Source organism: Lutjanus erythropterus, chromosome 4 (assembly GCF_056507025.1).
Source record: "Lutjanus erythropterus isolate fLutEry1 chromosome 4, fLutEry1.hap2, whole genome shotgun sequence".
NCBI lineage: Eukaryota > Metazoa > Chordata > Actinopteri > Lutjaniformes > Lutjanidae > Lutjanus > Lutjanus erythropterus.
Genome location: NC_139320.1, coordinates 28153389 through 28441746, shown reverse-complemented (window position 1 = coordinate 28441746; position 288358 = coordinate 28153389). Strand labels below are relative to the sequence as shown.

The window sequence follows — 288358 nt, the reverse complement described above, 5'->3', positions numbered from 1 at the left end:
GACAAGCTGTCTTGACAAAAAAATTAGTTTGCTTATCTCTTCAAATTTATGAAGGTTTAAAGGTTCACTGTAAAAAAAATAAATAAAATAAAATAGCTGAGGCGACTCGAAATTACAACTGCAATAGATTTTTGAGTTTTGAGCCCAACTCAAACTCTAAAGTTCTGAAATGAACTTATTTAAACTTTAGTTGAGATAAATATATTTTCCTCTTTAGGTAAACCTGAATCTTCAGGTCAAGGTCAAGGTGAGCTGCAAACCTGATTTGTCTCTTTTTAGTGCCTGAAAAATCAAATAGTTTTAATTAAAAATATTGAAATTTTAACATTTTCTTTCACTTCAATGAGTTTACTCCTGTTTTTTTTTTTAAGATATGTTTTTGGGCTTTCTTGGCTTTATTGGATAGGACAGCTGAAGAGCAGACAGGAAACAGGGTGAAGAGAGGGGGGATGACATGCAGCAAAGGGCCTCAGGCAGGAGTCGAACTGCAGAGGACTGACAGCCTCAGTACATGGGGCTGACACTCTACCAACTGAGCTATAGGGCCGCCCTGAGTTTACTCATGTTTGAGTTTCTAAAATTCTGAGCTTTGAGTCTCAACAAAAGTAGTCAGTAGTTGGTAAAACTTTTTTTAAAACTTAAGTGTTAATCTACTGCAGTCTGTTGCCTTGAAATTTTGAGTTTCCTCAACTTCTTAATTTTTACAGGGTACAAAGACCATCCTGCTTGATCTACATAATAATATTATGATGAAAAAAAAAGTAAGTACATGTGTGTTCTGAGCAGCCTGCAGGTGTGACTATGTTCACCTTATTGTCTGAATTATGAAAAGTTGTCTTGATGGAAAACATGAGTCTGCTCATTTTAAATTCATCACATGTAATGAAGATTTAAAGGCCGATCGTGACCCCGGCTTCAGTCCTTCTGTGCCTCCAGTCTCATACATGCCGTGAATTAAACCCTGAGTGCGGCGGCAGCGGCAGCAGAGGGGGGAAGCAGACATCTAATCATATCATCCTGATTATGTAAGGTGAATCACTGTGGCTCTTTCCCAAACTGCTCTCTACCCTCCAGCACTTCACAGCACTGTCACTTCACATGAAGTCACACCTGCAGCTGTGGAGGAGGATGAGGAGGATGAGGAGGGGGGGGTTCGATCTGTAAGTGAAGGGTGCAAACAAACAGGTAAACTTTACACTGCAGGAAGCAGATGTCACTGTGGATGTCGGCAGAATCTTTTCTCGCCCGGCTGCTGTGTCACATTATGAGCTGCAGAGGCAGGACATCCTCAAAATGACTCTACCGTGCTACAAAATGAATTCTGCATTCTGTTTTTGAATTGAAATATACTGGATAAAAGTTAATTTGGGGATAAAGTGACATTCCTCTCGTTGGTCTGGCCTCGTTTGCCTCACCCAGAGGCCCAACTGAACTTCAACCAATGACAGAGTGACTCAGACAAGGGTGGGATTATCCTCCGGAGCTGCTAATTGTTACCTTTTCTGAGAGGTTTACAAGAACAAGCAGCAGGATTGCAGGCAGTAAAACTATAAAGTTGAATCGTAATGGCAGCAGGTTGGCTGAGTGAGCTTCAACAGCTTGTGTTTGTAACCTCGCCTGCATTGTTTATTGTTGCATCTGTTTCTCACAACAACATCTAAGTAACTTTCACAAGTGCACGAGTAAAGAGGATAGAAGAGCTTAATTAGAATAAAATGCTTGATGAGGAGTGGGCCAGAACTTTGTGACACCTGGTGAAGACAGCTGCATGAGTGTTTCCTCACTCTTTAAAGTATTAAAGATATTGGATCAAATCAGATGAAAAGACTTTTGGCACTTTTGGTGAAATTGCTTTTATGTAAGATCGGTATATACAGGTGAACTATAGATGTGGAAAGAGTTTAATTTAGTTTTATTTTGTTGCTACACTGCTCACAAAAATTAAGGGAACACTTAAACATCATGGGTATAACACCAAGTCAAGATATTGATCTGGACAGTTAGGAAGTGTAAGCGATTGTGAATCAGTTTCAGCTTCTCTGGTGCAAATGAAAGAGGTGAACAGGAGAGGCAACACCAAGACAACCCATGAAAAGGGAATGGTTTTGAAGATTGTGGCCACAGACGGTTTCTCTCTCCTTATCCTTCTTGACTGATTTTTCTCTAGTTTTGCATTTTCCCAACTGGTAGCATGAGGCGGTACCTGCAGTCCATTCAGATTGCACAGGTGGATTCTCCCGCAGGGTGAGAAAGCTCAGACATCTGTGAGGTGTTCGGAGCAGAGCTGCCGATCCTTTGCGTAGAAAGGAGCCAGTTGAGGTGGTTTGGGCATCTTGTAAGGATGCCACCCGGTCGCCTCCCTAGGGAGGTGTTCCAGGCACTTCCAGCTGGGAGGAGGTCATGGGGCAGACTGAGGTCAAGGTGAAGGGATTATATCTCCACCCTGGCCCCAGAACACCTCGGGTTCCCCCAGTCAGAGCTGGTTAATGTAGCAGGGGAAAGGGATCTCTGGGATCCCCTGCTGGAACTGTTACCTCTGTGAGCTGATTACAGATAAGCGGTACATCAATAATACTCAAACTGGACATTTTTTTATTTATTAATGCCAAAAAGCAGGAATTATAGCCTTTATATATAATTTTTCAGAATGTCTGTTCACACTAAAGCAGACTGGACAAGTGTTAAGTGACAGAACTGTCGATTTCACCGGAGGGGATGTTCTTGACACTTTTTTTAATGCTCCCTAAAATTTCTCTAAAAGTGACGATTGTCCTGAACCTTGACAGAAAATTGGCAATGTTCCTCAACCGTCCTGTTTGAGTTATGAAAGTGCTGCAGTTCAAAGTTCCTGTGACATTGTAGGGGCATTCCCTTTTGGTTATTTTACAGTCAGGAATCATCACGAGAAAAAGGACATTTGGGACATAAACAGAACATTCCCATATGGTTACCCAGTGGTTCTCAACCTTTTTATCTTGGAGCTTCTCCTTGTTGTGTAATAAGGAAAGCTGAGCAACCCCAGCCCACACACACTCACACACACACCAAATGAATAAGTGATTAATTCCAAAGCTTTATTGTCCATAATAAACACAAATTAAATTGTTTCGATTCTGAGACCCTTTGCCGTTGGTAAATGTCTCTTTATTTAGTTTAAGCTTTACATTCTTTCTTTTAACATCCCAACAGAGCAGTTTACACACTCTCATCCTCACCAGAAGAATAATAATGACTCATTATCACAGAGCTGAGAGGTCACAGAGGTGTGGATGACTAAACAGCCCACAAAGTAGCTTACTATTTTTAATTGAGGACAAAGAAATGTATCTTTTTAAATAGTTTCATATACAGACTTTTGTATAAATTGTGATTGTAGTTAACGGAGCAGACACTTGGGGATGACCTGTGCTTTCTGGTGCCCCCTGGTTCCCACAGGGTGGGAATAACTGACTAAGACTCTTCCCACCGACTAATGGTTTACTCGACTGCTAGACACCCCTCATGTGGAGTCTGCATGAGATCCACAAATATTTCAAGATGCCAAATTCTTTTGGTCTCTGTAATGTTACAAAATGTTCTGAAAACATTCTCGGAACGGGATGGAAGGACCAAAGAAGAACATTATAGGCTTGTTTGTATAATATCACCTCTGCAAACATTATGGGAATTGAATGTAGAGACCTACAGCAGGGTTCGAACAATTTTCAGGCAATGGACCACTTAGCGGATAGAGAGACGGAGCAGTTACCTCGTGCTGCAAATATCATCGAATATTTCCAGGTCTTCGCTTGATTATACTTACCTAGAGCTGCTGAGTCAGCAGTGGTTGCAGAATGGCTGACGTTAGCAGCGTTAGCGCTTTCTCCAGTGGTGTCTGAGGTGAATGGTATGTCAGAGTCTTTGCACATGAAGTTACAAGAGTGGCTGTACACTTAAGATAATTTCATAGCTAACTGGCCATTATGTTGCAGCAACACCTACCTAACTAGTTCACTGTCATGGATAAGTACCATGATTTAGTAGTTTGCTTGCTCTCATGATTGCACATGGACTCATGGATAGCCTTTTGTTGTGCAAATGAAATGATTTTTTTTCCCTTGCAAATAAGCTGATTTATTTATAAAAAATTATTTATTATTATTATGATTTATTTATCTTTGCTACGCTGTATTCATGTTAATGTGTACTTTCAGACATAACAACAGACATCCTGAATGTTCCTTGCAAGTCCATCAAACATCATCCACCTACCCCTTAAAGAACTCAATAACAGGAACACTTGCATATTAGCAAACATCAGAAGTGTTTCTAACCCTTTAAGATTCAATGTATGCCTTTGTCAGTCATTGAGTGAATTGTTTAATGCTCCAATCTGCCTCCGTTGGAGCTGTAATAGGATCATTATTCTGGATGCATCATTGATACTACAGGTGCAGTGACGTTGCTTCTCTCCGGGGGAAGCTAATGGCTGATCCATTGATCTGATTATTGTGCAGCTGCAGTATCCATCATGCATGAGCAGCCTCAAGCAACAACACTCTTTATATTCTATTTAACATAAAGGTTGTTAATCTTTCTTGATTTTTTTAATTGAGACTGCAGAAAAGAGACAGTAGAAATGAAAATATTAGCATGTAGAGAGGCTACGATGGTTCAAGTTTGTGATGGGATTCAGACGTGGTCAAGCATATTGTATCTTAGCAATTTGTCCCCTTGAATGCACCACAGTTAGCACTCACTGTAGCAGCGGAGGGGTCAGGAGGTCGAAGCTCAGCTCAGGCGGTGAGGCGGCTTCGTGTTAGAGAAGAGATCTGACTGAAGGAGCTGAAAAGGTGCTGCACCTGGACTGAGAATTAGCTGTGAATTTTGTAGATCAGCCAAGGTTTAATAGAAGAAAGAGGCCTGCATTTTTTCTCAGCCCTTATTTTTAATTAAAAACATCAATAGTACTTTTTTTCTGGGTGAAAATCTGATTATAAAATACCACAGGGATGACACTTTCTTTAAAATTACTGCAAGGAACAGCATATAATCAGCAGCTTTTTTGTAATCTTTCCCCATTTTTCTCTTTTCTTTGTATGACATGATGAATATTCAGAGCTGTCATCAACCAAAGGAACCCTTTCATACTAAACTGGAGTGATCAGTGTCTCTTTTTTTTTTCAGCCCGAAACACAAGTTTTGGATGTGAGGAAATATATAACTTTTAGATGAAAATGTTAAAGAGATAGTTCTGATATTTTGAAGCGGGATAGTCAGACTCACTAGATGCTCGCTGCCAGTATAAGGCTGCCATTGGTTGCTTGGTTTCAGTTGTCACCGCAGCGTCCGCTATCTATGTTTTCAAAATCCCTGGGAAAAAAGAACAACCTCCAAGCTGCAACCTACACACTAAAAATGACAAATTAGTGCCTGGGACACTAATGATAGCTAATAGTAGTATTTAGAATATTTTCACTGCTTTACAGACAGCCTTTTCTGACGGGAAACCGTTATTACATAACCCAAATATCATTCTCCAAAGCAACAAGAAAAACAGTAATTTGGGACAAACAGTTTTGGGAAAAACAGTAATTTTTCTTTCTCTGCAAAACACAGGAGTTGCTGGTCTGTTTGTGTTATTGTGTGACTTCAGTGAATCTGAACGAACCTTTTAAAACAGATACGTGCAACATCATAAGTTGATCAGCTGTTTAAACCCGTCAGCTGACTGATAATGCAAAGATAATGCAAAACTCTGGACTAAGGTTGGGTGATGTGTTAAAATTTTCCAACCTGCCAAAATAAACTCACAAAGACATTAAATATTGTGACACATATTTTCCGTTTGAATCAGAGAAATAAAACCATTCACCCTCCGAATTCAGGTTTCTCTCTTTCACCAAACTAAGACCAGTTTCATTGGCTTGTTAACTCCTCGTAAAACACATTTCATTAAAACTCAACAACAAAACACGTAAAACTCACCAAAACCTTCCTCATTAGTCTGTCCACTCTTCCAACAATCACCGACTCTGGTTTGGTCGAATGAAATCCTTAATTCACCGTGTGAAAAGAGTGCAGAGAGCCTGAACCTGCAGGCTGTTCACCTCTCACTCCTCACACAGCTCAGAGCACCCGTGGCCCAGCTGAGTGGGTGTGCACTGTGCCACTGGATGAGAGCAGCAGCCGTCACTCTGCAGACCAGTACATTAGCAAAATAAAATGATAACCGGCGCCCCAGCAATTGCCTCCCGCCAAGAAAAACAACCGGTGATGGATTCAGCCTGTCGTTGAGAGGTGATATATTCACCCAGTTGCTCAAATCTACTCTGGACTGCTCAGTTTAACCTTTATAAACATCAACTCCTTCTAAAAGATTATTGATGATTTCTTAAGACTCCTAAACAGACACATACTGGTAAATTCCACCAGGCGTGGCACATCTGCGCCACAGTCCTGATCCGTCCTCCTCACAGCTTCAAACCCCACCAGCAGCGTTTCAGAAACGTTTCAGCAGCGGAGCGTTTTGATCAGTTTTGATTATGTTTACTTGCTCAGATTTTGTTTATTAGGTCCTCATTCCATGCTCTTTGTGCTTCTACCATGGATAAGCAGGCTATGTGGTTAAATAGTTTCTTTAACATCTGTCTTTATGATCGTGAGTTTGCATGGGTTCTTTTATTTTGAAAATTAACTGGATTCTCCCTGCCTTTTCTGTGTCTGACTTCCTGCCCGCTGGATCTGCTCTGTGCTAATTGCTGCAGCATCCGTGACAAAAGCAAGCAGCAAAATAGACTCAGCGTGTATTTGAAGCAGAGCGGAGCGCCGAGCCACCTCTGGAACGTGTCTGAAACGCACCTGGTGGTATCAGGAGCATTGTCTAGAATGGCTGCAGACCGTAACGCTGTGCCAGGTGGAAATTGCAGGTTATGCATTCAGCCTTCATTTTAACTCTAATAAACATGAAACAAGCAAACAAAAATACAAGTTAGGGGCTGAAATAGAAATTTCGAAGGGGAACATTGTGGCTACATTGTGTAGTATTTCAGCTTAACATGTTTCAATAATCTCTGGTGACATATAGTCATTTTATGATTCATTGCAGTAAATATATATAAGAAATCAGTAATTAACAAACTTGTTCTGCATCAAAGGCAATAAACTGTGACTTTCTGATCTTGACAGTCAGGAAAGATATTTTACCAAAACTTCATCACCTCAGTCTGTACTCTTTAGTTGTCCAGGGTACAGAGGCTCCGCTGGAAGGTCACAGAGGTCAAATGTGATCTGTGGCAGTTTGGTGTCTTCACTTCCTGTTAGTCACTTTAACCTCCATCTTTGTACAGACAGTAATCTTACACCTGCTCCAGTCTCCACTGTAATGCATCAGACTGTCCAAAGGTAATAGATTGATGCAATATACCGCTCTGTGTAATACTGTATGTGTGTGTGAGGTTCTCATTGTCTGGTCCCGGTGCAGGTTCTGTGTGTGTGTGTTGGGCGTTAGGCTGCGGTGCTGTCTGCCGAGGAGGAGGATGAATAATAAATGCAGTCTTAAGTTTGGATCCAACGTGTTCAGACTACTGAGCAGAGCAGAGGCCTTTCCACGGCCCAGCCGCGCTGATGCCAATGATAAGACTCGGGGGTGGGGGGTGAGGAAGGAGATGGGATGGGGCTGTGTGTGCTCTTGTAGGGGGTGGGGGGTGAAGAAGAGGTGGGGGGGAGGTGTTGTAGGGGTAATGAATTGGAGAACCAATTCTCGCCTGCCCTCCCCTCCCTCTGCAGTGATCTCTCTCTTGCTTTCTTTTTCAACCAGCGCGCCTCACTCCAGCCAGCCTGCGGCAATGTGAGCGTTACCATGGCAACGTGGACCTGCCAAGGACCACGGCGATGGAGAGAGAGAGAGATAGAGAGAGAGAGAGAGAGAAGGAGAGAGAGACAGAGAGAGGAGGGGTGCAGCTCATCAATGTCTTAGAGCCCCCCTCCCCTCCCCCATCCAAACACACACACACACACACACACACACACACACACACACACACACAAACGTGCGCACAATCACACGCACTCTTCATGCATGCTGTTGAAAGAACAAACATCACAAAGGGCTCGAGCCTAAAATCTGCCGCAGAGGAGCTGAAACTCTGCTGTGGCTCCTCAGTTTGCTGCTCTGCTCATTTTTATTCATTTTACTTTACTTGTGTTTAATAACAAACACCTCAACAGCTTCTGTTTTTGGCAGCGCTGATGGGAAAACTAATTAAACAAACTAATAAATAAATTCCCTCTAATCCCTCATTCTCTCCTTCTACTCAGCCACAGGCCACATTAGAGAGTTTTGCACAGATTTGCTGCTTTTATTTTGAAAAACTGAACACAATCCAAATCCAAATCCCACTCTATCCATCCAGCTCACTGTCTGTCTGTCTGTCTGTCTGTCTATCTGTCTAGAACCACTTAGGGGTCTTTGACTTGTCCCCTATGAGAACCCTTTTTGGTTCCTGGTAGAACTTTTTATAAAGGTTCCACCTCTAACCCTTTCAGAGGGTTCTCCCAACATAAAGGGTTATACCTTGAACCATCTGTGAAAGATTACGCTCAGAACCTCCTATGAGAGATTCTGCAGAAAACCTTTCTACAATGCGATGGTTACACCCAGAAGTCTCTCTAGGGGTTCTATCAAGAACCTTTCCACCTTCTAAGGGTGCTAAAAAGAAACCACCTGGGAGGTTCTACCCAGAATACTTTTATAATTCCAGGGGTTTCATTTAGAACCCACTCAGAGCCTTTTTTCCCCACCAAATTAGCCCTGGTTCTTGAGCTTGTTCTGTTCAAGATTCTTGGAACCTTGATGCTAGCTGGTGAACCGTCAGTTTTGAGTGGAACCATTGTAATCAAGGATGTCATCAATAGAGGGTGCTGCATAATAAAAAAATAATCTGTAGAATGTGACACGCCCACTTTGGTTCCCAACGAAAACCCATTTTTTGGTTCCAGCTGGAAGCCAACTTTTCTGGTTCTGAACCAATTTATTTTGGGTGGAAATGTTCAGAATGGTTTAAAATTAGGTGCAGGACCTGGAACAGGGCTGGTTTCATGTTAGTGGAAAAGGCAGGTTCTGCCGAGAACCCTTTTCCATTTTAAACATGGGTAAGCGTTTGAATATTTGAAGATCTTGTAAAACCCTTGGTTTCAATGATTGTTGAGGAACTTTTTCTTAGGGCTGTAACAGTTTGGATTTTTTCTTACAGAGGTGACAAAGTAACATGTTCCCACAGGATGGCGGTTTACAGCTACTACATTAATAATTTCATTTTACTGGACTTAATTTAAAGCATACTGTCATGAGCGTAGTGTAACACCCTTAAGGAAAAGGGCAGAGTGTAAGAGTGTGTGCAGTGTGCAAGTGAGAGAGAGCGAGTTTCTGCTGCTCAGAGCCGAGCAGAAACTTAATTTTAGCAGTAAGTTGTCAGTCTGGCAGTAAATGTACAGTTCATTTCAGTTTATGTGCAGCTTCTCAGCACCAAGAAAAGTCTTGCCCGTTGTTTCCCAACAGCTGGAAAAGTGAAGGAGGTTAGCCTCAAAGTAAGTTGAGCAGTTTTTCAAAAAAGGGCTCTACAGAGGCAAATGGTGAACCTCCATCCTTCAGGAAGAACCATTATTTCAAAGAGTTTATCTATCTATCTATCTATCTATCTATCTATCTATCTATCTATCTATCTATCTATCTATCTATCTTCATTCCTTTGCATGACTCTCTTTCTGTTTCTCCTCCTTCTGTCCTAATTAAATAATTCTATTGTAAGAGAACACGAAGGCCATACTGATGAGAATATCTTGTGTGTGTGCGTGTGCGTGTGTGTGTGTGTGTGTGTGTGTGTGTGTATGTGTGTGTGTCTGTGTGTGTGTGCAGCTCTGGCTCATTTCCAGCTCCAGCCCTCTAATAAGCCCCTCTGCTGAGACTGAAAGTGTGACATGGATCAATAACCGGATATATGAGGCTCTTCTGCACAAACTGACATGAAAATGGTGATTCTTTTCTTTTCCTTTATTTTCTCTCAGACAATGGAGGGAGTAGAAGTGCTGTTGTTTGTGTGGTGTCACTGATCAGTTGTGTGTGTGTGCGTGTACGTGTGTGACATTGCAGTGTAGATTTGAAAGGCTGCAGCAGCCGTCGACAGACAACGACGATCCTTACCGCACCAGCAACTTGATTGCATACTAATGTTTTGGTATGACGCATCTCTCTCTTCTCTTCTCTTCCTCCCCCCTAATCAACCTCCCTCCCTCCCTGTTTTCCTATTCCTCCCTCTTCCCATACCCCCCCTTCTCCCTCCTCCTCCTCTTCTCGTCTATTTTCATATGTCTCTCTCTCCTTCTTTCTTAGTAGCCTCCCTCCCACCTTGCTCTTCACATTGTGTGGCAGTGATATGGCACCGAGCTGCTGCTGCCGTCGCCGGTACAACCCACCCACCACGTCTGCAGCGACAAACAAAAATTCAACCACACGGGACAAAAACAAAGAAAAAGAAGCCGTTATACAGGTGTTGAACAGAGCAGCAGTGTGAATTTTACAAGCAGATCTTTAACTCTCGTTAAAACTGCAATTGATGATATTTTTCATACTGAATTTTTTCCTGATTATCAAAGCATTTAAAGTGCAAGTGAAAATAAATTAAACAGAACTGGTAATTTGTCACTCTATCTGCAAGATCTGCTGCAACTGTTTGTCAGAGAATTATCACAGAACTCTGCAGCTCCTCTCAGCTCTACAACCTTTTTTAGCATCTTTCAGCTCATTGTTTTAGCTTTCTGTCTGCAAATTAACCATTACGATTCATTGCCATATCGTTTGGCTGCAGCAAGTGGGTGTTTGCTTTGGAAAAAAGCTTCAAAAAGGCTGGATGAAGTGAAGCATTTAGCTCAAGGGCCAGATTTTTCCCTTCAAGAGACAGTGGGGACCAAAATAGAGGTAAAAGGAGTGTAAATAGTGGCCAAATTGGGTCATCAGGTGGTCAAAAACAGTGATATGGCATCGAGCTGCTGCTGCTGGGGACACCTCTGCCCTGATATTTTAATTTTCATTTAATTGTTGTAGAATTAAAATGATTCTTACATTCTACAATTGTATTTATTTATTTGTTATTTCATCAGCTTGAGTCTATCAGCTCCAGACAGATTCTTCTTTTCTTCTTTTTGGGCTTAAAATGTCTCTTTCGAGAGTAAAGCTTGCAGACCCATCCTAAAGCACACACAGACATATTGCCTCTCTACTCTAAATGGGAAAATAATTCACAAAATGAACATCCTGCTGTATGGAAGAAGACTTGAAACTAGTAATTGACCATAAAACTCATTAGAAAACTGTTTACTGAGGTAATAAATCAAGTGAGAAGTTGGCTCATTTTCTCATAAACCAACCCTGTCTCCTAGAAATTACCTGTGTATATTACCTTTTTTCATAATTGCATCATGGTGATAATGTAATTCCTGTCTGGATTATATTCACAGATGAGATGATGATGAAAGTTTGTTTAAAACAGTACATTTATATAATACACTGGATTCACTGGATGGATGTGGCAGAGCTGGATGGTGGTCATATGTAATACAGGACCTTATCATCATGAGCTTTGGTTAAGATAATGGAAAGATCATCATTATGGATTTTGTTTTGCAAGATTGCCTATTTTAATGAGAGGAAAAAGAAATATGATGTCAGTGAACATGTCACTGACACATGTAGCACCATTTAGTACTGAAAATGTATTTCAGTCAGCATTACGTTTCTCTCAAAACACTTTTTCTGTTGCAAATGAGTTGCACATAAACATAATTTCTATGAGACAGGGCTTCATAAGCTCAGACACAGTCTGACGGCTCTTTGCAACCAGTGCAGTCGCCCCCTGCTGTCATTACAGAGAATGCAGGTTTAAGGGACTTAAACATTGCCTTCACTTTTCAAACCAGGAAGCTCTATCCAGTGTTTATACAGTTAATGGTAATATTAATGTAATATATCAGTGATGTGCTTACAGCTTGTTTCTGCTGCCCCAAGAAGCCAAAAGAAGCCATTTATTGCAGGTTTAGAGAAATGTTGATTCTTGTTTGGAGGTGAGATGCATCGGCGTCCAGTGTCAGACTCAGATGCTCAACCATTCTGCATGTTATTCTTTGATATAAACCCAAATATATTTACAAAAATATAAAACAGAGGTGTATGTCTTGTAACTTTATTTTTTACTTTTATACTGAGTTGGATTCTTCTTGAAATCAGACCAGAAGTGTCTGTGTTTATATTCTCCCAGACAAAGTGGCAGTGAACTGTACATTAGCCAGTTAAGAAGGAAGCAGGATGAGATATTTATTTAGATAATTTGATTTTCAATGTTTTATTTTGTGAGTATGGTGTTGGAAACACTACCACTTTTGTCCACATGTTCCTCCAAAATAAACACAAAATGAAACTTCCTTGTAGCAGCTTTAAAGGTTAATCAGTAATTAAAAAAATGTTATATTTCTGTAAATCTACTGTCCAGTTAATGCACTAATAGTTTCAGATATATGTTGTATATAGAATCTGTGCCTGTGCAGCTGAATCCAGGTGAAAGCTCAGTGACTCACACCTCTTAAATCCTCTGGAGTAATGAAAGAAAGAGGAGAGGAGACAGGTGAAAGATGGATTATTAAGCCCTGCGAGAAGTTAGACATTTGTTGCTCAATATGAGGAAGCTGGAGATAATATTTTGGTGCTCAGTGAATGTTGATCATTTGCATTTCTGAGACAGAGATTAGCTGTTATGGATTTTGGGATTTACAGCTCCACTGCTCTTCCTTCCTTCCTTTCTTTCTTTGTCTTTTTTTTTTTTTGCTGCAGTAAAGAAAAGAACAAGTTGAACAAATTATTCAAATTATTTTGACCACACTAACATCTCCGCCTACCACAGCCAGAGTGCCTAAAGTTTTTGTCTTTTCCCTCCGTCTTTTCTCTCTCGGTAATGGGAGTCGTTTTCTTTTTCCTGAATCATTTCAGACCGCTGACAGACAGCAAGTCAAATGTTAGAACAGTGAACACTGTGCGAGACAGTGTGATAGGCTGCACTGAGAATCTGTTGCTAGGCTCACTGTGAACAGACCAGTCAAGTCTGACATATGTTTTCAAAGCAGCCCTCTTAGCAGCTTGCAGCAGTTGCCATGGAAACCCCAATGCCATTTCCCCCCATTGTTTGGACCGCTCGATATCCCGAAAGCTTTTTCAGAGTCCTGGTTTATTAAAGCCTGGAAGACCGACAGCGAGAGCTGGTTCTGTGCAGTTTGTTGGTGTGTTCATATATTCAGCACGTATGTGTGGACATTTATGCAAGGATATATATGTATCTCTCTGTGTGTGTATGTATGTGTGTGTGTGAGTGTTTGTGCATAAGTACAGGATGTTTTTGTACATGTGTTTTTGGCTACATGTGTGCTCACACTCAAGGATGTCTGGCCATGTGTGTGTGTGTGTGTGTGTGTGTGTGTGTGTGTGTGTATGTGTGTGTGTGCGCGCAGGTTCAGTCAGAGGCGGTGACAAAAGAAGACGTCCTTCACTTGACCTTCACAGCAGATGCAGACATGGACTCAGAGTCTGTGCTGCTCTCTGTTACCAGAGCTGCTGAGGTGTGACCAGTGAGGGATTTACGGAAAACAGGAGATCAAATTTAAAAGAAAGAAAGGTTACATTAATCTGTCCTTTTTTAAAAAAACAAACCAAACAAAAACAAAGTGCAAAGTTCTTTTAATCCCTAAATCGTCTTTAGAATCAACACCTGATACCATAAAAGCTCATTTTCCCTCGAGGTTTGACACATGTTCATACATTTTCATACATATGAAATCCCTCGGTCAATAATTCTGAGCTTATTTCAGTACACTGAATTTATAAAATTCCCCCATGTAATCCTAGTAGTTTTTTTTTAAACAAGGAAAAATGCTGCTATTGGCAAGAATGGATTAGTTTGCATTAGTTTTATTTCACCATCCTGTCGTGGTTGCCACTGTGCTGCTGTTTGCACAAGCAGCGATTTTAACTGCCTACGAGACACCCGGGTGCAGTGACACAACGTCGTGGTGAGATGTGAGCCATTTTGGTGATGCTTTATTTCACAGGCCCTTCATTACAAATAATTTTCCAACAATTCTTTTGACAGTTTGCTGGAATTAACGACACAATTTGTTACTAATTATAGGGAAACAAGGAATTTCCTTGAAAGCAAAGCTGCATTTAAACTGCAATAAATATTCACTCATTCATTGAACACTGGAATCAGTGCTCTCCTCATATGCTGACTGATCTGTATGCTGCTCATAGACAAAATGAGCCATATCTCTATGTTGAACTGACCTGCAGGGCTCTGAATAAAAGGATGTTTAGGTTACATTAAAAATAAATGAGGAAAAATGCAGCAGTCAAACACTGTGTCTAGTCAGCTTATAATTTTGAATCAAATTTCTTGTAAACTTACAAGAAACTTTTCAGGAAATTACAGATCTACAAAGTAAGGCCACTTTTTTGGCTAAATAACTTATTCATGAACACTTTTATTGATATATAGTACAGTCAAAAAGTTTGGACACACTTCACCTTCAATATTTGTTCTTTATTTTTTATAAGAAATGGTTCAAATTATACCAAACATGCAAAACAGTCACAAAGCAAAAGATGGCTGCTTTGAAGAATCTAAAATATCAACAAGTAAAAAAGGTTTGCATAGCTTTTGCATGCAGTCTCTCGCACACTGTCCTATTCCAATTGACATTGTGTGAGAGTCTTTTATATTTCACATTCTTAAAAAGCAGAAACATATTTTGCCTTGTTTTCACACTGTTTACAACAAAATTCCACATAATGCCACATTTCATAGTTTTGATGCCTGCAGTTTTAATCTGCAATGTAGAAAAATAATAAAAAATAAAGAAAAACATTGAATCAGAGGAAGTTTTCAAACTTTTAACTGATACTGTATAATAAAAAGAAAGGTAGTATCAATTGAAAACTTAAGTTATTTTGTTTATTTATTTGTATTGATATTTTTAATATTGTAATGTCATAGTAGATAGTGCAGTATGGTACAGGAAGTAGTTGAATCGCATCTTAATCAACAGACATCTGTCTGTCCATCAGTCCATCCATCCGTTTCATCCATTTTGGGACATTTATCCAGGACCAGGTCACAGTGGCAGCTCCTCCTCGGCCACATCCTCCAGCTGTTTGGGTGTACAGATGTTTTCCCAGGCCAGATCTTTCCAGTGTGTTCTGTATCTTCTTTAGCTGCAAGTGTCCAGAAAACCCCTGGAGGAAAATGTTCAGGAGTCATTCTAATCAGCGAGTGGAAAGTAACAATTTTAATATGGAAAGAGACAACTTATCATTAGGAAGTAAATATTGATTGGACAGTATAATGGTGATAAAATAATGACACCATTCACGTTTAGATTGTTTCCCTCTAAACCTCACTTTTACTGTGAAATTCTCTGCCACTGGTCACGATACTTCTTGGGAAAAGTGAATAAACGAATAAACAAACTGACACTTTTTCTCCGTCAGCAATAACATTAGTCAGACTGTGTTATTACCATGGAAGGCAGATCATGACAGTGGCTTCTGCCTGTTCCCAGATTGTGGCAATTTAAATTTACCTCTCCAGTGAACACGCCTCTTTCTTCTCTCTTATTTCCAAGGCGGTGTTGATCATTTTTTGTTGGAGTCAGGCTCCGACTCGGAGAAAATCAGAAAGCGTCTTTGCAACGGTGGCACAAACAGAAATACCACTGGGGAGGGAAAGTTGAAAAGTTGTCTGTTTCCACTTTAAGAATGTTGGCATTGGACGTAATAAAAAAATTGGTATCAAAATTAATCCACGGGTTTTGCAGAAACGTTCAATATTGACATTCTTGTCTGGCAACACGATCGGAATCAGTGACAAGACACAACTTTGGCTGGATGGAGACACAAGGATGTGTATTTGCACTAAAACACAGTAGCAGGCAACAATAAAAGCAAATGTACAAAAGTGTTTCAAGTATATTGAGTTTCACTTAGTGGCTGTACGATGCACTGCAGGCTGGAGAAAGTTTCAACACTTTTGCACCGACATCTGCACCGTGTGAATATTTTATAGAGACAGAAATTTTGGAGCTTGTTTCTGTAGTTTGTCCTCATAAAAGTTTACAAACCAGCAAACTTTATGTTCTGCCGATGTGCAGTCCTCTAAAAATGTAATTCAAAAACTGCCCTGCCAGTAACTGTGTTTCCATCCTAATGTTTGTTGGTTTTAATTTAATTTTTGCAAAGAAAATGCAAATTAGCCGCTTGTTTTCATCCACTACCGTTATGCGATTATTAGGATGAAGCTCATTGAGATAAGCAATTTAGAGAAGCTACATATGAAATTCCTCAAGTACATATTGAAAGTTAAAATGTCAATTTTTTGTCGTGTCGATCTATTCTTGTTGCTTTGTCAGAAAACCGTTGCAGAAGAGGAGAGCGCAACAAAACAAAATTAAAAGTAGCAGTTGAGCCTCAGACTGTAAAAAAAACACTGTAGAAAACAGGATGGAAATATGACATTTGTGTTTGTTTTTTGTAGTAATGTGAGGAAGGTTCCATCAGATCTGTGTGGAGCGATCATGGATGTATTATAGAGGCGTGAGCGTGGAAACAGCTGATCAGTCATGTGACTTAAATATTGATTACATCAGAACTTTTTCAGAGAAACTGTTTCCATCGGCCTTTAAGAGCTTTAGCTGTTTTTCAAAAAAAGAAAACTTAAGTGGGTACTTTTCTTTTTTTTTCTTGCAAAATTGAGGAAGTTTTTTCTTTTTTTTTTCAGTTTCCATCAACCTTTTCTGATGCGATACTTCAAAATGTGCGTCAAAATATGTTGACGGAAACAGCCGATGTCACGGTTAATGTCTTGACTTTAAATTCTCACAGTCAGGTCTTTTCCTGGAAGCCTCCTCTCCCGACAGCTCACTGGACAGTAAATACCATGTGTTTCCATTTCCGGGCCGCTCCTCTCTCGTCTCCTGATGACTCTCAGGGCCGCCTTCCCAGAGTGCCTTGTGTGTGCGAGCCCTCGTTTAGACTTAGGTCAGAGTTCAGGCTGCTGGATCAGAGATGAGTTGGCCGTCGGAGGAGGGCTGTCGCTCGCCCTGAAGTCCTGCTGGGCTGCCATCTGTCCGAGGGCCGAGGCAGACGAGCCCTCCTGCCCAGAGTCCTCGAGACGAGGGGGTTTGGCTCCGTAGGATTGTTCATTAAAAACAGTTACGGCGGGCAGAGTGGATTAATAACGCTTTCTCCTCCTGAAGACGAGCTTCAGCTGTTATCTCAGCCTCAGACAAACTTTAACTCTCAGATATTGCTGTTTTAGCGAGTTTTAGTGTGGATCCCCTCCCAAAAAATATCCAGAAACATAATATTCGATATTGATGAAGCACTAAAGACATAATTCCTGTTTATCAATGACTCTCCTGTTGTGAAAACCAGACATGAGCCTTCTTATTCATCCTGCACTCATTAGCATCCTCCATCCTGTTAGCATTAAAAATTAATGATGAAGTACTTTAAAGTAAAGTGATCCTTTATTAGTCCATTACAGTCCCACTGTAAGTAAACACCTGCACTTGTTTACTTTTATGAAAGCAATTAATATTAATAATAGATCAGATGAGTGTGTGTAATGTGAAAGGTGCTGCTGAGTGACAAGCCCACAGAGAATCATCACTTCACTCTGCAGTTCCCCTCGGCTGTACTGAGCTTTGAAGACTCCATCAGCTTGTTGTTTCGGCTTTTCTGGCCCACAGATCTCATCAGTGCCATTTCCAGCTGCAGCACACAGCTGTTTTCAGTGAATAATGAAAAGCCAACTACCTGCTCTCCACGCCGCAGACAGACAAAGTTAGCGACTTGAAACTGAACATATGGAGCATCAAGCACATTCTCTACCAGCGCACTCGCCAAACTCGGGGCCCTCAAAATAGGGAGGAATCGTTTGAGAAAAGTTTTAATTTCATAGGCTGTCTTTCCTGAATTCCGGTGAAGAATTAAAATAAAGTAATAAGCGCACATTTTTTGCAAACAGGTGCCTGCAGATGATCTACACTGCCTTGGCAAAAAAAGTCACCACCTGGATTTAACTAAGCCAACAGGTAAAAGCCTTCCATCGGCTAATTACTGCAAAAAATGGGTTAAGAACTGTCCAACACATTATTAAAACCTGGAAAGATAGTGGTAAACCATCATCTTCAAAGAAGAAATGTGATCTGAATGATCGTGATCGGAAATCACTTTAAACGCATATCGTAAAAAATCGACAGTAGAACTCACGGCTGTGTTTAATAGTGAAAGTAAGAGCATTTCCACACACAGTGTGAAGAGAAGTCAAGGGATTGGGACTAAACGGCTGTGTAGCCTTAAGAAAACCACTTATCAATGAGGATAGTCAGAAAAAAAGGTCATGTGGTCTGATGAGTCCAGATTTACCCTGTTCCAGAGTGATGGGGGCATAAGGGTAAGACGAGAGGCGGATGAAGTGATGCTCCCATCATGCCGAGTGCCTACCGTACCAGCCTGTGGGGGCAGTGTTATGATCTGGGGTTGCTTCAGTCGTTCAGGTCGAGGTTCAGCGGTTCAGCGGTCAGTTCACTGCCTGAATATACTGAATGATCAGGGTTTTACATTAGTGGATTTTTTTTTTCCCTGATGAAACGGGAATATTCCAAGATGACGATGTCAGGATTCATGGGGCTCAAATAGTGAAAGAGTGGTTCAGGGTGGTTCATTTTCACACATGGATTGTCCACCAGAGTCCAGACCTGAACCCCACTGAGAATCTTTGGGATGTGCTGGAGAAGACTTTACGCAGCGGTCCGACTCTCCCATCATCAATACAAGATCCTGGAGAAAAATTAATGCAACTCTGGACAGAAAATAAATGTTGTGACACTGCATGAGATTATCGAAACGATGCCATGGTAACTCAAAGCTAAAGGCGGTTCAGTGAAATATTAGTGTGTGATTTTTCTTTGGCCAGGCAGTGTATAACTGGAAGATTCACCATGACCAGAGCATTTAGCCTTACCGAGTCCAAGTTCAAATTTAATTCCAATAACACAGAAAATGAATATTTTACAAATGTTTTGGTGTACGTGTGTGTAACTGTATGGCTGTAAGGCTGCTCTTAGAAAAAAATGTGTCCCTCTCCTTTCTGTAAGAAACGGGAATATGTCTGGAATTTGCTTCATTATTTTTCTCTCTTAGTAGTTGCCAGTTCTCTCTGTCTCTCAGTCACTGAAGAGGACGAGACGTGAGCACAGAGGCATTAAGGAGAACTGGATCCAGCGGGTGTGAGCAGCTCTCTGCCACATCGCGTGTAGGTGGAACACAGTAGACTTTAGAGGGTTTATACTCGCTGTACACTGCCAGAAACAGGTTGTGATAATGAAAGGGGAGAAAAAAAAGGTGTGAAAAATTGTCACATATCAGGAGAAATAAAGCAGAATTGTGAACCTGAGAGAAAACTGGGAGAGGGTTATGAAAAATCTTTCAGGAGGGTTGGCAGGTATGTTTCCCAGCCTTAGGATCAGGGCCTCAGGTGAGCTCACCTGATATGCAAATGTGGTTCAAGAAAGTTGAATAAATTGTGGTTTACCTCAACTATAGTGCAGCCGGTTCTGTAGTTTTCATGTGCACAAGTAGGTTTTTGTCAGGAAAAAACTGGAAGGGCACCAGCACACCAAAAGTCGGGACGCTCTTTATCATATTTCGTCTCCTGGAAGGACATCCTAGAGAGCAACTTATCATGTTTACTCCAGTGGAAGGGCACTCTAGAGGGCATTTTGTCATGTTTCTCTACTAGAAAACACTTTATCGCATTTTCTCCACTGGAAGGACACCAAAGAGGACACTTTATCATGTTTTCTCCACTGGAAGGCACCCTAGCTGGCACTATCATATTGTCTTGGACCACTGTAACACGTTTTATCTACAATAGAGGCTTTCAAGAGGGCACTTCTGCTTCATTTTTTCAGTCCACCAGTGCTTATAATTCATTTCACAATTGTCCTATTTGCCTTATAATTGGACTTGAGAACAAATTTCAAGTTCCCCTGCAAACTTACTTAATGTAACCCTACCTCTGATCTAACAATTGTCCAAGTTGCATCATTTTTAAAGAGATGATGGCTGACACGGAGGGAAGATTTGAAATTTGCCACCAAATCAATGAAGATGGGAGAGTTACTGAATCTCTCATCGCTGCGGCTTCAGCCGTCCCTCCGGCAAATGATCATCGTCCTGGAACAGAGACCACAGTTTCATGGTTTGGGGTCCAGAGAAGTCGGTAACTGATCCTCTTACATCGCAGTGGTTACTGAAAACGGTGGTGATTTTAATCCCTGACTGCAGTTTGGTGCCAAGCTTAAGAATGTGGCCCGTTCTGCACCCTTTACCTGTCAGGCTCCACTCTGACTTGCAAATGACTGGAGAGAAATCATTCGTATCCCACTTCCCCTGAGACCGTCAAACATATTCCAGGTGTTTGAAACTGTATCTGGAATCGGCATTGAGAGAAACTCACCTGTTCTGCAGGATCATGTTGTGGCAGCTGTTCTGGACTCCAGCTGCCCTCCTCGCCATCCAGCAGACACACAGCATCATCGCTCGGAGAGGTGATGTGTCCGCTCTGGCTCCACTACAAGGATCTGCCAATCACCTGCTCGTTCTTCTCGCAGCAGTGAGTCCTCGCTTCTCATTGTGGGCTCTTCCATGGTTCATCATCTGTCCGCCAAACTCACCAACCATCTGCAGTCCTGGTGCACGAGTGCTGGACGTGCATTCCTGTCTCCCAGCGCTCTTTCATCATTGTAGCTCTAACCATTATTCTACATGTTCTGTCAGATGTAAAGAGGATTTCATGACACTGAACTGCTCCGGACCCTGGCTGGTGCAGAAATAAGGAAAAGTAGAAAAAGACCGCAACAAGAATTTGAATAAATGTTTATTACCTTAACTTTTTTTTTTTCGACTAACACAAAAAGAGAAATACAATATTTTTGTTGTCTTGCAATATGGACTCTTATTAGAGATAATAAATAGTAAAGAGAGAGTAAATAATAAAAGTAAAGCCCATCTGGGTCTGGCCCGTTGCTACATAGCTGAAATTTTGACCTCCTTATGAGCCAGTTTGCAGCCTTAGATCCTCAGGGGCGAGGCCCTCCTGGCTGTTCCAAAGTCGAGTCTTAAATCTAAAGGTGACGGCGCTTTTTCCATCAGGGCCCCTCGACTTTGGAACGACCTGCCTGAGGAGATAAGGCTGCAGAATCAGTGACATCTTTTAAATCACTTCTTAAAACACGTTTTTATAGACTTTCCACGTGATGTTGTGTTATTCTTAACCGCTTAAACTTTAGCTTCATTTTTTTGTGTTTGGCCTTCTGTTGCTTTTGCCTCCTCAGTATCCTCCTGCTCTTTTGCTTTGTCTGTTGAAGCACTTTGTAAACTCTGTTTTTAAAGGTGCCATATAAATAAAGTTATTATTAGAATTTATGTGTCGCATTACTAAAGGAAAAAAGTTGCATCTTTGCATCAAATTAGTGTTATTTTAACAGCAAATTTTGATTTAGTTTCAGTCATATTTTAGTCATCTGAATTGTTTTAGCTTTAGACTAGTTTTAGTTGACTAAATCATAGAACAAAAATGAACAGGTTTAATTAAAGTGTAATTAATTATTTATGTACAATGCTGTTCTTTTCTCACATTATATACTACATTTCTACTTTTGTTTTGTTGCACATGTGTTTCAATTTGAGGCCAGTGAAACTTTACACATATTATTTTTAGCATGTCAGTTGACTTTAATTGTCAGTCACCTCTCTAATCAGTAGGACAGCAGCAGTTTTTTATGTTGTTTTGTATTTTAAGTTCAGTGAAAACACACCAGCTCAGGGTAACTGATAAAATGTAATGTTTAGGTGTGTTTATCTTTGCATATAAATATTTTTCTGATGACTTGTCTGCAGGTGTCTGTTTAAGTTCATTCTGTTTTTATCTGCACACAGTTTACAAAGGTTCTTGTTTTTCTTGACATCAAATGTGAATATATCCACATCATTTCTCTTGTGTTTGTTGAGGAAAACAGATCTCATCATAGTTGTTGTCATCATAAATGAGTTTATTTAATTATCGTCCTGTGAAAAAAATGATGACAGTTATTAATCAGCTAAATTAACACTGCGTCAAATTACTTTTTTAATCAAAACGAGCGAGACAAAACACATTTTCAGTACCTTATTTTACATTCGCTGACCTCCATCTATCTTTGCACATGCATAAAAAAAAAATCCTGTGCTGCTGTTAGCAGTAATCCAAAAAGGGACTGTGCTCTATATGTTATGTAACTCACAGAAATGGGTCAGAATAAAACTCATAGTGTTGCTCCTCTTTCATACAGACAGTATTATCTTACCTTAACTTTATTTCCAAAGACTTTGAACATGGTTACATCATTGTTTGCATAACAGTCGGGTAATATGACACAATTTTATAATGTATTTCCCTGTGAATGTAGCATGGTGGTGAGATAAAATGGATTTTCCAGCAGAATCAGTCACCAGAGGAGAGGCAGTGCGCTTTTCTCCGTCTGTCTGTGATAATGACAGTGGATTCCACTTGAATTTGTCGACTGAACCTCCAGTTTTGAGGAGGCCTGTGTCTCCATAAGCTGACTTATGTAAAGGGGGGGATTAGCCGACTCTGACTGTGTTGCATAAATAGTCCCTTTGTATTCCAACTGTCCATCCAGAAAACTCCGCCGCTCCTCCAGGCTTCTATTTTCACAGAGCAAAGTACATTGACTTGACCCGTGACCCTGACAACAAGTGGCTCCATCTGAACTTACATGATTTCATTTTCCTCGAGCGCTGCTCAGCCAGCTGTCCGCGTTCCAGGACTCTGCAGTGGCATTTTTACGGAGGCAGGGGTCCAGAACAGAACAAAAGGGGGCAGTGGAAGCCCTGAGATTAAAGAAGTGGGCTGCAACCAGACAGAAGGTGGTAGAGACGCTGTCTGAGTTCACACAAGGGTTCACGGCTGAAAACAAATCATGTCGTACTGGCCTCAGTCGTCACAGTCGATCATTAATTTTTAATGAGACTACTGCGTGGTCACAGTGGGGGTGTCGACACAGAGGGCGCTGGCAAAATAACGCAGGGTTGCCTGGCAAAAAAAACGTTGAACCTGGCTCAGTGTTAGCAGCATTAGGAATAGTTCAACAAGGAGTCTTTTCTTCAGCGAGAGTTTGCCAGGCAACCAGTGGAGACTCCAGGAAGTTACTGTGCCAGACCGAGTAACCGTCCAGCACATCACATCATCTCCTGTAAAACCTCAGCATGTTGTTTACATCCTACAGGTTTTGTGAGTAAAGGCATGTTTACTTTGCTAGGATTAATAGTTTGTTTAAAGTGGAGACTAAATGAAAAATGCCTTTTGACCCTTTTAGATCACATCAACAGTCACATTCTGTCCCTCCAGGATTTCACAGGCTGTTTTTTTGGATTGTTGCGGCCTAAAATTCCTGATTTCACGGCAGCTTCTCTAAAAAATTGTGATGCATGTTGCAAGGCAAAGCATTATTGCGGGAGCCAGTGAAAATAACAAAAGAAAGTTGTGATTTTTTACGTGCAATTCACGAAAATCAAAGGTAACAAAACCGCACTCTGTTTTGAGTGTTCTTTATCCCTCACCAAAATGACTCAGGAATACAAAAACAAACAAAATGTGCTTTATTTGTAGATGAAATGCACCTGAGGATATTCCACAAAGAAGCAACAATTTTTGGAGCTCAAACCCAGTCAGAACAACACAGAATTGTATTATAATGCACAGAGCATTGATAAATGTCAATAACAATGACTAATGTTGTGTTATTTTGAATAATCGTTGATTAAAAACCAAAAATATAAATGCAAAAAATAGTGAATAGTAAAACAAAACATTGAGTTGGTTCATTGAGATGTGCATGCATGACATTTGCATTGAGGGCCGCTATGAAGCAACACTGACTGGTCAAATTTACGGAAAACTGGACAAAATTGCAAGTTCATGCAGAATTCACGGGGATTGGTTGAATTTGCATGAAGGTTTGACAATGTACCCCCCCCCCCAAAAAAAAGTATTTTTGTAAGAAAATCATGGAAATATCCCATTTTATTTTCTTCCTGTAAAAGAAAATGTGGTGCACCTCACCTCACAGAGCTAATATTCATCAGTCAGCTAACAGCATGGTACGTGTGTCTTCCAAGATGTTCACCACCTCAAAAGGCACACAGGCACACTGGCTTGTATTTATTCACTTTGGAGAAAGTGAAAGTGAAATCTTTTATTATCTCTGTCAGGTTTATTTACATTGTTTGTTAGCTTGTTAATTCATGACTGGTACATGAAACAGGAACATGAAAACACCTCTGTGGTGACTCTGCACAGGTACAAGTCAGTATAGTCGAGGTTGGACACTTTAGGGAACATTATTGTGTTCTAATAAATAATAGTAAGAATGAGTGAGCTTCAGAGACACTGGTAGGCAGATTTTGTTACCAGTGGACAGAGTCAAGCTAGCAGCTTCCCTCCATTTACTGTCTTGATGCTAAGCGAAGCTAACTGACTGCTGCTTGTAACTTAATATTTAGCGAGAGTGGTGTTGATCTTCTTATCTGTCTCTCACCAAGACTGAATAAAATAATAAATCCATCTGATGCAGAAGATCTCACATATATAATAGTCTAAAAAAATTACATTTTTGTCTTTGTTAATTCAGGATGTTTTTGCCACTTAAAGATGCAGTGTGCTATTTTGACCCAATGCACTTCATCAGATTCAGAGAATAGCCCCTCATGGTCCTCTAGCTCCACGTTCAATGTGTGCGCTGAAACAAAATCAGATGTTTCTAAGCAGCCGTCGCTCTGTAAATGGGAAAGAAAAAGCAGCTTGGATGGAGCCACACAACACTACTCCAGCTGATCAGCGTCAGTCGCGTTTTGGCCTTTACTCAGGACAAGAGGAAGGAGAGAGGGAGCGGTCAATCTCCTGAAGGAGCACTGAAGGAGGATTTGTTTGGTTGTCCAGTTCTGCACCTTTAAAGGAGCAGATGTTCCCTCAGATGAAGACTCTAACACACCGGTTGCAAACTCTCTCCTTTGGTATAGACTAAGCTATTTTAAGAACTTGCCTACTGTTCCAGACATTTCTAAGGATAGATTTTTATTTCTCCGTCTAATGAGTGATGAATTTTTCCCCAATGAAATTTGCTCCGTTGTATTTCAGATTGAAACCCTTAAATCTCATCTGTCTGGCCCGGAGGAATAAAGAAAGCTTCATTTCATCCTCTTTATTTCCAAGCACTTAGGCTGATCAGATTATCATTCAGTTATTAAATGACCCAGGACCGTAATAACATAAAAGGCAGAGTCGAGGAATGCACAGTTTCAAGGTTACTTCAAGTTCACCAAATCACTCAATCTGTTTTGTTCTGACATTTATTCTCTTTCTTCTTTCGTCTTCCGTTGTTCATTGTTAGCAGTAAAGACGGAGAGAAGGAGGGACGGGGAGACAGGAAGGACGGAAAAGACAGAGGCTGAAAAGGAAGTAGGGCTAGAGGGAAAAGAAGAGAGGGAAGCTGCAGGAAGTGAGAAGGGAGAGAGGATGGATGGAAAGAAAAAGAGGAGCGAGGATTTAATTCTTCACCATCACTGGTTCATTCACCTGCTGTTTGGCTACCAGACGAGTTCCAACCAATCAAATCTAAATCTGAAATAATTCAAATCAATCAACATAAATAAGGGTTAGAGTTCAATATCTTTGTTACTCTACTCAAGTGGATGTTCCAGGTATCTGTATTTTAGTTGAGTATTTATTTTTCTGACAACTTTTTACTTTTACTCCTCCTTTTACTCCTATCTAAACTTTCTAATCCTTACATTTTCTAAACAGGAGTGATACTTGACTTTTAATGGAATTAAGGAGAATTATTGATTACTTTTAATTTTTTATATTTTTTTTCATTGTACGCCACCTTCCCAAAATCAAGACTGATTTCAACCCAAATGGATGGAACAATAACACATAGAAAAGACAATTCCTCGGAGTATCTATCAGTGTATTCACGCATGGCAGACATAACAAGACAAAAAAGATGAAGGACAAAGATGAAAACAGATGTAAAAGACAGAACAAAATGTAAAAGACACAACAAGACATAAAAGACGCAAAAGATATAAAAAGACTTAAAGGACGTCAAAGATTTAGGAATACATAAAAGATGGAACAAGATGTAACAAGAAATAAAAGATACAACATGATGGAAAAAGATGGAAAAGGCACAACAAGGTGTAAAAAGACTTAAAGATGTAGCAAGACGTAACAACACATAAAAGATGCAAAAAGATGTACTCTAACAAGACGTAAAAAAAAATATGTCCAGCTATAGCAGAGCAGAGTCCTTGTCGCTGCTCAGATTCTTCCAGAGGTCCTGCTGTATGAGCATTTGCTAAAAACGGACAATTCCTTGATGTGAGTGTGTCCGACTGACGTCATCACTCCACCGTCTCTTGCTCTGCAAAGAAAGTGTCTTGCTTTTTAGGAGGAAAAGATGCAAGATGACATTTTAATATTATTTCTATAACATTTTCATACAATTTCTAGGTGAAACTTTCTGCCTTGAGTTTTTCATCCTCTGTCAAACAACCTCCAAACCACCTGGCAGCATCTATTCCTCCATCTTTCTGAAGATTAAACACGTTGCCCTCCAGGATCGATGCAGTCTCCCTCCGGGCTGATAAATCTGTCTCCTTGTCTCCACTGAGACTGATGCTTCCTTAAAGTTTGGACAAAATTTGATCGGCAATGTCCGAGCAACACGTAGATGAAAAACATTCAAGAGCTCTCGTCATTTGTCCATCAGTGTCTGTCCATCGGACGGACGAATACGTGATCACGTCTCTTTTACGTGCTGATCGTAAAATCAAGCCTAACTGTGAGAGAAGGAACTGACTTGCTGTGTGTTTAGTTGTTCTGCTGTGAGTGTGTTTCAGCCTGAGGCGGTCAGGACGTTCTGCTGAGGTTTCTCTGTTCTCTGGCTGACTTCCATACATCACGGAAAGTCTAATGTCTCCCGACAGGGTTCGCGTGATGTTTTGGGGGTCTCAGAGACAGGTGCTCGGTCCACCCTGCTGGGCAGAGCCGAACGTGTCGAGAGGCTGAAACACTGTGATTAAAAATGACTCTGCAAGATACCTGCAGGCGGTTCTTGTGGTTACACAGAGGAAGCCTGTGGTCGTAAAAGGCTTCCTGTGGTAGACTCTTGGTTTTCTCTAATATCCAAAGAAGGAAACTGAATTCCCTCGTCTTTTTATCAGGGGAGTCACAGACTTAGTGGTTAGTATTAGATTTATACTGGTAAATCTCCTAAACTGGGCTTAAATACATAAAACATCCATGCAATATATCTAATCATGCTGGAAAACTAGTATTCACTTGACATGGTTGAAATAGAAAACTCAAAGATCACACACCTCTGCCAAGGCTGCACAATTCTCTTAAACCCACTACTTTTTCTGTATAATCACATCTTTCAAATTATTCTTATTATTATTATTATGTAGACTGTACAAAAATGAGACAAAACCTGATGAAAACGTGCTGCTTTTGGCTCTTTGTTGGGTCTCAACCCATGTCCTTTTTTAGTTCGACCACTGGGGGATGCCAGAGTTGGACATTTTTGAATATTACACACAGTGAGGGTGGCTGGCATCTCCAGGAAGGTCAGGGTGAGAAATCTCAGTCGTCCGTGAGGAACTCGGAGTAGAGTCATTGCTCCTTTACGGAGAAAGGAGCCAGTTGAGGTCGTTCGGGCGTCTCGTAAAGACGCCACCTGGTCACCTCCCTAGGGAGGTGTTCTAGGCACGTTCAGCTGAGAGGAGGCCACGGGGCGGACTAAGGACTAGGTGGAGGGAATCTATCTCCACCTATCTCCACCCTGACCTTCAGAGCTCGTTAATGTAGCCGGGGAAAGGGGTCCCCTGCTGGAACTGATACCTCTGTGTCCTGACTTCGGGTAAGCGGTTAAAGATGGATGGATGGAGGCTAATATTTTTATTGATGTACCTGACAACTTGCAAAAATCTTGGCAATGAAAGCCAAAGCCCAAAATAATTAATATTTAATCAAAATCTCAATCTTTCCTCTTCTCACCTTAACCAAAATGCTTTTTTTGCAAGTTTTGGACACAAACCCTGAACTGTATTAAAGTCCTGCTCTTTCTACACTCACCATCCAAAACAACCACCTCCTTAACTGTGAAGTGTTACACAATTTCAAAGAAATGTTGTCAGGCAGGAACAACGCGATTATGAAAACAGTAACAGTAATATACATTTGTAATGTCTAGGAGAAAGTGTTGGTCAGAAATGTGTCATTCTAGTTGGTGCAATAATTCCAATTAAAGCAGCAAAAATCCCAGTTTTAAGAAACGTATTTCTATTGAATTAATCTTAAATCAGCTGTTGCAAGACATTTTTTAGATGGCAGGTATTCTTATTCTATTTCAGATCTGGCATTCAGTTCTTTTTTTCATCAGTTTCATCCCCAAATGAAACCCTCCTCTGAAACAGAGACATGCCAGAAGAAGTTTGTGAGCCACTGGACCTGTAGAGTAAACACTGAGACATCATGCATGGTTTATTTTTGCACTGAGGAGTCCAACATGGACTGCAACATTTGCACTTTTGCACTCTTATTCACGTTTGCACATTTTTCAGTATTTTGTTACAGCCCTGTAATGTATCCAGTAGAAATATTTTAAGTAAAGACTGAAGCCTGGATCATTTTTTTGTCCTTTGTGTGTGAATCCTCCCTTTCCTCATTGTAATTTTCCCCTGACTATCACACTGAGAAAGTGGCAAACAATAGAAGAAGAAGAAGAAATGCTTTAAAACTGAATGAACAACTTTATCCAAACTAACAAAACTGGATAGGAAACAAAACCTCCTCAGTGTTTGTAATCATCTCACCATCATGAGACAGCTGCTGTTCTTTACTGTTCTTGTGCAGGTTTATTTTTACTGCTTGGCAAACATGGAGAGACTATATTTTATGTAAGATGTATTTTAATATGATGACAGTATATCACTGACTTAACATTAACAGTGGGAGTTAAGAGCCGTCACTTCATCACAGACGTGTGTTAAACTGTTTATGGCTTCTTAAACATAAGTGATGACTGAAGCACCATTTTGGACCTCTGAAGAACCCTGTTGTTTTCAGAGTGCAGGACGTGAGCGAGGTCGGCCGCTGGTTCATCATAAAATGTGGAAAGACGAATGTGTCCTGGTGGGTTTGTGTGATCTGCAGGCCAGGAGGGGAAGACAGGTTGTTACTGTAAAAATAGATCAAATGCAATTATAAAACCTGTTATGATGCACTAATTCAAACTACAAAAATACTGTGTTTCATGTCAGATGTGAAGCAAAATATGGGCTTAATCCAGTGCATTTATACAACAGTGTGCAAAGTGTATGTACATATATATATATATATATATATATATATATATATACATATATATATATATATATATGGCAGTCACCATCTTGACAGCTCTCTGCCTTTTAGATGTGTGATCCGTTCGTGCGTTTCTGCAGCTGTTGTGCATTTACAAAAAAAAAGTACCTTACCGTGGAAAATGTCTCATAGAGATGTGAATGAATGTTCGACGTGCTGCTTCTTCATTTATTTTCCATTCTCTGGATGAATTGAAGGAGTGTAGTTATAATACGAACGCATCACAAAGGTGCAAGGCCATTTTAAAAAACCTCCTTTATTGACACCTGCCTGCACAATAACATAAACAAAACACAAAATATATTCAAATACACAGCACTGCATGGAGGCTATACATGGGTGTGTGTATATATTCAGTAAGCAAGTCCTTATTTTTATGTATTTATTTATAGTTTATGTTTACTTTTGGTTACTGCCTTCATTCACTGCCACTACATTAGCTTCAGCTACATCAGCTTTATTATTAGTAATATGTCATATATGTCATTATGTCATTGCTCTTTTACTTTAAGTATGTTTAAGTTTATGTATCATAATTATGTCTAATTAATCTCTTTATTAGAAGAATCTTTACAAATGTGCAGCGTTTTGATCCAGTTTGGATCTTTGCCGCGTGAAAAATCTTGACCTCTCTTTGGATGACAGTTGCACGATACAGCCTTTACCTCTGAATGTGTGTGCACTTCCTCCTTCATCCTTTTTCTTCTGTTAAAAATAATATATCAAATTGATGCAAACAGTGATTAATGACAGTTAATACACGGAAATCCATAGATATGTTTCTCATGTGCCATATTTGACTGATTTTAATACCTTTAGGTAACATTTTTGGAAAATAATGGGAAACAGCAGCAGCTCACAGTGCAGATGTTCAGCTGAGCAGAGAGCACTTCTTGCCTCCTGGTAGATAAAACATGATAAAGAGCCTCTGCAGTGGCTCAATGTGCAGAATAAAGTGAGATGGTGCTCTGCACGCTGCGCCTGTAAATGGTTGAGTAGTTACGTATGTGTCGCATGTTTTTGTTACAGAGGTGTAGTTAGACTTAAAAGTCACAAATTTGAACAGTTTCACCATAAACACATCACGACTCTCTGAGCTCTGGCGCCGATGTATATAGTCCTATAAATATGATTTGTTTATTTGTATTGTTGTTTTCAGTTAGTGGCATTGTTATTCTGTCCCATATGTGCATGTGTGTCTTTGTCCTTTCGTCCTTGTGTGTTAATAATAACAAAAAAACAGAGAAAAACAACAACAAACAAAGCAAACTGTTTACTTCTGTTTGAGTGACCTTTGTTTATACAGCGCCCACATGTTTAAGGAAATGACTGAACTGTTAAAGAATGAAACTATATCTTTGAAAACTGTTTTATATATTCAGAATGAACAAATGGGCTTGGAGTTCAGAGGGACATGAATATATTTTTTAAATCAGTAATTTTTTTTTTAACTTCCTCTTCTTCTACAAGTGTTGTACTCGTACGCTACATTTCAAGTTGCATGCATTAGAGAGTAAAAGCAACTCGCACATGAAAAAGTCCTGATAAACTGTGTGAGAGGATGGAACAGACCAAAGAAAAGAGCCAAATCACAGCGGCTGCAGCGGAGGAAAAGCTGCCGGTGTGTCTGCGGCCGCAGGAGAGCAGAGCTGCAGAGAGGAAACACCGCCGACACTCAGGAACAAATACCAGGAAGATACGTGGTCAGTGTGTGTGTTCACTGGCCAAGTTGCACCTTCTAGAAGCACACATGATTAAAAAAAGTGTAATGCATTACTTGGAGTACATTTTATCTGACTAAGGCCTATACTGTTTACTTTTATTGAAGTACTGTACATTTGTACACAAGTACTTTTACTTGAATGAAGTTTAATGTAATGCATTGTTGCTTGTTGTCTTTCATGGTTGATGAAAACTGAAATATAGAATTTTGTGAGCCTTTTTAATCCGGTGTTTTATCTACTGTTTGTTGGCAAACAGCATTCACACATATTCACACATGATGGGTCTTAACCTACCTGCAAAATCTCGCTTCGTACAGTAACATGAACATTACTGTGCTCGTTTCTCTCTGGAGTCTGTTTTCAACATGCAGTTTGTCTCTTCAGATGATGTTTGATTCAAAAATTTAAGAATGTGTTAAATACTGGCGTTAAGTTATTAAAGTTAACATTTACATGCACAAGATAAACTGTTCTCTTTTCTTAAAAGTAAAATACAATATTTATTAGGCTTTAGTCTGGATCAATCACAAAAGGCCATTTTATGTTTTTCGATCCATTTTGAAACACGCTGGAGGTATTGGAAATTGGAATAAAAGCAACCAGTATAACCAGAATATTCAAACTTTTTAACACAGTTAAGGGTTTATTCTGACCAAACTAGAGTTAGTGATGTAGTGAGTTGGAACAGTGAAATTTTAAAACAAGATGGTTTTATTTTGAGAGCGATTAGTTCAGTGAAAGAGAGATATTTGAATTCAGAAGCATATGGTCTCAAGATGGGAGGTAAATGTTTTTTATAGTCACCTCTTGACAATGACATAATAATGCAATAATATGGGATGCTGCTGTGAATATGACAAAATATAAACTCAGCCAACTGTGTGTTTGATTCTTTTTCCTGTAATTATCTGTATTCTCAGTTATTTGTTATTCACAGATTCCCTGTAAATACACTTTTATGTTTTATTGAGTATCACGACCTTCATACTGCGCTTGAAATGAGTCTGTAACAGGCTGCTGTCTCCTAAATGAGCAGTATGTAAATGTTAAAACATGCAGAGGATCAGTTTCTGTGAGGAAATCATCATTAGCATTAAGTTAATTTGGTGCAGATGAATCAGTTCATGTGATGTTCAAAACGCTGCCTTCCCCAACTCATGAATAACATTCAAATGAAAAATGTTTCCTTTACAGAATATAGATTTCACAGCTCTATTACCACTAATAAACTGAGAGCTGCATTAACTGACGAGCTCCAGGAGGTTATTTTTCCATAATGTCAGAGCTTACTTAGTGTTCCTGCAGACCTGCAGCTTCAGTCAGGTTGGATAATCAAAGAAATTCTCTGTTTTCCATGTTTACACAGAACCACTGAAGGGCTGTTACATAAAAATATTTTGATGCACATGCAGGTAATCACTGTCTGTCACACACATATGCAAATTTAAGATGCATCACTAATTTGTCCTTTCCTCATGCTATCTCACTGACACACACACACACACACACACACACACAGGCTCACACACTGCTCCCAGTTCATGTTTATCTTTATAAGATTACCTATAGGAGCTGCCTATAGCCTCATTATGCTAATCTGTCCTCGTCGGCCCACACAGCGGCTCTGAAGCTGCTCTCTGCCTCGGCTGCACAACAACACAATTTCTTATTGAAATCAGAGTTTAACCTGCAGCCGCGGCTCTGCAGGATTCAGTGGATTCACAACCAAGTCAAACAAAAAGAGCTTTGAAAAACTGTCTGACCCTCTGCAATAATGTATTTATGTCTCTATGTTGGAACATTAAAAACATGTGTGATCACATTTTAAGGTGCGATAATTTAATGAATTATTTAAGGAAAACAATATGTTTTCTTCCTCTCTGTTTGGCATGGTGCACGGCTCCAAATGCAATAAAAACGTCTTTTAGCAAAACGTTAAGCGATTCATACAACGGAATTTTAAGCTTTTGTACTTTTTCCTGGGTTTTGCAATTAACTTTTCCTTAAACTTGCATTAATTAGATCTTATTAATAAGGTTTTATTGGCCTCTTGGCGACAGAGTTTAAACAAAAAATAGCATTATATTATGATGTGAAGCTGAAATGGTGAATGGAGAAAACAAAATAGGCGCTCGTCAGGTCTCGAAATGACGTGTTGAAAAAGAAAAAAAAATCTTTTTTTTTTATTTTTTGCAGATATTGTTAAAAGTGCACAATATGACAAAAGGGTTAAAAAGCCATTTTCCCTTTCATCTCGACTTTACCAGCTGGTTGCTGTGTTGGTCTGTTTGCTGCAGTGAAGCTTTTCACTGAAAACAGCTGCCTGCTGCAGCACTGAGGAGAACTGCAGAACTGATGGGAGCTGTGATAATCCTCTGTGGGTTCACAGCATTGAGTTAAGTTAATAAGTTACAGATTAGTTACCCTGTTGATAATGCAATAAATACTGTAACTATTTTAAATTTTACATTGGATAGCTTTTTATAACTTTTCTAACAAATGTTTTAAACTGGGTAATAAAGCTGAAAAGTCCTAAAAACATAATATGATATGAATTTAAACTTGGCAGTGTAAACCTCACAACTTTATTTATAGACTGATTGCAGTTACAGGAACTCACCTGTAGATGTTTCCTCACTTTTGACATTGAGCATTTCAAACTAACAAACAAGGTCGACTTACTCGGTTGCTTACAGGCGTCACAGACTCAGGTTGTCGAGAACAATGTGCATCGATTCGACTGGCAGACGAGAGGTGGTGCAAATTCAAACAAAAAGAACAAATCAGAAAAACTGCTCAGAATTTGACTGCATAAAGCCCGATGATTGGAGTCTGTCTGGACATAGAGACAGCTCACTGTAAGTCATCCTATCCCTATTAGTGTTGCTCTTAAATTTGTCCCAACTGCTCTGCTGTCATTCAGAAATATACATAAAGATCCTGCATGGCCTAAAAAACAGATGCAAACTCACAGAATAAATGTTATATTCTACATAATATACATAAAGATTCTTGCTGAAAACCTCTGAGTGATCATATCTGACCGGGTCAAACTGATAAACTGATGATCATTATGAACAAATATTTTCCTTTCTCTTTATATTTTCAGATCATCATCTAACTGATATTTGTATATTTATAACATGAACATAGAATCATTTCTAATATTTACTGAATTTTGTTGACTGACTGTTGACTCACTGACAAATTAAACTACTGTAGTCTGCACAGATCAAATACAGTCCAGTACTGTATATAAATATATCTTACTGCAGTTTCCCTGCTGCATCTCGTTTGAGTTTGAGTTTTTCACTGACAGAAAATTACTTTTTCTCCCCATCATGATTTTAATGCACAAAGCAGCAAACTTTGGGTAGCGAGCTGAAGGCAGATGGACAGGTTTGAGGGTTACTTTAAAAATGTATCCTGATAGTTACTACAGTTACCTAGTTGAAGAATCACAGTATTAAAGTAATGCAACTTGATTATTTTCTGTTACTTTTGGACCTCAGTATAAAATATGGTAAAATTGTTTAGTGTTTCATGTTTTCTTGTAGGTTTATTAGTTTCATCAGCTATTCAATCTTTGTCGTATGAAATGTATTGATTGAGTAATTGATTTAACGCCATGATAATGAAATGACAACTGTAAGATCAGCGGTGGCTGATGTGGTTTTAATGTGGTGTTGTGAAACTCCTGTTGTAATGTCTTCACACTGTGCATGGCAGTATTTATAGTATAGTTCTTTATTTTAAAATGTATTTTAAATTTTTAATCCTGCTAATAATCCCCGTTTACAAAATAATCCATAATCTGATTATGCCTTTTTTTTTTTATCTATTACCTTTTTTTGTATCCAGATTACATCGTTCTGTTATATGTAATCTGTCATAAGGCAAAGTATCATCATGGGAGTAAAGTGAAAGGAAATAAAATAGAAGTTAAATTTTTTTCTATATGTTGTTATGCATGAAAAGACCTAAAATAAACACCATGAGCAGATTACTTGATTACTACAAGCAAATTATTTAAACAGAATTTGCATAGAAAAGCGTATTGATCCATAAAAGCATTTGATCACTGTGATCATAAAGTGGTTTCCACTGTATTTGAAGATAAAAATCTTTGTAATCACCAATATTTTCATTAATAACTGTAATTAAAAAGTTACAGTTACTTTTATTTTATTACAGAATTTAATAATTTACTGCATGATAATAGTTACATGTAACTAGTTACTCCCCAGCACTGTGGGTTCATCACTACGAACCAACCTTTCCATTTTAGCTGCAGTCATTAGAGCAGCTTTAAGCTCCAGATCTCATTTATGTGTCTTACCTTCAGTGCAACAAGCTCCATTTTCTTTCCTGAAAACACGACAAGAAAACACACAACAAAACAAACAGAAATAGAATATAAAAGTGTTTTACGTGCTAAAATAAGAGGCAGAGAGAACATGTAGATAAACTGTATTTTTATGTTGTAAATAAAAAAAGACACCAGAGAAGAAGAAGAAGGGAGCAGAACTCATTTGCGTTCTGGTTTTTGCCGCCACCCACGGCATCACCAGTTAGACACATCAAGCACTGCGTAGGCTTCCCTTTGTACCGTAGAAAATGTATTTATTAAAGCATAGGCTCCAAAACAAAAACAGAAGAGGAGGAACAAAAGCTGCAAGATTGCAGAACATATTATTCTGTACCATAAAATTGATAAAGAAATCACTGTACACGCTACAGTGCTTTTTAAAATCACAGCTTTTGCAATGCAGTTAATAATAGAACTTATGGTCTATATATATATATTTTTTTTTACACATAATAAACATTCAATAAATCTTTTGGAAACATCTATGATTAGATTAATGTCAAATAAACGTATATCTGTAAGTTAGAAATGTGATCACAGCAGAACAAACAGCATTATACAAAAAGTACAATCATTGTTCATGGTTTAGCTCGGCTGACTGGCGTTCAGTGAATCAGAGAGGAGTTATGGATGAAGGACGATGATGAGCAATTTAAAATAAATTAGAAATAGTAGCGTCATAAAGATTTATAATGCCTCTAACGTACGATACATCTGATTGGGTGCAACCAGATCAGTTATTTCAGTTTAACACGCAAGGTCACCTGGAACATTTTGAGGTTTCATTGTGGGAGATGTTAAGCAAATATTCAACATTTTAGATTAAAGACAGAAATTTTTTCTTCTATTTTTAACAAACCATCTTAATTAAGATCACTTCTGGTTAAGTGATTTTGTGTGACAAACTTAAATTTGTTGGGGTTTTTTTTATTAAAATCTTTAGACTGTTTGTAGACACATACAATCACAATGTATTTACTTAGATGCAGTTCTCTTAAAATATTAGAATTGAATCTCTACAAATTACTTTTAATTGCCAAAAATATTATTTTTAATTTAAAATTTAAAAGTTACAAATGCTATATCATATATTTCTTAAATATCTTGTTAGGCTCTGAGAGAATCAGTGTTTAAATTTCATATAAAATATATTTCATTATTATAAAACAGCTTTTTATCAGTTTGGCATTCAACAGCTCTTTGTTTCTAAAAGAGCTCAAATTGTCTTTATTGCACTTGAAGGGTTTTTTTTTTAATTCCAAAATGCTAAATATGCACTTTTTATTGTAAGGACTTCTTTAATTCATCCTCCATTAATCTTTGCTGGTATGTTCTCATGTCTTTCCAAAAAATAAAAGGGAAACAAAATGGAAGAAAAAAGTTGTGTGTCAATGCTAACGACATTTTTAAAGTGAAGCTCCCCTGATCCTTTTTTTTTTTTTTAAAAAAAGAAATACATTTTTTTGTGCCAACTGAAAAGAAGCATCATCAAATTGTGAATTCAACTGTTCTGTTTGCTCTGTACATAAAAAAGACCTGCAGGAGAAATAAAGCATTTCATTTACAAACTGAGGCACACACACTTCCTGAAAGCAACACATTAGATTTCAGCAGATAATAATGTCATCTGTGTGAGTTATACATTTCAGATTCGTTGTCTGATTTGTTTGTTTTTTTGTTTTTTTTTTGCCCTTTGGAGAGAAACCCTTCGAGCGAACCTCCCTCCTGGTTCAATTATCCCGCGTATTCACTTTGTGAATTGCAGAGGATTAAGTGATTGTGTATCTTTTTCGATTCAAAACATCTGCTGTTTATGCTGGAAAAGCTCCACCGCCATCACACTGGGATGTGAGGCAGGCTGCCGGAGAGGAAGAGGGAAGGAAGAGGTTGATGGATAAACAACAGAGAGAGGAGCTGCAGCACTGGGCACAGTTTGGTTGATTTCTGTGGACGTTAAGGACGGAGACTTGTCTTGATATCATTGCGTCAGTGGAAATATTTCACAGTTGTTGGACAAAAAAGGAAAGACCTGCAGATATAAGTCTGTTTTTGTCAATGACACAATGACGTGTGCGTGTTTTCTTAACAGTTTTTCTCAGTCGCTTTGGTGCATGACTGCTCGCTCAACCTGCATGGACTCACTTGTGCATTTCATAAAAGCAAAAAAACTGCCAATGCTTTGACACATTCGTGCTGATTAAAATGTTTTATATTGAGTCTCTGCTGATTATTCTAACCCCACAAAATTTCTGGACATTAATTCATTGCATTTGTTAGGGATATTTTCTACACATTTCTACTAGATTTTCTTGCAAGTATGTCTTGAAATAATGACTTCCTCTCAGGTGAATATCTGTTGTGTTGTGGATGAGAATCTGTGGCCCGACAGACAGGAACGTCAGGAGGTAGAAAGACTTCACTGCCTGCACAGCTCTGCCTCAGGGCTGCTTCTTACATTTGTTTGCATTTCTGAATTTGTATTTTTTTTTCATTTGCTGTAAAACAGCATCCTGTCTTTTTCTTTTCTGTATCACAATGACACGGTCTGCCAACAAATTGCAGTGCAAACAGTGAAGGCGTGAATGTAAATTCTGTCCTTACATACACTATCACTGACTATCTTTTTGTAAACAGTGACACAAGGACTTGTCATTCTGGCGGCACCGACATGTTCATTGACATAAATATTTACTTTAAAGAGATGAACCAGGGATTTCGAGCAAGTTACGGGCTTTTGTAGGAAACACATTATGTGGCACTGTTTGCTGGAAATGCACTTACTTTTTTGCAAAAGGATGATTTGCAGAACGTACCAAAGCAACCAAGAAAAACTGTAATCCCACAGTACAGGCATGTTTTGCGTGTTTAGCATGTTTGTCCTTGTCTGTTTGGCAGGTGGGAGTTACATGCTTATGTGCATGTATGCTGACAAAGACTAATATAACCTTTTCCCTCCCTGTAATGTGTTTTTCAGCTGATGTTTTTGCAGTTTAAAGCCTCGGAGTGCTGCTACAGGAAGGAGAAAGAGAAGTAAATGACGCATACATTTAAAGAACATCAATTTTTTGAAAATGTGACACAGGTTTGTCGCTGCCATTATGTATCTTGGATTCAAAATAATTACATTTGAGAGCAATCTAGATTCAGCATCACATCTTTCTACATGTTTGAACTGAAGCTCTAAATGTCTGATTTGACTTAACAACCTCATAATGAATTGACTTTAAACATCATCATGTTGCTGTTGTTGTCATTGACCTTCCAGTGCTTGGACTGATTGCCATTTAGTCTATTGATCACATGGCCTCCAGCTCATTTGCTGGAGTGCCGAAGCTGATAAAACCACATTCACCCACCAGCTTGGACTGAATATCGAAAGACCAACCGAATCCTTCATCATGATGCTCTTACATAAACCTTCTTCACCCTCAGCTGAGCTATTAAAAACACAAATGTTGGATTCTTGCTCCTCCGTCAGGGATTCATTACATTATTAATTTATAACCATTGCTATTAAACACTAACTGTTTAGAGGGGATGCTGACATTTCACTTGTTCATGTTGTCGTGCCCTCTGAAACCCTGCACGCTGCTTGTAAACAGGGTCGTCCCCGGGGACGGCGAGGCCAAAGACATGCAGTATGCTTGGTCCCACAGCATAAATAATTCGCTCTAATGCTCTCTAGGTTCACTGTGCCCCTTCATGCCTGCGTGAACAGAATTACGATGCATCCATTTTATTTTAACACTGTAGTTTGTTGCACCTGCACCGTTACAGTACAGTGTGATTTTCTTTGCTCGGAGCAGCCTCTGGTTTAGTTTAAATATTGTCTAAACCCGCAGGTGGACGACTCAAACATTTTCTGGCCTACTTAAAAAAGGTTCCACCATGAATGTCCACATTAATCCTCAGAAACAAGGCCACAGCTTTAGATTCCAGTGGGAAAACTGGAGAATGTGGTGCAACGCCCATAAAAGCCCAGTATGGTTACAGGCTACATGTGCGTTGGAAGCACGGTTTCTCCTCTAATTTATCTTCATTCCTACTTGTGCCAGACTTCACAGGAACAACCTGGGAATTCCTGTGAACATCTCCTTTGGGGTTTACCGAGTTCTATTCTTAGAGCTCAGATGAACGAGGGAACATGTAGAAAAGTGAAGGGAACAGATGAGGAGGGAGGGAAATCAATATGCAGCCTCTAAGAGGAGAGGTGCGCTATTAGCCGGAGCGGGTGCTTTGTTATCGCTGACATAGACGGATAACCGGCTAACACGTGCTAGCATGAGAAGTAAAGGCATTTCTTGGGAAAAAATGTTAAATTTTGTGATTTATTAAATATTCTGGCTGTTTGTGGTGGCAGGTGAGCTCAGGATTTTGTGTTTCTGGAGATTTTTAATGACTGCAGCAGCAGCTGAGCGACAACAGTCATAGCGTGAGCGACACTCGAGCGCCCTAGATTCTGAGGTGTCTGTGATCTATATGTTGGTGCGAGGCCTGCAGGAGCACAGCTACTTTATCATGGTAGCTGTCACAGAGGCTCCTCTGTGGCTCAGGCAGCCACTGAATCTGTAGCGTCTGCACAAAAGTGGGGCAACAGTGACTGAAATACACTGAAACACCTTGGAAAAACAGTTTTGGGGGGATTATTGTGTTGCATATAACCATTACCCTGATAAGAAAATGCACAGATTAGATGGGGGAGACCAGGGAGTGTTGTAACACTGTCTGTCTAGCCAATCAAAAAAGAGCGTGACTGTGGTTGATTCAGATAAGAAACGTTTGTATCAAGATTATTTTTTGCCTGGCATTCATTGTACTGTAGGTACAATAGTTTAACTTAAACTAAAGTTACATTTCTCTAGTTTAACTTGATGCTTTGCATTCGTGCCACCTTCAAGCCCACATGCTTTAACAGTTAGCTCTGTAATGGCTGCAGAGGAGTGGGGACAGTTGTAACAGTTCATGAAAATAATGATAATTTCTGTATTGTGTGCAGGGAACACTTTGCAAACTCAAGCCAATGAGAAGTGTGGGTCAAGCATGTGCGCTGTCCCCTCTGGGGCCACGAAGCTGCAGCCCAGGGGCAGCCACCTGTATCTGCTACAACTGTGACAGTGGCTGAACTTTTATGTGACACATGCACATTCAGGAATATAGTCCAATTTGAAAGAAATAAGTGCTTTTTGTCATTCTAAATTGTTCACTTTATTCAAAAGTGTTTATTCTCTATTGTGGCCCTTTTATAAATTGGAGCAAATTATCTCTCATTTTTACATCTGTCCTCAGCTTGTGTTGCAGCTCACCACAGTAGTCGGGTAGGCTGCAACAATGGAGCTCTTTGTATTTGACTTAAACTCCAAGTTAATTGCATTTTTAGTAAACAGCTCTTGCTAATGTGTATCAAAGTTTGAGATATGTAGCACAAACAACCACTGAGTTACTTACGCTCCAACAAAAAGTGTTACTACCATCCCCGGTCTCCCCTACCTCCAATTATCCTTGGATTAGTAAATGTTTGAAAAATGTCTACACTACAAGATGGATGATGTGGCCTGTGGTTAATGTAAGAAAAAACCTTTCAATTTGTGTTAATCTGCTGAAAATGTGCCTCTTCTGTTGCTTTTTAGGACAAATACTGAACTGTGGCCAAACTTTTGATGCAGGAAAATGATTAAAGAGAAAAAAAAAACGGTTTGTTTTACATAGAAATGAGGGGCTTTCTTGCTTTCCTTGACTTTATTCTGCAGCAGCATTTATTGTTCTGATGATGTGACCTGCTTTTTGAGAGCACCGTATAAATCTAAGTTTATTGTCCTTGCAGAGACACAGTTGAGCTCTAATCGCTCCCTGAACAATACTTGGGACACTGGAAAACACAAAATGCAAACAGCAGCATCTTCTGTCAGTGCTGAGCTCTACATGGATCAAGATTCTGCAGTCATGCTCTTACACAAAAACACCATTTAACCTCTCTTACTGTAGATTATGAAACCGTTCTGAGTAACTTACCTCCTGTCTCCTCGGAGGCCTGTGCGGTTCTGACACAACCTACAACACCTTTGGGAGCTGATCTAAGGCACATTAATATTCATCACAACACCAGAGTAAATCTCAGAGGCCGAATTTTGGAGCCATTGTTCAGATGAGGAGAAAAAGGTTGAGTTTTTTTTCCTGCAGATTCACCTCTAAGAAAATGTAGTTTCAAGACAATAAAACACTTTTTTTTTTGTTTTTTACATGAGAATTTTTTCTTGGAGGCAGAAATAATCTTATTGGTTCAACTGATACTAAATTGAGTTATTCAAGAGCTGTAATTTGTCTTAAAAGTAAAAATACAAGTGATTGATTTGGAAGGATATCAGGCTTGTTAATTATCTGAATGAGCCTTAAGCTGCAGTCTAGTTTAGATTTGTAGTTTAGCTGTGATTGAGATGTTAGAGGCTAAATGACATACGATTAATTCATAAATAAATAGTGAGAGCTGACTCAGCCAATGGACTTTAATGTGTTTATCCTCTAATCCTTGTTTACTGCTGCCTGTATTGACACGAGTGTCTGAACACACAGTGGGTTGTGGAGCTAAAGAGGCAGATTAGTTACGTTTCATTTTCATTTTTAAGTTAGTCGTGGCTCTTTTTTTTAAGATCGTCTTTTGGTTGTATACAGCGATGGAGGTATTCAGATGCTTTACTTAAGTAAAAGTACCACACTGTAAAAGCACTTCATTATAAGTAAGAGTCCTGCATTTTAAATGTCACTTGAGTAAAAGTACACAAGTATGTTTGTAACTTCATATCGTGATTTTATGTAGCACTTATAAAACAGGATCTTAAGTTGTCTGGGGAAAGTACACTGTTCAGTTTTTGGAATAATTTTGAATTTGCAACTGGTTAATTTCTTCTAAATGATAGAAATGTGTCTTCTGCCTATTCTGCCTATTTGTGCACATTTTCTGAAATCCTACAGATTTACAGACTGAACTGTAGTTGTAGGTGCAATGCAGCAGCGTAGCCTGGTGTTTTCCAAACTTTTTTCAAAGGGACCCAACTTTTTTAAATGGCAAAACATATCAACCTAAGTCACTATAAGCCTTATAAATAAATTCTGGTTTATTTGTGCATAAATGAATGTTCCCGACCATTTTTACTGCCATTTTCGCATCACCCTATATTATCTTGACACTGTATTAAAAACATATACACCTCTTAAAACTTTAGAAATGAGAAAATACATTTATTTAGTTTAGCTGAGTTAACAGGCCATCTCATCATTTTTATTTCCTCTTATCAGGAAAACAGTGTAGAACATTTAAGCCTTTTTCATAAATGAGACAAAATAAGTGCATTTAGACAAAGTCCACAGGCTCTTGTAATTTTTTTTCTCATCAGTAAAACAATATACACATTTTAAATACTTTATAAAAGGTGTACTGCAGATAAAAATCTTTGCAGAATTTCTTCCAGTCTTTAATTTATTTAGCGACACAAATAAAATCTCCTGTAACAGATCTGTGGGTCACGACCCAGTTCAAGTAAAACACAAACACAAAACATATCTTATGTTAAATTAAAAAAACAAAAAGTTAATTCAACAGAATGCTTAGTTGAGCTAACTTTATCATTATGTTTGCACAACTAAAAACTCTACGTTGATTCAACAACTTCTTAGTTTCATGTTTGTACAACTGAAGATTTCAACACAATTTGTTTGTTTCTAGTCATTTTATCTTCAACTGCGATTTAGGTTTGTACAACTTGAACTGTCTTGTTGGTTTGACCAAAAAGTTGTTGATTATAAGTATAAAGTTGATTGGACTGTTTTCTCAGCTTCACCTTTAAGTTTAAGTTCAAGTTTAAGGAGCTCAACTGTTTGTGCGGACAAGTCAGGTTCCTCAGCTTGTCTAACTCAACATTTGAAAGGAGTCTGGTTATAAATTATTAAGTAAAACCATCTTGTTCATTTTTTTCAGTCAGTATATATATACACACACACACACACACACATATATATATATATATATATATATATATATATATATATATATATATATATATATATATTATATATATATATATATACATATATTTATACATTATATATAAATGAATGGTTATGTGTATTTATTGGATTTGAACAGCACTTACAGGCCCATTTTTCTTTTCTTTATGAGATTTGCCTTCATATGTGTCATTTATCTAAGTTCCTCACAAATAAATAACTTAATTCCACCAAATCCACCTGGCTTCATGCCACTTCCCTTTCATTTACCAAGCTGGGTCCCAACAACTTATAATAAGTTAACTTCCAAATATAGAGCTGGCTGCCAACACGAAGGAACAGCTGCAGAGTTCTGCTTTATACGCTCAAAATCCAAACATCAAATCTCACTAAAGCTTTAATTCATTTATAAATTTGCAGATTCGATTCATTCCTTTCAGTTCAAGGATTTATAGTCACCGACTTTTGTTTCTTTGCAAAACTACTGCATCACTTTCCAGATGCACTTGAGTCGTCTCACAGTTCGTCTGAGTCACTCTCGTTTAACAGAAGAGCTTGAACCCAGGGAGAGACTCTGCTGCTCTGATACTCTTTTTTTTTGGCATTTGGTTTTGAGGTTTGTTTTCTGTGGTTGAAGGTGCGTCCCGGGCCACAGGAATTCCCACACAGGCTGCTCCTGTGAAGTCTGACAGAAGCAGGAATAGACAGAAATTGAAAATAGGATTGATTCTTGCAGAGGAACAGTGCTTCTGATTCACATGTAGCCTGTATTTCTTTAACCACACAGGACCGATACAGGCGTTGAACCATATTGACCAGTTTTCCCACGCTAATATAAACATGTGGCACCTGTTGTAGACCTGTAGATAATTCAAATGAAGTGGTTTTATTTTTCAATCTTAATTAGGGCTGTATACCTTTTGTCATATTTCAGATGCAGTTACTTTATTCTATCATTCCAGTCTTTCATGACTTCATCAATCAGTTTGTTTCCTTAAAACTTCATATCATTATTTTCTGTTTCTGTTTTAATTTGTGCAATTTAAAAATGTGTTCATGTTTGCCATGCGTCCTAATTTAAAGGTTTTTAAAGTATCAAACACTATCAGAGGGAGTGTAGATGAACTGTTAGTCATTTTGAAGAAGACAGACACAGATTTCCAGTGTGCAATATGGACTGTAAGTTTCGTAAGAAACTGTAAGTTTCTCAAAAAAACTCTTTTTTTGTGCTCAGATGACATTAATTACATATCTAATAATGTTTGGGAAGAAACATGGAAGCCAAGAATAAACTATTGTAATAAACAGGCTCATGCTTCTTTATTAAATATGTTGCTAGATTGAGGGTAAATAGTCCATTTTACATTATGCTCTCTTAAGCAGTGCATGGCACTGAAAAAGGCACCATATAGTCTGTATCATATTTATTCATGTATGTATTTATCATTAGATAGTAACACAATTTAATGGGATTTTAAAAAGACTTTAATTTGTTAGACTTCTGTCATATTTACAGCAGATGTCTGAAACATGCCCAGATTTTGTGCAGCCCAGTACGGGAACATTTTATTTAGGGGAGCAGATCGTTTTGGTGGCGAGCCACATCCGGCTCATCATGGGCCACTGTTTGCAACCCATGTTTATACATAATAAATGATGAATAACTTTGTAATTTCAATCTAATATTTTGATTTGTAGGGTGATTTTGTAACATCTGTCCAGGGACTACAGATGAAAAATAGCCTCTTGGCTAACTCTTAAAGAAAAGGTTATAAATGTGCACTGTCTCTATTAAATAAACCAACAAATAAATAAATTAATAATACTGTTCTCTACTATATATGAGCTATATTTGAGTTCACTGGACTTCAGCCTAATGTTACTGACCCAGAAAAGTGAGCTTCCAAACTATGAATCAACCAATGAGATTATTTTTGCTCCTGCAGCACTTCAGTCTCCAAGAAAAGAAAAAAGGTCAAATCTGCTCTAAAATCTCCTTCTTACATAATATGGTTACAGTCTGAGTACAAAGTTTATAGATAAACATTGTAGATTTTGTTGTGACAACCTTGTAAATGTATTGTATGCATGAGTAGACTAATACACTGTTAAAAAAATGCAGATTTGTTTAAATTAGGTTATTTTTAGCTGCCTGAAAGACCCATGTATTTGCTTATCAGGAGTGTGTACCGTTGTGCACTCTATCATACACCACAAAACGCTGTGACCTTCTTGCTGGAAGCCGGAGGAACTTCTTTAGTGGCATATGGAGAAAGGTGTGTGTGGGAGGAGAGTGACAAGAGGTTGGTCAGACCATGCTGTGAAATTGTGACTCCATTTCCCAGGGGGCTTTGCAACAACAGCTCAAAAAGCCACTAGCCGCTTAGCCGATGGCATGGAGAGTGGGGCTGAGACGATTTGGCCAGAGGTCACAGGAGCTGATTGGCTGGTTTGTGGAATCATGGCGGATGCGGGGGTGCAGAGGTGTTTGTTGATCGGATGACTCTGGTTGGTGCACAGGAGGATTGTGGGTAGATGGATATGTCAGAGAGTTGGACCCCACCCCTTCTTGATTGTGATCGTAGGGAGGGCGGTGATGTGTGGAGGTGGATCAAACCCTGATTGTCTGAAATTCTTGACCTTCCCTAACGAGTAAAATCAAGCCCTCCTAGAAGACTTCAGGGTCGCACTTTATTTTACAGTACAGTAATAAAATGTAACAAGCTGTACTTTGTATTAAATTAGACAAAAAGTAGAAAATAGAGAGTATTAGACCCTTTATTAGACTCTTAGACTTTTTTAAAGGGTGATTGGTGACACATTACAACAGACCTGTACTGTAAACTAAAGTGTATTATTCCCCACTGTCACCCACAGACAAAAATATTCCTCTACCTCTATCATTTTAGCCTCCACTTAGTAGATCTGGTTCACAAATGGTTTTTAAATGCAGAAGTAGCAGATGTGTGATGTCACTTTAGTTTACAGGACAGTTCTGTTGTAGTGTGTCAAAATTTACCCTCTAATAAAGTCTAATAAGGTTCTAACAGTGGCAAATAATACACTTTAGTTGATGGTACAGTTGTTGTGCCTAGTACCTAATTACTCTCTAAAAAAGACGAATATCAGTCTGAAAGGTGGGTAATAATACACTTTACTTTACAATACAGTTCTGTTGTGCATCCCTAATTAAATCTAATAAAGGCGTAACAGTGTGCAACAATACAATTTAGTTTACAGTACAGTTTTGTTGTAATTTGTCCCAAATTGCACTCTAGTAAAGAATAATAGGTTCTAACAATGGGAAATAATAAACTTTAGTTTAGAGTACAGTTCTGTTGTAAAGTGTCCTTAATTACTCTCTTATAAGGGTCTAACAGTAGGAAATAATACACTTTAGTTCGCTGTACAGTTTTGTTGTGAAGTGCTTATAATTACTTTCTTATATTGGTCAAACAGTGGGAAGAAATGCACTTTAGTTTTACAGTTCAGTTCTGTTGTATCGGGTCTATAATTACTTTCTAATAAAGCCTGACAAGGGTCTAATACTGTTGTTGGAGAATTAATGAGAGAAGAAAAGTTCTAAGAACTTTATTAAGTGCCTGATATATACTAAAGCCTGACATGTGTTGACCTAAGAGGCCTCAGTGCCCTTCTCATTAAAATATTTGATGTTTTGTCTCAGGAGTGCCAGACCGTCTGGTACACAGATATCTTGAGCTTTGGATAAAATCCTAACAGCTTTTGCGACATTAACATTGGTGGTTATGTGGCGTCGTCCTGTCCAGTGTCCCGATGATACGTGATTCTGTATAACGTGACACATACTGTATAAAACTGAGTGTTTCTACTGTATGTTTAAGCTTTTAGTATGAACTGATATATGTTGTATTAAATTCATATATTCAATTAAGAACAACTGAGGCTACTCAAGTTTATTTTTTTGTTCATCAAAGTGGAGTCTGACCAGAAGTACAACGTTTTCTTCATCAACTGTCTAATAATGAACATATTATTTCTAGTTTTTGTCTAATTTGAGATCAAGTACGGCTTGTTACGCCTTATTAGAGCACTGTAAAATAAAGTGCGACCGACCTCAGAATATCTGAATGGAGGCACATTACCAGGTGCCACGGTGGATCAACTTTTCCTGTTGAAACTTACCTCATAACAGTGTATCTACTGCATTATCCAAAGCTTTCAAAGTACCGCTTTATGGTACAGACAAATGTGTGAGGGCTTACTCCTTAAGACTAAAGGTGTTAATTTGCTTCAATGGTTTATTTTACCCATAACCATGTACAAATAAACAAAACCTTTACAGCTTTGTATGGTCACACATTTAGCATTCATTGGTCCATAAGCACTCCTCACGGCGACATGAAAACACTGTTATAAGACACCGACATTGATTTCTAGCATCGGCGTCTTAACGTTGCACTGACGTCACAAATGTACCATCCATTCTAACAGTTTTCATTGCAAATCAAAATAGTCACATGCAATGATTGAAAAAAATTACATTACCTCATGTCACATAGAAAGTAAGCGAAAAGTTCCATCATTTAGAAATAAGTACTCTTCAGAGATTTGTCTCTCTCTTGTTTTTTTTTTTTTTTTTTTAAGTCCTAGACATTCTTTCAACAGCGTTGTTGGTCTCATTTGGGTTGTAAACATTAGTTACAGTGCCTAGCTTCATTCACCTGACTGGCTGTGTGGTAGCATCTCTCAAGAGAATTGGTCAATCAATACTATCAATCAACTGATCGAGAGGAATTGGTCAGTAGTCAATCAATTTTACAAGGAATTATTTGTCATGGAAGGACATGATCGTCTTTGGGCTCAGTTAGGGGCAACAGGACACCAGTGAGAGACTGGAGAACAGACTGAACAGTAGATTAATATAATAAGACACCCTGAGAATCACAACTACGTCTCTTTCAGCTTCCTATCCTCTCTCTTCCTCTAGCTCTTCTCCTATGGAACGATCATAGTCAGGTGGGCGTGGCCTCGGTGGTTGAGGAAGATGGTTGGTTGGCAGGTTGGTTGGTTTGTTGTGGCGGAAGCCAGTTGCCATGCAACTGGCTCCTTGGTGGTTGGCATGGAGACAGGTTAAGGTGGAATCTGACCTGGTAAGGTAGTATGCAGCACGTACAGTAGTATGAACAGTAGAATGTAATATGCAGCTCTGGGGAAAAATACCTTTGTTTAAAATTAAAATAAACAGAACAAGTGCACCGTCTGCAGATTAAAGGGTCAGTTCATCCAAATAGCTAAAACATTTTCTTGCTTTACAGATGGTATTTGTTTTGAAACATCTGTCTCTGATATTTCTGTCACCATCCCTCCCAAAAATGGAATTTTTTGTTTTTGGTGCACAAAGTATTTAAAAGTTTCATTGAGTGGACAAAACAGCCTCACTAAAATCTGTCCTCAGTGACGTCTGTAATCAATCAGGACCCTGTTTCTAGAAAGAAATGTTACTTTTAGTTCTTTAAATATATCCCAGGTAAAAACAGAAAGTACACAGAAGTAGATTTAACAAAAATGATTTAAGTGATGTACTAACAATGTGCTTAATACGCAAATTACATTAATTAGTTTTGCTAAAGATATATTAAAATACAGTTGAGTGTATTTATTCACCATTAAGATGCGCCTAAATATATTTATATTAAGTAAATATTTTTACACTAAAGTTTTACTTTTTAAAAATGTACTTTATTCTAAACTTCAAGTACAGTTTAATTATATTTTAATTGGATTTGAAAGTCATTTCAAATTCAAATACATTACATTTACCATGTATTATCCATACATTTTTTGATTGAATTCTAAATAAATTTATAAAAAGTCTATTAAAACATACTTGCAGTAGGGAAAAAGTTAATTTTTAAAAAACTACAACATTAGTAGAAAAAGATGAGTGCAAAAGATAAGTGCATCTTTATGGTGTCTCAAAATAGTACAGTTAATTACACTTAATTGTGTTTCAGTGTATCTTTAGCAGCACAATGATACATCATTAGTATATTAAATACATTGTTAGTACATTGAAAATAGTACACTTTTAGTACACTGATCATGTGCACACAAAAGTGTAAATTACATACTAAGATATATATTTTTTTTTACCTAGAAAATTTAAACGCTGTGTGCACCATTAACTAAATCCCATTCACCTCCATTGATTTGGGGTGGAGGCAGAAATTTTAGAGGCTGAAATGTCAGAATCCAAACAAACACTTTCATTTTTTGGTGAAGTGACCCTTTATAAATCAAACAACTTGAGGTATTCTTGGTTTGTGGAGCAACTTTAGGACCTCTTCTTAATTACCATGGTGAAAACACCAGAAGTTGATAAAACAAAATCAAGCGCACCTCAAGTTTTGAACACTCGAACGTCCGTTCTTGACGAGTACTGATCCCCGGAGCTGCCGTCATGTAACAGTAGATCGTGACAGTAGTATGTTATCGATGGAGAACATCACATGGGGCTGACGTGGTTGGTGTGCAGCAAAAGGATGGCGCAGGGGAAGGCGGTAGTGGTGGACAGTGATTGGTTGATTTGGTTTGGTCAGGTGACTGAGGGGGTTATGGACAGTCGAGTTGAGTCAGATCACATGATGAGGGTTTGCAGCTATAACGTCAGGAGGTTCCATCAGGAGGTATGGAAGCCTGACAGGTTTTAGCTTTTGGTGGACACTGGACAGAACACCCACCCTGAACCCCGCCCTCACAGAGCAGGCAAGCACACACACACACACTCCAACATACACACACACACACACACACACACACACACACACACACACACACACACACACACACACACACAGACAATCATACACATGCGAGCAAACAGACAAGGACACACACACATATTTACCCACATTTACCATAGTTTGCATAGACACACACAAATAAACACGCATTTGTTAACACACTCGCCCGCACACACACTCTTGCCCACCCCCAGACTTGCGATGTGTTACTGTGATGATGCAGAGTGTGGTGGAAGGTGAAGAATAAGACAACGGAAGACAGGTGATGCTAAAATGAACATTTATAATGACTGCTGTTGCTGTCGCAAAATAAGAATCCTTAAAAAAAGACCTCATATATATTAGCACTAGATTGCCCACTTCACTGGTAATCCACAAGTCAAGAAACACAACTCACTAGGTTTTTTTTCTCTTTACAAACACAATGCTACAATTACATTAAATATTCAATACTCTTTAAGTCAGTTAATGAATGTTGTTAAAAGCAACCACTAAAATACTAAAAAATAAAAACAAAACAATACTAATATTAATTCACCTTTTTCCAGTCGTTCCCTTTTTCTTGTTGCGTTGTTATTTATTAATAGTATAATAATAATAATAGTCTGAGAAATAAATAGCTCATGTGGTGTTCTCAGGGCAATGGGGCAGGCAGCATAAATCAAGAGTGGAGCTCAGAGCAAATGCGATGAAATGGTGAAGTCTAATCTCACGTTAATACTTTCAAAATGTCTCAGATGTAAATGTGGAGATATGCCACAAGTTTGGTTCTGCGGGCAGCGGGATGGTGGCGGCGCCCGCAGAGGTTAAACATCTCTAAACTATCGTTCTATGTTAATGTAAACTAGGACTGTATTGCACAAAAGTTAGCAGCTCAGCTTCCTCGTTTTGCAGCCCAGGAGGAGGAGCTTAGTTTCATTCTGTTTTTTTTTTTTTTTTTGTTAAATTTTTATGTCGTTCCGTCCACCTCCCTGGGTTTTTTTTTTTTTTTTCAAAATTCAGAGAGTCGAGCCGTTTTTTTTCCCACGATGATATGTCTCTAACACGACCAAGCATTTTCAACAACTATGGCTTGATGATAAAAGATACTAGCGCCACTACAACTCACTGTCAGGAAAACATCAACAAATGTACAAAAACAAGCCTATACGCTGAGAATGGCTCGGACTACTTCTCAAGGTTAGTATTAATATTCGATGAGCACAGGTATCTAAAGAGTTTGCTAGCCAACATGGAAGCTAAACAGCGAATACAGTAGGTAAATCAACACTAATAACAACAGCACAGGTTAACACAGTAGAACTAGCATTAGCCGATTATACAGGCAGACCTAACTATCGGATACAGAGGATGAAAAGTGTTGTGATGATCGTCCAATGCCTCCACTAGTACCTCTTTATGCTGCCGGCCCCTTTCTGCTCAACACTTCTCTCTTTACAGCTCGGCAAAAATCTGACAAAAATATTTACAATGAGAGAGAAAAAAAATGAAATTGTGGAGAAACAGTTGTTTAGTGTTTTTTCTTTTTTTTTTTTGTTTGTCTGCATTTCTTTTTTTTGATTTTTTTCTTCCTTTCGTATGTTTTTTTTTTTTGTTCTTTTTCGACTTATATCTCAGAGAATTGTCCCCAATGATGAGCAACAAACAAACAAACAAAAAAATCCAATCATATCAGCTAGCATTGCACAGTCTCAGAGAGGTTTTGGGGATGGAATGGAGAGTTATCGTCCAAAAACAGTTGGATGAACACAGAAGGGGGGTATAGGAGGAGGAAGAGGAGGAGGAGGAAGAGGAGGAGGAGGAGGAGGAGGAAGAAGGTCAATAAAAGTTCATGAGGGGGGTGAAAGTTCAAAAAGTTCAAGAAGACAGAGGATGGCTGCGCAGCTGAACGGTGCGTAAACACTCCCCACAGCACCGCGCGGGGGCGGTGCGTGTGTCGGCGTGCGTGGTTTGGATGTTAAACGACAACAAAAAAAATCATCATTAGAAAATGGAGTTTTTGAATCTTTCCCATCGAGAAAAATCAAATGGAGCGAGAGCGAGAAGGAGGGAGGGGGATAGATTGATAGAGAGAGAAAGGGGTGAGGGTAGAAAGAGGGGCGGGTGAGGAGAGTGAAAGGTGCCCCCAACACTATGGCACACAATCAATGAAGTCCCACAGGCTGAAGAGATGACAGAATTAGGAAAGCAGCTGGCATGAGCGGTAGGTAGGTAGGGCGTTTTTTTTTTAAGGTAGGTTGAGAGGCAGGACAGTAGGTAGGTAGCCAACCTGCAGAAGGGGTTAATCCTTGTCGGGTTTAGCTCTGTGGGGGGTGGTGAGGAGGAGGAGGAGGAGGAGGAGGAGGAGGAGTGGTGGTGGTGGGGGGCAAAAGGTGCTGTTCAAGTTGAAGGCGTCATGAGCGACATCATGTTATGAAGGGCGGAGCATGCTGGCTTCATGGGTGCTTCCAGGATGGATGTCCGACACACAAGAACAACTCAAAGAAACGCTTGGAATGGTAGTTGTTGTTGTAGTTGTTGTTGTTGTTGTTGTTGTCTTTTTTTTTTTTGTTTTTTTTTTTCCTCTCTGTTTCTATTTTGGCACTCGAGAGAAGAGACTCGTGGGAGGCGGAGGAGGAAAAGTGTGTGTATGTTTGGGCAAAGAGGAGGAGGAGTGGGCAGTGAAAGTGCAAAAAAGAGGGCATGGAAGTGTGTTTGTGTGTGTGTTCGTGTGTGTGTGTGTGTGTGCGTGTGTGTGTGTGTGTGTGTGTGTGTGTGTGTGTGTGTGTGTGTGTGTGTGTGTGGGAGGGGTAAACAGGCTACACACAGAAATGGCATTTTGTTAAAACTGGTCTAGGTTAGACAGAGCATACAGTACAAATCAAAAACCAGGAAAAAAATCAACAGAGAACGAGAAGAAACAGAAAAACAGTGATATGACAAATGCAGTCTACAGTTGCTGGTGCTTCGATGGGGCCCGAGTTGGGGGAGGAGGAAGAAGGGGTGGGGTGGAAAGAGCGGGGTCCCATAATATGTTGTAGAGAGGTGGGAGGGTCAGTGGTGGGTGTGGGTGTGGGTGAGAGTGGGTTTGAGTTTGTGGAGGTGGGAGGGGCAAAAAAACTGAGGACTATGTCGAAGAGCCACACCCACTGAGAAGCAAATGAGGTCACCTGGCGAGCAGGTGAGGGGTTAAGTTTGCATTCCTCTAAACATCACAATAAAAAATAAAATAAAATAAATAAATAAACAAGCCGGCTACGTCGCAACACAGACACCACGAGCACGGAGCTGGCCTAAAGCAGACAGAGAGAAGGAGGGAGAGAAAGAGAGGAGCATGCACATCTAAATACACCGCTGAATACACACCTACAGTAAGGCTACACATCTACAGTAGTCTCGCACACACACCCCCACCTCAGCTCGGCCTGCCATGCACAAGAACAGCAGAGAGTTTAGTGCAAACATGTCGCTAGGAGCAGAAATGGAAACTTTTTTTTTCTTCTTTTTTTGGGAACTTTTTATAGGAAGCGGGCCATTTCCCATGACAACATCTGTCAGGATACAAAACATGACCACACTGAAAATACTGGTTGCATAATAAGGAATGAGGTGGGCAGACTTTGGCAAAAAAAAAAAAAAATCTCTTTTTTCTTTTCTGTTTGACACTGGAGCCAATAAAGCATCTAATTGAGAACTGAACTGGGAAAAAGAGAGAGGAGAGAGACGTTACCACTTTGGAAACACACTGGCAATGTTCAGTGTTGTTTCTCTCCCCGAGATCAGAGACTTGGACTGCATATTAAGAGAGTGAAAACACAATCTGTCCCAAATTCTGTAGCGAGGCACCCGAGGGAGTGCAGCAGACAGACTTGTGTGTGCATAGATGAGAGCAGCCATCCGGGTACTTTGCCCTTCACATCGTGCCCTAGCCCCTTTTTCTGGTGAGAGCAGCCTTCTAATTTGACTTGTGGTAAACACAAATTCTGAGGTCTACCATATCATGTTTTAGATATTAAGGGCCCAAACCCTTTGGCAATTATGTTATGTTGCTGTCGATCAACAATTAGCATTATTAAAACTAGAGTAACCTTTTTCTCACCTTTTGGATATTATATTTGTATATTATCAGACACTTGTGGGAAATTTCGTCATAATTAGCATGTGAATATTTGAGTTATGGCCAAAGACATTTTTTGTGAGGTCACAGTAATCTTTGACCGTCAAAATTTAGTCAGTTCATCCATGAGTCCAAGCAGATGCTTGTGCCAAATTTGAAGAAATTCCATCGAGGCGTCCCTGAGATACCACCTTCACAAGAATGGGACACAGCAACCTTGACCTTTGGCCCTTTAGCACCTAAATCTAATCAGTTCGTCCTTGAGTCCAAGTGGACGTTTGTGCCCAATGTGAAGAACTGTCGAGGTGTTCTTGAAATATTGCGTTCACGAGAACGGGATGGATGGACTTAAGGTCCAAGTGTCCTTGAACGTTGACCTCGAGTCCGAGTGGACATTTGCGCCAAATTAAACCAAACTCAATTTTCACCCAAAGGACAGGACGTGACGTATGGCTGCTGTCATGTATGTGCATGTTTTTTGGGGGGGATTTGTGGGATTCTTTTCTCACACGCTCTCTCTTTACAAACCTCCGGGCAGGACTAAAGATGCTCCATGTCATACTTGAGGTCAATAAGGTGCATACCAATGACAAGACAAGCCAGAGCTCAGAGCGTGGGGGAGGGGGGAGGGGGTAAAAAAGGACAGACAACAGAGTTATACTGAGAGCTCGACACAGCAGCAGCGCGTCGAGGGTTAGTAATGTTAGAATACAAAAACACACAGAAACACACATAAGCCTCTACTGCACGTCAATGGTCAGAGGAGTGATATGCAAACTTATGCAGAGGTGAGTACATTCATGGACAATCTCAGTCTTTATTTGAACTTAAATCCTGATTTTTTTTCTTCTTCTAAAGTTAGGCAGCAACTGAGAAAGTTTTTAGTACAAGCTCACTCAGCAGGTAGCAAAATAGTCTTAGGTTTGTTTGTTCGAGAGTTTTATCCCTTTGAGGATGGTTAGACAACTTAACGACAAAATACTCATTCTGTTGTGACGTCAAAAATCAAACATTTTTTGTTCACCTTTGGCCGGTGGACCAGGACTCAACGATTCAGAAAAACAACGAACATTTGAAATGCGTGTAAAACAATATCTAAATGCTCTACCCTTATCGGCATGCAAAGATTTGTCTCAGAAAAATGAATGACACACACTGCCTATTTTTTTTTTTTTTAATTTTTAGCCACTTCTTTTTTGTTTCTTTGATTTTTTTTCCTTTTTTTTTGTCCACGCTTCACTTTGATATCATGCAATATAGACGTGCAAAAAAGATAACATCTATTTCCACAAAATACATTTTCATCGTAACTATAAAAGGCTGTATTTAAGAATGCTATCAAGTCACATTTTTGTAGCATCATTATGCTAACCTATCGCTATATTGATTTGTCTAGCCCCAGAGTCATAGTGCTGTTGCATTCTGGGACGGGTAGTTCCCAGAGGACTGGCTAACACTTGGCTAACATGGCGGTCCCTCCTCGTGTGGCAGGAGCAGAGAGGGCATAGAACAAACTGCTATACTGAGGCGCTAGTTCTTATAAACCGTCACGTGGACTACTCCTGTCCTATGTAAATTATAAATATGGTTCATTTGGCACTTTTCACATTTTTCTTAATACAAAAGTATGTCTCCTCTTATCTAATGTGGTTTAAATCAACACATTTACAGTTTCTCTCTGTAAAGACCTATTTTGGCACAGGTTTAACTTGTTCAGGTTAGAATTACACTATTATTAACTTATCGTCAGAGCTTATAACAGAGCGTGTATTACACTGCCACTTGAGACTAGCCTCTCCAGCTAAAGGACAGATTTCGATATGTTTTATTTAACCTTGTAGTTTTAGTACATCAGTTATTATTAAATAGCAGCATTTTCCACAAATTAAAAAAAAAACTTTTTTACTCTTGTAAACCTATTCAACATCTACAGGTAAAATCCAAAAGCTTCTATGGGCAGACAGAGGATAAAGAACAGGACAAGACAACATGCCACTACGTGTATTGCTTCCAGTACTCATCACATTTTTATCTCGATTCCCTAACATTAAGATAACTAAAGAGATTGGCCGTCGTGTGAAAGACAACCCCCCCAAAAAAAGATCTTCCTAATTAATGAGATGAAGAAGAAAATCCGTCCCGTGTTCAACTCAACTCAGCTGGCACCTACAACAAGAAGTTCAAAGCAGTTTTTTCCACTGTAAACTGTAACTGTGCTGCATTCAATGTAACGTGAAGGAAATATACCAAACCTGCTCAGATTACGGTAAAATTTCTTTCCATAGACTACAAAGCAGGTTTGTCCAGGTTATGAAACAGTTTAGCTTTTTTCCTCTTCAAAATCTTAAAGCTGCTGCATGTTTTGCTGATTTTGGAGCCCCCTGTGGACAAAAGCAGTGGCACTTCCCCTGCAATAACCACAAAACATTACATCAAAATTAAAGATGATGTAAATAAAAATCTCCTCCTGCTTCTTTTTGACCGGCTAACATGCTCCTCATGCTGGAAAAATGTAAGCACAGAATCTGACCCGGTGGCAGGCATTAAGAACAGCTACACAGAAACTGTGAATGGTCTTGTCAATAATGTAGGCCAGTTATACACTGAGTCTCTTAAAAATCCCTTAGAGAAGCTTTCATTTTGACTTTCAGTGTATAAAATGTCAGAAAATAGTGAAAAATGCCCGCTGCAAGCTCCCAGAACTATCTACAAATTGCTTGTTTTATCAGACCAACAGGTGAAAAACCAAATATATTCAGTTTATAATTAAATGAGACAGATAAAAGCACATTTGGAAAGTCATAATCAGCAAATGGTTGCCACTTTTGCTTGATAAGAGATAAATCAAGTGCTAAATAACATGAAAAATGGGTTACAGCACAGTGCAGTTCTACAGTGGAACAAAAGCACACTATCCTCCTATGCTCTTATGAGGTTTTTGCCACCAAATATCCAACATAAATCCAGTCAAACCCCATTAATGACAAAATATTCCCTCACGATATGTGTATGTCTATCTATGTTTGTGCAGCATCCAAATCAGCAATGTTTCTCTTCAGTGTCTAAAATAAAACGCACTGATCCAGACTAGAATGTTTGTGCACTGTGCCCTGCCACAGCCTCAACTAACGCCTCCCTCTGCAGGTGTGGTCGCTTTCCGATGGCGTCTCCGAGCCTCAGCCCGCCCGAGGAGGAGGAGGCAAAGAGAAGAAGAAGAGACTCAATCTGTTTTTGTTTTTGTTTCTGTGTTGTTGTTTTTTTTTGTTGTTGTTGTCAGGGCAAGCAGCAGACATGCATTGATCGTAAACACCAGACATAGTCACCCATGGAGCGATGTGGTAGGAGGAGAGGCGGGGTAGTGTCAGGATGGGAGTGCACTGGAGGACTGAGGACGGGTGGGAAGGAGGGAGGGTGAGGAGAGTGTGGATGGTGTTAGATGGGAGTAAAGAAGCCTCCTTACCAAGCTGTGGAGATAAACCCTCACTGGCGCTCCAACAGAGAGTGACACATTCGATAGCACAGTGGAGGATTTTGGGTCGGATTGGTTTGAAAAGAATCAAAAAGTTTGTTTCTTTTAATCTTAAAGAGGAGTTCCCTCCCCTCACCAGGCTGTCAATAAATCAAATGCAACCCCCTCCTCATTTTTGGTATATTCCGTCACACTTCGACTCCTGTTGGACTTAAATATCTGTCCAGGGATTTGCCCATTTGGATGTACAGCACATTATCAATTTATGAAAAAGACACAGCTGCGATAGAAAAGTGAATTTAGAATTTGTTCCAGTCTCTTTAATCTGCTACTGGACACCTAACACTCCCCCAACATCCCACCCTCCAGTTACAAAAAAACACTTTTCCAGGACAACAGGTAAGTAGAATCTAATTGATCTCAACTCTTGACCTCAATTGATTGATCCTCTTCATCGACCTAGTCTCTTTCTCCTCCTTCAGTATTCAGAAATGACGTGCATTTCTGGTGAAGTTCTTCATATGCATTCAACATATATTTCATATATGTGTGTTTTTTTTTGTTTTGTTTTTTTAAATTCCCTGCCATACAAAAAGCCGTCCAATCACGATGCCGTCTACAGCACACATCCCTGACCTCATAGGCCGAGAGAACCGCTCCCTCGCTTCACAGTGCATTAAGACAAAAAAAATTCAGTGTACTCCGATTGTAAAAAAAAAAAATTAAAAATAATAATAATAATAACACGACACAAACAAAGAAATTAACAACAAAAGAAAGAACAGCATCTTCAGCAGCCTCCTGGGTCTACAGTGGGCAGTAAACCAGTTGCCATGGGAGACCTGCAGTTTGCCAGAGGCAGAAACGAACTCGAAAATCTCTCATGTCTGCCCTTTACCTCATCGGCAGTCGGACGGTTGCTTGATAAGGGCAGAGATCAGTGAGGCTATTTATCTGCTTTACTGATATGCACGCTGCCTGCCTTAAAAATAGCAAAATCTACTGTAGCGAGGCTTGCAGATGTAGCAGTGGACCCCGGACAGACAAATGTTCCCTCGTCATGTTTCAGTGTTTCTCTTACTCAATGTTTGCATGTCTCAGTAGTACGTCGTAAGTGCTCTTTGCTTGATCTAGTCTGTGGTTTGGGTTCATCTTAGGGTTTGGAAGACCACAGGCCGAGCAGTAACTCAATTATTCATTTCAGTTACAGTTTAGCGACTGTAACAGGGCGTTTTACTGCAGATATAGAACAGCAGGGATAGCTAGGACAGCCGAGCGTGATAACCAGGCGTTTTAAGGGTTAATATAGCTGCTGTAAGACGCTGCCCTGCAGCCTGTGGCGCGAGTGGTTTACTGATATTTTCTGGCTAATCTCGAGGTCTCACTGCAGTCTGCGTCATAGATATGGTGAATTCCCTTTTCTAGCACCAAATATGGCATCATAGTGTTTTGTTCAGTGTGTGTGTGCATGTGCGTGTGTGTGCGTTCCCTGTTCTGCTCTTTGACTGGATATATAAGGTGATCCTTCACTGTAATGATCTTAATGCCTGCATGGGGCGGCTTTCTTACTGGACTTAAATAAGACATATATTACACTATGTGACATTACTATTCATCTTCAATCCACTTAAATTAAAACAAAAAAAAATCAAAAATAGTCTCATTTACATTCATGTCAACCTGAATTCACAGATAAAAAATAAAAAGAAACAACTGAGCTTTTTATGGGTGAACTCATTAATAAATAATGACGATGGTGATGATTCCTATCGTAATAATCATATCATTAACAGAATTATCACAGCAGACTGCAAAAAATAAATGCCATAGATCCTGTGTGTTTGCCGCAGCTTGCACAGTATCACTCTCGTCGTTTCTAGGTCTCGCACTACGTGAGGTCATCAGCGTGCGCCTCGGCATCCTATCTCAAACGCTAGAGCTGCGTATGGGGGGTGCTACGTGCCGTAGCACCCCTGCGGCGCTGCACTGCTTGTGGGATACATCACAGGGTGTACGGAGGGGAAGGGGGGGGGGTGGTGGTGTGCAAATGAAGAAACGCCCAGCTGATTCTCTCCCCTACCCCCCCCCCCCCGAGTCTGCACAAACCCCTCCCCACATTTCACCTCACCCTTCCTCCAGAAAGAGGGGGAGGAGGGGAGAGGCAAGATCATAAGCAGGGGGAGGGAATACAAGGTGTCAGGGAGGGGGAGTCGTTTCTTCCCTCACACACCAGGCTAAAGTTTGCAGTCTTGCTCATTATAAAACCCTTATAAAAGGGGGTGGGAGGGGTGGGGAGTGGGGTGGGGGCAAGTAGTGAGAGGGGCTTTAGGAGGAGGCGGGGCAAAAGGGGGCTGAGGGGCAAATCAAAACTAGAAGAAAAACAAAAACCCTACAGGAGGGTGATGGGTGTGGGCTGCAGGGGGAGGGTGGGATAAGGGTTGTTTCCATGAGGGGGGTTCTGGGGTTGAGGTGAGGAGGGAGAGGAGGGTTTGTACCCTGTAAACCCTCGCCCCCTCCCCTCCCCTGCGCCCATGCCCTTCCCTCCCTCCCCCCACCTCCTGTAGCCTCTCAGGCAGTCGGCCTGTCTACATGGCATTCAGCTTTGTCCACACAATACACAAACAAACAAACAGACAGCTTAATTTACTAAACAAAACAAAACAATAAAACAAAACAATAAAAAATCCCGAAAGGTCAAGACGTTAAGTAATAAAACCTTATTTACATGTTACACATTTTTTTCTTGGTTTTTCAGCGTGATAACTCGCTCCTCTCCCTCCTCGTCTTCTCAGCACATTTTTGCTCCGCGTCAAAAAGATTTTTTTTAATAGAGAATACTGAAAACACGCAGAAGAAAACGGCGCGGACGATTCCTTCTGACATTCTTGCTCTCCTCTCCTTTTTCCATTCTCACTTTCACTTTTTTATACTCCTCCCCCAAGCCCCCACTCTTTTTTTTTCCTCTTTTCCTCCTCGTTTCTCATTGGCTGTCAGGTTTAGCCCACCTTCTGTGGGTTGGTGGCACGTACCCCCTGCTCGTAGGTGATTCGCTGGCTGATTAGGTACTGTGCGGCCTGTGTGGCAGCCTGGGAACCCGTGATGGTCACCTTCCTGTTCCGAGTTCCGGGGATGAACTCGCCTTTCTTGGAGATCTGGATCCTGGCGCCGGTCAGCTCCTGGTACTCCACTAGCGTTTTCCCTCCTTTCCCCAAGATGGCTCCCACCAGGTTTTCTGGCACGGCGATCTCGACCACTTCCTTCGCTCCTTCTGCTAGCTTCTCCGTGGCCAGTAGAGACGACGCCACTAGTGGCGACGCGGCGCTCAAGTAGCCGTTGGTGGCGCCTGTGGCGGCGGCCAAGGATCCCAGGGAGAAGCCTCCGAGACCAGCTGCTGGGTGAGCTGCGCTGGTGGATGCATCGCTGGCGTAGGATGCTAACAAATTAGCTGCGGCGGCGGCTGCGGGGTTAGCATTAGCTGCTACAGCTGCCAACACCCCTGAGGCTGCAGCGGGATTCAGCCCCAGGCCCAGGGAGTTGGTGTTGTAGCCATAGCTGGCAAGAGTGTTGAGGGCGGAGGTGATGGCGAGCAGGTCGTTGCCTGAGAGGCTGGACATGGTGGTCGGGAAGGCCCCGACGCCGGCCAGGCTGGCCTGGCCCAGCAGAGAGGAAGCTGTGGCTGCTGCAGCCGCGGCCGCGGCCGGCATGACCTCGGTGGAGTTGGCGTACGGGGAGCCGGTGGGGTTGGAGTTGGCGACGGGCCCTGTGATGTTGGAGTACGAGATGTTGAGGCAGGAGGAGCTCTGAGGATCTTCCTGGATCTTCTGGACGATGATCTCCACTGCTTTGCGGTTCTGCTCGGGCTCACCGCTGATGGTGACTACACGCTCCTGCAGGTTGATGCCCTCGGGTTTCTGGGATAGCTGCACCCACGCCCCGGACTGCTCCATCACCGCCTTGACTGTGGCTCCACCTTTACCGATGATCAGCCCCGCCGTGCTGTTGGGGACGATCAACTTGGCCTGGAGGGAGGAGCAAAGAAGAAAAAAGGAAAAAAAAGAGAAAAGAAATCATCAGTTATTGTTCTGTGACAGACGTTTCATCACAATCATAGAAAATCTGCTTTAGATGGCACTTCAGCTTCAGTGGCAATCAGACGGTCCAGTGGTCCAGAGTCTCTCAATAATGTTATATACAAGATTTGATGGATTCAATCCGAGGAAATCAACTTGGCTACATCATAACAGCAAGTACTGAACTTTTGCTTCATCTTTGACGTATTTTCCTGACCTGATGTGTTCTGAGTCTGTATGTGTAACCACAATAACCAGCAAAACGGCGGTGGAAAGACTTTCCAACGGTGCTGCATATGAAAGAGCTATTCAATGGCAATATGAGGAGAAACACCACAACAATATTTTTCTGTATTCATATTTATGAATAAATGTTTTGCAACTTGCACATTGAATACTGGACATATTCCAGACATTTTTAGAGACAGCTGACCCTTTTTGAGTCCCGCCCATTTTTATTTTGTGCTCCAGTGACAGTTGAGCAAGTTTGGTACCTCGGTCAACTTTCACCTTTCCTGTTTCCTGTACTTAGACATGTTATGTGCTCCTGTTGAAAAGGCATTTTGAAGATGGTTAAGTTGGGGGAACTGTAAAAGTCATATATTCACATCTGAAGTTAGCTGGTGTTAGCAAAACGCGATCTTACTATCTAGCTAATCTACGTTGTTTCAGTAATTTTATTTTTAACATAATATTTTGTGATTATTAGACACTACCGCTTTTGTCCACCGGGTCTCCAAAATCAATAAAACTGAAAGGTTCTTTAAGTAACTCTAAGATGTGACCTTCTATGTCGTTTTTACAGGAAAAGGAGAAAGTTGATCGAGTGAGCAAAGTTTTCTCACCTGTTAATGGAGTATGGAGCAAAAAAGGGGTGGGACTTAGGATGGGTAAATTGCAAGTTTTTAAAGTTTTTTTTTCAGAGATCCCCCCAAATTAGCTGTTTTTAAAGCTTTCAGGGGGTCTTGGATTGTATTTTACACCATGCTCCAGTGTACAAATAAAAGCAGACATGAAATTACCTGAACAGAGAAACACAAGGGACAGAGGTGTTTGTTTAGTGATTGGACAGTTAAATCAACTAAAGGCATGACAGGAAGATGCAGAAGAAAGATCAGAGGGTAAAGTGATGCTTTCTACAAACACATACAAGTCAGTGTTACAGAGAGATGTGCCTAATGTTTTCTACAGTTTGTTCAATAATCAGAGACAAAAAGAGACAATGTCACACCTGTGATGTTACAATTAAACATGCATGACAACAAGCCCTCTTGAATCCTAAATATGCGGCACAACGAGAAAATGAAGCAGAATTATACGACGGAGATTGGCGATGAAAAATCTTCCTTTTGTCATGCAGAACACGGTGAAACGGTGCGCACATCGTTCAGCTCAAGAGTTTAGACTTTAAAGGCAAGGTCAGCGCTGAAAAGGACTTTGTCAGGAGCTGCTTTTCAGAGGTGTCCTCGAGAAGGACGGGAGACAAAAAAGAGCCAAAGAAAAGACGCAGAGAAAGAAGAGACTGAACCACGTCTGAATGCAGAGAGAGTTCCCGATGTACCGAGTGTGTGTGCGTGTCAGCGGTGTGAGATGTGAGACAGACATTCAACACTATGGATTGTGCCTCCACCACCTGAACAAATCACTATTAAAAAGTGTTTTTTTTTTTTCATTTCTTTGGTACAAATGAAGAGAAAAGAGGAGAAGGAGATAAAGTGCTGAGAGAAGAGGAGACGGAGAGGTAGAGAGAGGTAAACAGAGTGGGAGGGAAGGATGGATGGAGAGAGAGAGAGAGAGAGAGAGAGAGGGAGGAATTCTAAAGAGGCTACTTGTGTGAAAAAAATAACATTGACTCCCAGGGGTCAGCGTTGCCATGGAAACACAGCTCCAGCATTCAAAGGGTAGTGAAAGGGAGTGAGGCGATGACACACAGACACACATGGACATGCACACAGACAGACACACACCCTACATGTCCAAACACAGCGCTGCATGTTTCATTTCACATATTTATATACATATACTCCTGTTCATCATATAGAACACCGTATACAATACAACCAACGGATGTGATGCACTTTAGTTGATTTTTTATTTATTTATTTTTACTTTTTTGCAGTTATTGGAGAATTGATCCACAGTACTGCTCGTCTGTGGGAGGCCATTAACATGAAGTGAATGTAATGCGGTATTTTCACTCAAGCCTGCAACTGGGGCGCCACTAATGATGTTTATTATTATTATTATTGATTAATCAGTCAGTTATTTTTACTATTTTTTAATCAATCATTGATAGTGTGTTTACAAAATTACCATCACTATGGTGAGCCCTGTAAACATGTAATTGGCCAGCCCGAATTCAACTTTAGATGTATAGAATTTAATTTATAATATGTGTAATGTAAGAGCAGTTGTGAGAGTTGGGAACCAGAGGGGCTTAAATGACATTTGACTGACTTTGCAAGAGAGCCAAAACAAAATATGACCAAACTTTGTCCTGACTTTGTTTATTAAATTCAAACTTTAATATGAAAACTTCTTTAACACGTGGATGATGATGATGACTTTTCTGTCTTTTTTGATTTGGAAGCAAGTGACATGCACTTTTTCGGAAGCAACATTTAATTAATTTATTTTTTTAAGTGTACTTATGCTCCTTTGGCCCCAAATAGTGCAGTTTGTTCTGCATTACATTTTTTTTTGTTTTTGATTAACAACTCTGGATTGGTTTAGAATTCACTTGTGCTCCTTTTTCAGTAGGAAGAAACTCACCAAGAGCTTTCATTTTTTGATGTAATTCATTTTTTGCCCCAGATATCACTTGTCATCCATTGAATCGTGGACTTTTGCAATGAACATTGCAACTATAGGAACTGAAATGTTGATATCAGTATGGAAAATTCTGACTGGTGAGATTTGAGCTTTAGATATTATATTTTAGATCAATTCTATTATTGATATGGCAACTTTTTATAACACGTCAACACGAATTATAACACGTCAAAATTGAATTATAAATATCTGTAACTGAGTTTCAATAGACGTCAGATATCTACATTTCCACTGATTAATTTGGTATTTGATATGTAAGGGACAAAGTACAGTGGGCAGGTTGTTATTGTGAAATAAATCCGATCATCCTGAAGGGGTTTATTTCACAATAATGACCGGCTCACTGTACATTATCCTGCTTATTACATGGTTACATGGTTTAACAGTGTTTTTATTGGTCCTCCAGAGTCTATGTTCAGAATTGTGTCCATAGCAACGGTCTGTCCTTCATAACAACAGTCTGATACACATAGCAACGGTCCTTAGAATGCTGTGAATGACCAATCACAATCAAGTATTCAACAAAGACATGTAATAACAAGAATGAACACCTTGACTTGTGAAAAATGAATGAAGGCGTCTTTAATTAGAGCTGCTACTCACCAAAATGTGTTTGCTTGGGATTCAAACTAATCAAAAAACAACCGCTGATATTTACAGCATATTTACTGTGGAAAAATGTGGAGGTTCAGTGAGCTTTGTGTGGAAACTGACGGTAAAAATGTCCTCCTGAGGGCGACTTTTTACTCTCATACTCTGAGTACATTTCAGAGCCTGTATTTTTCCTTTTTTATTTGAATAAAGAAGTTAGATCAGTGCTACTTTTACCAGAAACTTCTTTTTTTCAGAGGTATCTGCACTTTTACTTCAGTGAAGAATGTGTGCACTTTTGCCACCTCTGATCTCGACATATTGACCCACCAACTTCATCAAACACACTGCGCTCCACTTCACCACACCACAGAATGATTGGGTTGTAGCCGCTGCAGTACAGGGCCAATCACACACCGCATTAAATCGAACCATAGTGATTTTTCTCTACATCTGGGAACAAAAAGGATCAAATGCAGGTATTGTTTGACTGGAGAAGTTTTGATTCTATTTGGTCCTGGGTTATGTCAGTCGATACCTTCAAGTTATCGAGTTCTGATGCTGCGTCCTGATCCAAACCCAGCCCTGAGGTCTGACTGAACCTGGTGCTTGAAGGGTTCACTGCTGCTCTGTTGACGTCGGCAGTGAGTGACGCATCTCACTGCTGCAGCACTGAGCTCAGTGCACACTGAAAGCATGAGTTTGCTGAATGGAAGCAGACCAGAGGAAGGTGTGAGACTCCGTCAACCTTCGACCAAAAAAGAAAAAAACTTCTGCTGCAACAAAAATCTGTGACTCTGTTCTTCAGCGCAAACACAGAATGATAGAAATTGTTCTTGCGATGTCGTTTTTTCACAAACAAGTACACCTGCAGGAGGTGTTATTGACTTCTCCTGCACATTAGCCGCCTGGCAAATAAATGTGGGTGTGCGTACGAGTGCCGCGCTTTCTCCTCTTAGCATTGATCCCACTCTCTGCACAGCAAACCGCCACTGCTATGTGCTGTCTGTCTGAATGTCGAACATTCATATGGAGAGATTGTGGGCTGGAGGAGGAGGAGGAGGAGGAGGAGGAGGAGGAGGAGGAGGGAGGGAGGGAGGGCTGGAGAGATAGATGGACTTGGCCTTGATGAAGAAAAGAGGACGACAGAATGAAAGAGACAGAGTGAGAAGGAGGGAGGGGTGATCAATTCAACAAACTGAGAGAAAAGAGGTGGATGTGCGCTATTATTTTTTTGTTTTCTGTGTGCACAAAAAAAGGGAGGAGAAGGAAAAAGAAACTCAAAAGAGAGAGGGATCAATTCAACTTACAATAGAAAAATGTGAAGGCCGTCCAATTATCTTGCCTGTCTCACCCTCTCCTTTATCCCTCCTGCTTCCTCCCCCCTGTTTGCTGCAGTTTTAAGCCGAACAACATGTGCGCGGCGGCAGCCTCGATGCGGCAGTTTGTTGCCACGCCGCATTCCCCGGCTCGATCTCTGCACCCGCAGCTTTCTGCCAGGCGGAAGACGAATTTACATAGAAATAGAAAATTATTAAGAGGCATGCAGGAGGGAGCCGATAATACGAGCGACTTCAAACCTGCAGACAGCCTCACGTATCCACTTCTCGCAGCTCGAGTTAAATATTAGAGAATTATCTTTCCCCTGTGAGTGTTTGTTTGTGAGGCGTCTCTCTGTGGGATTAACAGGTGTGATTTTTGTCCCCCCTCACCACCTTTTTTTGTTCATTCATCTTTCCTCTCAGAACGAGTGGAAGTTTGTAGTCCGTTTCTATTGATTAGTGTTGTTACTGTGAGGCACGAACACAGCGAGGCACCTTCAACACGTCTGTTTACGTCCCGCTGCTATCAGAGGCTGCGCTACAATCTGCTGTCCTGTGTAGATTAATGAGAAGAGCAGAGTGCTAACAAAGTGTGAACACTGCCGGAGCTCAGCCACTCTTTTTTTTATCTCCTCTGAGCTCTGAGGAGCAAATCAAGGTACCTTTTTTAACTAGAAAGCACCATAAATAATTATAGAAATATTATTATCTTATCTTTTTCTTCTATTTATTTCTACAGACATATGGCAAATGTAAACAAAATCACATGGAAAAAAATTAAACTGATGTTCAAACCACTGTTCGACATCACACGATGGTTCAAATTTGTAAACCAAAACATTTAATCACTAATTAATTCAAAACTAGAGGGGCACTGAAAGAGCACAGACCTCTGCCAAGGCCTAATGCCCCAACTCACAATGCTAATGAGAGTGAAAAATAATTAGAGTATCCAAAATTGTTTTTTTTTTTTCCCTTGGCCAATGCTTCACTCTTCCACTGAGTTTTATGAAATTCGAGGCCAGTAGTTTTTCCGGAGGTATCAAAAACAAAATATAATCATGTTTTAATATCAACCAGCCATCCCCATCTCTGCACAGTCCTCTATATTTATTATTTTAATGACTGAAAATGTTTTGTTTATTGGGCCACCTCTGCAACAAAATATATGATTTGAATGCAGGAGTTTATGGTAAACTAGTGAAAATAAAATAAGAACACTGGTGGAGATGATATAAATATGTAACTGGTTGATTAAGGGCGCGTTTACACTCACTTATGGCCAATTCTAGGAGTGAGAATGAGGCTGTGCATGTGTGCCCAGTCAACCTCGTCTCCTACAAATTATGTTTGTATATTACTAAACTGTTTACATAATTATGTTGTGGTGACAACGTAATTTCTGGCTGGATTATGTTCACAAACAAAGTCTGGCGGTCGGGGTGGATGGCAGGCGCACAAAGTGCGGAACTTTAACGCCACAGTCTGGGGGTTTCACGTCCAGACAAAAGAGGAAATATCGTCATTTAGGGTAGGTTTGGGCAATAAAAGCACTGTGGGAGAGGGTTAGGGAAAGAGTGTCATTTCTGGTAAATAAATGTCTCAAGTCACTGCGTTTCTGAGTAATATTCTACTCACTATATGACTGGACAGTGTCATGCAAGCTTGTATATTTTGCAGGGAAAAAAATGTCAATGAGCATTTTACTGAAATGTTCAGTATCAACATTTTTGCATCGTCTTGCAAAGTACAACCACTCTAACAACTATTTCCTTAATATGTTAACAGAAAATGTATTTTAGTCAGCATTATTTTTATTAGCAGACAAACGTAATTTAATTTGCAGGAGACAGGGCTACTCCAGTTCTACAATGATCGAGATTTATAAAACTGAACTATATGTATGCAGGGCTTTATAGGAGCTAAGAAAAACAGCCATGTTTTCAGCATTGTGACAATAGATTTTTCCAATGATCAATGCAGTGTTTCCCAAACTTTTTGTTTTTCCCTTGGGGACCCACTTGACAAACCATCATGAGCCTCATCAATAAATTCTGGGAAGAGCTCATCAATGTTACTCACCATTTTTACAGCCATTTTCTGCGTCACCTGTTATCATCTACTGAAAAATTTCAAATCACAAAATTTGAATTTGAATATCAGTCAAAAGGAATATTTTTGCACATTTCTGTCTTTTTACATGCATCTTTGAATCTGGCTCCTTTGAACCAGGAAGTGAATTCCCTGTTGTTTGGCCCCTCTCCTACCTTTCCACCAAACTTTATTAAGGCTGCATATTTTTGAGAAACCTTGCTTATATATATATATATATATATATATATATATATATATATATATATATATACATATATATATATACATACAGCTGTTTCTAACATTCTGGCCCGATAATATTAGCAGCATCTCTCAATATAATGCAGTCCAGCTGAACATCTCTGCAAACTACAACTTCAAAATAATAAAGGGCAATAAATGTCAGTCAAAACTTAACATTATTATCTTTGTAAATGCAGAATTTACAGCGGAGCTCTTGTACTGAATCACAGATTGTACAAGTGTATCTTATGAAGAGGGCAGTGTGTGTTTTTCCATGATAACATGGAAAAATGTGGAAGACTTGTTTTATCCAAGAAGTGCAAAAGAAGAACTTGTTGCATCTTTAAAGCATTTCATTTTTATTTGTTTAGTTATTATAATGAATATGATTTACATTTAGCAAACCTCTGTCCCTTTCTCTACCTTGGTGAGCATTTATATTATTTGCTAAAAAATTTTAGACATTTTTTTGGGTGTAGTTTTGGATAAAAGCCTCTGACAGATGGAAACATTTGTAAAGATTCTCCTCTGTTCTCCTTGATCCCCATTCTGTGATCACAGTTTGTGCTGTTAAAGGTTTGCCAACAGAAATACCACTCCCTGGCGCTCATTGCCGCTTTAAATTTCATTCAGACGTCTAATTTTTGCATCTGAAAACGTTCCAGCACATTTTTTCGTTCACGTGGCAACATTTTTCAGGGTGGTTGTTTTTTGCAGTTTTGAGGAGATGAGCGGGCGGCGGGGGGTAAAAATGGAGACGAGGGATAAAAGAAATAAGTGACAGGCGACGAGAGGAGGGAGCGAGGGAGGGAGCCAAAAAGATTTTTACCCATGAACCCTTTCATCCTCTGAAACATCCTCACACACACACACACACACACACACACACACACACACACAGACACACACATGCACAGAGCGTTGTTGTAGAAGTGGGAGGATAAACAGTCGCGTACAGAGATGTCTGATCCCCCCCTGGCCCTAATGATCACATCTACCATCTTTATATCCAACTGATTCTCTGCTAATGAGGTTCTCCGTTCGCATCCACTCCTCCTCCGCCTGCTCGCCTTTCCTTCCTCACATTTCTCTCCCTCCATATTGTCGTTTTTCTCTCCTTCCAACTCATTTTTTTGCAGATTTTAAGAGGTTTAGACCTGTCGTTCCATATATAGCCTTCACAGTGTTTTGCTGCTGCAGTCTTCAAAAGCTTTCATTTTGTTCCTTCTTTTCTGCCTTTTTATTCTTTGTGTCCAATAAACTGAACCTCTTCTCACAAGGTCAAACACACGCACTCCCACACGCGCACTCTGAAGGGTGTTTTAATGTGAAATCATCATCTTCATCCTGCTTTTATTTAGCTGACGCGGTTCGTTCAGCTCGCTCTAATGGCCGACTCAGCCAGACAGCCTCCTACCTACCCACAATCCTCTGCTCGCAGCACCTTTCTGCACAGCCGCCACAAAGAAGAAGATTATGTGACAGTTGGCAGCATGCAGGCAATCGCTCCTACAGCGATGCCTCTTTCATGTTTTTCTTTTTGCTCTGGTTTGAGGCTTTATTGTGAAGTATTCTCATCTCTGGTGTCTCCCTTTTTTGTTTTATTTTTTTTTCTCCTTGAAGAGCTTCAGATCTGTTGGGAGAAACTTTTGCACAGAGGAGAGGAGGAGAGGAGGAGAGAGGGGCGTCTGGCGTCCATCCAGCTGCTGACTAGAACGTCCTGTTGCTGCAGCTGCTGGGCCGAGGTCGAAGGTCAAAGCCAATCTCCTGTTCGTGAATATGCTCAGGCAAATGCTGTGAAGGAGCAGCGATGGGAAGTGTCGACTTAAGCAGGGATGTTGGCTTAGCAGATAAGTCCAAATCAATGTCAGCAGTGGAGACAAATTTGGAATAAGCTCAGGGTTTGACTGTCGGAGGTTTATGAACGCCAAAACTGTCAAACTGCTTATAGTTCATACTTTGAGCCAACAGTTTGACTATTTTTACAACTTAAAAAGACAAAAAAACAGTCAGTGATTTCTACTGGAACACTCTGAAACAACATGGTGAGACACTAAACCCCAACAGCCTCATCCAGCCGGCCAAAATTTGGCTGCTCGTCACGCAATCAACTTCACCTGGGTCTTTTTTGTGAAGTCGTGTTTGTGAAGTCGTCAATGGGATTAGATCTAAATGACTTTGCAGGAGCCTGAAACAACGTTAAAAATTTAAATTTAAAGTGTTAATTAATCCTGCTGTTTTTTTCAAGCTAATGTTATTTTATCTGCTCACCAAAGCCGGTGTGTTTTCTCTACACTTAAAATACAAAACAAGCTTAAAGAATCCTCTGCTGTCCTGTACTGATTAGCAGCTGCTAATTGTAAGATTTATTGACAAAGTCTCATTCTCCTCAAACTGAAATAAATACGCAACAAAAAGAAGAAAGCATGTTTGAAGACATTTCCCTAAATCCCACAATAATTGGTCAGCTACAACTAGACTAAAATTAAAACAAAACTCCCAAAAACTCCCAAATACTCTCTTTGAAAATGATTTAAATGTCCTTACTGTCTTTGAAGGCTTGATGCTGAAACACAGTGGAGATTGTTTGTTTCATAAGGTCTAACATGACCATGCTGTGATGCTAAAAGCATTTTAATTGTTTTACAGTAGACTGCCTTGGGAGTTTTTTTTTTTTTTTGTGATTTTAGTGCAATCATGTGTCTCTATCCAAAGAGCGCCTCAAAAGTCCAGGAAACACTCCTACACAAACATGTTTAACCACTAAAACAAATCAGATGATACGTGATTTTAGCCAAAAGACTCTGACTAAAACTAAATCGATACTTGCTGCCAAATTTAACGCTGGTTCAAGTTCAATTCAAGCTCAGAATAAAGCGCAGCTGCTTTTCACCATCATCCAAAGCAAATTGAATCCCTGTATTCAGCCGAACTCTCTGCATCCACTTCTGTGACCTCGCCGCTCTTCGTCCAACTACTTCATCCTCCTCCTCCCTGCACTCAGCAGACGGGTGAGTCACATTCAGACATTCAGACTGCCCCTGTTGTCCAATCAAACGAAAACCAGATGCTATTTATCCATTTTAACACCACACTATTCATCATTTCTTCAACATCTAAACAATTCCATTTAGCTCACTAATTGGTCCGTGCTCAGCTGATTCTTACTGGATATTTCTCACATAAATAAACACAGAAAATGATGTGATGTGATGTCGACATAACTGCAGAGTTGCAGAACATGTGTGAAAAGTACAACAAAAAGGTTCAGAATCACAGAAAAGGTGTGCAAACAGGAACTGATATCGATGAGAAAACTGATTTAAGAATCACAGATATGACTGCATCGATTCAGAACCAAAGATCAATCAGGACAGATGTCAAAATCCCTGTTAGGACAAAATTGTCTCCTTAATTTACTCATTAGAAAGTGACAGAGCTTCCACCAGTTAAAGGGGTTTTTAATTCCTTATGAAAACACATTTTCACCTTTCCAACAAATCAAACGCAATTGAAAGTGCTTTAAAAGAGACCGACAAAAGAAAAACAATGTTAAAAATGAGGAAACAAATGCACATCAACAAAAAAAAAAAAATCCCCAAAAACTTAACTGACTAAGAAAACAACAACAACAACAATAAAAGATGGGAAGTTAAAGCCAGAGTAGACAATTTACTCAGGAAGCATTTGTTGTTAGAGTTGTTGAAATTCTCTTAACATCCGAACAGCAATTAATAACTGAAACGATGTGACAATAAATAGATGAATAAATAAATAAATAAACAAATAAATCCTGTATCTGTGGCTGTCGTTGCCCTGTAATAAGCCCATCCAATCATTTCATTTGGACTGAATAAAGTGACCAATATCTGAAGTATTTTTTCGGTTGATTACTTTCAAAAAACAGTTTACTCGTGCAGTTGTCTCCAGTGTTATCAGCTCTAGCCTTAAGATGATAAAAGATGAATAATTAAAGATAATACATCAATAAAAACAGCAATAAAAATAAAACAGTGAAATATCATACAGAGCAGAGAGGCAGCGAGGCCGAGGTGAGGCGAATGTTTGTTTATGATTCATTAACCAAAGCATATAAGTCATTTTGTGTATCTGTAAATGTATATTGTGTGTATACGTGTGTGTATGTGTTGCGTAGACAAGTAGCAGTGATAAGGAACAAGGTGCTGAGGTTACAAAAGCACTGAAATCTGAGAGAGTAAAGTCTCATTTAACAAACGAGGAAACAAGCAAACTGTTAACAACCATGACAGCACACACAGATACACACAGACACACACAGACACACACACGCGCGCAGATGTTGCGGTGGTTTGTCAGGGTTTAACCTTGTCATGTAGATGTATTAACACGCAGCTCCGGCTGGCTGCCTCTCCGACTTCTGTCTTCTCTCTGTCTGAATTTTATTTATTTATTTATTTTTTTGAAAATCTGAGCCAGAAAAAGAAAAATTCAGTAAAACCCTCTGAGCGCTGACAGAGAAGATTTCATTATTCACTCAGAGCCACGAATGTTTCTGTAGGAGACATTATGTGATAAACAGCAATCGAAATTCATTTTGTTGAATAATTAATGGCACATCAGGCTCGGCATCGTTCAGTTTTATTGTTTAACACTCCACAAAGAGTTTCTCTAAAAGCTTTTTCACCTTCAGACTAGTTTAAAATACAGCCGCAATGAGCTGAAACACTTCGTAGCATTAGATCAGGGTTGTATTATTGTTTTTGTGCTTGTGCGTCATCCCATCCTAGTGCAAATCTGTGAATCTGTGAATGGAAAGTTACCAATGTAAAAAAAAAAAAAAAAAAAACATTAAAAAAAAAATCAATATGAGTTTAAGTGTATGTATTAAAGTATTTAGAGCATTTTCTCTGAAGGGAATCTGCAGTTATTTAAGAGAGATAATGTTTTCTCTAAACCAACCAAACTCCATTGGCAAAATCAGTAATTTTACCTGGCAGAAACACAGGAGCTGCTGGTCTACTGCTGCCTTGATCTGGTGATTTGTTTGTGTTATTGTGTGACTTAAGTGAGTCTAACTTTCCTTTAAAACACCAAAGTCACACAATAACACAAACAGACTAACCTATTGAGGCAGTAGTGGACTTGCAACTCCCATGTTCTGCGAGGTAAAATGACTGATTTTGCCAAAGGTTGGTTGGTTTAGAGAGATCAATATTTGGCTTATTTGATGACGGCTTTCTGTCAGAAAAGGCTGTCTGATGGCAAAGTAAAGCAGTAAAAATATTCTAAATATAGCGTATTGAACTGACACTGATTTTTTTTTAGGTGGATTTGTTGCCGATCCTGTCCACAGCAGTTCATTTCTTAGCTTTCTACACTGGCATTGCCCCAAACTGGGGATGTGTCGACACCTCCCTTTAAATAGCATTTGGTGTAGTTTGACTTTTCCTTCATGCAAACCTTTAAACTGCATTTTTATTCTTTTAATCATTCAAATGTACTCGTCCTTTGTTTTTACAAATTCTTGCATGGTCTGAAAATGTCTAATAGCTGTTTTTCAAACAGATAAAAACAACTCAAGCTTGATTTAATCTCATATGTGTCACGTTGCGTACTAATGAATTAGAAATAGTCAAAATTTGATTAAATTCTCTTATGCAGATAAATAAATCACATAACTGCTTTCCTGAAACTTAAAACCTCTCTTTCCCTCTGATCGCTCTCCCTTTTTTTTTTTATCCCTCATCACTCCTTCATCCCTCCATCTTTCCATTCTTTCCCTCCTTTCTTCTTCTGTCTCTCACTATGTCAGAACTGTCATGGCGGTACACGAGCTGTTTTCTCGTCCAAACTTTGTATTGCGTTCCATCCAGGTCACAAAGCTGTCTGTCAGTGCTGTCACTGGTGGCCAACACACACACACACACACACACACACACACACACACACACACACACACACACACACACACAGATGCACACAAACATGGGTGAAGATGCACACATGCAAAGATGCTCATGAATTCATGAATTTCACATTTACTTGTGTGCACACAATCACACACATTCAAAGATAAACAAACACACACGCAAAACAATACGGACGTGTTCTCAGAGATGTACGCGCGCACACACAGTGGAGGACAGGGGACAACTGTTGAGGCTGCTGCAGTTTGAACTTTGAAGTCTTAAGCAGGGGACTTTAGCTTAATCTGCCTCCCCCTGATCCACAGGCTTAGCCGCCTCCCCCCCCCCTCCCTCTCTGCCTCTGCCTCCCCCCTCATCACCCCGTCTATCTCCACGATGTCATCCCTCTCACCGTCTTTCTCCTGTCATTCTCTGGCCCGTCCAGGAGCACAGAAATCCCCCTGCAGGTTAAAAATAACTGCAGGACAGAAAAGCCCGGGGTACAATAACTGACAGCAAGGGGACATTCATGTGTAAAGACACACACACACGCACCCACAAATATATCCATACGCACATAGAGTTTATACAGCATGATGGGACACATACACATATGGATTTTGGGCATTTGTAGGGGAAGGATTCAGGCTGGCGTTTGTCCTGAAATGCTGCAGTTTGAGTGATCTCCTGAACAGATTTTCCTCTCCTGAGAACCTTAAATGTGTCATCATGTACTTGAAGATGCACACACACACACACACACACACACACACACACACACACACACACACACACACACACACACAACATGAATTACATAATTTTACTGTGTTTTAAACTACAAGTGCTTGAATAATTTAAAAATGTTCCTGATTTGTAAATGAAAATGAATGAATTAATGAATTTACCGTCAGTCCAGACCACCGATATTTTTTCCCCCTCACTGTTAAACATTGTGTGTGTTTGATTTACTTGTCATGACCGTCCTCTGCCACCACCATTACATGCGCGTTGCGCAGCCAAGACTCGTTTGAACCCACAAAACTTTAATGGCGGCTCCAAAGTTTCCAGAGATACCAAACATGTCCGGCTGAATTTTGTAGACGAGTGCAGGCTTTAAATTATGTCTAAAGTATTTCCATTTGATGCTGAACATAAAGTGTTGACTTTAGCATGTGCACAATGTACTCAGACATTTGTTGAGTTGTTGGGAGGGAGGAGGGGTTTCTCTTTAAATGGATATATAGTTTAACACTGGGGGGATTAACAGCTTTATATATATTTTTTAATGCACTACAATCCATTACAGGTTCAACTGCCTTTTGTATTAAACAGTGTTGCTTTGCTACTCCACATCCATAAACTTACATTTATAGATATGGAGTTTGGCCAGTATCATAATATACACAAATGTTTTTCTGAGTATAATTCTTCCAAAGAATGTCTGTAAAGTTTGAGCAGCAGGAGGATTATTCCTGGTTGTCATCCTGGCTCCTCCTTCTGTCTGTGACAATAATCCTTCAGACTGACTCTCACTTCTTCACTTTCTTTCCTCTCAGAAGTACGACTTGGTGTGAGATTGTTACCAACAGGTGTGAAGCAGAATTTTGTCATATTATTTTTGTTTTGACTGTTTGAGGGGTGTGATGATGACTGATGTGCACCAGGTCTTTGCACTCTGCGTCCTTTATGAATAAAAACTGGATTATTGTTTTATGTCAAACAGACTTGGACTACTTGACTCATACAATATGTAGTGAAGACTTTGCCCATGGGGTGGGGTTCTCGCTCCAACACAGTGTTGAAGAGTAATGTGTGACTTAGATTGCCACCTCAGAAATGTGACTGTGCCATTAAAAATGGTGCCATTTGCTGTATATGCCCTCGAAAAGTCAAACCCATCCCTCTCAGCAGCAGTCTGTAACAAAATTACATGCTTATTCTACATAAACCTTAAAACTATACATAAACTATTTTTAAAAAATGAAGAATTTCTGATTTGTTTTGGTATTTTCGTTGAATAAAGATCTGCTTTGATGATTGCTGGGTAATATGTGTGTTGATGTTGTGCAGTATCAGGTCTCTATTTCATCATTTGACGAGACAAGATGGAAACGAGCTGGTTTAGGTGCAAAATCTGTCAAGACGACCCCCATCCTGTCATCAGCATCAAGCTGCCATCACTGCAGGGGTGGAAGTAACTAATTACAAATACTCAAATTACTGTAATTAAGTAGTTTTTGTATTGTACTCAGCTACTTCTAAAATCATAGCTGAGTACTGAGCAAAATTTGAATTAATGTCCAAAACTTTCATCTGCATTTTTGTAGCCAATAAGGTGAAGTGATCACAAACAGACCAATGAAAACAAACAAATATATGAATATAAATATAAATATAAATGAAAAACAAGACAAAATGCTGCAGAATGATTAATCATTAATCGCCATTAAGAATTTAACCAATAAAAAAATGAATTCATGGATATTTAATCAATATTCATGGCAGTAATTGCTCCTCATCTGAAACTGTTTTTGATCCATTTGTTGAATAAGGAAACTTAAACTTAGGCTTAAAATGAGGGAAAATATTACAAAATCTCCCAGAAAAAGTTGAAAAGAGGGGGGAAAAAGTTTTATACCCTATAATTAATTAATGGTTAATCCATTGCTCTGACAAATCTTTATCGATTGTTTGATTGATAGTGGTTTCAAGTATTGGTTCACTTCATCATTTTTATTTTGACATTTATGTGAAATTTTGTCAGAATTAGCGCATGAATTCTTGAGTTACTGCTCACAGTGACCTTTGACCACCGAATTCTAATCGGTTCATCCTTGACTCAGAGTTGAAGTTTAACCCTCTCAAGGTTTTCCTGACATATCGTATTTAAGAGGATGCTACGTACACACGCACTGACGAATCAGCAACCTGAAAACATAAAACCTCCAGCTGTTGTTAGTCTGGAGGCATAATAAAAATGTCAACAGTATGAGATGAGAAACTAGTCTGGGAAACTATTTTACACACATCTACATCCCAGCCGACTCATATTGAATGTAAATCGCAAATGAGAATATACACAATTAGTGGGAGAGTGTGTTGAATATTAACATACAGACGACACGTGTGGGAGGTGAACAGATCAAACCTGTTGATCATTTTTTTAAATCCTCCTCCACACCAATCAGTCTGAGCTGCAGGAAAATGAACTACAACGGTTTCCTGGCAGCGGAGTCGAAAGCACAAATGGTAACTTGTCAGGAAGGTCATTAACTTCTTACACCGAGTGTCAAAATAAAAGGATGAAAAGATTCATCTGCAGAGCACACAGAGCTGCGGGTACTTACACATACTGTAGAAACAGATTAAAATGTCTCCTTAAAGGGCTCCAAAAAAGAAAAACGTGTTTGTGTAATAAACTGTCAGATATCACAGCCTCTCCTCCGTGTCTCATCTTTCTCAGTCAAAGAAGCACACTGAGGAATTTATTGCTTCATTTCACTACGTTTACCATCAAGTCTGACTGGACATCCCTGTAAAAAGTGCCAAATTTTCCCTTTAAAGACAGAAACAATGACGGGAAGTGAGACAGACAACAGTCCCATCTGAGTTTGATTTTTTTCCTCAGTGTGGTGTTCACGTGTGTAAAACAGTGCAGGGAAATATGAATTACAGCAGCGATAATAAAATGCAGACCCTCGATCGTCAGCGTTTGGAGCAGATAAAGAGGCACAGAGAGACGGAGCGTGCTATTCTGCTGAGTCAGCAGAGAGGAAGAAGCTGCAAATCACAGGACTGAAGGGGAAAAAATAGATAAAATGTTACGTAAGAAGGTAACACAGCTCGGGAGTGTAAAACCCTGATCACAAGTTCACACAATAGACTGGGACAGAGCAGATTTATTGTTGATGCACATGTCTGATGTTTGGTTTAGTTTCTTGAATTTATGCTTGTGAAAAAGGCTATAATCAATCATTTTTATAAATGGAAGGAGTCTGTGTGTCCTTTGATTTTCTCCACAAGTGTTCATGTGATCGACTTCACACTTGTGCAAGTGTGCAAGCAAGTGCAGTCTCGAGTGTGAGCTCTTGAGACCTGCAGGACATATTTATTAGTAGCGTATTATAAAGATGTTCCAATATGGATCTTTGGGTCACTGGAAGTAATATTGGCTAAACCTTCTATCATGTAGCATTATTTAACTATTCCCAACAACATTGTATATTAAGTGTAAAACAACAACCTGTTGGACAAAATATAGTTGAGTTTACTGATAACAATTTGTTAGATTTTTTTAAATAGAATTTTACATGTCTGCCTATGTAGAAATGCATGGAATATTGTTATGATTTTAGCATCTAATCGTTAAAAATGTGGTGAAAAAACAATAAAGTACTGAAAGATGTAGGCCTCTGTATTTCAACAAAAGAAAATAATAATAATATTTAATGTCCCTGTTTAAATAACTTTGTGGCCATTTAAGTAGAATTTCTGAGGTTTGAGGTGCACTTGAATGCACCATGACATCTCAGTCAGCGCCCATGTGCTTCACCCTATAATGCAATCTAGAGTGCAGAGTTTATGAGGTGAACCTGAATGCACCATGATGCCCCTGTGTGTGTCGAAGACTTTCAGCAGAGTTTTTAATTACGTCACTGTTTTGGTGCAAACATTTAACTGCTGCTGTGGTAGAGGGACAAATATCAGCCGATACTGAACTGAAATGCATGCTGGAAAAGGTCACTCTCTGTTGCTTGTGACAGTGCATCCAAGAACAGATGCAGAAAGAGAAACCAGAGGTGTAGCAAAGTTTGCCATTTTGTTTCGTTAAACTCAATCAAATGTAACTTTTGCAAAGAAGGTTTTGTTCCCGGAAACAGCCTGGTTCCAAATGGCTCAATCTGGGAACCCATTGGCATTTGTCTGATGACGAATCAGCCTCTAGGGGCAACGACCAATGTTTTAGTGTTTCTGATGTAGCCAGCAGACATCCGTGCCAAGGCAACCTTTTCCATGTGCTGGTCATTGTTTACAGTCCGTAGCAACTTGAGATGCAAGAATGCAGTTTGAAGTCGATCTCTGTCAGCAGATATCTGCATATGAATGCAGAAAATCTTTTAAAAAGCTAATAAAAAGCTAATTTGTCATGAGACGAAAGCTGATGGTTTGCAGGACTGCATTTGGGCCAATGCATTCCACGTTTCGTTTTCCACATGAACTGTTTACTTGGTCAATACTACACAAACTACAAACAGAAACCAGAAGGCTTCAGATGCCAAAATCTTTTGTTTGCTGCAGATTCTGTATTCATGTGCAAATATATGATTATACAGATTAAAAATAGCTATATATTCCCAACTAGCTGTCTGTTAGCAATGTACAGTAACCATTTGATCATTTCACGCTTGCTAGTGCAAGTTGAATGCAACGTTTGCTTGAGATGATGATTCTCTAATCATGTCCTGCACTCGTAACAATCAAAAGACGAGGAAGAGGTCACTCGTGGTGGTGAACCCACGGAGAATTATCACACATTCCTGCAGCTTTCCTCGGCTTTACGGAGCTTTAAAGTGAGTTTCAGCTCATTGTCTCTCAGTCCGGTCCAGAACTTGATTGTTTTGATTCGCTCTCTGTGCTGTCATAGCAACGTTTCCGGCTGCAGCAGGAAGCTGCTTTCAGAGGAACACTTACAGATGTTGAGAGGCGGCCCCGGATAAATTTGATGAGGGATTTGAAAGGATTCGGGTTCAGTAAAATGCTTTCAAACCTCAACACTATTCTTTGATTCATTCATTGCACAGTAACAACAGAACTGGCCCTGACTGCTGGAGTGTTTGACTCTTTTCTTTTTTGGCTGAAGCTGAATTATTCCTCTCTTGCCAACAAAGTCTTACACTCCCACCTCTTCATCATCTGACACAAAGTGAGCCAGACACCACGTTTTTCCTGACATTTATGGTGAACTTCCTGTGCAGAAAGGCAATAACAGGAAGTAGGAAACAGGTGTTGATGCTGGAGGTGAAAGGTCACAAGAAACAGGCCAGCAGGAAGTGGCTGGAGGGAGCGGCCAGGAAAACAACCGGGCCAGAGCCGTCGTCGTGAGTGTGTGTAAATGTGAGAGTTTTCATCACTCGGCTCTGTTGTCATCACAGCTAAACAACGTCAAAGTGCTGCTGCAGTCTTCGGTTTGAATAAAGGCCAGTGAGGGCCAGCCCGGCCAAAAATAGCCCAAGAATAAAACCACAACAAAACCACAGGCCTTTTACAGCCCATCTCACAGGGGACACAGCCTCAACTCTGCAGCTCACTCCCAAACACCATAATGCAACAATAACAGAGAGAGGGCACGTTTTACTGCCAATATGAATACAATATTGATGCAGTAAGTAGGTGGTGCTTCACTACATTACACATAAACACCATACGGGAGGTCTCCAGAGTGCTTTGGCTTTTTTCTGTAACGATCACTGATGTTTATTTGCTGCTTTTCAGCAAAGACTCAATTTACAGCCCGACAAAACACTGACAGGTAAACAGAGATCACAAACGAGCTGTCTCGTTACTTCCAACCATGCAAAACATGGGCGTGGTGTCAGTGACGTAACCTACAGGTTAATATCTGGGTTTATTATTATTGTTGGCATCAATTTGTCAGTTGTTTGAAGATGTTGGCAACACGATGGAGCCTGAGTGAAGCAATCAGCAGCCACAACTGAATGTCATAGGGTGCAGTGTTGTAGTACTCGAGATTGGTTTTAAGACCACTTGGTCTCAGACCTCTCAAGACCCGTCAAGACCATCACTGCTAAATTGCCTGCATCTGACTTATTTGTTAACATCAAAACTTAGACGTAAAACTTCCTGCTTCAAATGCAACCAGTAATAAGGCTTGTTGTTGTTTGCATGCACTGAATAACTGTTTGATGCATTTTGTGCTTAATAATGGTTTTTAGGGGAAGACCACAAAAACCTGATGCATGAACAAAAACTGAATTGTGTTAGGTGGTTAAGTCCACCTCTGCATTACCTTTTGATTATTTTATTAAGACTTTTGTCATGGTACACGTATACATACATACATAATTATACAGTATATATGGCAATAAATGAGGTGAATGAAGAGGAATCAATCAATAAATTGTTTTATGCAGTTTTTTTCAGGATTCAGATTAATTTGGGGAGTATATCTTGCATGTTCCAGATTTTATCCTCAGTGTGTCCAGTCTGAGACTCGCTCTGGTCTGGTCCTGGTTTCACAGAGTCTTGTCCTGCCTTGGTCTTGGCCTTGACTCAGTCTTAACCCCTCAACGTCTTGGTCTCATCTGGTCTTGATCATGACTTGGTCTCAGTTTATGTGGTCTTGACTACAACAAAACGCGTTGCCTTCACAGTAAAGGGAGCCTTGCTGAACCTGGTCACAAGTTGCAACAACAGGATAATAATCAGCATCTTATTTCAGTCCTGTGTTTGACTTCTGTGATAATTAATATGTTCCTCTGTGGCGTGTAAGGTGAGCAGTTCAGAGTCAAAGAGCAACTCCCTCCTCTGCAGCCACGTTTCTGTTTTCTCAGTCCCTTTGGTGCTATTCTTCACTTGTCCACCAGATGCCCTCGGACTTTCCCTCTTGCCTCCATCTACACACCTGTTCCCAGCTCTCATCAGTCCTGCGGTCACCTGGCCTGCTCCGCCTACTCCTCACCTGCACCCCTACACTTTTTTTTACAGCAGCCATATAGATATGAAATAATCATGTGTTACGAATGATAATAAATGAGGTCCTGTTCCATTTAGAGTTTCGGAGCCTTTCCAGTGAGTCAACATGCACAACAGCAGCGACCTGACTCTGTTTGACCTGAATGAAACATAATTAATAGCCTGTGTTGACACTATTTCATGTCAGAATTGCTGCTGTGAAAAAGGTCTATTCAGCCTTCTTTACATCCACCAGTTCACTTCCTTTGTTCTCCACCAAATCTTTGATTTTCACAAATAAATGTCTGAACTTGACCAGCTCTGCCTCAGACGACCTGTTCGCTGTGTTCCAGTTACCCTGCACTCACCAGCTTTGTCAAATGTCAAATATCCTTCTAAAGTTAGAACACAATAATCACCACAAGCTTCTGGTCACACCAGACCAAGTGAGGCTGTACTGAATGCATTTTATTTCTAATAAATACAGTTTTTTCCCTTTATTTCTTTTTCTTTTTTTTTAAACTTTTTTTTTTAGAAAGTTAAATAGTCTGGATTTAATAAATATTAATGGAACAATACTTTTGAAAATCTGCACCACACAGGTGAACTTTGAGAGCATATTTTTTATGAGTAATATCTATGTATTTGTATTTTTATTGACTAGTTTGTAGTAACATTTTATAATAATCATCATTAATAAATGGTAAATTGATTGTTTATTAAACTTTAGTTACTTGTTATTTCACTGTTGACAAACAATGAAATAATTTATGTTATTAATTATTAGTAAAGCTATAATTGATGTTATTTTATCATTAGTTTGTGTGATACAAAATAATTACTTTATAAATTATATATTATATCAAAGCTGATATAAGAGAAGATCATAATTACACTCTGAATAAATTAGTTAACTAAAATTTTATTGCTGCATACATTATAATATTTTATATACTCTATAAATTATTTGTTAATGACTACCAAATGATTTGTAAACCTTTAAGAAATCATTACATGGAGAGACGGATATCTGTAACACTCTTAAATTGTTCATAATTAGTTTGTAAATCATCTATAGATATTATTAGGATGCTATTATAAAGTTGCAACGATGATCAAACCTTATGTTCATACATCTTTTCCTAAACGTACCCAAATAGTTTTTGTGCCTTAATTTTGAAAGTATACCTCGACTTTTTTATCCTTTTTATTATTGCTGTCTTGATCGCTGAGCCCTGCACATACAAACTGACACTAAAGGGTACCGACAGCATCGCAGTTTGAATCATATGGCCTCAAACTCACCAAACTGCCGTGTGTGAGGACTGAGAACATTTTGTCTATAAACTTTAATCTGTTGAAGTGAATATTTTATCAAACTAACTACCTGAAATCAGAAGTTAACAGTGCATTATGGGAGTTATCAGCACTGTTGGAACCCTGAAGTGCAGTTTAAGGTTCAGTAACACACCAAACTACACTTTACTCAGTTTGTAAAAGTACTAAAAATGCTTGGAACTTTTTATGCATCTATTGAATTGCATCCATCAGTTTTCTGAGAGCTCTTGTCACCCAAACTATGAATAATGTAATTAGAAGTGTGACATTAGAGCATTAAGCTGCAGTGTGACCGCAGTCATGTCATGAAGCTTTATAAGAGTCTACTTGTGGAGCGGAAACAAAAACAAACGCAAAATAATAAAAAGTCATAAAAATCCTTCAATAAATTCTCTTGATCCATATGTCATGTCAGAGCTCATTAGAGGAGGTAACAGAATGTCCTCAGCTCGTAAATCATCGTCTTCCTGGGTCTGATGTCCCGTTATGTGGCCTTGAAGCGCGGCGTGTCGTCTGTCAGTGTCGTCGCTGCTCTGTTTTTCTTTCTATCAGCAGCTGCTTCTTCCACAGAAACTCTCCGTCACTCCGCAGCTGTCGGCTAACAAGAGTTCAGATCTGCTTCCAGCTTTCAGTCACCCACTCAGCCGGCCGGGCAGCCGTGCGTTTTTTGGCTCTGTTTGTCCCCCTTCTCCCAGTCTGTCCATCTATCTTTATGTCAGTGTCCGCCACACTCCGTTTCTCCCTCTTCCTTCCCAGTTCCAACTCTGTCCCTCCTTTTCACGAAACACAAACACTCCTGAAACTTTTCTTCGCTCTGTCTTTGACCCTCTTTGTTTCCCCCCTCCCGTCCAGTCTCAGGGGTTAACAGCGAGGCCAGCAGCACATGCTGCGACAGCCGCGCTGACGACAAGAAGAAGAAGACATTTTATCCACAACCCCAAATAGTCGACAATCAACGGCTGCAGCGCACTGGACGCAATTCATCTGTCAGGGGTACACATGTGCATGATGGTGTGTGGGTGTGTGTTTTCATATGAGGTCCATTCATCAGATCAGAGCGAGTTTGTGTTGTTGTGGTTACAAACTGTTTCCACAATGAGAGCCGAGCTTTCAAACCTCTGTGAGACCTCTCAGATTACTGACAGCCCACTGACCTTAAATGTGTCTGAACGTGTCTGTGTGTGTTTGTGTTACTCTGTTGCTTTTATATTTATTTTTCTTTCAGGTTTTCTTTCTTTTTGTACTACTAATTTGTTTTAAAGTAAATGCTGAAAATCCAAGAAGTCCCTGAAACTGCATGAGCAAAACATGTTGTCACTAAATTTTTTTTTTTTTCACATCAGAATCAGAAATATTTTATTGGGGGGGGGACTAACTTATGTTTGAGTTCACTGCTGCCTGCCAGGCTCCATTAACATATTGCTCTATTTAACAGTTATAAACATCTACTCCTTCTAAAAGATTATTAATGATTTCTCACAACTCAGAAACAGACAGTGAGTCATTTGGCGAACACTCTGCATTAATTTGAACTCCAGTTAATGTGAAACTTATTCTGGCCTGGAATAGAAATTTAAAAGACGGACACCATGGCTGTGTTGAGAATTTCAATTTAACATGTTTCCTTGATCTTGGAAGACACAACGTGGTCATTTTATGATTTATTACAGCTTTCTCCTTTAAATCAGACAAATGTTATATTATCTAAACTAATATACAATCCTTCAAAGCAACAACTTGATTTAATATTGGTGTAATTAATTATGCAGGACATTCCCACATTCTCATACTGTACTTTTCACTCATTTATCTTTATTTTTATTTTCAGATAAACTGAGTTTTACAAACAGTCTGAAGCCCAACAGCAGCCCCACTTTAACTGAGGACAGAGAACAACCAGACTGGAAATTTCATAAACGGAAAGATTTTGTTTTGCAGTGTAAACAGGAACAATTTACAATAAAGACATATAGAAAAACTATCCTTCAGTTGAATAACGTACTAATGTAGATAACTTTGCTGCAGTTCATTTGGGAAACATCAAACAGTCAAAAAAAATCTTTTAAACTGCATTTTTTTCTTGTCCCCATTTGACGGACTGATGCACAGACATGTTGAACATGCAACTGACTTTTTTTTCTTAAATCATAATTTGTTTCCACTGTATTATTTGTGCTTATATTATTAATATATTAAATTCGGGTGCATCTCTAATAAATCTTTAGCCCGGCACTGATAGTCCTCCGTACAGAATTAACATGTGTGCTGTTGTTTATATTCACTTTGTATCTTTGCATCCTGGACGTCTGCAGCTGACTGACAGTTGGAGTAATGCTGTTTTGGACGAGGCGAGCAGCCGCGGGGAGACAAGCGGGCTAATAGCTGCTGATATTTAGACGCTTCTAATAGAGGGCGAATCCCCCTGTCGCTCTTTAGGCTATTTATACCATGTTGGAGAGGCGACTGAATGGATTTGACGACACACATCAGACACACACATGTTTACACGGAGAGAAAGAAAGAAAGAAACACCCCCCCCCACCACCACCTACCCCTCCACCAACCCCAACAGACCTAAAATAACCTTGTCAGCCCTGCTGGACACACACAGACCCTTCAAAGACAGCTCATGCAGCCGAGCGGCGATCAAACACAAAGAAGATTTTTTTTTTTGTAGCAAAAGTTGTCTTAAAATGTCAGAAAAATGTGTAGAAAATTATGCACAACTTTATGAGCATGCTTTATTTAAGATAATAGCACAGTCATAAAAGGAACAACTATTTTCATATCACAGTGACATTATAATGTGGTGTGTTTTTTTCTGACTGAAATACAAGCATTAGAATTAGAAGAAGACATCAACTTTGCAAACACAAGAGAAAACACCATATGTGCAAAACAATTCAATACTGTTATCTGCATGAGCCTCAAAAAGCCTGTTTGAGTTCAACTCTGCAGCATGTGTGTGGGCTTCAGAATTAAGTGTGGGTGAGTTTGTGTGTGTGTGTGTGTGTGTGTGTGTGTGTGTGTGTGTACACAGTATTGATTAATTATGCATAAAACACCTTAGAATTGTGCGCTCTGCAAAAAAGAAAAATCCCTCTCTATCTCTGAGGACTGCGTGTGTGTATGTGTGTGTGTGTACACAAGTCTGATAACTATAATTATTCAAAAGTATAAAGGCGTAGAGCTGCCCCCCCCCTCTCCCTCCTCCTCCTCCTTCCCCAAATTCTGCTTATGACAGAGAATGAGAAATCGCAGCAGGGGAGAACATAACGCAACACTACTGCAACACTCGAGCTCACAGACGAGGAGGAAAAACAGAAACTTCTGCGTACATTTTTAAAAATTTAATTTAGTTTTTCACTCTGAATTTCATCTTTCTTACTTTTAACAAATGAGCGCTTTTAATATTTAGTTGCACCATTTTTAATGCTTTTTAAACGTGTGTGTGTGTGTGTGTGTGTGTGTGTCTCTCTCAGGCCTGAACAGTCAATAGATGGAAACAATGCCAGACCTGACTAATCAATAGGAGCAATCATGAAGAGAGGACGATGATAATCACTTAAACAGATTGGGATCATAATCAATGGCCACACTAATTGTCCTCCAGTACACAGCTGGTATTGGCGCGTACATTTAGCCGGACGATCAGCAGTGGAATGAGCTTCATGTGAACTGATGAAAGTTTCTTATCAAACACCAACTTTGTAAGATCAGAAAACGTTTCTGCTGCACGTTTCTTCTGCATAACAAACGGTCTCATTAGATATTATCACTTGGCAGAAGATCCACTGATATTTTTAGGCAAATTAAAGCCGTTATGAGATGAGAACTTTTTACAATTCCTCTACTCCACAGTCAAAAAAAAAAAAAAAAAAGCCGCTGTGGCTGACAGCTATGCTGATACACCTCCACACACCTGGCAACTGACCGTGGACACAGAGATGAGTGGGCGACAACACGCAGACTGCAGACAACATTTATACAAACAAACTTTTTCCCATCAGAACAACTGGAAAGATGATGTAACCGCATAAAAATTCAACACGGAGTGGCTTTAACAGGTGCCAAAATACTGATGGCTAAACTGCAAACAGTGAGGTTAGAAGGAACGGACTCAACAGCCAGCTGCCAGAGGAGGAGACGCGCTGCTCCCAGTGTGACAGAGCTGTCAGGATGAAAAATCCCCAAATATCAGCTAAATATATCCTGAATTTGAATCCAAAACCAGGGGTGGAATTAATTACAAACACTCAAACTACTATAATTAAGCATTTTTTGGGGCACTACTTTTTTGAGTAGATTGTATTTTTTACTCATATGCATATGCATTACAAGATGTAATCTACTTAGTTACTTTTAAAGTCATAGTTGAGTACTGAGTATAATTTGATTTAATATCCAAACCTTTCATCAGGTGGTCTGATCACAAACAGGCCAATGAAAACCAGGACGATAAACAAGGTAAAATTCTGCAGCAGCACACGTTTGGAGTAAGAATGTTAATGATCAAGCACTAATCGATTAATCGCCATTAAGAATTTAATCAATTCAAAATGCATTAATGGATATTTAATCAGTAGACATGGCAGTAATTGCACCTCATCTGACATTGTTTTGAGGAAGTTGCAGTCATTCTTAGACTTAAAATGAGGAAAAAACAGAAATAAAAAGGAAAAAAGGGGGAAAATAAATGTTTTGTATCTTAGAAATTATTAATGATTTATTGTTTGTTAACATTCTCAACTATTAGCGCAGGAAAATGCACAAAATCTGCAACCCTAGCTCGGAGAGGAAACTGTGACATCACAGGTAAAAGTAACTAATACTCTGAGTAGTTTTTGTGCCAAAAACTTTGTACTTTTACTTGTTATTGAGTATTATTTTAGGAATGTAACAGTACTTGCACTTAAGTACAGATGTTCAGTATTCTTTCCACCACTGTCTAAACCAGATGTGCAGAAACTATTCTATTTATTTGGAGAAATTCTCCGAATGTGAAATGATTGCAACAAAATTCATACCTTCATGCCATGACTTGATGAGAACCAACAGAAACTAGAAGATAAATAAGGATCTTTGGTTGTTTGTTTGTGTTAAGCTCCTACGCACCTTAAACAAAGGTGGTTACTAAAATCTAAATTACTAAATGAGACTATAGAGGTTGTCACAGACATTAAACATTACTTAGTGGAGGGTGGTGTGAAGTCATGTGACTGTGGTGTAGTTTGTTTATAGCTTAGTGTTAGCTTTTTACCTCGGGCTAGTTTTTTTTCTGCACTAATCTGAAATGCAATCGAAAAATCCCATTCAGGGACGCTTACTTCCTGGTTGGTGATCCCTGCAGCACTCTGCATTTTGGCAATGTTGTTCTTGTGACATTATTGTCAATAAAGCAAATTTAAATATGAAAAAAAATTGAGAGAGAATGAGTGTGTGTGTGAGAAACAGTGATCTGGACCCCCACTCACACTTCCACGCGTGTGTGTGTGTGTGTGAGAGAGAGAGAGAGAGAGAGAGAGAATCTCCAGTTCATGACACATGTGGAGTTCACATGTTCACACCTCACACACTGCACCCTGTCTCAGTGAACATCATCTCTCTCGCCACGCTTTCAGTTTTTTCATTCTCCTCCCTCCATTTTTCCCTCTTTCTCTCTTTTTGCCCCTCACCTTGGCGTCTCTCCTTCCTTTTTCTTCTTTTTTTGTTTTCCCTCGTTCTTTGATTGTCTCTTGCTTTCATCTTTGTTGCCCCTTTCACCTTGTTTTTCATTTTTCTCTCCCTCCCTCATCTGTTTACACGTCTCTACGGTCAGCTTTCCCTTTTTTCGCCTCATTCAGCTTCACTCAAACAGAAAATCACAACTCGACCACAGAAACACACAAACACACACAGTTTGTCACTCCAAAGGAAAATACTTCCCTCCCTCTCCTCCTCACACACCTCTTCAGCCAAGGCAGCGCTGGCACACACACACACACACACGGACAGTGAGACTGACCTGTTTGACGCGGTCGGGGTTGACGGTGGTCTGCGGCTGCAGGATGCTGACCGGCTCTGTCTTCTGGGTGCTCTGGGGCATCTCCCTCACCTTCTCGGCGATGAAGTCATGGACGCCGTTCAGCGCTTCCACCGTCCCCTGGATCAGACACACCCGCTCTGTCGTCCCTGATAACACACACAAACACACACACGTGAACAGACAGGTCAGTGTGTGAGATTAAACTGGAGGTAAACTCTCAGAAGACTTACAGAGAAGTGACAAAAAAAGAGACAAAGATAATATAGTCACTTTATTTGAGGGGGTCTTCATAAGGCTGACATGAAGGTGTCTTTATGAATGTTCATGACTGTTGTAATTAAGTGTCATTTGGTTAGTTATACTTTTTTAATGCAAAGTAGACATTGTTTGAGATGTCTTTCTTAATGACAACTTGACATGAACCAAGACAACACAATGAAAGTTAATGACATCTTTGTGACAAGTCCAAATTTTACCTCTGCAGCTGAGGTCAAGACATGATTATAATGGTCTCATAACAGTCAATGTCACAAGAAACCACTTTTAAGAGTTTATGTAATATAAAAACTTAAAAGTAAACAGTTACTTTTTAGTATGACAATTACACTTGCTATGGCATGTCTATGACAGGTTATACCAGTTAATGTCAAGTTGTCATAACCAAGACCATTGTGGTCTTTGATGATGTCAAGTTGTCATAATAAAGACATGTTATATTGGTTAAAGTGAAGCTGTCATAACAAAGACAATGGCAGGTTATATTGACTTGTTAATGTCACATTGACAGGTTATGTCGTCTCTGATGACTGAATGTGATTCCTGTGTCCTGACATGTAATAACAGGTGACAGCAGTACACTGAAGCACAGCCAGAAATAAAACACAGAAGAAGAACCTCATCATTTATTCATGACATCTCTCGATCTATCTATCGATCAAAATTTAACTTCTTTATTGACTTTTACACAAAAACATGTCTTCTAGATTTGTTTTTTTTTCTTTTAGAAAGTGATTTGTTTCATTCAACATGTTCTTCTGCACAAAATGTTCAAAATGTTTCCACAGGTGGGCGGAAACTCACAGAGGGCAGATGAAGGTTTGATGTTATACAGGATATGTTGTCCCGATTCTGACTCCAACGCTCCGTCTCACTCTCTATTTTCAACATTTTTTTTTTATGTGCGGCTGCATGAAAATTAAACCGAGCCTGGCACATACTGCTTTTCAGAACATAACAACCGTGAGATAAGAAAAGATACCAAGAAACCGTAATGATGCCCGCAGGGAAATCACACTGCAGTGGCAGCAAATAGTAACAGCAGAGAAAGAAAAAAAAACAAAAAAAAACCTAAACCACTGAATTATCAAGAAATGTATTCAAAAATACATCCAAGTGGAGAGGAAGGAACATGTATTTAACATTTAGTGTTGTAAGTGATATTTTTAGCAGAAAATTAATTCTAAACTTTAAGATCAGTTGCTTAAAGAGTGTTGATTTTGTCCAAGAACCATTTTAACACAAAAATCTGTCTTCATCAGAGTAATAAAAAGAAATAAAGCAGAGAAAGACTAATGACACAGTCTGGAGTGAAAGCTGAAAGTCTAAAATATCTAAATAAAGGCTAAATTGTTATTGTTGACCTCATATGTAGAATGCAACATCCAGAAAACATCCGAGATCATATTTCCACTGAACATACTGGACGCATTCAGTTTATGTCTGTTTCCAGGACGTCGTCCAATCAGGAAATTAATTCCTCGGTCACATGAAAAATAAAACATGTTGCTGCCGTGATTCCCAAATGTCTGCTTCAGTTTGGGCAAAGCCTGTGTGTGTCAGCTTTGAGAAGTGCATTTTTAAGATTTATATCAGCCCCAAATGAACTGGCTTAAACTGTATCAAACAAATCAAAAGGCTGCAGAGGTTCAGAGGATTTTCACTCAGCAGGACAAACTGGGATTTATGAGCGCAGAGGAAGTCAAAACACAGCAGAACATGTGCAGGAAATACAAGAAACACATGAAAGAAAAAAACTACATGTTTGCATGTGCGAGTTTCTCATTTTTTCCCAGGAAAGTTTGCCCAGACACTATTTGAAACTTTGCAACTGAATTGGTGATTAAGAAGAAAATCAAACAGTTCAGTCTGTAGCAGCACAGTGACGCGTTTTTGTTGTTTTTCCTCACGAACATTTGAAATGAAAATGTGAGAATGAGATTTTAGCTTCAGTTTGATGATGTTTACGTCAATAAAAGATGGTGCTTTCTGTGCAAAATCCTCTCATTTCTGGGTACTAAAGTAATGGATTATTTCATAAAGTTCAATGCATTTGTTCTGACGCAGAACAATACAATTTTAAGTTTTAAAAGATGTTGTGCTCCCCGTCATTGTGCCTCACAGTGGTTTGGTCCACTACCTACAGTACGTATAGCCATTGTTGTGTCCTTTTACTATCAAAATATTTAATATATAAATCAAGTGTGTAACAACAAATCTAGTGAGTTATTCAGACCATCAGGGGGAAATTAAGAAACATACATGAATCTATTATTTTCTAATTTATTTCAATGCATGCTGTAATCTTAGTCAGCACTCCTCTGGCAGCAGCACACGTGGGACATGCTTATCGTCCCATGAAACATCCAGCCCTGCATTATGTTACTTCTGTTTTTTCTGTGAATCTTTCCACTACTTTCAGGCAGCATTTAGTTTTCATTTCCCTACACAATCATTTAAAATACTCGAGAAATTTGCTTCAACTGTGAAATCCATCACAGCGAAGATCAGCTCTGAATTATATAACTTTTTTGTGCAAATTAAATTGCTGTTATAGATTACGTATATATACTGCATTTCCTCATAACAATAATGCTTTATAAAAAAAACAATGCAGATTGGATCTTTGGTGGTTTACACAATTCCTTAAAGCTTCAAGAGTAATTTATTTCCATACTTTATAAATGATTAATTTTGATTGATTTGATCTATTTAAGTGTCCTGCACCATATGGTGCCTGGTCCATAGGGGCTTACAAGACACGAAGCAGCAACAACAACCAGGATGGTCACATGACAAACCATAATATACAGTTCCACAAACTCAAAACGCTGGATTATGTTGGACAGTGTTCTCTGTCTGAATTTCCATGCATTTCCTATAAACCTCGCTGAGACAAAAATCTCCTCATTAAATGGCCGCTGCAACATGTCACCCTGAGACAATCAAAACAAGTCAGCGTTCTTCAGCTGGGATTTTTCCAAATAGATGGTTCTTTGAGTCACTGTACACGGGGCAGTGAAACAGAAAATGAAACTCAACACCAAGATGACAGACACGCTGCTCTTCAGGACTACCTTTATATCTTTCTGATTCAGCAGGGTGCATGTTTTCAACTGGCCACAAAGGAACAACTACTTTCTTGTTTTAAATTAAATTTTATATAAAACTAGAATTAAAAGCAAATAGTCAGTGACTGCAAAATCATCAGCTGTGGTGTAAAATATTTGGGACTTACAGTAACTGGGATAAAATAATGAAACGTCACTGTACTTATATTTTATGACTTGACTGTGTATGAAAATGTTGCTGGTTAAAACTCTGAGAGAATGAACACATCAGTGGCGTATCCAGAGAGGAGGGGCAGTGTTGACAGACAGACAGACAGACAGAGGGAGTAACAGAGGAGAATCTAGGCCAATGCAAAGCCTCTCAGTCCGGCTGTATCTCAACAACACACTGAAACTAAATCTCTTTCTCTCTCTCTCTACTCTCTTTTCCCTTCTGTTTTCTCTTTCCCTCATTCTCCTTCCCTTCTTCCCTCTCTTTATCTCCCTTTTGTTTCCCCCCGTTTCCTCCTCTTCCTCTCCCTCTTCCATCTCTCTGTCCCCTGACTCCGGTATTTAGCGGGATCTGCTCTTATCTCGGCTCAGCAGCGTGTCAGTTAGCGCTTCCTGTCTCCTCCCTCTGCCCGCATTGTTGGACCGGCTCGGTTTGGCCCGGCTCGACCCTCTTTTGGGAGCAGAGGGACTGAATGAGGGACGAAAGCTGGACACAGCATGTGTATATGTGGAATTGGAAACTGATGGTACATTAATGCTGCCTGGAATTTAATTTAAGACCAATTTAGTTTATAACATTCATAAACAACTCAAAAAAATAGAACAGCAGCTGTGAATTCTGCACAGACACCTCCCTAAATGGTGAGATGCAGCACTAGACCAGCAACTCATGTCATCTTTGAGGTAAAAATGACTGCTTTTTCCTATGGAGTTTGGTTGGTTTTCAGACAGCAATAGGTATATATAACAACGTTTTCCCACCAGTTACACCATCTGTGTGGCTGTCTGAGACAAAGTAAAGTGGTGAAAATACTTAAAATAAAGCGTACTGATGTTGATTTTGTTAGGTGGACCTCTTTAACGTGGATAGAATACCCTTTGTTGCTGACCCTGTCCACAGCAGGACATTGCTAAGTTTTTGTGCTGGTGCCAGTCTCTGCCTCTCCCTCTCCCTCTCTGCAAATAATCTGAACTATCCCTTTAATACTTTTACTGGCCTGAAGTGGGGAGTTGATTATTCTTGCACACCCTGTAGACAAAGAACTGAATGTGTATAGGTCTACAGGGTGGAGGGGTTGAAACAACAGTGGCTAAAAATAAAACACACACACAACAGTCAGGCATTTGCAGCATTTGGCTACCTGGCCATACTGGACCTCTGTAACGCCTGTTAGCATTACACTGTGATTAATTCCCATTCCTATTTTTACAGTGTGTTGACAGCAGTGACAAACAGTCTCTGTTGACAGCAGCTGAATGCTTCAGTTTGGCCGAGTGGCAATATGTTAACAAATCACACAAACTGATTGTTAGCATGTCGTTTCAGGTGTAGCCACATGCTAACACGCTAACGCTTCGCTGGGGAACATTTCTGCGTTTAATTCAGCATTACTGAGCAGAATGACAGGACCGGTCAAGTGTGTGTGTGTGTGTGTGTGAGTGTGTGTGTGTGTGTGTGTGTGTGTGTGTGTGTGTGTGTGTGTGTGTGTGTGTGTGTGTGTTTGTGTGTGTGCTGATACTGAGGAAACTGGGCTTCGACTCTCCCCGACAGCTGGTGCCCTCTGGGTAATCTGGACTCGTCCAATCAGGAGCGAGGATTAGCAGGCCATTGTCTTGGCATGAGTGTGTGTCATATTTATGTGTTGTGATTGTGTGTGCATGCATGTGTATGTGTGTGTGTGCGTGTGTGTGTGTGTATACATGTGTGTGTGATGAGTGTAATTGCAGCAGAAAAGGCCACTCTGTCAGTGGAGATCATTTGAAAGCAGCTGTACAGCTGTGCCGCAGCAGCACTGCAGACCTGCTTAATGCCATTACAAAGCATTGACTTAAAGATCACTCAGATATCAATTACTATATTCATACCGTACAAAACCCTTTTATCTAAGGTTCTATATGCATCATGAATGCCTATACAGGTAATTAAACCCCTGAACTTTGCAGCCTTAAGGTGGTTTTATGTCAAACCAAACTCCAGGACTCCTGGCCTTATATTTGACAGCCATTTGAAATTCGAACACTGCAGCAAATTGGTTTAATCCTGTTTTTCAACTAAGAAACGTTGCATAAATTAGATCTCTATTATCAGCCGTTGATTTAGAAAGTGTCATATAGTGTCTAGCTTGTCTCATTCCCAGTAAAGTTCAAGAATATCTTTTATAAATTCTTGCAAGAATCTGGATCATATCTGGAGCACTTGTTTTTTTTTTTTTTAGTTTTGGATTTGCTTTATATCAGATCTGACAGTGAGCCAGCATTTGCCTCATATACATTTATTGTTGTATACACATTAAAAGATATCCAAATATGCCCTTATACTACATACTGAAATATGTGGAGTTGGTAAAACATGATCAAATCATCAGAAATGATGCGTGCAGCATTCAAAATATGACATCATTCATATCAGAAAAATACCTTAACTCCAAAGTAGTCCCAAACAAGAGATAAGATGTGCCCCTGATTAAACATCTTACAATGCTGTGATTGGGGAATATCCAACACAGATTTCATCATGTATGGGTCATAGTTTGAAAAGCCATCCTCAGATTCTGGGGTATTTTGTGCAGGCGCTACACGGCCTTGTTCCTGCGTACCATCCCAAGCTAGTAATTAGCCCCTTACACCACTGAGCAACCGCTTATGTCAACCATCCAAAACCTGTTTGCAACCAGACACCACCCAGATCAAACTCTAGGAACTATAGAAAAGCCGACTCGAAGAGGTGGGTTTTAACTGCTGTTTGAAACAGACTCAGCTAATCTGATGGGATGGAGAGATTGTTCCACAGTCTGAGTGCCAGGACAGCAAAGCCTTTGGTTTTATGTTTGGCGTGCAATATAGCTGTGGCAGTGGTAACACTGTAAATCCATGCAGTCAAGGACTTGTTTTATAGTTTTGGAATAATTCATGTTTTTGGCCACCAGAAGACAGAAGAACTCCACAACGAGCTAACAAGACCGTAAATATTACCACCTCCAAAGCTGTTATGGCTAATGCGTTAGCAAACAGCTGCGGAGCAACATTATACATCATTTTTCCATCTGACAGTCTCTATGAAATCCTGAGAAAAAATATCGCTTTATAGCTGCTAGCTGTTCCACCTTCTTTACTAGCTAGTCTTCAGTGTTGTCAGTCCACCCTTCAGTGGGTTTATCAGAGTTTGAAAAGAGGTTGAAGCCTGAAAAAAGTGCCTGCTGCTGCAGCAAATCAAGTTGATGACAACACTGAGAATAAAACAGATGCTATAAAACTAACACTATGAGCAAAGAGAAGTTGAAAGGCTTCACAGAGCTGCAGAGCTAATCATAATTCTCTGCGGGGCTCATCATTACGTCATTCCAGCATCTTTTATATAACAAACACAGATATTTGATCAATTATTTAAGACATATGGAGCTCTAAAAGTTATCTCTCACTGCAAAATGAATCAGAGAACCTTACAAAAACAAGACCTTGTGTGTGATAAGAGCAGCTCAGATAAATCCATCTAATGTGAAACGAATTGAGGAGAAAATAGGAATCTGATTCTGATCATGTTTAGAGGGGCAGTTTTGTGAATCTCTCCACAATAAACATGTGTTACTTTACGTCAGCTTGCTCGTGTCCTGATGTCTTCTTTATCATGCAGCACACATACTCACAGTCACAGACACACAAACCAGTGCCAACACAACAGAGTTTACACATCCCTCAGAGATCGAGAGAGCGAGCTCTTTTGGCAGCGACTTCTGTACTGGTCCCACTGGTGTAAGACATCACTGTGTGTGTTTGTGTGTCTGTGTGTGTGTCTTTGTACAGTGTGTGACTCCTGCGTTTCCCCTTGTAAAATGAACCACATCATTTGACATTTTAACAGTTGGAAGACTTGATGTGCCGCAGCTGCTGAAGTCATATCTGTTCAATGCTGTTAAGACTCTAGAGTTTACATAATAAGTTTATGAGACATTTTTTTCTATCGCGCTCATGTTAGAGACAGAACATAGTCGAGACACCACAAGAACCGACACTTCAGAACCATACTGATGCCAGAATTTTGAAGACTTGTTTTTCCTACAGTGTCGGTACAGAAGATGCAATTCTTCCGGACCTGACGGGAACAGCATATCTGTCTACAACTGTTCGTTAAATGCCAAAGGACGTCAACGATGGCAACAAGTGTAGCTGCAATGACAGCTCCACCGTGATTCGTCCAAAAGAATGGATGTATGGAAGTACTTTGCATTGTAGACAAACCATCAGGGATTAATAATAAATTTGCAAGAACCAGTTTGGCGCAATCAAACTTTTCAGAGTTTAAATTCATGCTAATGTTACGACAACTACCCAAAGTGTTATCCTTGTTATCCTTATCCAGAAATGCATGATTTTTACAGTAACACAGTATAACCACAGCTCACAGTAGTCTATTGCCCTCATTCTTTCCCCTTCACTCTGTGTCAGCTGTCATCAGCTGACTTTAACTTATATTCAAAGTTCAGCATCACTTTTGCACTCCATTACTTTCCAGACATGGACAACATGCTCCCCTGACAGTGATTTGCACCAGGCTCCGTAATTATCCCCCTCAGTCCTAGAAGCTTAGAAGATTTTTTTATTTCAGGTGGCAAAGAAAAATAACAATGGCTGAAGTTTATTCTTGTTTTTACTAAATTGTGACATCCCTAGACCATTGTGGGCAGGACACTGTACTGTATATTTAACACTGTTATCTTTAAAGCACACAGTCACTTTTTAAAGGCCTGATCAGTTCATCAATCTGATCTATTTCAGGTGTTTTCAGGTGCTGTCAGTCTTGATTAGTCAAACAAATGTGTGGCTACATCGCAACGAGCCAAGGGATACTACAACAAACAGCAGAACAAGAACCACCAACCACATTTGCAACAACAACGTCTGACCAATTCCACTGAAATGTGATTTCCAACAACCATGTTTTCAGGCATTCTGGGAAAGAGAAAAAAAAGAGTTTATTACAGTGTTTGGAAAAATTGGAGATGCACTGCCGCTCTAAATAATATAGGGAAAACTTTGCAAAAATGAAACAAGATTATGAAAGGACCACAAATCAAGGACTACAGCACGCAGAGTGGAGCAAAAGACAGTGGAAATACACACAGATAAGATCCAAAGTCTCACAAGTGTTTAAATAGTCAGGCTATAGAAAGTTTCAGGTCAGATGGGCAGAAAGTTCCTGAGATGAAACACCTGCGACAGAGCCAGCGAGGGATTAATAACGTCACAGATGTCCAAATAAATCTACAGACAGTTTCAGTAAGTAACTGGAAAATGTTTAGTAAAAACAGTTTACTGTGCCGGCAGCTTGTGATGCGGCTTGCAGCTCAGCTCCGGTCACAGTCAGTGTGTCGCACCGGACGAACCTGCAGCGACGAGGACGAAAAGTGCAAGAGGTTGAATTACCAGACCTCTTATTTCTGTGAGAGGATGATGAGGATTGAAAATGAAATGAAAGAGTCTGTGAAATTCATCCCAGACGTGAACTTCAGCTCGGTGTTTCCACGGTGACCAAGTGACCCAACACCACTCCGGTCGACACCAGAACTCTCATCATCATCATCATGATCATCATCATCATCCAGGCTGTGGACCCTGGCAGTTGTTTTTATTAAAGTCTAACTAGCATGACTCACTCCTTCCTCCTCCTCCTCCTCCTCCTCCTCCTCCTCCTCTCCCTGATGACCAGAGAGGCACCGGAGGCAGCAGACAGAAAGCACAGTGAGCTGATTTCTGACTCACAGGAACACACAGCAACATATGCACGCTCAGTGTGACGATGCATACTGATGCTTCTGGGTAAACTGGATGAGCGGCGGCGGAGCGTCCCCTCGGTGCTAAAAATCGAACATGCGGAGCGACATGTTAACATGTCAGAGATCAAAGCCGCTCCATCCTGCAGGGGGAGGAGGAGAATCCGCCCTCTGCTGCTGGAAGCACGAAAAACTTCACAGAGGATGGAGAAGATACAGTTTGGTTTGTTTAGAGCAAGTTTGGTCGGTGATTTTCTGCCTTTTTTATGTTGCACTACAAGCCAATGATTGTACAGCAGCAGATTGACAGAAGTCAAAGTGTCCTGTGGAGTGAGTGTGGAGAGGTGGTGAATCACTGTGACCTCCCACTGACCGCAGCAGTGATGCAGTTACAGTGTCCTCACTGTAAAGATGCCTCTGTGTCTCTCAGCCTGTTAATTGCAGCAGAGCGGTCAGTCAGCCTGCAGCAGCAGCCATGATTCACTCCCTGAATCAACTGACCGCTCTGGGCTGCCGTATAGCTGACAGTAAAGGCTCATTAGACTGCCTTGAAGCTCACTAATTTCTAGTGCTTTAAAACACTAATGATGACCAGGATGTAGATTTCATGCTTTGTGGAATTAAACCCAAAAAATGCTGACATTTTATACATGAAGTTCAGTTAACTTGTCGTGGAGAGCCTGTGAAAACAGTGATACAACATCTTATAATTTAAAGAAAGATAATAAGTCTGTAATGTTTTTATCAAGCTTATCTCAACTTGGGTTATGGACAAATTTGCAGCAGAAAGTTTGCTGTAAAAACTGCCAGTGTTTGAAAGATGTGGACATTTACCAGGGACAGAAACGCTGCATTCACGTGCTCCTTGGATGGTCCCATTTTCCAAGTTGGGAAGTCATTCTTCTGACTTGTAATGTGGAAACAGCATGTATGCTGCACCTGTACACTCACTTAAAACCACTGCTTTACCTGGCTTTTTATCAGGATTAATGTTAATAATGTAGATGGTTATGATCTAATACCATATTACAAGGAGAAGTCTGATGCTATTTAGTTGCATTCTGGAAAATGTAGGCTACAGCACACTTGGACTTTGACCTCAGGTAGGGCACCAAAGTCAGGACAACTTTATCCAAATAAATTAAATAAACAGCGCCCCTTTAAATGAGAGCTTACAGATAATGTGAGCATCTTTCAAATTATGTAGCACATAAGAATCCCAGGCTTATTCATTGTAAGATTCTTCCTTAAAATGTTTTATGGTTGAAAAACATATTTAAATTCATATTTTTATGTTATATTGTGTAGAGTATATATATTTTTCATACAAAATGAGTGTGTTTACATGCACAGTGATATCTTACTAGTGATTATCCTGGTTTCAGAAACCTGGGTGAAATCTTTGAGTACTACCTGGAGTAAGCTACTCTGAGAGAAACTGTCATATAAACACCTTATCCAGATTTGTGAAGTGTTTCACAGTGGAGAGGGTGAGAAATCAAGACACACCTGCAGGAAGATGATTGGAAACTTGGATAGTGTTATCATCATGTGTACAGGGACATTAATATGCAGATTTTTCAAGTTCTGTGTCAACGCCTTATTGCTCTTAAGGTTAAAAATAGAATAAATACACACGCAAACGCAACCATGTGACGGAAATCAAACCAAACCTTTGCAATGCAATAAACACAATCTTTGGCTGTTTTTGTCTTTCATCTGTAATGAGTGAAACAACAGACAAATAAAAGATCACTCTAACTTTTGTATATTAATATGAGCTTGGTCTTCAGGGTGGGAAAAATGTCCTGGTCCAGCAAGAAAAAGATAAATTAAGTCAAGAGATTTGATTTAATGTTGACAAGCTGCAGCTGCAAACTGGGGCGTTAAAGAGGATTTTATGAAAATAAATTTACAGGAAGAATTTCGACTTTCCTCAACAAAGTCGCAGAGCTTCCATGACCTGAAAAATGCTAATCCTTAATGGTTTATTAATGTTGTTTTTCAGCTCAGGCTACCACTAAAGGCATAAACAGTCTGCTTTCCACTACAGTTGGGTTGAAAACCACCGGCTTATACAACAATTGTTGTCAAATATATTCTGGTAAATTCCTGCAAAGTGACCCATTTGTAAGAAAGATTTTCCCCCGAGAGTCCTTTAAAGACCCTGAAGTTTCCTGTCTGCAGTAAGTTTTCTGAAACTTTTTTAATATTTGAGAAACATCAGCAGAGAATAACAGACGGGAAGAGGAGACGAGATGTGACAGCATCGCCAGAGGTCCTGTGTTCACAGGTACATGATGTTCATCCCCTGCTATGCCGAGATGTACAGATTTTTCACTTCCAGCAGCACTCTGATAGAAAAACATCAGCAGGAGAGAGAAAGGCGGCCAATAGAAAAAGATCCAGAGGTTCACACGACTTCTGTCACATCCCAAAAACATCAAGCCAGCGGGAGGCAGAGGGGGAGACAGAGAAATGGACAGAAACTCAGAGAGGGAGAGGCAGATCGGCACAGAGTCACGACAGTAATGTCAAAATGGAGTGACACCAGAGAAAGAGGGAGACAAACAGAGACGAGCAGAGAGACAGACAGACTGGGACGCAGAGAGAGAAACCTTTGTGAAACCTGTCACAACAAAGTAATGTCAGGAAAACAGAGAGGAGGAGAGACAAAAAGACACGACGATTCTGCAACATGTAGACAGAAATGTAGACACAGAAACCTGAAAGAAAGACACATGTAGTGGAGGACGTACTCAGAGAGACCTCTCTATACGTCTGTTTAATCTGCAGCTTTTCAGGTGAAAATATTCTACTGTAACTCCAAAAGACATTTTTTTTTCTAAAATGGAGAAAGTTTTACAGCTTGAAATTCATAATTCACCCACGCAGCGTTCACAGGGTTTCATAACATGTCAGAAAATCAAACTCAGCTCACTCTGTAAGTCATAAATGGAAAAAAATGTGGACGCTTATCGATACTCTACTGGTGCAAAAAATAAAGACATGACATGAAAAGATGTGAAAAGATTCAACAGCTATTTTAGTGTTACCCCCCTTTTTTTTTTTTTTGCAGAATTAAAAAGTTTAAACTTCCACTATTTCCTAATATTTTTTTTTGCATTTAGCTGCATTTACATTAAATCTGCTAAAGTGAGTCCACGCTTTTGAATGCTTTGCTCTGTCTGCTGTGAATGTAACATTACAAAACTCCAGATAGCTGTATTGTTTGTTCAGGAGATACCCACTCTTACATTTTTCGTAGTTTTATAGTTAAATAAACACAGATACAATGCTTTTATAAGGGATCAAATGCACTGAGCATGAGTTTTTCATATTAAAATATACGCAAAAATACTGCATGAACAATTATTCATTTCTATTTCATTCATTTATTTCTTAATTTGTGATTGACTATTTTCTTTGCACTGATTTCCTCTGTGCCTCTACATTGACATATATTTCTGTCAGAAGCCAGAACTGAGAGTGAGACAGGTAGATAGAGATGCAATTGAGAACTGGAACTGTTGAGAACTGTGTCCAAATTGTTCCCCATGATGATCAATACCTCTAATCAATGCCGCTATGTATTTCTGACTGTCGCGTGTTGCAAAACAGTGACGTCAATCTCTTGCATCTACACAGCTGGAAAAGCAAGAGGGGGGTCACAGCATAGAGGAAGTAGTGGTCCGAAGCGTGCTAATTCTCTGTAAAATCTGTAAAATCTCCTTCGGTGGGAAAATCTTATCAAATTTCACATTGCTTGTTTAATATTCCAGATTTTCAGTGGATTAGCACCTCCGCCATCTACCACATTCATCTCTCAGAAATTGTTGGGAATAGAGCGACAGAAACAGAGTGAGAAAGGACAAAGCTGTCTCCAGGAGGAAAACTTCAGCTTCCCAGTTTTGGAACATCTTTCTGTTAAATATACAACGCAGCCACTCTTATTGTCTCATGGTATATGACCTTAAAACTTGGCTAAAAAACAACCTGTTTCTGCAGGTTTCATCTTTCTTCTGAAATGTGATTCTACGTTCACCTGTTTTAACTGTTCGTGTTGATTGTCCTCCTGCGTCATGTCTCCCGTAACATGATTTTATTCTGTCATGTTTTAACGTCTTAAGTGCCGACTGTCTGCTTAAATTTGTTTTGCGTTAACTTCCTGCTTACATGTCCTTTGCATGACGCTGCTTCAGGCTGAGGGACAGCAGCTGAAAATGAGTTCGCTTTACAGCTAATACAAGCATGTTTACAGTGATGTTGATCAGTGTGCACTGTCCCTGAGAATAAATACATAAAGAATCAATAATGGCACTAGTGTCAATAAAATTCTATCAATCCCCGTCCCTACATGTGGAGAGACAGAGACAGATGCAGAAAGAAAGATCAAGAGACAAAGACAGATAGATGGAAACACAGAAAACATTCATGATGTTCAAAAAGATTAAAAAGTACGGATACAAACAGACACAGAGGGAGAGAGAGAACTATGAATTAAAGATAAAATAAAACAAATCCGTCTCTTGGAGTGAAATAACCTCAGAGGCTCTATCCGAGCTGATTGGAAGCACAGTGAGACGTGGCGGCTGGTTTAATGTAAGCTCATTAAACAGATCTCCTTAGGCTGCGGATAAGCTCAGGTTAACTGGCTACCTTTGATCAGATCTGCTGGATTAGCCGGCTGTTAGAGGTGCAGCTCAACACCTTGTTGTTCCGGAGGGTTAAAGAGTCTATATAATGGCTTATAGGACCACAGAGAGGACAAATGGACAGAACGCAACTGGCTGAAGTCACAGAGACGAAGGTCAGCTGTAGAGTCTGTCCACATTTAAACCTCACCTGCTTCTCTCATGAAAAGTTTCACTAAAAAGTAAACAAAAAAAATAAAAAAAAATAAGGAAAACTTTTACAGCAGCAGACGTCTGGTGCAAAGATGTGGTCTGTCTTCACACTGGCCTGTTTTATAATAACTGACATTATGAGTGAGTATTTCTCATTCAAGTCTCATTTAAATGCAGCCATTTCAGACACAAGATTATTAAAATTCATGCACCAAAGGACATTATTACCAAGATAAACCAATATCTATTCATTATTAGGTCCCAACCAGGATTCATTTTCCTCAACAGCGAAGTGGCAGACGTTTGATGACGTATCGAGTTTTATCAGCCACATGCAGCATTTCATGTCTCTGGAAATTATTGAGACTGGAGATGTTCTGTAGCACACAGATAAAAAGTTAAGACGGAGGTCAGAGGAGGCTGACAATGTTATGGAGTCACAGGAGTGTCATGATAACAAGAATAAAGAATAAAAAGAAGGAATAAATAGAAGAGAAAATAACTAAATACAAAAAATGTGGAAATATGAAGAGGAATAGAAACAGAGAGGCCTTAATGTGGAAATAAAGACAAATAACAAAATATAAAAACAGAATTATAAACATTTTCATATTTATTTGGATATAAATTACTTTAAACTTTTTTAAAATTTGTGATTTTTTTTTAAATAAGTCATTTATTATTATAGTTAGCTTATAATTAGTCATTATTATTCATAATTTTTCTTCTTATTCTTTCCCATATTTGCTTTTGGCTTTGAATTGACTTTCCTGCCCAGGTTGAGTAGGTAATTCATTCACAGGTGAATCCTGGGAGGAGGAGCAAAAGGGAAAAAAAATTAAAAAAAATAAAGGTATAAATTAAATAAATTACAGTATATAATTGAATAAAAAAGTGCCAGGAAAAATCAAAGCAATTACAGCTAATAAAACAAGTAAAAACAGGATATTACATGCAAAAAATAAATGTTTTTTGTTCTTGTTCTTTTTTTTTTTCAAATTAGTTCTTTTTTGACCCTCCTATGACTCCGTACAATCTCATTTGCAGCTGTTTCTCAGCTGTACTTCAGCTAATGTCTTAACACAAATGTGCTGAATGATTTACTGATGTTTTAATGTTATATGTAGCGTCTCTAAATCCACAAATCATGATCTAATGTCCCCTCCTGTCACAGCATAAAGAGCCTTTTCAACCTGCTCTTATACTCCGAATAGAAATGACCTCAGCCTCTCCACGCAATTGTCCCCCATAACGCATAAAAAAAAAAAAAAAAAAAGAAAAAGTGCTGACGATGACCAATAGTCCTCTGTCAGGGAGAGATGGATGGATTCATTGACTGACACCCCAATAAGCCAATGGAAATGACCGCAAAGACCTCAGTATCCAATTAAAAAGGTTTTATGGCCTAATGAGCAGCGCCAGCTGTGGGGACAAAAGGAGAGCCGGCTGACAATACAGTACAGACAGATAGACAGATATACAGACAGACAGATAGACAGATAGACAGATAGATAGATAGATAGACAGATAGATAGATAGATAGATAGATAGATAGATAGATAGATAGATAGAGAGAGAGAGAGAGAAAGAGAGAGAGAGAGACATTGTTGCATAACTGCTGCTGCAAAGTTTTGCCTGCAACTGTAAACCAGCGGAGGAGGCGGTCAGTCTCCCCTTGACTGATCCTGCTTGGTTACTGTAGCAACTGACAGTCTCGGCCCCCCCAATCATGCATGCATACACACACACAATTGTGAATATCCACCAAACACACACTCTTTCATGCAGCTGGGCAGCTGTTGGTGATGTCATGAGTTGTTCTTCCAAAAAGAAAAGACAGAGAGTGAGAGTGTGTGTGTGTGTGTGTGTGTGTGTGTGTGTGTGTGTGAGAGAGAGAGAGAGAGAGAGAGAGAGAGAGAGAGAGAGAGAGAGAGCATGACTGCATGTGCTGATGTAATCAGGAGCAGTGAGGAAACTTGGACCTGTTCTCTGCTGCAGTCGACCAAGTCTTCATCAGAGAGAGAGAGAGAACAGGACAGAGAGATCGGAGGAAGGAACGAAGGAAGGAAAGGTGGAAAAGGGAAGGATGGGAGGGTGGAAGAAGGAGGGAAAGCTAAAAAAAAAAAAAGAAAGCAAAATGAAGAGAGGAAAGAAAATACCAAAAGGGAATCCAAGATAAAACTGAATGAAATGAAAAAGGAAGAAAAGAAAGAAGGAAGGAAGGACTGAAAAAGGAAGGATGAAAGATATAGGGATACTTGAAAAGCTAAAAACTGTCAAATGAAGAGAGGAAAGGAAAAATGAAAGGGGTATCAAGGAAGAAACTGAAAGGAAGGTTAGAAAAAGAGGAAAAGTAGAAAAGTTCAAAACTGTAAAGCAAAGAGAATAGAAAATATCTAAAAGCCATCCAACCAAAATGAAGTAAAATAAAGAAAGAAAGAAGGAACTATAGAACAGAGGAATGATGGGGAAAGGAAGGATACAAGAAAGAGGGAAACCTCAAAAGTTAAAAACTTTTGAAGAGGAAAAGGAAAGGAAATATCAAAAGGGAATCCAAGGAAGAAACTGAAAGACTGGAAAAGAAGGGAGACAAGAAGGATGGAAGGAAGTAAAGAAGAAAGGAAAGATAGAAGAAGGAAGCATGGAAGAAAGAGGGAAAAAAGAAAAGTTAAAATCTACAAAATAAAGAGAGGACAGAAAATACCAAGAGGGAATCAAAGACAGAAACCTAAATGAGGGAAGGAAAATAGGAAGGAAAGATGGAAAAGGAAGGATGACTCCATGAAGGGAACCTGAAGAAAGGAAAAAAAGAAGTAAAAAAAAAAGAAGGAAGGAAGGAAGCAGGGAAAAAAATGTATAGGAAAGAATATAAACAAGCAAACAAGAAACTGAAGGAAAGTAAAGACAGAAATCGGAGCTTGGTCAAACACTGCAGCTTATGTGGATGAAAATGTGATGGTTGCTTTGTAACGGACTGGCACACGGTTCAGCTCGTCCCCCCTGAGTGCCTTCAGGCCTGTAATACACACTCTCCCACTGGCTTCCACATCATTTACACCAGACAAAATCATGGTCAATTAGGAAAAAACCTATTAAATCTTGGAGTAACTGCGGTCACATGGCCCGGGGCGCTGCTTTTACTGCTCTTTACTGACTTCTACTCACTTTAAAAAACAACAACACAGGAAAAACAAAAAGTTTTCCCCAGGTGTCCCGGTGTCTCGACAAGCTGAGGAGCTGAGGTGCGAACGGTCTCGACATTAAAGGTCCTGAAACATGGCAGCTGCTAATGGCTGGATCTTAGTTTGTAATGAGAAAAACCCTTTTGAATTAATCTGTTGTAAACCATGCTCAGATTGCTCCACGTGGGACCTTCACAGCACCATAAAAACACTTTAAAAGGCATGAAAACATACTAATGAGCAGTATTCAGGGGTAACAAGCCAAAAGGTTCCCCTAAAGAACCTCTCAATCATAAAAACACTGTAAGAAATTCAACGAGGGCCCAAAGTCTTCAAAACTCTGACTAAAAAGCTGCATTTTGACCTAATATACCCTAAACTTTTAGTCCCAGGAACTCCTTAGGCCCACTGTTTCTGCTGCAGAGATCACTGAAATTAGTCTCCTGGCATATATCAGTTTTTGGACACGTCTATACAATAATGATAACTAACAAGGACTTTGTCGTCAGTCCGTCTTTCTTATGCTTTCTTCTGTAGCTCCACGTTGATGCATCGAAGCACAACAACAACACGAACAAAACTGGTTTCCAGCTGCAGATTTGTTCTGGAAATAAAATGCTGCCACCACGCAATCAGAAATGTTCATCACTACAAGCCTCGCCTCCACAGTTTCTGTGCCTGGCCTATACCATGTAGGAAAAAAGTTATATTGCAATATTGCAATGTAATTCACAATTAGCTGAAATGATCATTTTTGCATCACAATTTTTATTTTCCCTGAAAGAAACAATTAAAATCATGCTGATGTGACATTGGTTGGAGTCTGTACTGCTGTTCCTTCACACATTTTTCATATATCGATATCGCACTTAATGACCACACTGTGATTACAATAATATTACAATTAATTTTGAGGCCCTGTCCTGTACTTTTGGAAAGCACTACCCCTAGTTAAATAACATTTTGAGGGACAAGATTAGTCCTCAGAACTTAATTTAGGCCCTGGTACCTGCAACTGATGATTATTTTCATTGTCGATAAATCTGTGGATCATTTTCTCGATTAATCGATAAGATATTTGGACTCTAAAATCTCAGAAAATTGTGAAAAATTTCAATAATTGTTCCTTGAAGTCCTGAAGGTTTGTCTAAAACAGAAAGATGTCCATTTTACTGTCAGAAGAATCAGAGAATTTTGACTCAGAAAAGTTGGCAATTGATTTAATAGTTAACAACTAATCGATTAATCGTTACGGCTCTACAGAAAGAGCCAAAAAGTACTAAATGTTTATAAATAATCACAAAACCCAACAAAGGAACAAAATGTCACAAGGAATGTGTGGTACTTGCTTACAAAACAACCCCAAAAAATATCAAAAAGTGCCACAATAAACCTGCAACCTGCAATAAACTTGCACAAAAGAGCAACAACAAAAACTGAAAATAAACAGAAACTACCACAATATATCATTAAAGTGTGTAAAGGCAAAAATCTTGCGATATGATACGTATCACGATACAAGAGGTTACGGTTCAATATATTTTGATAATGTAAGTAAGGTGATATATTGCTGTTTTTTAAAATCTAATTTTTATGTAATTGTAACTGTGAGGTAAACTTTGGAGTTTAAACACAAAATGAACCACTGCCACAAATCTTTGCATGCATCACAGCTTTTGAGAATCAAAATATTATCACACCATGATACTGCAATATTTTCTTACACCCCTAGTTTACTTAAGATTACAGTACTTAAATAATCATTTTTATTCAGAGTTACCAGTTGAGTTTAACTTTAATTTTATCCATCATTTCTCGTTTCCTCTTCTCTTCTTCTACCTTCTACTCGCTGCTCTGCTCCTCATGTTATTTTCTTAAAGCAGCACCAGCAACTGTAAAACATGGTTTCCTGTCAGACCCCCTCCCCTCTCCAACCACTCAGTGTTTCTGCTCACTCATTCTGCCCCCCTCCGACTCCCTCCTCCTCCTCCTCCCCTCCTCCTCCTCCTCCTTTATCTGACCAGAGGTCCGGCAGTGACGGAGCACTCGGTGAGAAGAATAAGGCGACTCTCTCTAAAGAATAACAAAAGAAGCTGGAAGAAAAGGCAGGAATTCCTCAGCTCTGATGTAACGCTTTTCACTTGGAGAGTCCTGCTGCTCTCCGTCCAGCCTCCACCTCCGTGTCCTCTGCTTCTCCCAATCCGCAAAGTCCCTCTGCTGGGTATCAGCACGCTTCATAAAAATACACTTCCTTCATCCAACTTTTTTAACTATCTGGAAACAAATTGCAATTCAGAAGCCAAATTCAAGAAACAAAGCAAGAATCAATCAATATTTCCAGTAAAATAGATGGTAGCATTGTGAGATGATAAATAGATGATAAGATAAGAAAAAATATGGCAATAAAGTACTTATAATGAATAAATGAAGCTGTCTGTGCACGTAAACAGCAGGAGCAGCACGCTTACAAGCTGCAGCAGGGATTTGAACTTCTGACCTTTTACAGGAATCATTTCTTTACTTCCCTGCTTACACCTAACCTCCAGTTCAAATGCACACATTATTTGCAACATGTTTATATACTTACTTTGAGTAAAGAACTTATTCTGTTTATGCAAAGGTGCTGCATGCTTTACCGCTATTATCACACCTGTCACACCTTTTTATAAGCTCTGGTGAAACTGCTATTACACTCCGTGTCTGTTCATGTGTTGAAATGTTATCAAATTCCTTTTTAATGCCTTTTAAGTTTTGTTCTGTCCTCCACGTGGCTTCACATCCCCGCAGGAGAGTTTTAAAAGTGCAAAAGTGCAGATGCCATTTGGGCCTTTGGATTGCATGTCAACATCACTGCAATTTTGGGGCGGCCAACACGGGCTTAAATTGTTCTGGTTAAAAAGCACTAAAACAGTTACACTTCTAAAACTATTTCAGTGAGTCGCTTTTTTATTCAAGGGGTCACGATCTATGTGAAGAAAAACAACTGTTATTCCTACTTCCTTGAAATTCAGTTGAGAAATATAAACATTTTAGTGTTTTTTAGCCAGAAGTGTATTTGCTCACAGGCCAGTCTTGACCAAACCAAAATCGACACTGACGTATCGAAGCAACACGCCGAAGCGGTCAATGCTGTGTTAGCACACTATATGTCTATGTAAAGAGGCCATGTAGTTATGCAGTTCCTTTTTTGTCTGTTTTTATAATTGGAAGTCCACACATGGTGTTTTATTTTGAAAATTGACAGGATGCTCCATGCCTGTCCTGTGAGGTACGATCTGCTCTGTACAGCTTGACACAGCTTCCGTCAAAGAAAAAAAAATCTTGGTGCATTTGAAGTGGAGCAAAGAGCGGAGAGATGGAATCACAAGCTTTGTCTAGAATGGCTCCGTTCACAGCCGGACAAGTGTACCATCCTTTCTTCCTCCATTTATCTATGTATTCTGTTTACCCTCCATCAGCATGGGGAAAGTTTTATTCCAAAACAACACTTACATTCAGAACCTTCATTGTATCAGATGAAAACTTTTATTTTGAAGAGATGCCGTTGTCGTTTGTGATGCGTCTCTTCTATCATCAGTCTAATTTTAACACAGAAGACACACTGTATTAATGAAAAGTTCCCAGTACTGAACGCTGAGCATTTCACTAAAGAACAAGAGGGTTGATCATTTTCTGGTGACAAAAACAGCCTTTTCTCACCATTCATCTGCACCATCCACCCTCTCTTATAAGCTCTCCTCCCCTGTTTCCCATCATTCTCCTCCTCGCCCTTTCCCCCCTCCCTCTCTTTTCTTTTCTTGTCTTTCTTTCTTTGGCAGCAGGATTGGTGTTGCCCAAGTGACCCGACCCATGCCGAGCAAACAGCTGAAAAGATGCCATGACCGCCTCTCTCTCTCCTCTCTTCTCCTCCTTTTGACCTCTTCCACATCTCATCTCTCCTCCTCTCCTATCCTCTTCGCTTCCTCCTCTGCAACTTTATCTTTCCACTTCTCCTCCTCCTCCTCATTTCTGCCTTTTTTCTGTCCATCCCTCTGTTGTACCTGCTGTCACATTCATCTAAAAGCTGCCAACCTGCCCTCAGCAAAAAGAGAAAGTGAAGAAGAAATGAGAAAAGGGTCGAGAAAAAAAAAAACACAACAAGAGTTCAGGAACAGTTTGAAGAGTTTGCCAGGTGCTTTTAGTAAAAAAGCTTTTAAAAGCAGCTGGAAACTCTCACCCTGAAATTAAGTTAGTGGAGTTCAAACTGATGCCTTCAAACAGGGTGATTTATTTGATCCACAGTCAAAACCTTCTCTGACAATAATTCTGGTTAAAATGATTAATTTATAAACCATACAACACTGTTTGTACTCCATTATATTTAGGGCTTGTGTAAGTCATTATTATTGCATTTTTCTTACTGTTCAAAGAGTGCATAATTAAAACAAAGCACAGATTTATGAGACTATGGGTGCAACTGATAAACACATATGAGCGCTTATTAATTTATTAACTGAGAGAGCAACAATATTGAGGAAACAAAGTTTCATTTCAGGAGATTTTAAGGTAAGACAAGCTGTTTTTTACTTTCCTTATGAGGACACTTGAATGCTACGTCCTAAAGCAATAAATTCATCAGTGTGTGATTACACAAGATGAGTTCTCCTGCTACTAGAAATCTGTTCTTCCTGCATCCAGTGATGTCACACTGATGTCACTGGATGCATGAAAAACAGATTTCTAGTCTCTGCCTCTGCAGAGAGTGAGCTAGATGAGTATGTTCGCCACTGAAAGCTATGTTTTGGTGAACAAAGTAATAGCTATAGACTAAGGTGGTGACAACACAGTAACATGGGCGTAGGAAGCTCACATGCAGTGCATCCTGGTAAATGTAGGCTCTGTGAGCATGATTTCTTGGTCAATATAGCACACACAGAGAAATGTGTTGCTTCAATAGACTACATTTACCGTCAACACTGACTGGACATCCACATGAAAAATTGTGAATTTTCCATTGAAGAATTTGAAAATGTTCAACATAATGCAAATGTCATCTGACGTGCAGAAGAAACAGCTTGGAGCTGTAATAATCAGCTTAACAATTCTCTAAAAATAATTTTGATAACCCACCAACTTGATTAAAAAGATCTGTGGAAATGCACCGCTCAGGAAAACTATTTCATTCTTCATGGAGTATTTTATGGCTCAACTCGCTTTTGGTACTTTTCCTTTGTTTTTCACTGCAGACCGTACTCCATCAACACTGGGGGGAGTTCATCGTCATAGTGACGCTAATCTAGCAGAAACAATGCGCACACACACGGGTGCTTTGGTCTTGAGAAGCTGCAACCTTTATTCACTGACAAACTGAAACCTACACTGTACATTTACTGCCACACTGACAACCTCACCTGTTCACCTCACTTGGAACCTTGACAGAAGTGTTAGTTACATGGTACTATCCCTACTGCAAAACAACTGCAAAAGAGCTGAGTAGAGTTTCGCTGAGTTGAGCTTGACCTTGCAGTGGAAATTAGGGCTGCACAATTAATTGCAATTGCAAAAGAATCGCAATTTGGCCAAGTGTAATATCCAGATCGCAGAACCAGAACTGAATCACAACATTTTGAAAAACAAAATGTATGAGAAAACAGCATCATGTAAGGGATTATGTACAGCGAGCACCTGCTCAGTATTGTGAAATGAATCCCGACAGGTTGATGCAGGATCCCGATGCCAAGTGGTAGGGGTCTTGAACCAGAGAAACAAAAATAACAGACCTTAGAATGCCATGCAGACATGTTTGTTTGGTACAAGCTTCTGGCTCACAAGAGTCATCAAAAAGTCTGACAAGGAGGCAAACAAGCATAATCCAAGAACAAATATTAACCCTAAAAATCAATGATTTACCTTATGGGGAGCAGCTTTTTTGTCTCCAAATAGGAGGCAAGTCTCCCTAATGTGTTTGTGTCTGTCCTCTAAGATACTTGTCCCCTCAGTGTGAGTAACTCAAGTAAACACGTTGCGTTCACATCTGCAGGTGTAACAAACTGATATAAACTGGACAGTTTACAGAGGAAGTGACTGTAGTGACAAGAACAGGCAGCTGTAATAACCTGCTCCACTGGGTCTTCCCCGTGGACACACACACACACACACACACACACACACACACACACACACACACAAAGACAAACAGACACACATATTCTCCTCTCATGTCATTAAATGGCGACACACACTCACACACTTATGGAAAGAACGCAGGCTAACACACACACACTCGGCTCAGCTCTCCGGCTCTCTAGAAAGTCACACATCTCACTATGTAACCACAGACAACTATATATACACACCTAATCACCCGCATACTCATCTGTCTTCTGCACACACACACGCACACACACACAGCTCATTTGTGTCCTCGGAGGGCCTGCGCGGTAACTGGACCTCGTGTGAATTCTTGGTCGAGCCAAACGAGTTCAACACTGTTCTGATTTTACTCACACCCTCACACACACACACACACTGATGAAGACACATAAGCACAAATACAGACATTTCTCTCTCAAACACACACACTAAGTGACCGTCACTGAATAATGAAGTGACAGAAAGACCTCAGGCCTCCTCTCCTTCAGCGTCCCTCTGCATCTTCTCTCTCCTCCTCTCGCCTGTTTTTCTCTTTTCTTTCTCTCTGTCCTCACTCTTCTTCTTTCTGTTTCTTTCTTCTTCTTCTTCTACTTTTCCTTCTGCAGGGGCAAAATCAGCAGCTAAAACCTATTTTAGTGCATTTGTGTTTCCACTGTGTCTGAGGAACTGAGGAAATTAAACTAATAAGATGAACACTGGATTGTGTTTGAGATGATTTTTGGACATGACAGTGAAACAACCACACAGTCACTGTGTTGATCTCTGTAATCTAGTGTTGTGTGCAGTTTCCTGGCACTTTTGTGCTGTGACTAATTTCTCTGACGCTGCGTATCTCTGTTCCACTGCTCCTTTTAAAACTAGTGAGAAAGTTAGCTTTACAACTTTCCTCTGAACATCAGTAACATTATTAGAGATGACCATTTCTGGTCTTAACATGTGTGACAACCAGTCCTTGCAAGGGTATGAATGAACACTTTACACAAAGTCTCAAGGTTTGTGTGTGACCAATCAGCGACACCCGGTGCAAAGTCTGCTCTGAAATTTCTTGGCCCATCAGAAAGTATGACCTCAGATGCAGGGGGCGTGTTAACACTAATTTTCCGACATTAAAAGTCTGCAGGCTGTCCTTCAGATACTGAGGCTGATTTAACATAACATTAAATAATTCACACGTAACACTGTCAAATTGAAAATGTCACGCAAATAAACTAAATCTGTAAAAAAAAAAAAAAAAAAAAAAAAGATTGCCCAACGGACAGCAGGCCATGGAGCACGTCAGTGACCGCTGCAGGTCACAGAGGTGTGTAGCTGCACCTCTGGATCAAAAGGATCGCATGCTGTGGAATTTCCTGCGGGAGCGCTTGCAGAACTGGAAGTCCCTCTCTCAGACAGTCTTTCACATTTGCTGGAACAATGGCCGCCATGTTTTTGTGGCCTCCACTGTCACTGCAGAGAAAAAAACATTCATTCTTCTGCTCTGTGTGGTGTTGACATGAAAAATCTCTGTTCATCTTTTCGCTGCATGCCCTTATCAATGCTGTAGGTTTGTTCTGTAATCCTATTGTGAACCAGCAGCCTATTAAACAGGCTGTGTCTCATTACCATTAATTATAATAGATTATGAAAGAATTTTTCCGACCCTGTCTGTCAAAATGACTGACAACGAGAAAGTCTAACACAACTTCTGCTTGGGAATGTTCTGGGGGTCTAGAAATCAAAAACTGGAGCCAGGTTCCTGCAGTAGAAATTAAGCTAAAGTTCATGAGTTCTTAATCCAGCATCATGCTGGATTTCAATGCTTTCAATGTCTGCGAAGTGCGCAATGGTCTGTTCGGGTCTGTGTGGGGACACTTGGATCTGTGAGGACTGTGCAGACTTGTCCATGTGGCCACTACAGACACCAATCTTCTGTGCACATGTAGGACACGTCCCCCCAGTAGCTGTCCATGCAATCATTTGTTTGGGGCTATAATTCAGCTCTCAGGACGTAGCTGGAAAATGACGATTATCAGAATTATCTTGATTGCTAATTGTTACTAAAAAATTAGATTTCTGCTTTAAAGACATTTCACTGAGTTGTTCAACTTAAAAACAACTTTGTCTCAAACTTTTATTTGTTATCTGTTTCATGTCAGTGAATGAGGAGGTTGAGTAAAGACAAGTCAGGAGCTTCCCTGTTGGGGAAATTATCATTCTGATAGGCAAACAAAATCTGCACCAACACTGACCTTCTGCTCTGGGAGTGTGTGTGTGTGTTTGGCTTTTGTGGCATCATGTACGTGGTTCTGGTTACACACCAGCGTTACTCTCTGTCTTCAACTCGTTGAGCATTATCTCCCCGATTGGTATCTGGTGTCGCACAACTGCCTTGATAGAGCCACACCTGTCTTCCTGCCACACACACGCTTACACACAATCACACACACACACATACACCCCTCTTTCTACACTGCCCTATGTCCCAAAGTCTCAAAGTTATCTAAACATTCCCCTCAAACCTCAAGCTCTACTATATCTGTGTGTATGCATGTGTGTGAGTGTGTGTAAGGTGTGATTATATGTGTTCATTTCTCTCTGTGTGGGTGTGTATCCATGTACGTGTGTGTGTGTTTGTGTGTGTGTATTTGCTATTTCAGGACTTTAAGCCAAGCTGTGTGTTCATATTTGTATTTTTGTCCGTTATTAGTTTGCAAATATCTGGCTATCTTTGGCTTGTGTGTGTGTGTGTGTGTGTGTGTGTGTGTGTGTGTGTGTGTGTGTGTGTGTGTGTGTGTGTGTGTAATGTGGACAGTGTCAGCTGGTCTAAGCCTCCTCGTCCCCACCCTCTTATAGCCTCAAATCCCCCCAAATCCATCTCTGCTCCCCATGTGACTACAACTGCCCCCTTACCCCGTCAGCTGCCCTAACACTGCTGTCACTGCTCTCTCTCTCTCTCTCTCTCTCTCTCTCTCTCTCTCTCTGTCCCTCTCTCTCTCTCTCTCTCTGTCACACACACACACATACAGACACACACACCTTTCTTTCCTTCGTCATGTCTTTGTCCCTCTGAGACCATTTTTCTCTCAGTTGGAGTATCACTTACAGATTTAAGTTCTAGTGCAAACAGTTCTGAGCCTCTCATTGGTTGAGTTAAACTAAGGTAGGCGGAGCTAAAGTGCAGGGCACACAGCGTAGTAACTGCGTACTACAGTATAAACTGTCTTTTGAGATAATAGCATTAAAAATGAATTATTGCACTCTCAAAAAGAGACAGATTAAAAACAGAGTGACGCAGCAAAGGCCAGACACATCAAGACTTTTGTCCCTAAAATACAGGCCAAGCTCCAAAACCAACAGATCCTACAACTCCCATAATGCATTAAATATTGTGTCTTTTCATTAGACCAGCCCCCACGTGGTACCAAGGCACAGACCAGGCTGACTGGGAACAAAATAAAACACAATTTTAATAAAGTTATACACATTTTGTTTCATTCGTTCAGTGCCTGTTCCACATGGAAGAAGAAGTTAGATTTCAGTAGAGTAGTCTCTCATAGCCATAGCTATCTCCACAGCACTGTGACAGTGTCTGGTACTACACATTATAATTCTGCTATAAGGGGGAAAATGCTCAGGCTTGTTTTTATTTCTTTAAACCAATCACAACCGTCTTTGGCGGTGCTAAGCCCAGGATGCAGCAACAGTGCCGTTACAAAATAGTGTGGGAGGAGAACTTGTGTGCAAGTGAAAAGGCGAACCTGGGCATTAAAATGATTACATCCCAACAGAAGAAAACAACAACAGCAGCTAACTTTTTCACATTCGTACACTTGACATTTTCTGCGTGTACGTTGCTAGCTCGGAGGTTGCTGTTGTCTCCCATAGCGACGGGGACATTGAAAACAAATAGTGGAAAGAGAAGAATGCCAAATGAAATTGTCATCCAATGGCGGGCTTATACTCACATCTGGTCAGACTAACCAAGAAGTGCAGCAAAAGTGAAAGATCATGGTTTAGGTTACAATAGAAAAGATCAGGAAGTCCTTTCTGGCAGAAAGATCTGAGGGTTAACTTCTCCTATGTGCCTGTCTGTCATGATCTCTGAAGGTCAACAGTAAATGAAACAGCAGCTCGTCTTCATGACTGTAGTTAACATATATTTAGTATTTGTTTATATGCTCACATCTCTCTCTCTCTTAGTATCTTGTTCTGTCTATGCCTCGCTCTATCATTCCACATTCCTCTCACTTCCTCTCATTTCCCTCCACTCTCTCTTTCTGTCTCCTTCTCAGCTGAACACACCCTTTGTCTTCTGACTCATGCTACTCGGAAACACACACGCACGCACAGACACGCACACAGAGTTACAGCATGTATCCGAGCTACCGCTTTATGAGAATACCCAACTCACTTTATCCGCGTTTTCACGACTTTACAGAGCGCCGGCTGTTTGAACCCGACCCTCCACACAATCCTCTCTCCCCTTAACACCCAAATCATGACATTTAGCCTCCATGTGCCATCCAGCCGCAGCAGCAGAGGGTTAATGGAGGCCCTGACTCTGCTCTGCTCATTGACTTTTACTGGACCACATAATAATGAGGAAAAACTTCACAGTCTGGCTTCCCTTGAAGGAAGCAACAGATAAGTGCCTCTAATTTACAAACTCAGCATCCATTAAACCTGTCATGTGACATTAGTGTTAATATAAAGGCCCATTCTGCACATTTTAACCACATACTTAAATTTGAGTTATTTGGCATATACATAACTGAAGAGTCTGGCTAAAGTTTGGAGTACTTGAAGTGGGGTTGTATGAGGTAGTTATCAATATTCAGTGTATTTCCAATTTAGAAAAGCAGCAGGAGTACAGGTGACAGAGGCTAGCCCATCTAAAATACAAAAATCAAAATCAGTGTACGCTATACAGGTTTGTAATCAGTTACAATGCAGTCTAATCTGAACACTTGTGACTTACTTTAAAATCAAACACTGAAAATATGGCACCTTATACTGAAGAACTGGAAATGCAAACAAAAATTTGAGTTCCACAAATGTTTGTTTTTTTCTTTATAACATCCCTAAACACTTTCATTAAAAATAAAATGACTTTTTGTACAAAATTCTTTTTTGTGGCGCAGTTGTCCAAGAAACCCTCTGTGCCTGATAGCCTTTCCATGAGTAAGTTATTTTAAAATTGCCATATTTTGAAGATAAAAATGTAACGGAAGTGATGCTGTACAGTGAGCAGGTCGTTATTGTGAAATAAACCACGACAGAATGATGCAGAACCCTTCGCATCATGGTTGGGGTTTATTTGGCAATAATGACTCATTCACTGTACATTATCCCGCTTATTACACAGCTACTTCGTTTAAAAAAATCAATACATACCACAATAATTGACTTCACATCGGTGTAACTGACCAAGCAGAATCAACTATAACAAAGCTGTGCAATAAATTATACTCTTTTCAAAGCCTTAGCTTGCCATCAGACAGCCTTTTCCGCTGGGAAACCATAGATATATAAGCCAAATATCACTTTCTCCAAACCAACCAAACTTCATAGGGCAAATCAGTAATTTTACCTCACAGAAGACGAGAGTTGCTGATGTACTGCTGCCTCGATCAGTTAGTTTGTTTGTGGTATTGTGAGACCTATGTGGTTTAAAAGGTTAGTTTGGATACACCGAAGTCACAGACAAACAAACTAATAACACAAACAAATTAACTGATCGAGACAGTGATAGACTTGCAACTCCTGTGTTCTGCAAGGTAAAATTACTGATTTTGCCTATGGAGTTTGGTTGGGTTAGAGAAAGTGATATTCAGCTTATATAATGCTGGTTTCCCATTAGAAAAGGTTGTGCGATGTCAAAGTAAATATTCTAAATATAGTGCACAGTTGAACTGATAATGATTTTTTTAAGGTGGACCTTATTTTAGGTGGTTAAAATATGTTTTGTGTGTAATCTATAGGTAATACACTGACTATTGATAACCACCTCATACAGTCCCGCTTCAAATAAACTGAACTTTCCCTTTACAGATGTCATGTTCAACCCTCATCCAACTTTTAAAACAATACAGAACTTTCTGTCTCATCACAACTGCAAAAACACACAGATCAAATCAAGATGACTTCTGTTAGCGTTGCATTATTCATCCTGTAACATAAACAAGCACACGGACAGAGGAAGAGAGAAAAAGTAACAGTGAAGGAAACACATTCTCTCACCCACACACGCCTGCTTGTGATTGGCTGCCGCACCATATGATGAATTCTACAGGGAACCAGAGAGAACTGTTTAATAGCTCATGGCACGTGGATCAGGGTTTGACCCCTCTGGATACACACACACACACCAGCACACACACACTCAACGTTTATTCAACAAAGCTCGTCAGCCATGGAGACCAGCATGCCTGGTCTTTTACATCATCATCATCATCATACACAATCTGGTCCCCATTTGTTACAGCTGGGACTGCACAGTGTGTGTGTGTATGTGCATGTTTCTGACTATGTTTCTGTGTGGCTGAGATGATGTATGCCCATGTGTGTGTTTTATGTGTGTGTGTGTGTGTGTGTGTGTGTGTGTGTGTGAGCTGGGACTTGGCTCCACGCTGAGGACACGTAGCCTGAGAAAGTGAAAACTGCACAGAGCCTCACACACACCAAAACATCCTCAACTATACTTGAACTCTGCCGGCGCATTGCTTCGTGCACTGCCTGTAAAAACCGCCCGAGAACTCACTCGAATGCACGCCTCTCTTCCAACATGACATAAATCCACGTTTGGAAAAGCAAATAAAACTCTCTGGCTGAGTCGCAGGACCTGTACTGTAACTCTAACCCAACTTTTACGCTGTGAGAAACTTGATTAACGAGAGAGAACAAGGCGGGTTGTTTCTTTTGCGTCTGTGCGAAAAAGAGGAAAAGTACGGAGCGTCAGCGAGACTGTTGGCCAGGAAAAGTTGTTCTTTGACTTCTGTCCAAGTCATCAATCTCTCAATCAATCAACAGCTTTGACTGGCAAGAGCAAAATGAAGGTGAAAACTTCTCTTAATGAAATAAAAATAGAAAATAAGAAGTAGTGTCACCTGTTCTGATCCTGATCAGTTAATACCAGACTTCTTGGTGCATTTAAGCAGCTTAATTATCCAGTTACATAAATGTCAGCAGCTCATTAAAACCACATAATCGTATGAAAGCAATACTGAGAGAATCCATATCAGAACATCACTGTGTTAAAATATTTTTCCTATATCACTGTGGGCTATGAGGTGATCTTATCATGATAAATTCTAGAGGTTTTCTTTATTAATTATTGACAGCAACCTGTAATTAAAATCTTACGTACTTAATTATTGAAGGGTTAAGAAGAGTTTCATATAATGCAAAACATCGGTTTGATTATTTTAAACATATCTGACGTCTTATTATGATATACAGTAGTGATAGGCTGATTAATGACTTATTTGTCATTTTGAGATAACAGGCACTGACTAATGCCTGCAGTGCAGGAGCCAATAAACAAAAATTGTCTGCAGACACATCTGCAGGACAATGTTAGCGCTCCCCCCATGAGTATTGGGAAAGTAGTGAAAGTTTTAAAGCCCTGTACTACAACTCTCGTGCATCTGGCTGTAAATGTTTGCAAGGAGGAATAGAATATTTTAACTTTTATCACATCTTTTGGAAGCTGGAGTGACAAGGAAAGAGACTAGGTTGACTTGTAATTTACAGTGATCCCAGTTTAATCATTTATTGACGATGAAAATCTTATCTTCAACTTTAAATATGATTTTTCAAAAAAGAAAATTAATTTCTCTCTCAAACTGGGGGTCTGTGTTTTAATGTGCATCTGTTGTGGGGCTCCCTGACATGAAAAAGTTTGGGAAACCCTGTTTAAAATGACAGAAAATCCAGTCAAAAACTGTTACTGGCTACTGTTAATAATGTGCAGAATAATGCAGTTCACCTTAACTCCCTTAAACCAGTCATGTTCTGAAATCTACTGCATAACTCAATGTATATTTTTATTTTATTGCCTAATAATTAAATATGAATAATACATTTCACCTAAAACAACATGTTACTGACTAAGATAACTATGCATGGAATAATGGAAGTACATATGACTTTTCTTTGTTTTGTTATTAGCATTATATATCAGCCATTGACCACCATACTTTCTAAATATCAATCAGCATCAGCCTTTAAAAACTGATAATATACAGTATATTATTTTTTCCACAAATATGTCACATATCGTATATCATATCACCCAGAGTCAGCCTCAGTATATCTGAAATATGTTCCCGAAATCACATAAAAATTATGAACTAGACTGAAAAAGAAAAAGCTTCAATGTTCACAAAAAAAAAATCAGTAACTTGTGAAAGCACATTTGCGCCAAGCCAAGGATGTAGTTAAAAAAAAAAACTATATTAGTTAGGGCAAAAGTTAGCCTCGACACTATTATTCAACCAACAATCAGAATTCATCCTTTGATCCATTTGCACATTTTAATGTCTATAATTAAGTTAAAGCTGCAAATCTAAGCAAAATATCAAAGTGGCAGGATCAGCGCATCGCTCTCTTCAATCCTCCTCCTGCAGACTCTATAAAGCAGAGCTGAACTGTAACTCAAACCCTCCAGAGACGCACAGCCAGGTCACCGTGTGCTCCCTCTGACAGCTGAGAGGGATCATAAAAAGTTTTGAATTTTACACACTGCAAACGTCACAGTGCAACAGAAACCTCAGCGAGAGGAGTCACAGAGGCGATTCATTCATTCTTTCATTCATCATCGGGGCCACGTTTTGGAGAAAAGTTCTACCTTTAATGAGCTGGATCGGGATGTGGAGAGGAGACAGACAGATAAACACATGATGGACACGTGTGTAATTAGAGGTAAATGACAAGAGTCTGGTAGAAACAGAGTAGAAGACGTCTCTACCGCTCCCTCTCTCTCTCAGTGTTGTGTGTAAAGAGGCGGAAGAAAGTGGCAATTAGCAATCAGCTAAAACACTAATTAGCTCCCTCTCTCTCCCTCTATCTGTGTGCTTCGCTCTCTAAAAGTATCAGTGCGGCTGTGAGTGTGCACACCACTTACATGTGTGCGTGTGTGTGCGCTTCCTCATAATGTTGTCTGCATGTGTGTGTGTGTGCTTGTGCATGCGAGCGTGGAGGGTGGGGCCTGACTGGAAGTGTGACCTCATCTTTATTAATGACAACCATATGGAACATGATTGTATGATTTACAGCAGAAAACAACAGACGGCTGCAGGCTGGAGGAGGATGAAAGCCGAGTTTTACAGAACGCGGCTCGACTTTATTGATGAGGTGACACACATGAAAGAACTGATAGATGCTGGAAACACTCGGGCTGTGAACAGACGAGAACAAAATGTGACAGAGTGGTGTTCTGTAAGGTGAAAAGAAAGTGAGAAAGAGATGTTTCAATGCCCTGAGGCTGCACTGCTAAAACTTCTTATCTTTAGTCTCAAGTTCAAGTTCAGAAGATTTCCCCCAATTTGGTATTACAGAAGCAAATTCTAACTGACTTCAGGAATCCTTTCTTATCTTACATCATCCTCATCTCAGATAGGAAATCCTAAATACCAATTCCAAGATCGCTAATCAACTTTTATGTCATTTCTTCAGGCTAAACAACTTTGTAAGTTTTTTTTAAACACACTGAGCAAATACAACAATGGGCACTTAACATTGACACGTGTCAAACCCGAGGACCCCAGGCTAAATCCAGCCTGGTATCTCATTTTATGTGGCCCGCGAGAGCTTGCAAGAGAATATAATTTGTGTTATGTAATTCTGTTCTGTGTTAGGGAAATACAGTGTCCATAAATTATGTCCCAGAATGCACCACAATTTTGTTATCTGCGCACTGAAGGCGTTTACAGCTGTTAGATATACACTAGATAGCATCTCAATATAATGTTTCCAGCAGGGACACTATAGCCGAGTGCTTGTAGCCAGCAAAAAGAAGCCATTTTGGATTTGAAATATAGTCTACACAAACTGAAACAACCCTTATTGTTTCACTGACACACTCTGTGACACTGACTTTGTGACTCACTTTGTAATTTTTTTTATTAGTTGTAGACTGCTTCTGCTTGCAAATATTTATCTTAGACTTCTGCTTTTTATTAATTATTAAGTTATTACTAAAACTAATAATAATTAAAACAGAGGAGATTATGTAATATGATAACAAACAGACACATTTTTGTGGGCTAGTCTTACATTTAGAAGCAGCTCTTTGAGGTCAACCATAAAGCTGACATGGCTACGGACAGAACTGAGTTTGACACCACTGAATTAGAGATTTTGCTAACATCTGTAGACAAATCTAAAGATGTTCTTTTTGGGAAATTTGCAACAATGCTAACTCAGGGGCTAATATAACAGAAACAGTCTCTCTTATATCTGGCATCCACTCGGTAAAAGCAGTTAAAGAGCAGCCATGCAGATTGAACAAGTTAACTAATACTACTGTTAGCTACTGTTAGCAAACACTACTGTTAGCAAACACTACCGTTAATAACTGTTAGCGATCAATACCAATGGCCACTAACTCCTTGTTAGCTCCTGTTAGCTCACAGTATCATTAGATAAGCAGCTAATACTATCATTAGCTACTGTTAGCTAACACTACCGTTAGCTACTGCTAGCTTGTGAAGTTAGGAAGCTAGTAACTACTACAGGGGAAAAGTTAAAGTTAGGACAGCTTAGTTATAAAGTTAGGAGAGTTCATTTAAGAATGCGAATAAAAACTTGTTGAATCAAAGAAAAAATTAAAAAATCAAATTAAAAAAGAAAAGAAAAGAAGTTTCACACAGAAAAAAGAAAGAAAGAAAGAAAGAAAGATGGAACATCACCATTAGCTACTGTTAGCTAGTTAGTGAATTAGCTACCACCACATGTGGAAAAGTTAAAGTTAGGACATTTTGAGACACTAGCCTAAAGTTAGGAGAATTTATTTAAGATTTTGGGAAGTTAAAATGATTGTGTAATATACTTTCTGTTAGTATAGTTAGTATAGAAACATTCACTTACGAACAGTTACAGTCTGTAATATGACCCCTTGTTGCTTATTTTTGTGCATCACTGGCTATTGTTTTCTAGAATACAGCTTGAAACCTAATTATTTCTTTGCTTTTTATTTGTTGAGCTCATGGGGGGAAAGAAATGAGGGCTGTATTGACAGTGTTGTCGACTTGTCAATATTTGTGACAATAAAGACTCTTTGAATTGAAGAAAAATTAAAACAGATAAAAGGAGAAAAGAGAAAGCAAGAAAGAATTTTTAAAAGTAATGAAAAACAATTTAAAGAACAAAAGTTGGGAAGCAACACAAACATATTACCTAAACATTAAATAACAAAAAGAAAAGAAAAAGAAAAACTAAGAAAGAAAGAAAAAGAGGCTGTCAGATGGCAGACAGGGTAAATATCAACCTGTCATCACTGCCGGGTCAAAGGTCATGAACCCCATCAGCCAATCAGCACCTTTCTCTGTGGGAATCCACCGGTCATGTGACCAACACTGAATCCTGACTGTCTGTCTGACCTCTGACCATAAACACACCATCACATCTGTACAATAGCCTACATACCATATATAACTACACAGTCAGACAAGTCACATGTAGGCTGACATGCAAAAAGACACACACACACACACACACACACACACACACACACACACACACACACACACACACACACACACACACACACACACAGTAATCAGGCTCAGAGCTTCATAATTAAAGTGAGAGTCCAGCCGGTGTGTCAGAGAGACGATACGACAGCTGACGGCTTTGTGGGACCTCAGACTGGGAGAGGGAGGGGGGATTAATCGTGGGGGGGTGGAGGGGGGGTGATGGTGGTGTGTGTATATGTGTTAGAGGGCTGGGGGGGGGGGGGCCTATGAGGGGGCGTGGGTGTTGGGAAACCAGGGGGGAAATTGGGGGAGCTTTCACTGGGGGATTAAAAATAATGGAAGTGGGGTTGGATGGTGGGGGGGGGACTCAATCGGGGCAGCTGTGGAACCAGTTCTTTTGTGAGGGAGGTGTGTGTGTTTCTGTGTGTGTGTGTGTGAGAGAGAGAGAGAGAGACAGAGGGGTTAAGGGGTCCCAGAGGGCTACCTTTGTCCCCTTGCCAGAGATTGGGGGTCTGTAAATACAAAAAAAAAATGCAATTTCACAACTGGTTCTCTCTGTCTGTGTCAGTGTTTCTGTCTCATCAATGAGGCTCTTTGTTTGCCGCGCTCACCTTCCTCCTCCTTAAAGGGAATGCCTCTTCTACACAAAGCGCGAGTCTATAGTGAGGGAACCTGGTCCTTTAAGAGCACACACACACATCTGTGTCCGCAGTGTGTGTGTGTGCACGTGCATGTGTGTGTGAGAGAGAGAGAGGTACTCAGAGACATTAGCAGATTTAGACCTTTCAGATCTGACCCCTTTGTGCAACTACAGGGATGTTGCCATGACAACCACCAACGCTAAGTGTCATTGTTGTGGAGGGCCAATCAGGATGGAGCACATATGTCGCAGAGAGTGTGTTTGATCAACACTGCACCTGATTTGACTTCAAGTGTTTTATTAACAGATAAACAGCGACGCAGTGTAAACGTCTTATATTGATCAGGGATAACACTGATCACCAGCGGATGATTATGACAATACTCTTATATATTTCTATGAAATTTATATATCATATAAATATCAAAGAAATGGACAGTGTCACTATTGAACTGTTTCAAAATAAAGTACAGCTGTTTCAAACTCTTTTCACATTACTCTACGGGTACTTTGTATAATTCAAATGTACAATAATGCAGTACAGAAATTTCACTGCTGCATCTCATTTTTGGCAGTTTGTCATAAGCCTCACTGAGTGTAAATGACTTTCTTTTCCCATCATGATTTCAATGTGCATGTGCAAACAGAGGCAGCAGCAGAAGCAGATGGGTTACTGTGAGGCAAAGCATCATGGGGGAACTGTTGAAAACAACTTTTACAACATATTCTACTGCATGCATGCCCTGAAATCTACTTTGTAACATATTCCATTAGATTAGTCAAGTTAAGTAACGTACTCTAAATACTTTGGATTACTTTCAGAATACTTTAAAATCATCTTAGACTGAGCATCTTATGCTTGCTACACAGAACATGAATCGTGTGTTGAATAAATGAATCATTTTTTTTAGCTAATTACTGATATATATCACTAAGTTGCTGGCACTAACTGAGAAGCAAGTTAAATCAAATTTTTCTTCCCAAAATACAAATAATAATGTGCCTCATGGGGCTTTACAACCTTCTGCTCTCAACATTAAACCCCCATTAGCCTGACAAAGCACACTAGCATGACAAAAGACAAACCTAAAGTTACTTCAAGGCGTTTCTTCAAATCGATGCAGAAAGCAACTGTTGCGCTGCACCATAAAGTTGCACCATTCTTCACTGTGCGTCATTAAAATGTTCTTTATATTTCCAGACCAAAAACACATCCCTAATGGTGTCCTGGCTGCGTGTCTCCTCTCGTGTGCTGTGTGGCAGCAGGTGCAAGGCAAAAACACAAAGTCTTGCACATTTGTTTTAATCTGTTTTGGGGAAATAAGTGAATCAAATAAAACTAAAAAAAAAAAACAAAGCAATTCCTTCAAGTAATCCATTTTAAAGAGGGTGACTGTATGCAGAATACCACCAATTAAAAACTGTAACTGTAAAAGAATAGAGTAACTCATAGACCCCAACCTTGCATGGTTATAAAGTTTTTGAAAAAAACTGCTGTTTTACTTTTTTCTATATGTTGTCATGTATAAAAAAGACTGAGAAAGAACACTGTAAGCGACTATTCAAACATTTGTATTGGATTGATTCTGTCCTGAGCTTTTTGACACATTTAAGTGAAAGTGATATAAGTGGTTTCCACTGTAGTTTTAACATTATGTCACTAACTGCATGGCTGTTCCATAAAGAATGAAAACATTTCTACTGTACAATCCTCTGCTGTAGCCTTGGATTTTGCTTAAATACTGTCTAATGGTGCCCCGTGAGCAGCTCCTCCAGAGGAGCTTTACTCAGTATGCGGCTGCACACGCACAATTTATGATGTTATTAAAAGCTGACACAGAAATTACAGCCTCAACTTCCTCAACCGGCGCTGCTTATTTCAGCGACTCTCAAGGACAGAAGGCGAGAGAGGATCTGGATGCCGACCAAGACGGGAAGAAAGACATCTCTCTGTGTCTGTCTCTCTCTCTTACACCTGCTAGGGAAGAGAGAGGGAGTCTGGTGGGGGAGGAGGAGGAGGAGGAGGAGGGGTCTCCTCCTGTAGGAGAGCTGTCACTTTGATTCTCATCACCAAGGCAACGGGTGTGCAGTCCCACAATCCTCTGCTTTGTCCGATGGGGGTGGGGGTGAGTGTGTGTGTGTGTGTGTGTGGTAGCTGCCATGCTGTGCCTCTACAAACCTGCATCACACACACACACATGCACACACACTCATGCACCAAGGCCTGGTACTATCGTCATAGCAGGTCGTGAAAGCAGCAAATCGCCATGGTGACACAGAGACAAATCAAGCTATGTCTGCTATTTATGGGAAAACAGAGAGAGAGGCAATATTCTGCAGCCAAACCAGCTGAAACTGCACTGTGAGTGTGTGTGTGTGTGTGTGTGTGTGTGTGTGTGTGTGTGTGTGTGTGTGTGTGTGTGTGTGTGTGTGTGTGTGTGTACGTGTGTGTGTGTGTGTACATGTGAGAGTGCGTGTGTCTCTGTACATGATAAAGATGTTTTATGAAGAGGCCGAGCCACGTTGCTGAGCCAGGCTCCTCACAGAGAGCAGCTTTGTCATAAGAACTGACAGATCTGAGTAGCTGGGTGACAGGAGAGAGTGAGACACACAGACAGACACACAGAGAGTGAGACACACACATCCATCAGTCCAAAAAGTCTGCTGACACAGACTCGGCCTGAGGCGTTGTTTTTTTTTGTTTTTTTTTTCCCAAAATCTTGGTCTCAAAACCCACCAGTGGGATAATTTTTAACTGTCGTCGGTGAAAACAATTTATTAGAACGCTGTCATCTGTGTCCAAGTCAAACAATATTATCCACTGCATCTTCCAAATGTAAGAGCTGCTTTTAATTTACAGTACGAAACACATCTTTGCTAATCAGCGTCTGTAGGTTGTGTCACTGCTGAACCACAATAGTGATTAAATCATAGTTACTAATTGCTGGTGTTGTATTCTAAGTTTGGGACTCTGCAGGACTGCAACAGCATGGTGCAATTAACGACTGATTTCCTTTTCTTTTTTTTGTAATCTGCTTCTTTTCTTTGCCTCTTCTCTGGTCTCATTATTACAATGTATGAGGATTCTTCTAATTTATATTTTATTACCGAATCTCATTATTTTAAACCTTTACCACTGTCTTTCTTATCTATGCTATCAGATTATCAGTTCATTCTATATTGCAAAAACTAAAAATACTTTGTGTGCCTTTTTTTCTATTTCTGTACAACATGCTGCTGCATTTTCTTTAATAAAAATGTTGTTTAAGAGAAAAGATTTAATCATAGTTAAGATAAGTGTAGGGTATCCTCTACAGTATATGTGGAATATTCTGTTTTCTTACATTCATTACAACATTTGTATTTTTCATTTATTATTTTTTTTATTAATAGTTAATTATTTTGGTGTTTGCAAAGTTGTTTGCCTTAAGTTGACCCTTGAGGGATGAATAAAGTATTTTTAATCATATTAAATAAAGGCAAGTTCAGACCAAATACAAAGCAAATCTTAGACATGGTGCAAAGTGGTCGACTGATAAGGCCGAGGCTGACATGCATAAAAAAATCATGCATAATTCCATGATTGCATACACATTACAATATAATATAAATGGTTATCTTAACCAGTAAAAAATACATTAAGTTAAGAAGTCATTCAACTGCATTATTCTACACTTTTTTAGTGTATAATAATTTATTTTAATATAATATATATCCAAAGTTAACCAATAATGTTTTAGATATATATATATAACATATATAGATATATGTTATATTTGTGGTCATTTAGGGTGGAAAAACATGCAACAAGGAGACAGTGTCACAGGAAATTTAAGCAAATCTTCACAGCCGGACACATGAGAGTTATAGTACAAGACTCTTAACTAACCCAAAACTCACAAGGGGGAGCGCTAACATTGTTCAACAGCAGCCACACTGACAGGACTCCCTGCAGATGTGTATGCACAGGCATCAGCCCATGACAGTTATATAAAAACGCCAAGTAATTTGCCCAATCACTAATGGTGCAACTGCAAAGTCAGTGGACAGACAAGCGATCAGATGCAGATTCACTCTGGCAAGGATGTGCGTCCACATGGGTTGAAAATTGTTTTATCCCAAGCAAAAAAAATGTGCTCATCCTGCAGCACTTTGACTCCACTTTATAAACATACAGATGAGAGGAAGGAGGTGAGAAACTAGGAAAATAACAGAAAAAAGTGAAGGTCTTGGTCGGTCAAGAGGCCGAGATGTCTAACAAAAACGCTCCACATGGTCAGTGCAGGTTTCTAATGACCTACAGCTTAAGACTGCAAAAACACTCAGATTTGCATGAACAAATCAAGTCAAATATTTATTTTGTTCATGTTGAAGATCAACATCAGCTCCAGTTTTCTGTCTGGGTGCACATGAGCACACAGATTTGACAATGACACAGTTTTTTTTTGCACACAGATTACAGAGTACAGATGTACACACTCTCTGTCTCCCTTCTGAGGCAGATGGGGACACCCTTTCTCCCCCCGTCCTCCCCTGTCCTCCCCCCCTGCTAGCTTGACCGGGGTCAAAGAGCCTATTGTCATACAGAGCGCCTTGCCTCCACTTATTGTCTGTGACAGTTGGAAACCCTCAGAGCTCATACAAACCTCTGCACATTCATCTGCTCCTCCTCCTCCTGCTGCTGCCGCCCTCCCCTTTCTCCTCTTTATTTCACTCTCTCTTTCGTGCACTCCTTCCTCCCCCCCTTCCTCCTCCTCCCCCTCCACCCGCTCCCCTCTGTGTGTGCTGACTGGGCTCTTCAATCTGTCACACACACTTACACAGCTGGACCGCTACAGACACACACACACACACACACACACACACACACACACACACACACAAACACACACACACACACACACACACACACACACACACACACACACACACACACAGGAGCAAATGAAAAACTTTATCAACAACGTTATCAATGGCGTTTTACTGAAGTGAACCTCTCGGTTACTGAGATTCTTTTTGTCGTGTCTGTACAGTGAACTGAACCTATCGCTCTTATTGATGTCTCAGTCGTTCAGTCAGATGATTAGATTAGATCACATGAATCATTAATGATCCTTGTGGGAAAACTGGGTTGTTACAGGAAATAATAATAATGGTCGTGAATTAAGTAAAAATAGATTTTTAAAAAAGCTAGAAAAAGTCAAGAGAAGCAATCACAAGCAACTGATGAACATACTGACAAAAGTGAAAATATATAGTATGATTTTACAGGAAAATAAATTATGATAACTACGACAAAGATATCTTCCATAAATTCAGCTCAAAGCGGCAACTGAAACTACAGGTCTAATGCAGCCAAAACCTTGACTAGCATCTGCAGATTAATTTCATAACTGATATGCTATGATCCACATAAATTTGGCAAAGATATGAGATGGAGATAAGATAAATCAGCGCGTTCTTGCCTGCATCTCAGCAGCTGCTGCTCTGTGTTGCTATACATTGTCTGCTAATAAACAATGAAAAGATGCAGACTTCACAACAAAATCTACTGTAACTCACTTAACTCTGAAGCGACTTTCATTAAATTTGGTTTGTTATAAATGTGAGAAATTGAACATGATAGTGGTTACTTGGCAGAATTAATTCAGTTAGTGGGGGCGAGCTAATCAGATCTATGCCAAAACATGAACCATCTGAATAACCGCAACTTTCACTGGGACATGCAGACTCTGGTAAAAATACCATTCTACTGTTTTACGCATCTGAAAGAAAACCATGGAGACCACAGATCCACAATTTGACAGGATTTTGATTTCAGAAATCCCCTCTGAGTAATTTGTTTTTAGATTTGAAGATAAAAATGTCAATCAATGATTAAACTAGGATCACTGTCAGTTATAATAAATCATAATGCCTGACTGAAAATGTGATAAAAGTTAAGATATTCTATTCCTCCTTTTGCTAGGGACCCCTGTCCTACTAACTTAGACTATACTATGCAAAAAAAAGCTTTGGTCACAATTTCTGCTGGTTGCATCAAGCAGTTCTGGTGGCATTGCAGTAGGTGCTTCACCATCTCTTGCTTTCTCCTCACTTTGTTTACACATCATCATTGTGTCTGCTGATGTTTAACCTGCACAGCTTAATAAAAACACCACTAATCTGACTCATTTATATGCCAACAAATCAAAAGATTTAGCTAAAATCTGATTTTTTACTCTAATTAAAACCCAATCAGACCATTTGATGTGATTTCTGTGGTAAAATGTTACTACATCAGATTTAAATAAAAAAATTCAAAACTGCGTTCATGGAAACAATCAACTGACAAACCAGCTGTTAGGAACTCTCTCGTTGGAAACGACTTAAACAGATGTGGAAGTGGATCAAGTGAATCACTGCAGAATCTATTTAGCAGCTTCCAACACGCGTCCAGGTGCCTCTGAGCTGCGAAGGCCTCAGAGGAGCCTGGGAGCAGCGGCGGCTCCTTCACCCAGAGAGATGCACCTCAGCCGGGCAGGACGGAGATGAAAACAGCCTTTACAATGACACTGCAGTTTGAGTGGCTGCACGGCGCCATGATGCTGTGAGTGGCAGGTGGAATTTCTCTCGCTCTGTCTCTCTCTCTCTCTCTCACACACACACACACACACATATTGCTGGATTCTCACTTCAGAGCTGCACAGGGAGGCTACATGTTTCTTTCCTGCTCCTCTTCTCACTTACACGAGCAAAAAAAAAAAAAAAAAGCAGTCTCTTGTCTCATCGCAAACAACAAAAAAGCTGTCCATGTTTGTTATTCTAGGCGGGATCCTCGTCAGTTCGCCATCATTGTTTTTTGTTATGTTTTGTGTTTTGGCGTCTGCCTCAGACCGGACTGAGATGGCTGCAAGCCGACATTTGCTGTCGATGCAATTTTGACAAAAAATGCTGCTTTTGCTTTTGCTCCCAACACTGGTGATTAGGGAATATTCAGTTTATTGTAGCGACGGATTTGAGCAGCTGCTAAATGATCAAGATGCGAAAAAAAAGAGTCCTACGCCAGAAAATAGAAAAACAGTTCTTTTCGTACAGTGAGGAAAGTGTTTGTTACACAAGGACAAAATAAAAGCAACGTGAAATACGCATTTTGTTCAGGTTTGTTCTGTCACCAATAAAATGAATGACTCCTCCTGTTTGGCTGCGAGCTGTGCCCTGCAGATAGTGGCTGCTCTGTCTGTGTGTATCTAATATTAAAGGATCAGGCTTATAGATGTGAATCCAAGTGAATCCCATTCATCACAACAGCCTCAGCCCGGGGAGGGAGGGGGTTGTGGGTTGATTTATGGCATGAGACGAAAAAGAATAAATAGAGCCAATAAATTCAAAGGTATATATATATATATATATATATATATATATATATATATATATATATATATATACATATATATATATAGTGATACGATATTAATATATTAAATATATTGTATATAATACTGAAAACTGAAATTTTGCAATAATTTGAAATGCTTCTATTAGACAATTCCTCACCGCAAAAGACAAATATATTATTATAGGAGGCTGAGCAATTAACTGTAGTGGACAGGTGCAGCAACAAAAGGTATTTTAGCCACTTGAAAAAGGTAAACCCCCAAAAAATCAAAATCAAGTTAAGTGTATACGACAGTCAGAATATTTTCCATGCTTTACTTTGCATTCAGACAGCCTCTTCCAACAGGAACCCCCTGTTATATAAGCCAAATATCGTTCTCTACAAACTAACCAAACTCCATAAGCAAAATCAGTCATTTTACCTCACAGTGCACGGGAGTTGCTGGTGTGCCACTGCCTCAATCTGTTATTTTGTTTTGTTATTGTGTGACTTATATTGTTTTGAAATGTTAGTTCAGAATCACCAAAGTCACACAATAACACAAACTAACTAACACTGAGGCAGTGGTAGACCTGCAACTCCCCTGTTCTGCAAGATAAAATTACTGATTTCCCCAGTGGAGTTTGGTTGGTTTAGAGAAAACAAAAGTTTCCCATCAGAAAGGGCTGCTTGGTTGCAAAGTAAAGCAGAAAAATATTGTACTATAGCATACCCTTAAACAGATATTAATGTTCTTTTGTCGTTTAGTCGCTAAAATACTTTTCGATGCTGACCTTGTCCACAGCAGTACATCGCTTAGCTTATGTGTTGATACTCCTCTCTGCTTCTCCAAACTGTGAATGTGTAGACAATCGACAAGCACCTCCTACAACCACAAATTAAATAATCTGAACTATCCCTTTAACTACCCAGTTCTTCTTTTGTTTATTGCAAACAAATTGGAACCATAAAAAATACAACATCTGCTGCTTGCCAGAGGATTTCAATCCCTCTTAAAGTCTGATCTCTTAACATGAAAGCTGTCATGAGTTGAGTTGATCAATGCAGCGTTACAGGATGTTTATCTAAGTTAAAAAGCTGGATTAGTCCTTTAAAAGTCCGAATTATTAGCATACTGGTCACGCTGGCTAAAATGAAGATGATGTCATTATGTCTCCTGGCTTGAAGGAACACCACAAATGAGATTTGTGTCTTATGTCCAGAAACATCTCAGCAAAAACACACACACAGACCCGCAGTGGTGATCAATGGTGATCATCCCAAGGGTGTATGTGTGTGTAAGTGAGTGTGTGCGCACCGTGGGGGTGATGAGAGGCAGTGAAAGTGTTTGAGAGGGTTTATGACAGTCATATTTCACTGGCTGACTGCATTATCCCACCACTTCCCAAGGACACACACACACACACAGGCTAAACATCAGATATAAAGATGGCCAGTCACACAGACACTCACACACGCACACACACACACACACTCCCATAGACAGGCAAATAAGCAAGAGGTCAGAATCTTGCACACACACACACACACACACACACTCAGTGCAGCATTGATCTGCGGGCTGGCTGGCCATATTCCTGCTGTTCTATTTACGACTGGCCTCGCTGGGACCCTCAACACTCCCTTATTAAAAGTCTAAACACACAGGCAGCAAATGGAGAGCCGTAGAGAGCACTGAGGTGAAGGGAAACTGATATTGATCACCAGCTTCTTCATCTTTAATTATCATTTCTGCTGTTTTGACCCCTGCAGGCTGCCATAGACAGAGACAGAGTTACAGGCTGGGCAGGTAGAGGTGGAAATCTGAGAAAACAGAAACAGGAAAGTGAAATTCAGGCTCCATTAAACCAGGTAGGCGTATCCTGAAGGCCTGCCTCAGTCCTCCATGTGGCAGATGTGGTGCGGATTGATTAGCCATGCCTGTCTTGCAGGGAGGCAGGGGGCTGACTGATGTGGCCCCAGAGCTGCAGAGGTGGGGAGTCACTATGTGGAGGGGGGGGGGTCAATAAGGCTCAAAGTAACTGCTCCGCATCTGACAATCACACTACACCTGTCCTCTGACACACAGCATGTGTGTTACTGAGTCACACGTTACCTGAGCATGAAATTAGATTTATAGACTTGTGTTTATGGTAAATTCGTGCATATAATTATCACTTTTTTAGCTCTGTTATTGGTCTCCACCAATCCAGGGAAATATCTCACTCTGTAGCTGCTAAATGCTCCACCATGTTTACTAAACAGACATTAACTTTGGTGCTTTTAGAGCTTTTTCACTGAAAACATCTGCCTGCTGCGTCCAGAAACACTGCCATGAGAGCAGGGAGAGCGAACCATAAGAGCAACGTTCAGCTAAACAATGAGCCGAAACTCACTGTGAAGCTCCATAACTGAGGGGAGCTGCAGATTCAGGTAAAAAAAATTGTGTGAAATTTTGTACAAGTGTCTCCTTTCACATTCTCACATTGCTTTCATTTGATTATTTGATGCACTGTTATTGCATAAAGATTATTGCTGCTTTAAAGATGAGATGAAATGAAAAATGCCTTTTTTTTTAACGCTTCTGGATCATATCCCACTCATATTGTGCAAATATTTAACAATATATTCCTAAAAAATGCCATCAAAAAGCAAACCAGTTTCAACCTATAATATCATGTCACTTACACATCAATCAATCCTAAAGTTTTAGCAGCACAGAGCTAAGATTCATTAGTTAGCTAGCTAACAACAGCACGGTACATTGGATTATGACACGCCCACTCTTCATTGTTCAAACTGCATCCCTTCCAATGTCATGCGCCCCCTGCCAGTCCTGTTTCACTCAGAAATACAGAAGTTAAATTCTCTTGAAATGTCCTTTCATTTGGACTTTAAAAAAAAACTACAGTTCCTAACAATTTGAGCTTATTTATGCAGGTCTGTCCATCAGTTCTGGGCTTTATGACAACACTGAACTCTCCAAAGATATTAATGAGATCACAGCCTGTTGCTTTTTAGGTCACAGCTGTAAAAGCAGTGCTTCCCTGCAGACTGGGGCAGTTCAATGCAGCGTCACAACAATTATTCAGCAAGCTTATAATGTTCTTATTAACACCGTATTAGAGAGGTGATGATTCTAACACTCAGCAACTGTGGTCATTTAGAGGCTGCAGATTGTGGTGCTGGATTGCATTAGATTGAAAGGTGTTTCTAATATTTTGATACTTGATATATGTAAATTAAGATTAAAAAACATTAGAAAAAGCTCTCTGTGTAATACAGTCCAATCAAACAACATCATATATCAACACCAGCACAGTTTATCTACCTACAGAGTGAGTATATGCAGTATATTCGTCTTGTTTCAGTTTGTCAGTTTGCGTCTGACTTTGCAGTGGTTGTCAGTGAGGTATTAACGCCACTCAAGGCTGAGGGGTCTCATTCTGCATGAGTTCATGTTGGAGACCATCAGTAACCCTGCAGGGTTCAGAGTTCAGCCCCCAGTGGAGCCTCCGAACACAGAAACACACTCAGAGAGGCACTTTAGAGAGAAGCAACAAGCTTCCGCCTCTTTTAATTCGACCTTTTCAACTGCAGAGCTTCTCTACTCCGAACTGTCGGTCTTAGTTAGTCAAGAATTCATCACTGAAGGCAGTCGTTCAATATTTCAATATGGGATATTGGCGTATTTCAAAGCATCGGTGACCTGCAGCAAACAAAGACGCCTGATTTGGTCATAGCAAGACACGCGGATAAAATTTGCAAGTTGTATTGTCTCATTTTTAATTGCTATATCAAAATAAAGATCATATCACAGAAGAAGTGATACTAAAGTCTGTTCATTAAACCAGATAGCACCAGCAACTGACTGCTTTCCTTTGAAATCAAACCTGATGATGAGTTTTTTGAGCTACTGATCTTTTTATTTTATAAAAGCTGCTGTCATCATTGTCAAACTTTTTTTTGTGCATCAACAGGCCAACCTCCCCCTTAAAACGCAGCTCTTTACGAGTAAAATTCAAGCACTTTTCAAGCATTTCCAAGGTATCTAAATCAAATATTTCCAGATTCTTGGAGACTTTAGCATCACATCCAAATTGTTACTATAATGCATTTGCAAATTCCTTTGTGATTTTATGTTTTGAACATGATTATTTCATGCTTGCTAATTTCCAGAGTAAAGGATCAACCTTAATGAAAAAACAGTTTATGCTGAAAATCAAGCACCTTTTCACAAAGAATATTCAAATTTAAGAATATTCCTAACCGGTTTAAATTAAACATTTTAAAAAGCTACTGTTGCAGAAATCTAGCTAACATTTCTGTGTGTGATGGAGGTGTTGTAGCTGCAGTCTGCCTCACTCTGAGTGCTGCTGGGATATGACGGTCCGTCTGTCAGCCTGTGTGGCACTGACTGGTACCGAGGCATTACTCAGCCGGTCTGCCTGCCTGCCGGATGACGTCATGCACACAAACAAATATAAAAAAGCTGCCGTTGCCGATGTTTCATCACTGTTTCTTCAGCTTCAGCTCATTTCCTTTGCATCCTATGTATTCAGCAGTGGGGCAACGGGTCCCTCTGGTCTTTTGAAAATGAAAAACCGTCTCTTCAGAAAATTAGACTTATCTAATTTAATGTCCTCTGCACCAATAAATTCACTGAAAATAACAACTTTTGTATTAGAGTTCGGAAACAATTAGTTGGTTAAAGGATTTGCTGTTTTTCTTTGTTTCATTGATATTTAGGATTACTATTTATGGACTATTTAGTCAGACATAAGTGCAAAACCAAATGGTTTATCGGTTAATTTAGAAAATCAAGAAATTATTTGTTTATTCATCCCATTAAGTGATATTCATATGATGTAATTGTGCAATTATCTTAGCCACTTAAAAAAAATCAGTATCAATTTAAGTGTGCACTATATTAAGAAAATTTCTGCTGCTTTACTTTCTGTCAAACTTACGTAAGCCAAATATTGCTCTTCTCAGTCAACCAAACTCCATAGGCAAAAACAGTCATTTTACTTTGCAGAATATGGGAGTTGCTGGACTATGGCTTATTTTTTGACTTTGGTGAATCCAAACTAACCTTTTAAAACACTGAAGTAGACCTAACCTAAATGATTGAGGCAGCAGTAGAGCAGTAACTCATGTATTCTGCCAGGTAAAATCACTGATTTTGCCTGTGGAGTTTGGTTGGATTGAAGAGAGCAATATTCGGCTTATGTAACTGCACTTTCCCTTCAGAAAAGGCTGTCTGCCAGCAAGGTAAAGTGGTGGAAAATGTCCTAACGTCATTTCAAATAATTGGAACTGTCCCTTTAGTTTTAGTGCCATCAGTGTTAAAGAAAACAAATCACTAACACTTATTATAAATCATTGAAACTACCTGAAGGCATGCTGGAGAAGGTTTTCTCTTACTTTTTTCTGACTCAAACATTGCTAATAAAGTCATGTCACAGACACAGTGAGGGGTTTAAATTTTGGCTGTGCTCTGATCAGCTGTGACGCTCGAGCTCAGACACACTGCAGACACTTTAACTGGCGTCAATTTGCCACAATAATTTGACAAATTCATACGGAACCAAAGAAGAGATCTAATTTAGTGGAAATCATCTCGTTATAACTGATAAACAGCAGACATTTGTAATGAATAAGTCGCTTAATGAAGAGGGGAAATGGCTAACAAACAGGAAATTCATTACAGTTCTTGCATATGTGTGTGTGTGTGTGTGTGTGTGTGTGTGTGTGTGTGTGTGTGTGTGTGTGTCTGTGTGTGTGTGTGTGTGTGTGTGTGTGTGATATGTAATATTGCAGTTTTCCATCTCTCAGTCTGAGAGCTTAGAGCTGCATAAGAGGCTTAGGGTGCTGAAATCAGTGATGTTGATAAAGACTGGGGCAATGTGAGTGTGAGTGTGTGTGTATGTGTGAGAGAGTCAGGTGTGTGTTAGTATGCTAGTTCATGTGGCCTTTTGCGACAGATGTGAGCTGGTTTTGTGTGTTTGTGGGTGTGTGTGTGTGTGTGTGTGTGTGTGTGTGTGTGTGTGCAGATGGGATATTAAATACTGAAAACTGCAATCATGGCGTGGGATTAAAAACAAAGCTCTAAAATGGTGGAATGCCGTGACAGAGGACAGACAGAGGAGACAGAGAGTGAGGGAGACAGACTGTAGAGGAAGAAAATTAGCAAAAAACAAAAAAAGAAGATAAAGAAAAGCAGAGTCAGTTTTTTGCCTCAACATTATGTTTCCCATATAGTATTTGGCCAAAACTATATGGACAAATATTATATGTACGAGGGGCATTCAAAAAGTTCTAAGACAAATGACATAAATTCAAACTGAGTCAAAATAGTGTAACAAAATGACCTTGAATCGTACCACTGATGACTTATAAACAAATTTGACAAGTTACAGCATTCTAACTTTGTTATTCAATGTTCCAGGTTACATATTACAAAACCAACTTTTTTGACCGTCCAAAATGAGCCAATTTGAAGTTCGAGCAAACATCAAATTTCTAACAAAACTTCCATGGAAACCTACAGAAATCATTGAAGCTTTGCAAAATGTTTATGGAGACTCTTCACCTTCTAGAGCCGTATTTCCAAAGTTGAAGGAACGTTTGAAAGGAACAAGATTTCAGTCCATACTTGAAACGAAGAGAGAGGTTGTGACCTGGTTGACTAGACAAGCTCCAGAATTCTATCAAGAAGGAATTTCTTGGAAACATCGCTTGCAGAAGTGTATTGAGTTAGGTGGATCTTATGTTGAAAAATAATTTTGTATCTTTCATAAATAAAGTTTTTTTTCAATTTGTCTCAGAACTTTTTGAATTACCCTCGTATGTAGTATTTAACTGTCCATATACTTTTGGCCACATAGTAAGGTACTTGAATTTAACTATTTTCATGGGTGAATCAGTTCCTGCTAAAGACTATGGCCAAAAGTATGTGGACAACTATCATGCATATATAATATTTGATTGTCCTTATAGTTTTGGCCATATAGTATGGCGCTAATGATCAACTGAGTATTGAGTTTAATTATTTTCACATGTGACACAGCGGAGCTGCGGTGCTTTCTCAGCTGCTAATGAGAAACTAATCGGCACCTTCTTCTCAGTGGTCGTGTGAACATGAATCAGATCAAACATGTGACCTCCGTCCTTCAGGGCGTCTCATTAATGAACAGATTCTGTTTAAATCGGGCTCATCGAAGTTGGATATATGTGGTGGTGAAGTCACCGCTGCAGGAATGTGTCCTGTGCTGGGAGGGGTACAAATAGACACTGATATTATTGTCTGTGCAAACACACACACGCACATACACACACACACACACACACACACACACACACACACACAGAAAATATACATTCCTCTCAAGTGTTTAGACTGATGATGATGCCACGTCTCTTTGTTTCAGTGGAACATTTTCTTTTTGTATGTGCTTTAAATAAGGTTCACATTGCAGAGTAGGAAATGAAGTTTAGAAAGCGGTTTCATGACAGACACTTTTACTGGATGTTTTGGTAACTTGTCATCCCATGAGGTCAGAGGATGAGGTCAGAAAGTCGTAAAATAAGTTTAGTTCCAGTTTCATTCAGCTCAGCAAGAACTGTACTTTCCAGGCTTAACCCTTATCACTTCAAGTTTCCATGGATAAGAAAAATGGAAAAATACTTAATTCTCACACAAATTACACATAGTGCAAATTATATATATGTTGTTCTTTTCTTGATCAGATTTTCCTGAACTGTGTGAAATTCAAAATATATGCACTCTAATTCTTTAAAAAAAAACACAATAACACAAACAATCCAACAAATCAAAGCAGCAGCACATCGTTCTGCAAGGTAAAATTACTGATTTTGCCAATGGAGTCTGGCAGAGTGAGAGAAAGTGATATTTGACTCACAGAACAGCAGTTTTCTGTCATAAAAAGCTGTCTGACTGCAGTAAAAATATTCCAAATAAACTGTACATATAGACCAAAGGTTAGATAACATTATTGTTAAAACAAATTCCAGTTCAAGTGTAACCTGGACAAAACTACATTTGAATATGCGCCATCTCTGCTGTTCAACATCAGAGAAGAGAGAAAACTCTTGTTAACACTCACATTATTATCTGAGCGTCTGTCTGCTGTAACACTCAGTGAGACTCCGAAGCCCCGAGGCAATGAAACTGAACTGAAGCCATAAAAACTGCAACAGGACAGGAGAAGGAAACTTTGACGACATCAATACTAATTCATTTCCAGCTTTTAGTTCGTCTTTATGGCTTTGCCTGCGAGTCTGACCGGGGGTCAATACCTCAGTGGCGAGGAGAAGAAGAGGAGGGAAGCCGGTCGATTCTAATTATAAAACAGGTGTCGTGAATGAATATTTTATGTGGGACGGCAGCGGTTGTGTTTGTTCTCCTCGCAAACTGATGAACCAACAGATGCAGCTGGAGTACAAGTTTCATCTTTACTGGCTGCCTGCTGAGCAAATGCTGCACAAATTAGCTCTTGAAATATTAGAAGCAGCAGTGATAATTTAAGATTCTTTTACAGGCATTTTGTTCGGTTCAGCTGTTTAAAGAAATCATTACCTGCAATCTAGTTAAATTAACAAAGTTGCATTTAACACTGTTCAAGACCCATTTAATGCAATGACTAATTCCACCACAAAACTAAGTTGTGAGAGTTTTAGGGGACAAAGTAGGAGAGAAAAACAACATTTTCAAGATCTAATAACCTACAGTAAAGGTTTGAGAGAGACTGTAGCTCATGTTTGACACTGATGGAGACCTCAGCTTCTGATATTTTAAATAAGACACTAATAAAGACACCCTGAACAAACATTATGTTCAGGATAAATACATAAGAGCATGGGCTCATATTGTAATATTACAACATGTAAATGATGATGCAATTTTTATTACATGGCTTTGTTAAATATTCGATGCTGATTGGTCAATAACAGCATTCTAAGGTCTGTTATTTCTGTATATAAGACCGTTGCTATGGGGCACAGACTGTTCCTATGGAAACAGTTCTGATCATAGATTATGGAGGAACAATAAATCACTAAAATCATTTTAAAATTTATATTTTGTGTCAAATTTGGTACATAAGAAGCAGGATAATGTACAACGAGCAGGTCATTATTGTGAAATAAAATAAAATAATTTTACTTACATAGTTAATTAGCTGATGAGTCAGTGTCACCTGAGCTCCCGAGACCTGTTAAAGGAATTGTTCAGCATTTTGGGAAACACATCCTGAATGCACTCCTCTGAGTATTTACCAAAATGTTGGATAATTCCTTTGTCAACAACTGTTTTTTCCAAACTCCAAACTCCAAAATTAGTTGCAGACCTGTTTTTTACTGTGTTGCCAATTGGCTGAGTAAAATGTATACCGCCTTTTCTCAATTACCGACACATGAACAGAATAAGAAACAGAGGACAGCTCTGTGATGTCACCTCTTCCATGACAAAACCTGAAAGGGACGATGGCAGAATACAAGCTGGGATCAAGAACTTCAATACTGGTTAAAACTATAAACCAGCACAGAAATAACAATTAAGCGCCAAAATGAACAGACCATGGTGCAAACACTAACTAAAGTAACAGTAAACATAACGGACTACTCAGTCCATTCTAAAAGTAGACTTTACGACAATTCATGCTGTATTTCTGCAGGTTTTGGTCCCACAGAGGCACCATCTTTCTCTTTTGGGTCTTGAGCTGAAAAAGTTTGGGACTCCTGGTCTATAATACACAGTGATGATACAGCTTTTCTTTTGTTTGTGCTTGTTAACATGGCTTCATGTTTCATGTCAGCATTATTCTCTCGCACACAAACACACACACACACACACACAGACACACATCGCATCTCATTTTTTATGTTCTTATACCTAAATGAAAAGAGTTTTTGTTTGCTTTTTTTTACAGTCTCTGGATGATTGCAGCTGTGTAGATGCAGCGTTGTCATAAAATACTGTTACGTCCTTTTGTGTCCAGTTATATCAAACACACACACACACACACACACACACACACACACACACACACACACACACACACACACACACACACAGAAACAAATAGAAAGAGAGAGCGAGTCAGACAGAGAGAAGCTATATTTGGAAGCGGCACTGCCTTGTACTGTACGGGTATGTAATAAATCTGTTGTGCCATAATAGTGAATGGTGGGTCGTACAGCGTGTGTGTGTGTGTGTGTGTGTGTGTGTGTGTGTGTGTGTGTGTGTGTGTGTGTGTGTGTGTGTGTGTGTGAGGATGAATGGTGGCCTGTCTCGTCCCCCCGTACTGCTGCTCCCTGCTAATTGGTCGTCGGCTTAAGTGCTGCTGCTGCACTATTCTCCAGATAGATGTGATGGAGGGAGTCGCAGGAGGAGGAGGAGGAGGAGGAGGAGGGAGAGGAAGCAGAGAGGAGGGAGGAGGAGGTGAAGGAATAATGTAACAGAGAGAGAGGAGGGGAGGGAGGAATGATTGATGGATGAGATGGAGCTGGATCGAAGGATGCATGCATGAATAAAAAGGGAAGGAGGGAGGTCTGAGGGAAGGTGACTGAGGAGAGGAAGGATGGAGGGAGAACAGGAGGACGGATGGAGGGAGAACAGGGTGATCTATGAGTGGAGGAATGTAGGCTGAGGAGAGGAGAACAGAGTGAGACAAGGTCGAGTGTTCCTCCTGCTCACATTCACACTTTTTCTCATTTTACCATCCTGATTCTGTACGCTCTTAAAAATAAAGGTTCCAACCCAGAACCTTTTGCCTCTGAAGAACCCTTTTTGGAAGAAATGGTTCCTCAAGGGTTCTTTGTCAGACTACAGGTTCCATTAAAAACCCTTTTCATTCAAAGAACCCTTCAAGGATTTTTAAATTCTTTCATTGATGTAAAAGTGTTCCTAGCAGAACCCCCAAAACAATTACGCCATAGAAGGGTTCTTTGTTCTTATTGAAACCTTTCAGATGGTTCTCAGTCTTAAACCTTTATGTTGGGTTCTAGGTAGAACTCTCTGATTGGGTTCCAAGTGAAGCCTTCAGCGAAATAACAGTCCTACCACAAACAAAAAAGGGTTCTCCATATGGGGACAAGCAGAAAAGCTCTTTATGGTTCTAGTTAGCACCTTTATTTCTAAGAGTGTAGAATCTGTTCAGCCAATAAATATAAATAAATCAATACTTGGAACAATCCATATTCTTCCCTGTGTATTCTGTTGGAAACATTTCTTTAACCTCTCAGTTGTTTACATCCTGTTCGGCTGATTTTCATTGTCTTGCTGCTGCTCATTGGATTTTCTATTTTTGGCCTCATGTTGTGTTTTTCTTTTGTTTCTCCACGCGGCGTCCTCTCCTGTCACATTAACTTTGCTGCTGCAGCAACTAAAGTTCCTCCAGGGGATAATTATGGAGTTAATTTAAAAAATGTTATATATATATTTACTGTAAAACCCCAAATTAGGGGGGGTTGTTTTTATCTCGACTTCATCTTTCGACAGCTCTTATCTGAAGGAGATTTTGCCAACTTAAAATGCTGCCAAACACTGTAAGAGTTTTGTGATAAAGAATGTGTGTCTGAGAGCCAGAGGTGTTTTTATTTTAAGTTAAAATGATGATCTCATTTTGGAAAAGAACTCACATTTTTGAGCGTCCATGTTGAAATATTTGATTTTCTTGTTGCTGGATCTCATCTTGTTTTGGCTCAGTGCAACTCTTGCTCTGTGGGACTTAACTGGACTATTATTATTCCTTTAAAGGGATAGTTCAGATTATTTGAAGCGGGTTTGTTAGGAGTACTGGTGTAGGAAGCTCATCAGTGTATTTTAGTCACCTAACGAAATGTCCACCTAAAAAATAAACATATTAGTTTAAGTGTACGCTGTATTTAGAAAATTTTGACTGCTTTAACTTGTTGTCAGACAGCCTTTTCTGATGAGAAACCACCGTCACATAAGCCAAATATCACTCTCTCCATACCCGCCAAACTCCATAGGTAAAACCACTAACTTTACCTCATAGTACACAGGAGTTGCTAGCCTGGCGCCACCTCCATATGGTCATTTGTTTATGTTATTCTGTCACTTCAGCATTTTAAAATGATAGTTCAGATTCACAGAAATTACAAATTAAAACAAACGAACTAAAAAACCAAGGCAGCAGTAGATCAGTGACTCTCCTATAAAAATAAAAGTAATTAAAGTTTAAATGACTGATTTTGCCTAAGGAGTTTGGTGCTGACCATACGCCCTTGACAAAATCAGTGACTTTACCTCACAAAACGCAGTAATATAGCGTACACTTAAACTGGTATTCAAATAATCTTAACTATCCCTTTAAATTCTCCAAACATGCACGCATTACACCAGACTGTATCCACCAAATATGAACAGCTTTTATTTTGAAAAGAGAAGGTTAAAAGTGTTATAATTGGGGCCAAACGTTTCTTCAGATAAAATTCCCAAAATTTCAATGACCTCTGCCAGGTTTTCCATGACAGCTGGGGTGACTGTGTGTGTGTGTGTGTGTGTGTGTGTGTGTGTGTGTGTGTGTGTGTGTGTATGTATGGGGGGGGGGGGGGAGTAGAAGGGGGAGGAAAGGACGGCGACTAATGTCTTCCGAGGAGGGAGAGGAGAGGAATGAGACGCTTTGGCCAAGACACAGCAGCAACTCTCTACTCTGTTCATTAGACTGGCCCTGTTATTCCCGACACACACACACACACACACACACACACACACACTCAAACACACACACACACAGACGGGCCCTTGCAGCAGGTGGGCCTTTTGATTTGTCACCCAGGAAGAACCGTGTCTCATTTGCATACAGATGCCCCCTTCAGTGCTTAGGAAGGGTGCACGCACGCACACACACACACACACACACACACACACACACACACACGCACACAGCTCCTTCAGACTGGGGCCCATACAACCCCCTCTTTCTTTCTTTTTTCTTTCTTTCTTTCACTTGTCTCCCTTCCTCCCCTCTTTCTCCTCAGTTCTTCTCAGCTTTGCAGTGATTCTGGCGAACAAACCCCAGGAGATTGGAAACCATGTCTGCGTGTGTGTGTGTGAATATCTTTGTAGATATATGCTTTTCCTCTGTGGAAGCCTGCAAACTTTCCATGGATTTGTGGGTTTTTTAATGTGTACGTTTGTGTTTCTTACAGCATGTTCATCATCATCTTCAAGTGCCTTTACATGTGTTTATATGCATGCGTGTGTTTGTATCTGTGTGTGTGTGTGTGTGTGTGTGTGTGTGTGTGTGTGTGTGTGTGTGTGTGTGTGTGTGTGTGTGTGTGTGTGTCTCAGAGGCTCTTGCACCTTGCATCTGTTCTAGCTGGCAGAGCTTTCAGGAGTCTCATGTGCCGGTGTCAAACAACGGCGGCTTGTTTGCAGACCCCGACACTGAACTGATACATGCATTCACACACTCTTGGACACACACACACACACACACACACACACACACACACACACACACACCAAGACAACAAGAATGAGAGCTGAATTTCAAACCAAATAAATACTTGGAGACCGTGGTGGAGTTTAAATTTGAGGAAAAACAGAGCGTAAATGCAGCTGTGGTGAACAGAGGACAGGATGATGTGAAGCTTCACAGAAAAGTTATTGTGGAACGACTGTTATTCCCAAATTGCATCATACTGAAATTAATTTATAGACAGCCTAACACTTCATAGTCAGTGTCAGTGTTACACAGTCAGTGTATGTATACAGACGCTGAGCAAGGAACTGCTGTGGACAGGGTCAGCAGGGTTTATTTTGAATTTTTCCACTTAAAAACAGTCAAATCAATATCAGCTCAAGTGTACACTATATTTAGAATATTTTCACTGCTTTACTTTGCCATCAGACAGCCTTTTCCAACAGGAAACGGCCACTATAAAAACCAAATAACTCTCTCTCCAAACCAACCAAACTCCATAGGCAAAATTAGTCATTTAAACTTTAATTACCATTAATTTTACATGGGAGTTTCTGGTCTAATGCTGCTTCAATCAGTTAGTTTGTTGTGTTATTTTAGTGACTTTGGTGAATCTGAACCATCATTTTAAAACACAGATGTCACAAAAAAACACAAACAAACTAACATCGAGGCCGCGGTTTTGCAGCAACTCCTGTGTTCTGCACTGTAAAATGACTGATTTTGTCTGTGGAGTTTGGTTGGTTTGGAGAAAGACTTTTAGCTTGTGTAATGGCAGTTTTCAGTCAGAGGAGGCTGTCTGACTGCAAAGTAAAGCGGTGAAAGTATTCTAAATATAGTGTACACTTACACTGATATAAATTTTTTTAGTTGGACCTTTTCTAAGTGGCTAAAATACCTTCTGTTGCTGACCCTGTCCACAGCAGCTCATTGCTTAGCTTCCATGCTGGCGCCCCTGTCTGCTTCTCCAAACCTACATTTACCAACAATTTTTTTTTGGTCTTTCCAGAATCCTGCAACACAGTTATGTTCCACAGACCAACACATTTTGGAGTCATAATTATCTGATTGCAAAAACACTTTCGTCTCTTCGTTTTGTCTTCTGTCTCATTAAAAGATTTATGCAGCCGCTCTGTGTGTTCCTCACCTCACACAAACCAACATGAATTTCCAACATGAATTCCAGGCTGGAGCCCTGAAACATATTTCATAGCAGCACACTGTGTGTCCGACAAGTCTCTAACAGAGCTGGAGAAACCTCACGCTGGGATTGGCTCGGGGGCAGCGATTACATCAGAGACTCCGCAGGCGCTACGACAACACTGGGAAGTCGCTGGGAGTTTAACTGAAGGTGGGATTGTTAAATACGACTGTTTTAGGGGGAAGCATGTGACTGTAATTTTATCTCTGGAGGTTATTTTACTGCTTACAGGAACCCTGGAGGTTGTGAATATTATTTCAGAGAGAAAAGTGTGTGTTGTAGTAATAGATTTGGGTCACATAAATATGTGAATCATTCTGCCACCTGTCAGCCTGTTTCACTGAGTACACACAACTCACTGGATGCATATGAAGGCACTTAAATTTGGATGCAACATTGTTTTTCCATGTGGTTTGAGGTTAAATACGAAGTGGAGGAAGAAAAGGAGTCAAACCACAAAAATACACATGCATATTATTTTTCCTGTGATATTGTTCTCAATTCTGGAAATGCAGTTTGTCTGGACGATTTTGTCTCTTTACAAACAAATTAATGTGCGGTAAAAACATGCAAAACCTTCTTTCTCATTACATTTATTTACAACAACATCTGCTCCTGGCAACTAAAGCATGAGTAATGATTTTCTGGTTGTGTTCAGGCATCTTTAAGCACTTGGTTGAGGTTAGGAAAAGTTTGTGGTCTTGGTTAAATATTATAAAAGTCAACACTGACTTGAAGCACAAGATGGTATGCTTTGGGTTTTTTTTTCTTAGTGTAACCAAACCACCATCTTTCCTTTAACCTTACCAGGAGTTTCAGTAGTCTAACCCTAATCCTGGGGTGTCAAACTCATTTTAGCTCATGGGCCACAAACAGCTCAATTTGATGTCAAGTGGACCGGCAAAACCATTGCATAACAACCTATAAATAACAACACCTCCAAATCTTTAGCTTCTCTGAAAACGTTCACAAGTAATGAGCCGAAGAAAAGAAAGTAAGAAAAGCTGTAAGAAAAATAAGCACAGTTTCAACAATTTCTCAGTTTTTCCACATTCAGTCAGTCGACTCTTTACAAGAGCATTAAAATATGTAGAAGTGGATCTACAATGTGGCTGCAACTCATGATTATTTTCATCATCGATTAATCTGTCGGTTATTTTTTTGATTAATCGATTAGTTGTTTGGTTCGTGTGTATGGATGAGTAAAGAAACTAGAAAATATTCAACATTTAAGAAGCTGAAATCAAAGAATTTGTGCATTTTTTCTTAAAAAAATAACTCAAAATGATTTAAAAACAGCAACTAAAGTGGAAGCCACTGAGGAAATTAAATTAAATTATCTCCTGCCTTACAAACCTTTAAAAAGCTACAGTTTTGGTAGTGCCTTTACAACGCAGTTCCACCAATATTATGATATTTTAAAGATTATTACAGATTATTTTGTGTTGAAGCCGCTGATTAACATTTTTTTTGCACAAAGTTCAATATCTTTAAACATGACCAACACAAGTATTCATTACTATTTCAGAGAACTGTATTCTTGTCTTGAATTAATGACTTCTCTGGAATATTTTACATTTTGTGAACTCATTCAGTGGGTCTGATTGGACACTGGCAGACCGGTTCTGGCCCACAGGCCGTACGTTTGTCACCCCTGCCCTGATCCATCACAGTTTATTTTTATTTCTCTGATTTACGTTGTACAAGGATGATAAATTTTCAGAAAATTGAAGCAAAATAAAATAAAATAATATGTTTTTGGAGTACATGAATGCATCTTATAGCACACAGGTTTGTATTTGCAGAACTTCGAACCTACGTTTAGTTAGAAACATGCTGCTGTCTGCTGCAACTGTTCCACAGCTCAAACAAACAACACAAACCTTCAACTCACAGCAGGACAGTATGAGCAGGCTGACACACACACACTCACACACACACACACAGATCACAGCCTCCCCCTCCTCACTGCTGCAGTTGCATGTCACGTCAGGGCAGAATTAAGAGTTTAGACAAATACAATTTCACCTCTGATCCGGTAATCCTGATCTCTGGTGGACTGTGTGTGTGTGTGTGTGTGTGTGTGTGGATGTTGGTTGGGGGGGTTGCAACGTGAGCCCACTCAAGGCCCCTCTGTCCCTGAGGACTCACAAACTCAGTTACCACAAACCTAAGGCCACACACACACACACACACACACACACACACACACATGCAAATACAAAAACACACACACACACACACACACACACGGACAACTCAGCCTTTATAAATCCATAAATCTCACAGCGTTGAAACGAGGCTCTAATGGCCAATGTCAGAGAGCAACAACAAACAGGAGGTCAGCAGTTTATTCTGAAGGAATCTCACACAGACGCCCTCCAAAAACTTGTTACCAAGTGTGTGTGTTTATGGTATATGTACGTGCATGTGTGTTTTAACCTTATGAAAAACTGATGGATGAAGACTGAGATAATGAAATGTTTCCGTGATGGGTCAAAACACTTTGCTCTGATGCATCTATTCATCCTGACACACTCCATCCACCCTTCACTTCCTTTAAAAGGAAAGATGGATCGATAGATGTTCAACATACAGATACCTCTTCATCCATCCCTGCATCCATCTCAAATCCAAACTGTTGATTGGCTGTTTTCACTCTTTCCATCCATCCATCCACTGCTCATTTTTCTAAGAAAAACTCCACCCTCAAACTTTAACACTTGCTGTTTGTGATTCATTTTGCATTTCTTGTGCAGCCATTTTCTGCAGTATTTTGTTATTTTCTGTGTGTAACTGACTAAAAATTAAAAAAAAAAATATGACTTTTCTTTAAACTGTTGTATGGACCTTGGCCATTTTGACACGAAACAGCAGTGTAAACACAGGTGTTATCAGTGATACTAATTAAGGTTCTGTTCCATTCGGGTCAAACAGAGTAAGGGTGCGCGTTAGCTCACTGAAAGGGCTCCGCTGCACTAAATGGGACCTTAATTAGTATCACTGGTAACACCTGTGTTTATCCTGCTATTTCATTTTAATATGGTACCGTGAAAAAGGTCCATTCAGCATATTCACACGGCGGCTGTTTTCCTTTGACGTGGGAGGGAAGCTCAAATGCTGGAAGCAAAATGATTATGTTGTAATGGTGCGTTCAAGGTTGCAAATCATATAAATGTAGGAAATCTGACAAATCATTATCATTTCACTACTTCCTGGTTGATTGGCAAATGAAAAGACAACAGCCAGTGAAAGTTTAGAGGGACATCAGGTACTTAAAGCTAAAACAACCCATTAGCTACCATTAGACAAGAGCTAACATTAGCATTCGAACACCTCACCTAACATTACTGTTTGACAGTGTTAGGCTAAATAATCGCGTAAGAAAAACATCAATTAATTCTGAAATGTCAACAGAGGAGTTAATTTAAGATTATATTGTCATATCATGTAGTTCAACACTATCTAACAGCAATGCTAGCTAAGAGATGGTTGAATGCTAACATTAGCTGTTGTCAAATGGTAGCTAATGGCCATCAAATGTGTTATTTTAGCTTGAAAAGTGGCTCAATTTTCCTCCAGGTTTGCAGAATCCATTGTCTTTTCATTTGCTGATCAGTCGGGGAGCGATGAAATTATAATAATTTTGAATTTATACAACCCCCGTTTTTTTAAACATATATTAAAAACAGTTTATATGACCCACAAACCCATGGGAACACAGCATTTGAGTTTCCCACCCTGAGAGAAAGATGGCCGCCATGTCAATATGGTGAATTTAGCAACATTTTGTGCTTCTTGTAAATCATATTAAAGGTAGAAGACTGTGTCATCGTTTCTTTTTGAGGATGCCAAAATAAAAAAAACAGTAAATTAACAGCATAAAAGCATCAAAGGATGAATGTTCTCCTTTACTTTCCCAGCAACATCATCCATCCATCATCCATCCATCCGAAGCAGCAGCAGTGGGTTTGCGGTGGCGTCTTACCGGGGTAGAAGTCTTTGGATTTGGACAGTTTGATGGTGGCTCCAGTCTCTTTCTGCAGCTGCACGATGGTCTGACCTCCCTTCCCGATGATTGAACCCGCCGCATAGCTGGGAATCAAAACCTTCAGGAAGTACTCGCCTTCCTCTGCAACAGGAAACAGGAAACAAGAAGTCAGAGAAAGAGCTACTGCAGGTTGTATTGTCATTGCTTCAAATAAAGCTGAAAAAGAAAAATATTAAGCCACAGTATCAGCCTGTTTGAACCTTTGCCCTCATGTCTGCCTTGTTTCTTTATTTTTTTCCTGCATTCATGACAATTTTCAGCAATTTTTACAAATTCAGAGAAAAAAATCACTTCCCATCCAGTATACAGGGATCATCATGTTGGAATGAGTGTAAACTGTGAAGTGGAAGCAAAGTGTTTGTCAGTAATCACAGTCTGACAGAACAGATGCGAGCCGGTGCCGCATCACTACGCCAAAGCGGAATAATTTGTCTCTCTATCCGTTCCACCCCCTCCCTCTCAACCGACCATCCAAGGCTTCCCGAAGCTGCATAAATCCACCCAATCACATCAAACGATGACTGATATCCATGACAACTAATTATTTCCATAATCAGATGATTCCCTGTCGGCGTTATCTCTCCCCTTTCTCTGCACGTCCATTTGCGCGAGCCTCTAAACACTCTCTCCAGATTGGTCTGATCTAATTTCAGCGTCGAGCCCGAGGAATCTGGTCCTCGTCACCGCCTTGGCACGAGGGGAGGGAGCCGAGGAATATGCTGCTAGTTGGTTTTGTTATTAAAGCTAATCAGATTCAACCGACGCTTGTGGATGCCACGCCGCGCGAATGCATAACACCACATGCCCGCCATGACACACACACACATGCAGTCATTAACATGTGCAGATCAGCTCGCATAAACAAACAGAAAGCAGACGAGCCCACATTCAGATATTTCTACCCCGCTAACGTGGAGCCGCACCTGCAACGAGGAAGACAGAGTAAACTCTGGATCTGAGAGGAAGATGTCGTCTGTTTCATGTGGCCTTGTGCTTTGTTTTGACCGTTTTCAGCACTGAGATCAGCTAATTACCCTGATGGGATAAAGATGTCTTCACAAGCTGAAGCTGAAGTCAGATATTTATGGAAAAATACGTAATACGCTAATCAGCCTGATGGAGGAAAAGGAGGCGGCCCTGCAACAGAAGTGACTGGCCATTTTTTCCTTTTAAAGAAAGGGCTAAAATTTAATCGCCAAATAAATTCACTTTTTCATCTCCTTTGGATGATAGGACCACAGTGAGCATATTTTCAGACCTAAAAACCCTTTTTGGGACTTTTCATGTAGATGTCCAGTCAGTATTAATGGAATGTGTAGTCACCTGAAGCGATAAATTCCTCAATACATGCTACACATAAAAAGAGCCAGATTTTCCCTTTAACAGTTTGGGGGTTTGAAAATATGGTCACCCTGGTCTTATCTGAAAGAGATGAGTGACTAAAAAGTGCTAAAAAATCCCTTTAAGTGTACCACACTTTCATTTACATGCACCTTTATGAACTTATACAGCTGTTTTCATCAGGATGGTGGACAGTTCAGTATTTAACACACCCACTGAGAGCACCTTTAAACACCTCTTTTAGGTAGGAATAATCTTCCTGGAGCTCTTCAGGAAAGACTCTCTCTTCAGCATGACAACTAACTGTGAGCGCACTGACAGGTTCTGTCAGAAAGAGCCACAAGCATCATAGCCTATGACTGATAAGCTATAGCAACAACACATTGTTTGACTGACACATAAAGAGACATCAGTGGTGAATTCAGATGTGTGGTGCGTTGTTTATAATTTTATATTGGGTTAGATAATAATGAGTGGGACAGAATGTGATAAACATCTATATAAGCAATAAAAACAAGTATAACAGTTTAATAGAATTATTATTTCAATTACAGTGAAATTTGTGGTGGATTTAGTAGTTTTTCACAGATATTTGTCAGAACTCTGGACAGCTTGAAGCTGGACTAATCCTGGACGAACTGAGACACTGGTTACCGCGGACAGGACACATGTCATGCTTTGGTTTCCTCTTGTCTCGACTCTTTTAGCTGGAACACCCGACAAATCGGTGATCAGCTCGTCCAAAATGCAGCCGCCATCATTTTAACCAAGAGAAGTAAAAGAAAAATTGTCAGTAATGTCTTTAGGTTGGCTTGTTTGTTTACAGGCTCTGGATGATTTAACATCCTTATCTCCCTTTCCATTCACTCAAATGTTGCCTCAGGTGATCAGGCACTGAACAGTAAAGCCGGGCAAAAATTCAATGGTAACCTTCCAGAGAGAAAACTAGACCTGCACATCGTCTTGGCTCTGTCTGGAGGCTTTATAAAGTTTAGCCCGTGCCGTGAGATGTCGACCAATCACAGGTCGGTAAGATAGTTTTAGTTCCAGACGCTTTGGATTTGGAGCAACACAAGCGCCAAGTTGACATCCTGGGAATGAGACTCAACAATCAGCTGTCTTTCTCACTTACTGCACCTTCAAATGTGCTGATGATTAAGACAAAAAAATATGGCAAGGCAGTGATATTAAATAATGGATCAAAACAGCTTGCTGCACTTAACTGCACCTTGTGAGCTTATTTATATTTATTTAGGAGCTCTTGAGGAAATATTTTAATATATATGAGCATCATTAGTCAATAATATATCTGGATCTCAAACTGTTTGTCATAAATGTTGTGCAGCTTCACAAACCCTCCAGCTGAGTAAACATGAGCGCGTTCTCCGGTGGCTCACAGAGAAAATGGTGTATTTGCATGTGAACTGAAACCAACCCCAATTACAGGTGTGTCGACTGACTTAATAAGGGCTGACATTTTCCCGTTAATGTTCGTCACTGCCGTAATTTACCAGCTTCTCCTCTGAGGAACGCACAGTTTTTTTGTGAAAACTTACAAAGCGAAAGAAAAGCAAAAGGTCGTTTTAATCATTTCTGGGTTCAGCCGGAGCAGAGGTTTCGCTCAGCGACACTGACTGAACCTGAGATCTTCGTGTTGGAGCCCGCTGCTTCTCTGACAAAAAGCAATGTGAGAGTGAGAGAAGAACAGACTGAACCTCGCAGGCCACCGTAGTTCTCCTCCTCACAGTGTCAGGAAGAACCGCTGACCTGCCCATCGCTACAGAATCACAATAACAGAGTTATGAAGGTGTCGTGTCAGAGGTTCATCTGCAGAGGCGTGTGTGTGTGTGTGTGTGTGTATGTATGCATGTGTGATGGGTAGATAAGAATCCCTCCCCTACCTGTTTCCATGGTGATGATATCAACAAGCAGTGGATCAACTAAAGCTTAGCACAACCTCACACTCAGTTCCTCATTCCTTCCTCTATGCACCCCTCTTTAGGCTGCATCAGGCAAAACCTCAACAAATCAAACCAAAATTCTCAGCGTTTGGTCTTGGTCTCGAGACCACTTTTTAAAGGTGTCCTCTCAGAATCGACCAGATTTTTCTTGGTCTCAGACTGCAGGGATGTCACTAAATTGCCTGTGCACTGTCTGCTTTGTATAACACCATGTCTGGATGACAAACTTCCTGCTTAAAATGCAACCGATAACTTTCTAATTTAAATTTTTTGTTATTGTTACCGGCTGTCCCAGAGGAAGAAGCTGTGTCCAGAGATGTCAGACAAATCTTCTGCAATAAAGTTTGGCCTCCTGAGCCACAAAGACCCACGGCATTGTGCAAATTCTGCAATGCAATGCTTCTATGATGGCTGGGACAACGTCAGACTTTTATCAGCACTGAGAAAGGAAGTATAAAGACATGTAAGCCAAGTGGGAGTGATGCTAGCAAAGATAGCTGGTTATGTTTGTGCTTGTTATCAACAATGATTAGACAGGCCATGTAAACTACTTGGCTAATACATATAAAGTTATGCATAACAACATTAGCTAATGTCGCTACCTCAGGAGCTTGACAGCACTTGGTATTACCTCGGTCTTTATCTTGATTTTAACCCCTCAAAGTCTTGGTCTCAATATGCTCTGGTCTTGTCAAGGTGGTCTTGACAACAGCAATATTAAATCCATGTAAAATTAATTAAAACAAAATGAAACTCAACTAAAGAAATTAAAACAGGGACTCATAACTCTAAAAGACATCAATGTCAGCAACAACACATTTAAAGAAAGACTTTTAAATAATTTGATAAAGAAACTCTTCTGTGCACATAGTTTCGCTGTTGCTTGGCAGGGTTATGTCTCTTTAAACTGCCTCTGATTCAGTGAGTCTCAGCTTCCCTCCCTTCAGCGGCATTCTTCATATTTGATAATCCAGGACATAGAACCTCAGGAGGCAGATTAAAATAGGATTATTATTACAGGGGCACACTTTCTCACAAGGGCGAGGCACCTTGTAACACTGCTGTTCTCTGTCTGCTATCCAACTGGAGACACTCAACTGTAAAAACACACATGCATACATAATCGCACAATATCCTGCTCTGACGGTGAGGTGGACAGAAGATTTATGGCGCCATATAGCTGCACTGAGTGTTATTAATTGCCTTCGTAGTTCCCATTAAATCACACTTCCTTTGCAACGAAGTGGAACTGAGGTGTTTGTGACATCTCGCTATAAATAAATCTAATTAGTTAAATGCCCCACAAACACAAACAGAATCATTCAGCAAAGAGACACTGGGAGTTTGAAAAGGTCTCAGAAGTCTGCAAACCCTAAGAACTGACAGGTACGAGGTGTTAATCAGCGATATGGAAGGTTTGTACAAACTACAGAGTCCTACCCTGGATGGGTTGCACATGGGTGTGCACAGGCTTTAAATATCACACAGTGGCTTACGAAGGTCCGCTGAAACTTGGATTTCCTGCTCTGATGACCAAACAGTGCCACAAAATCCCAAACTTTCTGTCAAGATCGCCGTTGATGTGATGAAATCTCTTAAACTAATGATTTTAAAGTCTTTTAACGCCCATTTTGCACCCACACAGGTCTTTTTTATGCTTTCTTTTGGAAGATTAGATCAGACCACTTCTAAAGACTGCGTGGGTGTGCACAGACTGGACAAGATGGAAAAGATCCCCAACTCAAGACAGCTGAGTGATTATGAGAGTTAAAAACACTGTAAAGTGCAGTTCGGGGCGTTGCATCGACTCCATCTTTCAAAGGTCAAACCTTTGTGTGACCAATGTGAGGCGTTTCCTGCATCATTAGGGCACATGTTCATGCTAAAATTATCAGATTTTTTAAACTAAATTTAAAACTTTGTCTGATATCCTGAGACAGGATACTGATGTTGGCTGTATTTCATGGTGCTGGGAGAAGGCAGTTCTCTTAGTGGACCCACTTCAACTGTGGTGAGGTATGTAGATCAATTCTATTCAACTGGAAACAGACACAACCTTCCACTTACACCACGCTGATCAAAAATGTAATGCAACACCTTCACCTGGAAAAACTCAGATACACTGTCCGAGGTTCCAGCAAGAAATTCCAGAAGACTTGGCAACTCTTCGCTGATTATGTGCAGACTAGGAAATACAGTACACATCCTCTAAAAGGCTGATCACAACCAAGAGCTATAACTCTAACAGTAAATATAAATTTAGCAAATTTAAACTCTTTTGGACGACAGAGTCCAGCCTGCAACTTTATGGTTGCAGTGTGGGTTACTTGATTTCATGAAGAAGTGGATGTAAATAAGAGAGACAAGCGTAGCGGACAAAACCTGTTGTATGCTAGTGCTTTGCAGCAAAGTTAAATGAGTATGGATGAGAAAATGTTTGGGGACACGCGGGTTGTTATTTCTTCAACAACAACTGGAGGTGAGATTTTAATAAAGTTAATAGTTTTTACTGCTGCGTGACGATACGTCTCTTTCACTTCTGTGCTGATGTAATCAGACTTTAACTCGTAAATATCAAACATGTTTGGAGATGATCGGGGCAGCCCTGACAAGTCTAGGAGCAGTTCAGGGGGTTCAGATTTGATCTGTAAACCCCTCAAATTACCAGATAATCTGGACCAAACCTCAGGACCGATCGATTGTCGGGAGATGAATCAGCCTGAAACTTCTGTAGTGTTGAGCCAACATTAGCTAACATGATATGTTAGTAATCACCATCTAAAGCAGCTTTGTATATTTATACCGTATATTTTACGTTTTTAAAATATTTTGCACCATTTTGTGATTTGTAAACAGTACAGTTTGTTAACTATAATTGCAAAAACAGATGTTTAAAAAATACTGTGCACTGACGATATAAGACTAAGTAACGCTAAATACTAAACTGTCATAAATACTGAAAATTTCAGAAAATTTCTGCATCGTAATTCTGATTTGTACATTGATGTGAACGCCACTTACAGGTTAGAAACAGGTATTATTGAACAGTCATACATGCGTGAATTCACATCTTTGCTTCGCACAGAGTTGAACTTTGTTCGCCTCGGCAGGCGATGTCCACCCCTCAGTTCTTAAATCAACATTGTATTAAAGTGACATAATTAGGAGAGGAATCAGAATAGGTGTGACCCAATGCCATACTACAGCAGTGATTCTGAGCAGGTTCTGAGTATGAAATGTTTTCACACTGGGAGTTCACCGAGAGTAATGGTGGCTGATCAATAAAGACGTAAAAAGAAACAAGACAAAGTACATGATCTCTTTGTTTAATTGGCAGAGACCCCCACAAGCTTTAATGACATGAAACAGTAAAGTGCACTGATTTATGGATGCTAACTGCAAAAAAGTACACTCTGACAATTATTATTTGGCATTGCGAAACACTGCAAACTAAGAGAGAGGTGTGGTCAGTGTCAAAACTTTCCCTCACTGTTTCCATTCTTACCAAATGTTTGTCTGAGGTCCAAACTGTTCGTTTGTGAAGGGATTGTAGTCGTACAGTGGTCGGAGGGCGAGTTATTGGGTGGGCTCTGTTCTCATCTCTGAGTGTTCAGCCAAGCCAAAGCATGAGCACACAGACAGGAAACCCGACACTCCCCTGCCCTTCCTCAGGGCTGCGAGTGATGAAATGCAAACTGCAGGGAGCTCCTCACATGTGGATGCAGAGGAGAGAAAACCAAAACTAACCTCAGATCACCCACTGTTTTAATTTGTGGAAGAAGGGTTGTTAAAAGCTCACGTTAATGGGAAATCCCTGATGTGCATTAGAAAGCGTGGTGTTTTTGGTGAGTTTAAGTCTGATTTTGTGTTGGATTAAAAGGATCCTTGCAAACCGGAGCTGCAACTGGATTTTTCCAAAATAACAACACCTACATGACGATGATCTCAACCATCACTCCTCTTTCCTCTCCTCTTCTTTATTACCATCCTGCTATCTATTTATTCCTCTATCATCTATCTGCTTGTTCCTCCCCTCCTCCTTCTTGTAAACTGCTCAATTTGTCTGCAATATAAAGCCAAAGCTCATGATTTATGTGCTCATGCTGTACAGTACGATCGTAAAGCCACAGACTGAGTGCTCACACTGTATGCGTAAATATAAAATGCGTACAAGTAATATAAAATAATACAGACCACCAGTCCTTGCAGATGATTCTGGCTTTGAGCAATGGTTGAGAAAGATTTGTTTGAAAGTTCAGAGGCAGGTAGAACTTTGTTTGTTTGCAACGATGCTAACAAAGCAGAAATGTGTGCGAAAATGTCTTAAAAGAAAACAAAAAAACAGAAGTGCTGGTGTACATGATGCGTTGTGCTGCCATGGTACTTTCAGGCACTCTGCATTTTAGCAGTCATCGACTACTCCCAGCAAGTCGTTGACTAGTTTTGACTAGACTTTTTTTCACCCAATAACAATGATCCATTTTTAGACAAAAATGTCTTAAATACAATCAGAAAAACTAATGTAGGCGGGGCCAACCTGTGGATAGGTAAAACAGCAGAGTCCTTGATTGGCTCTGAGAGGTAAATGAGTGAGATCTGACTGCAGTAACAACACGCCCACTCTGTTGAAGGGATAGCAGGAGTCCTTCCCTCTTTAAATATTCTCCTGAAACCATGCACAGTTATTCTACCGTGATGTCCAGTGTTGACTGGTGGTTTTGATAGTTCACTGCTCTGTGAAACCCCAGTATACTGCATGTCAAATGACGCCTGACGAAGCTGTGCGGCACAAAAATCAGGTCAAAAGTGAGCTCAAACTGTATAGAGTATTCCCAGCTTAACTGCAGTATTAATTCTAGAAACATTTCTCAGAATAAGAGCCATTTGAAAAGCATAAATGATCTGATTAGTTATTACAACTTATAGGATGTGCAGCCTAAAGAATCTCTCACATTAATAAGCTAACTTGTAAAGATGTAGGCATCAAAATGCCAAAACACTGCAGAAAAATCTTTTGTTTCAGCTACTGTACACCAACAAACTAAACTAGTAAGCTAACCAAACTTCATAATAGTAGCTTCCTCCACAGAGTCTTGTTTTCTACACTGGATTTCAGCTGAAGACATTCGGTTTGTGATTTAAGGATGTTTGCTGAATGAGCTTCACCTCTTTGTTCTTGTTATTTTTAGCAGTTTGTTTGCAGCAGACATACTTCTCCTGCAAACCTTATGTTCGGGATGGATGTGGGCCCCGGGCTGCACTGCGGCATGTCACCAGCCTCTTACAGCTTCCTGATGAGGAACGTTACTTCATTTCAGGAAAAAAAAAAAAAAAAAAAGAAAAAGGCTCCCAGTTCTCATTTTTCAAGTACGACAAACTCTCGTCCATCTTTATATTTTCACTTTAGTAACAGCAGCCTTATCTCGGGAACCTCGGGCGAGCTGGCTGTCCCTAATTAGCCGCATAGTAACAACAGTGATGTAATGTTTACTGTGCCGATAAAGTTCGTTACTCTCTCTGATATTAACAACGCTCGCAGCGGCCCTTTGTTTTTAAGCTTGAAAAATGTCACATGGTTGTGGCCTAAAACTGTCTGTCTCCTCTCTTCTCCTTTTTTCCTCTCTCTCGTTTCCTCCAGTCTTGCCTCCTTTCCTCTCCGTCCTAGTCACCTTCCATTTTCTCCTCCTCTCCTCTCCTCAGTGTGCTGCAGTGACCCACTTTGAGTACGAAGCCTTGGACTGACCTGCTTTAGATAGAGGCTAGCTAATTATAACCAGCCTGTATTAATAAGGCAGGGGAATTGGTAAATATGAAACACACACACACACTCACGCTCATGCACACACAAATACAAAAGCGTGTCTGCGGCAAAAAAACAGATACAGGAGAGCACACACACACACACACACATGCATTCACTCACAAACACCTCTTCCACAAACAGAGCATTTCCGACATCTCATAAACAAGCCTACACACACCTTGGTAACATGAGTCATCATGTATATAAGGGGATGTAATGAGTGAGTCATCTTCATCACTTGTATCTGTTGCATGGTAACACTTGAACGTGTTACCATGGCGAACATTAAAAAATGTATTTATATGTGCAGCAGAGATTCTGTCCTAGAACAAGATATCCAGGATTCAAATAACGCCAAAAAATAACTCATAACTCATGAAAAAAGATCCTGGGACCCTCTGCATCCTGTAAAAATAATTTAAAGGGATAGTTCGGCTCATTTAAAGTGGGGTTATACGAGGTTCTCATTGATAGTTAGTGGCAATCGGCACGCACCGGTTTGAAGAAGCAGGGCTAAGCAGTGGACTGCAGTGGACAGGATCAGCAACAAAACTTATTTTAACCCTTTAAAAAAAGGTCCACATAAAAATATGAATACAAGTTTAAGAGTACACCATCTTTAGAATATTTTCACAGCTTTATTTATCATGAGGCAGCCTTTTCAGACAGGAAACCACAGTTATGTGAGCCAAATAGTGCTCTCTCCAAACCAGCCAAACTCCATATGTGAGAGCCATAATTTTACCTCACAGAACACAATAGCTGCTGGACTACCACTGCCTCGATTTATTAGTTAGTTAGTGTTATTGTGTGATTTTGATGTTTTAAAAGGTTAGTTCAGATTCAACAAAGTCATATAATGACACAAACAAACTAACAAGCTGAGGCAGCAGTAGACTGGCAACTCCTGTTTCCTGCAAGGTAAAATTACTATTTTTGCCTATAGAGTTTGGTTGGTTTGGAGAGAGCGATATTTGGCTTATATAACGGCGGTTTCCCACCAAAAAAATCTGTCAGATGGCAAAGTAAAGTGGTGAAAATATTCTAAAGACTGTTAAATTGATGTTTATATTGTAGGTGGACCTTTTTTTAAGTGGCTAAAATACATTTTTCTGCTGACCGTTAGCTTCTGTGCAGGTGCCCCTCTCTGCTTTGTGGGTGTGCAAACCACCATCTACTGCAGATAGTACACTGACTATAGAAATACCTCACACAGTCCTGCATAAAATAATCCAAACTATCCCTTTAACATACTGAAAGTTTTACATCCTGATGTAGGCAAATATTCTAGGAACACTTTTGTGCTATATATTCCTAAAATTGCAGTTTTCCTTACTAGAAAAGCATAAAAAATACAAACTCAGTGCAGATGTGAGACGCCTGTGAAATTCAATACCCAACAAAACATGTCATTAAACTATGATTAAACAGCACTACAGAGCTCCAGTGTTGAGTTTGTTAACAGGGTTATGTAACACAGATTGAATTACACTTTGGGAATAAGCTTTTAGCAGGTTTGATAACTGCCATGACTCAATTTTCATAAATATGAACCAACTTCCAGTGATTTTTTTTTAAAAAAAAGACTAGCTTGAAAACTGCGCTGCACTCTCTGCCTCCTCCTCCCACACCGCACTACGCTGGATGACACTGTTTACAGGGAAGATTTATCAACATTCCTTAAACTTTATCAGGTTTATCTGCTCTCCTTTTAAAAGCCTCTGACATTAAACAGTCCGCAGCGTGATGCATCTTTCTGCTGAGCTCTTTTTTAAAATTGCTTTCTGGTTTCCAAGTAAAAGCTGTTATAAGCGTGCGACATTAAAGAACCTTTTATACATCACAGACTCTAAGTCCTGCTGTGTGCTTAAGGATGGGATGTTTTGTGCACTTTATAGAGCAGTTTGCTGCGAAAAACAAATGCTTCATAAATATGTGATCTGTCTTGTTTTGAAAGTCTAAACAGAATTCTTTGGCAAAAACTAAAAGCAAAAAAAAAATGAATGCATAACTGAAATCAAAACAAATCCCATGTATTTGTTTAATTTTTTCAAAGCCTCTTGAAATTCAGCTCGGAATAGTAAAAATGCACTTGTGATATCAAAGTTGAGCATCTCGTTAAGCATCCACAAAAATCAGAGTGAAAATAAACGCTCCTAACTATTAGAAAGTCTACTTTTAAAAAAAGCTTATTTTGCTGTTCAGACCAGTAGCCGTGGCAGATCAGGTTTTGATTTATATCTCCCTCAGGAGTACCGCTGCAGGAAGCAAAGCAACGTACCGCTGTGAATATTCTCACCACATTACTTTTCTGTCAGACAGGCTTTCCTGACGGGAGCTGGAGCCGCCATCTGTGCTCTCGTCAAAACCACCAAACTTCATTAACAAAATCAGCAACTTTATCTCGCAGAGCACAAGAGCTGCAGGTCCACGGCTGACTTCATAGGTTAGTTTGTTTGTGTTATTGTGCGACTTTGGTGTTTTAACACATTAATTCACATCCAAACTTACATTACTCGCTGTGAAACTCCTGTTTTCTGTGGGGTAAAATTACAGTTTTTGTCAAAGGAGTCTGGCGCAACTTCACTAAAAGAGGCAGATTAAGTGGGAGCAGAGAGGTTTCTAGTATTCTAGTATTTCTTTTCAGAACACTTAAGAACAACTACAGAGTTCAGTCAACTTATTAAATTAAATTTCTAAAGAAAAATTATCAGCATATTAGCAGACTACCCAGATGCATTGTTTAAGAGTTAAAACTCTCCTGAGATGTCAACTTGAAACTTTTATGGCAGCCTGGACACTATTTTTTTTTTTAAGTTTAAACAATTCTAACACAATTCTTACTGCGTTTGTTTGGAAATTGTTTATTGTTTGTAATAAATGTCTAAGGATAACCACACCCGATTTAAACCCAATATCAGGAAGGTGTACAAAAACTTAGATGGCTTTATTTCAGATTTGGTTTTAAGAAGGCCATTGTGGATTTGGGTTTCCAGTGGCTTTAACAGTAACAGAGTTTTGTGAGTTTTGCTTATTGTGTTGTTATTTCTTGGAGTATCTTCACATACGTCATGTCCCAAAAATCTGTACAACCTCAGCTAAAATGTTATGTAAGTCAATAAAACATAAAAATTGATAAAAGTATTGAAATTGTGTCCAAAATAAAAAAAAAAAATCACATTTTATTTTAATCCAATTGTACTAAATAAACACAAAACCAAACACATTAATCCAAAACATTTCTAAATGTAGAAACATGGAACAAAATATTTCTCAACACTCCAGTCATTTGAACTATTTACGTGTTTCAGTTATTGAGATATTCTCATTTTAATAAGCAGAGTGCAAAGTCATTTTGATAATTTCATCTGTAGATAATTTCCCTCAGTGCTCATTGGTTTCTTTGCTTATTATGATGTAATTTCCAAGACTTATTCCACCCCTGACGGCAACTAGAACCTCATTATTTATTCTCTATTTTTACTTCAGCTGTGCACTAGTGACTGTCACACAATAACTCACAGTAACGGGTGCAATACTGACTTGGATTTACAATAACTCACTGTGCAATACATACAGCATTGTTAATATTCAGTTGTATATGATTTTGTATATGATTCACAGTATATTTTTCTTACATTGCAGTTTCAGATTTATATATTGCTGTTATAAATTGTAGATAAGAAATATGCCTTCACACACTTCTTATTATATATATTTTTATTATTGTTATGTCGTATTATCTCTATTGCAGTAGAATCTATATATTTTTACACACTTTTTATTTTCTATTCTTGTAATTCTTTGTGCTTATATATATTTTCTATTTTTGAATGCACCTGTAACAACAACAGTTCCTCCCCTCAGGGATCAATAAAGTATTTCTGGTTCTGATTATTTAAAATGCTTCAGATAAATAAAATTTTCTCTCTGAGATGAACTATTGACGCAGCCAGAAGGGGAGGTCACGTTCATAGGAGCCACTGGAAACCCAAATCCACAACAGCTTTGTAACTATGTAATTTAGGGAACGTTTTGCATTCTGGAGTGAATGGGAGTTATTTATTTGAGGTATCTTCTTCACTATGCGCCCACTGCGCAGAACACAAAGGTAAATCCTAATTTTATGAAATTATCCTGCCACTCATGTCACCGGTGTCGTCCTCCTCTGGAGAGAACCCCCGCCCACAGAGAGCGTGTACGGGTCACTTTTTTTTTTTCTTCACTGCAGTTTCAGAAAAAGCCAAGTCACATTTATCTACCTGTCACCGCTGCAAATTCTAATTATGTGTAATTACACCCCACGCTCCCTTCAGCGTGTCATCCCACATCCCAAGGGTGCAGGTGATACTCGCGATTGCCAATCTATCTGAGAATAATAAGCAGCCGGAGGCTCCGCTGGCCACGTCTGACCCATCAGTGTCAACGCTAACCTCAAAATCCGATAGAGGTCACGAAACGCTGCACCCACGCCGTATTCCTTCTGCACATTAAAAAATGATGCTAAAAAAATGGATCCACTCGTAGGTGTTGAGCAAAATGTCTCAGGCTGAAATAAATTATTCTTTGGCGGGGGGGGGGGGGGGGGGGGGGTAATGAAGAGAAAAAGTTCTGGTGATGCTCTTAGAAAAAATTAATTTAGTTTTACAGGAAACTGAGGTCAAAAACATGGAAGTCAAACCATAATGTCACCTACTGAGGTTCACGGCTGCGTTACGCCATTAAAATAACAGCACACGGCTGGTTGGTGGCAGAACCTGAAGTCTCAGCGTGATGTCAGACTCATTGTTCTCTGCTACTATTTTCTGCACTAGTTAATATGAAGCAGCATCAAAGATCCAGCGCCCCCCCCCCCCATCCCCCCTCCCTGCATGCATCGACTCTTTCATGCTGACAACATAATGAGCATGTAAACTTTCAGTCCAAATAAGAACAAGAAAAACACCATAATTACAGATGTGGTGATTGTTACTGATTACTTCTTAATGTTTTAGCTGTCAGACAGTATGGAGGGAGCACTTTGTGTGGCTCCTAAAAGAACACGACACAATTTAGGACACAACGATGACCTCGATGTCACGCTGAGAGCACGAGCTCGAGCTGCTTTGTGCGAACGTAGCGTGGGATCTGAGGCCTGTGTCAAACAAATGTTTGTTGGTATAATCCACCTGAAACCCCCTTTCTTTCCAACAGTGGAATCACCCGGGGTCTGTCTGAAAATTTCTGTAACTTTCCAAAGACAGACAATCAAACAGTCACATGATGCAGTGATCGGATAACTCTGCAGATGTGTGAATTTCTGCAGACTTTGAGCTTTTCTCTCAAGGTTTCTGGTTTCTTCACTGTGTCACTTTTCATGTGAAGTGCACCATAAATGCCTTTGTGAAAGGACTGTTTGGAAGTGTGCATCTTTATCTCCATGTCTAAGATTCAATGTTGAAACTTCTTGGAGTTCTTGGAGAGATGTTGGTAGACTTACTTTTACTTAGAGCTGCACGATATGGCAAAAAAAAGTCATGTTGCGATTATTTGACTGAAGCTGCAGTTGTGATATGCGACACAATTAGAGGGATTGATCATTTTTCCAATGCAATTTTTCATTTTGACTGAAAAAAAGACCAATAAAATCATCATGATGTGGCATTTTTCGGGGTCTGTACCAAACAAAGATGTTTTCTTTCATCTGGAGACCAAGGTCAGGGCATCTCTGCTTTTAATGCCATTTTCTCACACATTTTTCATTTTCAAAAAATTGCGGTTTGCTTCTGGTTCTGCAACTTAGACACTGTTATTGACATCAACTAAATTGTTGTGCTTTAAGAAACAGTTAACAAAACCGTCAACATGAATGCTACTTTAATAATTAATTAGAAATCTTAAAATGTAAAGTAATTTGTAGGACTACTGGATTTTCAGGACTCCACAAATCTCTGGTAGATGAGTAATATTTGCTACTTTACACATGATGGCATGTTTTATTTTTTTTAATATCAGTTGTAATTATAGTCAGCTGTAGGTATAGTTTGCTTCTGCCATTTGGTCTGAATGTTATGTGAAAGCGAGGTCGTGCCACATGGTTTGATTTTAACTTGCCAGATGTTTCCAGCAAAGAAAAGACTTTATAATGTACTAAATCTCTGTTAATGCTGTTTTATGTCTTGCAAAGTAAAAATGCTCTTTGAATATGTGGCCAGTCAAAGGAACATGGGATCCTCGTACCGTTTTGCATCTTAACAATACAGCAGGAGTTTCCTTTTGGCCTGCAGCCCACCATTTTAATTTCAGTCTGGGCACCCCTGCTCTAAATGAAACACCAGCGTGTGCTCTGTTTCTGCCTGCCCTTAAAATAGATGCTAATAATATCACTGTAATTTCATGTATATTGGATTCCTGTTTATTTTTCATTAAGTCAAATTTAAAACAAAGAAGATGCTAATCGAGGGGAAATTTTGCTTTTCCTCACACGTTTTTTTTTTTTTTTTCTCCAAGCTGGCTTTCCGGTTGTCTTTTTGAACTTCAACGCTCGGTCGCTCCCACAATGAAAACTGCACAGCTCACAAAATTAAAATACAAAGAAATTAAACATCTGAAACAGAAAACTGAGGGATTACAACTTCAAACCATCGGTGACTACAGCACAGAGGAAGTAATGGTGTGTTTGTGTGTGTGAGCGTGTCTGCAGCTGAGTAACTACAGGGTTCCCTACTGGTTGCTGTGATGAGGGTCTTTGTTTTCACTACAACACACACACACACACACACACACACACACACACACACACACACACACACAGGCACGCACACAAACACACACACACTGAGACAAATCCCTGCAGTTACAACACACACACACACACACACACACACAGGAAGCACACACATTTCCTTTTACATGTCAAAAGGATTTGAGAAAAAACTTGCCACTTTTTCTGTGCATCTGTTTTGTGTGTGTGTGTGTGTGTTGAAAATTTGGCCAACCCAGAAAGCGTGTTATGAAGAGAACAAACAGAACAAGCAGTGAGGTCAGAGAGTGGCCCGGAGTAACCGCTTTCCACCCTGCTGTGTGTGCGTTTGTCGTCTTCGCAAGTTTACCAAACTGTGTGTGTGTGTGTGAAGTTTATCTTTAAGTCTCTTCAGGTCAAGAAAGGGGCATTAGTGATCAGGGTTTTTTTTTTTTTTTTTTGAGACGTAGAGGTCGTTCGCAATAAATAATAAATGGTCCTCCACCGTGACATGACTGGATGAGTAAACAGTCCAATCTGTTGCTAAGGCCCCTGCGGACCCGCCAGGCCCAGAATAGGTTCTCCATGCTGGGGGATTGGAGGCTCAAATCCCGGGATCTGGTGTCCACGGGCCTGCAGGGGTGGGGCGGGGCAGGGCGGCCAAGGGGGGGGTGGTGCTGAAGATCATAAATCCTTCCTCATGTTGTGTTACTTTTCCTCACACGCTTCACTCTGACGAACACACCTAAAGTGACTTCCTCGTACTGGAAACAGACAACGTGCTCCGAGTTTTAAACAGTTTTAAACAACTGAAAATCATGTACAGTCACTTCATTATATTATAAGTGGATTTTAGATGCAGTCTATAGTGCTCGACCGTTCTAGTCCTAAAAAAATCTGTGACATTGCTTTGGACTCATTCACTCCAATCTGGGGATTGTATAAAAACAGACAAGAACTTTTACTGGAGCTCTGTTTCAAGGGATAGTTTGGATTATTTGATTTAGGGTTGTTTGAGGTACTTGCTGATAGTCAGTGTGTTACCTACAGAAGATGGAGGTTAGCACAGCCTGAGTTTGGAGAAGCAGAGAGGAGAACCGGCACGGAAGCGAAGCAATTTAATGCTGCGGATAGGGTCAACAGCAAAACAGTATTTTCGCCACTTAAAAATGTTCTTAAGAAAGCTCCACCTAAAAAAATCAATACCAGTTTAAGTGCATGATATATTTAGAATATTTTCACCACTTTACTTTGCTGTCAGACAGCCTTTTCTAATGGGAAGCTGCTGTTACACGGGCAAAATATCGCTCTCTTCAAACCAACCAAACTCCATTAGCAAAATCAGTAATTTTACCTCACAGAACACAGGAGCTGCTGGTCTACCGCTGCCTCAATCTGTTAGTTTGTTTGTGTCATTGTGCGACTTCAGTGAATCAGAACTATCCTTTTAAAACACCGAAATCACACAAAAACACAAACTCGCTTACAGGTCAAGGCAGCAGCAGACCTGCAAATCCTGTTTCCTGCAAGGTAAAATTACTAATTTTGCCTATGTAGTTTGGTTTGTTTGGAGAGTGATATTTGGCTTCGGTTGCACTGATGCATTAGACCCTTCTTAGTCTTTATTACAGGGTGATGTGGGACACATTACAACACAACTGTACTGTAAACTAAAGTTTACAAAATATAAAAGTATTTTTTCCCTTTCTCTACTGCCTAATAAATAACATATTATTTCAATTTTTTGTCTAATTTGACAGCAGGTATGACTGTTATGTCATGCTTTATGTAAAATAAAGTGCAAGCTTGGAAAAGGCTGTCTGACAGTAAGGTAATGTGGTGAAAATATTCTAAATATTTTTAATATTTAAACTGATAATGATTTGTTTGTTTTTTTTGATGGATCTTTTTTTTAAGCCCGTCCACCAGTTAATCAATAAACTAATTAATGAAAAAAGTATATCCCTAATACATGGCGTAGCTTCTGTGCTGGTTGGTATGCCAATCGGCTTCAACCATTTGTAACACACTCAACTTCAAATAATCCAAACTATTCCGTTAATTCTTCCTGACCACGGATGCTGGAAATCCAGACCACCTCTAGCAGCCATCTGGACATTCAGAGAACTGAAGTTACATAAGTAACTGGTTTGGAGACGTAATGTGAAAGGAGATGCGGAGATTGAGAGCGTGGAGTGAATGTAGTTCAGACGTGCAGCAGTGTGAATGCAGCCTCAGCTGAGGAAGAGGAGGAGGAGGAGGAGGAGGAGGAGGAGGGGGACTAAAGAGGCTCTGACCTCTGGGGACTTGGAAAATATTCATCTCCCCTAAGCAGGGAGAGTTAAGGGGGGCAGGCTTTGTCTAACACACCCCCCTCCAGTCCCCTGCTCTTTTGTTGGGAGGTAGCATTCACACACACACACACACACACACACACACACACAAACATGTAAAGCTCTCCAGCAGTGAGGCTCTGACCAGCTGTCTTTATTCTGAAAGATGGCCGCCGTCACTCATAAACACAGCGAGCTCGCAGAGGACGGCGAGCAGGAGGAAATGTCTCTAATAACTTCATCGTTCTCTCCTCCTCAGCGTCTGAACGTTCTGCTTTTCCCACGCTGTTCATTCACTTCAGATTTGACATTTTCAGCGTGTAGAAGGAGCTCCAATTTCTTAATCACCAGATTCAGGAGCTGCCAGCAGTTGCCACAAAGTCCTTAACATCCCTGTGACCCTTTAAATCATCAAATATTTGAGGTAGAAATGAGAAAGAGTTTTTTAAAAAGCAAATCCACAGATATATATACCAACCATTAACCTTTTTGGAGCGACTGCCGAGGGATTTAACTTCTAAATGCTACATTTAATCTAAATCAGACTTGTTTAATTGGCGGCCTGCGATCAAAATCCTGCCTTTTAATGACCTTAATCCAGCCCTGTGATCATTTATAATCATATCATGGTGATTTTATTCAAAGTTTGTGAGTGTTTACATTTTTTATTAGAAGATTATCCTTTTATTATGCAGCTAATGAGCCCATTCAGTGGTTCTGTCTGTTGTAGGGATGCACCTGAATCTGAATACATTAGTCGAAAAAAGCACAAATAATGTGATAATGTGACTTTTTTCTACCCAAAGTTGCATGTTATTGTTTGAGAAAAAAATCTGTTTCATATGTGCAGTTTCTCCAAATCAGTATCATTATGAACGACCACAAAATAAAAATGCCCACTCAGTTTGCAATAAAGAACTTTGATTTCACTAACTAGTTATTTCATTTTCTACACATTAATATTGAAAAAGAAATACTGAAAAGGTTTTTCTGTTTATCCAAACTTTGTTCAGTAGTTTAAAAAATAAAATAAATAAAAGTTAATGTAATAGGGGAGAACGGGGAGTGTTGTAACACCGGGTTTATTGTAACAATGTCAGTTTTACTGATTAGAAAAAATATATATGCCGATATTCAACCAATTTGATGCTTTTAAGGCAAAGAAAATACACTGGCAATGAAGTAATAGGTTAGAAAACACAACATGTTAAGTTAATGTGACTTCCAGTATAAACCACACCTACTTCTGTTCTTCCACCTGAATAAGGAGACAGATACTTTTGTTGATTTAACAGATATCGATATCAATAATTCAGTCTCTTTGCACCTCTAGTCTGTTGTTAAGCACAGAAACAATTTATTAAAAAGCTTTAACCCGGCTGTTTAGGCAGAGAGAACTGAATGAAAAAAAAAGTTACATGCAAAATTGTGTTTCTTAAATCAAAAAACTACTCCTAGGATTACAAAGGTACTTTGTTTTTTCCTTTATGTTTGAACATAATTGGGTTTTTTTCAGTTTTGGTTTGCAGGGGAACCTCAGTCAACTGTCTCCTGTCCTGTTTTCTGTAGATCTACTTAGATCTTCTATGTGCTCATCTAAGAAAAGAAAACCTGATTTTGAAGATGCTGCTTGGAGAACTGTAAAAGCTACATGTATACAGTCACATCCTAAGTTAGCTAATGTTAGCAAAACGTAACTTAAGATGTGAATATATGTCATTTTACCTCAGTAACATCTTCAAATTTTAGGTTTTTTTTCAATATAGATGAGCACAGGATATCTAAGTAGCCTATACTGAACAGGAACGGGAAAGGCTGGCCGAGGTTCCCCCGGGTACCAAGCTTGTTCAACTGTTATTGGAGCAAAGAGCAAAAAGGGGCGGGACTTAGGGAGGGTCAGTTGTGAAAAGCAATCAAGTGGAGACAAAATAATGGGTGTTTTACACATTGAAACTAACTTTAACTAACTTTTAACTTCACAGGTGAGACATAGGAACTTGGTACTTTTCTCCTTTTTTCTAAATCTTAAAAAAAAAAAAAAAAAAAGGTAACTGAACAGACCTGATCTAAATGTTGAAGTCAGTATAACCAAATCACAGATGAGTGTGTTCTTTAAAAAGAGCATTTTTTCCTCTTAAAAGTATCAGGATGACTCATAACACCGGCAGCTTCTAATACTGTGTGTTTTGCCTCCATGCCAGAAATCACAGAGGCTGTTTTTAAAATGGAGGACGTTTCAGTTTGAAAATAACATTCAACTTATTATTAGGAAAAATAACATGCGGCTCCTGTTATTTAAAAATCTGAATAAATGATGGTATCTAAAAAATAATTTACAGACAGGGTCACCCTAATAATAAATGATAAATAGATGAGGTAATACCTCCATCTGTTTATCATAAACAGAAAGCCGACAGAGTGATCTGATAGAACAACAACCTCCAGTTTAAAAAGAGGTTTTGTGAGAACCAATCAGGTGCCTCCGTACTGGAACAATCCCCATCATCAGGGCGTCTGCGTAGAAATCGAAGCAGACGCGGTGGCTACGCTAACAAAGATAACTGAAGCAGCCGCCTCCTTTCTCTCCCTTCAGTCTGTGTGTGTGTGTGTGTGTGTGTGTGTGTGTGTGTGTGTGTGTGTGTGTGTGTGTGTGTGTGTGTGTGTGTGTGTGTGTGTGAAAACGGTGTGTATTGTTCACAGAGCGAGGCTATTTCAGAGGAGGGGGCCCTTCCAGTCGTCCTCGCTGCATCGGCCCTTTCATCGTTCCCTTCATCCATATTCATCGCCGCTGCGCTCTCCTCACCTATCAGCGCCCAGCTAGCTGTGACCGGCGTCTCGCGCCACCAATCGCACGCCTCCTTCTGTGGGAACGCTCCCGCCCCTCATCCCCTTCACCCCACCCTATACAATGGCCGCTTTTTTTTTTTTTTTTTTTTTTACTTTGACGCAGTGGCTCGAGAAAAAAAGAGGAAGAAGGAGAGGGTGGAGGAGGAGGAGGAGAGTCCTGCCGACGGCGGCTGCGAATCGATCGACAGCCTCGGAAACGGTTGCCGAGCGAGCGTCGTCAATGGCGATTGATGAAGGAGGGGGTGGGTGGGTGGAGGACGAAGAAAATGATGGGAGGACGAGGGTGAAGAAGGACGGGAGGAGGGTGCAGTCGTGATGGTCTGGAGGAGAGCATGATTAGTATGGATGAGGAAGGAGAGGAAGATGGAGGGAATGGAAGAGGAGGAAGAGAGGGGAGCAGCCAAGGAACGCTCGCCAATGAACAAAACAGGCGTGTCGCAGAGGAGAACGCCGTGTTCTAAAGACGCCGAGGACGGTCTTTATTTTACAAAACTGTTTGAAATTCATGTAGGAATAACAGCTCTGTATATTTTGTAAGAAACAGATCAAATAACTTATTATTTCCTTAAAAGAATGAACTTTTTTCTATGTATTCTGGCTCACATTGCTGCAGCTTTAGCAGTATTTTAGGTCTGAACCCCCTCCGCCTGGGTGCCAAACGCGGGGCTGCTTCCTCCTCGACGGGCCGAACAGGCGATCGATGTGAGGAAGGCAGCTCCTCTTTGTACGGACGACCCCCCCCCCCCCCAAAAAAAGCTGCTCCGCTCAGCTCCGGCAGCAACAGCAAACACTCGGATCAATAGCATGAAAGGCCTCGTCTCACACCGTCAAGGCTCAATACACAGCATGCACGTGTGTGTGTGTGTGTGTGTGTGTGTGTGTGTGCATGTATCTGCAGCACAATTCATCATTTACACACCTCTTCATTGCTCTCATTACACTTCATTCAGGCTGGTATTTAGAAATTTGCGATACAATTCCTGAACGATACTTTTGCCGTGCTAATTTTATAAAATCCTTCTTATCAAAATGAAAGTTTGCACACAACGTCAAAGCTACCACAGAGGTCTTTTTTAATTTTTTAATACATACAGTACCAGGCAAAAGTTTGGACCATCTTCTCTTCATTTCTTTATGTTTATAAGAAATGATTCAGGTTATACCAAAAGTGTGCAAAGCTGTCATCAAAGCAAAAGTTGACTATTTTAAAGAATTTAAAATATCAAAGAGGAAAAAACTTTTGCACACTTGTAGATCGACGGGTGTGTAGGAGAAGAGCATGAGATGATGATAAAAAGCAAAAAGGTTTAATAATTAAATCTTTGATTGTGAGTGCAAAAGAGAGTCATTTGGCTTTTTAGGAATCTAAAATTTTCACACATAATTCCATATTTCAGAGTGTTGATGTCCCCAGTGGGAAACTGGAATGCAAAATAAATAAAAGATAAATCCAAACTTTTGACTGGTATTATATATTTGAAAATGTAATGCCTTTATATGTGGACTTTATTGCTTTATTGCACACATCGGTTGGCTGTTTTTCTGCTTGTCTGTGTACACTGTATCTGTTCCTACCAAATAAACCATAAATAAGTAAATTATATTTCTCATAATGTTAGAATTTAAGCAAGGAGATGCTTAGTTGTTTGTTGTATTGTGAACAAAAGTTGCATCATCTCACCAGCAGAGCTGAGCAGCTCTACATGCACAGTTACATATTTCTATTGTACTGTTATTTAAGTAATTTAATTTTTTTTTTACTGTTATGTCCTGTTTACCTTTTAGATTATGGCTTATTGTTTTTCATGAACTTTTCATTTGTAATTTAGGGCAAAACCTGACAGATGCTGCAGTGAGTCTGACAGTGAAAGTGATTTCACTGTCGTACCCCCGACTCCTCCTGCATGGCTCAGGCTCATGATCTCAGTCTGCAGTCCTGATTACACATCACAGTATAAAGCTTTAGTTTCATTTTTCAGCAAAATATATATAAAAAGTATAAATCTGTTTGCCACAATCTCACTAAACTTCAGTTTTCTGCTTTAACTCTTTGGTTTTCCAACTCAAAGCAGTTTTACAACATAAACCACACTTTGGAGATTTACTTCTACAATATCAAAATTTGGTATCGAATGACGAGGCGTTTTTTGATACTCGATGGTATTGAAGTGATTCGGTCGGAGCAATAAAACATTCAGTACCAAACCCCGCTGTTCAGGGTCTTCAGCTCTGCTTTTTGCAACTTAGGTCAGACAGAAAACACAAAGATGACTACGCAATGCACACACACCCACACAGGCACACACACTGAAATCTTCCGCCCTACTGCGAGTCCCCTAATGTCACTTGGCAAGGGCATTTCAAGGCCCCACCCCCTCCTCCTCCTTCCCAACATCCCGCTGCCAGTCCATCCATTTACTAAATGAATGTATTATATCTTACAGACAGGAGAGGAGAGGAGAGGAGAGGAGAGGAGAGGAGAGGAGAGGAGAGGAGAGGAGAGGAGAGGAGAGGAGAAGAGAAGAGGAGAGAAAAAGAAAAAGAAAAAGAAAATCCCATCTTTTAAAGTGATGAGAGGACTGAACGCTCTGTACGTCCAGGTCAGCAAACTTTTCCCTGACTGCTGAACCTGTGGGCGTCCCCGCTCGCATGTTCATTTTCTGACCACCTACATGAAAACGGAAAAAAGAAACATCCAATTTATTTTGTTTGCGCTTACATAAGACTTCTTACAGTAATGGCTTATACAAGCAGTTTGTTCCTGAGAGCTGCGTTTGTTCTGAATGGACTGAATCTGTCTCAGTTCTATTAGTCTGAGAGAAGCTGCTGCATTCCAGGTATCAGAGTATCAGTACTGATTATATGCTAGGGATGTTAATGATTATTACCATTTATTGATTGGTTGCCATTAAGAATTTAACCTGTTGAAAGTGTATTAACCAATAATCTATGTTTTGTGCACCATTTCTGCAGAACTAACAGGTTTTTTCGTGATTTGTTTTGGTTTGATTTGTCTAGAAATTACAGAATTGCATCCCATTTTATTATTCTGTTTGTTTAAATTGTTTATGCTTTACAAATTCATGCTTCAAATAACTACTGTGCCACTAGAATTGATAAGATAAACCTTCAAATGAGAAAAGGGCATGTGTTTTTAATCATATTAATCATTAATGATTGATCGATTGTTGATTAAGAAAAAAGCTGAAAATGTGCAATTCTTATTATGCAGCACTCTAAACTAGAAATGTACAGACTTTTTCACATGAAGGACCCCTGAAATAGATGCACATTCGACCAAGAATAACCTGAGTATTTTTTTAAATATGTTTAAGCTGCAAGATAATAAAGTTTTCATAGTCACTATTAATTCAAATCAATCAAAATGGTCAGCCTTATTTCTTATAAAATAGATAAAAGTTAAAATATTATGTTCCCTTTTTTTTTCTAGGACCCTCTACAACCCATTCAAGGACCCCTGTTGGTCTTCGGACTCTAGTTTGAAAACCACTACTCTAAACAATGTCTGTTTGTAGAGTCAGTGGAGAGTTTTAAGCCTGGATGTGGTCTGCATGCTGTTTGTTTCCTACCAAGAGGAGACAAAATGTGTGATGAAAATAATTATTATTTCAGGGCTCAGAAACGCTCAAATTCAAACACATAATCATCAAAAAATATTGCAAACAAATGCACTCAGCACAAGGTGAGGGGTAAACGAAAATGTATGCTTTAGCCTTTCAGCCTTGTGTGTCATAAATACTGTTGATGTGTCTCTGCAACGAAGCCACTCTTTCTCTAAATTAATAGTTCTTGGCAAATAAAGTGATTTAGCAACATATTTATGGCATTTTAATCAGATTTATTGTCTTATTTCCAAGTGATTCTCAACAGCCTTGGATATCATCATATCCTGAATCATTTTGACTGTTTGATACTGTAAAATCATTTAACTCAGCGCCAGCGCTGCTGTAAATTCTCCTCAAGACTCAGTGATATTCAGATCAAGGTTTCTACATCTTTTCCAAAGTATTTGACTTTGGAAAAGACGCACATTTCAAGGTGCCTTTTCAAGCTTTTCCAGCACCTTACAGCTGTGGTAAATGACATGTTTATACACATATACTCAAAATGATTTATTTCATTTTTTCTTCATGTTAAATCTGATGATATTGTGGCACCAAAACCACAATCATGCTTCATATGCAGGCAAATTAAAGGAAAACAGTTTCATGTTTTCAAATGTATGTGAGGAGACTTAGGCTTTATAACCTGGCTGAACCAGTACACAACTGTTTTATTTTTTCACCTAAAAAGCAAAATTGTTCCATCAGGAGGCGAGTTATTAATGCACTTACAAATTCAAGCAGTTTCAAGCACTTTATCCAAAATCAAAGCCCTTTTCAAGCCATGAAAATTCAAGGATCTCCAGCACTCATATGAACCCTGTCAGATTAAATTTTTTGTTGTCAAATAAGCAATTTACTGGAGAATAATCAATTCTTCATGACCTTTTCCTTCATATAAATGTAGCCTAATTTAAAATTAATAATAAAAAGAACTCTGCATGGTAAAAATAGCGGTCCCTGATTGGCTGACATGCAGCAGGAAGATTATGAAATGATCTAAGTTTAAACTTTTGAAACTAAATCAAATATTAACAATGACCTCATTAAAGGTCTCTGATCATATATGTACATGATGAGAGGGAAATCCAAATTCCTTTAATGTGGTGGGGGGGCCTGCTGGGCCGGGGCTGAGGGGTGAGGGGCGGGGGGGGGGGGGGGGGGGGGGCAGAGATAAGAATGGGTTTGGGCTGGTGGATTAAAAGGCTGTGGGGGGGTGGGGGGGTGGGGTGCGGCTAGAGGGTGGAGGAGGGCTGTGAACAGCAGCAGCGACCGCAGCGACTCATTGATCTTCTCTGCTTTAAGACCTTCAGCTTTTTATAAGACGTGGCTGCCGTGATTTATGACCCTCAGGGGCTACAGTAGTCCCATATCACCCTGTTCCTACTGTCTGACAGCTGACCGGCTCTTTCTCTCTAATGTCACCTCCCATTTCCTCACACACGCACACACGCACACACGCGCACACACACGTGTCCTGATAAACCGTGGACACAAACCAGCCAGAAACTCCAGTGGAAAAATTCGTCTTTTCTTTGAATTAAATGTCTCACGTCTCATCCACGCTGGAAAACACTTTGCATTAAAGGCCTCCGGGTATGTGTCTGAGCTGCAAAACACGACTGAAAAATTATCATTTTCTGCTCCGATGAGGAGAAATATTTGTGATTGAAAAGCTTCTTTCTTTTGGAGCTCTGCACTTCAAGATTCATCACTGCAGTCATGTGATTTTCACTCAGCAGCAGCTGCACTGTGCATCTTCTGCAGCAGGGCTGGGCGATAAGGCTTATTATTAATATCTCTATTAGACCTGCAACGATTAATTGATTATTAATCCATTACCAACTATTTTTATAATCAATTAATCAGTTTGAATAATTAAAAAAAAAAGAGAGAGTCAAAATTCTCTGGTTTCAGCTTCTTAAGAATCAATAAACAAACAATAAACTGAATATTTTGGGGTTGTGGACAAACAAGGATGTTGAAACACTGATCACCATTTTTCATAATTTTCTGACAATTTATAGACCAATCAGCTAATCAATTAAGATATTTTGCAAAATAAGACATATATCTCATTATTCTTTTAAATAAAAAACTACTAGGGCTGGGTGAGATAAAATCAATCACAGTATTTTTGACCAAATACCTCCATACTGATATTGTGACAGTATTGTAGGATTATTTGTGTTTTCGGAAAATAAAAATGCAATGAGGTTTTTGATAAATAATCATCAATAATGTGGATATAATGACTAAATGGGTAAAGTCAAATCATAGAACAGCTTGAACAGCCTGGCGAGTTCAGAAAATTACATCACTTTACTGCGATGCAGCCTTTAAAGGAGCAATACGTAACAGTTTCGTGTCCAAAAATGAGTCCTGCAGTCCAAATCACAAGTTGGAGCCACAGAAATCCTCTTTAATATATAGTCTGTGGTTGAAGCAAGTTGTTTCGTTGTTTGTATTTACATCATAAATTGACAATAACACATGACAACGAGTCCTACACTGTTAATCAAGTTAATCAGCTGTTTATAACTGTCAGTTGTCTGTCAATGTAAAGTTACGCCTGAAAAACAAAATCCCACTGCTCTGAAAATACACACTGACTGTCTGCCAGACTCCATTAACATTTTGCTCAATTTAACCGTTATAAACATCTACTCCTTCTAGAAGATTATTAATGATTTCTTATCACTTATAAACAGATGTTTATTCATTTGGTGAACATTCGGCATTAATTTGAACTCTGATTAACATAAAATTGGCAAATAATAACACAAGTTACAGCCCGGAATAGAAATTTGAAAGGATGCCACATCTGTTGATTATTTTCTCAATTAATCAATTAGTTGTTTGGTCTATAAAATGACAGAAAAAAGGTTGATCATTGTTTCCCAAAGCTCAATATGACATCCTTCAATGTCTTGCTTTCCAAACAACCGAAAGATATTCAGTTTACTGTCATAAAGGAGAAAAGATATCAGAAAATATTTACTTTTAAGGAGCTGAAATCAGAGAATTTTGATTTGAAATTTTGTTCTTTAATAATTACTCAAACTGATTAATAAAATATCAAAATAGTTTGTGATTAATAATTGATTAATCTTTGCAGCTGTGACAATAATAATAATAATAATAATAATAATAATAATAATAATAATAATAATAATAACTTAATGTATGTAGCACCATTTAAAAACAGAGTTTGACACAGTGCTTTGACGGGCAAAGCGAGGCAGAGGGTTGGAAAGCGATACAACAAGGCCAAACAAGACCAAGACCAAATGAAGAAAAGCTGAGACAAGAAGACAGAAAAGACGCTAAAAAGCAGGACGCAAAATGTCAAAATAAAGACAATATAAATCAGGTATATATGACAATATAAACGGAAATGATAAAATAACTTAAAGGAAAAATAAAAAAAAACAAGAGCAATAAAGCAATAAGAAAGAAGAAACAATAGAGGCAAGTCTCATATGATATAATATTGATATATTGCCCAGCCCTGTTTTGTAGCCGTCACACATCACACTCTGAGCACAAGCAGTGAACATTTTAAACATCAGCATTCACAAAAACCCAAACGCTTTGATGACAACACGGCTAGCATGAGGTCAAAGGTCATCAGGACTCATCTGTGCAGCAATGTCGGGTATCATGACAAAAGAAACACTGAGATTGTATAAAAAAGCATGAAAATGGATGTCATGGAACTGATCAACATACAGTATAAACAATATCAGCATGCATTATCCTGGGTCATGAGTAGAATATGAGGGTGTTACATGTTAAAGCCTATTTAAATGTCAGGCCCTGCAGCAGTCGGACCCCTAAAATTTTAGACTTCAGTCTGCAGGAGATTTGTCGCTGCTGAATCAGTCCTGAAGCATTGAAGAAGGTTACAGTAAAGATTATAAAACAGGTAGAAGATCAAAATCAAAGTCTCTCTTACCATGAGTCTCAGTTTCTTGGTGAGGGAATACAATGCCTTCAGTTTCAAATAGGGGCTGCAGGAAGGCCACTACAGAGAGAGGAAGCACAGGGGTGGGGAGTGTGTGGCGTAAACTAATCATACAGAGGAACATTACACAGTATTATTAAGATCTCTTAGCAGCACTTTTTCAGACTTTTCTAGAACTTTAAAACTGTAGCCTGGGTGCAGCTTAAAATATAAATACAAAAACATAATAGATAGAAAAGCAATTTGGGTAAAAGGTGAATATTTTGCATCAAGGGCCAAAAATATAAACACTTTCTGCATCTTATTATTGGTGAAAAATAAAAGAATCATTTAGGCTGATCTCATCTGTAGCATCTGATTAATTCAAGCTGCAAATATCAAATTCTTCGAACATATATTTGGAACAAAAAGACATTTTTTTTAAAAGCTGTCGGTGCGAAATTTTCAACCTGCAACCAAGCTCTGATTCCTCTTTCTTGTTTATTTTAAGGGGCTGTGGTGAAGTGTGTGTGTCATCCGATGCTGCCAGCTGAGGGAGGGTCGACCTGGCGGCACGGCGGCCGTCCTCCCTGCCTGAGTAAAAGCCTGGTGCTCCTCCTCCTCATCATCATCATCATCATCATCCCAACCTTTTCATTTGTCTAAATGGACGAGCTGTCTGACTGTTTACGCAGGCAGGAGGAGGACGGTCCCCTGAGGGCCGGTCTGGGGTTTTTATCATACAGTACGCAGCGTGCAGGGGGGCCTTTAGTGCTCCGAGTGCTGCATCGATCTGCAGTTAAACAACGCTGGCTAACCTGCAGCTCACCCCTCCTCAGCTCCTCCAGCCGGACACTCTCTCTCGTCCCTCTGTCTGTCTAATTATTCCTCCTGAGGACAGCTGTCATGTTTCCTGACTGGAGCTGAAGAAACTGTTAAAAATGACTGTCCTGTTCTGCTGGAAAAAGACTCCGTCACCCCCCAAAAAAATCTACAAAAAGATAAAAACTTATTGATCGCCAGGGTCACACTGAAGACTAAAGAGTTTTTTTTTAAACTGTGCCACCTGTCACTGTGCACTAAAAGGGACAGGGCACTCAAACTCTGCAGGTCTATTAAGATTTTATGTTCTTAAGACATTACTGTAACCATCACACCTACTTGGGGTAAAGAAGATGCAGAAGAACATGTTTTCTTACATCTGGAGAACAAGATTTACATTTATTCAGTACTTCAGTATAGAGGCGTTTTGTCAGACAAAAACTACATCTTCTGGTCTTGTCCACCTCTGACATGAAGCAGGTTCCTCTCTGATCAAACCTGCTGCAGGTTTTTTTTTGTACATTTTATTCACTAATTGTCTTTTTGTTTTTGTAATTTATCTCAGCTTTGACTCGTAATTCAGGCATTGGTCACATGACTTTAAAGAAACACTAACGATCACATTTCATTCATTTGTTTCTGTGGGGAGTTTTGTGTCTCATTAAGTGTCCAAACAAGTGGTTTCAAACCTTTTTCCTTAAGGGACACTTTTTTCTATTGTTGAGTTTGACTGATGACCCCTGACTAAATTTTATTCTTTAACTCAGGCTTCTTTTTTTCTCATTGACAGCAGGTCACTGTTCTGTCAGCTCTTTGGTTGTTTTAACTGGCAGAGAGTGAAGCCTTGTCCTCATCCTGGGAGATTTTTTTAACTTCATATCTTAGATAATTAGATGATCTTAAAAATATATATATATAATTGAGTTTTCTTCACAGAAATGAGTGAAATGCTGAGTTCACAGGCCTGCTGTGTTGTTTTCTTACACTCCTTACAATTAAAAAGGTCCCATGACCCCCAGGCTGTGAAACAGCTGTCTGAACTCTGTTTTAGAGACTTTTCTGTCCTGATATGAGACACATTTGGGCAAAACTGAATGCTTTTTTTTTTTTTTTTTTTTTACATGAAAGTAAAAAATATATAATATAATATAATATAATTAATCAGCATTATATCTAAATATCTCTGCCACTTAATATTAGAATATTATTCTCCAATATAAAGTCCTTTTATTGACATTTTTGTCTCCTAAACAGACGTGTTGCACAACATTACTTCAAGTTCACACGTTTCATTACTGTGTGTTTCTGTGGAGAGTTTTATGTTCCATTAGAGTCTAAACACACTGTTTTAGAGATGTTTCAGCCCTGAAGGGAAACATGATAAACTGAACGCTTTGTTTTGTTTGTTTTCATAAAAATAAACAAATTTACTCACATTTTACATCATAGAGCAGCTGCATGCAATTGCATTAAAAAATATGACTAACATCTGCCTGATCACAGAATTAAAGGTGCAGATCACCTTAAAATGTATGTTTTTTTTCAGAGTCTCAATGAACATCTTATTACAAATTTGAGTTTTAGGACAAACTAACATTTAAAAAAAAGATTTATTTGATTTGTTGTTTATGTGCAGTTTTATGCCTCATTTGAATTTCAACATTGTTCTCTGCAAGAAAAGAAACATATTTGGGGCTAAACTGTTTGTTTTTTTTTATATTTAAATGTAAAATTGATCTATATTCAGTATTGTATAGCAGCTGCATGTAACCACATTCAATAATATTACCAACATCAGCCTAATCTTAGTATTAAAGGTGCAGGTCATCTAAAAATGTAAATACATTTTTTTTCAAAGTCTTGATGACCATCTTATAATTTGATTTTTAGGATACACTAACATTAAACGGATTTCATGAATTTGTATTTCTGTGGTGTTTTATATCCCAATTGTATCTGTTGATTTAATTTATGTTTGTGTGTGTGGAGATTTTTAGAGTGTAAACAGTGTTTTAGATGTTTTTCTGCCCTGGCTGGAAATATATTTGGTGCTAAACTGAATGTTTTCAATATGAAAATACTTAAATTTACACACATTCATCATTATATAACAGCTGCATGCAAATATAATCAAAATTATTGATAACATCAGCCTGATCTTAGTATTAAAGGTGTAGGTCACATAAAAATGTCATCTTTATGACCATTTTTCCCCAAATTTGACTTTCTCTAAACATCTCTGCCGCTTTATATTGGAATTTTATTCTCGTTCTTGCTATTGTCACATTTTTGGAAATTTTTTCTACACTTATACATTTTCTGTTCTAGAATGGGGGGTCAATAAAGTATTTCTTATATTGATTTTTCTTTGTTTCCTTAACAGGTGCCCACAATATTGTTGTTGTTATGTTGACAGTGACAGTCAGATTTAACAGTCTGCTCTAAAATCTTCAACATTTCTAAAGGAGTCTTGTACACTCTGAATCTTTATCTAGGAGTTAAAAAATCTTCACCATCTCTTCTTCTTCGTCTCTGTTGTGTAAATAACACATTTAAAGGTGTAGTGCATGTCCAAATGTCCATGATGGGGGTGCATGGCCAGGATAGGCTACTGATGGTTGTAATGCCGGATGATGGGAATGCTTTGGCGCATGACAGCATGTAAACAAAAACCAAATATGGTGATTGCCATGGTGACATATCCATATTTCATCCAACCAGAGAATAATGAAGAAACATGATTGGACAATTTTAGAGATTAAAAATAAAAATCTCTCCCTCCGGGTGCTGCAGGTTCTTTAAAATCAGGACAGCAAAGCATGATAAAAATATCCAGGCGGCTCTGACATGCTGCTGCAGTAACACAGAGACTATCACTGTCGCATTCTGCTCTGGGTTCCCCTTGTTCTCCTCTCTGAGCTCGCCACGGGCCTGCTGTTAATGCGAGTCCGCTTGTTTATCCGCTTGTGTAATTGTACACAAAGCGGCGATGGTGGCTGATGTGTGAGATTATCACAAGGTCATCCGTCGACGGGATGAGAGCCTGAGAGCGATCACGCACCAGCCCGATCTGGCTTTCACTTGTTTACATCCTGATTTTGGCTCCAGCATGGCCGCTGTGCATGGCTGCGTGTGCGTAAATCTGAAGACGCAATAAAAAAAACAAAAAAAACACCCGATTCTGTTCATGTAAGGAGGCTGAAACAGGCAGGATGTACGTGAAGGGAACCGCCGGCTTCCCTCCAAATAAATCCCCCCTCAGCTCAGCTCAGCTCAGCCCCTCTCATTGTTTCCTTTCCATCAGCAGCGGCGGCCCGGGATTATTTTAATAAATCTGATGGAAAAACCGCTCATTTAATGAAAAATCGTGCATTTCATGTGTAATTTCATGCGTAATTGTGGCACAAATCTGTTATTCTACGTCTCTAACATGCCGCTGTGTACGTCAAGAATCAGATCAACCTGCTCTCCTTCCCTTTCTCCCTGCCTGCCTGCCTCAGGACGAAGCAACATTCACCGACCAGCTACCCGCATCCCCATCGCTCTTACCTCCCGTGTTTGTGCGTTTGGTGCTGCTGGCCTCCGTCGGAGTCTCCAGGGGTCTTTTACGCGAGTCCGGGGGATCGGACTCCATGTGTGGCTGCTGATTGTGATGGTGAGGATTTGAAAAAATCCCGTTTTGCTGTACAGCTCCGCCGGCCATCATTTTCGAGCTTGCTCTTGGATGCTTTGCGCTGCGTTTGCGTTTAAATCCCCCCTTTTCCCGTTTGTTGTTTTTTTACGCAGCGCAGCCGTGCAGATGAGTCCTTGGAGAAGGCGAAAAAGCGATTTAGGAATTGGAAAAATACGCCTGTTTCTTACGGACGGGGAAGGTTAGCTGCGCGTTTTTCTCCGTGGTGCGTCTCAGCGTGCGTACAGAGATGCTGCGCAGGGACAGAAAGGAAGAAAGAAAGAAGCGCTGGAGGAAAAAAAATCCGAAAAACCTCTGCAGATGGAGATGATCTAGGCTACTAAAAAACGTGCAAATGGAGCGTCAATCTTCCATCAAGCTTGTGATATGCGGGCTAGGATATGTGTGTCATTCCGCTGTACTCATGTCAGGCGGTGCAGGATGGTGGCGCTCCTCTGCAACAGCCAGCGAGACGGACAATAAATAAAAGAAAACAAAAAAACACAACCGAGAGACAAAGAGGCCAAATCAACCGAAGAAAGAAAGAAAGGAAAGAAGGTCGGTGAAGGAACAATAATAATAATAGAAAATAAATCCGCTGCCGTTACTGGTTTTCTATTCTAATTTCTGTCTTCTTATCGTGTCCTGGCTCCGAGCTTGAAGACACCCAGGGGTGACGGGGTGCGTGAGGACGGTCCGGAGACGCGGAGCTGCAGGGACACTCAGAAAGAGAAAGAGACGCTTTTTCCTGCTCGTTCTCTCGGTGAAGATGCTGCAGTCTTGCGTTCAGAGCATCCCTCCTCTGACTGGCTGCGAGAGGGAGCGCAGGGGAGCGGCTGACGTCACAGGGCCCCGCGTTACCTTCACGGACATCCCGTAAACAGAACTTGCAGACCACTGGGGTTTGTTTGCTCCAGTTAGGTTTATTGTTTGAGCTTAGTATTTATTAGTTTCAGTACATTTTATTATAATGTGGGAACATTTGTCAGGATCAAGATTTAAGAAATTCAGATAGCCTAGTTCAGGTAAACACAACACTTTGTCAGGGCAGTCATGTAGACATCCCAAACTCAATAAAAAGAAGCACAAATGTCTCCTCACGCTTGTTGTGTTGACTAATTTGACCAAACTGGATAAAAGTGAAGACATTGCCTATACATATATATATATATATATATATATATATACATATATATATATATATATATATATATATATATATATATATATATATATATATATATATATATATATATACTGTATATATATGTATATATATTTTATTTTTTTTTTGTCTAATTTTTATTAAGTAAAATGTTTTCACACATTTCCTTGTAGAAGTTGATCATTTATTAAAATCACTTGCATTAGTGGCAACAAAAAGAGCAATAACCTTGTGGAATATTATGAAATATTTTTCCTTGATATCTCTATTTCAATATATTCATATTCATGCAGGCGTTTTTGTTCTTTTACTATTTACAATCATGTGCTTTATATGTAATTGTCATTTAAATTTGATTTATATCTGCTTTTATTCTTTATCTGGCTATCTTATCATAGGGCAAGTTTGATCTGAAAACTGTGTGTACTGTTTTGCTCAGGTTTGACATGTTTCCTCAAAATGTTGTATAATGTTGTGCAATCGGTTTTCAGGTACATGAAGTGTAGTGCACTTGCGTACAACACCCCACCGTTTACTTTATATACTTCCTAATAAGTATTCTGCTACATTTTGTTGGGGCCAAACAGGGCTTTGTTGTTGTTAGTTAAAAAAAGGCCTCCTGTAAACTTTAATCTGTCTTTTTACAGTTTTTACTGCCTTGTTTGGACAGGACATAAACCTAAAATGACTAAAGAAAATAAATTAAACGCAAAAATGTAACTCCTACTAAGTTTGAATAGGTTCCTTTTCATTTAAAAGATCAAGATATGTTGTGAAGTAAAACATATTAGAAAAAGTATGTGATTGGATTACATACATACATTCAGTGGTCTTTAAAGACATAATACGCAATATAATCTGTAGACTCATAACAGTAATCCCTCTTGATCATCACTTATGACCCACAAGAAATGTGTGATGCTGGTTGTATCTGTAGAGACTCTGCACTCCGCCTGTATTTTCTCATTATATCGCTGTGTGTTCAATGATTTTAGAACCCCAAACAGGCGAGGCACAACAATAAACCCACTTGCCGACGCTTTTAAAAACAGCTGCAACAAATCCTACTGATTCAACCTTTTACTTGGCCAGGGGTTCCCAGACTTTTCCATGCCAATACCCCCAAAAAGCATTAGCTTGTGATTCTTTTGCAAGGTCTTGAAAAAACTGCCAATTCTACAGCAAATGTACAAGAGAAAAGAAATAAAGAAGCCTTCTGAATATATTTATTTACTCTTATACATGCAACAGTAATTACATTTTAAGTCATGTATCATAATTTCTGTTATTTTTGCTTTATTTTCCCTAAAATTTCCTGAGCAGGTCCCCCTGGTGGTCACCGTTCTGAAACTCATGCAACCAGACTTTCTCATGAACAACACTCTGCAGGGTGTCATACAAAACAGTTGCACAAAAGCCAAATGAATGCAGTAAAATATTCAACAGGTTTGATGAGTTTACCAACTTTCACTTAAATAAAAAAATAATCTTTCGAACTCAACTCAAGCTCAAACGAGACGGCCTTGCCATGTTGCAGTCGCTCACATTCAACCCAAACTCGCGGTTGCCTCATTTCCGACGGCCTGCGAAGGCACCACGAGAGAGAAAGCGAGGAAAAAGAGAAGCAGAGCGACGCCTCCGCCGAGACGCGATTGGCCGAGGCTGCGTTTCTCCGGCGGAACGAAGAGGACACGCGGAGATATTCGCCCAGCGGAGTCACATGACGGAGCGGGAAGGATGCGGCGGCGGGTTTTCACTCCCGGTACAGCCGCGGCAAATGCAATTATGGTTGTACGGGAGCCTGAAGGTCCCGCTGCGGCTGTTTGAAGGTCTGTAGCCGCCGTCTGTCAGCAGGCCTGAAACACACCTGGAGAGCTGCAGGAGGAGAGCTCGTCTGCAGGTTTCTGGCTTCAATTAGAAACCAGCAAGTCAGACAAACTGGTGAGAGTGGTTTTATTAAAGTGGAAAAGGTAAAATTAGCAGCAATTTAAAAAAAATTTTTAGAATGTGTTTTTTTTTTTTTTTGGCTACATTGTGCCCCATTAAAATCTCTAATTTGGCAGGTTTTTGTTTCCAAATCACCTGACTGACCCTGCTGACCCTCAGGCCACACTGCAGGCCTGTTCAGCTTCTACCTGCACCAAAAAAACCCCACACAAATCTGACTGGTTTGCTAGTTTTGCATGTGCATAACGCAGTTCTGGCGCCGAACACGTCATTATAACAGATGAAGCATGAAGCCTGAGTGCCCGGCCTGTCTCACCTGTCCCCCCGCCGTCGCCGTGTGACCCACCTGTGTGTGCTGTGCCTGACATCTCTGCGTCGCTCCGCCTGGATCTGAAGAGGGATCCTCCAGCACTGTGAGCTGTCTGAGAGAGCTACACCCGCCTCAGTCTTCCTCTCTCTCCCTCACACACACACACACACACACACACACACACACACACACACTCACACATTTGGCATATTCTCATACACACTCCCAGAGACACGCAAATACCTTCTACTCCCTCTCTCCTGCTCTGTCCAGCGCCGTACAGATGCGGAGCGCCCTCATTGCCTCCTGTAGATTGTAGTCAAGGTGACATTGTGCTGCCTGTGCACACGCATGCACGCACACACACACACACACACATGCAGACAGACACACACCAGAGCAGCGTTCTCACACTATTTCACATCGCCATGAGAAACGCACCGGTGAGCCAGTCTCCTGCACTGGAAATACGTGGCAGATCCGTGGCAGATGGATCCCAAGCTGCAGTCTGAAACAGATTCTGCACCACAAATAGCCGCCGCCGCCGCTCACGGGGACGAAAGGCCGGGACGCCTAATTGTATGAGCTGCTCTGCATAGACTGTGGAGTGTAGCACGGTTTCATGTGGACACGTGCATTTATACATTTGGAGCAGAGACAGAATGTGTTGGAAGGTCTCACACTGCCAGAGCGTCCACGCTGCTGCCTCTGCTGCAGCATATGGAAAAAGTGAAGTAGCCCCATAAGCAGTAAAGCACACAGACTCGCAGCATTCTTGAGTTTTTATTAGGCTGGAGCTATGAGCAGATGTTAGGGAGATGGTTCTCAGAGATTTGCTCCTGCACACTCTTTGTTCGGCTCTGGACGCTGACCCCAAACACTTAAAAGCGGCTTTCAGAGCTGCCACAAGTGATCCTGAACGCCACATGCTATTTGGAAGGAGAGACGTTACAATAACTCAGTTTTTCCCACTATGTCAGTGTGACTGCAGGAGCTGCAGCCCATGAACAAAAATACAGAGGTGGGAAGGAACTTAGAACAAATACTTTTGTTACTGTGCTTAGGGAGAGGTTTCAGGTATCTGTACTTTACATAACCTTTCACTTTTACTTCATACATTTCAACACAAATATCTCTATTTTCTTCATTTTCAAAACAGGCTTTAGTTTTAATGCATTTGAGGGGAACTATCAATTATTTTAACTGTATGTTATTCTGCCTTCCCAACATCAAGACTGATTTCAGGCAAGATGGATGGAACAATAACACACAGAAAAGACAAAATGTTGGTGTGTCCATCAGTGTGTATCCTGCACGACATAATAAGATGAAAATGATGTAAAAGATGTAAGAAAACAAAAGACATATCAAGACCAAAAATGGTATAACAAGATGAACAATAATGCATAAGATGTTACAAACAAGACGAAACAGATGATAAATTACATAAAAGATTTAACAAGACCAAAAATTATGTAACAAGATGAATAAGACGGAAGAAGAAAAAAAAAATAAAAGACAAGATGTAAAATGATGTAAAAGATGTTACAGAATGGAAAAAAAACGCCATCAAGACGAAAAATTTGACAGAAAATACGTAACAGGATGAAAAAAAATATGCAACAAGACAAAATAAAGATGCATCAAGTCAAAAAAAAGAGAAAAGATGAAACAAGACAAAAAAGACATGAAGATGAAAAATTAAAGTAAAAGACATAACAAGACAAAATAAGGACGCATCAAGATGAAAAATTCACAAAAAATACATAACATGATGAAAAATGACATAAATCATGACAAGACGAAATAAAGACGTATTAAGACAAAAATGACGTAACAAAACCAAAGAGGTATCAAAACGAAAAAAATGATTTACAATGTGTGATAGGATCAGAAATTACGTACAAGATGAAAAAAAGACGTATCAAGGTGAAAAATGACGGGAAAGACATAACAAGACAGAGAGGGAGACTCTGCAGTCAGTAGAAATGTCCTTCAGAGGACAACTGTTGGCTACTGTTAATGAGTACATTTCAGAGCCTGTACTTTTTCACTATTACCTGAATGAAGACGGTGAGTAAAGACTGTGGGCAGTTTTGTCACCTCTGCAGAAATTTTACAAGATACAAAATTTACTGAAGACCCCATATTTTTTAACACTTCTGCTTAGTTATGTGAAAGACCAACACAAGACATCTTTAAAAAGATATCATAAATTGTTAGATTGGAACAAAATCTTGCTGTTCGGCTTTTGACACTGACCCCAAACACTTAAAGCGGCTTTCAGCGCTGCCACAACTGATCCTGAACACCACATGCCATTTGGAAGAAGCAGAGTTACTGTAATAACTCAGTTTTTCCCACTATGTCATAATCTGACTGCAGGAGCTTCAGTTCAGCCAACAGCGAATGTTGTCCAGAGTTCCACATTAGACTTTTACTCTAATGGAATCAGTAAGGAAGAGGAGATTTTCCAGTGACGGATTTTATTTTTTTTTCTTCAGTTTGGATGCAGTATAGGAATTCCCAGTTACGTGTCTAAAAATGTTTGGTAGAGACTCAAAAGGGAAGAAGAGTCGAGACTCGAGCCAGCTGTGGTGTCAAGTCTCAGACATCAGAGACAGACTCACCAACTCTGTCGAGTGACAGAGAGTTTGTGTCCTGCATTCAGGTGACTTTTAAAGGGACACTTCACCCCAAAATAAAGAATATCTATTTTTCCTCTGGCCTGTAGTACTTTTTATCCATTTAGATAGTTTTGGTGTGAGTTGCAGAGTTTTGAAAACAGCAGCCGTAGAGATGTCTGCCTTCTTTCAAATATAATGGCTAAATAGGTGCTGTGGTGCTCAAAGCAAATACATTTGAGCTAAACAGAAATGTCTCTTTGGTGGTCAAGTGTCATTTAGTCCCATTATTTTGGAGAAAAAGCAGGTATCTCTACGGCCGATATCTCCAAAACTCTGCAACATGCACCAAAACTATCTACATGGATAAACAGCACTGCAGGCCCGGTGATAAATATGGATTTTGAAATGAAACTAACAAAATAGTATGCACACTGCAACAGCATTTTGCAGTGAATACTTTTAATTTTACTTTTAATTGCCAGGAAGGAATACAGAATAATTCGTCCCTCTGGCGTGACCTTGCATTAATCTCTTGCATAAACTGATAGTCATCAGTTTTCTTTCATTCATTTAGTTTTTGCCCCTAAAAGAAAACTGTTGGCACAGCAGATTTTACAAAATGCACGCCTCTTTACTTCAAACCTTTCTGAATTCTTCTGAGGAAGTGCAGCTGTATTGGTGTTTGGGTGGAAACAGCAGATTTTTAGGGTCATCGAGGGCTTATAAAGGGCAGGCTGTTCAGTGTTAGAAACAGGCTGTGATAATTGATAATGAAGGGAGGGGGGGAATTTAACGGGAGGAATATGGGAGAATTTTGATCCTGGGGAGAAACTGGGAGAGTCTCCTGGGAAAATCAGGACTGCTGGCAAGTGTGCTCTGAGATGGTCAGACTTTTAACCTGGTGCATTTAAAGGGATAATATGCAACGTTTTCCTGCATCCACAAAAAAAAAAACAATGTATTGGCTCATACAGATGTAATTCATTCAGTCATCACTTATGATCCAGGAGACACATGTGGTGGTGTCTGTATCTGCAGAAACCCTGCAGCCCTCTGTCTGTATTTCTCTTTTTTTTTTATTTTCCTGTGTCGGCATTTGACGTCCTAGAAATGAGACTCAACTATAAGCTATCTTTCTGGTGCATTTACAAACAGCTCAGACAAATCTGTAAGCAAACATTTCATCCCATCAGGTCACAATCAGCCCCATAATTAAAAAAAACATTTGTAACCATTAATGAACCCTCTAATAATTCATATAAATTCTGTATAAAATGTGTAGAAACGAGTTTTCTTTCAGAACAAGGTCATCCTCAGCAGGTGTGCGGCGGCTCACACCTGTTCTCCCTGTAGAGTTCAGTACTGTACGTACAGTGTTCTCTAACACTGGGTCAAGGCTGACTGCAGCTAAATGGATATTCAAGATGTCAAATCAGCGGAGTGGTTCACTCATGTCGGGCCTCTGCTGCCTCCTGCTGGTCAGCCGGTAGAGGAGCAGCACATTGCAGCACACCCTTCACTGTTTTTCACTTATCATTCTCTATTTTCTTGATGCTTTATTATTGACTTGAATTCCCCCACAGAGATCAGCTCTGCCAGTTTCAGATCCTTCTGTAAATTATTCCAGGATGAAGAACCAGGATATTTAAAAACTTTTTGTTCTCTACTTCTGTTCTCACTCTCAGGACCAGCATCTGTAGAATAATATAACAGCAAAGGCCATTTTAGGGGCAGCCTGTTGTCACCAGAAAGAACCATGCAAACAAATAAATTATGTTGATATAGCATCCTCCTAAATGTCATTCATGGTAGGATTTTAGTTCATGTTTATGGGTTCCTTCCTTGTTGCTTCAGACTCATGATCTTCGTGATCTCATGTGTAGTGTCTGCAGGCGGTCTACTGTGGCCGCAGACCGAATGTGGGGCTCGTCCCTCTCTCATAATACAGGGTGTATCGTACGGTGGAAAATATGAATATGCATGCTCAGAGTTTTAGTATATTCAGTCACAGTCATGCAAGTTCGTTGACGAGTGGGGCAGACAGCCCAAAGCCACATCGCAGCGTCATTTCACATTTCAGAGTTGATTGGACATCCGTCGGTCTCTGACGTCTTGGCGGCAGCAACAGAGTCAGCAAGGAGAGGGGAGACATTCCTCGCTAACGCCGGATAACATGAGAAGATGAACAAAGTGGATGTCGTGCTCAATCACAGGTTTGAAACCATTAATTTGGAGGAGAAATTGAAATTAAAGTGCCTCAGTGTCCGCCAGCTCCAGAACACTGTCATCACTCAAACTGCTGGCTCAAGGTGCAGTGGTTTTTGAAGATTAATGTCTAACGGTTAGCATGAAACAGGAAAACATACCTGCTCAGTTCAATCATAAAACTGACAGCAGATTCCAGGAATATTCAGATGCATTTTTGAGACTGTGTGCAAAGGCGATTCAGGAGTCAGAGGCTTGATGAAATGTAAACCTGTCTTTTCATTCACTATCATTTTACCTTGCAGGGCTATTTTATATTAATGTCAGCCTGTGTGCTTGGCTCCTGGTGTTTCTGCTTGCAGCGTGTTCAGGGGTCTTGTAGATTCAAGGCCAGTGGCCGTTCAGAAAATGTGCCTGTTCAGAATGGGCCAATTACTTTGTTTGCAGAGTTGTTGAGAACTGCTCATATGATCAGCATCACACGTGATGCTGCTACAGAACCGCCGGTTGGCCAAATGGCACCAAATTTGTCACGGTCGCTCAGACATCATGTTACATGTCCTCCAAATGTGGTGGCAAAACCACAAAGTGTGCAGGAAATATGACGAGCCCTGCCTAAAGCATTTGAGCAAACCTTGAAGACCAGCTATAAAAAAAAAAAAAAAAGCATGGAATATGAAAAATCTTAAAAGGTAACTTTTTCCAGCTTGGTCCAGAGTCTTTTTGTAGTAAAATTTGGTGAGAAATTATTCAAAACTTGTAGATGCACAGAATTCAAAATAGTTGAAAATCCATCTAGATGCAAATGGGCTTCTATGGAAGGATTTGTCTGGACCCACAGAATCCAGGGGGGAAGAAGACTGGTTCAAAAGTTACCGGCCAAAAAGTAAAGTTCGTTGTTCTAGTGCCACCATTTGGCCAAACTGCCGCAACCTGGACACTGCACTCCTTTGGAGCCTCAGCAAAGCAACCGGTAAGTGTCATTCATAGTTGGATATCCTGTCAAATAATAAACAAATTTAAGGTATCTTTGCCAAAAACAGTTTGCTATATTCATTCATTCATTATCTGTAACCACCTATCCTTGAAGGTCTGCGGAGGAACTGGAGCCTGTCTCAGCTGACACTGGGTGAAAGGTAGAGTACACTTTGGATGAGTCGCCGGTTCATCTCAGGGGTGACACATAGACAAACACCTACAGCCAGAGTCGCCAAGTAACCTGCATGCCTTTGGACTGTGAGAGGAGGTCGTAATATCTGGAGAGAACCCCCATGGTCACGGAGAGAACATGCAAACTGCACAGAGAGGCCCTGTCCTGAAAAACAAACTCTCCAGCCCACCCAGCCAGCTGCAGCAGTTTGCTATATGATTAGAAAAATTTGAAGCTCATTTTTCAGATTGTCTTCATGTCCATAGTGTTGTCAGACAGCCACTGCTAACAGTCGGCAGCCCAGTCTGTCCCCTCCCACCTCCACCTTTGCATAATTGTCCTCCCACCTGGCACTCGTTCACTTTTATCTCAGGAATCAATAGAGAAGTCGATGCAGAAGAGGAGGCTCGACCACTCTGTGAGATTGGAAGGAGACAGATGTGAGTCTTTATTTTATTTTTATCGTCTCTGACGTCACTCATAAGATTGACGACTGAAACCAACACGACCAGACTGCAGCAGAGTAAACAGGATTACAACTGTTATTTATAAAAACTTAATTACTATTCCAATCAGCGCACAAGTATTTTTAGAAACTACTGTACCAAAGCAGTGAGCCAGCTGTCTTTACACGACAGCTGTCCCGATTCTTTACTCCAGATATTTTCCGAGGAGGAGGAGGGGTAGTTAGGATTACATTCTTCATTATTCAATATCTCAAAAGTGCAAATGATGCAGTGTTGACAGAGGTCTGAGCGAGGCCACCCAAAGTTAAAAAAATGTCGTTGATTAAGGCAGTTCTTGCAAAAGATAGTTGATTGCTGAGCCTGAAAGTTAAGGTTGTCAAATATTGACATCTTGGGAATGAGATGAAATAATCCACTATCTTACTGTCCTGTGATTGGCCAAAGTCACGTCAGTCTTGTCACACGCCATGTTGTCTAAAGCCTGAAAACAGGTGAGAGGAGGAATAGAAGTCTGGTTTTCTTTCAGACCACTTGAATTACATTGTGCTTAACAGTTATTATGGAAGATCTGCCCAATGACACCAAAAGTAAACTGCCTACCCCAGCTTTAATTAAATGTCTCATTAATTAAAAAAAGCATAATCAGTATCTAGCCAAACAAACGATTTTTTGGATGGATCTTTATTCTGAAACCCCAGAAAAAAAGAAAGTCCAATTGGGTCAAAAGTCCATTTTTGTCTGACAGCCTGTTTTCTCAAAAACAAATGCTCATTGCTTAATTATGCAACATAACTGATGTAACTAACATTTATTTTGACCAAAACACTGATCTCTTCCATTTCATAATGAGGAGAAGAAATGCAGTTCAAATGTATTAATAACAAAATCATCAGTACACAGAAGACTCTGTGCGTATTTGAAGCAGAGCGGAGAATCACAAGCACCGTGTAAAACGGCTGCGACCAGCTCTGGCTGACACGATGCAGTCACACCTGGTGGAGTTTACCGGTAAGATACTGAGGGCAAAAACTTTCTTTTTGTCAGAACAGGCTTTTGGACAAATGGGCTTTAGGACCAGTGGAAAAAATTTCAGGCTATAGGAGTTTCAGAGTTTCGAAACGATGGAAAATCCCCATGCACATGGGTATCGAGGTCTCTGAAATTTCTGTGGAGGTGAGTGCATTTATCAACATTTCTCTCAACTAACAAACAGTGTCCCGGTAACTCTAAAAAAAATACAAAACAATGATCTCTGGAAAGACAAATTGCTGTTGAAATGCGTATTTAAGTGCGTGCATGTTACGATAATTGTGGACAGATGGTGGGGGGTCGTCTGGTGAAAAACCATCATTCCACCACCTCTGGTGGAGGTTTATGAGCTTTTGCATAAATCCACACTTTTCTCTGCACGCTGTCTGTAAAATACTGCTGTTTGTCTCTGCACGTACGCTTGTTTGACGTAGGTCGTTCTCCGTTTTACGTGTTTCCCCACCATTTCATGATCATTCTTTGGATGCAACAAATTGACACTCTGACCTTTCTTGATCTCTTAAACCGTTAATGTAATGTTTAATTGTCTAACTGTAGTGTTAAAGGTGTTTGCATAATAGAGACAGAGACAGTAGGAGAAAGGATGAGGGAGAAAGGAGGATAAATCATGTCTGCTTCTAAATCATCTGGGCTTTCAACTCTAAAATATGAATTTCTTTCTCCTTGTGACCACCTAATGTGCTTGAACACAGGACAAAGAGAACAGTGACAACCAAGGATTTTGGTTGTCTCACTTGATTAATTATGGTAAGAAGCCAAGAAGCAGGTAGCACAGCCATTATTCCACAGTGAGACTGGAAAGAAAAGGACATATTTCCATATTAAAAATGTCTCTTCCCTCTCCGCTCCAGCTGATGAAGAGGGGGAGCTCATGTGTCTGGCCAGCTGCCATCGCAGCCATTGTTCTACTGCAGCAGACTGATGTGCACAGACTGACACACATCTGGTCAAGAGTGCCTCTCTGTGTGTTTGATATGATTCTCTTTGTTCGGCGACACTGAAATTAGGCCTGTGGTGATCTTAGAGCCAGCTCTCAGGATCAGATTTCGATGGAAGCTTCACAGTTGCATCACAAATCTCTCAGCAGCCACAGCTGTGCAGCATCTTGGAAATCCATTAGGGAATTGGCAGAAACATAAATGTCTCTATACAGCAATGAAATTTAAAAAGGAGGGATCTGAAAAACACACACGTTCACAGTGTGGAGATGAGAACAGCCGGATAAACCGAACAAAGAGTTGGTTTTGTGGTGGCAGTCAGCAGGATCATTTTACACAGTAACAACTAACAGTCATGCAGCCACTGCTCATGTATGTGTTATTTAGTGCTACTGTAGATCAGCCATTCCAAAACACTGGTTCGTGACCCACAGGTGGATCATAGGAGATTTTATTTGAGTCACCAAATAAATAAAAGACTATGAAGGAAATTTAGCAAATTTAAGATTCATATTTGCAGTTCACCTTTTTATAAAGTATTTAAAATGGATTAATTGTTGTACTGCTGAGGAAGAAACAAGAGCCTGTTAATTCGGCCTAAATGCACTTATTTAGTCTATTTTATGAAAATGTTGTTTTCCTGATTAGAGGAAATAAAAACAATGAGACAGCCTGTTAACTCAGCCTAAATGCACTTTCCCCCTCATTTTTAAAGTATTAAACATGTATGTTTTCAATAACATGCAGAAAGATTAGGGCTGCAAAAATAATTTCATTGCTGATTGTTGTTTGGTCCATAAAATGGCAAGAAATGGTTAAAAATGTCAACCAGTTTTTCCCCAAAATCCAATAAGATGTCCTCAACTGTCTTGTTTTGTCTACAACCCAAAGATATTCAGTTTACTGTCACAAAGGAGTAAAGAAACCAGAAAATATTCACATTAAAAAAAGCTGAAATAAGAGAAAATGTACTTTTTTCTTACAAAAAAAAAACTATTAAAAGTAGTTGGCAATTATTGATTGATCAATTCATAATCGATCAATCGTGCAGCTCTAGACAAAATAATATAAGATGATGCAGAAATGGAAGACAAAATGGTTAGGAATGTTCATTTGTGCACACTGTGACTTCACCAGATTTATTGACAAGGCCTGTTGTGAATTGGGTTGCACACTGCTGTAGATGATATCCACTCGTCAGTACTAATCCAATCTCATTATCTACTTATCTAACAATGTGACATCATCTCAACACAAAATACATTTTTGCAGCATTACAGAAATTCTCACTTAAAGGTGCAGTCAGTTATTGTGCAGAAAGTTTGTTATTACTTGAACTCAACAGACAAACAAACACACCCCTCCCTTCAGTGCCCCTTCAGAAACTCTGCACCCCGAATTCATGGATGCGTGTTGCCAAGGAAACAACATTCACAACAACCAGGCTTATACAGAGGAGGAGTGGATGTCACATTCTCATGGCTGGAGAAAAACTAACATTATAATGTAAAATATCATCAAATGAACAGCATGCAAACACAAACACAGCATCCAAAACTGAGTGAGTACTTAAGATAATTATACCGAAACTACAGCGACCTAAGTGAGGCCCATAGGTTTGTAGCTCAGCTAGCAAAGAAGGTTTACTAGCATAGCATTTCTTATCAGGTAATCCAAATAATCCACTGTGCCAGCAAAATTGTGTAAGTAATGTAACTAATGTTAGCTAGATTGTGGGTTAGCAAACTGTCCACGGATTCTGCCTGGAAGATGACATGCAGAAAGGACGAGTCAGTCTACCAGAGACAGCACAACAGCTCAAGACACACAACAAGAGGTGGGGGACTCGAGTCGCATGACTTGTCCAGTTGCCTACGCAAACTTTTTCTACGAATACCATGACCTGGACATGACTGAGAATCTTTACAGACACATGATTTGACTTAAGCCACAAATTGGAGGACTTGAGACTTGTTTATCTAGCGTTGATAAAAGACTCGATTTGACTTTGACTTGGCAGTCATGACCTGAAACTTGACAGATGATTCAAAAGGACTTGACTTATATTAAATATTTGCTTTTTTCATGTCAGACCAGCAGAGACCACGCTGCATGTATCATAGAGGGGACTAATTTGGATTCAAATGTAAATGACGATAAAAATGTCAAATATATCAGGCTGCAACAGTTTTCCTTACTGTTGAAAATAAAACTGAACTTTCCCTGACTACTGTCTTTGAACTGATTGAAATGTGGAAACCTGAGACTTGCTTGACTCTAACCTCAGTAACTTGTGACTTGCTTGAGACTCCCAACTCTCCTGCTACGACAGCTAACTTCACAACAACAGCATAACCTGGCAAAGTAAGCTGACCGTCTCTGTGCAAGTAATTTAAAAGTCACCTGACACACAAATCACAACCATGAGCAAACAGGATGAAACAATAAGCTTCTGGTTCTGTGAAACAAAGCTGCACGAAGGTCATCCACCTTTCAAACAGAAATGGAGCAACTTCAGCATTTGTCTTGTCAATTTCTGTTCTTCTCAGCTTCTTTTTGGTCATTTTTTTTTGCCACCTCTCCTTCTTGACAGTGCAATTACATGTAAGCATGTGCCAAATTTACCAAAATCTCTCTCTGCGATATTATTGTGTGTGGACTGTGGTTGCACTATCTACATTATTTTACATTTCAATAAGTTTTCTTTAAGTTTGTAAACCTTTTCATAGTTTTATCCAGACTGATTTACAGCAAATGCAACATTTTAGCTTGAAATAATGCATCATCAATCATTGGTCGGCTGCAGCAGCAATAATTAAAACAATAGGAAAGCCTAAAGCGTCATGTACCAATCAAAAGCTTAGACACGCCTTCCCTTCATCTTAAATGAGAAAATATATGAAATATATTTATATATAAAATATAATGATAATTTTTCTGTCATTATTCTTATTTTGATTGAAAAACACTTTTTGCAGGAATCTGTACCATGTTAAGATTTTTTTTAAAGTCTGTAGAATCTGATTTGTAGGACAGAATATTAATTTGCCTTTAACAAATATTGCACCTCCTGCGATCTGAAAATTGCAGAGCCATATTTCGATTAACTGCAGCCTTGCGTTTGTCTGGTACTGTATATGAAATAATAACTGAAGTAAACTTTTATAATCACTGCAAAAAAGGATAATTGAATATTGTCTTTAAAACAGAAATTACTTTACATCCACTACCAATGAGTCTATACTGGTGCAATCCACTGCAATAATGCTGCTAATACTGAAGCTACAACTGCTGCCTCAAATACATTTACTTCTTCTACTGTTTGTCCTGGGGACAACTCTGATTTTCAAATGAGACTGAATCCAAACTGACTGGACATAAACTGAAGTGGTGAGTTAAGATGAAGTGGTTATTGTGCTCTGCTCACACTGGATGGTGCTCTTGTCCAACTTTCAGTGCATCACGTACCCAAACGGCAAAGCTGAGGACAACACTGCGACGCCCGATACCAGTAAGTGTACTGAGCTTGTTTTAATGTTGACTTGTATAAGAACATATTACCTTGGTCTTCATGAATTACATCACTTTCTTTCTCTCTGACACAGTAGGTTGTGTAAGAGTTGCAGTGCTGCAGACAGATCATACAGGAGCGGGGAGATAAGAAAAGCACTGGATGAAACTCTATTATGAGATATATTTAATGGAACAAAATGAAATACAGAGCTTTTTTTACTCTGCTTTACAAACATATATATGCATTTCCTGTGTCAACACAGAGTATAACTCCGTCAGCCGTCGTGTCTAAGAATGTAAAATGTGTTCTGGGACAACACTGTTTCAGGAATGTAATACTTTGTCATTTGGACGTTTGTTTTTCACAAGTTTCCATGTGAACGAATAATAAAGCATCTTATCTTATCTTAAATAATCATTTGATAAAAAACAAACTGTATCTTTCAGCTGTAATTTGAGTCATCTACAGACAGACTGGACGTACAAGAAGACATATTTTATTAATATCTCTGACGGAAAGTCCATTTTTCTCCTCTGTTGTTATTTTACACATGCTTTACAGCTATTACAGGGAGTTTTAACTGGTTATGACACAGTCTCAGTTTATTACTGATGTCTTTATATGACCTACATAAGCAAATGAGACCATCCTCTATTCCCAAAGACAGGGTCAGGACCCATAGGTGGGTCAAAGGAGATTTTATTTAGGTCGCCAAACAAAGAAAAAAGGCCATGGAGGAAATTCCGCAAAGTCAAGATTTAGGTAAGATAAGATAAGACACATTTAAAATGTGTCTATTGTTTTACTGATGAGAGGAAAAAAACAAGAGTCTGTTCATTTTACCTAAATGCATTTAATTAGGCTAAAATGTCCTGTGTTGTTTTACTGATAAGAGAAGTAAAACATTGAGATGGTCTGTTAACTCAGCCTAAATTCATTTATTTCTTATTTCTAAAGTTTTAACGTGCATGTTTTCAGTAAAGCGTCAAGATAATGATGGGTGATGCAAAAATGCCAGTAAAACTTGTCATTAATGCGTAAATGAACTGTTCCCGGAGTTTATTGATGAGGCTTATTGTGACTCGGGTTATGATGGTTTGTCATTTTTAAAAGTTGGGTCCCCCGAGGAAAAAAAGTTTGGGAAACACAACAAATCAGGAGAAACGAGCCTGTGTTTGCATTTTCACAGACAGAGTTACAGTGAGTGGTACATTAGCCTGTTAAAATGAAGCATAGTATAGCATAGCTGTATTTCTGACGTGGTATTTTGTGATTATTAAAGCGAAAACACTCCCGGTTTTGTCCACAGGCGCCTCCAAAAATCAACAAAACGTGAAAGTCCCTTGTGGTAGTTTTAATGTTTGGAGAGACGGCCACATGGTCAGACGCACGAGTGGTTCGGGGGTTCAGTATCTTGCTCGAGGGCATCACAGCAGTGCCAAGTAGGTGAACTGGCACCTCTCCGGCCACCAGCCCACAATCTGTGCTCTGGTCTGGTCTCGAGCCAGAGTCACCCTCCACTTCCCAGGCCAAATCCCTACAGACAGAAGTGTTCACATTGCATTTTTATAAACAAGTAATCAGATTACAATCATTAGCCAGGCTGTAATCTGACTCTTGCATACAGTATGTGCTTACATAAACGCTGTCCACGCAGTGCAGTAAAGCCTGTCGGCCATCTTGTTGAGGGGGAGTTAAACATGACGGTCACGTAGACGATATTCTTTTACCACACCAGTTTGTTTGTTCAGCATCCATCCAGTCTGGGTACCGTGAGAAAGTCCTTTCTGATTGGTTCTTGACGGAAACAAATAAAAAAAATCTCACATTTGTCCCATATAGAGCTGAGAGAGTCCTGCCTTCACTCACAGGAAAAATTACAAGGCGTGGTATATTTTCAAGTCCTGATTTGAGTCATATTGCATTTTAATATTCTTAAATTGTAAATTATATATATCAGAATATACATTTATATACAGACGTGTCCAAAAGTTAAGTTGTGTGTTGGTGAAGGAAGGTCGATCTGTACTTGTCTGATGACCTTATTTTTTTTATTTTTTTTAATCATTTTGTTATTAATAAAGCATTTCCTTTAGGCATTTTTACATATTTAAAATTTGCATCAGCAGTATAAAATATAGCATGGTGCTGTTTTCACTTCACAGATCACAGTTAATGAATTTCATAAAGAGGATAAAGGAATCCCAGTAAAAAACTGAAAGAATAAGCATGAGATTACAACAACTGTACTGTGGGACTGAAAATATTTCAGTGCCTGGAAGAGCTTCACCTCCAGAAACATGAGACTGTAAAGCATCGTGGGCCAAACTATATAATTATATCACTCGCTGGAAATAAGCCTGGTTATTGGTTTAGTGATGAGATAATTCTGAATAGAAAATAAACGGAGGCAGAGTCACTGGTCGGCACATAGCTGGAGCCCAGACCGGGGAGAAATAGGAGGAGAAAAGGGAAATTGTGTTTGTAAACAGCAAGTGGGATGAGATTTTTTTTTTTTTTTTTGCCCGTCTCGCTCGCAGATGATGGAGGCTGTTTGTTTTTTCGAGCTGCCGCTGTTTACTCTGGACCTTCTCCTCTGTGCCCACCGGTTTACACTGGTCCAGTCTGAGGACGTTCATGCTGAGTCCTCAGCTCATAAACAAGAGATCGCAGCTCTGCAGAGGTTAGATACACTCAAGGGGGAGGGCTTCCCTCCAATCATGCCTGGAAATAAAATTAGTTAAAATCCTGACAGAGGAAAGAGCTGCTGAGACCTGAATCTGAATGTCTGCTAGATTCTCTACAGTTTTGTTCAAAGTTGCATCCAAAATTTAAAGCAAATAATTTTCTAAAATGTTGAACCATGTTGTAGGATGGTAGATCTTCACACCGTCTCGCCCACATTCTACTGGTCTACTGGTCTTAGCTCCACTTGGCGTGGAAATGAAAGCGGGATGCGAGGAAAAGACGCGAGGACGGAGGAGACGAAACTCCTCATTCCACAGCGTCAGTCCAAAGCGACATCAGTTACTGATGACGTGTTGCACAGCTGTATTAACTATCAAAGGGACTGCAGCTGAATGCCTGAACAATTTCTAAAAACAGTAGTCTTTCATTTTGCAATTTGTTTTAAATATGCGACTCATTTAAACTTTCTTTTGAATCATCGAATATATGCATGGGTTTGTGTTGTTTGACGATCACTCAAAAAAAAAAAAGTTAAAAAGTTAAAGTCACCTTTATATCCTAAAGTGCCAGACACATCACACACAGACTGACGGTGCATGATATTGCGTTTTATCATGTAACTGTGAGAATAAACTGTGTAATTAAAATGATTTCTTTGTGTTCAGGATAATGTGGAGTGTGTCATTTATACGGCACGCCCCTTAATTGCTAAAAGACTTCCACATAGGATACACCGGTGTATCCTCGCTCTGAGCTCCTCCAGAAGCCTCCTCTCTCCTCGCTCCTCGTCTCCTCCAGGTGCATTTAGGCAATTGGAAAATCCTTCATCATGGTGAAGGGGAAACGACTTCCGGGTTGATGAAGGAGAGAGAAGACGAGGAGGCAAAATTCAACGTAATGAAAAGCACCCATTGTGTCTGTGTGTGAGATGGCTTCACTTTGCTGTGAGCCAATGGCTGTGATGCAGGTGTGATTGAACACTGCTGTCTCTCATTCTCGTGTGTTTCAAATCTGCAGGCCGAGGTCCACGTCACATGCTGCAGTCGCTTCCTGAAGGCCATAGTGCGATGCCTAGTCTATGGCGAAAGTTCAGAAGTCGCAACCGACGTGCGGCTAAGCGGACCGTGGCCTTGAATTGCATAAATAATTGCGTAAAATTCTGGTGTGATGAACTGAGTCCAGCCTCCATGCTGGAGATGAACTACAAAAGTTAACCGAAAGAGGTCAGCCTCCATTTGTCACCTCTAACATTAACACTCAAAAATATTTCATTTAATTGATTAATTAGTTCTTGAACGTACCTGTGAGTCCAGAAAAAAGCCTCTTTCACGGAGCAGCGGTCTCTGTGGCCAAGGAAGGATCACGCTGTTATGGCTTCTTCTTCTTTGAGGTTTAACGGCAGCTTGCATCCAATATGTTGCATTACTGCCACCTTTGTCTTCATTTTTCCAGTCCAGTCATCCTTAAAAACAAAACAAAAAACTAAGCAATCACTTCCTCCCTTGAATGCTGTCAGCACACTCAGTTATACTTTCGAAGCTGTCCTCTACCCGTCCTGTTTTGCTGAAGCTGCGTCATAATTTCTTGTCTTTCCTGGGTAAACTGCAAGATATATGTTCAACTAATAATATATACTAAATAAAGAATAAGTCAGTGACTCCCTTGGCCACACAATCAAAAAAAAAAAGATCTGGACACATCCCTGACTCCTGACAGTTACTGTTTATGAACTCTTCAAAGACGCAGAAGAAGAGTTTGCTGATGCTTTGCAGACACCTGTAAGATAGGCTCCAGCAGATTCGGTATGATTTGTTGATCTGTTGCTTCATGAAGTTAATTTAGGACAATATTTGGTATAATTTCTGAATGTGTGAGTGTTGAAGTGATGAGAAGATCTTAAAAGCTATTTGGAACTGGCCCACAGTTCAGAAAGCAGATTTGATTTGATGCAACTCTTACAAAAGAGCATTGACTCATGTTATCTATAAAAATCAGACATAGCAAATATTATATTATGGCAAAATAATACTATTTTTTAGATCTGTACAGTGAGTTTTGTGTTCACATATGAAGCACTGCTACACACTAAATGGTAAAGAAACTTGACTCTACACACTATAATACTGTTTTTGATTAAATTCATATCTCCAGAATCACAATTAAAATTAAAAGTGCTCTTTTAGTGACAATGCATTATTTAGTTTATCTTCAGTTTTAAAACCTGCAGGTTTTGCATTGGTTTAATGAACAGCATGTGATCTGTCAAATGAATAAATGAATACTTGAGTTATGATGCTTTCATCCAACGCAAATATGTTATAAAATCATTTTTAAACAAATCTGTCAGTCAGACTCTATTTTTAGCAGAGCTGTGACTCAGCGATGTTTCCCAACAATAATACGGGTGTTTCCATTGACAAAGTGTTATTTGATGAGGTACCTTTGAAAAGTGACACACCCAGGCTCTCCTTCACTCTGTGCGTGTGGGTGTTAAAGCAAAAGAAAAAACTGAAAACAATGCTCACATGCCCATATATGCATGGAAAGCTTTGTAGGTCACTTTGTTCCTTCTGTTATTACAGGCCACACAGAGCTCCCTCTTAAATCAGTTTTGATGTACGGTCCTACTTCTGTGCAAGAATTATTCCCGCAGTCGAGCCAGTGTGAATATCAGACTTCATCAGTCTGAGTTTGCCAAATCAAGCAGGTACCTTCCAAGAATAGTCCTTCTCCCTCTTTTTGTTACGATCCCTTTGCCAATCAGCAGAGAAACACTCAAAACCTAAACAAGGGAATACTTAAAATACCCATTTGATTTGTAAAACTCATAATGCTGAAGCGTCATATTAAAGAAGAACAACATATTTACTGTAGTAAATCATAAAATGACCGTGATGTGTCATCAGAGATGAAGGAAACTTGCTAAATTGAAATACTCCCTTCTCTGAGAACAACGGTACAGCCGCGGTGAAATTTTTATTTCGGGATGTAAAATTGTTTTTCCATTTCACGTTAATTAAAGTTCAAATTAATGCCAAATGTTCACCAAAAAGAGCAAGTGTCTGTTTATGAGTTGTAAGAAATCATTAATAATCTTTAAGAAGGACTAGATGTTTATAACTTTTAAAAACAAGCAATATGTCAATGGAGGCAGTGAGACAGTCACTCCAGAGTGTGTATTTTCAGAGCGGGGGGCTTTTATTTTCAGGATAACAGGCTTAGTTTTACTTTGACAGACTTCAGCGGAGGACTCATCCTTGTATGTTATTGTCAAATTTCAATGTTGCACACTTTCTGAACTCCTGCAGCCTGCAGAGCTTCATTAAGTCTGGGGAGGCAAGGTAGGGGAAAACAACTTGCTTCAACCATAGATCGTATATAAAATAAGATTTCAACCCATGTAATATACCATCTACGGCTCTAACTTACTGTTTGGACTGTACTAATTTCTGCACGTGCTCCTTTAACTTCATCTGGATTTTAAAATGCATTTTTTATAATGAGGATGAGGATTTTGTCCACCATCACATACAATGAAATCACCTGTAGGCAGATACGATCAACTACAGCAACCAATACTCTCAGCCTAAATAGTGGCATGTGCCTGTCCTTTAAAGTGCTGGATTATTATCGATATTAATTTATGTTGTCATAAAATAGCTAAACCAGGGTATCCTCAGAGCAGCTGTAACTATGCAACAGTTTGTATTTTATTTTGAAAAATGACTTAAACTATTAATCGATTATTAAAACGGTTGCTGACGATTGTTCTCTCAAATGACTAATGTAATCATCAAATCATTTAAACTGTAATACAAACACTCTCACATCCCTCCCTGACGTATTTCGCCTTTGTTTCCCCTCACATGGTCCCACCCCAGGAACCAGTCCCAGTCTGAAAACACAGATCTTCTCTCTGCCCTGAACTTCTGCTCCGTTCTTGATAGATTTATCCGATTTATCTTGCTCTTTTTAATTGTGTTGTTTTAACTTTGGTTGTTGGAGTTTATTTGAGATAGGACAGCTGAAGATATCGGGTGGGGAGGGTAACGTAGCTGCAGGCTAGAATTGAACCCACGGCTGCTGCAGAGGACTCACATCCTCAGTAAATGAGGCTCACGCTCCACCAACTGAGCTACAGGGCGCCTCCAGTATAACGTTAATAGATATATTCCTCTGAGCCCTCAGGGTAAAAAAAGCCATGATTTGACTTGTAGTGCCTCTTCATGATGTAATCTTTCATCACATCAATGCATTTGTTGCACAATAAACGCACTCATTTATTACTTTTTGCAGCTGCCAACATAAGTAAATACTTGTCACTCCATTTGTTCTAGAATTGGCAGGTTTTGCAACTTTAATGTTTTTTTTTAAGGCTTCAAGAGAGATGTTATACCAATACCATATAAGATCATGCATCTATGGTTCAGATGTATCAAACTATCTCAGAGGGCCGTACTATGAAGGAAGCTCAACACAGCCAGGCTTTCTTTGCACGAGCTGCTCAACAAAACCTAAAACCCCAGTCAGAGGTAATGGGTATCGCAACGGTGGTTAGCAACTTCAGGCTCTGCGCACACTCACATGAAAAGGGGTGTTTGGTGCATCATTGGACTCTTCTTCCACAAAAAGTGAAGCGATTGCGAGCCGCCCGCTTCAGTCAACAAAATGATCAAGTCGTTATAATGGAGAGCTGTGAAAATATAAAAAATATACTGCGGCAAAAACAACATTGCTGCTGTAAATAAGGCAAGAGAAGAATGCTGTCAGAAAATTACTGACTGAGTGAATGTGATCTTAATGCTGCAGTTTATTTCTGACAGCTGCATATGAAACAAACGTCACTCAGTCCCACTTCAGTCAAAATGATCAAGCTGTTATAATTAAAAAGTACGGAAAACATAAAAAATATATTATGGCAAAAAGTAACACTGTTGTTGCAAATGAGGCAGGAGAAGAAAAATGCTGTCAGAAAATTACAGAACGTGATCATGTTATCCATGATAAATTGGATTAACAAATCAGTTTTTTTTAAATCGGTGTTCTGTGCTGCAATATCAGCAGTGCAAATCAGGATAAACCTTAGAAATATTATTCAAAGTGTCTGTAGCTGCTTCATTATTATTTTAGTTCAGTGTTTGGATGATGTGCTGTGTAACATTTAAAGCATTAATAAAAATGACTCTGCATCACCTAATGGAGGTTCCCATGGAAACGTGATGCCTACAGTTTGTGCTGATATTACGTTACATTGTGTTACATCTTTACGTCACATGGCTACGTTTGGTTACTTCTTACTGGTTTTCACAGACGACATCGCATCACCCCAGTCCTGGCTTCCCTCCACTGGCTCCCTGTGCACTTCAGAATTGATTATAAGATTTTGCTGATCACTTTTAAACTCTGTGTGTCTGCCTCCTGGCTACATAGCTGAAATGTCAACCCCTTATGAGATAGGACGCAGCCTAAGTTCCTCGGCAAGGCCCTCCTGGCTTCTGCTTTCTCCATCAGGGCCTCTTGACTTTGGAACGACCTGCCTGAGGAGATGAGGCTGCAGAATCACTGACATCCTTTAAATCACTTCTTAAAACCAATGTTTGCAGACTAGCTTTCATGTGATGTCATCGTTCAAACCATTTGAATCCTTTTTATTCTTTTTATCTCTGTTCCTTTTATTTGTAGTTATTTATATTGACATTATGTGATGTTGCCTTATCCATTCCATTTTTATTTATATTGATTAGATAACATCATGTCATGTCACTCCTGTATTCTTAGCCCTTTATTTTATTTATTCTTATTGTCATGCTTTTATTTCTATTTATTCTTACTTACACTTTTGCTTGCCATCCTGCTCTGTTTTATTTTTACTATGTTTTAGTGTCAACTTCAATTTTAGATTCTGTCTTGCTTCTGTTTGGCCTCATTGTTTTGGCTTCGTGTTGCCACATTGCCTCCTGGGTATCCTGCTCTTTTGCTTTGTCTGTCAAAGCACTTCGTAAACTCTGTTTTTAAAATGTGCTACATAAATAAAGTTATTATTATTAACCGACAGCTCAGCAACTTTTTATATATTACATCTTCACTGGTCAGGAAAAGACTTTGCTAAAGAGCGGAGCTTTTAAAGCCAATTTAATCCGAATCTCTGAACATAACCTGCTCCCGACCAGGTTATGAGGTCAGCATCAGTTACGATGGTGATTTAGCCAGGTTATAAGAGAGACACATTCCTGACACTCAAGATACTTCGCTAACACATTAATCTCACTTCGTAGTACACCCCTCAAAGGTATACCTTAGTATTTTTTACCCCTGTCCAGCTGTCCTGTACCTGCAGTTCCACTCTTAATCCCAGTTTCCATCCTTCTACCAGTCTCTGGACCTCTGTCTCTTATTTCTAATTTTGTTTATATTACTATCTACAGAGTATCACAGTCTTAAGTTTCCAGTCCCAGCTCTATTTCCACTCTCAGTCTCCTCCAAAATTCACACACTCCACGGTGATACAGCTGGACTCTCACTCTGTCACCACCATGGGGACTATCTGCTAACAGGAAGTGGGCCGGCTTTTTGCACTTCAGGGCTCATTTTATTATTTCCTCTCCGGGCCGGCCAATCAGAGGAGGAATCACGGCCGGGAACGGACCACCAGCTCAGCAGGCTGTCGGGAAACATCTGCAAGGGTTAGCGAGGGTGTCGGACACGGTTTTGAGTAAACCAGAGATAACTGAAGCCACTGCAGGGTCACAGCCGCTAATGGTCTGACCCGCCGACAGAAGAGGACACTTATACAACACTTCTTAAAAAATGACTGTATAAATTCTTTGGTAGTTAGTGAATTGTGTTGGTTTACATTACATATCAACAAAGCAGAATGTGTTGTTGATTTTATTGACATTAGGCCCAGTTGTTTATGTGTTGCCACTGTGAGAGATCACTGAGCTCAGTCAAAAATAGTTGAGGATTTTGGTCAATCTGGGAAACAAACAGTTTAATACAAAGCTGCTGCAAACGATCTCTTATTTACTTGAAATAGTTTGTTTATTCTGCTAAATGAGGTGTGACAAATAAATGAAAAGCAGAGTTCAAAGACTTTGAAGTGCACAGAAACTTCTTACATGCAAGTTGCTGTCTTTTTACCATATTTTTTTAATCAGTGATAATCCACAGGTTAGGTGCAGGGATCTGGAAACAGTCCCATCAGCAAAAAATAAAATACATGGGCCAAAAGTACAAAAGTAGGATCCAAGTTTTAATCTTTCATAAATAGAATTTAAATTTGTGAAATTTTGAAGGGACAGGTCACCCTAAAATCAAAAATACATATTCTTACTCTTGCCTGTAGTGCTGTTTATGTATCTAGATTGTTTTAATGTGAGTTGCCAAGTTTTAGAGATATCAATTGTAGAGAATTTCTGTCTTCTCTGGAGCATTAGGGGAGTAAATGGCACATGGTGGTGGTGATCAAACCACCAAAAAATATATTTGAAAAGCTCAAAAACTACAGATACAGGAAGAGACACTAACATCCTGTTAGATCACCTGTAGGCTACCTGTAGTCTGCAGACCACATTCACAGCAGAAGAAATAAAGTGCATTCTTGATCGCTGATTGAAGCTGAAATCGCAGAGATCCCCCTTCTGTTACATGAAACATCTGTTCTTTTATTTGCCTTTTAAAGTACTGTCACTGCTTGTCTGATAAGTCATATATACCCTTTATTGTTATTATCAACCACAAATTATAAGACTGTTATCAGATTAAAACTTAATTGCACAACATCATATTAATATATACAGCTTTAAATATTACAATTACACAGAAAATTAATATTTTAATAATTTAATTAGTGAACTGTCCCTTTAAGTAGCTAGGAGGGCTACAAACCCCAGCACAAACCTAGCTAGCTAAAAGCAAAACAACCTGAATGATAACCTACAGTAAAGAAAGTAGGCAATTTTACAATTCACAGTTTACCAAACAACAACTCAGCTCAGCTGAAAACTGGAAAAAGTATTTTGTTCAGTTCAAACTTTTCTAAAATACTCAAATCCTGCAGTCCTGAGTTCAGCCTTCACACAACCAAGACGCTGCAGAGTAAAACCTCTTCTCATCAATAAACCAGCTTTGATTGACTCTTCAGCCGCAGTTACCTTGGAAACGTCCGTCCGAAATTTGTCCGTGAGTTGGATTGAATGAGATTTTCGGTGAGTTTTGTGGAAAAAAGTATCTGTAAATCTGGATATACTGCATACAGAACTGTCAGACTTCAGGACCACAACTAGCAGTGTGAGCAGGAAGACATGCTAGCAGGACACAGGTGAGCAGCACGCGCTCTCGTTGTTTGAAAGTGTTTTCACCGATGTCACGGTTCCGTCAGTAACCCGGAAGCGCGGCCGTTTTAAAGCTAATGGGACGTAAACAACAAAAGGGATTACACGCTGGATATTAAATTTAAACCAAGTTTAGAGTGTCTAACTCATGGACAAGTTCAGGAAAATGTGTGGACGCTGCTAAACCTTAAAGAGAAGGAGTTGGAGTTATTCTGAGAAGTTTAAGGTAAACAGGTGGTGAAGATACTGTCTGCTTCCTCTTAGACTAGCTTGATAATTTTACCTCTACTTCCTGTCCCAACATAGTGAACTACCTTGTTTTTCATTAACATATAAACGACTGAAGCACCCTTCTTCAACCAAGTTATAGAAACTAGGTTGTTCATCTTACAAGCTTAAATTTGGTTGACCAGAGGTCAAAAGAGGCATTCATACGAACTCTTCACGACCCCATTTGATGGCAGCAGGTTAATCAGAAACAGTCATGTGTTTGGTTCTGTTGTTTACGTTGTTTATGTTACCTGTATTTGCAATTCATGGCTCTGCATGGTGTCAAGGTGGACAGATTTTTAATGCAAAAGGCTACTACTGCAACAAATGAATTTGATTAAAAACAAAACTAAGGAAATATAATGTGGAGTATCTGCAGAATGGCTTCACTTAAATGTATTGGGGGCTAAAATATCTTATGTTAGGGGTAGGCGGCACAAATATTTTAAATATATGTCTAATATCATTCTAGTACTTTTCTTGTGTTGTTCTATCTACGTCATATTATTGGGGACACATGTGAGGGAGTCCCTGGTATGTTTTCTATCTTGTAAAGGGTCCTTAGCTAAGAAAAAAATGAGAACCTCTGGTTTAAAGAACCATATGAAGGAGGTACTTCTGAGAAGTAAACATTGTAGAGAATCCAGCGTAATGTTTCCATCCAGCTCACAGCTCAGCCGGCTGCACCTCCCGCCCTTTAAAAGAAAAAAGTTTGTTATGTTTCCTGGTAGTCTAACAAATATCAGGCATGGATATGTATAGCATCATGCGCTGCCTGGCCAGAAAAAAAAAAGTCATACAAGGCATCACATCACCATGGCATCATTTCGATAAGCTTATGCAGTGTCACAACATTTATTTCTGTCCGGAGTCATATTAATTTTTCTCCAAGATGATGATGATGGGAGAGTCAGACTGCTGTGTAAAGTCTTTTCCAGCACATCCCAAAGATTCTCAATGGGGTTCAGGTCTGGACAATCCATGTGTGAAAATGATGTCTCATGCCCGATGAATCCTGACATTGTCATCTTGGAATATGCCTGTGTCATCAGGGGAGAAAAATAATCCATTGATGTAAAAACCTGCTCATTCAGTATATTCAGGTAGTGAGCTGACCTCAGTTTTTTGGGCTCATATCGTTGCTGAACCTCGACCTGAGCGACTGAAGCAACCCCAGGTCATAACACTGCCCCTGCAGGCTTGTACAGTAGGCACTAGGCATGATGGGAGCATCACTTCATCTGCCTCTCTTCTTACCCCGATGCCCCATCACTCTGGAACAGGGTAAATCTCACTAATAAGTGGTTTTCTTAAGGCTACACAGCTGTTTACTCCCAATCCCTTGAGTGCTCTTCACACTGTGTGTGTGGAAATGCTCTTACTTTCACTATTAAACATAGCTGTGAGTTTTACTGTTGATCTTTTATGATTTCATTTATCCGAACGTTTAAATTATTGCCAACCACGATCATTCAAGGCTAGTCTCTTGTCAAATCTTCTCCTTTATGTCAATTATTCTCTTTCTCACATTAGATAGAGACACAGCGGTGGTACACTGCACAATCATGTGACGTTAAATATGTTTTCCAGGTCATAGGGTCTTGAGATAATGACATAACAATGTCACGAGGAAGCAAATCACAAACATTAAGAAACAATGAGTTCATTCTTACTCTCATAAGGATAGGTTTGTTTTTTTAATCCTCTTCTCTTCCACCAGAGGAGTCACAACGAGAGACCCTGAAGTGCTCGAAGACAAAACCTTTGTCTTTTCTTGTACAAAAAGGGTCGAACTCAGATTTAAAGAGGTCTCCTTACCCTTGTTTAAATCATTTATAAATGCATTTACTCTAGAATGGAAACTCAAGGATTTTACAGTATGTCCAAGATGCTTCGACTTATTTTATTTTATTTTGTTTAAGCCCTGTTTTAAATCGGTAACACACAGTTTGAACTGCAGGTTAAAGTAAGAAATATTTGAACAAATGTAGGGGTTAAAACAGAAAGATCACAAACATCTCTGAAAAAGGGAACGTACGAGTTCACTGTCAAGTATACTCTAAGTCAGCTCACTTAAGAATCTGATCTAACTTGGATAAACAGACGACTAACAATGTTTAAAAGCAGATGATGATTTTAATGCAGCAGTAAATTAATGCACAATGACCTGTGTTGATATAGAAAAATTTATCAGCTTCAGTTTGTGTTGTTTTTCCTCTTCACCATGTCCAAAAACTCTCTCTTCTCTCTTTGTCCCCCTCTCAGTTTTTATTGGCTTAGAAAGAACAGAAAATATTTCCCCAAGTCATCATAAAAACAATTTTTGTGTGTTCCAATGTATACTTTCTATTCCTGGGCCAGATTGATTATTTGTCTGTCTCTTTCAGGTTCATTGTTAGAGAGGCAGCGAGGCGGTGGAGGAGACGATGACTGATGATCTACAGCAGACGTGAGTCAGACTTCAGAACATTATGACTTCATGAAGCTAAAGCAGAACCAGCCATTGTTTCATTTCCCTTAAACTCTTATCTTATCAAACAACAACATGTGACACACGATAACCTGCGCAGACACATAAGCCTGCACGTTTCCACACAATAAATGTAAATTACACGCACCTATAATCTAACACACAGCTGGTAACAGTCAGTATTTCAAGCAGATGGACAGACTTTTGTCCATGGACCTGATATGTTATTAATTAACAGCCATGACAATGGGTCTGGTATTGTTTTCACATTTTGAGTCTGGGTGTGTGTGTCTCATCATGGCAAACTGTGCGTCCTGGAGACACGTACTGTAGCTGGAAATATCACTGAGGAAATCTCCAGTACTTTGGCAGGTATTTATACGTCGTCTGTGGACAGATTTTGTTAATGCGATAGCGTTACAACCGTGCAAGATGCAATCACGAGCCCCTTCCCCTTTTTTCTTGCATATCTGCACATTTTTATTAGATTTTCCGTGCCAGCATGACTTAAACAGTCATGGTTGCTCAGCTCAGTGTGATGGTTATCGACATAATGCCTTTCCTCCTGACCCCAAACTAGGGATGTGTGTGTTAATCGACCCTCGCTATTATATTATCGGTTGAACTATTTGTCAATATTTCTTTCATGCACAGTGCCAGTTAACTGTTACCCCTAAGATGTTATGCGGCTGTCCGCCACTAGTCAGGGCTGCAGCCCCATCAGACGGCAGCCCCTCTCGCTGTACGCCGTAAGCGCGTATACCCCTGATATTGCTGCTACCCTGGCTGATATTGCAATTGCAATATGATTTGTGATATTAGAGGTAATGATAATTTTTACATCATCATCATTTTTTGGCAGAAATCTGCACCAAATTAAGATGTTTTCTTAAGTCTGTAGAAGCTGGTATGTGTGATATCTTTATTCATTTTTTTGACACATCTTGCCGTTAACAAATATTGCACCTCCTGCGATTTGAAAATTGCAGAAAGCTATATTGCAATTTCGATAAAATGTTGATTAATTGTGCAGCCCTAACAGTTGCTCAAGATAATCCACGCACCTTTCTGTTAGCAGTTTCATGTACAAACTACTTTCTTTCTACTGAACTACACCCATCAAACGTATCACCGCACAGAAGGAAGGTAGACAAGAAGCTCGTGCTTGTGACAGTGCAGGATGTTAACATTAATGGTGGTCTTTCTCAGCTAAGTTGTAACCTCTTACGCTACAAACAAAACCTCTTGTACCACAATCTAGTTCCATTATATCGGAGAGAAGGCAGACATCTCTACAGCCAAAACTTCCAAAACTCTGCAACTCACACCAAAACAATCACTACAGGTAAGAGGAGTGAACTGTCCCTTTAAACTAAATCTACGTCCAGGTCTGGTCCTCACAAAGAAATTCAAATGCTTGGTCCTCACAGAGATGGACCAAACACACACCCCCACACACATACACACACACACGCAGAGAGAGAGAGCGAGGACATGACACCAGCTCCTGTGAATCTTTGAGATTGTAACTGTCTGGTGATTCACCGCTCAATACTGTGAGGGAAAAAAATAACTGTAATTCACTGAAGCAATTTCACCTTGACATGGACACGGCTCTGTTTATAGCTGCAACCAGCAAAGCATATATCGAGACTCTGGAGTTTTCTGTTGAAGCATCCATGCTTTAAAAATACCTCTGCCTTTTCTGCAGATACAGGAACATTTGTTGTTTCTATTGTCTCACTGCTGTTGTCTCCAAACGTGATAGTTGTTCTTTACTGTAGGCACTGCTTGCTTGTGATGTTGGTACGTGACTGGATCGAATACAAAACCCGTCCAACATCCTTTAAATTTTAAAATAACAGCTGCTGGTAATATTCTTTGTACGGCAAACATAGCATTAACAGCATTATTGTTCTCAGCGCAAGGAAACAATAGCATTTCCTGTGTTTTTTTTTATTCATAACCATCTTTAATCTTTCCCACACTGAGGAAACAGGCAGCCAGCAGCTCATCCACATCTGTCAGAGAATGGTTTCGTGGTCTTGTGCTTGTTGGTTGTTTCCTGCTCTCTGTTTTGATTCCTTTGTGAACTTCAGTCTCTCCTCAACAACCGCATTAACTGCATCTGACAACTGAGACTTGTACAGAATCATTCTGGAAAAACAAGACATCATTTAAGTGGAACAAGCTGAGCAAGGGGAAAGTCTGTACCACATAAAATTAAGAGGATAATTGTAATAACTAAGAGCATCTGGTTTAAGTTGCTCTGGGTTAGTGTGTTAGCAAAATAGTACATAAACTAATTCTAAATAAACATAGAGCTAAATTAAGGCTCTAATGTTAATGTGTTTAGTGCAGTTGCCTGTAGATTCTTGCAATCATGCAAATGTGTCGCCCTTAAAAAGCTGTGGAGCACAATCAGCTCTCAGAGCACATGAATTATGGATGGCTGCAATAATAGTTTGCAATGCTCTGTTTCTCTTTCAACTTCTTATGAATCCAAACCCCAGAACTTGAAGGCTCTGTGTGATTCAGCCGCCACGAATTTGTATTTCAAATGAACCGTGGCTCCGGATATGAATAATGAGGGTGTGGGTTATTTGAATAAATATGGTGGAGTTTATTGAGCAGCAGCCTGGATGGTTTTGAAGAGTCTGATGTGTGCGGGAAGGTCCACCTCACCTGATTCAGATCCGATAAACCAGCTCTGTGTGCTGCTGTGGATCCTTCCACAGTCATGGCCAGAGCAGCAATCTCAACCACATTATTGTAACCTTAAAGCGATAGTTCACCCAAAAATGAAATTTCACTCAATATCTACTCACCTCTGTGCTGATGTGAAGATCTCCAGTTCATAAAACACTCCTGAGCTTCAGCGGAAAACAGCGTTGGAGACAAATCTAGTACAATTGAAGTGAATGGTGACCAGTTTTAAAATGTTAAAAAAACCCACAAAATGTCTCCATACTGCTTGTGTGATGTAATCCAAGTGTCTGTAAGCCGCGACATCAAAATTTGACCCAAAAAGACACCATTTACACCATGTTTTTAGCCTAAATGTCAACTCTAGCCTTTCAGACCGGAGCTGCGTGCACACGCCTGGAGCGCAAGTTGGGCCTTTCTCAGTCTGGAAAGGGTTTTGTTCACTTCACCACCAGGTTCCCATTGCTCTCGCTCTGTAGTCCGCGGGTGCAGCAAAGAAATGACGTTCCTCTTCTCATTTAAACTCAGAACCATAACCAAGTTAATTTGCTGCCTAAATCTAATGAAACTGCAGCCCTGAATATCTTTGGGTTATGGACAGACAAAAAAAGATAATTAAAGACATCAACTTGGACTTTTAAAAACTGGGAGGGACATTTTTCACTATTTTCTGACATTTTATAGACCTCGCATCCCTTTGATAATCGCCAATAAATAAAACAGTTTGTACAGGAGCAAGAAAAAACGGATGTTGACCAAGTAGATTTTTTTAACTCACTTGCCCGGCCAAGTGGTGGGAAAAAAAATTAACATTAAATCCTGAAGTGTCTTACATCACATCACGCATTTAAACCCAAACAAAGATCTTTTCCTAAACTGAACCAAGTAGTTTTGAACCCTTTGATGCCTTATTTCATGTAACTTAAGTAACAAAGTTAAGGTCCAGTACTGACAGTCTTATATGTCAATTTGGGCATCACTGGCAATCGACCTCTTCTGACATTTAGATGTGAAGACATGTTGAATAAACATGAGAAAAACTGAAAAAATAAAAAAGGAATAAGAGATGAGCTGCGCTGGGAAATTTATGGTATAATAGAAATTTGGAATTAAGTGTGTTTCCTGCAGGTGTGAGAGATGAAAACCTTGTCCTGTTGCACCGAATTTCAGTTTGTCGTACTTTGGGGGAAAGCAAAACTGCTTTAGGAAGTTTCTTTTCATGAAGGTTAAAAATTCAGCATAACTTGCCACCTATTTAGACGTTTATATTAAAGTTATAAGTGAACATTTTCTTTAAAAACAAACATGTATTTAGTTATTTTTTTCTCATTATTTTGTTGTGCTTGAGACACTTCACCAAACCAAAACTTTGATATTTAACAGCCTGGTGCCTTTGCAAACAACTCAGACAAATCCTGACTGTACCTTTAACTCAACACCTCATATTTGTTGTCTTGTAAAACATCTAACAGTGATTCTTACTGTGGTGATTTTACATAAACTGATGGTTCAAATGATCTTTTATAGCTATACGTCCACACGTCCACAAGGACCCTGAACGCCTCTCCACACGCGATAACATTCAAAAACATACACACTTGTCAATCATGAATCAGGGCTTTTGTTCTGAACTCCTGCACAATTCACGATGCATGGTTTGAATTCAAAAGTGGTGTGAGTCTATTTTTATTGTGTTGTACATTTGTCTGGGCTGTTCAGGGGGCTGGTGACCTGCTTCCTCTGCCAGGATGGAAACACGACTGAATGAGTTACTAATGAGATTATAGCATGCGTCTTAAAAATGGATTCTGGGTCACATTGGTCACAGTTGTAGGAGGTATAAACAGCTCACCAGTGCTACACAGAGGTAACATTAGACATTGGAATTGTGTTAATTTTGTAGGAATGACAGATTTATGTAATACCCAAGAATATTTTTGTACAGTGCACTTAAATGATGGGGTGAGTCTTCCTGGTGTAGGCCCATCTTATCTTGTATCTCTCCATTTACAGAGGTCAGAAACCTATTATCACGCTCTAATATCTGGCTTTGTGGTCTTGAATTGAGTGTATGTAAAACGGTGAATAAACGTCCTATAAATTTGTCGCAATAAAAGTCCTCTGTTTGTTAAAAGCTTTTATTGTGAATCAGCAGAATCAGGAAATGGTTGGTTTTCATCAGCAGTAATTTATCAAGACTTTTATCAGCTGAGAGGGAACGTGAAACCTATTTGTAAGTGTAAACGCTGATGCAGAAGAGAAACAAATCTTTTAGATTTAGTTAGAATCTACAAAGATATTGAGAGTTGAACACTTTTAAAAATGTCTTTGCTCTGCTGCACAGACATGAAGCTTTCCGTGAAAATCAGAAAAACACATAAAGGCAAACTCTTCTACTGGCGACAAGAAAGGAGTCCTTTGCCCAGTCGGGTTACTGTTGCTGTATAGTTGTACCTTTTAACATTAAATTATTTGATTAGATTTGACTTAATTTTTTTGAAGGGGGCAAACTTACATTAAATCTAAATTTCCTTTTTTTTAAGGTAGAGTCTGTAGGATTTGACTGAGCAGTTCGTAAATGCATCAGGATGTCAAGTGCCAATATTTTAGGTTGATGAAACGTGAGCACAGCAAAACAATGAGGAAAAAAATAAGGAAACGCAGGCAGAGGGCAGAGTCTCTGAAGACAGACGTGACCACAATCTTCTAGTGTGTGGTGGTGTCTAGTGGTGATGATTGAAAGGAATTATGTAATATGAGTCAAAACATTGCCCCACGGTTCTGATCCGACCTTCGCACGGTTGCAGGCCCCACCAGCAGTGTTTTTCAGAAGCGTTTCAGCAGCGGAGCATTTTGCCTGCCTGATTATGTTTCCTTGATCAGATTTTGTTGATTAGGTCCTCTTTCTTTGCTGTTTGTGCTTCTGCCATGGATGAGCAGGCTACGTGGTTGGTTTCTTTTATGTCTGCCTTAATGATTGTAAGTCTGCAAGGGGTCTTTCATTTTGAAAATTAATCGTATTCTCCCTGCCTTTTCTGTGTCTGACTTCCTGCCTGCTGGATCTGTGCTAATTGACGCGGCATCCGTCAAAAATAGACTCAGCACTTATTTGAAGCAGTGGAGAGTGGAGAGCCGCTCCTGGGACGTGTCTGAAACATGCCACAGCGCTTCTGGTGGAATCACAAGCATTTTCTAGAATGGCTGCAGATTGCTCCAACTTAATATATTGTGTGGCCAAAAAAATCTGTGGATGCTGGTTAAATAGAAGCATTTTTTGCTCTATGAAAAAGCCACTGACAACTTAATGTCACATATATGACTTAATGAAATTACTTAAAAACATTATAGTGACTGAAACTATTGATATGTCCACTAATATTAATTGAATGAATAAATGATCTTCCAGAATTTTAGATTTAGAATTTTAGATATAATCACCTGAAAATAAGAATTGTTGTATTTTTGTTACCCTAGAATGAGTCATTTATATCAGCAGAGGGTGTGGATCCTCTTCCATTGAGGCCTAACAGATAAGCCAAACACAAGAGAGGGCCTTTTGCGTTTTTTGCAAGTTTTGCAGCCTCTGTAGTCTCTCCTAAATGTTTGGAAGGGGAGGATGAGGTGTTTGCAGTCTGCAAGCTCACAACTAGATGCCGCTAAGTCCTACACACTTCCCTGTATAATTGTTCAAATTGAATGAGCAGAGGACAGAGGGAAGGAAAGTGTATCGTTCCATCCTCTGTAACTCTCATTCAGGTAGTATTAGCTTCATACTGTGCAGCTGAACTGCTCCAGTTATATCTCTGTAGCAGAAATAAATCTGAATATCCCGAGAAAATGAGAGCACAATCATTTTTTATAAGCCGGAGGTGTTTCTGTATCCTCACCTGATAATAAATCACTGTAATAATCAGGTGAGCCTTTGGTAATGACAGCGTGGCCTCTGGTGAGCTGCTATATATAGACCTATAGCAGAGGTGACCACTCAAGCATAGAGGGCGGGAGACAATGTTCCCTCAGAGACAGACAGTCATGTCCTCTATCCCTTCTCAAGAACATAAAGACGTGTGAGCACTCCCTTTAACCCTCTTCTTCTTTCACGCACATGCACAGAAACACACATGTATGGTACATCTTGTCATGTAATCATTACAGTTTGTTCTAGCTCTATTCTTCCTCCCTTTTCTCCTCGCGCACGCCTACCCGTACACAGTGTCCTATCTTGTGTAACACAGCGGGAATGTGCCCACCCTCACGAGGACAGGTCGTAAATATAAGGTTCCCTCTGATATACGAGGTAACAATGAAAAGGACACACAGACACATTGTGGAAGATAAATGCGCAAGCACACGCAGGCCGCTTATTGAAATGCATGCAAATAGACACATGTACACACGCACATGCACAGACTTTACGTCTTTCGTATCATTCATTGGCTGCACAGCTCTGGGAGTTAAAGTGAAGAGTGAAGAAGGTGACTTTGTGTTGGCAGCATCCCAGACCTCCTCTTTGTGCTGCTCGGATTCAGAACACTGAGCTGTTACCATGCAGAAAGTACTTGCAGTGCTGCAGGAATATGCAGAATTCTTGGTCCAGAGTCTAAGATTTGCAGCACTTAATGCATGTTAAACTCACTTGGTTTGTCAAGTCTGTTGGTAGGTCTATTTAGAACAAGACACAAGCTTTTCTCTGCTTTATATAGATGAATAACCCGTCTAAAACCAAAGGCGTTCCTAGCTGTTACAAATGGCAACACCTAAAGCCGAGCAAAAGGCCAGCTGTCACGGTGCTGTTAGTCTGGTCAGGCAGTCTCTCCTGGAGTAAAAGTAATGTGAGAAATGAAAGAAGAAGGTTTAAAGGGCAGCTGGGACTCTATTTTCCCATGTTTTTGTGTCTAAATGATGAATGGGGACAACAGTTTTTGAAATTGGTCCAGTATAGCAAAAGATCGCTGCAGCTGTCAGCTGTGAAAGAAGCTGCAGTGTCATTGTGACAACATTTTGGAAAGGATCCCTGCAGAGACAGACCTTTATGTTAAGAAGTAAGATACATTTTGTTTAATCAGAAACGGACAATTTATCGCTCTCACCAAACTCACCAGACTCCATTAGAGTTATTCCAGGACACACTTCATTCAAAGTCCACAGAAACAAAATAAAACAAACCAAAATTGTCTTGGTTCGTCTTTTCACAGTTCCAAGAATCACCAACTCTCGTTTGGTCTGTTTTCAGAGTCTGAGTTTGGGCTGTAGGGATTTATTAGTTTGTGATAGGGGTGTAACGATTCACTCATGCGTCCGATACATCGACCCTTAATGTGTTAGATAGGAGTGCGTCAGTTCAGATGGCCTTGCGTCGGTAAAAAGCTGAACATGAATCGGAAACAAATCGATGCAGAACTAGCGTATCAATAAATCTCATTAGGATGCGCTTACGTTTAATTTTGGGATCAGTGAGCTGCCACTCCGTCTTCTCTCTCCTGCTGTCTCTGCCTGCACCTCCCTCGCTGTACGCCTGCTGCCACGCTCGCAAAAACAAGCGCTCCCTCCTCCCTCTCCTGTGTCTCCTCTTCATTTGCTCAAAACAGACGGCGCTGAAAACAGCGACAGAAATGACATTGTACCGCGTCGCACCACCAAACTTTCATAATGCTCAAGTGTAGACTTAGTTTGGGTTTTATAAGAAAGATAAGAAACGCTGATGCAAATCATTTATGCAAAACGTGTCAGACAGCAGAGAACAGAGAGACGTCATGTCACTGTGAGAGCAGGTAACACTTCACTGTTTCTCCACACTAATCGAAACCACAGCACTCTTCATATGAAACAGAACAGCAGATCATCTTACTGCAGAAATACTGATATTTTAAACAGTTTTAAAGTTTCTCATTTATCTCATCTCATTTACACATGAGACTCATAATAAGATATAAACATCACTGTAATGTCTCCTCTCTGTCTCTACTGTTACTATATTTAGTAAAATTATCAGGATTTTTTGGCAGCTAACAGCACTCTACAAATGTAGCATTAATTGAATCAAAATGTAAACACTGACACATTGCATTGTCTATCATATCGTATCGTATCGTGACAGAGCTGAATTGTATCGAACTGAATCATTGGCCACTTAAAGATTTATAAAATATATCGTATCGTTGGACATGTATCGAGATACGTATCGAATCGTCTCAGTCAGTGAGATACACACCCCTAGTTTGTGACTCTTGGAAAGTGGTAAAAACATTTAAGTTCTATCTCTTTAATCAAATTAAACACATTCAGGGTATTCTATGTGATCTTCTTTAGATAATGTAATATTTTTTCATTTCTGTTCACTAAGCATCCCTTGAAACTTTTTAGAGGCCCCGGGAGAGGACAGATTCCTGCAAAAAAACAAAAACTGGTCTAAATAAACCCATAATTCACCGAGTTTGCTGCGAAATAATCAGGAAAGGAACAGGAAGGAGGTCAAACATCAAAGAAAGGAAGAGATGGCTTGAATATTTTCCCATATAACTGGCTCAATAGTGGAACAATTTCAAATGATTTTTGTTCCCATTACTTATTTAGAAACAGAAATATGGGAAAATATAGGTTAAAAAATATCAAAGTTGCCCTTTTCATAAAGTTACAAAACATTACGGGACGTTATGGGAACATTGAATTTGTTGGCGATTATTGTCCACGATTATCTATCAGTTTTATTAGTTATGCCCTATTTTATAAGGCAAAACTCAAAATAAGCACATCCAAAATAGTCAGTAATAATCCCTCTGTGCAAGCCAACTATGGCTGAGTTGGACCAGGACATCGGTCTGTAACTGTCATGGATATTTACTGCTTGGGTATAAATTTTACAGTTTGGATTTCTCTATTAAATAAATTTGGCCTAACTTTGGGTTTGTTGTTTGAAACGTCTGACAGCCCCGTCTGTTTCTTTTTATCCCTTACTGCATTCCCAGATGTTATCTTTTTCAGCAACAGTACAGTTTTATCATAACTGAAGGGAAAAAACAAAAAAATCCAATAAATGAAAAAGAAAACTGAATACAGAATACGATCATAAACAGCCCACCCTCTCCAATTCATTTACATTTAAAAAGGCACCTTATGCACCAAACAAACAAACACGCGGATGCAAAGTTTTGTATGCATAATTTATTTCTCACTGACATTGTTGCTGAATTCATACACATGATGAAGCCTGGTACCTCCTCTCTCACACTGACATACAGATGCACAACCAAAGCAGTGGTACACAGAGCAGTGTTTAGGGCAACACTGACAAGCCCAAAAGTGTCCAATCATCATCATCATCATCATCATCATCATCATCATCATCATCATCAACATCACTGCACTGAACAGAGGAATGCTTTCATGCTAAGACAACGCAAAAAAAAAAAAAAAAAGGGTATTGGCCGGATCATTTCCAAAATGTTTCTCATTTTTTAACTGCAACATGGACACTTGCTGTCACATGTGGGGACAGACTTTTTACTCCACACAAGGCAAGTTTGCACATCATTGTTGTACATCTGCACATACAGCAGGACGCTCTGTATGTAAACTGTGAAATGTTTTGACCACTGATTCACAAAAACAGTGAAAGAAAACGTAAAAAAATAATGTTTGGATTGCACATAAGCGCAAACGGAGAGAAAGGTTATAGATGAAGCCAACAGTTACAAACTTTAGAAGTTGAAGATGCCCCTTAACTTTCTTTATGTACAGTCACTTTCTTTCTTCACGTACAACACTCTGTATTAGAAGCTGCCACTAACTTTTGTGATCCCAGCAGCCGTGAATGCTTAAAAAAAATATTTTTTTGGTCACTTTGTGGTGGATTTACTGTAAAAACAAGCTGCCAACTAGGAAAAGGAAGATCATCCATGTCAGAGTAACATCAAATCAGGGTAAATATATGCAGCATTTGACCATTTTTTAAGATTTCTTCTTTTTTCCAGGCTCTCACAGCTCTACTTCTGAAAGTTGTCAAAATATGGCAGCTAATCCAGTGTTGGCGGATTGATTTGTCAGCTCTATTTACATTCAGAACAATCAGCTTCACATACAAAAGGAGAGACGTGCGTGCTGTACATTTTTAATCATTATTTTGAAAGAAATTGTTAAAAACAATCATTGTTACATTGTTTTGAATGCTGCCACATGCCATCATGGTTGCTGCCACAGTTCCTCTAATTCCTGTAAGGTGGTTTCTTTCCAGTAAAGTATTTCTTAATTTCCTCATCACATTTTTGACCACCATTTTTGTAGAGAAAGGCTTCTTAGTTTTGTTTCCCTAATATGGCAAACAATATTAAATGTCAAAATCAGCCAAAAATGAAATTTGATCAGCACTTTTAAAAATAACATGTAGGTTCAAAACATTTGATTATTAATTTTTGTGCATTATGCCCATTAGTGGGCAAGCCAGTAAAATAAGAGACATAACTGCTTGTGCTCTGACCAAAATATATGTTTGTTGTTGAATTATTCGCTTATGTTCACTTAACTTTAATCACTGATTTTGGTGAAACTGTGTCCTTTTTTATGTGGAAAATGTTTTCTTTTTGACAATATGCACGTAAATGAGAGGTTGTTGCTCAGTAAAAAGACACTTAACATATTGTTATCCACATTTTGTAAGCAGAATGTACTCCACTCCACTCCCAAACTTCTTCAGCAGTATTTATTTGTGGACAAACATTACATTTACTGCCCTTAGATGACTTTACTGCGATGCTTTCAATCTAATCTGATCACCGCACCTGTTCAACCACTGTGTGCACACACCGCCATGTTTATGCAACAATCATGCCTCGTCTTGATGGAAAAATAGATCAGGAATATTCACATATTGAAAGAAAACTGTACAGAAAGTTGGGTTGCCAGTTTGCTTTGAAACAAGATGGATCCTGTAGACAGATGTTTCAGTTTGGCTTGAATGCTGTCTTCACGCCTGTGTGACACTGAGGTGACGTTCCAGGCAAGAGATTTGATCAGCTGCATGGGTTTTACTTAAGCAATAAGTAATTATTAAAGTAATAATTAAAGTTATCCGTACATCAGAAGCTCTGTAAATCACAGAGCAACCAGAGGACATCAGGGGGAAAACCAGAAAACATTCTCCCTAAAATATTATCCAGATTTCTTCTTTCTCTGTTGAGTTTTATGGCAATTAGCATCGGATAAATATATCTGAACCAACTTTGCACCAAATTTCCAGTCAACAGTATAGTTGCCTCTAGCGGAGATACCTTGAATATTTATTTTCACAATTGAGTATCTGTTTGTTTGTTTGTTTTTTTTACAATTCGATTATATAATCGATTTTAGAATTTAAAAAATGAGGAAAAAAAAGAAAATTAAGGTTAGATCTCAAAACTTTGCCGTACAATATTTGTGATGAGAAAAAATTATTACAGTGTTCTGTACATCATTTAGTAGGTTCAGGACAGTTTAAGTTTGAAGGCATCTGTCTGAAATAGGAATGTAAACAGTTTCAAGTCAGCTGTGGGTCGTCCAAACATGTAGGTTGGATTCACAGAGGTTGAGACGTGGTTGTCTGGCAACACAGTTTCAGTAAAGACTGTCAGAACTTTGAAGGAATAAAAATCAAATTTTATACCTCCCACATGCAAGACTCCACACTTTAATGGTTATTGGCAACTACTGCATGCACATTAAAAAAATAATCAGAAGAATTTAATATGTTTTACTGTACTGTGACACTGTTTTCCTGCTCTCACCGTTACGTAGATGAAAGAACTAATAAATTGGACTTGAATGCAGTAAAAGGCTTTGGTTCAGTGGACTGAGTTACTTTGCTGTCTGTGGTAAAAATGAAAGAAAAACATTGCTCACATTACATAAAAGAAACTTCTACTCTATCACAGTTTACAAGCTGAGGTACTTCATAAGGCTTCATTATTTCCTTCAAAAAACTAATAAAACAAAAACATCTCCAACAAGCATTAAAAATGTTTTGACCAGTAATCTACAATCTTTTTTTTTAATTAACCTTCTGTTCCTCTTCCATATTCCAAAGTGGTGTGTTTGGGTGTCAAACCCCGGTCTCCTCCATCCGCCCTTTGTCCAGTTTGGTGTGAATGCAAAGGTGTCTCCTCTCAGACCACTAACAATACTCAACCATGCAGAGTGTGGTCCGTTTAAATAATTCCACTTAAATATTCAAGAATGTCTTCCTAGGCATTGTACATGACTCCTGGACAGTTTGAAATTGTCCAAATATCCAATTTGTCAAGTTTTGTTTTTATAAAATCCTTGTAAGCCGCATCAGTGACATGACTGTAGGGATGTCCGCTGGTCTGTTGATCTGTTGGTTCAACGTTTCAGTCCATCCACTGGATGGATTGGCGTGGAATTTGGTTCGGACATTCATGATCCACTGAGGCTGGATCCTGAGGACCTTGGTGAACCCCTGACATTATACATAGTGCCACCAAGAGGTTGAAATTTCCTCTGGTCCAACACTTTATGTGGATAAAAAATACATGTTTTTCCTCTTAACTGCAATTGCTGTTTATCCATGTGGATAGTTTTGGTGTGAGTTACAGAGTTTTTGAGATCTCAGCCACAAAGAGATGTCTGCCTTCTCTCCAATATAATGGGATTAAATATCCTGTGGTGCACAAGGTGTCAAAAAATAGACTTATATACATTTGAAAAACTCAACAGCATTGTCTCTTTCTGGAAATCATGATCTGGTTACTTAATATAATCCACAGACCTCGTTGTGAGAAGTCTCAAGTAGTAACCACTTTCTCTCTAATAGAAAGAAAAATAGTTCCTATGAAACTGCTCATAACTAGTTCTGTGAATTATCTGGACTAACCAAGACAGGATTTCAAGAAAGGGACACTCGTGTAATTTTTCAATTTTATTTATGGGGCTTTGAGCATCAGAAGCCAAATGGCATTTAGTTCCATTATATAGGAGCAGGACAGGGCAATATAATGATAATATATCGATGTTGCGATAGAAACTGTAAAAATGCTCCAATGCAAGTAAAACTTCTGCATCCTAAAAGGTAAAAATATCCAAATGCTATAGCAAAATATACTTAAACTAGTCACTGTGCACTAAAATGGTCTCTGACAGTGTTTTACTATTATATTTTGATGTTTTTGGATTAATATTACTGTTGCATTAATGTGTATGTTGCATTTTACTGCTGTAGATGTTTAAAGTTAAGCTAATTTCAACTACTTTATATATGTTGGATACTTACATCTACAGCAATGCATCATATTTTATGAGATCATTACATGTTTGCACCATCTGATGATAATTTATAATAAGCTATTTTAAAGATAATGTGTATATCGAGATGTGTATCGTAAATTGTGGCATAGGCTAAAAATATTGAGACATTATTTTTAAGCTATATCACCCAGCCCTGCATTGAAGAGAAGGCAGACATTGCTACGGCCAATATCTCCAAAACCACTCAGATGGATGGATAGTACTACAGGCCAGAAGGAAAATGTGTATTTATGATTTTGTGGTGAACTGACCCTTTATTGATAACATAGCATGTTAAGATGCGAACATTAGCATGCCATGCAGCTGGGCTGAGGCTCACAAACTGCAGCTTGGAGTAAGGAAAGTAGAACAGAATCAGCCACGAAGAACTGAGCCTGACAAGCTGTCAGTCTGAGATGTCCTGAAATGGTCATAGCACAAAGGACAAACTTTTTTTGATTTACAACACGACCTGTCCTCAGGCACCGCAGTCATTTTTAGTCCTGCTGATCGTAAGGATCTCTTCTCTGTTGTGTGAGCATGTCAGTCTTACAGAAGCTGCTATCGTCGCTACAGACAGTTCGTCTTCTTTTCTCCATCAGTCTCATTCCCGGCTTCTCATTCTGGCTTGTTAATGTGCCATTTAGTGGAGGCTATAACCCCAGACATCTACAGCCTCATAAATGTGTCTGACTCCAATCTGTCAGGTCAGAAGACGTCAGACCCTGCCAGCGTTGGACGATTCCTCCAGCCACTGAGCTGAGCAGTTTGGAGTTCTTACAGTCCGCTTCAGGTAAAGGCTCACTTCCTAACACTGAGGATGGTCATCTGTAGGCATTCCTCCCTAAGAGCCACCAGTTCTGTCTTGTAGCTGCTTGTCTTGCCTCCTTCGGTGTAAACGCAAGGCTGCTTCTTTGCTGACAACGGCGTTTCCATAGTCACTGATCCGGCGTTGAGTATGTCGGCGTGCGATGGCGAGGAAGAAGAGCCCCTGTGACAAGCTGCAGACAGTAAAGCTGAGAGAGCTCGGCCAACGTCATGCCTCGCCCCCTCATTGACGAAACAGTACAATATGGGGTCGGCGACGCAGTTGAGGCTGGTCAGTGCCAACGATACATGGTACGCTGCAAACAAGCTCTCCTCTGAGCCGCAGTCACATGGCTTCCTCAGAAACATGACACTGCGCACCAGGAGAAGGATGTGGTACGGTCCAAAGCAGAGCAAAACGATCAGGATCAGACTCAACGCCAGTCGCTGAATTTTGGCCTTTTCCTGACGCTCTGTTGAGACGTTGCAGCGCACTGCCGCTAGGATCCCGCGGTAGGCAACAAGCATGGCTGTCCATGGAGCGAGGAACCCCAGAAATGTCCTATAGAGGTTCATCCCTGCCACCCAGTCCTGCATGGGATACTTCTCAAAGCAGAAGGTGTGGTTGAACCGATCCTGGAAGAGCTCGTCGTGGAAGAGAGGAGCAGAGTTGGCTACGATCTCAATGATCCACACCATGGCGCTGACCAGGATCGCTGCAGGAGGTTCAGAGAAGGAGAAGAAAGAAGAGGAGAGAGAAATATTAGATTTTGTAGTAACTTTCATTACTCTCACCTGTGTGCGTACTGTAATGTAACGGAAGAAACAAGGAGCTCTTGTATCTCGTAATTTTCAACCGTGATCAAGTAATGACCAAGACTAGAATGTATTGAGGCCGAGATAAGTCCAAGACTTTGAGAGCTAAGACCAAATAAGTCGTGCAGTCGACATTAGCTAGTGCAGGTGTAATGTTATTTTACATATAGTTGCGGAATAGCTTCTTGTGGACTGTCTCGTCATTGTTTATCACAAGCAAAAACACAACTTTGTTAGCTGTCTTTGCAAGCATAACGTACATTTATTGTGACATGTTCTTAGCTGTTTCAGTAAGTGTTGTATAGTAGAATTTACATACTGCTGTGTGTTTTCTTTTGGACCCTGTTTTGCAGATGAACTCTGTAGTTTAGGTAGCCAAACTTTATTAAAGAAGAGCAGCCACAGACAGCCACAGAATCTTTTCCTGTCTCACACAATCACTTTCTAGGAGTTCATGCAAAGGGGAGATGACAGCCATCAACAGTAACAATAGTTTCAAATTAGAAATGAGCCCAGTTACTGGTTGCATTTTAAACAGGACTTTCATCACAGTTATGATGACAAATAAATCTGTTAATGCACAGGCAATTTAGTGATATTCCTGCAGATGTGATCTTGGCCTGTCTTGATAAAACCCTGAGACACGCCAGAGTAAAACTGCAGTCGAGACAGAGACTATCACATCGTGAACTTGAGACCAGTCTTATCTTTGATCTCGAGTACTACAGAACCATCATAAATAATCATTAACTTCACCGAAAAGCTGGGCTGTATTCTATCCATGAGGAAACCATGCTTTTTGAAATGGTATTTCAGAGCCGCACTGTCACCCATATAAAGAGTTTCCATCTAAAATGCTTTTCCAGTTGAGGTACAAAATATCCTCCTAAAGTTCATCATGTTGGATTTCTAGAAAAGTTAGTCTGGGAGCGTGTTTATGAACTGGGTCTTTATATCACTTATTATATTATTAAAAGCAATAACTGGGACAGAAATCCCTGTATAATTGGTTATTTACAAAAACGTCTTTTGACATTGAAGTGATTTTGATCTTGAACTGAATTTCCTGTTATGTCAAGGAATGGCAGATGTGAAGACACACATCCTCAGGCTCAGCCGCAGCACAGTTTGAGGAATTAAAATGCAATATCTTTCTCCTGCAAAAGCAGAATGAGGTCAGATTTAAAAGTACCAACTCTTGTTTTATTGGAAAGTTACTTGTTTGCACCTCTTTAGCCAAACTTATACTGTATGATATTTGTATTTTTTATTGACCAACCAAAAAACGCTGCAAGGAGACATTTAAGTATAAATTCCTTAACCCTACATACCTGTTTTGATGCGTCTAACCTTGGCGAAGCGCAGAGGATACGCCACGGCCAGGTACCTGTCCAGTGATATACAGCAGAGAAAGGCAATGCTGACATAGATGTTGGTGTAGAAGATAAAGCCGAACAGCTTGCAGCTCTCCTGACCGTGGATCCAGTCATCGTGCTGGAGGAAGTAGTCGATCCACAGAGGGAGAGTGGTGATGTAGAGGAGGTCAGCCACCGACAGGTTGATCAGGTAGATGCCGAGCTCGTTGCGTTGGCGTACCTGGAGGGAGAGCAGATGGAGGGGAGAGATGAAGGGAGGCAGGAGTGAGAGATGGGACAGGGATGAAAGTAGATGAAGACAGAAACATACATATGTGATGATGCAGAGTTACAATCGCTTCATGTTTTGTTCAATCTGTGTTTTTCATTTACAACTCAGTCATTGAAAAGATAATGAGGCGTCTGTTTCCTTTTTCTCATTTGGCTTGCTGAATGTCAAAACATGGAACAAATGCGAAGTCTTTGGAGAACTGATCAGAAGTCAGAGGCTGAAACTAATGATTATTTTCATAGCTGATTAGTCGGTTATTTCTCAATTCATCGATCAATAGTTGTTTGTTTATAAATGTCAGAAAATCATAAAAAATGTCAATTAGTGTTTCCTAAAGCCTAAGATGACATCCTTAAATGTCTTGTTTTACTCTCAACCCAAAGATATTCAGTTTACTGTCATAGAGGAGTAAAGAAACCAAATAATATTCACATTTAAAAAGCTGAAATCAGACAATTTTGATGTTTTCTCTTAAAAAATTAATCAAACCGGTTAATCATAAACAACAAAGAGTATATGCCGATACCGTCTTTGTATTGTATTGATGCACTTTGCTCATCTGGCCATCTAAAAAACATTCTCAAACTGTAAAACAAATATTCTTCTCCAATAACAGCAGAATTACACTGAACATGACTCAGATATGCATTGTTTCTTTTTCTTTAAACTTTTTCCACACACAGAACTTTCAGCAGTATTTTTGATTGTTTTTTTTTTTACCATTCAAACAATCAAAAGTAAAATAAATTTCATCTGTGTTTCTTGCAACACTTTTCTGTCTCAAAGTTTAGTTAGGCCTGAGCATTTATTTGATACTACAAACAGATAGATAATATTGGATTATATGTTTTCTTATTTCCTGATATCTGATCCAGTGATTCAGCTCGGCTCATCCATAAAAAGTAATGAATAATAATAAAATAATGATGAAGCAGCTGCAGACCACACTGAATGATGTTTTTATGCTTGTTCCTGATTTGCTGCCAAGTCCTATTTATCACAGAGAGAATATTCATCCAGTAAAATTTCACTTTTGATTTGGCCAAAAACAAACTGATTTGATGTGTCCTTCATTTTGGGGCAGATCTAAACGCATTCCTTGAATATCACGTTTAAATGTACCAAGTTTAAAGTTTATTGTGCAGCTGTCATGTCAAAAAACACAGGCATTGAGATTGCATTGATTAGTCATTTACTGCCAGCATTCCTTCATTGCTTTATTTGTAGAAACAGTGTTGCTGTTTGCCGTAGTAATATTTCAGTATATTCGTCATAGCTGCCCATTGTAACAACCACTTCACTCAAGTGGCGGCACATGATAGGTCTGTTTTGTGCTAGATGATGTGTCAAACACTCCCTTTTTGTGTGAACGTGCACAGAGCGTGATAAGGAAAATCTGGTTAGCAAGGAAAGCTGACAACCACCATCATGATAGCCGTTAGCTCTGTCTGGGGTTTGAGGTTTTGTCGAACCAGCTCGTGCACAGAAAGCCTGGTTATGTTGAACTTCCTTCGTAGTACAGCTACATGTTTGTTTGTTTTTTTGGTGACTCATACAAACTTGTCCCTTGTGTACCTTCCATTAAGCTTTTCTAATTTGATTTGTCAGCTCTTGGATTGAGACCCAGATACATGGAGGCAGCCCTGTTTCCCATGCAGTATTGATATTACAATGTTAATATTTAGGCAGAACCGCCCCGTAAATAAACAGCACGCCAAGTATGTTAATTTTTTGGATTCAGTTCAGGTGTTGTCAGTAATGAGGCTGGTGGTTCTCAGCAATGCTGTCGATGCTGCCAACCACCGAAGAGCGTTTTGGAACTACAATGACCACAATGCACCAGCACACCTGTGCTCATTCGAGGTGTGTCGTGTCAGTGGCAGGGCTCACGCTCAATGTTGAGGCCTTGATGCTGAGATAGAGGCAAAACAATAATCTAAAGTTGAACCATCACTCATTTTTAATAACGTTTTGCTTGAGGAAATATGAGTTAGTGAACTTGCCTGAATGAAAAGTCAATAACAATTCCTTCTGCTGCTGCCAAAGCAAACTAACGTCTGTGGGAAATGCTGCAAATGTTTGATGCTGTATGGGAAAATATCTCAACTGCTCTGTTGACTGTATGTAGCTACAGTGTCAGACATGATACATGGAAAGTCTCTTATTACACAGTGAAAACATGATCATGTTATCTATCACTTTATAGTCACAGTAATGAGATACACAGCTCATTACATGACTTTCCTTCTTCTGTGAACTTACAGAAAACAAAGCATGTTGTTTGATGAGCAGCCAGCCCACACACTGAAGCTTAAAAATTAAGAATAACTTCCACATTGCTGTTCATAATGCCATGACATTGCAGCACTGCTGCTGACTTCCATATTGTGACGTTAGGACAGTGGTGTAACTATGCCACTGGTGCATGTGCCCCTTAAAGAGTAATTCCGGTATTTTTAAACCTGGGCCTAATTTTACATATCCTGGGGTCTAAATGACTAATGATTGATTTGATTGATTCCACCAGGCTCGGCTGCGTCGCACGAAAGCTGCACAACCTCCACTGCAGCTGATCGCTGGTACCCTACACAACGCCTGTGATCCCACCAGCAGCACTGCAGCGTGTCCCAGAAGCAGGTCTCCACTCTGCTCCACGTCAGGTATGCGCCAAGTCTATTTTTGACAGATGTCAAGTCAATTTGCACAGACCAGATCAAGCAGGCAGGAAGTCGGACACATAAACAGTACAGAGAATTTCAAAATAAGACACCCTGTGCAGACTTTCAATCATTAAAACAGATGAAAAAAGAGACTGTTTAAGTGCGTAGTATACTTAATCATGGTGGAAACACAAAAATCAAACAAAGAGGAGCAACTTAACTAAATCTGAGCAAGCTGACATAATCACATCGGCAAATCACTGCTTCTGAAATACTGCTGGTGGGACATGCAGCCATGCGGAGGACAGATCAAACCTGTGGTGCAGACGTGCTATTCCCACTGGAATCAGCGGGTAATTGATAGATTGCCTCAGCTGGTGGCTGCAAAACAGGCTGCAATGGATGCTGGTCTGCCGCTGCCTCAGTTGTTAACTAACCCACTGAGGCAGGAAGGAGGCCAGCGACTTCTGTGCTCTGTGAGTTTTTTCTCAGTGGAGTTTGGTTGGTTTGGAGAGAGCGATATGACAACTGCTTCTGGTTAAACAAAAAGGACCTTACTCTTTACCAAAATCGTCTGCCTCTGTAGGGATCATTTCCATAATTTTGTCAGACACTTCTGAGCCATTACATTATTTATTTAAATGCCTACATGAAACTCTTTTATGTGGCTCTTTGAAAATTAGGACCAGCAATTAGAACCAATGTAACTTAAAGTTACCCAAGTACTGTAAGTAAGAACAAAATTTGACATTTTAGAGGGATTATTGTAATTTTTACTTCACTACAAAGCAAAAGCTTTAGTCACTTTACAAATTAAAATATTTGCTTACAAAATATATAAAAAATATATTAAAAAAGTTTGGTTATAATTTTAACGACTCAATGGTTTAAGAGTAACTGTTGAGGTTTGGACTGTTGCACAAAATAAACATTATGAAGGTGTCACTTTGGACTCTGGGTAATCTGACAGCATTTCTCAATATTTTCTGAATTTTTACAAACCAAACAATCAGTCAATTAATGGAGAAAATAATCCACAGATCACGCCATAAGTTACAGTCTGTAAACAATTATTTTTTAATACTTTACGTGCAGTCGTTTCCTGATTATAGCTACATACTTTCACTTAAGTACATTTACAATGCATTAGTATGTTTGCAATACTTTCTCCACCGCAGTTTACAGTTTGAAGCTACTTTATTAGAGTACTATGTTAGTGGCCAACATTGGTAGCAGGATTTGTGGGTGTGTGTGGGTGGTGTGTGTGTCTCCTCCTCACCTGCATGTAGGCAGCCCACAGGGCCATGCAGTTAGTGGGAAGCCCCAGAACGATGACTATGATGTAGAGCGTGGGCTGGAAGAACTGGTCCACCTTACTGTCCACATCACAGAACGAGATGTTGCACATGGTCCTGTGTGAACACTGTCAGCGCGTCTGTGTGTGTGTGTGTGTGTGTGTGTGTGCAGATGTGTAATGTGCGTTCAGCTACTCTCAGCTTTGAGTGTCCCTCTGTAGTTTCACCATACTCCAGCTCCAGCGGTTTGACAGTGACATGCCGACTCTGGCGTCCTGTTGGGCTACCACCCTGCTGACCAACGTGGAGCGACAGAAGAAAACAGAGCTGTCATTTCCGGGGCATTTCATGGTTCCCGTTTAAAACACTGTCCTCCTCACCCAGGGGCCTTGATGTGTCATAATCCTCCCTCACACTTCAAAGTCGGCCCCCGCGTCCCCCCCAGCACAGAGGAAAAGAGGAGAAGAAAGGAAGGAGCGAGGGATAAAATGTAGTGAAATGAAAGCTGCCTTATCGACGCTGTGCCAGGCCTCCTGCGCCTGGACAGGGCCTCATCAATCTTTTAGAGATTAGACGTCTGCCAGGTCCACTGTGAGAAGGAGAGGCTCAACATCAGTGTGTGTGTGTGTCTCAACGCCCCGATGACACACAAAACTCCTCTGGGATGCTCGCATGGAAACACAGGAATGACTTTACAGAGCTTCAGCACTCTGGAGCCCACAGGCCGTCCATTTACTCTGGACTCCTGAGCATCTGCAAGAGACAAAGACGGAGACAGACATTAAATTGTGATGCTTTATAAGTAAACGTCCTATAAAACAAAATGCGAAGAAAAAGGAAAATAACTTTTTTTAAAAAAGTGATGTAAATGAGATGAAGAGGACAGGCTAAAACAGAGAGAAACTTTCAGACAAGTCAAGTTGAATTTTATTTCTGTAGCCCAATATTACAAATCACAGTTTGCCTCAGGGGGGCTTTACAATCTAGCGTGTGACACCACTGTTTTACACCCTCAAAAGACTAAAGAAAAACTCCCCCATAAAACCTTTTCAGAAGGAAAAGTCACAGAGGACAGATCCCCCTCTCAGGTTGGACAGATGTGCTATAGTTGCCACATGTTTTATGTCTCTCTACTACTTTTGTGTCTTTTCGTGTTAGTTTTGTGTCTCCTCATGTTCGTTCTGTGTCTCTTTTGTAGCTGTATGATCGACTTTGGGAAAGAAATGTTAACAGTCGCTTCAAATAGACGCTCTCGCCCAGGGGCCTGTGGGACCCTGGGTCTTTGCCCACTGGGCATGTTCAGTAATTGATCTCTTTCCAGTTGTCATACCAGTCAGAAATACAGAAAATCAGTGAAAACTGCAGTTTGTCTTCACTTCATGTCTTGCCAGATGTGAAACTTTCCTCACACGACAACAAACATTTTGTTTCAGGCTTGCTTCCTGTATTTATTTGCTGAGCTCTACATTTAATTGCATATACTTTTAAAACACTTGGATTTCTCGTCACAGGAGTCGGCCTTGCAGTTTTTAGGCTTTTGGTTTGGTTATTTGAAGTGAATGGAATCCCTCTGGTGGTGAAAACAAACCAACCCGAGCTGTCTGGAATGAACACACCCTCAACACATACAGTCAAACCCTCTTCTGCTGATTTATTGAATCCTGCTGCCCTGTATGGACTGAGATACGATAGGAAGGGGCACAGAGAGGAGGACTTTGTGCGGCGAGTACAGTGAAGCAGCAGGAGTTTATCGCACAGAGACTTTCTAACATCTGGGATGATAACACAGAACATGCTGACACACCACACAGGCACAGAGAGCAAACAGAGCATCCAGGCCACATGATAAACATTATGTAAGTCTTCACATAAACATGACCTGAATATTCATGTACAGTAGAGCGAGACAGAGGGCAGGATGGGAACTCCTTTTCTGTTTCACTCCTCGACTTCTCACTTTCTCCACCCTGAGCTCAGCTTCTGTTTATACATCTTGGCCCGCCTCAATATTTTTGTATACGGCTGATATGAGTCCACATGTGCTTTCAATCACTTTACTTGAATATGTCCTGAAGCACTGTGAACTGCCGTCCTCCAGAGTTCATGTATGTTTTCATTCCTCTCAGATCGATAGATTTCAGAAGTAAGGTTTTTCAGCCTGAGGAGCAAACCGCCTGTCGAAGCTTTCGCACATTTCAGTCCTGCCACGGCCACCAGAGGCTGTTTTTTCATCAGCTTCAGCAATAGATAATCATTTTTGCAATCAGAATTCCTCTTATAGAGGGAAAGTTTTAAGCTGGGGAACCAAACGAATCAAAGGTGCGAATTGCCACTGATGAAGGTAGTGTTATATTTATATATTTGCAATATTAGAAACAGGCAAAATTCTGTAAAATAAAGATGTATGAAGTTGCTTCTAATTCAAACCGAACATTTCACATTAAAAGCCTTTTACTTACAAAATACAGTTATTATAATACTTTAATTTTGTCAGCAAGCTCAACTTTGCCACAATTGTTCATGAAAAGTGCGTCTACAAAACAAAACAATGATTTTCGTGTTTGGTGGAGGTCTGAGAAAAGTCTCTGTAGTCTAGGAGTCTGTTCACACTGATACAAGCTAATAAAAATAACATTAATTTTGAAAGAAAGTGAAAAGTTTTAATTAATATTTGAATGTCCCGTCCCCACAATGTCAGCTTAGAATAATTCTGGCCCTTAGACAATAGTGTGCTGACTTTTGATTGTACGCAGGACAGGAACCCTGTCCTTCTGGGTGAAAGTCCTGTGTTTGTTTGACTCATCTATCCACTCCACCTCCTTACTTTGTCACTCGTTACACTACATCGCCTCTCATCCTGTGAAGGAAACAGCTTCAGCCTGTGATAATGTGACAGTCACTGGTGTGGAACAGTGACTTTGGACAGAGCTGACCCGGTGCCACAGCCACACACACTATGTGAGGCCATTTCTTCGGTGACCTTGTCAAATAATTCTTTGTTGGCGGAAACACCCATGCTGATAAGCTGAACAACAACTGGGTCACAACTCTGCTGTAATCTGTTACTCCAAACATCAGGATCACAATACAGAGATATTTGACTCTTAAAGGTTTATTTGGTTAACTGTCTTCCTCACCAAAATGGTCTCACATTAGAGGTTTAAGTTACCCAAAAACTCGTTTGCATTGTTAGCCTTTCCGTGTCATTACTGCGTCCATGGTTTCAGAATGTTCGTGTCAAGTTGGAGGTAAATTGTCCTGTTTTTTTCCTTTAAACCCTTCAAAACTTTTGTTTGCATTGTTCAAATTCCACATTGAAGCAGGCAAACCGTGCCTTAACTGTCTCGCTGAGCGACACTTAAGGCTTTTTGTTTTTAGCCTTTTAGGGAAACTTCACTCCTTCTCTGAAGTGTGTTGCTAATTCCACAACAGATAAACTCCTTCCAGCAGCCCTGATGCAAGAAGGAATTTAGCTACTGTGTGTCAGTGTATCAGTAGTAGTATTAGTAATTTTATCTAGGTGACATTTCACTTTGTGTGCATGGTGACTATAAAGATAAAATCAAGAAGTCTAAGTTTTATTTTGAAAATGCATCATAGCTCTGTGACGAGCTGGCGACCTATCCAGGATGTACCCCGCCTCTCGCCCAGTATCAGCTCCAGCATCCCTCCAAAGGATAAACAGTTATGGGTGATGGATGCATTGAAGATTTCATCGAAAAATAATATCCAGTGTGGTGAAGTAAGGAAAGTAGGGAAACTGAATGTTCAGTTAGTTGCTGTCTGTCAGTTTGAAAATGAAAATTCTAAGTCTGTTAAACTTTCAGTTTCATCATGACTGTGTTGTGATACTCTAGTGTTTGGCTAGAGGATAGAAAAAGTCCTGCATTAATAACACCACAATTACAATTAAAGAATCAAAAGTTCTCGTAGTGAAGTTTGGTATCACTCATATCTCTGGTCAGCCCCTTCTCACCCCCAACATGTCAAATACCCTGTACCCCTGCAACATGATTTCTAGAGGTGTCCCTCTAGTCGCAATGTGCTGTTGAAGTCAGATGATGTATAAAGAGTGACAAATTCTGCGTGTGGAGGAGGTGGGGTGTATGTACGGGTCAAACGAACACCGGGAGATCGGGGTCAAGTTTTGCCAACCCGCACCCGCAAAGCTGAGTGGCAGAACCGACCCATTACCCACAAGTCAAATCCAGAACTGTGACCCTGCGACCCTGCAGCTTGCCTACAGTGGCGTGATGTCCCATTGTTTGGCCGGATGTGGGGTCAGAGGTTATGTCATAGCCTTTCACAATAAAAAAAAATTCTGGTAGCTGTTTAGGCTTGATATGAATAGCAGATTTAAATGTCAGAAATGCTGCACAGTAATTTTCTGTTCTGATTTCTCCAGGAAAAAAAATCATACGATATATTATATTCTTGTTTTATTCTGATATTGTTATATTCTATTGCTGCCTGCCCACAAGTAGGTCATTATTACCCGTTGCGTTGCTGATTTAAATGCAAACCATTTCCTTAACTTAGACCTAACATGCATGTGCAAAACACTGACAAATAAAGACGGACGACACATCTCCACTTCCTCCCACTGTACAAAAATTAATGATGTGTAATTAAAACCAAATTTATCAGAAAAATAAACACTTGAGCAAACATCAGCATGAACAGAACTCAAATGACAGAAACCACGTCAGGGAAAAATTTACTTGACGCGTACTGATTTTTTAGTGTGGTCCTGGTCCCATCTACTAAAATGGAAGGAGCAGGATTTATGACTTGTATTGCAGCCAGCCACCAGGGGGTGATCGAGATGTTTTGGCTTCACTTTTGGGGAGCTCACATTGTCTATTTCTATACACGTCGGTGGCGCAAAACTGACACTAGAGGGGCACCACTGTCATAGTTTGGAGTGAGAAGTGTTGCTCTGGTTTTGAAGTGACTGAAAAGATGGAGGGACATAAGTAAAGAAGCCAAGAAAGAGAAAAAGACATACAAAGAGAAGATGGAGCTAAGAAAACTGAGTAAACTTTGTTAAACTGTAACTTTAAGACAACTTTTACCTTTGTTCAGATGTGTTTAACCAGAGCAACTTTCCAAGAATGAACATTAACAACATTAAAACAAAGTGTAGTTACTCTCTGCTTCAGCCTGCAGTCACAGCAGCGCTCTGCTGTCAAACAGCTGAGATCACACTGAGGAACACACAGACAGACCTCACTTCCTCATTAGATAAAACAGCAGGGCCACATGCCAGTGACAGAATCACTGCCAATCAACCTTATCACTACTTAAAGTCTGCTCTCTGTGTGTGTGTGTGTGTGTGTGTGTGTGTGTGTGTGTGTGTGTGTGTGTGTGTGTGTGTGTGTGTATGTGTGGAGGGCTGGCTTTGTGCTCACATCAAACTCTGAGAACTTTCTGATTAAGTACAAACTGAGTTAATGTGAACTTAAGTCAGTTCAGACTACAGTAAGACCAGTTTTTGGCGTGTAGGGTCTTCCTCATGAGCACTACGACTAACACAGAGTGACATGGGTTTGTTTCCCAGCGTGCTGCGCACCTCACTTGTGTTATCTCTGTCCACCCTGTCAACAGAAATGTGGTTTGTTCTGTCAATTACAGATGTTTATCGCACAGCGTTTGCATGCGATGGCACCGTACATGCGCACACGCAGCTCTCCGTTGGTGTGTGGTCCGTGTGCGTGCGTTTGTGTACATGCGAATGAGAATGTGTGTGTGTTTGTCCTGTTGGGAGGTTCCTGTACACTATCAGGTCAGTAAGCAGCAGTTGACAAACTCCTCAGCAGTCAAACATTCAGCCAGAGATTACACACACCTGCAGAGTGTGATGGCTGCATAGACTCACGCTGCTTTGTCCTCCATTTTTAACCTTCTTTACGCCTCTGTAGGCAGAGAATTTTTTCAAACTGATGTTCTCTTGGACTCAAGAATAAACTGAACAGATTTTGGTGGTCAAAGGTCACCATAACTTCACGTCCATCCCACGCTAGTTAACACAATATCTCAGGAACGTTTTGAGGGAATTTCTTTAAATTTAAAGATCCACTTGGATTTTGGGGTTCAAAGGCCATGGTGACCTCACAAAACACATAATTCAAGAATTCACACACTTACTATGACAAAACTTAACACAGTTTTTTTAATAGTAGTCCTGGGGAGTAACTAGTTACATGTAATTACATTACTAAATAAATGTTATTGTAATGTTACAGCTACTCAGAAAAAAATGTGTTTAAATTACAGTTACTAATCAAAATGTTGGTGGTTACAGAGGAGCTGCATCCAAATACTCTTTTCTGTTTGCCTGGCTGAGATCTATTGTCTCTATTAAGCACACTCTTCTATTTTCATGGGCAACTCTTGGTTCATTTTCAGTTTTCAGGGGGCGCAGACCAAAATACCTCTGAACGCAACTGGATTGACCTACAACCAATCAAATAATGACATAAGTGCTGCAGTGCTGAGAAACCTGAAAAATGTAAACAGACTACAGGATGCAGAGATTAGCTGTGATGATGTGGCATAGACATTTCTTTGAAGATAAATACATACTCACATATTTTGGTGCTTAAATGACTAATGGGAGCAAAACATTTTGGAATTGATCCAGTGGATTTCTTCAGCCGGCAGCTGCAAAACAGGGCACAGTGTAATCCTTGGAGGCTCTGTGCTTGTCAAAGCACATCCATTAAAAGTGCTTGTTCTTGCCACTGGAAGAGTCGGACTGTTCTTTGTGGAAATTATCCCTCCAGAGGTAAACCTTTGGTTAAAGAGTTTTTGTTTAACCAGAAGCAGCCGTTATATTGCTGTCCTCTAAACCACCAGACTCCATTGACAAAAACAGTAATTTTACATTGGAGATCCTTGCAAAACACATTCAGACTCAACTAAAACCAAATTAAACTCACCAAAATCATCTTGGTTAGACTTTCCACTGTTACAACAATCAACAAATCTGGTGTGGTCAAAAACTTTATTTACTGAGTTGGATGTGAAAATATTTTCACTCTAGTTGCTGTTTTACCTGGCTGCCTCTGATGCCTGACCTCCGTCTTGCAGCTATTTTGATTGTTTTGTATCAAACCCGCACCATATTACATAAACAGTTGTGACTGGCCCAAACAGGACCAGATCAACTGGAAATCCGTCTGAACAGGAGGGGGACAAAATGCATCTACCAGAGCCAATAAAACATGAACAGACTGAACTGATTAGCTGGGTGTGATAGCGTAGCAATGCACCAACAAATGCAGTGAAGAATAAAACTGCTAGAATGCAAAGTGGACGTTAACAATGCACAAAGATGTTTCACAAGGAAGAAAATGTGTTAAACACACAATATGTTTTGTTGATGTAAACAAAACTTTTGTTTGTTTAAAGAAAAACTACACAACTATCACTTTAAATAATCTCTCAACACCTCAGTGCTCACAACACACTGAATACAAGGATCATCATCATCATCATCACACCTGTCACACTGCCTGCATACAAATCCTCACTGCAGGACTGTTATCTCTCTGTCACTCTTAATGCTTCAGTCAAAACACTGACACAGAAGTGCCCTATTGGACGGTAGATAAAATGTGAAACTTTTGCATGGACAAAACATTGTAAAACCCTATAGGCTGCCCTATGTGCCTCTAGTTCGCTGTGTGATTTTTGTTATAATTTTAATCTAAAACAGGGATTGAAACTGTTTAATGCATCAAGACTTCTGGCGAGCTGGTCCACGCTCCATGCATTGACTGAACATTATGTTGATGTGTCTGTTAAATTTTTAATTTTGCATTTTTAACACTGGCCTGGCCTCTCTGGGCCAATCGGCTGCACAGGGTCCTCCAGGCCTGGGTTGCTGAGTTGATCGTGGCTTTTATTCATTTATAATAACAATATTTATTTAAGCATTTTAAAAGACAGTCATGGATATATTAAGCTGGTTGTATGGCTCTGGTCCGACAGGCGACACCTGACACTGACGTCCTCATTCTATTTTTATGGATTTAAGGATCTGTCTCCAAATACTGTATTTCTTGTGATTTTGCTGCTCTGCTCTCTCTGCATTCATGCAGGTATTAAAGAACATTTTTGCCTAAGTGCCCAATATTTATATGGAAAAAAAAGTGGTTTGCATTTCATTAAGTGCACTACTGCAGGTGTTTCTGTAAGTGAAGGTCTGAGGGTACAACTGGGAAAATGGTTCAAAAGGTTTATTAGTAATTAGGAGTGAGTGAGTGAGTGAGTGAGTGAGTGAGTGAGTGAGTGAGTGAGTGAGTGAGTGAGTGTGCATGTGTGTGCATGTGTGTGCATGTGTGTGCCTGTGTGTGTGCGTGTGTGTGTGTGTGTGTGTGTGTGTGTGTGTGTGTGTGTGTGTGTGTCTGTACAATGGAGGCCTACATCAACCTGTTCCTTGCTGTCCGGTGCAACACAGCAGCGTCTGATCTGCTGCCAGAGGAGATTAGGTCAAGGCAGCTGTGCAGACGTCACGCTGGCTGTCAGCATACACACACACAAACACACACACTCTCTAACATACCACGCACAAACATGTTTTCTCCCTCAATACAAATGCAAACTCTACACATAGTATGCTATGGGACACAGTTACAAACACACAGACAACATCTGTATTGTCCTTTTCTTATGACCAACTTTTTTCACTTTCACTGCTCAGCTACTCTCGCCTCCATTGTTCAGACTCTTGGTTCTCATGGTCTCGATCCAGGTAACTAAACTCTGAATATCACAAGTCGACCTGCGCAGACTAAATCTGCCAGAGCAAAGAGGAAGAATAAACAATATAATATGAGATATGACACGCAAGCCAAACAGTCAGCGATGCTTGAAAGATTTTTTTTATACATGAGAGCTGCATTACAAATCAAAGCAGAGCAATTAAAGCCAAAGTCACTGAATTAATGGTCTGATAAGGTTCAGTTGAAGTCATCTTATCGTGCAGCCTGGTTTCATCAAATGGTGAACAATAACACGCCGGTGTTTAAAGTCATTTTGAGTGTTATCACCAGGCCTTTTTTGCTTGTTGTGTATTATTTTACGCCTGTACTGACGGTGTAATGTGTAGCTTATAGAGGAGGTCAGGGCTGATGGATTAGTCAAACACACACAGGACTTTAACCCAGGAGTTTGCAGTTTGTGTCTCATGTAAAAACCAGAAGTCAGTGTTGACTTGTTTTAACTTAGGTACAAAAGTTAACTTACGTAATGTACTTTCATCATATATGTAATGTAATGTAAAATTTGTGGACATACCTTTACTTACATAACTAACATATTTAGTTTAACCCAAACCATGATCTTTTCCTAAACAAAACCAAGTAGTTTTTTAGCCTAACCCTAACCAAACTGTGACCGTCCCACAACATTAACCACAAGAGGGATCACCATGACAATGCACGTCACATGACCATTGTTACTACGTCCAAAACTCATTAAACGTGCCAGACTGAATGGCGTTAAATGACAGATGAAAAGCTTAAAATACATAGACATTTATCCTTAAACGTTTTCACTTTGTACATCTGCTACTGAACCAGCTGGATTAAGATAAAGGGTTCCACGTTTTACGCAACATTTTGGGGTATTTGCAAAATCATTTTTGTGCAAAGCACCTTAGGCATTTAAAAGAAATTGAAACAAGGTGTTTTGTTGTTGTTGTCATTTGTTTGTTGAGGTCTTTTCAGTATTGTGAGGTTTGAATTTGTATTAGTAAAAAGACATGGTAGCACAACCTCTAAACCATTTTAAGTGGAAGGATCATAATCCAAAAAGTTCGGCAATAACAGTATACTCAGGTTTTGTAACTGAGAAGTTACTGGCTTTGTTTTTTGGTGGAGTGTCCCTTTAACAGTCTGGATTTGTAAATAGTTGTGCATCGGTGTAGAAACACTTCAGATTGTGGAGCCAGGAGGGAAGACGACACAAACAACAGCCTGACCTGTGTCTTAGAAAACGGAAACATCAGGGTCAGTAATGAAGTCATTTACCCAGTTAGGAAGACAAGTAGACTGTCTGTGTCTGTCTGTGTGTGTGTGTGTGTGTGTGTGTGTGTGTGTGTGTGTGTGTGTGTGTGTGTGTGTGTGTGTGTGTGTGTGTGTGTGTGTGTTCTATGTCTGTATCCAAATGAATTTCCGACCTTGAGAGCAAAGACATTTTTGGAATGTGATGTCTGAGCTTTACTTCTTGGCAGGGCTTCTTGAAGGCCAACAATTAATTCTGCTTTATTCCAATCAGGGTCTAATTTTTTATCGTTGTGGCCATAATTTCCACCAGTTATAATGATTTCATTTTCACCAAAGTAATCGCAAAGATCTGGAAACACAAGGATATCAGCACTGACAGTCCAGAGGTGCAAGAAAGAGCAGTCAGTCAGATTATCTAAACCACTTGATTTGGGGGTAAAATCAAAGTCAGTGTACATGAAATGTAGCTAATAGGAAATCTGTGCACACAGCTACACTCAGTACGGTGGAAGCAGGAAGTTGGCTTGTAATCTGTGATGGAAGTTTACAACGGACAGTTTAGATCATAATTCTATAATTGTTGAAACCCTTCATGTTCTCTTAAGATAAGTTTGTTAGTCCTGGAGGTTTGTTTTAAACCTGAGATAGTTTATTTGATTGTGTCTGATGTCTTTTTAGTGACATGGCCATGCTCCAGATTTCAGTAGATAAAGGTAGAATGTGGAATTTCTTTAAAACCCTTGTTATTAATGACACCAGTGGCTGTTAAAGGAACCACAGTTAGCATCTTGTTGCTCACACTGATATGTGAGACTATGAATAATCGACATCATGTTGGAAGATAAAGTTAGTAAAAGTAAGTAAAGTTTGACTCGGCACGGCAGGAATTTGCATCTCCTTTACAACAGGGCTGCCTGCTTGAAGGTGTGTCTTTAACTGAAGATGAACTTGGCTCAAGTTGAGCAACTGTAAAATGGTGAATAAACACTTAATTTGCTACAAAGTCTTCACAATAAATGTTCTATGTTACTTTGTTATTCAGATGTTTGGTTTTCATCAGCGGTAACTTAAAAATATACCTGTACAGCTGGTACAGCAAACATGAAAAAGTAAAATAAAGCAGATACCTGAAAGTACAAACAACGACACAGGAGAAGAATTAAACTTTAAAAGGATAGTTGACCTAAAAAGGAAACTTCAGTCATTATCTACTCACCCTCCTGTTGATTAAAGGTCAGGTTTAATGTTTTAGTCTGCAAAACACTGCTGGAGTTTCACAGGAAAACAGTGTTGCAAAATCTCCCAAACAATGGAAGTGAATGGTGGCCAGTTTTTAAACGTAAAACAAAGCAACAATAAAACTATAAAATGTCTCCATACTGCTCGTCTGGTATAATCCAAGTCTTCTATAGTCCTGATAAGCTGTTTGCACACCATCACACCACACACACCCAGTTAAGACAGTGTGCATTTGAACGAGGCTCCAAGCTAAAGATCTACAGTGAAGATTCATGCTAAAAACATGGTGTAAATAACACTTTTTAGCATGTCGGGGCTTTAGGAGACTTGGATTACACCAGATGAGTAGTATGGAGGCATTTAATATTTTTATTCTGGTGTTTTTTTTACATTTGAAAACTGGTCACCATTCACTTCCATTGTTTGGGAAATTCTGCAGTGCTGTTTTCCTGTGAAACTCTACTAAACCCAGCCTTCATTCAGCATGAGGGTGAGTACATAATGGAAAAAAAATCATTTTTGGGTGAACTATCCTTTTAAACCATAGAAATTCAGCCTAAAGCTACTAAATGCTTTTAAAAAACTCTTTTCTCTCTTCCGTACTTTACATAGAAATCAGTCCACAGTCTGTTGTAAACAACCAAGAAAGTCAGGAAAGGTCTCATTTTTTAACATTACTAGACAACCTGTTCACAAATTGGCAAGACAGCGTGTACCACACCAAGAAAAATGACTGCCAGAACTAAATAAGCTCTAGTTTTTACCTGGAATTGTTCTGTAAAATTAGGTTTCAGAGATTAAAGTTAAAAATTAGGACAGGATTAGGGAATACAAAATGAGGATTCTAAAAAGTAAAGATGTTAAGTCCAACCTGTGTGTGTATCCTTGTGTGTGTGTGTGTCTGTGTGTGTGTGTGTGTGTGTGTGTGTGTGTGTGTGTGTGTGTGTGTGTGTGTGTGTTTGGTGAGTAACTGTGTGAATATTTGCCAAACATTCCTGTTGACAGTCAAACAGTGGAAGCAGGAAGACGGTAATGCTGCACTATCAAACACGTCAACACACCTCTTACGCTCCACAACACGGTCACTTCCAGGACACACACACACACACACACACACACACACACACACACACGCACACACACACACACACACATACACACAACCTCACTATCCTCATTTAAATCACAAAACTGGTGAAAATGATGCAAACCAAAACAACAATAATCTTCAGTTTTACAGGCAGACACAAGTAGAAAAGATTAAAGGAATGTTACACTCATTTAAAAGCACCACATCTATTTTTCTAATTATGAATGTTGCCATTATTTAAGACCCTGAACAGTTCAGTTCAGGGCATCTTCATCTGAACGCTGGTGGCCAAACGATTGATGTCATTTTTTGTAGCCTTGTGACCGAGCCTCATTAACAGCGTCAGTGACATCAGAGGGTCGAGCCCCTGGGTGTCATCACGCCCACATTTCATTTTCTTTGGCACAAACCACAGTGGAAACATTTCCCTCGCTCTATAGTTGTGTTTGGTTTGTTTAGATCGACGCTGTGCGATTATAAACAAACTGAACACGAGTCAAATGGGGTCGCAGCTAATGAGTTTTGGTAACCTGACAGGTGCCAGGTCGGAGTTTTGGCAACAAAGAGAGAAACAAATAAGTCATTTCAACTTTACTAAACATGTTGGACATGAATATAAAACTCTTACAAGCTTCTGTTGCCCTTTTCAGAGTCCCTCTTTAGGAGAGACAATAAGGACAAGAACTTGAGCTACAGCCAAGCAGTCACTTGAAAACAGGACAGCTGTCCCACCCATGTCCCTGACCTCAACTTCCCAACACTTATATCATTTTTGATTCAATCAGTTCATTATATATATTTTTTCTTCCAGAGAACTCAGCCTTGAATGTCAGGAAAAAAATGCACTTGTTAACTGTCACCTCAGTGTAACCTGCTTTCTGTCAAAGATACTGCAGTGTAGGCAGCCTGCTGATGACGTGTCCGGTCGCTGCACTGTGGGACGGCTCTGGGGATTTCAAGCAAACCAGATGACGTCAAACTTTCTCTGCAGGAGCACAGACTAAGGTCACCTCCAATCCAATTCTAACCGTTTTATTCAATTCAGACAACACAAAATGGTTTTGTTTCACTTTGTCCTTACTGATGGTTTCTCCAACACTGACGGAGCAGGGTTCAACATTAACCATGGCCTGATGGCTGGTGGCCACAAAAACTGGATCAGTAGTCACAGGGGACCATCTACATGAAAGCTTTATCCCCATACCGCAAGCCTTCACCAAACAACGTTACAACTCCACAAACATCCTGATTCCTTTGCACCTTTTAGTACAACAATCTACAAAAACAGGAAACGGTACCAAGGAAAATAAAAAAAAATAAAAGCAGTAGGGGCCATTACACTTTTTGTACCCAAAGCACACCGAAAGGCAAGACAAAATCTCAAGGCACACTTGTATTCATATCTGTGCAAAAAAAAAACCTCCATAACCAACCTAACCAACAGAGGCTACAAGCACTAGCAAATCAGAAGCAGAGACCCCGCGGTTCAGATGAGGACAAAAAATAAGGTGTCAGTCAATCAGGGCCTTTCATATGTGACACCCTAATAATTTCCACCATCCACCAAATGGCGAAAACTGGGGATGGAAAACTTAGACGGAAGGTTTTAAAAGGCTTTTCTTAGGGTATAAAATTTGTCTCTGTATGAGGAAATGAGTGTGTACAAAGTAGGGCCTAGTGATACAGTGAATTTAAAATTAATTAATAACTTCTGTTTAGTTGTATATTGTAATAATAATGTATGATTGTCACAAAATCACACAGAACTCATGGACTTGTGTCACAGTGCAGTATTTGGGAACCAGTGCCAGTTCTATTGAAGCTTATGGGAGATACCATGTCAAGTAGAGACAATCTGAAGCGTATGTTTTTAGACATAAGATATGTTGGAGCTTTTCTGTGCTTCTCCATGTAATTTAGGAGTGAATGGAAGCAGATGTTAAAGTGGCTAGAATATGACACATCTAAGGACGTAATGTTCTGCAGGGTGTGCCGCCGGTTTCCACAGCTAGCTGAGAGGTCTAGCTAGTTTTTCACCCGAAACAGTTCCTTCAGGAAACACCACATCACAGTTCATGGGAAAAGTGGACAACACAAGTGTCATATTTAAGGAAAGCTGTGTTTGCCTTTTCAAAGTTCAAAGTATATTTATTGTCCTTTACCAGGAAATTGATTTGCAGCTATGCAGGATCACACAAAACACACAATGAAAACACACACAAAAAAAACACTTCAACACTGGTGAACAAACGGTAAACAAAAGGACATAGATTACAGCATGTTTCAGAAAGAGATCCTACATCATCCAGGTCAAAGTACAACCATCAAGCAGCTGTGCAAATAAGCAACCTGCAGACAACAACTTAAAACTATGTGGCATTTAACATATAGATAGCAGCAGGGATGAATGAAACCTTAGAAGGAAATCTCTTGGTCCTCATTACAGGCACCCTAAATGACAACCAGAGTTCAAACTCTGACTAAAGAGGTTGATCCTGGCACTCCAGAAGGGAGTTTACCTTCCTAAACGCTGCTTGTTGTACAGGTCCGTCAGCTCGTCAGCTGGGCTTATCTCCTCCCACACTGACATTTTTGGGCACTTTTGATTGCGGCAAGTCAAACCATTTTGTGCGGATTTGCATTTTCATTACCACTTTTGTGCCAGTCCATGCCTGAGATGGCCCTGCTCTGGAGAAGACAAAGAGAAAGACTTTTTTGAAAGTCTTTTTATGTTCATCTCTCAGTACTTTTGTAGCCTCTAACTGATTTGGGAATTCAGTTCTTGTCGCTGTTTATGCTTTGCATTATTTTACTTTCATACTTGCTCTCAGCTGTATTAGAGTTGTGCTAAGTTACTGCTGAAGAAACCCTGAATGGAAACATTTCCTGGCTACGCTGCTTCATAATAAAAGCATTTAAATAACTAAATAACAGGGGACTTATATTGTGAAGAATTTAAGGAAACAGTGTGTTTATCCCAGAGACGTAACTGAATGGTTTATGCACCACTTTACAGCTGCTCAACTCAAGCTTCATGAAGTTCATCTTCAGTTAGAAGACACAGTATCAAGCGGGTAGCCCTGTTGTATTGGAAATGAAATCTCCTGCCATGCTGGACTGACGAGCTGAGTCAAACTGAGCCAAGCAAGGCCAGCTCATTTCTATGAAAAATATTTGTATTTGATGAGGCTCCTGAGCCTGTTTTTGTTGGCCCGAGACATGTTCCCATACCAAGCAACAATACAAAATAGTAAAGTGGCCCAATGAAACTTCTATGAAAGAGAGACATCATCTCTGAGGAGACATTAAAAAAACACATTTTCCCTCAAGAAAAAAAAGACGCTGTTGGACCTTTTTTCTCGTGGAGGCAGCCATAATATTCAACGCACAGTCTGTTATCCAGAACTATACTCAAGTATTTATGGCTATCTGCCAACTTGATGTCAACACCTTTAATGAGGAGCGTACAGGACCAGGAATAGACTTTCTCAAACTGACGTCTTTAGTTTTTGATAATTTTTAAGTTTTAATTTGAGGGCAGATTCTTCAAACCAAGATGCAAGTCCTCAACCACAGGCTCACGCTGAATCTCATCCCCTTCAAGAAGACTAATTATCACAAAATCATCAGAAAATTTGATGATGTGTCTGAATTTACACATTTACATTTGGGCCACCGAAAATGGACTTTGGTCACCAATTTTAGGGGCCTGTTAGCCTGTGGAGCTGCACTCCACTCTGCACTCTATGACCATTTAAGATCGAGTTTGTCTGCTCAACCTCGATAGCAAAAGACTCAACAGACTTTAAAGTGTTCTCATCTGTACAACTAAATAAATTAAAGAAGACTAAACAGTCTGAACGAATTGCCTCAAACTATGACTGAGTGCTTCTTAGCTTTTTAATTCAAAGCACTCCCTGCATCACTTCGAGGGTCTTTATTTTTAGTTTGAGAGGCTCCATTGGAAAAGTTGAGCCTCAGCCTCGCTGTACTCCACGATTTATCTAATCGATGAACTGTAATTGTCCACAAATGACCAGATAATGGTTCTGAGTGCCGTGTAATAGCCCACAGTTCAGATTAAAGCACTTTAATTCAGTCAGTGCCAAATGAAACGTTTTGAAAGTGTTCTGGGGACAAATTAAACATGAATTCATTGCACTGTAGTTTTTAGTCTCCCAGTTTATCGGATGTCAAGGCGAGTTCACTTCCTGATTTAAGCGAATTAAAAGACCGCTGACCTCAACCCCGACAGCAGCTTGTACATCATATACTGCACACCAGAGACCCAAACATTCATTCCCACCAATAACAGCGTGACATATTCTGTCCATCCTCATGACAATATACATCATATATGCAGAAATATGTATGTTTTCTTTTGTAAAATACTGCAAGTCTTCATCCTGCAGGATTTCCCTTTTTTTTTAAAAAGAAAAAAGTTAAAGCTGTAGGAAGTAGGAACAATAGAGTATCACACAGCCTTATCATTTTTCTTTTCTTTTCTTTATTTATTTTTTTTTTTGGGGGGGGGGGGGGGGGGGTTATGCCTTTATTTATAGGACAACTGAAGATATGAGAGAAAAGGGGAGCAACCGAGCAACCAGGCCATAGACTTTTCCTTTTCCTCATATTTTTGTTCTCCTTTCTCTCTTGTAAATGTTGATATTTTCCGTTTTAGCTGTTAATTTGATAATTTCCAGGTTTGTTTTATTACCATCTCCTCAATTAAATGTTTCATTGAGGTATTTCCATTTAAGTTTTTCTGTTTTATATTTCAAATATTTCTCATTGCACCTGGAAAAAGATCAGTTTCATTAGGACTTCATCCTCTTCTGGTTTCACCTGGTCTTGTCAGGTGGAGGTCAGGTGCAACACTGTTTAATGCCTGTAGTGCGTTGTAGTGGACAACAACTTACGGTGCATCTGGAAATCCTCACAATGTCCAGACAAAAAGACAAATATTCTCCATGACATGTTCTATTAATAAAATGTCAGGTGACTAAATCTAGCAAGTGGTTAAAAAAATAAATAAACTATGAAACTATTTTGATCATAGATTTGTTGTTAAAGTAATTTTTCATGCAAAAATGGCAGAAAATTTTCAGCCTCCTAAATATCCTTATTTAGGAGTTAATTATCATACTAAACTGAATATCTTTGGGTTTTGGATTGACAAATTGAGATATTTAAAGACACCACCTTGGACTCTGAAAAACAGTTTTGCACTATTATCTGACATTTCCATTCAACTTGACAGTTATCTTTAGTCTTTGCTGTTATTTGATTTGAAGTATTTACAGAACAGCCTCAGAACTGAGCTTCAGATCGATGTTTTTGATCATCACAAGTGTAAGAAAAATACTGCAGGACAACCCGTATCAGTTTCAGGCTTAAATGTCTTGAATGCCTACACAGCCCCGCCCACTTAAGACTTAAGCCCCAATAATCCAGAGTTCAGATATTGACACATTTTACTCTGATGAGACTTGCACTTGTAAAAGTATATTATCTGTACTGTACTGTGGTCTGGATGCTGCACAGAAACCCTCTCAGTTTATCTTTATTCAAACTGAGTGCTTGAAAATGTAAATCTGAGTGTTGTTTGTTTCGCACATGAAAATAATGCAAATATTCTTCACACAGTTAAATCAATATTCTGTTTTGGATCCTGTGCATTCAAATGATTCTTTACCCAGCTGGACCAGGTACTTTCCTCCAGAGAATCTGTTTTCTATGATGGCAGTTCTCCTCTACAAGGGCAGGAAAGACATATCCTATTATATTTAGTCGTAGCTGTTAATGCTCAGAGGAACTTCTCTGGGGACTCTGACAACCCTCCAGTCACAAGCAGTGTTTACCCTGGAGGACAATAAAAGAATAAGATCTACTGGAGGAATATTTGAGGAGGAATTTGAAAGTCGGTGGGGAATTGGAGGAAATAGGACAACATTTTGTCCAGAAACAAAGACCCCAGAGTAAGGGAGGCTCCCAAAGCATCATATTCCCATTCTACCCAAAACCCTTTGGACTGACGATCGGTATTATTGTTACACAATGATGGTGGTGACTAAAATCTCAGAGAAGCCAGAGACTCTTGTCAGTTTTCATACCAGATAGACATGAGAAAGCGTTAAACTTTTGCTTGTTCCGTCACAGTTGAACATTTATTTAATTCCCAGGCTGGGAGCTGCAGTTCGTCATGTCCGTCACTGATTATTAATTTATGGACAACGACGAGTGCAAATTTCACATTTAGGTCACGACTTGCACCCAGAGCAGACACGTTTTTCCATAAAACTGGCATATTTAGTGGTGCACCCTGACAGGGACAATAAAGTACAGTCTGGTCTACTCTCACCCTCTTCTATCACATTTTGAGTCTAAAAGGAAAGTGCTGTTTTGCAACACATTCACATAAATGATCCTTTGTAGCTAAAGATTAAAAAAATCTTTAAACATTTAGCAGCAACTGGTAAATTTCGGTTTTGAGTCTTAATAAATTAAATGTACCAACACATCCTTTACATGAGCAGTCCACTACACTTCTAAATGTATATAACACATCTGACAGGGTTTATGTATATTATATCACCAAGTCTCTGTGTAGTAAGAATTCACACCAGGTACTAAGACTGTAAGTAAATGACAGTGGCAGAAGTCTTGTAGGGATTACTTCCACTTCACACAGCTTTATTCACAGCCTGTTTCTCAGTTCTTCTCCTGTCTGTGTGTGTGTGAGTGTGAATGGGTGAGATTTTGAATAAATGCATATATAATTGCAGCCATTCCAACCAATAAAGTTGTTCTTGCTCAAGTTTTGACTTTTTAGATGGTAGAAGTCTTTATGCGTGAGCAGTATACAGGTACCACTTAGTGCAAGTTGATTTTTTCCAAAAGAGTTCCATGTTTCAAAAGAGACATTGAACACCCTGACACAATAGTTTGATAACAGAAGTATGTTGGACCACGAACAGGAGCAGCTCTGATCGCGTCCTCAGTTGAGTCAACACATTTAATTGCTTGCAGCCACAGAAGCCGCCGATTGTTCCAGTGGAATATCGATTCTGATGTATCGTACACACAACAACCAGACATTTCGGTCGTTTTTTTTTTTTTGGTAAAACATTTAATTCAATGACTTGGGGAAGCCACTACTGCTGTTGCCAAAATGTGTGTGAGGCTTTTCATTGACGTCGGCTGTAAAAGGGTCTAATAGACCCGTCTTAATGCAGTTTTGCAGAACAACCTGCAACACTGCAGCATTGTTTTTATCACAGTATTTCACTCCCGTGTGTCGGGGCCCAGCAAGTGACACGATGCAGTGTGTTGGCAAGTTGCACGTTTGAAAGTCAGATTTGTTGTTAATCAGACAGAATCGCCCTCTCAATTTCCTCCTATCCTCTGAGATGGGAATATTGTTTGAAAAGTGTGTGTGTGTGTGAGAGAGAGAGAGAGAGAGAGAGAGAGAGAGAGAGAGACAGAGAGAGAGAGACAGAGAGAGAGAGAGAGAGAGAGAGAGAGAGAGAGAGAGAATACATAAGAAAAAATTAGCAAGTGTAAGAGCAAAACTAGATGTAAACTGAAACCTAACATCAGTCATTCCTGATTTAATTGAGGTTAATTACTTGGATAAATAGTTACTGGTGACAGATTGAAAACTCCTGAAATTTCATTGGCCAGACTCTCACAATCAGTAAGATATTCTCATGCAATCATATTAGATACAGATAGGACCTAACAACAGCAACACAACATCACTTGGACATGTTTTTACATTCATAATAAAGCCCAATACAAAATTAATGTATGTTACATGTGTTAAAAAGTGTGCTGCAGTTACATGAACATGTGTAGAACTACAGTAGTTCGAAGCTGCTTCGTCTTTGTATCTGATCTGCAGCTCAAAGTGTAGAGGGGGTGTTACTGCAGATGCTTATGTGCTTTTGTCTCCGAAAATGTGCACACAGCAAAAACACAGTCCATTCAGTGCTAATTTTGTGACTTCATCCAGCAGTACAAGTGTAAACAGATCCTATTTAAAGGCTGATCTATATTGGTGAGCTGACATGTTGGGCCCATAAAATCTGATTTAGATTATCAGGAAAAAACAACTCATCCAGTATTTTTTTATTCTATGTAAACACTACATATGTAAACAGCTGCCGTGGAAATGATTATGAACCAGCCTGAGCCGTGACAAATGAACAAACACTGAAGGGAATCAAACCCTGCGGTGCTTTCAGAGAGAACTGTGGAGGCAGCTCCATCTTCCTGTCAGCGGCTGGCTGCTGAAACTCTTAACACCCACATCTACCCCTCTCCTCCACTGGCAGAACTGTCCCCGTTCTTCACTGCCAACAGATCTGTGCACAACGAGGAACAGGAAAACATATTATCTCTTAAAAAGTGAATTTAATATCACCGCTTTGTCATTACAATGCCACTCAGACTGCCCTGAAACGGCTCGATTCTGTTTCAGAATTGTCTGTGCACCACTGAACTGATCAATTCTGCTGTTTTTAAATGAAGTGATAAGCAATCATGTGCCTTGGATTAATGAAAATCATACCCTGTATGTATTTAAGTACACATTCAAAAATAGAAGTACAGAGAATACATTTTTGTTTGTCACAGATGCACCATATCAGGTACAGGATGCATCAAAGATGTTTAGTATTTGATCAAAGCTATAAAGCTTATGATGCAACGTACTTAAAGGGATAGTGCATCCAGAAATTAAAATTCAGTCATTATCTACTCACCCTCATGCTGACCGAAGTCCACAAAACACTGCTAGAGTTTCACAGGAAAAGTCTTGCAGAATCTCTCAAACAATGGAAGTGAATGGTAACCAGTTTTCAAAAGTAAAACAAAAAAAGAAAACGAAATACAAACATAAAATGCCTACAATACTGCTCATCTGGTGTAATCCAAGTCTCCTAAAGCCCCGACATGCCAAGGTGACTTAAAAATTATTTACACCATGTTTTTAGCCTTAATCTTCACTGCAGATCTTTAGCTTGGAGCCATGTTCACGTGCACACTGTCTGAACTGGGTGTGTGTAGTGTGACGGTGTCCAAATGGCATTTGGGCTTTAGGAGACTTGGATTATGCCAGACAAGCAGGATGGATGCATTTTTTTTTTTTTCCTTTACCTTTTGAAAAACTGGTCACCATTCCCTTACATTGTTTGGGAGATTCTGCAGCACTGTTTTCCTGTGAAACTCCCGCAGTGTTTTGAGGACTACTACTACTCCTTCATTTAGTAAGGATTCATGATTATAGAAACAGTTCCCGCCCTCTCCCGTAGCTGCACCTGGCTTCTCCTCTTTTTTGCTAGCTAAGCACAGTAACTAGCTACGTCCGGCTTCTCCTGAGGGCTGAGCATCGCTGCTAATGATATGTATAGCACCACCCCCTTGATCAACAGGATTGGTTCCTTAGGTTTATGATATCATATACCCAACCTGACTGAATCCATTTTTCTATGGCTGGCCTTGCTCACTGCAGTTTTAAAGCAAGAAATGCAAATTGATTTGCTCCTGATATGTTTTGTAACACATGAAAAACACCAGGTGGACATGCTAACAAGGCTAAAAACATGATTTTCACTGGAGGGGTTCAAGGGTTTGAGAAATTTGATATTCCTTCTTTAGACAGATCTTACATTGAGAACTTGACCTTGCAGTCAAACTAAAAGCAAGTTAGAAAAATCTCAAAAAGGTGCATAAGAGGGAAAATCCTCTGTGCATCATCATGAGAATGAGGCCCAAAATCTTCCACATCAAACAGGTCTTCCATCAGGTGGATCTGCTCCTCTGACCCACTGGTTATTTAACCATTACTTCCACGCAGTCAGGTCCTCAGTGGACGTCCCTGATGGCGCCAGACTTGTTTGTTATGACATCTGTGTAACAACTGCAGAGCAGAAAACCAACAGAGCACAGCCACAGTAGCTGTGTTTTATGGGAAATATATAAGTGGTTAAAGTGCAGGTTTTTAACATCAATGATGTTGCACATAAAACGCAGCTCCCGTCTGTCTTTGTATGACTGGAGCTTTTCACTTTTACTGTCAGCCTTTATGGAAAAGAAAACATGAGAGTAACGGCTTTACAACAGACGTTCCTATATGGCTGTGTTGATACAGCAGTAAAGATCGGAGATGAGATTAGATTAGATAAAAGGTTAATGATTCCTGTGGGAATACTGAGCTGTTACAGCACCAAATACGGCTAGAATACAGCTGATATCCATTCAGTTTATCCACTTCACCTGGTGTACTACAACAGTCCTGCAATAAATCCCTCCTTCATGAAAGTTATGTTGTTCTGCTTTTGATGAAACTGTCTCAGAAAGGTGATGAATCAGCTTTATGGTCACTGTGGAGGCTGCAGTTTGTGTTGCTGATGAATTGTTCTGAATTTGTTCAGAACAATTTGTTCAGAATTTGTTCAGAACACTTTCTACCAAATGCCGTGTTGCAGGGTGGCACTTGACTCTCCTTTCACCAAAACTGCAAAGACGAGTTGGTCATACCGACCCGGATTCTGTCTCAGGTTTTTTTTTTATTTGTGCCGAGTTTCAGGAAATTAGAGACAAAACAGTCGTGATTGCCAACAGCGTCAGAGACAGCAGTTGGGCTGCGTCTCCTGTCCTCATGGCTCAGAGATTGAGACAGGCGTCCCACAGGGCCCTGACTGTCATAATGAGTTGTAAACAGGAGGGAGGATGGCTCGATGTCAGCTCCCATAAGTGTGGTGGGAAAAGCCCCGGCATCATCCTGTCGAAGCCCGCAACAATAAACAGACCGAGAGGAGAGGAGAGGAGAGGAGAGGAGAGGAGAGGAGAGGAGAGGAGAGGAGAGGAGAGGAGAGGAGAGGAAAAGAAAGGAGAGGAAAGGAGAGGAGGTTGGGAGAAAGTTGACATATCACTGCCATGACAGAAAGTGCAGACACAGTGACTGGGTCAGACTGAACTGAGCATTTAGCCTCTGTGTTTGTGTGTCTGTGTTTATGTGGGCTCTTTGTGAGGACCAGTATGAGTTTTATACCTTAAGAGAAGGGGAAGTGTGGACATTTTGTCCAGTTGTCATGCCTTCAGTGGCTATTACATGGTTAAGTGTCTGATTTAGGATTAAAGGGGTAGTTTGTCATTTTGGGAAATACCCTTATTTCCATACTTAACATAAAAGTTTGGTAATTTTAGGAAGGAATCGCATGTTAATGAGAGGATGAGCAGAGACTGATGCTTAAAATAAACATAAATACTCTATCAGAAGTGCTTCATCAAATAGCTTTAGAAACCCCTCAACTCACACCTTTTTTATTTCTGAATCAATTCTTGATTGAATACCATATGAAACATACCTGGCAAATGCAATTTACAGTCTGCAGCCTTTTTATTTCAAAAGGTTAACTGGATTATCTGATGAATTAATTAATTTAAAGCATCCAACAGGCTCCTGCCTGTATGAGAATTACAAAATGAGGAGGAGGCTGTGTTGTTTTTAATGTTATTTCCCTGTAAAATCTGGGGAAAGCTGGAGAGATGTGCAAGATGCAGAGTTTTGAAGTGAAATCGAATGAGCAGAGAGTGATTTTCTTCACTACAGAGCTGGTTTAATTTGTTTACAGTGCAGCACATTGTGTATTGTCTCATTTGTTCTTGCTGATTGCTTCTCTGCTCCATCAACATTAACCTGTGGATGATGGAGTAGAATGTATTCACGTTAATTATTCATACATTAAATGCTTGCAACCGCTGCCTTTATTTGAAATGAATTACAAAATAACTGTGTGCGCTGTAGATTGTCCAGGTCAACATTGCGTTATTTACTAAATTAACATTTGTTAATGGGTGCAGGATCTCCCACGTCTGCGTGGTGATGCATCTAACAATCTATTTTTCTCCAGCCCTGTGTGAGATTAGGAATCTTTCCAAAATCTGCAGAGCTGAGAAAGGAGCCGAGGTATGAAATTTCTCTCTCCAGCTTTATTAATTCTTTAGTTGTCTTCACTCAACTATTTGTGGTCTTCCAATGTCTTTTTCATGCCCCTCAGCGTCTCTTACTGATGCACAAAGTACCCTTCATTGTCTGTATGAGACATTTCTGCCAGAAATCCTTTTTAACTTGAGTATAAAGCGAAATGGTCACAGTTCGGTTTGGTCTAGGTGCCAAAACTACTTGGTTAAGTTTAGGAAAAGATCCCGTGATGCACGTACTGTTCAGATATTGATGATGAACCCTGGCTTCATGGGTGTAAATCCTGTGTTTGTTGGACCCATTCACCCACCCACCCAGCGAGGGCCATGACAAAACATTTGTATTTGACAACCTGGAACAAGAAGAGGCTGGATGAAATACGAAGTCTGGAGAAACAGAACTGGAGAAATATGAGAAACCATAGAAACACCATAGAAAAATTAATGTTACAGGACTCAGTACTAAGTGGAAGAAAAAAGAAGAGACAGGTAAATAATAACTGTTCCAAAGGGAAAAAATAAGAAGTCAGCGGATAAAAATGAGAATGTCTTCCTTCATTCATCAGAGTATTGTCAATATTAAGAAATGTGGAATGTAAATAGAGGATGAGGGAGTAAAAGATGAGCTGGGAGAAAAACATGGAGTGAAGAGAGAAGAAGAGTGATGATGGAAAAAGAGGGAGTGGTAGAAGAAGAGGAGGGTAAAAAGAGAAATGATGAAGAGGAAATGTGAGTAAAGGAGGATTGATGGTTGTTGGTGGAGGAGATGAAGTTTCTTCTGTTTGCCTCTGTTGCAGCCAGCAAACAGTGAGGTCAGTTGAGGTCTGTTTACACTTGACAAGACACACAAAGGATGAGGAAATAAAGGTATGTGCGCACACAATCAAACAAAGGAAATACTGGGTATGATTCACACTATGGGCTCTATCTTACACTGATCTAAAGCACAAGTAGAAAGTGAGGCGCAATGGATTTAATTTATTCAAGGCGTGTCCAAATCCACCTTTGCCGTCTTGTGCCAGGGGTGCAAGTGGTATTTTGCCCTGCCCTTTGCGCCACAGACATAAAGCGGGATATACCTATCAGGTATTCGGTCTTTTGAGTTGTGACGTTTTAAAAGCAGTAGGGCTGGGTACTGAACTTTTCACTTACTATTTGATCATTTTTTGTGGTGGTGACCAAATTGCTTTGATCCTGTCAAGTTTTGTCTTTGTCTGTTTTTTTTTGTACCAAATTTATATACCTAAGAAGTGAATCTCATCAGTGTCTGTGAGTCATTTAGCAAGCAGCATGCTTGTACCATGATCTAATAATTCTGGTGATAGCTGTCTGTCTAACAGCACGTGTTGCAGAGGGATGCAGGAAAAACACTGGGTTACATTACGCTCAGAGACAGGGATCATTGATTACTGCCAGCTACTTTTCTGCATAGATAACTAATGTTAGGTGAACTCTATACTGCTTGCAAGATAGCCAGTGTAGCTAATCTGTGCAGCTAATTGTTGGTGAATCTTTTTGTGTTTTTTGATTTTTAACCTTTATGTCTTCAGAGGAATTTTACTGAGAGCTTGGCTCTCTTTTTCAGGAGTCACCTGAAGGCAGCCCAGTATAACCAGTCTAATCTGCAGCTCCACTAGAGCTGAGGTCGAGGTTAAGGGCCTTGCTCCGGGGCACATCAGTGGAGGTAATGAGGGAGGGGCAAGCGCTGCTCTTTCACTTCATCCCACCCAGATTTATCCTACCGGTCAGGGGATTAAACCTCCCGGTCACAACCTTGCCTCTGGCAGAGAATGTTTGTGACAGCTAACGTGGTGTTGCTTACAGACAGTAAAAGATGGCTGGTTGTCAGACCAAGGCTAGCTGCTCTTTGGCACAGAGCACACACGTTACTCAAGCCCAATTTAAGCAGAAATTTCTAGATTTCATTTCTGTTTTTTATATTTCTGCTTATATTTCATTTAGTAGGAGAAGGCTGTATCTTGTTTCACTCTATCGTTTGACTTCTACATGAACACAGTTTTCTTGTGCAATGAGGAATTATCACTGACATTTAAGACGTGCTCGTTTTCACTTTTACCAAAGCGAAAGAGCAACTGTTTGTTCATGCACAGCAGCCTCCAGATGGCTGATGCTTGTTGTTTGCATTTTATTTTCCTCCTGGCGGACTCGTGGGAGTCTGCGCTGCTTCAACAGTTCTTACTGTAACTCCCCTGAGCGCTGAGCATAAAAAAAAATTCAAAAAATCTTAACGCACCAATAAACACCCACAGCTGAGGTCTGGTAAAAGATGCTTCACCCCAGCACTTTATAATAAGAGCCTACCATCCAAAAATGGAACTGTAACTGTATTTTGCTGTCACATTCAACTTGCAGAGACTGTGCTGTGAAGGAGTCGCTGTCTGACTGTGTTTTAGTGATGCTGCTGCAGATTAGCTGCAGGTGTTATCTATACGGTTGAGGGTTGAGTTACTGTGAGGTTCCAGCTCAATTGAGAGGGGTTATTTTTGTGACGAATCCTGCCAAACCAGTTATATGGCTCGAACTGTAGGAGAGGCGAGCTTAGGAATGGAAAATCATCAGTTTAAATTAAGCATTTAGTAGCCAAATAATCTGAATCTTTTTGATATTAATAGGTCCAACAGCAGACTAAAAAACATGTGAAGTTCAAACCTTCTTCATGAATTCTCCTCATGAAGCGTTATGATAAAGCTGAATAAATTATCCATGATGCACTCAAACACATCATCAGCACCAAACTGCACCCTGCAGCCTCTCTGTCCAAAGATTTCATGCATCGTACGTCTCCAAACTGATCTATATCTCGAGTTTGTGTGGGTGTTTTGTTTTGTTTTGTTTTTTTTGTTTCCCTTCACCGGCAGCTCGCCTAGAGGCCTGAAGAACAGATATTCCTGCGATAGTCACACAGTGTTAGCCCGTTTGGTGTGCTAACGTAAACACAACATCTGTAGTGAGCTCAGACATATCTGCTGTGTCACATGGCAGCTGGCCAGCGGCTGCAACACCAGCTCTCATGTTACACATAGAGAAAAATAAAACAACAAAAAACGAGCGGATGTGGCAGGACAGCAGCTGCAGAGGGTCGCTGACGATGCCTGCAGTCCTGAACCAGCTGTAAAACATTTCACAGATCTGATTATGTCAGTCATCCTATAGGACAGAGATGCAGTAAAATCTGATGCTGCCGCCGCTGACACTGGTTCAAGCTAAACTTTAAATACTGCTTTCAGTAACAATAATGAGCCCTTCTTGCCTTCCTCACAAAAGATGAAAAACACAAGAGGCTCTTTCCTGTGTGTCAGACTCAAGGCTTTCTGCAGCTGTAACACAGTTAAAAACACTTAAAAAATGCCTATATCAGTTTTAATTGTTGGGACAAATTGACTTGTCATAGCAGAAAAAGCACAGGAGTGAAAGTAAATTGAAGTTCTTGCCAGTACCTCAACCAATCCCTGACAACACTATCATGTAAAAAGAAGCTCATGCACAACAAATGATTTATTTAAATGGTGCAAGGGCCACAGAACAATTTGTTGCACTTTCACCATATGAAGTAAAGACGCATACTTGCACCATTATTATGCGACAGTAAAGAAATTGCACAGCCTGTTTGATGTGTTGTCCGTGTTGTTGGAATAAAAGTGAACTGAACTGTTATTTTAAGACTTTTGCGAGAGCTGGCTTCCTGCTGACTGCCTGCATCAGGAGTTGATGTTAACCGGCAGTAAAAGGCAGCGGGGTTTCCTCCAGCAGCAGCAGGTCTGTGCTGGGCACAAACACACTGGAACAATTAATAAAGCAATTTAATAAGAAAACTACCTGCTGTGTATGTTGACCTAATGTTATCAGATGTGTTAAACATTAAACTTATTGTTGTTTTTGCGCCGACGGCTCTGCTGTTATTAGACTATCAAGTCTTGATTTATGAAGATCAACAGGTCACTTGTTTTATGGCCCGACAGCTCTCAGTTATTGTCAAATTGTTCCTCTAAAACCTAGATTCTCAAACTGTGGTACGCAAGCTGCTTCTAGTGGTACGGAAAGGATTGTCAGGAATATTTTTGAAAAACTAAATTGTTTACTTTAAAACATACACTATCAAAATACAACAAAATTTCAAATGAAAGGTGCAATTTAAAAAAAAATTGTCTTTCCTCTGTTTTTGTTTTAATATCAGCCTGATTATCAGAAGTTATGAGCTAAACTGTGGTGGCGAGATAGTAAGCAGAGCACTGCAATCATGGCTCCAAACATAAACAATTATGAATAGAAATGCAGACCAGGAGGAGAATATTTCAAGCAGCCGTGTTGAAAATTAGTAACATGCACCAGTAAAGTGTCCACAGCGTTGGCAGCTGCTATTAGCTGCAACGGCATAAAACAGAAAGGTGGTACTTGGAGAGCTCAATATTTTCTGAAGTGGTGCACGGTGTAAAAAGTTTTAGAAACACTGTTCTAAAAGATCGTCTATATGGTATCATGTATATATAACAGCCAGTAAGTTACGCTGTGTCATCTTTGACGTGTTGTTTTTTTCTGCAGACATGGTGGTTATATTCTGTACCAGCAATGTGTTCTTTTTGAAAATGACACCAGTGACCATAAAATTGAGACTGTAATCTATTGATACACATATTAAAGGAGAAATCTGTAAAATAGTTACTGTAATAAATCAAAGAATGACTACAGTGTGTCATCAGAGATCAAGAAAACATGTTAAATTGAACTACGCACTTCACTTGACATGAACACTACAGCAGCAGTGTCCTTTGAAATTTACATTCTGAACCAGAGTACTTGTTTTGTTTGTCCGTTTCACATTAATTAGAGTTGAAATTAATGCAGAATTTTTGCCAAATTAGTTAAGTGTCTGTTTATGAGTCGTAATAAATCATTAATAATCTTCTAGAAGGAGCAGATGTTAATAAATGTTAAACTTACCAAAATGTGAATGGAGTTTGGCGGGCAGCCAGAGTATGTATTTTTCAGAGCAGTGGGCTTTTGTTTTCAGGATAAGGGGCTTGACTTTACATTGACAGTTATAAACTCACAGTGGAGGACTCATCGTCACTTGTTATTGTCAATTTACGAGGTTGTTCATATCCTGCAACAACTACAAAACTTCTGCAGCCTTATTGTCTCTGCGGTGTCTGCGGAGGAGCGGGTAGGGAGAAACAGCTCGCTGCAACCATACATCATATATTAAACATGATTACAACCTATTTAATATACAATCTGTGGCTCCAACTCTCTTTTTAAATAGTAGTATATATTTTTGCAAGTGCAATTGCCACATAATACTCCTTTAAATGTTATAGTATATTTTGATGGTTCACATAGTGCCAGTGTATCACATGCAGACCAGTGGGTGGTGAGATCAGATAAGAGTAAAGTTTTTCTGGAGGAGTATGTTTCTGTTTGTTGTGCTTTTCCAACATAAAATAAAAATAAAATCATATGTTAGAGAAGTTTGAGAACCCCCAGAGTTTCACAGCTAATCATACAGGGTGCTGATGGTGATATAATTTGCTCCAGTTTCCATGATGTGTCCAGCGCCTTGTTTAAACTGTTGTTCTGTTACAGGACGTGCTGACAGACAGTTGTCACCAGCAGTGCGGCTGCCGCCCAGGGTTACCGTTATTACAGCGATCCATCAAAGGCCTAATCCTGTTACAGGTGAGTCACAACAGACGGTGACTTCAGATTAGATTACAGTGAAGATAATTGGGTATATCTGGACCAAACAACCAGACTGTATTATTAGAAAGGCTCAGTCTGCAGCAAGGTAATCAGTTTCAGTAATATCTTTGGAGTAAAAACGCTCTACTATGGCATCTGACTTCAGCGTCCCTGCAGAGTGTGAGTCAGCAGTCAGAGTCTGTCATCGGCTCGGACCTGAGCATGTTTGTCATACAGTCTCACCTGTGTCACGTTTGTAAAGCTCAGCAGGAAGTTGTTGCACTCTGTGTGTCATATTGACCTGCACTGGACATGTCACAGGCTCTAAACTCTGTGTGTGTGTGTGTGTGTGTGTGTGTGTGTGTGTGTGTGTGTGTGTGTGTGTGTGTGTGTGTGTGTGTGTGTGTGTGTGTGTGTAACAGACTGAGGCTAAAGCTAGCTTACATCTCAGCAAACATTGGTTGGATGGTGAAATACAGCAGGTATATCTACATGATAGATGACAGAAACACACTCATTAACATGAGAAGAGGAAGTGCAGGGAGTTGATTAGTACAGTGGACTTGGAGACAGGACACCCAGCCGGACGAGCTGGACCTCGATCATGAAAGATAGACGGGATAGGAGCTAAGCTAACCTGGCTTAGACCTGAGACAGCGAGCCAGAGTGAGCTGCATCGTCGTCGACCCCCTTTGATTCTGCATCAGCCCACATCCTCCCCCTCAAACCCCCACAGAACAAATGCCGATGCAGTGGTATCTAACAAGTTTGTCTCAAGGTAAAGTTACTGCAGCTAGTAAGCTAGTGTTTGTTAGCCGGACATGCTAACGTTTGCAGTATATGTTAGAGCAGATGAAGACAGAGTTTAATCCATTCACCACGTGTGCTCTTGTGTTTGAGAGAGGACAAAAAAAGATGCCACCGTTCAGACTCATGAACTGACCCTCCTGCACACCACGTCAACATGTAGAGAAATGGAAACCTTGTCAGTTCTAGCTATGGTTGCTAAGCTATGAGTGGACAGTTGCTGGTGGAGGTGGGGCTTAGCGGATGGTCAGCTGGGCTCATGCGAGATGATTTTCTTATTCTAAACTACTGAGAGTCCAAGCAGAGCAGCTGGTCAAATAACAGACTGATCCACCAGAATCAACAACATGAGCGTCATGTACCTTTGAGTTCAACCACTGAAGAAAGTCCTGCCAGGCTCACATCAAGGTGTAAAGTGTAGCGCAAGGAATAACCAGTGGTGGAAATTATACTAGAAGAAGTAAAAGTACTGTTACATTGCTAAAATATTACTCAATTACAAGGAAAAGTACTGGTGTTAGAAGTATACTTCAATAAAAGTACAAAGTATTAATCTCAAAAACTACTCAGAGTATTAGTTACTTTTAACCGTTGATGTCAGTCACCTCTGCAAACTAGGGTTGCAAGTTTTGTGCATTTTCCTGAACCAGTAGTTGAAACACTAACTACTGATTAATTATCAATAATTTATACAATACAAAACACAGTTTTCCTCTTTTTTCATTTTTTTGTCTTTGTTTTTCTCATTTTAAGTCCACATTTAGTTTCCCTATTAAACAAATAGCTCTGCCAGACGAAACAATGTCAGAATATTATATAAATATCCATGAATACGATTTTTATTGGTTAAATTCTTAACGGCAATTAATTAATTAATTAATCATTAATCATTAACATCCTTACTCCAAATGTGTTTTCAGTTGTATGTCTTTGTTTTCATTGGCCCGTTTGTGATTAGAGAACCTTATTGGCTACTAAAATGCAGATGAAAGGTTTGGATATTAATTGAAATTATACTCAGTACTCAGCTATGTTTTTAAAAGTAAAAGCACAGACTTGAAAAGCTACTTATAAAAGTACAAGTACCCCCCCCCCCCCCCAAAAAACAAAAAAAAAAAAACACTACTAAATTACAGTAACTTGAGTATTTGTAATTAGTTACTTCCACCCCTGGGAGTAACTATGTTCTTGATAAGTGCTGAGGTCATATTAAGGATGCCTACACAGCCTGAACCTGGCCTCCTCCTGGTATCTCTGATCATAACGCCGTCCCGCTGCTCCCAACGTATCATCCAGTCTTTAAATCCAGTAAACCAGTAATTAGAAGTGTAGATGTGAGGTGCAGTGACCATACAGAGGATCTGAGAGGACGCTTTCTCTGCACAGACTGGGACATTGTCTTCCAGGATGCAGATATTGACACATGACAGAATTAAATACTGTCAATCAGTTTCTGTCAGGGTTGACTTAATCTTACCTCAGCAGAGGCGATATTCACATAATAAACCCTACATCACAAAAAAATGAAAGAGTCTATTAATAGGAAGGAAATAGTCTACAAATCAAGAAACACTTCAGGACCGAGGGCTGCAGAAAGGACCCAAATCAGCTATTGAGATTAGCAGAGGGAGCAGGTCGGACAAAAATGTGTTCAAAGGTCACACACAAAAACCCTGTGGGATTCAATCAGGAAAACGTTTGTCTGCAATGAACCTGAAAAGGCAAATAAACTGAATAATTTGCATATGTGGTTTGAAACCGATGCTTTTAATGGCAATGGCAATTTTATTTATATAGTACACTTCATTACACATGAACTCAAAGAGCTTTACACTGAAAATATGACATATTTAAAGAATGTTGTTATGTTTCAGATTTACTTGTGAGGACAAAAGTTTAATAGATCTACTAGTTATCAAGTAGTGTGGCCAGATGGCATGTTTGCTTTTCTTATAAGTACATTTTTAAGTCTTTTAGCTCTCTCTCTCTCTCTCTACACACACACACACACACACACACACACACACACACACACACACACACACACACACACACGCACACACAATGCCAGAAAAATCCATTATAATTGCAGTTTCCAAAAAGTCTTTTCCTCAAGAAAATAATGATTATAGGCCAGTGGCTTTAACAGCTAATGTCATGAAATCATTAGTGCGGATCATGACTACGGAACTACATTGGGCGTTGGTGCACTCAGTGGACCAGTGCCAATTTTCTTACAAAAGAAACTGCAGCACAAATAACTCCAATCCTACAATACTACACATTTTTTAAGTACTTACAAGTTCTGTTGCATAATGTCAGACTGCTTTTTATTGATTTTAATCTGTTTTCAGCATCCATACATCTTTCAGGTGAAGATGAATTTTTGATTTAAGTGGTCTCTGGTTTTCTTTTTTTTTATCAAACAGGCCACAGTAAAAATGAATTCAGCTCTCTGTCATGGCAGTAAGCATTACAGTGGCTGCCCAAGCATGCATGAGTTCATCCCTTTTTTGTTTACTGTGTATACAGATGATGGTGTCAAATTCCAGCCTGATCAATTTGTAGTGAAGATGACACCGCTACTCTCAGTTTACTCACAAGTAGCTGTAAATATGAAGTGGACAGCCTCACAGACTGTGATGATTCATCATCGGCACGTTTTAAAACTGGAGAAAACTACGTCAGATCGCAGATCAATAAGAGATTATAGTGATCGTAGGTCACTTCTTACAAATACTTAGGTGTGTGTATTGATAGTGAGCTTAGCTTAGCTGTGTCCACCAGTGCAGCTTTGGGTGTCTGCAGATATATCATGCCATTTTTTTATAGAACTACACATTTCATTCTCATCACAACTACCAACATTTTGTCACCACCCCTCAGCAACTTATACAGGCACATTTAGTAGCAGTATGAGACACCAACAGAAAGCCTTTTTAACATGTGACTAATGTTGTAAAATGGTCATAGTTTGGGTACGGTTAGGAACAAAAACTACCTGGTTAGGTTTAGTCAACAAAACTGCTTTCAGCATTAGGATAAGACCATGTTTGGGGTCGTAATAAGTATGTTATGTTGCGTATGTCAAGCGACGTCACTCGCAAGATGAAAGTCACGATACGCACTTTAAAACTTTTAGTGACGTCTTGGTTTTCCACATGGGACATGAACTCCAGTCTGCTGGGTGGAAGTCCTGTGTTTGTTTGAGCCATCCATCCATCCACCACACCTCCTCCATGTGTGGACTCTCTCCCTCTTTATGCTACGTCAACAGGTACCGCTAACAGGTACTGTCCACGTTAGTATGAGTTGCTATCTCATACCGTATCTGACTAATTGGGAATGAGAACAGAATATCAGCTCTGTCTGAAAATAAGACAAACAGAAGAAACTCTCTTAGTGAGTGAGTTTTTCCACAGCAGGTCACCAGTGAGAAAGCTGATGTCTTCATGTTGGCGAACGTGTCACACGGCTACAGCATGAGTGAAAATAATAATCAGGACAGGATGTGTTGCTGTTATGGCGCGGCCCGAACATGGCGTCTGTCACCGCAAGACAAGTTAGACAAGATGACGGCGCTGCTGAGAGCAGCAGAGAACAACAAGAGAGAGCGACCGACCGCATGATAACAGCAGCCTCCAGCCCGTCATCAGCTCCTCAGCTGAGTCATGAGACTGAAGCCCGAGGACCCACGCTGTCATCATATGGCTGTCCTACCTGAGTGTGTGTGTGTGTGTGAGAGAGGTCAGAGAGTTTTGTTTATTGATCAATTATACAACTCACTACTCAAAGTAGGTAATAACAGTGAGACAAGAATAAGAAAGAAAGAAAAAGAAAGGATGAACAGGAACAAGTTTTAAAAATATAGATTGAAGTTAAAAGAAAAAACAAGAAAAGTAAAGTACAATTTACGTCTCCCTGAACTTTAAAGATCTGTTAAAAGCTGAGACGTGAAACATTTCCAGAAACTGACAGCAGATGAGATCTAATTTGTCAGAGGTGATGTTAGAGAACAGATGAAGAGGGTGAAGGACAGCCGTGTGATAGCGACTCCTGAACCAAACGCCCACTTCAGTGCTCAGTCTGTCCAGTATATGATGTCCAATATTCAGTTATTAACATCTCAACTTTGTAAACGCCTTTGGCGAGCTATGACTCACATAGTTTTCACAGAATCTTGCAACACTTGCAGCGGTGATGCCAAAGATATTCGCATGGCAAACACACTTCCTGTGTGGCCATTCTGTGAGTGATGTGTCTTTCTCAGGGCCACCAGCTTTGCTGAAACTCTGCTGCATCTAAACGACAGAATAGGTAGATACCAAAAAAAATGGCACATATGGATGTTGGAGAGTACCAGCATCATTTTCTCCTTATATTTGTTTTACAAAGTGCTCAACCTGAGTCAGGCTCTACAGCAGTGGTAGAAATCATCCGGTGTCACATCCATGAACGGTTAGTAGTATACAGCTGTTAAAAAAGTTGGTAAAGTTTAGCTATCAGAATCTGATAAACTGATATTGATATGCTGACCTTCTAACTCTTTATACTGCTCCTATTATAATCAGTAGCGGTGTAACGATACATCGAGACGGATTGATCATTATATTTTAATTTTGGTTCATTAAAAGCACCTCTTTTTGCATAAAATAAAGTTACTGTTATAATATGTCAATATATTATACATTAGAAAGTGAGAAGGGTCAATGAAGGTAACATAAAACATCATTTTTTAGGTTGAATATTTGAGGAAAACAGTATTATACTCTCATTTTCATCAGTCTGTGCTGTAAACAGGAATATACATGGAAAAACTAGGACTGGATGTAAAGCAGATTCCAAAGCTGATCGACTGTTTTATTGAGCGAGAGGAAACAGGCGAGAAGCTGTAGGAGAATAACTGATAAAACATTTTGACACCAGTCAGAGGCTGAGCTGCATGGTTCTCCAGGTTGCAGCTTTTCAAACAGATTGCAGTAAATGAGTGCAAAGCAGCAACTTTGAACTTTCCGACCTTTCCACCGGCAGAACAGTTCTGGCCGTGAAGAAAGACGGGTACGAAAACATCACTTCAGTTCCTTCCTTCACTTCAGCATCGATTCGAGTTTCCCAAACTCCTGCCTGACTTTGCAGATTTATACCTGCTCTTGTTCACAGCCTAAAAATTCTCTTCCTTCCTGCTTTGTCACATGTGAGAAATATTTCAGGAATTTACGGTGCCGTGCCAGACTGGGTAACCTACTGCAGGCTTCGTATCACTCTACAATGCACAGCGCACACAGTCAGATGGAGCCCCTCTTTCATGTGTCTCACTTCCTGTTTCTATATCAGGCTCCAGGAAGCCTAAACTCAATAAAGCAGCTCCATTTACATCCACAGCCCCTCTGCTGACCAGCAGACTGTTTACAGTAACACAAAGCCATAAAGCGAAACAAAGAGCCTGATAAGTAATAGGATATTCAACGAAGGAGTACTGGACACAATAACAGGAGCTTTGATCCTTTGTGTAACTGTTTTCTTCATGAATCAGCCAACAATTCACTATATTATAAGAACGTCTTTTGTTTCCTTTTATTTTATTGCTATAGTCTCTTATTTCTGAGAATTTGACCTTTTAAAAATTTTACCTTTTTTGTAACTGAACATGCTTCATTCTTTGTGCACTGTAAAAAAAAACAAAAAAACCCCAGAAATTTAGAGGAATCAACTAATCTTTTAACTTAATGTAAATATACAAATTTTATTTATTCAAATGAATTAAACTTAAAGGAGAAATCTGTCCTATATTTGCTGTAATGAATCATTAAATGATAATGACATGTCAACAGAGATGGAGGAAAGTCTGACAATAAATGCTACACATGTAGTGCCTTCATTGAAATTTCTATTCCAGCCCCTTAATTTATGTTATTATTTGCCCGTTTCATGTCACTTTGTGTTCAAATTAATGCAGAATAATTGCCGAATGAGTAATGTCTCTGTTTATGACCTGTACGATATTAACAATCTTTTAGAAGAAGTAGATCTTTATAACGGTTAAATTGAGCAATTTGTTAATGGAGTTTAGCAGGTAGTGAAACATGCTTCAACTGAACTGGAACTCCAGAGTGTGTAATTTCAGAGCAGTGGGCTTCTGTTTTCAGGATAACAGACTTAAATTTACTGACAGTTTTAAACTCCTGATCAGCTTGCAGTGTTGGACTCACTGTCGCTTGTTATTGTCAAATTATAATATTGCGCTCGTCTTGCACTCCTGCAATGCTCCTGCAGCCTGCCTGAGCTTCCTCGAGTCTAAAGAGGTGGGTGTTTGGCGGTGCAATTGTTGCATATTACTCCTTTAAAATTTTAAGTATTTATTTTCAGAACTTATAAACATGGGTTCTCTTAACTTCAGATCTTTTGATTTAAAATGATGATCACCGAGAGCGAGTTAATCTGATGCAAATGTTGGTGGATCACAAATACAAAACTGGTTCTGTGTTTCAGGACGTTTTGTTGCCCCAAGGAGGGGCTCATGTGTCTTCATTTTACAACCCACAGGCTTAATGGGCAGAATGGGACCATAATTTTCATATGCAAACACAAACACACGCACACACACAGTCAGCATTGTCAATAACCACTGCAGCACAAAGACTACAAGAGCTGTGACAAAGACAAAAGTTCGTATTCACTTTGTGCTTCATTATAACCTCCAGTCAAATTCAAATGACTCTCCAGACCTGATGTTGCAGTGCAGCTATTTTCAGTCGACGTTGGTGCTCTGCTGCATTAAAACCCACACGTTGCACAGACACTTCCTCTCCACCACAACTTCATCACATAGACCTCATCAGGTTATGATTCTGTCCTGTCCTGTATTAGTCAGCGTGAAATGTCACTATCTCCTCATATGGTTCTGTTGTCAGTGATGCAGCATGTTGAGTTTGTGTATCACACTCAAAGTTTCAAAGAATTTTCTTCAAGCGACAGCTCAAAGATGTCTTCATATCCGCCTCCAGCATCAGAGTTGATTTATAGCTCGGGGTTGGATTTCTGCCGTGGACATCACTAGTGCAACAGTAGATTTATGTGTCGTACATCATCAGGCTGTGTCGTGCTCTCATGGCATAGGTGATGCGGTTTGTTTTGCTCAGAATTCCCAGAGCCATCCCACAGTGCACTGCACCAACGCAATTTACACGTGGTTGTGTTTTCAGAGGGCTTCTGGTACACAACTGAAAGTTAAATTATATATACAGAATCCTGTCGACACTGGGATTTGACAATGATGCCCTTCCCCAGGCCATCCCACCACCCCTACCACTAAAGTAAAATTAAAATATCAGTACAACAAGGATTGGTTTGGCACAAGCTTTTAGCAGGTAGTCCATCATTCTCAAGTTCATCCAGCTTCTTCTTCTAAATTAGACAGATAATTTTCTATGCTGCCACCTGCTATACCAGAGGAGAATGTAGCAAACACATCAAATAGGTTCAGCAGGCTGTGCCAATTGTTTTTTTAGGAAGTTTAAAATATGTGCGATATATTGTAAGATAAACAGGAGGACAGTGGGAGAGAAGCCTAAAATACAGGAGCATTGACAGGTAGGAATATATATTAGCCTGCAAGCTAATCTATATATTTTGAATAATTTAGCTTTTTGATTTTGTCTTTCAAAGATACAGGTACCTCTTTACTTTCAAAACTTTCAGCCTCCCAGATTTAGAACGAAGGAAGCACTTTGCACAGCTATTAGATAAGACAGGTGCGTTGGAGAGAGGTGAGTGGACCAAAAAGTTGCAAACAAAGAGTTTTTATTTGTTTGCCTGATGAAGATCTAGTACCAAAATGCCGCAAACAAATGATATATTGAAAATTAAACGGCATGCGGGAGTCATTTTTGCAGCCTCCCAAGTTTGAATGTCCGTCCTCAGCTGTGTATATTTAGATCAAAACACATTAGTGTAGCAGACACCATTGCTTTTGTTGACAAGTGTGAATATCTGCACAAACATCACATTCCCATGCAGCGCACTATGAGACAGCTCTATGAATTCCAACCACACCAGATGACTTTGCATCAGCCCTTTGTCTTCCTTCCTCCCCTGCACATATCCATTCAGCTTTATTATCACTGTATGTCTTCAATCATGATTGTCTTCATAAACTTCAAGGAGAAGACTGCTGAGCCTGTCTACATGTCCACATCGCCGTCACTTTCAACGGTCTTTAACAGCTTTAGGGCTGCAGTCAAACAAATAAATTTAGAAGGTGTCAGCCCTTAACTAGCTTATAGGAAGACAAGGAAGATCCAGTGTCCCCCACAGTTTAAGACCTTTGTTCTGTCTCTCTCCCTCATTCCTGTCATCTCTCTACTGTCTAAAGAAGGCTAAAAATGCCCCCAAAATTTAATATTAATGCCGGCATCAGCAACTACTGGCAGCTCAAGCTGCAATCACAGATTTTGAGGTGTCCATGCGGTGAGGTAGCTGCAGCAGCCTCAATCTCTTGTTACACTTGTGAATAAATGCACTCAGCCCTGACTAAGCCTGGTGTAGTTACAGAGGTCCTGTGCACAGGCTCATTTTCTACACCATGTCTTGTAATTTATCCAGCTTGTTTGTACTTGACACTCTCTGAAACTGTGACCATCTGGCGCACCGAAGTTAGTCATGAGCATGAAGGAGGAAAAGAAGCGAAGAGAATGAAGAGTGACGGACTGAAGTGAGTTGAATAGAACAGAGATAGACGGGAGCGGTCCAGGGCCCTGCGGCACAGAGGCAGAGGGAAAGTCGAGGGCTGCAGGTAGTTAATCCTGGCTGTTCATTTCATGCTCGGGTGGCCGTGCAGCCGTCCATGTTTCAAAGCCCTCGCAGGCTCGACCTGACGCCCTGCAGGGAAAATTAATGAGTTCAATAAAAGTGCCACATTTTCCTGTGACGTTTCCCGCATCGAGCTTTATTGGACAAATCTTAATTTGGCTCTGATCAGATCACCAGAGCTTGTTACTGTACGTCTGGAAAGAAATGAATGAGGCACTTTGTGTGTGTGTGAGTGTGTGTGTGTGTATATGACTAACTTTCCTCTCTGCAGCAGCCAGTACACAGGACATGATGTATGATACTTGTGTCCTTTTAGCTGAGCACCAGTGTTGTTGGACTCTACCTGAAAGGGCAGTGTTGACAGGGCAAGTTTTGTTGTTTTTTCCAGAGGGTAATTTTTATCCAGTTTTTTAGTGTCAGCATTTGGGATTTTTTTTTTGTCCCTTCTCTCTTTGACCTATGAAATGAAACATTTGCATTGCAAATTGACAAATGCAAACTCTTGCACCACTTAAGTTTTATTGAACTTCTTTCCCACAGCTGGAACAAAAGAGGACTGTGTCATCTTTCCCCAGACAGTCCATCTTCAACCACTTAATTCTGACCATATGTTGTTAGAGGCGTTTTTGTGTTTTGTTTTTGATGCAGTGGTTTGTGTGGGTTAGGGTTATTTGTTTTTTTTTAATCTAAAACAGCTGACCATTGATTCACAACAATAATTCACAACTGATTCTGACAAATGGTGGTTGTATTCATATGTGGATGTTTTTCTTTTTAATTCAACTTTTAAAATGCTACCAGGGTGCTGATATAGGTCATTTAAAGGGGTCATCATTTAAAAGGATCATCATTTATAGGGATAACTTATTTGAATTATTGTATTATTTGAAGTGGAGTTACCTATCAGTGTCAGTGTGCTGCCTGCAGTAGATGGTGATCGGCATGCTGCCAATTTGGAAATAATAATAATTTCTTTATTGAGCACTTTTTGAAATCCATGTTACAAAGTGCTGCACACGGGACACAAAATAAAACAGACAGGTTGTAAAATCTTCAGGTTTTAAAACGAAGTAGATAAAACAATTCAGTATATACAAACCATACAGTGTACAAGGCAAGAAATCAGGAAAGGTTCTCTGATAAAAGTATGTTTTCAAAGGAAGGACTCGGGGCCCCTTTAGTTTTCAGTGGGGCCCATAGAACAGACAAGAGACCCCAGGTAGCTAAGGTCAGTAATGTATGAGGAAGTAAGGCCATAAAGAGCCTTAAAAGTCATAATTAAAATCTTAAAATCTATTCCAAAACATATTGGGAGCCAGTGAAGAAGCTAAAACAGGAGTGATGTACTCATCTTAGTTCTGGTTAAAAGCCTGGCAGCTGAGTTCTGTACATTCTGAAGTTTATAAACAGATTTTTGGTTCACACAGATAAAAAAAGATGTTGCAGTAAGCCAGGTGTGATGAGATGAAGGCGTGAAAGACGGTATTTGTGGCTTTAAAAATTAAGATGGAGCGAAATTTTTAAATATTTCTCAGATGAAAAGCAGCAGGAGTACGAGAGTATGACAGCAGCAAAATGTTTTTCCCATCTAAAACAAAACAACGGATCAGTTTAAGCTTACACTATATTTAGAATATTTGCACCACTTTACCTTGCCACCACAAAGCCTTTTTCAGGGAAACTTATATTATAAAAGCAAAAATATCGCTCTCTCCAAACCAACCAAACTCCTTTTGCAAAAACATCAATTTTACCTCACAGAACAGAGAAGTTGCTGATCTACTGCTGCCTCAATAGATTAGTTTGTTTCTGTTATTGTGTGACTTCAGCATTTTAAAAGCTTAGTTCAGATTGACCAAAGTCACACAATAACACAAACTAACAGATTGAGGCGGCAGTAGATCAGCTGCTCCTGTGTTCTGCAAGCTAAAAAATCCTGCTTTTGCAAAAGGAGGAGGAGGAGGTTGAGCATGAGAGAGCAATATTTGGCTCATTTAGTGGAAAAGGGTCACTGATGGCAAAGGTAAAGCAGTGAAACTATTCTAAATATAGCATACTCTAAAACGGATATTCACTTTTTGTGTGGACGTCTTATAAAGCGTCTAAAATATGTTACAATACATAAAGTATGCAAAATACAAAAAGTGCATTTTTCTGCTGCCCCTGTCCACAGCAGTACATTGCTTAACTTTAGTGCTGGTTCTCTTCTCTGTTTCTCCAAACTGTCATGTCAACCACCATCTACTGTAGATAACATACTGACAATCAAAAGTACCTCATACAACCCCACTTATAATTTGAACTCTCTCTTTAAATCTCCTGAATCTTTTATGCTTGACTTTAGCCCAAATTATCAACTAATTCCGTCTGATAGAAGCTAAGAGACGGATCACAGATCAAAATATTACTTGGACTTTTTGCATCCTAAAAACGAAGTGTGCAGTGAACGGTGTATGTCTGAGGTGTTCTGCAGTGTGTCGGTGGAACACGGTGGTTTGTGTGCTGAGTCCTCGGCTGCTCGCTGCACCTCAGACAAATGATATTCCAGTGGAGGTTTGGATGTGGAGGTGTCAGCAGTTTTAATGACAGGCTGCAGAAAACCTCCACTCATTTCTGAGGCGCTGCCTGCCAGACTAATCCCACCGGAGCTCTGTATTTGTGTGTGTGTGTGTGTGAATGTCAGAGGCACAGAAAGGGAGTATGCATATGACTGTCTGAATTTCTGTCGAGTCGAGGGTATGTGTGGGTGTGTAGATGAGTGAGTGTGAGACTATGTGCGTTGACAGATGGGAGTTAAATAGAATGACCACCCAACAATATGCACACACACACACAACCTGCAAACACTTACACACTATTACATACTGTAGAGGACAAACCTGCTTTATGAAAATAATAAAATAATTCAATTCAAAGGGGCTCTATGGGAAACGTTTACATTGTCAAAACAGGTGTAAAATAAAGTAACCGCACCAAAAAATGAGCTCCCTGAATACACCTTGGACTAAAAAAGTGGGACATTTTGCACAGCAACCTTCAAGTATTCTTCAGAAAGGACTCTAACAAAGAGGTAACGACATTAATCAAGAACAGAAGAAACAATATAATCTTTAAATATATATTTTTAAGTAAAACAAAAAGCAAACTGTCAAAGCAAGCTAGTAAGGACATGCGCAATAAGTGGACTAAACAATTAAACGCTGTTATCCTCGCTAGTCAGTGCCAGAAACTAGCTAACTAACTAGTTGGTTAAACTAATTATTTTAATTAATGTACAATGCCAGTTAACTATTTAAGATGTTATGCACCTACCCGCCACTACTGGGGGTTGACAGATGGCAGCGCCTTTAACCCTGCCCTAATGCCAAGACGACCCGATGTTGTTGTAATCAGCAGAGTGGGACAGATAACATCTCGTGAAACCAGGCTCAGCAGTATTTTGATCTAGAGAATAAGTTTGTATGTTTTCTGTGTCAGAATTAACTGATATATAATTACTTGACTGGAGCAATGTGTAAACACATTCAGCACAGGCAGGTGGACATTAACCTGCAAGGAGAGCAGGATGCTGGTGCTACCACTTCTAACAGCTTCAAATGACTCTTAATACACAAAATATTTTTTTGGGATGATGTTTAACCTTATTAATGAACAAACTGTGCACTGTTTTCTCTGTTTTCTTACTTTTAGGCTTATTGACTTGTCTAAATTTTCATTTAATTGACAGGGAAATTAAAGGATCCTTGTTGGTAACATAAATACTTGTGGTAAACTGTGCATATTTCGACTTTTTGTCAACTGTTTGTAAACTAAAAAAAAGCCTGGATTGCCTTGTAGTACAGAAGTGGTCGCCATCAGAGCATGTACGCGGGAGCGAGCGGGGAGTGCGAGCAGGGGAGCGCTGGATGGAGCGCAGAGCAGTGTTTTTAAAAGGATGAAGCACCAATTGCACAGACACCTACACTATTTTGATTATTTTTGACGAACTGTCCAGACGCTGTCTCTCCCTCTTCTTCTCCTTGGTGGTGTTCAGTTCGCTGTCTAAAATGTCCTCACCGATGTAAACTGAGTGAACCTGATGTAAATTGTCCTGCTGCCTAAATAGAAAAACATGAATATTGCGTACCGTTTAGTCAGACTGAGCTGAAAAAAGGTGAGGATTTTTCCCCTCTGAGGACAATATTTTATTAAAGAAATAAACTATCATTAACAATTAAAATAGTGATGAAATAAACAGATACATATGAATATCAACCTTTTTCTAAAATACTACAGGTTCTATGGTGTTGGTATTTTAAATCTGAAGTCTACAGAGCGCCATAGACCCTTCAGTTGATGCGTGCATATTGAAGCGTTTAGTGCATTTTGGCCCACAGGCTGCGATTTAAACTAAAGCTAAATTACAGCGCAAATTTTTCTTTTTTAATAGTATAATGAGAATTTCACTAAAGCATCTTTTCCTCTGAGAGTACATACAGTATAAACATATATATACTATATATAGACTGAGTGTTTAGACCTGGAGAGTGACATTTTTAAAACTGGAGACATTATGTCTGGTCCTCTGTTCTCAGAGGTCTGTGGAGGTCATAACTTGGTCCAGGTTTAAGTACAGAATAACAGTTGTGTTCAGTAACGTACTGTGCTGAGGTTAAAGTTTGGGGTCTCGGGGAAGTTTAATGTCAATGAAGGTCCTCATTAGTACAAGCGTGTGTGTATGAGTGTGTGCATTTGCCAGCACCGGTCTGTTGCCAGGATGCGGCTGCTTCCTGTGCCACTTCCTGTTTTGTCTCTGCTCGTCTGATTGGCCGGTTCTATTCTCGTTAGCCGTGTCGAGTGACATGAGGGCACGCAGGCTAGAGGTCTTATAAAATCTTTTTCCTCTTTGATCTGTGGCTGAAGTGGGACACAAATATCTGACATAAATCAAGTAACTCACTGGCTGATACACACAGTTACAATTACGGTTAGATAAGCTTCATTTATATCAACATCACAGAAGAACAGGGCTCACTGTTTGGTCTTAATAAAGAAAAAGCAGCTGCCCAACAATATCACAGTATGTGTGGTATGATTAAATTCAACTGTAACAGAAGAGTAACTTTTGTGAATAACCATTATTATTTTTTATTGCTTTTTTCTGAGCACCAGCGTCTGTTTTTTTTAATTATCACCCTTTTATCCACAAGTGTGAATGGTTATCTGTCTGGTGAGAGTCAGGACCTTAGTTTTAGCCAAATGTTTGATAAATGTTTTTAAATGTGTATTGTTTTCTTTTGTTTGTAGCCTACTTTTAATTTTTACAAGGTTAGTTTACTTAAATAATAATATGTGTATGTTGCCGTGTGCAGACACGTGTACTTCATGCCAACCCTGCTTCAGTCTGTGCCCCACTTGGACCACCCCAATCAAACAAAAGTCTGTAAATGCCCCTGGCGGCCGCCTAGAGAAAAGAGTCTTTTTTCTGAGCTGCGGCTCCAAGTGCTTCTAGTTGAAAGTCTGTCAACTTTTCAGAAAGGTGTGGGTGTTACTGTCGCTGCTTTTCAGGCAGCCAGGGTTAGATGGTGACTCATCACCATGGTTACCGAGAAAATGGAGGAGACTCATGATCTGGCTGCGTCTGAAACTAACCCAGAGAAAAATGATGATGGGTGATTGTTTATGTGGCCTGTTTTTACTGGTTATCACAGCTTAGTTCCTGCAGGTAACTGATGTTTGATATGAACTTCACTTTTCTGAGTTGTACATTAACTTGAGAATCACTTGGTGTGATGTGAAAGAAGGAAATTATAGGTTAAATTAAATGGATACAGTTATGTTTTAAACACGCTTGTGGATAATTAAAGTTATCTTTAACCTAAATCCAACTGACTGGGGCACCCATAGACTGCAGAGGTGAACTGTTAGTCATATCTGAAAGGTGCTTTATTCTGTCACTGTGATTTTGTCAATAAATTTGTTCCTAATGACGTCATCTCATTTAAAAGAAACACCAATGTATCAGTTAAAAAGCATCCAAATCCAAATTCGCAGTTTTAAATGAGTAAAGTATTTAGGAGTTCATGTTTGCCATGTTTCCTAATTTAAAGAATCAGGGGCACTCTGCTGGTCATTTTAAAGGGATAGTTCACCACATCTATTCACCCTCATGCCAATAGAAGGTTGGGTTTAGTTTTTTAGCCCACATAACACTGCTGGAGTTTCACAGGAAAACAGCGTTGCAGAATCTCCCAAACAATGGAAGTGAGTGGTGACCGGTTTTCAAACGGAAAAAACAACTGGACAAAAAAAATCATAAAAGTGCCTCCATACTGCTCGTCTGGCATAATCCAAGTTTCCGAATGTCCCAACATGCCCTTTAGACACCATCACACCACACACACCCAGTTCAGACTGTGTGCACGTGAACGAGACTCCAAGCTGAGGATCTACAGTGAAGATTCAGTCTCCAGCAGTGTTTTGTGGGCTAACAAACTAAACCTGACCTTCAATCGACACGAGGGTGAGTAGATAATGACCGAATTTTCATTTTTGGGTGAACTACCCCCCACCCCCCCACCCCCCTTTTTTTAAATTACTGTACCTTAGTTTCCTAAAATAATAAAAACCTGTTTTCTTTTCATCAGATGATATTAATTTCATAACTGATAATGTTAGAAGAATGAAATAAGTTAACATTTTGCTATGATGATTGTTAGACATCAGTTGGTAGTTCTTGTATGTTAAGTATGTTGGTAGGATGACAGTTAATGTAACCTCAGAAATGTACAGGATGTAAAAAATACTATTAAGGTTAATAATGTTTTACTGCCAGAACTGAAATCTAAATAATAGAATAATGTTATTTGCTATAAATGCACATATATTGGGCTCATGGTATCATATTGTAACACATGCCAGACATGGTAGAGCCAACAACAAGTTGGTCACATGACCAAAGGCACTAAGATGAATTCTGACAATAAAATAAAATGTGTACCAAAAAGAGGAAAACTCCAGCTCTCTCCTCTGCAGAATATAAGAGGCTTCTGTAAACTAAAGTGCCTCCCAGTATGATTTAGTATATTTTGAATTTCATTAAAAACAAACAGGCGTCTCTGTCAGCTTGGTTGAGGCAGCGGCTGGCGGTCAGTCGGAGCAATGAGGTTAAATCATCAGCGCTTACAAATCTGCAGCTGCCATCATGGAAAATGTAGTCAGAGCAAATCAAAACTGACGTGGTGAGACATTCATGCAGAACACGGACAATGTTTTAAAGGGTAAGTTGGGAGAGGACACGCTGCCATGTTGGAGGAATGACAACTAAAGGTGGAGGATGCACTTTGTCATAATTGTCACATTCTCCCTCATGGCTGCTTAATGTTTCTGGTTCAGCCTACAGGACACTAACACTGCTCAGATTCAGATCAGGATTACTTTATTGTCCACTAAATTCATGTGTAACTTTACATACTGCTAAGAAGAACCCAACCAGGCAAAGTGGGAAATTCTGTGGCTCAAGGCACTGCTCTGTGCTAATCTAATTGGAAAACTGGTAATATGTATCACTAAAACACAACTTAGGCTATAACTTATATGAATATGCTCTTCAAGTTGTAATCCTCAGCCATATTCTGCTAATAGATTCCCCTACATCTTACACACTGGACCTCTACTGTAGCTCTGATGCAGTGTAAAAAGAGCTAACAGTGCACAGATTGGCAGCAGAATTGAAACCTTCAAAACGTGCTGTCTCCCTGCCTTCACAGCAGCCTGGCAGTCAAACAATATAATAAATCCTTAAGGACTTTGAGTACACATTTATTGCACAGCTCTAATGATCAAAATGCTTGAAATATCAAATAAGTAATAAAACAAATTTTCCTCGTGTAACATCCATCATCACGCCCAGTCACCGAAACGCTATTTAAAGTTTGTGTTGAGTGAGTTTTACGTCTCTTGGGTCCTTTAAATCTGTTAAATCTCACCAAAACTACAAACACAACATGATTTCTTTACTTTGCTTCTGAAAAATGATCCTTTTGGTCCAACAACACACTGCAGTATAAAGTCAAATACTGCACAATGCATTTCATTTTGACTTACTGCAGCTACAGTCCTCCTTTGGATCAGATTATCAATATTTACCTCAATTATATCAGTTTCGTCAGAGAAACAGAGAGCAGCACAGTGAGATGTAACAGAGATGATTCCTTGATGAACTAAAGCAGAAGCATTTCCAGTAATTTCCAATTATTGTCTTGTGTTGTATGTTGTCTAGTCTGTGTCTGAACTAGGGCTGCAACTAACAAGTATTTTCATTGCTTATTAATCTGCCAATTATTTTTTGTTTATTATATATCAAAAGTGAAATATGCTCATCACAATTTCCCAGATCCCCAAAGTCAGGTCTTCAAATTGCTTCTTTTGTCCGACAAACAGTCCAAAACCCAAAGACACTTCATTTCATGTCTTATTTTCATGTCACTTACAAATAAAAGAGGCTAGTCTAAGATTGAGTCAAATGTTTGACATTTTTGCAGGAAAAATGGCTGAAATGAGATCGATTATCAAACTAGCAGAACAGCAGCCACAGCAGGAGCTACAGCTTTGGTGGAGACAAAATTAAACTACAAACTGAGCTAAAACTCCAGAATAAACTCTGTCGATCTTTGCACATGACAGAAATCCAGACTTTCCAGACTGCACATGATTCATATATATGTCTGATCAATATATCTGACACACACAGACATGCATATACATATAGTCTTTTCTTATTTGCTGTATTGTATGTCTTCTTGCTGCAGCAGCAGCAGCCGCCCCATTTTTCTTCTGGGATCATTAAAGTTTCATCTAATCATCTTCAGTACTCCATTACGGACGGATATCTACCTCCAGTCCTTCAACCAACATTTAAAAATATCATAACATCATCACACTGTTTGTTTCAGATTCATCCACTCACTTTGAGCATCTTTAGCCTCTTCCTAAACAAGCCTTGAATTCCTGTTTTCTGTCGTCCATATTGTTATTATAAAATAGCAGAATATAAATTAACATAGTGGCTTAAATAATAAAAGTCTTTGTTCTCATGTCAGCATGTGGTTTTAACAGCAAGAGTCACATTTTTAATGACCACTAATCTCACTTTGTACTGAAGCTTTCTCACGTGAAGTTCAATGCATGCTTACAAAGTAAAGAAAGAAAAACTTAGAGCAGATGTGCACAATCAGTCAGTGCAGCCAAAGAGAAAGGCTGCGTTTAGCCAGACAACAGTACTACATTCATTTCAGTGCTTTGTTAAAGCAGAGGGCTTCAGCAAAACAGGTGAAATCTAGCTCAACTTTTACAGAAAGTGATTCAAACCAGCAAATATAGAGATGAAACAAAGGGGGAACATAAAGGAGCGAATGAGATGTAAAATAAGAGGGAAAATGGCCGTTTATATATGGGGAGTTTCAGTGAATTAAGTTTTATACCGAAGGTTCAGGACCAAGACCACACCACAATTACAATCACCTGCACACCATCAAAGACATGCATGTTAGGGTGAGTATTTCTTTATAAGTAATTTACCCTTCCTTCTCCCACTATAGGAACCTCAGGGGGATGATGCACCAAAGCTAATCGTGACGTGGCCCCCTCAGGTTCCTAGCCACCCCATTCTAACCACGCAATCAACCTCGTCCCATCCTTCTTGAATCCTGTCTCTAATCTCGATAAAGCACATTTTTTTCCTTCTTGAATAAAATGTAGCAACACCTACGAGCAGCACTGCAATCACACATTAACGCCTCACTCTCTGTAGTACGTACCAAACACAATCATCCAATCTGGCGGCCTATTTTAACTGCCAAAACCTCACATCTTTCCCTCTGCCCATAAAGGCCATTGCTGCTTTGCATCAGCATCACTGCCCGCTCATTCAGCTCCACCACCACCCCAGCATCCACTTCCAAGCTCCGACAGAGGGGTCCAAGATATGTGTTCGTCACTCCTCAATATCTCTATGTAAACATAATCTGCGAGGAGTGATGAGGTCGTAGCCTAGACCCCAAACTCGTAACTATGTTCTGCTGCTGCAACGAGCATAACGGATGATGTTCCTAATTTGGAGAAAGCATTATTTTACTACCAACATAAAGCTGCACATCATCTGCATAACACTTAATATTGTACTTGCAGATTGTTTGACCTAAAGGAAGAATATAAATCGGAAATAACACAGGACCAAGAATTGTCCCCTGGAGAACACCGTCCTTGATTCCAACACAGTTTTAAATCATGAATTACAGAAAAAGTTCACCTGAAGCTTTAAACTTTCTTCAACAGGACAGAGTCTAAGTGAAGCCACTATACAGTCTGGACCAACCAGATTATAGACACAGAGAAACAAGAGTACAATTTAACCACAAAGTGACATCTTCTACAAAAACTCAAAGTAAACTTCAAAGTAAATGCTTTTCAGCGATAAACACAACACCAAGTAGCAGAGGATTTTGGCACAGAGCGCAGCCAAACACCGAGAGAGAAATAAGAGAGGGAGAAAAATATCGATCAAGGGAAAGCAAAGAGAGGAGGGGTGAAAGAGATAAACAAAAAATGAGAGAGATAAGAGAAGTGGAAAAAGATGAAGAGATAATGTGAGAGATCGGAACGGGGGAGAGCCAAATGGATAGAGAGAAAGAGAGGGTAATTTTAGATCCAGGAGGAAAGAGAAGAGAAGAGAGATCATGTGAGAATAAAAAGAGAGGTGAAAGTCATTGATCATGAGGAGAAAAAGAGGGGAAAGAAAGGGATAGATAAAGGAAAGGGAGAGAAAGAGGAGAGTGGATGGAGAGATGGAGGTTAATGGGAAAGAAAGAAGACAAACAGAGAGTGAGATGGTTATCGACCATCTGAAACTGCTCTAATGCTGCTGGCCGCAGGTGCTGCTGTCTCCTCACTGGAGACATCTGTGTGTGTGTGTGTGTGTGTGTGTGTGTGTGTGTGTGTGTATATAACAGGGCTAACAGTGTTTACAGACAGACAGGAGTGACCTCATCACGCCCTGGGTGCATTTAGGCACGGCGTCAGACTATCAGAAGTCACACACACATGCAGAGAGTCTAACACACACCTCTGATCTTTGTGTCCCACCGTCTCTTTCTTTTTTTCCCCTCTCTTTTGTTTAATTCTCTGTCTCGGTCTGCAGGCCATCAGCCGTATCCTTTCATCGACACACAGAGATGAGTGCCGGTGCGTTACGGCACAGACACTCACACTGCGGCGTTCGAGAACGGCCTTCAAAGTTTGTTGATACCAGGATCATTTTTCCATTTGCAGAAACGCACCAACAAACCAGGATCTACTTCACTGTGTGACAACGAGTCTGGTAGCAGTTTGCGTTAGAGAACATCCACACTAAGCAGAGATTCAGACCAAAAACAGTCCTGCGTTAAAGCAGCTGAGCTGATGGAGTCGATGAAATCTGAAGCAGGAAGTTTAGTCTGAGTAACAGATGAATGTTTTTATATTTTTTAGACTTATCAGAGGTCAAAACACTGTGCAACAGTTTGTAAAACTGAGGCTAAGTTCTCACAGCTGCAACTATTTTGTTTTTTGTCACGAGGGCTGCATAATTAATCGCAATATGATCGCAATATGGCCAAGTGTAATATCCAAATCACAGCACCGGGACCATATCATGATTTTTGGAAAAGAAAAAATGTATGAAAAAAACAGCATGTAGTGCAGCAGAGATTACCTGGCCTAAAACTCTTGTTCTCCAAATGATTCTCAATAAATATCAGCAAACCTGAAAATTGTAATGCAAAAGTGATCGCTTTCAGTAATCATATCACTTATCGCAATTTCAGTCGAAATAATGGCAATATAAGTAGCAAAAACCAGGCTGAAAACAAAATACAGACCTACTTACCGGACCCCTCAGAGGATCTTTTAGTACAACTGAAAGCTGGACAGGAGTTTTGTAGGCTACCAAAATGTTACAGTGAACTTTTATGAACTGAAAATACACTGTGAAAGGTCAAACCACAGAATGAAAAACACAGACATCAAAAAATAAAATCACAGCTATTAAATTGTGAATGGTGCCATGGATGGACAGGTTGCCATGGCAGTGATTTGTCAATCACAAGGCAGCCAAGTCCTAAAGCATACTCTGCTTTATTATCTGTGTTTTTTTTCTTAACTTTCTAAACTTCCTGCTGTATTGAAAAAGCCTGGAAACTAACAATTGAGACCATAAACCCAATTAGGAAAATGTTTACTGAGGTGATAAATCAAGTGAAAAGTAGGAAATTTTTTCATAGACTTTTGTAGAATCAGACTTCTTTTTGCAACCGGTGGAGTCGCCCCCTGCTGGCTCACATTGGCTTCTTTATTCAGACTCAGAGGCTACGTCCATTTTTTTTTATACAGTCTGTGATTTGATTGGCCAGTCAAAGCCTTGCCACTTAGTTTGCATTGCAGCAAGCTGAGCCTGGTTCGTTTTTTTTTTTTTTTTTTGGACGATCCTGTGTTGGCGCTGCATTGACGGGCTGTCTTTTTGTCTCCATGTTGGTCCTTTATCCACACTTAGCAGGCATTCTTCTCACGGCCTACAATCAGTCACTTCCCATTGACATTCTAAGCAGCTGCCACACACTAAAATTCACCTCATGTTCACAAAAAACTACAGATCCAACAACACAGAGCACTTTGTTAAAGACACTACAACACTGTCCACAATGAGCAATGAAAAGTTAGGAGTTAGTGTTTTAAACTGTGTTCAAAGATCTTATAAAATGAGCATTTCTGCTTTCTGGAAAACTGTTACGTTTGCCGTTTTTGGGAAAACAGCGAATCTTGAGCAGTGATCTCATGCTGTACTGACTGAGTCATTACACATATTTCAACACTTAAGATTGATCCCCCTACTAAAGATGCTTCAAATTATTCTGAGGAAAGACAGCTGATTCAGCTATCTTCCTGCATAATGATTTGTGGCAGCTTTGACAGGAAATACAAAATGCAACAGCAAAGTCATCATGTTTTCTAACTGCTGACTGGTTTCACTAAGATCTGGTCTTCTAGTTTCTTCTATTTGCCCGTTCAATGTGGGCCTTGTGTTCGGCAAAAGTTTTTAACAGTCATGAAACGCTCTTTTCAACAGAAAAACAAGCTTCAGTTAAATTTTTGAAAAAAAGTTTGACATCACTCTTCAAATTTTTGCCACTAATTTGCTCTCAGCAATGACACTGAGTCTAAGTTTTAAACTAACAAAAAAGGGAACC

At 39.8% G+C, this 288358-nt stretch overlaps 2 protein-coding genes across 3 annotated transcripts; both read right to left on the bottom strand.

Annotated features, from left to right (window-relative positions):
* Positions 1-57221: 57221 nt before the first annotated feature.
* On the bottom strand, positions 57222-186283 carry nova2 (NOVA alternative splicing regulator 2). 2 transcript variants are annotated; one of them, XM_084717511.1, is made up of 5 exons: positions 185001-186283; positions 180642-180710; positions 151992-152135; positions 90149-90315; positions 57222-62090 (listed from the first exon to the last, which is right to left on the bottom strand). In XM_084717511.1, exons 1-5 carry the CDS (start codon positions 185155-185157, stop codon positions 61068-61070), a joined length of 1560 nt encoding a protein of 519 aa, XP_084573637.1. In that variant the 5' UTR covers positions 185158-186283; the 3' UTR covers positions 57222-61067. The 2 variants fall into 2 exon arrangements, with proteins under 2 accessions (XP_084573637.1, XP_084573638.1); XM_084717512.1 differs by lacking the exon at positions 180642-180710.
* A 41403-nt stretch (positions 186284-227686) lies between these two features.
* Positions 227687-235610, bottom strand: gpr4 (G protein-coupled receptor 4). Its single transcript, XM_084716405.1, has 3 exons — positions 235442-235610; positions 231187-231451; positions 227687-229755 (listed from the first exon to the last, which is right to left on the bottom strand). Exons 1-3 carry the CDS (start codon positions 235568-235570, stop codon positions 229034-229036), a joined length of 1116 nt encoding a protein of 371 aa, XP_084572531.1. The 5' UTR covers positions 235571-235610; the 3' UTR covers positions 227687-229033.
* Positions 235611-288358: the final 52748 nt, after the last annotated feature.

What these genes read in the sequence shown, in the direction of transcription:
- gpr4 (XM_084716405.1), bottom strand. Translation starts at nt 235,570, where the DNA reads ATGTGCAACATCTCGTTCTGTGATGTGGACAGTAAGGTGGACCAGTTC. An exon ending in TGTGGGCTGCCTACATGCAG is followed by an intron (nt 231,452 to 235,441) that starts GTGAGGAGGAGA and finishes CTCTCCCTCCAG; the next exon opens with GTACGCCAACGCAACGAGCT. An exon ending in GGTTAGACGCATCAAAACAG is followed by an intron (nt 229,756 to 231,186) that starts GTATGTAGGGTT and finishes AACCTCCTGCAG; the next exon opens with CGATCCTGGTCAGCGCCATG.
- nova2 (XM_084717511.1), bottom strand. Translation starts at nt 185,157, where the DNA reads ATGATGGCCGGCGGAGCTGTACAGCAAAACGGGATTTTTTCAAATCCT. An exon ending in CCAAGAAACTGAGACTCATG is followed by an intron (nt 152,136 to 180,641) that starts GTAAGAGAGACT and finishes TTCCTGTTGCAG; the next exon opens with AGGAAGGCGAGTACTTCCTG. An exon ending in ACCCCGACCGCGTCAAACAG is followed by an intron (nt 62,091 to 90,148) that starts GTCAGTCTCACT and finishes TCCTCCCTCCAG; the next exon opens with GCCAAGTTGATCGTCCCCAA.